At 43.5% G+C, this 280,641-nt stretch overlaps 1 protein-coding gene and 1 non-coding gene across 5 annotated transcripts; both read right to left on the bottom strand.

Annotated features, from left to right (window-relative positions):
* Positions 1-18,053: 18,053 nt before the first annotated feature.
* COP1 (COP1 E3 ubiquitin ligase) lies at positions 18,054-229,883 on the bottom strand. Of its 4 annotated transcripts, none has more exons than XM_059728328.1 (20): positions 229,367-229,883; positions 215,762-215,821; positions 214,023-214,120; positions 211,010-211,086; positions 206,082-206,201; positions 203,404-203,472; positions 185,694-185,753; positions 183,352-183,428; positions 175,608-175,665; positions 169,984-170,098; positions 166,743-166,878; positions 141,696-141,839; positions 124,165-124,273; positions 119,318-119,399; positions 105,872-105,988; positions 73,555-73,672; positions 68,672-68,796; positions 66,720-66,880; positions 22,547-22,591; positions 18,054-19,211 (listed from the first exon to the last, which is right to left on the bottom strand). In XM_059728328.1, the coding sequence occupies exons 1-20, from the start codon at positions 229,714-229,716 to the stop codon at positions 19,194-19,196; spliced, it is 2,139 nt and encodes a 712-aa protein (XP_059584311.1). In that variant the 5' UTR covers positions 229,717-229,883; the 3' UTR covers positions 18,054-19,193. The 4 variants fall into 4 exon arrangements, with proteins under 4 accessions (XP_059584311.1, XP_019355733.2, XP_059584313.1 ...); XM_019500188.2 differs by having other exon boundaries at positions 211,022-211,086; positions 229,367-229,881; XM_059728330.1 differs by lacking the exon at positions 229,367-229,883 and adding an exon at positions 223,228-223,318.
* LOC132251061 (small Cajal body-specific RNA 3) lies at positions 46,927-47,062 on the bottom strand. Its single transcript, XR_009462866.1, has one exon. It is a non-coding gene; the product is annotated as a small Cajal body-specific RNA 3 (non-coding RNA).
* Positions 229,884-280,641: the final 50,758 nt, after the last annotated feature.

A 280,641-nucleotide genomic window follows, 5' to 3' on the forward strand; every position in this document is an offset into this window, starting at 1 on the left:
AAAGAAAGAACCAGGAGCAACACGCAGAGCTGTTTTAGTAGCAGGTTCCAGAGTGAATTGCACTATTTGCCAGCATGAAGGAGTCAAAAGAGTACAATCTGATTTCCAAGTCCCAAATGGCTTAGAAGCCATGAGGCTAAATGAACAAATCATTTAGCTACTGGATTCCTGCTGTTTGAAGTCTTGTTCAAATTTTCCAGCTTTTCTCAATGGCCATGTGTGCTGGAAACTTTTAAAACATGTTTTAAATAAAAGCTGAGATTCTCAGCTAATCACTTGACTTGAGGAGCTGGGGCTTTAAAAAACAAAAACAAAAAAAAGCAAAACTACACCCCTCTTTTTCCCCAAATGTCACAAGATGCATTTAAATTACAGAGATGCCAACATTATCATGAACATGAGCCCAGGTAAGAAGGCAGTATGTGGAGGTTGAGGGCTGTAGCTCAAGGTTTCTCTTGGACTGCCCATCATGTCCAACAAAGTTGAGGGCTCACAAGCAATCCTCACAAGTTTTCAGCTCAGGAAAACAGGTCATCTTGAGGGATTGATGGTGCTTGGGTTAAAATGTTGCAAGAATAGCTCTTTACAGGAGAATCTAGCTGCTTCCAGACTAGGAATACAGGACTTTTATGGTTGTGGATCTCCCCAGGAGTCCAAACCAAACCAGGTAGCTCAGATAAACGAAATCAAACCCAAGGTGCCCCCAACCTTCCCCTGCTTCATCCCATCTCCAGGGTTCCCCATTCATCAGGATTCTTTATCACGTGGCAGGACGACTCTCCCTTGGCCCATGCAGCCCGATTAGCTATCTGGTCTGTGATTCCCATTACAACTTATCACTTGTGTAGCAGGAGGTTGCTCAGTCATTTAGGGGTCTTGCCAGAAAGCAGTAACAGTCCACTCAGTGATACCCATCCTTGACCTAGTGACCACAGCTTCTGCTCCTGCCTTGTATCTAAGACTCAGCCCTGATGCTCCCCCCACCATTTCCAGCTTCATCCCAGAAGCTAGGTGGAGTCTGTGCACAGGGGAAAACCCTTCCTTCCCCTTTGAAACCCAGGTGCTTTCCACAGGGCAGTGAGTAAAGGACAAGGCAGGGCAGTTCCAGCTGTGAGCTTCCCTGGGCACAACTCATATCCTTGACTCGACTTTCATGCAGCATCTGTCATGGTAACAGTCCTAGTGAGGGAGTCTGGGGTTTTCTGCTTCCTTGCGAAGAGGCCTATCTCTGCCTGCTTCAGAGTTATTATTTTCCTCCTTAAACACCTGAATTGTTTTATAGGGATTTTGACAAGGCAAATTAGATGCTGTAATCAAGATAAACTAGTTGTTTAAACAAGGCCCCTGAAGACAAATCAAGGCTCCTAAACCTGTGCTCAGTGGCATTTTCTCTTTGGCTGGTTTCCTCCCCCCACCACGACTGCTGTTTTGTTTGTTTTTTAAATACGCACCTTCTCTCTGGCTTGTCAGCTGCACAGCCCGTCTCATCCATTTTTAATATATCATTTCTCACCACTGCAGTCTCTTGAGGTCTCTTGGAGCTCCGTGCATTTATTCCCTGCTCCGGAGTTGCCTCGTTTCTTTGGTAATTTTCCAGGGCACTCCTGAACTGAGTAAGCAGCAGTCACAGGGTTAAGGGAATCAAAATCAACAGCCATAGCCCAGTGGCTTAGAGCAGTCACCCTATTTTCTAAAAGCAAGTCCACAATCACAAACAGAAGGCAGTTAGGAGGCTTGGCCTGATACCTGCCACTGGTTCACATTAGCAAATCTGTGCAGAAGACTAAGGATGGAGTAGCCCAGGGACTGCAGGTTAGTGCAGAACTTGGTTACTACGTAGGGTTAGGGAAGATGAGGGAACAGCGAGAAACCAGGGGCATTCAAAGATATGGCCAAAAGCTGTGTGTGACTGCTAAGATGTTCCAGTTGCTTCCCATGGATTTTTTCAAACTGCACCACTTCATTCAGCTATGCGGGACTGCGGCTGAGCTCCAGCTGTGTGTGGAGAGGTGTAGCCATTTGAAGTAAAAGCTGCAGTAAGTCACTGAACAACTCAACCTTTACTCGGCAACCCTCTGCAAATTAACCAGGTTGTGAACTACCCAGATTCAAATGATCTGGGTACCGTACAGAGGTGCAGCCAAAGAACTGGTTTGGGGCCTCCTTTTGGCCTAGCAAGCAGTGCTAAAGGCCAGGGCTGAGCATTGCTAAAAAACAACATATTGACTCCATAACTGGGAGCTGCAAATCAGAAGGGTATGAAGTTTTGGGGTAAGGCCCATGCCAGCATTGCTTAGACACAGCCAGTCCTGCTGGAGATACCTGGAAGGCAATGGGTGCCAGAAGCAAAGGGGGTATAATGACTGGAATTAAGAGGGAAGCAGAAGGGCCCAATAAACACCCCATGGCTAGCATAGCCCTGTGGTAGGTTGCCGGGTTCTGGACTCCTCCATGCATTGCTCTGGTTACAGCCTTCCCAGCTCACTGGAAGCAGTTCTATTAATCATACAAATGCCTGAAATAGAGCTGTGAGAGAACAGAGAGAGGTCAGCAAGTGAAAGACCCTCCAGGGTGTACTACTTGCTTTATTAATAGATGCACTGAATGTTGCCTCTGTTAACGGCACCAGCTCAGTATAAAAGACAAGCCAGGCCATGCTGGAATTGGTAGGCAGGGAGCAGTAGTAATGTGTGGGTTTTTTTTTTGGGGAGGGGTGTCTGGGGCAGGAAAACACTCCCTTAGGGCAGGGGACAAATTAGGAGAACACCAAACATTTCAGAAGCTGCAGAGCTAACTCTAGCCTAAGCCAAAACCACAGCAACTACAAAGTGCCTTCTCAGTTCTGCTGAGTCTGAGTATATAAGGGAACTAGGGTGGAGAAGAGTAGGGTTTTAGTTGAACTCATAGCAGTCATGTTCTGGCTCAATTACAGTGGAAGATAGTGGCCCATGGAATATTAGGAAGCCCCAGGGCACAGCGCAGTTCATCTGGGAAAATATACCCCCTCTCTGCAGAACAGGGCTAATGCCTCTATGCAGTAGCAATGTGCCAGGAAGATCTGTTTTCTCCTGCGGTTTAGCCCAGGGGAGAGGTCAAAAAGTTGTTCAAGAGATGCAAGTGTACAAGGCAATCTCTTCTATACCTGGGGACAGCAGGAATGGATGTCACTTATAATTTGGGGCAGGACTTTGCTCACAAGACCAAACTAAAATAGTAGCAGGGCCCCAGGTCTGTCACCTTTAGTGTTGGCTTTCAGAAGGGAAAGAGAAAGCAAGGGATGTGGCCATTCACAAATCACCTGGCAAATGCTACCAAAGTAGGGATGTTCACCTGTATCCAGGTCCAAAGGGTGTGACAAGAGACCACTCTATTCACTGACTGCCAAGTTGGTGGCTTAGGCAGCAGAAGTTAGATAGAGACTGCATCTGTTTTTGCCACACCAAGCTCTCTGTGCTGGCCCATATCCTGAGAGGCTTCTCCAACTCTTCTCCCAACTTTGCAGGTGATGAGAACAGGGGCATCCTCAGGGTGTTGCTGAATGTCCCACAGGTCCAGGACCAGGAGGAAGCAGGACTTCAGAATGGAGACAGAACAGGAAGGCAGGCCAGGAGGAGACTGGTAGACTTGAATATACAAACACACTGACAAATCAAATTGCTGGTGTACAGCAGTTTTCTCTTCAGGGTTGCAAAGCCAGATGTAACCCTTGGAAGGGCTAATAGGTCCACAAGAGTTAGGAATGGGCAAAATTGACAGTATATTCACAGTAAACAAGCACTGAAAGGAAGAGAGCCTGGCTCAGTCCCATAGCTCCTTATATGGGGGTACCCTGCTTTGACTCTTCCCCTGAATCATAGCCTACATCTCCATCATGTTGCCCCTATCTGGCCTAGCCTCACATACAGACTGGTGCTACATGTAGTGATGTCTCTACACCTGTGACCCTTGAAGCTTTGCCTCACTCAGAAAATTGAGGGTGTAAAAGCAGAGTTTAATGCCTGCAGCAGCACCCCACCTCCATAGCCACTTATATCTGTTAATCTGGCAGGACAGCTCTTCTCTGTGCAGGAGATGATGCAAGTAAGCCTTTTCTTTATGCAGCCTGTGGACAATCCAGAAGACCCCTCAAAAAATAAACCAGAATTCTGTGAGCAGACTGTCAGTCATAACCCACATGGGGAGGTAGGCACCACATTGCACCCTGAGGCCAGGGAAGGAGAGAGGATGCTCATTTTCCAGGTGAGCTCCCTTGCACTGCCCAGCCCTGGATCTCCTATTGCCCAGCACCCTTATGGGGGCGGGGAGGAGCAGATGTAGGAGAGGAAAAAACAAACAAAGAAAATGGTTGTTTTACTAATGGAATATTTTTTCAAATAAATATTTTCTTTTCTGTCAAACTGCCTTTGTTTCAAGACACCAAGTTTCCATGGCCTTCGCTGTTCTTCTGTCCTTATTTTAGTTCTTTGATAACCCATGCTCTAGCATGAAACAAACAAAACTCTCCTGATATTAAACCAGTGATTCTCAACCAGGGTACTTTGGCACCCTGGGGTGCCTTGCAATCCAAGGGTGCTGTGGAATACCATGCAATGTTAGCAGTATTAGGTGTGCCAACATGATTCACAAGATAAATCCAGAGATTTCAAATAGGAATCATAGTGTTAAATACATTGACCTGGGGTGGTCTTTCTGAGTTCTTTGCAGCGAAAGAATTGCCCTATAATTTTTCTGTAGTAAAAAAAGAGTGAAAGAGAAGAGAGACAGCCTTTCCGAGGGGAGCCTCAAGTCTATTGATGGGTGCCTTGAAACTAAGAAAGTTGTGAACCACTCCTTTAAACAAACAAGTCTTGTAAATATTTGTTATACAGGTGAATACTTGCCAATACCAACATTAATCCCTTATTTATCAGAACAGGTCTAAGCAGACTACTGCAGTGCATTGTGGGAAGATCCTCCCCTCTTCTTGCTTTAAATGTCTGCTCTCGAAGAAAGGGAGCAACTTTGTTTGTATTACTTATGTTCCTTATTTTGACGCATAAGTACATTATTTCAAGTAAAAAAGGCTGATTTTGTGATGCGGAGAATGGTTTGCTAATGATCACAAAGGCATCCATCTCCTCCTGCTGACAGGGAGATCTGTCAGACAGTGCAACAGTCTTCTAGACACAAGTAACAAGAGCCCCAGTGGCTAAGAAAGGTGAACAGACAACTAGGAAATAATCTGTAGGAGAAAATCTCTCTCTGGCTGTCTGAGAACACGGCATAAAAATGGAGACAGGTTCTTCCCCTTAACTTTGATGAGTCCCTTCAGACTTGGATGTTCTCAGGGGCACAGCATAGGGCTAGAAGTCTTATTGCAGGATATCCAAATAGTTGGTGCTGAAGAGCTCTAGGCTTTGGGTTAAAAACTCACGGAAGAAGTGATATCTTTTATTAGACCAACTAGATATTTGCAAACAAATTATTGTATTTATCTGCAAGCTTTTGGGCGCACACACCCATCACCAGGCATAGGAGGGAGGAGTGATTGGGTAGGTTGGGGGTTGGAATCCCCTGCAATTCAGCCATGAATTTGACACTACAGTTTGAATCTGCCCTAGCAAGGAGTTACTAGGGGGTTAGCAGCACTGTGAGGGTGGGAGAAGAGGGCCAGAGTTGTGCTGCTAGGAATGTGCTGCCATCTAGGGACAGCCCTCAGGACCAGAGGGGTCTCACTGTTCATTCAGCTGACTGGAATGACAGTGCAAAGCTGCTGCTTTACAGCTTATTGACTTTTCCAACACTGCTGCTTTCAGCCACACGCCCACTGACCTTAGGAGATATTGACTTTGGCATTGAAGCACGTGCCCAGATTTCCATAATGCTTTCCACCGAGGCCACTTCCAATGTAAAAATGCCCATTGTGCTCAAACGTGCGGGACAATAAAATCAGGATTCAATACTATTTCATGCAAGGGATGGAAAAGACAAAATAACTGTACCCACTATAATGCTTTTAGATTCTGATACACATGCCAGCTGCCCACACATGCACATTTACTGGAATGAAAGGGGGTGTGAAACAGAGAAAACAGAAGACCTCCCCCCCCAACCCTACTCTAGTGTATTGAAGCATTAATGGAGCAAGAGGCAGTGGACCTTTCCCACCATTGTGTCTGTGCTTCCCAGTCCCATATAAAAAATGCCTTAGTTGCTCTCAATTCTGGGCAGAGAAGTGGTGCTAGAACCCTACCTGCAGTAGCCATGGTCAAATATAGCTGTACCTACAAGGCATCTGCCTCCAGCCCGGGCAAGACCTTAGAGGGACACTGGGGACAACGTCAGAGACATGGGGAAGAAAAGTTAGTCCCATCAGCCAAGCTCTACTTGCAGCCACCACCCATAAGGGTCATATCCTTCCTTCTCTCATTGGAAGCCAACAGGTTCATTTATGCACACTTATCAAGTGCTTGGTGGCCAGTGGCTTCCTGTCAGCATGAGACAACTAAAAAGTGCTAGTACAGTGCTGGAGACAGGTGGACGAGTTGCCAAATCACCAGCGGAAGGAGCGCTGGAGCAGAGCGAACCACTTGCTTGATCTAGGACACTTCAGGCAATGTTACAAGTTGGCACATTTCTAGACCCCACCTCCCCCAGCAGCTCCCTTCAGGGGGAAAAGGGGAACAAAAATCAGTATCATGGTCCTAATGTGATTTGTATGTTTGCTAGCACAGGTAGGTCCAAAGGCATTATCCTCCAGGGAAGGTGTTGCCACATTGAAAGCTCATTATTAAAACATGCCTAGGCTAGGCTGAACCCATACTACAAGGGTTTCTTCAAGTATAAGCCATGGTCCAAGGAAACTAAACTAACTTCACTCAGCAGAGCCCCACAAGGGAGGGCTGGCCACTATCCCACTTTAGAGGAAGCCCTCTGTAGGCTGTGGCATGGAAAAGCAGGGGCCCTCAGGGATGTGTCCACCTTCACTGAAAAAAATGCTACTGTAATTGCCCTGCTCACTTGCTCTTGATCAGTGCAAACCAAATCCCAGAAATGAGGCATTGTGGCTAGCCTAGATCAGCCTCAAGTGTGTGCTAAGAAGCACATCTAAGACAGACAGCTTAAGAGTGGTGTGGGACATGCACTCAGTACTACTTGAAAATGGATACGTTGTCTTATGTGCTGGGTGTTGCCACGCACAGAGTGGGAATGTGGGGATGGAGGATGCTTTAAAGTACTGCCCCTGCACACAGCACAGAGGCACTGTAGACTTGCCTGCCATGGCTCCACAGAGCCAGCTTCATACTTTCAAAATGTCTGGATCACTGACCAGCCCAATCCGCCAGCAATTTTGCCTTCTCACTGAATTAGGATGGAAAGTAATGGAGACAAGTGGGGCTTAGAGATGTGATGCAATGCAGGTTTCTAAGGGCATGCAGGCAATCACTTGCATTGGATTCCCGATGTACTGGCACTGGCGGCTTTATTTTAACTGTCACGTGCTATTATTCATGCATTCTAGAGGATGGCCTTTACATTTTTATAAAGTCTCAAAATTATTTTCCTTGGCTGCCTGAAAGGATTTTTGGAGACTAAAGTGACTGTTGGCTTCCCAGCCCTTTCCTGCCACCACATAATAGCAGATTATATAAGCCTGCTTTTAACACTTGGAGCATGAGGTTGGAGAAGGCAGAGGAATGGGAAAGATCCTGGAGAGAATGACAAACCCAGCAAGAGCAGAGTTACAGAAACTGACTGTGTATATGTGCACACACACACCCACATGTACCTTTATCACTTGCTCTCCTGAAACTGTCAAGGAAATAAGTGCTTGGAATTAAACTCAACCCAAATTTGACTCTGGGAAGTCAAACTACTGGAACACAAGAGGTTAATCACATCCCCAAGGAACATTTGTGAGCCTTTCAAAAGGGTGATTGTAAAGAACATGCTCAGCTGAAGCTCTAGTTTGAATCTAAGCTAAATTCCCTGCTCTTGCAAAACCAGAAAGCTAAAAATACCTCTTTCCCCAACCTTCTCTTGTCACAAAGATTTGTCATAACAGGGAAAAGCCCTCAAGGCATGTTGCTGCCACAGACGAGATTGATTTTTTGCTATACCTTTGCTGATAGCACTATGGGAGCTGAGAAGGTGCTATGCACAACTGCTGTGGCAGACTGGGAATTAAAAAGAAATGGTTACTCGAGTAGATCTTCCTTCAGAGAAGATGTTAGAGCACAAACTATCAGGAGGATGGATGGCTGCTGGCTAACAGAGGTGTCTATGCTGAATGTGACATTCAATTGGGAAGAATCTTTTACATGAACAGTAGTAGAATTCATGAAATAAATATTCTGTGAGCTATCATGATTTTGGAAATGCTTCTTCCCTGAATACTTTTTAAAAGTACCCCATGAGTAGAAAAAAAATTAAATGGGCTCCTGCCTTTTTATAACATATCTGAATAGGCTTCAGATGTTATTGTTGTTGTTTTAAGACTTCCCCTTGAATTATTTTACATCAGCACTTTAGATCTTGTCCACGTTGGGAGAATGATGAAGGCAAAAGCAGATATGCTTTTTAGCATTAATTCTAAAGCCTAAGCCACTGAAAGGCAAGCCATTAGAGATGGAAGGGATTTTTTGTCTACTTAAAATTTGTTCTTAGTAAAAACCAATTTATTACCAGTCACTAATTCACTCCAAACAGAAGACAACATTGCTAAAAATTCAACTTTGCTTTTTCAATTAAGGTGTCAAGGACAGCCAATGCCCCTGTAATAAAGCCAAGCGGCAGCATATATTCCTCATATGTCTAAGGTAAAGGTAAGCATAAAGATTTCCAGGTTTGTTTGTTTTTTTAACGCAACGTAAGGCAGCAATAGGGTAATAAATCCAGTGTAAAAGTATTATTTTTTTCAGGTGATGTTTAAAGCAGATTTGGAATACTAATAGAAAAAGGTTCCAGCTCAGGCACAACACCTACTTGTCTACCTTTCCCATATGGAAGGTACTGAAAAGACTAAAAAGAATTTAAGTTTTTGGTTCCCCCCCATAATGATGAAAAGCTAGCCTTGACACCTGGGCCAATTCCTGGCTCGGCCACAAACTCACTCCAGGATCTTGGGCAAGACATTAAAACTACACTGTGTCTTAACTACTCATCTGTAACTAGGGTCACTACTTCCCTACCTCATACAGGTATTGTGAGAATAAGAATCCATTAATGACAGTGTGCTTAGATGCTATAGCAAGGAGGACCAGGTAAGAATCCTCCTCAACCTAAGTGTGTAGAATTTTTCAGGGATGGCTTTAAAAAAAATAACAGATTGTTCATCCTTTATGTAGTGACTTGCAAAAAAAGTATGCCTCACCGTGACAATTTTCCATTCTGAAGGATGAGAAAATACTTTGTGGCTTGTAATGTCATTATGTATCACTCCCCACTGAAATAAATCACTGTTAGAGTAGAACATGGTTGCCACACTGCACCAGCAACACTGCACTAGCAGAAGAACTTAAGGAAAAGTTCTCCATTTGGGACTGCAGAGAGAATTTAGGTAAATAAAATACAATTATGCACACTGACAATCAGCCACGACACCAGGGTTAATATCAGTACACATGTAAGTAGCTACACATGATGCTCACAAAAATCGATGATTTCTGAAGCTAAACATTACATTCAGTAAGTTGCCCTCTAGCCAGCACAGGTCCTGGTGGGCATTTCTAGGGGTATGAAAGGTTCTGGAGACATGGGAGAAGTGGCAGAGAAGAGAACTTTTAAGTACAGAAGTGCAATGGATGAGCTAGTACAAATTTCCTTTTCAATAATTTATCACAGTCTTTCTGACCTTCCCTAGTTAAACAAATTTACTCTAAAAAAAGCAAGGATCTTGCACTTTGGAGTGAAATGCCAGCATTAACAGCTGGTATATACTCACTAAGAGCCTTAACATCACTTCACTAATATAAATTTCCCAGTGACCATCACATTCCATTCCCTCCAGCAATGAACTTTTCTCTCTCACCACTGGACATCTGCCTATGACTCTTAAATTAATTTTGAAGTGCTTAATAAAAGCAGCACACTTGCTGTGCAGGATTTTGATGCCTCTTTTTTTTAGAGAATGTTACTAACACAACTCCTGCCATGGGAATACAAACATTAGTTTATAGCAAAAGTACTTGAATGAGTTAGATAAGCAATGGGTTTGTGCTCCTGTTTTATAAATCAACAAAGATTGCTAACAATTGTTCATTATACAGTGTTCTCATCATTTCATTTGAGTTTGGGGACCTTTTATATTTATGATGAGGTGGTCCATAATCTTGGAATGCTCACAGGGAGGAAATGTATGCCTCACTGTTGTATGAATGCTGGAAGATGTGTGTACATGTACATTATACACAAAACACATCCTTTTGAATACACTAGAAAATGTTATACCATTGCTAGAGAAAAAGTACTAGAGTATATTAATTTCAGGCATTTGTCAATTGCATCATAAGTTCCACATTGTATGTACTTCATGATATAGCTGACAACATCTTCAAGGCCCTTCTATATTAGCTTTTATATACACAGTTCTCTAGTATAAGCACATCTTGTGATAATAGGCAAATTGGGGCTAGAAGGTATCCTTGGCACAGTATGCTAACAGCATCTCTGGTGGCTCCCAGACATGATCAACATGTCTTTTTTGTGTCTGTACAGTCCCCAAGCAAGGGCTCCCAATGGGACTTCTAAGAACTACTATAAGAGAAACATTTACTACTCCTCATCTTTCTCCATGATCTCAACATCAGCCTAAGTTATAGACCTCGGAGGAGGTAGGATCTTTAGAAGCAGATTGCAGTACTGTTGAAGCAGCAGTACACAACTTCATAAGATCTAATGTATTAATCGATGAAGTGAACAGTAGGCAGAAAAATTTACCATAAGCTTATCTTCTGGTAGGCAAAAGTACTTAATAAAGACTTAATAAGGACTTAAAGGCACCCAAACATGATCTCTTGCAGGTCTCAGAAAAATCACCCTGCAGTAACACAATATAGAGAAATCACCTACCTGTCACTGGTGTTCTTCATAATGTATTGTCCACAGTCACATTCCACTGTAGGTGTGCATGAGCCTCAAGCACTTGATTTTGGAGAATTTCAACCCTATAAGCAATACCTGTAGACCACTCATGCACCCTACTTCTCCTCATACTTCTTGCTGAGGGCTGTATCCTCCTTGCCCCCATAGGAATTTCATACAATCATAGAAGTAGGGTTGGAAGGGACCTTGTAGATCTTCAAGTCCGACCCCCTGCCTGGGCAGGAAGAAAACTGGGCTCAAATGACCCCAGCCAGGTAGGCATCGAGCCACTTCTTAAAGACCCCCAAGGGTAGGAGCCAGCACCACTTCCCTTGGAAGTTGGTTCCAGATCCTAGCCACCCTAACTGAAGTAGTTCTTACGGATGTCTAATCTAAAGCTACTCTCCAACAACTTGTGGTCATTATTCCTTGTTATCCCAGGGGGTGCTAGGGGAAACAAGGTCTCCCCCAAACCCTTCTGGTCCCCCCTAGTGAGTTTATAGACAGTCACCAGGTCCCCCCTCAGCCTTCTCTTGTGAAGGCTGAACAGGTTCAGGTCCCATAGCCTCTCACTGTAGGGTCTGCCCTGCTGTCCCCGGATCATGCGGGTGGCCCTCCTCTGGACCCTCTCAATGTTGTCCACATCCCTCTTGAAGTGGGGTGCCCAGAACTGGACACAGTACTCCAGCTGTGGCCTGACCAGTGTCACACAGAGGGGGAGGATCACCTCCTTGGACCTACTTGAGATACACCTGTGGATGCACGATAGGGTCCGGTTAGCCCTGCCGACTGTGACCTCACATTGTCAGCCCATGTTCATCTTGGAGTCAGTGATGACTCCAAGATCCTTTCTGCCTCTGTGCTCTCAAGAAGGGAGTTTCTCATCTTATAAGTGTGCTGCTGGTTACTACTGCCCAAGTGCAGCACCCTGCACTTGTCAGTATTGAAATGCATCCTGTTTTTGTTAGCCTACCCCTGCAACCTATCCAGGTCTTTCTGCAGTCTTTCCCTCCCTGCTAATGTGCCCACCTCACCCCAAATGTTGGTATTATGAGCAAATTTGAACAGGTTGCTTTTCACCCTGTTGTCCAAATCACTGATAAAGAAATTGAACACTGCAGGCCCAAGGACTGAGCCCTGGGGGACTCCGCTCCCCACTTCCCCCCAGGTCGAATATGACCCGTCCACTACCACCCTCTGAGTACAACCATTCAGCCAATTTACAATCCATCTGACTGTGTAGGCATCAATGCCACAGTCGCCTAGTTTTTTTTTTAATGAGGATGGGGTGGGAGACAGTGTCAAAGACCTTGCTGAAGTCCAGAAAGACTACAGCCACGGCGACACCTGTATCCAATGCTTTTGTGACCTGATCGTAAAAGGAAATTAGGTTGGTCTGACATGACCTGCCCCTAATGAAACCGTGCTGGTTGCCCTTAAGCATGATCCCCGATACCAGCCCATCACAGATGTGATGTTGAACCTGCCTCTAAGAAGGAAGGCAAGGGTTGAGAGGCTCTTCCATTCTGGAGGCTGGTTCTAAGGGCCCTTCTTTTGAAGACATGAGGCCCAAATAAAGAGCATCTGTGACACTGAGATTGAAGGCAGTGATAATCCTAGGCTGCAGAATTTGCCCCTAGTGTTGTCCCTTGAATATGGGGACCATGGCTAGAAGAGAGACACAAGAAGGGTTTCTGTGGCCAGTAGGCTGGAAACCAAAGCACAAGGTGGGAACCTAGAGGTCCAGTCCTTTTCTCCAGAGGATGGAAGGCTGCATAGAGGTAGGCATTTCTAGAAAGAACAGTCAGATGAGGAGATGATGACAGCTGACAGAACCAGGGATGAGTCTCTGCTAGTGGGCAGAATTTGATAGATCAGGGTTTGGTATCAGTGGGACCAGAAAGAGCAGCATGGATTCTAGTTTAGACAGGATCATAGGAAAGTAGGGCTAAAGAGAGACCTCAAAAAGTCAACTAGTCATCCCCCTGCTTAAGGTAGAAGAGTCCTGAATCATCCCAGCCAAGTTTCTGTCCAAGCTGCTCTTGCAAACTTCCAAGGATGGAGATACCAATTTTTCTAGTGGCCTGTATCTAGTGGACCATTACTACACAGAGTCAGAAACGTTCCTCCTAATCTCTAACCTGAATTTCCTGCTGCAGCTTGAAGCCATAGGGCAGCAATCTCCTAGTCCTGTCTCTTATGGGCACAGACAAAAGCCCATCTTCATCTTCTCTATAAGCACCCTTCAGGGATTTGAAGACTTATCAAATTTCTCCAGCCTTCTCTTCTCCAGAGGAGAGAAAAACTAAATAGCCCTAGTTCTTTCAGTTTCTCCTCATGTCTCGTCTCCGAGTCCCGTAATAATTTTTGTTGCTCTGTGCTGGACCTGATCCAAACTGTTCACATCCTTTTTGAAGTGCGGGGCCCAAAACTGGATGAAATACTCTGGTGAGGCCTCACCAGTGCTGAATAGACTGGAAGAATCGCTTCCCTTGATTTGCAAGTGACACTCATGTTAATATACAACCCACTATGCTGTTGACTTTTTTTTTTTTTTTTTTTTTTTGCAACAAGACCACACTGTTGGCTCATATATAGTTTGTGGTTGATTGCAACTTAGGTCCTTCTCTGCAATTCTGCAGCCTAGCTAGTCATTCCCAGTGCTTGCAATTATTCCATCCCAAGCACAGGACTTAGCACTTGTCCTTCTTGAATCTCACCTGATTGATTGCAGATCATTTGCCAGTCAATCCAGGTCATTCTGGATCCTAGTCCTAACCTCTACAGTACCTGCAACTCCACCCAACTAGGCGTCATCAGCAAATTTGTTAAGTGTGCACTCAATCTCATCATACAAAAAACATTAATGAAGATATTAAGCTATCCCAGACCCAGGACTGACCCCTGAAGAATCCACTTGACACCTCCTCCCTACTAGACATCACACCATTGACGACTACTCATGGCGCATGATGAATGTAGCCACCTTACAGTACTTTCATTTAGCCTGTACTTCCTTGGCTTGTTAATGAGACTGTTGTGAGAGACAGTGTTGAAAGCCTTGCTCAAGTTAAAGGACACAACATGCACTGCTCCCTCCTCATCCACAGAGCCTGTCACCTTATAAGTAGGAACCTACTCAAATCATGATTTTGTGGTAATCATGAAATAGGGTGATCTCCACAAGATCTACAGAAAATAACAAAAACAAAACCAAAAAACTTACTAAAAATAAAGTGGGTCTTGCAGGCCAGCAGGAAGGGGGCTGCTGGCATGAAAGCAATCAGGCAAAATGGCTGCCACCCCCACCCCTCGTCACTTGACTTGCTGAGAGGGCTGCCTGTTGGGGCCCTGTCCCTCTCCACCAATCAGTGGCAAAGGGGCAGGGCCACATGATTGACAGCCCTCTCCACCAATCAGTGGTAGAGGCAAGGCCACCAAGGCTCCTTGGCCAGAGGCATGGAGGGCCCCCACCATGATAAGCCTGTGAAAGTAGTGGCTGGCCCCACAACCTGCTCATGAAATGGGCTAGCTGCCACCTTGAGTTGGGCAGACACATACTTATAAGGAAATCAAGTTGATTAGGCGTGGCCTGCCCTCGCTCAATCCATACTAGCTCTTCCCGATCACCTTGTTTTACTCTAGGTGCTTCACAATAGATTCCTTGAGGATCTGCTCCATGATCTTTCCAGGTATCGAGGTCAGGCTGACAGGTTTGTTTTCCCTAGATCTTCCTCCTTCCTTTTCTTGAAGACGGGCATTGCATTTGCCCCTTTTTCATTCATCCGGAACCAAACCTGACCTCCAAGAGCTCTCAAAGAGGATAGCCAATGGTTCTAAAATTACCTCAGCCAATTCCTTCAGTACTCCAAGGTGCATCCCATCTGGCCCTGCCAATGTGGAAGCATCCACTTCTCTACGTAATCTCTAACCTGCTCTGCCATTACTCTAGGCTGTTTGTCTCCTTCCCTATCTTTGCTGCCAACTATACTCATGATCTGGTAGCTGCCCCATTTGTGAAGAGAGAAGTTTAAAAGACAGTCAGTACTTCAGCTTATCTGCATCATCCATAATGAAATCTTCCATGTTCTGTAAGGGACCTATGGTTTCTTTGTTCTTCCTTTTACTTTTGGCATACTTGTAGGATACTGGAGTCTCTTGAGGCAGCACCACAAGAGATGCTGGACCCAGTGGATGGATGAGTCATGGTGTTCTCTGAAACAACCACTGGGCCTGCACTGACCAAAGGATTTCTCTGGCACTATTAAAATAATTTTCACAAAAAGAACTTGCTCCTGGAGGATCTGCAGCCAGCTGAGTCCTGTGTTCTAGGGTCTAAGGCCCTGTAGTTTTGCCAAAGAGGTGAACCTGGAGGCTATCTTTATGGTTATTCTGAGCCCAGGAAGTAAAATATCCACAATATGCCTTTCTAGGCATGATGACCCCCCCCCCCCCCGCCCTCTCTAAATTATAGAAAGCAAAACAAGGCCACCTTGCAGTTACATTGATGGATTGAAGAGAAAAAAAAAGGAGCCTCCCTTGGCCATTGAAGCCATGTGACACAGGCCAGAAGTCTTGAGTCTCATAGGAAAAAGTGACAGACAGAAATCAGCTGTCTCCTCCTACTCCTCAAATGTAGCTTGGAAATAAAATATAAAGAAGCAGGAGAAAATAGATCAGGCAGGATCTGTAGAATGGCTGTAGGCCTAATGAAGTTGGATCTAGCTGCAGAAGTTAACACATAGGTGGGCCCCTTCATGAACTAGGTGCAGAGGACAAGAAGTGGGACACAGGGATGTTTCTAGGCCCCAAAGTCTCCAAACTCAAGTCTTGGGGTCCATGCTTATCCACTGTGGAATATGCACACAGGCAAGCACTCAGAGAGCAGTTTCTATTACTGAAAGCATAATAACTAGAAACCTGCAGGCCAGCCTCTGCCAGTTCACCTGCTTTGTAACATTAACTCAAATCAAAGTGAGCTTTAAACACAGGTCAGGATGAGGACTACTGGGCAGAATAAAATAGGAAGAAAGTCTATTTTTAGGGACCTTATAAGACAAGAACTTTAGCCAAATGTTGCTAACAGATTATGGTAGGTAATTATATGCAGTTGACACATGTATATCAGAGAAAGATACCTAGGTACAAAATTAAACAAAATTAAAGGGCTTAAAGTGAAGAGCACAGAATTTCCAAAAGAAATGCCATCAACTCTCTTCATCAGCTGCTGTGTTTCTAATTAGAGTCAGACACTGAATTTGCATTTATCTTGATTGAAATAAAATGGAAACTGAAAAAATAAGGATGTTAACATTAAACCGTTTCCAATTTAATTTGAGGAGTAGCCTCCGAGCATACACAGCAGCTATTTTTCTTCCTGTTTTAAGATCGCAGCTTTGTCAGAACCATCTCAGTTTTTAAAAAAAAAAATTTTAAGCCTGTGTGTGGGAGGGAAGTGATGGTACCCATCATGAATGGCTGGCACTGATCTGGGGAAAGGCAATGTGCAAATGATCTGAATCCACAACCACCTAAACTCATTTGGTTTAGTTTCTTCAAAACAATTGGTTACACATTCATTATTGCAGCTTCTTAAAATAAAGAAAAGAATTTGTAGCCACTGCAAAGTTATTTTGTAAAAATAACCCTAGCAAAATGGAGATTTGCAAGCAAATCTTGCCCAACAATGGGTCCATAAAGTGAGAAACCTGCAAGAGTAAAGGTCAGCATACCAACCACCAAACAAGATATCAAGTCTTTGGATGAGCCTTTCAGGAACTCCTCATATATTATATAGGCTGAGAGTTATGTTAAGCCTTCTGAGATTAGATAGGGAATTGAAGTAACAGATGAAGGAGGAAAAGTCTGGAAGAAAAATATGTAAGCAATAACTCATCAGCAAAGCAGTATTTTAGAAATGCAGCAAATTAAAATCAAAAGCTGCTGCTTGGCTGAACATGATGTAACAGAGGGAGCTCTTGCAGCCAAGACTATTTCCACTTCTTTCTGACATGTTGACTTTGGTTACTTACATAACTAAAGACATCTCTCTTGCCTGTTGGTTACCTGAAAATTTCTCTTACATCCTGTTTTGGTTTACATATGGACTTTTTACATAAGCTCTTGTTACATCTGCTACTTAACTGCTGCATATACTTCTCTCCCAGAAGTCCAGGAAAGGTACTGTGATAGCCAAAAACTTGCTTCTGTCCATCCCAACCATGCAGTTGGTCCAATAAAAGATATCAGCCACAAAAATTCTTACATCTCAGACAAGGCATTTGTTGCCTCTCACTTCTTGGTTCTTCTCTAAACGTTCCCCCTTCCTTTTTGGCTCACATACTCACTTTCACACATGCTTTTGTCTGAATCCAGTGAAAAAAAAAACCAAAGCACTTGAGAAACCCACATTCAAATTGCATTTGGAGTCAAGGATCCTCATTCACTTTCTTTCCATTGGATGAAAGCCTAAGGAGGATGATAGTAATTTTACTTGTCTACTGTATCTTCCCAGCTGAGATTCTCAAACCACTTTTAAGCAAATTACTGCCAGGAAGCCTTGGTGCCTATTAGCTACAATTGGCAGGTCTTACCCCCATTTCATCCATGGCTAATAATTACATACAATGAAATTAAGTGATTCAAACAGGGTCACATCTAGGGCATTTGGCAACTGAATCCCAAATCCTTGATTCCTACATTCTTTGTTTAAACTTCAGGGCCATTCTCCCCATTTTCTCTTCTATGCACCCTGAACTGGGATCCCACACCTGGTTTGTTAGTTCAGTATCACAGCCATTAATCACCAGATGAGGCAGGATGCCTTTCATAACCATCCACCAGCAATTGCTAGATGGAATATAATAAAGCTACCAAGCTGAAGCCGACAATCAATACGGGAATTCCCAAACTGGCAGTTATTTATTACTGCCATTCATGAGCGTGACATCCTCTTGGACCCTTGCTGTTCTGCCAACAAAGTAACAACTTAACACTCAGCATCATGGTTTATTGTACACATGGAGAGGGAGAATAAAGTGTATGCACGTTCACTTAAAGCTACTATATCTGTGAAACACATTACAATCCATCAGATCCCCTCTTCTTACAACATTAAAAAAGCTTGGCTTCCACAGGTGATATGAGTAGGGGGCAAACATAATTAGAGCATATGGGAAAATGAATTGTGTAGGCTTTGGTAATTGGATGTGGAAACTTTCACCTCTAGCAGAAATATACAAATCCAGCCCAAGTCAGTGGTGACAGCAAGTCTTTATCGAATAACAGTTTGGTGGTCTGTGTGCAATAGTTTGGCGGTATCAGTCCAGTTCCCAGTGTAGAGGTGTCCGCATCAGTCGGCACCCTTGTTTTGTTGGCAGGCAGCAGAGAGGCCAGGATTAAGTGGGCATAAAAATAAATTACCCCTATCTTTAGCCTCTTAATGTCAGGGTAGAGGCATAATAGAAAGACAGGGGGAGCTGCCACTTTCCTGTTGATATCCAGAGGACTTCAGTCTCCAGAGCTGTCAACCTAGCAACTTCTATAAACTTTTAATGCATAAAAAAAAAAGCAAACAACAACAGCATACAACTAAACCACATATATTTTATAATCTCAAAGCAAATTGCTTAAATGTCCAAATAAGGCTTAGAGTTTTTTTTCCCCCCCATTGGAGATGAAGGAAAAGCCAGATAGAAGTAACATAGGTATGCACTTCCATCTACTGCCCGTAGTTCTGTGATCTGATTAGCTCCCGTCCCAAGTAAATCTGTTCCCATATGCAACAAGAGAGAATCTTCCAGCTTCAGCATGTGGCTCAATACACTTTATTATTCCTTTGTTATCTGTTTTTATTTAAAAGAATTTGTTTCCCCTATCATAAAAATTAGACAACCATACCATCACCAGCAGCAGCAAAGTCCGTGGAGTTAACATTGATGGCAGACAGTTCACTGGTGTTCCCAGTATCTCGAAAGGTCCTAGAGAGTCCATAAATGGGAAAAAAAACCCAAACATGATGGTTTTTGGGAAGAACATCAAGGTGGTTTCAATTTCTTGTCCCAGTGATGATCCCAGATGAATGCTGTAGCATGTCAGTGGGACCAGTACCTCATGCCTTGAGAGAAAACCCTTCATACCAGCTCCAGTACCTGATTAACACAAAGAGAGCAAACAATTAGACCTGGGATTTACTACATTCATTATCTTTTACTATACCAAACAGAGCAGCAGGAAGTGATCTGACCCTTTTTTCCATTCCCTCACTCTTTATTCATCAGCATATGAGAGTGTCACTTAGGGCCTCTTGGACACTTGACAAGCACCACAGAGAGTTAAAAGCCTTAGCTTGCCTTCCACTTCATATGCAATACAATACATTGTGATATAACACAATAGGACAAAACCAACCAATCACATCTTGTATTTTCCTATTTCCTGAAAAGCAGGACCAGCGCAGACCAAAGATTTTCATCAGATACTTCTCTTCATACATGCATTAACATTTCCTAAGCTAACACAGTGCAGTATTTTCAAACCCTGGAAAACAGGATTTCCCTCAACTGGATACAGCAGAATATAATGTATCCATCTATACAGGATTTCTGAGCTATTCATTAAACCTCACTAGACCTGGTCTTGTCTCTTTACCTACCGACCATCCCATGTAGATGCTATCATAGTCAAACAAATTAAAAAGGAAACATGAGAATGTTAATAACTGTCTTTGTTTACACATTTTCCTTCCCCTCTTCACTAATTAACAATCAGGGTATGTGAGAAAAAGCCTTTCCTTCATAATCAGTTTTCCTTTGCTGCTGGATTCACTAAAAATGTCATACGCTTATGTGTGCCACCAGTTTTACTCATGGGAAATGAATGAAGTAAAGCACAATAACCTGCAAATCTTTTAAATGAATAGCTTGAGAACAAGAGGCAACAGCAGTATGTACGGTAATAGCAGAAGCAATGGGGGAGAGGGGGTAGGCATGGAACGGCATGTGCAGAGCATTCAAATAGTTCAGGACTGTTCAAATTCCTGGTGACCAGAAGCCACAGCCCCATGGGCTGCATGGCCCTCCCAGGTGCTCCCCTGCTGCACCAAGCACAAAAATATTCTCCTTCCCCTGTGCTGATTCAAGTATATGGGTGCTTCCCTCCCTCCCACTGTACCCAGCCAGGCAGACTCAAGTGCCCCAGCCCCACCTTCAGCTCCCTGGGTGTGGGCTCCTCCACAGAGCCAGCACCCCACACCACAGGCTATGCAACACTGATTCAACCTGGGGCAGAAGGGAGAAGTCAGAGGGAAGGGGAGCCCAAAGCCTCTGATGGAGGGAAATAACATGACTGGGGGGAAAGGAGGAGTAGTGGCTTGGTCCGGGATCCACATGTGACCTGTGGGCCACTGGTTTGGCAGCCCTAAAATAGTTAAAAGAGGCCTGCAATGGGAGACTGGGGGGAGAACCGACACTCATATATTTCATGGGCTTTGTTTTTTTTCAAATGCATACAAGTGACCTGGAAAGTGATTTCCCCCCCTGTTAAGCTCCCCTATCATATTTAAAGCAGAAATATCAGGTCCAGCAAGGCTGCTTTAGCTGCCAGAGAACTGGAGTTGTCACTAAAGGTCAGCATCTCAGTGGCAGAAGCAGGGGAACAAAATGGGTTTTCTGAAGTGACTGAAGATAGGCTGTAAAACCCTAACCAACCACTGCAAGAAATCAGAATTCCCGATTACAAATCTGCTACACTGACCATCAATACCACCCCCTTCCCCCCACCCAGCAGTTAAGTCTGTGGGGAGGGACAGGGGAGCGGGGGAAGTTCGAGACAGAGGGAGAAAAAATTATTTGGGGGCGCACCTCCCCAGCAGATGAGTCCCACCCAGCCATGGCCCCACTCAACTTATCCCTGCTCCTGCCTCTGCAGCACTGTTCCTCACCGTGGGGGCCTCGATCTAGCCCCCACCCCTTCCCTCCCCCACAAACTGACCTGCTGGGCTGGGGCACATGCGAGCATGCACGTGGACACTCAGCCCCCACCCCAGCCTTGGATAGACTCCAAGATCTACTGGTGGATCTCGATCCACTGGTTGGTGACCACTGCTCTAGAATGAAAGGCAATTGCAAGATGGAGGTGGCAAATGTTACTGATCATATTCTGCAGCAGCTAGTTTGACTAGCATTCCCTGTTATATGTCATTCTGAGAACTAAAAAATGCACCAGTTCTGCGGCTCACTAAACAAAAGGGACAGCAGGTCAAAAAAGAGTGCCAGAATCACCAACTGGTGATTAAACGCTGTTAATGGATTTTCATTTACAGACTGCTTAGGGAACAGACATCTTAAAGAAAGGCAACAGTCAGAAACAAGAGAACAGTCTTGGGAACTTTCTTGCTAGAGGCTTTGAGGTTTTATATTTTGATAGTTAAAATCTGACTTTAAATTATTCACTGGTCTAAGTAGTCATAGCTGCAGGAAGGGTAGTGAAAAACAGAAGAACCCCTGGGGAGTGCTTGGAGAGTTCATGCTCTAGCCTGGGTCTCAATTATACTCCTGCACAGGAACGTGTTAGGTAACACCTGCTGCAAGATAGGGGACAGAATTTATTTATCTGATGGCTGGCAGGTTACTCTTCCCCCAGGTGGTCATGTTTCTGAGGGAAGGAGGTCATGGAGTGTGGTCCAAGACTAGTGACACACTTGACTTTCTGCACAATAGGAAGTCAGTCATGTTTAGGAGACTATACCGGCAGCTGTTATCAAGAAGAGCAGGTCATGATGCTGGGAATGAGAAAAGCCAAGCAGTGAATTTTCTTGCTTTGATTGTTGCTGTGAGTTTGGATTGCTGAACCCTGCATTAGAACCTATAGCAAGAGGATGGTGTGTGGCTAACTCCAATGAACTAAGTCTCTTCTAGTTCTTGGCTCATAGACACAGATTAGTGTGCAAATGTGGCTGCACATGTAGGTGTTTGTGGGGTACAGCACCGAATGAATGCCTCATTTCAAAACAGTCCCACTGATGGACTGTTTGAACTGATGCAAAATCTAATGGCTTTTGCAGAAAATGAAGCATGATGCTTATTTTTCAAGTAAAGAAAAAGGCACCATATTTAAAAGCAGAAGTCTTCCATCTCAGTGGCAGCACGCTACAAAATGTTGCAAGCTTTCCTGTTTAATTTCTTTCTAGTACAGCAGAGGCACCCTGAAGACTGGCACAGTGGGATAGGGCTCCTGGGAATTTACCAGCTTCTTTTCCACACTCACACTCTAACTTGGGTTTTTTGGTGGGTTTTTTTTTTGCTTTTGCTCTAGTCCCCCTCTTCCTAGCTTTTGCCAGATGCAAATACATTAATTTAAATTACAGACATCCACAGCTGGGATGACCTCCTCTAACAGTTCCTCCTGGCTGTATAGCTTCTATGACTTTGGTTCTTATTGACCATGGATTCAGACATGCAAAACAGAGACATGTGAAATAACTTACCTTAATTGTACCCTGACTGTTAGCAGCAATCAGCACATTGGATTCCTGAAAAAGGAAGAGGAGCTATCAGAGTTTGTAAAGAAGGCTTTTGAAGTAATGTAGAATAGGAAACTGCTTTTTAATTTAAACATTAAAAACCTATCCAGGTTAGAAAAAATTAACTCTTGACATTTCTGATGTGCTTTTGAAGCTAGAAATCTTATTTTAAGAGGTTACATTACCTGAAAGAATTAGGAAGCAAAAATCCTCAATACTTGTATAGAGGTTTAATCTTGAAAGCAATTTACAAACATGAATTAATCCTCACAACACCCATGTGAGGCAGGCAAGTAACAATCAACATTTACATCTCGTGGCAGTGTGCATACAAAGGTCTCTGGTGCCTTAAATAAACTGAATAATTAACATTATAAAAAGTTCTCCAACCAGCGTAACATGCAATTAAAATAACCAACAAATCTGCAATGGAAAGTAAAATAAGAGGAATATAACAGCTTTTCTGTACCTACAAATGACAGTGACACCCAAACTGACTGGACTTGGCCCAAACTTGAAGGATGCTAGCGAAATACCACCTATCTACCGCTTAGGTATTCACAAGGAGTCAAACTAGGCGCGCACAGCCTGTTCATCTGGGCTGCACCACTATGGCCTAGTAGACAACCAGGAAAAGCGAAATCCCAAAATCAAAGGTTCTGGATGGAAGCTGACCTGCTTCCTATGCACTCAAGACTGTGTTCTTAAGATAGTCAAACAAGTCCAATTCCACCCACTTCAAATGCTTTGATGAGAGAAGGTTAAAAAAAAAAAATCCAGAAAGAAAAAAAAAGAAAGCATCAATAAGCTAAAAACCCAGCCCAAAACACAAAAAAACTGGAGGGGAGAAATGGGAAAGGAAGAAAAGAAGAAGAATTCTGAAAAAGCAATCAGAGGCAGCTTTCCACATGGCTTTTTATCTAGCCCTGTAATGCCAGTAATTATGGTATATGCTGCCAAACTGGCTGGCACAACTGACAGTTGACTAAAGGCAGCTGAAAGAAGCAGCAGCAAGATAAATGGAAAGATCAGTCTTTGGGAGGAACTATCCATTCTCAGACAAACTTACCTTAATTGTCCCATCACTTAACATGCGTGGGTTTAATAAGCTCAGTGAGTAGAATATACCTTCTTCAAAGAAGTAATGCATTCAGCAAGCGAGCCAGGGGAAAATAGCTAGACCTAAATCAACCGAGTGCAAAACTGGTAGATGCTGGCACTTGGCAGCCGAAGTACATGAATTTTTAGCCCAGTACCTAAAAGATTAGGCTGCAAACTGCTTCATCATAAGGCTCTGAAGCCTGCAGGAGCACCCAATCTGAAGCAGCAGGAGAGAATATATATTCCTATATAACAGGAAAAGCTAGTTTTCTAGTAATAGTTACCTTTTGGTGGGTGACTGGACTACTGTATCATAAATGCATCTGTTCCCCCTGGATAGTATCCATTACAGGATTAGCATGAACTTTTTGACACTAGCTCATGTGTGACCCTCAAGGCAAAAAGCTCTTGTACAGAAAAACCAAGCCCTAAAAAAGAATGACAAAATTCTCATTTCTATTCCTTTCTCAACTAAGAGGGTCAGTCTTAAGAATCACACAACTTCCTATTTAAAAGATCAGATTCTGGTGCCTAAAGCCCAGGACAAATTCTGTCATTAAGAAGAATCCTTGTTAAGAAACAAATTTACACGGATGAATGACTTGGGTGGCTAAAATAGGAACTGCATTGCTCTGAGATATCTGACTAATTTTTGGAGGCAAGGGAGAAGCATAAGCAGCTATCAAATGTCTGGAACAAAAGGCTGTAGCTGATGAATACAGAATGATCACTGTTGGTTTTGAATCATTCTTGTCTGCATTGTGACTGGTAAATCACTACTGTTGTAGTCTGCCAGGGCATCATTGCAAATGAGCTCTGGCTCAATGGGCAGCTTTGCCTACTATATAAAATAAATATGCCAGAGGGTCATATTCTTTCTTTCTTTGGAACCTATGTTTTTTCCACTAGAACTCCTTTCTGGGCCTGGGATAATCACTGATCTATTGCTTTCATCCACAGCCTATACATACAAGCAAGAAAAGACAGCAAGAAAATTAGCTCCTAGTCAGCCATTCAACAAACGATGACTTGCTCGTTAAGGCACTCTAGCATTGTGCTAGGTTCTATGGGAATACAATCTAAGTAACTTTTTTTATCCCCTGGAGGAACAATTCTCTTCCTTTTGTATTGCCTATAAAACAGCCATTACACTCAACACATTAAAAAACTAAGCAGGCTGTGAAAAAAATTTATTCACATAGCATGTGATCTGTAAATTTATAACTGGTGACAGACAGACATGAATATATTTAATCAATCTTTTTGCCTGTGCAGATACATAAAGAGAGGAATTGCCCAGTTTCACAATGTCTAAGGTTAATTACACATCTTCACAAAGTCATGAGTTCTTGATTGACCAAAATTCTTCTTCAACATCTATGGCCTTTATCAGGGTCTCAGCTGCCATTAAAAAGGCAGCCAACATAACTTTCTACGATTGGAAAGAAATTCCATTTTTTTAAATGTTATTTATAAGTATTTATTGCCTTACAATAAGCATGCTTCTTTAAGATGCTGTAGCCAGTGTGCACCTCACCATAGATGCATATGCACCTCATGTTTGCAGGCTTTTTAAAAGAATGATCCACTAGGCCTGCACGTACAAAGTATTTTCTTGTACTCCTGCACAATGTCATAAGGAGAAGAGTGACTGTGACCTTCTCTGAAATCCATTTTAATTCCAAGTCTATAGTAGCTCACTCAATTCTATTCCCTCAAAAGACTAGCACTTGGATCCATGAAAAACAGTCACTACAAGGGCCATGAATCTGACTGCAATGGTGGAGACATCCTTTGTCACCCATCAGGCTGTTTTAGCACCCTTGATTCCCTCCCCCCCCCCCGAGTTCCTCCCTGCTGTCAAGCATGAGCTGTGAGGGGAAAAACGGTGTCAACCCACCCCATGTTAAGAGACATATTTAGACAGCATTGCCTGCCCATTTGCTACTCAGACTTGTAAAGAGTAAACTTTTCTCCCAAACAGGTTGAGCTTTTTTGAATTCTCATTCTTAGTATACTCATGATTTAGCTTTCTCCATTACTACCAAAGTTATATCTAAATGATAAAACTAGTCTTTTCTATAGGCAATCAAGCACAGTTTGCTCTGACAGCTGCTTCCTAAGCTGAAAGGTGAGGTGTTGTGTTCATGGAGTACACCATAGGAGGCAGACTAACAGTCCCTGTCACTTCACAATGCTAACCAGCCCACCTGAAGCAACCATTTTAGGAGGTAGCCCACCTGGAGCAGCATAGAGTGCCTGAGGGCATTGCTGCCATTAACAGCAAACAGTCTGGGGAAAGCGGTGAATAGACATAGCTCAACACAACTAAGAAGCTTGGGTTGGGCAGATACAGAAATACTGAAACCCTAATTGCGCGTGTTCAAGCTGTTCATTTTGCAATTTGCATTCTTATGCAGAACGAAAGGCACAAAGAGCACTTGCTTGGTATATGGGGCTCTCTCAAACAGAAGAGGCACACACTGTGCCCTTTTTCCGATGTGTCCTACTGTGTTCAGCCTGAAGCTCTTGTGTTTCAAGTCTACCATGCTGCTAAACCCTGGATCAGATGGTCTGGGGAAAGTGGAACATATGATGGAGTCCGAATGAGACTGATCATAAATATTTAGTCAAGAGCTCCCATAGCCATCACCTCACTCCATGACAGCACAGGGAGTCACTGTCAAAGCCCCTCGCTGCTGAATGGTGCCAAAGCCCTATGGTCTACAAGTGAGATCACAGGGCTCCATGGGATCCAGCCTGCTGGTGGTAGGTTGCCGATAGCTTTCCTACAGGGACTCATACATCCAATCAGCCATCTGGCTCAATTATAAAGTGCTCTTCTCAAATACAATGCTCAGTTTTGACCAATCTTTTCTTCAACAAGACACAAATGTGCAAGAACCATCGCATACTGCATCTTTCCTGTATCCAGCCTACATGACCCTGAACTTTAGTAGTCACCATGCCAAAGGAGTACCTCATGGGACTAGGAACATGTACTATACATTTTTCCTTCCTGACATAAAGGGAAGAGTGAGCCTATTGTAAACAGGTTCCAAAGAGATAGAGCTAATATTCAAAATTTGGATTTAAAAAAAAAAAAATATAATCTTCTCTGTGAGGGCATCCTTTTTTATCATGTTTATATTTACTCACAGAAAAACCAAAATCAAATAATTTCCTGGTGCAAACTTGCCTGGAGAAAGCTGCAGAGTTGTCTGAGCAATAGGAAAGGCTAGATACTGATTCTTTCAGAATTACCTTTTTTGGAATGAGGTATTAAATTAGGACATTTTTCATGTACCAATTATACATTTTTATTAGCTTGAAATGTGATGGCTACAAAAAAATAAATAAATTATGAAGCCTTGTATGACTGAGGAAAAAATAAGTCCTTGAACTGAAAGAAACTGTAGTAAGTGCCTAAACAAACAAAGCTCTTTGGCCATGTAAACTGGAGTGCCCAAGTGAAAAATGTATAAATGATATGTGGACATTTTCCCAGTGAAGTTTGACAAAAATAAGCTTTAAATTTTAACAGATTCAAAGCTGATCCAACTACATTTTCTACTGAAAACAGAATTGCTATGTTGTATTATGCACATGGTCCAGACTGAGGAAGCAAGGTTTAGTTAAAGGAATAATTTGAAGATGTGATTTTCATTGTGCTTTTCCCCTTTCTGTCATGTCACTACCTATCAACAAAGTGTGGTAATAATTTGATGAGCTAAAGCTATGGTTTCTTGAAGAGATGCCCATGTTTGTGCTTTGGGTCAGAAATCATAGATTCATAGAGTCGGAAGGGACCACAATGGATCATCGTGTCCGACTCCCTGACCCCGCCAGGAAAGAGGACCAAGGTCAGATGACCCCAGCCAGGTGAATATCTAGCCTCCTCTTGAAGACCTCCAAACTAGGCAATAGCACCACCTCTCTTGGAAGCCCATTCCAGATCCTGGCCACCCTTACTGTGAAAAATTTCTTCCTAATATCTAACCTAAATCCACTCTCAACTAGTTTACACCCATTATTCCTAGTCACTCCCTGGGGCACCTTAGTAAACAGCGCTTCCCCTATTCCCCGTTCACCTCCCCTAATAAATTTATAGGAGGCCACAAAATCTCCCCTCAGCTGTCTCTTGTGAAGGCTGAAGAGATTCAGCTCTCTCAACCTCCTCCCGTAGGGTCTTTCATGAAGGCCACTAATCATGCGAGTGGCCCTCCTCTGGACCCTCTCGAGATTCCCCGTGTCCCTCTTGAAGTGCAGCATCCAAAACTAGACACACTACTCCAACTGCAGCCTGACCAGTACCACATAGGGGGAGCATCACCTCCTTTGATCTATTAGTCATGCACCTGCTAATGCACGACAAGGTGCAATTGGCCTTGTTGATGGCCTCATTACACTGCTGGCTCAATTATGACTCCAAAATCCCTCTCTGCCTCTGAGCTGCCGAGAAGGACACCCCCCAACCTATAGGTGTGCTGGGGATTCCTCCTTCCCAGGTGGAGTACCTTACATTTATCTTTATTAAATTGCATCTTATTTCTCTCTGCCCATTGATCCAACCTGTCCAGGTCAGCCTGAATCTGCTCCCTGCCCTCCGGTGTACTAACTTTGCCCCATAACTTGGTATCATCAGCGAACTTGGAGAGGGTGCTCTCCATGCCCTTGTCCAAATCGCTGATGAAGATATTGAATAATATCGGTCCAAGGAACAAACCCTGCGGGACCACACTGCTCACCTCCCTCCAGGCCAAGAAGGAACCATTCACCACCACTCCCTGGGTGCGATCCCTAAGCCAGTTGGCCACCCACCTGACCGTGTAGGCATCCACTCCAGTCTGCTAGCTTCCCAATGAGGATAGGGTGCGAAACTGTGTCGAAGGCCTTCCTAAAGTCCAGAAAGATGACATCAGCCTCGGCTCCCGCATCCAGGCAGTGTGTGACCTGGTCATAGAAGGCTACAAGGTTTGTCAGGCAGGATCTACCTGTGACAAACATGTGCTGGTTTCCCCTCAGCATCGTTTCCCCTGCTGGGCCTTCACAAATGTGTTCTTTGATTATTTTCTCTAGCATTTTCCCAGGAATAGAGGTAAGACTGACTGGTCTAAAGTTACCCGGCTCATTCCTTCTCCCTTTCTTGAAAATGGGCACCACATTGGCCATTCTCTAGTCCTCAGGGACCTGGCCAGAGCACCATGAGTGCCCGAACAGCTGTGCCAGCGACTCAGCTATGACACTGGCCAATTCTTTCAGCAGCCGTGGATGGAGGTCATCCTAGCCTGCTGACTTGTACCCATCCAGCTCCTCCAGGAGCTCCTTAACTATTTCAGAAGTAACCGTAGGCGGACTGGTGCCGTGTGGACATCCGTCAATGATCGAGGTGGGGGAATTAGCTTGGTCAGTACATAGAAATACTGAAACGAAGAACTCATTGAAGAGCTCTGCTTTTTTCCCTGCGTCAACCACCAACTGTCCTGATTTGTCCTGCAGGGGCCCTATGTTGCTCTGAGCTTTCCTTTTGCCCGCTATATACCTGAAGGAGGACTTTTTATTGTCCTTGATTGTTGAAGCCAGCCTGAGTTCCAGCCCTGCCTTGGCCTGTCTAACTGATTCCCTGCAATAGCACGCCAGGGAGATATATTCCTCTTTGGTGGCTGCTCCCTGCTTCCATTGCCTATACATCTCTTTCTTTGCCCCCAGACTCTCCTGGAGTTCCCTGTTCAGCCAAGGGGGCTTTTTGGCCCCCTTACCTCCCTTCCTATGTAATGGGATAGACTCCTTTACGCCCCAAGGATCACTCCCTTGAGATACCTCCAACCCTCCTGGACCCCCATATGCTCTATGTTCTTGTGCTGTATCCCCTCACTAACTAGCCTTCTAAGCTTGCTAAAGTTGGCACTTCTGAAGTCCAACACCTTAGCCCCACTGGTTGCTTTACCCACCCTTTGCTGGATAGTGAACTCGACCAAGTGATGGTCACTATCTCCCAGGCTACTATGAACTTGCATGTTCCCCACGAGATCATCCCCTGTTGCTAAGACCAGGTCAAGCAAGGTGCTACCCCTGGTGGGACTAGACACCACCTGGGTTAGGTGGAGGTCCTGCACACAGTGCAAGAACCTCCATGAGTGGCTTGTTTTGGCCGCTCATGGAGGTGGAATCATCTTTCCACATTGTGTGACCATGCGTATGTGTATCATCCACAGTGAGCTCCAGCCGTTTGTGGCTTCTATGGATTTCCAATCCCGACAACATTATAAATATAGGGGTACTACACCTGTGCACCTGTGCCAGGTAGCTTTCCCTAGTTAACCCTTTTTTAGATTAGACTCAACCTTTTTTGTATTAAAATAATACCGTATCTTCAGGTGAAGCTTGAATATTCAGCTAAACTTTAATTAACTTTTAACTCTTAATCTAAAATAGGACTTTTAAAGTTTTCCCCAGAATCTCTTTCTTACTTCCCCCCCCAAAAAAATCTTTGCTAACAAAGGTTTGTCATCAGTTCTGCTTTCTAAACAGTTATTGCTAGCTAATAAGGAATGAATATTTAAAGGTATTGGATACAACTAAACATACCTAATGTTTGCTAATATAATCAGAAAGATCAGGAGATGTGCCCACAATTTTAATCATTTACAACAGGAGTGAGGTTATGTTGTAGAAATGAAGCTACTCAGGCTATTAAGAAAGGCACTAATCCACTAGGAAAGCTGCTCACGCCTTTAATAAAAAATAGCTGCTTCTGTCCTCTCCCTTCCCCCATGGGACTGAAGCTACAGGCTATATTCAGGAGATGGCCCTTATTCCACTGAAGTCTGTTATCTATCAATCATCTCTCTTAATACTTGAGATTTTCATTGCATCACAGAAGTCATCAAAATGTGTGAAAAATAACTGATGCAACACCTATTCTCTGCTGATCTTTGGATGAGAATGAACAGATTACAATGGTTTCTCAGTCTAAAACCTGATCCAAAGAATAATGTTTCAGTGTGTGAATTAATGAAGTCAGCAGCCCCCACCCTCTTAGAAAAAAGGGGGAAAAATAAATTCTATTACATGAAACAGGACAGAACTCCAACCTGGATTATCAGCAGGGTTCGAAACCTAAACCTTTACATCAGAGTCCTCATACCAAAACTACTACCATTTGAAGTATAAGCGTCACAGAGTCACTTATTCTATTCCGGAAGAATATCAATTTGTTGTGCTTTTATTATCAATTGAAGGAAAAAAATTCTCTGTGATGCTGTATCATCTGTCACTGTCACGTTCAGTTGGCTTGTGCTGTGTGAAGACTTCAGGGAATGGTTAAAAGGTGCCCCATAACTTGGTATTTCCTTGCTTTTTAAAGTTTGTATTGAAAGCCAAACTTAATCTCTTTAAAACCAAGTTGTTACTATTTCTTTTTTATAGAACAACATTATCTGTAATTTGAACAATAGGCCCATGTTAAAGATTATGACACAAAGGGAAAATAAACAACTTCTCATTTCAAGTAGATTAAAAAAAAACCAACCAAGCAATAGCTTGTATCCAACAAAGATTTTCATGAACAGTTCAAAACATTTTAGTAGGAGAGATTACAAACTTGATTAACTTGGAATAGACGCAGAGACCAAAATTATACTCTACGGGCATTTTTACACATGCAAGTGCTGCAGTGTAGTGAAATACACATCAGTGCTGAGAAAATGGTGGCAGCGCACTTTAGAATGAAAACACATAGAAAGTGTTTAGTTCAGAAGCACACCACCACCATTTTCTACACGCTGACATGCATTTTGCCATTTATACAACTGCACGCAACACAGCGCACTTCACATCAGCCTGTATGCAGAGCAGACTCAATTAATCAAGTCTGCTCCAAAGTGGTGATTTACAGCGTGTCGCGGGACAAAAAGGTATGTGTATAGATGCCGCTGAATCCTTAAAAGCAAATTTTCTGTTAATACCATGTATTAACAGAAAATGCTCTCAGAGGAATTCTCTCTCATTCTTATAAATTCTCCTTGACTGAATGGAGATTCAGTCTCCTTAACACAAAGAAAAATAGAATTAGAGTTAAGTGAACAAAAATGTGCAAGGTCTCAGTAAATACGAGACTGTACTCACCTGCATCTCTTTCCAACTCCAGCTGTAAATATAAAAGCTTGGGTTTTTAAAAAGAGTTTATGCTTGGAATCCAATTAAAGCTACAGAACATACTGATATTATTCACACAGCATATGTAGATTCATAATAATCATTTCCCCTGTGTACTTATAAAGGGAGTTCCCCCCATTTGTGCTACCTCAGGTACAAATGAATTAATATGCAAGTTCTTTGTCACATACTAATTCACAGACTTGCTACAGGATCCTATGGCAGGAGAAAGCTTTCAAATTAATTAGTGTCTTCATCATCATAGCTCAGCCACAATCTGCAGCTCCTCTGTGAGATTAAATGACCCCCTCCCCCAAAATGAGATGGGTACTAGGCACATATTCAACATCCAGTTTAATTCCTCCACATCATTTTTCTATTGAACAACTCTCTAACCCTTCCATTATGGAAACTTTCTTTTAGATTAAAAAGCCCCTCAAAACCAAAAATGTCTTCTGACCTTGTCTCACACTGCATTTTCTGTCTGAGCCACAAGTGGCTCTCTCAACACAGGGAACATCTTGCTTTCATGCTCCATATGGAAGGTATCTTTTACCAACTTCATACATTTTTGGATTTTACAGTTAAAGTGCTTTTCCACTTTTATAAAGGCTGAATTCAGCACAAGAACCTACTGTGAAACTGAGGATTTATTGTCAACATACATAAATCTATGCCTATACTCACAGCGTGTGTGCACAAACATTTGCTCCAATGACACACTTGCATAAGAGGAAAGCGTTTGCCAGCCAAATGTGAAATCAGTTTTTCCCTTAACATGACCCTTCACTTTGAGCAAGTGGCTTTAAGAAAAATAGGTGTAAGAGGACAACCTGGGACCAGGACAAAGCATTTAAAAAAACAAACAAACAAACAAACTCAGCCCTGACTGCACATATGCTGCACAAAGATCGCTATCAATTTGTCCCACTTTTATGTAGTCCTCTGAATCCTGGACAGAAGTCCAGTCCCACAAATAAGAGTAGAAGAATCAGAGGAGAGGTAAAACATGGCAGTGGCACCAAATGGTCCTCCTCTCCCTCAAGCCCCTAGGAACTTTGAGGAGTTGGGTGTAATCTTCCCTGCATTTCAGCTATTGTGAAACAAACTGAATACAAATAAAATAAGCACCTTTCAGGTATTTACTTGGAATCATAAACCAGAATAATTTTTCAATGACAAATTATTGTAGCTGCTACAAACCAAACCCACAGAGCCTGAACAGCTGGTGCACAATTCCTGTCACACAAGCAGACACCTATATAAAAACCGAGTAATGTCAGCATCAGCATTAAAAAAAAAAAAAAAAAAAAGGTCAAGTTATCACCTCTGCATATGTGGGAATATTGAGCTTCATTGGCCATCATCTAACTACAAGATCTCTCAAGCCCATTTGTTCCTACACTATCATATCTCCTCTCCTGTGATTTTAGGCTCTTCCTACAAATAATGAACCTGACATCTTGAATACAATGTCAGCATTATACAAATTCAGCATGTAAGAAGTTTTCAGACTGTATATGTAAACGTGCAGCTTATCAGCATCAATACTGAAAGTCTCCCCACGTGAAATGGCTAGGTAGAAAAAAATATATATACCTGAACTGCACTTTACCTCAAATATTTAAAAATGAAATACATAATGCTATTATACATAGTCATTGCTGACCTTATTTTCTCTCGTATCATTTGGTGCATCACTTTTTTTCATCACCATCTTTGACATTAACCTCTTCAGGGCCGAGTCCAGGCCTTTGTGTGTATTCATCCAGTACTGAGCAGAATGGGGCCCCTCAGAAATAATTCCTAATACTACCCTCACTATTCTCTCCCCCAAATAGCCTATCAGAAAAAGCAACAAATATCTGATTGTCCTAAGTAATATTCAGAATAACAATTAACTAAAAACAACAGTCCAGGATACACTGGAGAGAGGTAACTCTACCACCCCAGTATTGGAGCCAGCTTGGTAGGGCGGAAACCCAACAAGGAAGGCTACTTTAGACTTTGTGAAGGAACTGCACTTGCCAGGTGTACACTAGGAAATCACTGATCACAGACTGGAAACAGAAACCATGGGGCAAATTTGAAATCCCCCAAGTCATGATTTAAATGATCCTTAGGGTGTTACTTTCCCTCCTAGATTTCCCCTATTCTCCTCCCCATTGCAACTGTAGCCTTTTACAGTCTGCTTACAGCACGCTTCCCCGTTCCGCCAGCTCTCATCACCTCTTTTTCCACCAGTATCCTCACTTCCACTTTAGGCAGTGTACAGACATCAGTTTCTCCTGTGTTCATGGCTTCACCTGAAAGAGTGTACAAAAATTTAGGATTTTTTCCCAGAGTGAAAATGGCTACTTCAGGAGAAAAATAACCTGGGAACAACCAAGTTTAGATCACTCCCATGAAAGTTCCTCCTGGGAGGATGAACATCTGTATACGTTCTCTTCTGAGAGAAGCCAACAGCATAGTCCTCTAGCACTGCAGGGTGCTTTGGGCTGTAGGGAGACACAGACTGATCCTGATCAGTCTGGGTCAGTCAATCAGGGCTGCCTTGTGCACAGCTGCCATTTTGTTAATGGGTGGATGGAGGAAATCTGCAGAGCACGCTGAAATTGTTGCCTGGGGGACCCTTGGCTGCGCAGCTTTGGCACTGCAAGTTCTCTGCCCTTCAAGGATTCAGCATTTGGCATCTCTGGGTAAGTTTTTCTGCCAGGAGAACACACCAGGACAAATTCTCCCGGATTATCTGAACACGTGTGGATAGGCTCAGTCTCCAGCACAGTCTTCCTAAAGGGATCATTACTGCCTTATTTGAGCTCTCTAAAGCTTTTTTTCTTCCCCCACTATCCTCTAATCTAAGCCTTTAGCCCATTTACCTTACCCCATCTGCTGTCCATACAACCTTTTTTTTCCAGCTACCTCTCTCTCCACTTCTCATCCGTCTTCCCCCCCATCCATCTACATCAGAAGATCCTGAATAAACAGAAGGCAGCAGGGACAGGCTGTGGTGGGGATGCTGCAAAGAGCAGGAAAAACACCAGAGTACAATCTGCTGGCCAGGAACAAGACTATAGGAGTGCTGAGTGGTATGAGTTTTCAGTGGGCAGTAGACGCTTTGGGAAAGCCTTGCAGATGATTGTGCACTCCAATACATTTTCCTTCCTTCATGCTTTCTTCTGATCATGCAAACACAGATATTGTATAAGCAGATACAAAACCTAGGCTGCAGACAGCTGGAAAGCACCTCCACTGAACAGTGACAAATTGCTTCCAAGTTGGTCTAGCAGGAATTGCTGTTGACTGACAATGCCTCGTTTTGTGTGCCCTCTGGAGTCTAATACTGTTTCAACACTGCTAGCAGCTTCCCTGGACTAGCACAGAAAGCTGGGCACAAGCATTATATCAGTCTATACATAAACCCTAAGAAACAAATCATTTGCTGATCAGTCTTTTACCTTTCCTCCTACTCTACCTCTACCATTAGTTTCATCTCCTAATTAGGTGAATAATAAAGGCTTAAAAACTGACCTAACAACCTTGATATTAATATTTTCAGTTACTAAATCCTAATTCTATACTACAGTACTTGTGCAGGCTTATTTAATATTCCAGTCAATAAAAATAACATGGAATTCATATATATCACTTTTCACAGGATCCAAAGACAAATTTAAAAATTAAGTAAGCCTCACAAATGCCCCCATGAGGTAGCTGGCTATTATACTGATTTTACACTTGGGGAAACTGAGGTAGTGCATTCTCCTAACTTAGCCTTAGATAAACTCAAGGATTTTCAATGGATGGAAATAGATATGCAAGGATGAACTAAAGGAGCTAATTCTCCTTATGGTATTGAAGTATAACATTTATTTACATACCTGAACAATAAACCACTCCAAAACGTACCTTTTCCCCTGAGGAGAGTAAATCTTACATTACTGTCTCAAGACTGTTACAGGTTCATCACATACCCCAGTGTATAGCTACCAATTTTTGGTTAAAAGAAGCCCCATTCACTAAGTCTTATGCTTCTAGATAGTTAACTTACAGCTGCTAGACATCCAACTATAGGAACAGGTTTCTTATCCTATGCCCTCTCTTGGGATGCCACTACCCAATAGAGCTAATGCCAAAACCAGCCCACCAGTTCTGTGAGCCTATGGATCATCAGCATTTCAGACTGGACAGACTTTGTTCTGCCCTTGTTCCTACAAGTTCTTTGTACTTTTACTGCATGTTCTCTCCCTCCTACGCAGTGTTAGAGGCACTGTAAGAGTTGTGTTCATCTTCTGTTATGCACTCAGACAGACGTTCCAAACAAACCAATTTTACTATCCTTCTTGAATACCCCACAGAGAAAAAAAAAACACTGTTCCAGAAGGTGCCTCTACAGTTATGTCATTCAAATTTATTACATTACATTGGGGCTACGTTACTCTCACTATGGTCCTTCAGTGAGATATACCAACACCCTTTCAATCAGAAAAGCAGTCTGGGATGCAATACAAGAGTCTAACCTTGAACAAGACCAGCTTGTGCTCATACCAAGTAAAAAACAGAATTCATAATCGAATGCAGACACACTTCATTCTGTCATAGAGGCTTCCTCAAAGCAAATGAGTCATATGCTACTTGAGACCGTTTACTTCTCTTGATTACTGTGTCATGTACATAATATCATGTGACCAAAATTTTTAAACCCAGCTTCCTACGGGCAGATACCTGAATCCAAATGTATGCATCTAAATAAAGGCTGGTGTTCAATCCACAAATCCCGCTGAAGCTTAGGGGAGCTCAGGTACTCACCATCGTTGACAATCAGGCCACTATAAACCAAACGGATACACAAATTTGGAAATCTTACCTCCTCTGGGTGGGTGCAGCACCTTCTTCCTTTGAGAAGGGGGCTGGCAAAGCCCTGGCACCCTAAAGATAGGCAGAACTACCAGTGTGGTAGCAAGAAGACTTTAAAGATTTGAGACCATGTAGAACCCTGTTGTATAACCCCAACTGGAAAGTGTAAATTTCAGCTGACTAATGAGGGGGAGTGGAACAACCTAGTGCTTAACAGGGGATTCAAATCAATGCTGGGTCTAAGATATAATGCTATAGTTTTGCTTTTAACTATAACAAGCCAGTGCTAGGCGGTAATTAGACACATTTGGAGGGGTTAATAGCAGAAAATATCTGCATGGAAATCAAGATAGAAATAGCGCACAGTGGGTCATGAATAGTGAAGCACTTTGATATGGACACCTGGAATGAGATATTAACAAATTCAGTCACTTAAATCCCCTTTCCCTCTCCAAACATTCATGCGTCTCTATGACACCTAATGCACCGATTCTGATTGTGGATCCAATGTACTATCCTAATACAAATAACTACCACCTTTGTCATAATGCATACGCAAAAGGGGGCTGAATTAAGATTGAAAAGGCAACCTTAATTCTAATGTTAACTTTTGAATGTGTGAATTGAAACCTTAATAAATAACCTTTAAAATATAGCTTGTGTTGTATGTCATTTCCTAGGGCTTTTAAAAAGCCAGAGCTGAAAGAACAAAAATTCCATCATGTGACCTAACTATCAATACCACACACATGGATCACAGCAGGCCTAGAACCTTGAGAGTTGCATCAAAGACTTCTACCCTGAACAAAATAATTGATAACATAAATAGGCTGTCATCTTGTGTAGATCAACAATGGAAAAAGAGAGGGATCACTCTGCTGATGGGTTTCACTGATATTGGCTGACAGTGGAGGAATAGCAAGATTTCAAAATCACAAGTTCTACTCCAAGCTCTGGAGAGAAGTGTGTTCCAGTGAGCACATACTCTTCTGCCAATTTCTCTCACCATCCATATACTCATTTTTTTCTACCCTATCCCTCCAACCTCTTTTTCCTACTTCCATCCCCCCTGAATCTAGAAATATTAGACATGCTTGTTAAAAATAGACTTATTTATTCAATTAATGAGTCTCAGCATTAATGTATCAAAGGGATTGCACAGCTCAGGTATATAAAAGACAACCCTAAATAGTCTGAATGCTTGAATCAGATGCCAGTTGGAAACGAAATACAACTGCTTCACTGCATCAATAAGTGTTGTAATTGGAAGGAAGGTTAGAAGTCTGGCAGCAATGAAAAGTCAAAACTTTCCATTTCTTTCTTAGCCAGGAGTGATATGGACCATGATAACAGGATTATTATTATTATAAGACTAATTATAATTCATTATGAATAATTAATAAGTAAAATAAAGCCAATAATTTTATTATTATTAAAATTGTTATTTTAATAAAAGGAAAAAAACTTCAACTCCAACATGTGCTGAATGAGGGTCTAGTATCAAGAAAGATGTTTCCACATCAGGATTTGGGCAGATTGGAAAAAAGTGAGGCAAGTATTGGGGAAAGCAGGGGTGAAGTATAATCAAGACACAGGATAACAAAGACCTTGGGGCTTTGGAAATGCAGTGCGTTTTCAATATCACAGGAATTGAACTAGCAGGATTTTGTAATGGAATATGTATTGGTGAAGGGAAGGAAAGGGCAAAGACAAATATGGTATTCTGCTTCTGAGATATGATGGAGGCAGCTCTGTCATTTACTTAGGCCCACAGCTGGTTGTACCCTGATGAATACAGAGGTGTAACTGCTGTATTTATGCTATGCACCTGTTCACTACAGCTGCCTCCTTTCTAAGCTTTCGAAGAGCAATATACCAACACTAAAAAAAATTAAAAATCTGTGCTAACCCTGATGATAATACAACAAGAATTATTTCACATCTTTCAAAATAAATTCCCAACAAGGGCCATATATAATGCTAAACAAGTGAAATCCTTTAAGCTACTGCAGTACATACAAAGCAATGCAAGCTTTTGGGCACCAACCTATCTTCACTAGCCTTCAGAGGTAGGAAGACTTTTTCTGAAAATACTGTGGCAGCTTGCTCAAATGCCTCAGGTGTATGCAGTATGCAGTGATAGATTTTCACAAGCCTGAACCTTTTAATAGCATTCAAGAAAATTATGCAGGAGGAGATGTGCCAATAAATTTGAGAATGACAATGGAAAATAGAATCTACTTGCATAGAGAGTTGCTTTGATGTTATTACTCTCTGCTTCTTAATATCCAGGTATAGTTTTACTCTGAAAAACGAGGTAAAAAATGTCAGTCTTCTTTAACAAGTCTGCTTTTTGTGAGTACTTGACAGTCATGTGTTTAATGAAAAGGGTTTTTTTTTCTTTTCTACTCTCTGCCCTGCAGGGCCAACACAGAAAAGTAAGAGGAAGCTCCGCTTATCTTATGCATCAACAGAACTGGTTCCAATATACCTGGAAAACCCACAGAAGATAACACGGCTGCACAGGTATTGCATAAGGCCTAATTTGTCTTGTAGAACCATTGTTATTGGTGCTGATATGCAAGGAGAGAACTGAGCTTGACTTCCAGTGCTCAGGATGAGTTAGCACAGATGACAGTTAGAATGAAAGGATCCCTTCATTTTTTAACCAAAAATGATCTTGGAATTGTTGATGGGCAATAACCATGGAATCCCAAGAGCCACAGAAAACCACACTATGCAATATCACTACTAATGAACAACTTATAATCTTGACTACTGAAATAAATTGCAATGAACTGAATTGTAATAAAGGCTGATTTGCAACAGGATTGTAGAGTTGTCTATACATAAAATGTAAAGAACTTCATTAAGCACAACCATGTACAGTACAGATGGCAAATATTGAGTTTCTCCTTAGCATCCTACTAACAACTCTTTCTCCATCAGACTTATTTTGAGGGACAGATTTTAAATGGAAGACAATTACTTCTAGGGTATTAGGAGCTATAAGCAGAAGAGCTTAACTTCACCTTATTCTTTTTCCTTGTAGAAAAAGAACTGCTCATTAGTCACCTTAGAAATCAGCCGGGCTATTAAAGATTACCATCTGTCACAATTTTCAGAGGGTATCTTACCTCTGCTAGGGTCATCTCACAAACCAGGCTTGTGGAACATTAAAGGACCATGAAACATACCCAGTGCAATAGAAATGCTGCGCATGCCACTCCAAGTTTGTTTTGCAGAACAATCCGCTAAAAGATGGTCATCCTAACTGTGCAATCAGAAAGATTCAATTGTGCTTTACTGCCCGCATTTCTGGTCCAATGAACCCCAACTTTTCAGAACTCAAAAGGGCAATTCAGGTTAGCAACACACACTACATAGACACTTCAGTAGTCAGAAAACATTTTTAGCCTTTCAATATTAATAATGTTTCCCAGACGCACAAAAAAAAGAAACTAAAAAAATCCATCATAGATTGATTTTAATCTCTAAGATAAAGTGTAAAGCAATTTTTCGTTGACAGATTTACTGATTTTGACAAGACAGGGAAAGAGACAGATGTGCAATTCCCAAAACTATAAAGGAATCTATATTCCTTATTCCTGTCATCTTGGAAAAGCCATTCCTTTCATCCAATCCTCACTTCCAATCTCAATAGCTGTAATTATGAATCTACTATTTTTCCTGCGATTTTGAACAAATATTTTGTAACCTACAGGCAAAGGTCACAACTATACAATTCCAACTTAAAACAAGTTAGATTCAGGTACAGTTGCCAGCCTAAACAGCCTGACACCATCTGTAAAAAGCACAGAAGTAAATTTTTAACTCAATACACCATTTACCTACCCCCTCTACTGCAAGCTACTACTTTAATACCACCCACAACTCAACTTTATCTCCACGGGTATGTCTAGCTCAGGGGCGGGCAATTATTTTGGGCGGAGGGCCGCTTACCCAGTTTTGGCAGGTTGTCGAGGGCTCCACGAGTAGCCCTGCCCCTTGACAGGTGCCCCACCCCCTGATCACCATCTTGGGACCAACGTGCCAATGTCTTGGGACCAATGTCCCAGGGCCAGCACCAGTGGGGCCCAAAGAGGGGCGCAGGCTGGCAGGGGTCTGTGGATCCAGGCTGGGCTGCACCAGCAGGGAGAGTGGGTAGCTGGCCCAGCTCCACAGAGCTCCTGCCAGCTGGGACCCCGCACTCCTGCAACCCTGCTCTGGGCCCCGCCGGCACTGGCCCTGGGACACTGGTGCGGGCCCTGTGCTCCCACTGGCTCCCCATCCACTCACACCCAGTGCCCCCCCACCCTGCGGTACAGGCAGGGGGAAGCGCACAGCTTCAACCCCCTGCTTGCCAGCAGGGAAGAAGCTGTTGCTGAGCGTGGGGAAAAGCTACCCCTCACCTGCCCTAAGGCCGGCACTCCCTGCTACAGGCACTCGCAGCCCACGAGGGGCTGTCTGGAGCAGGCACAGGCAGCCTCATGTGGGCTACAGGTGGCTGCAGCATGGCTCGCTAGCCATGGGGCGGGCAAGGGGCCACTCTTCCCTGTGCTCAGCACCAGCTTGTAACCCACGCTGCTAGCCTGGCAGCAGGACTGGGTTACAAGCTGGTGGTGAGCGCAGGGGGGGGGGGGGGGGGGCGGGGGGGGGGGGGCGGGGGGGAAAAAAAAAAAAAGCAGTCCCTCCCTGCTCCATGGCCGGTACCCTGTGCTGCAGCTGCTCGCAGCCAGCCTGGAGCTGCCTGTGCCTGCTCTGGACAGCCCTGTGTGGGCTGCGAGTGCCAGCAGCGTGGGGTGCTGTCCACGGCGTGGGCAAGGGGACGCTTTTCTCCATGCAGGGAAGGAGCCCAGGAAAAGCTGAGTGCGGGAGGGGAAGTGGCCCCTCCCCCACCCCATGGCCAGTGCCCCACACTGCAGGCGCTCGCAGCCCGCATGGGGCTGTCTGGAGTGGGCACAGGCAGCCCCACGCGGGCTGCAAGCAGCTGCAGCATGGGGGCACTGGGCGTGGGCAGGGAGAGGCCACTTGCCCCTCCTCCCCCATGCTCCTTCTTTGCCCAGGGTCCCCCCACTTACCTGAGCTTCCCGTGCTGGGGCAGCCACATACTCCCAGCCCAGAAACTGCGGCTAGGGCTTCTGGCTGGGGGGTGGGACTGGGCATGCCCCGCTGTTGCTGGAGCCCACCAGGCTTCCCCTGGGTCCTACTGCCCTTGGTCATTTTTGACAGGAACCCAGGGGAGAGAAATATTAATTTTCTACATTTTTTTAGGGACCCCACAGGCCAGATAGAAGGGCCTCGCAGGCCAGATGTGGCCTGCGGGCCATATTTATCCACCCCAGTCTAGCCCATGGCAGCAGAGTGCTGAGCCAAGCTGCCTCTAGCTTCAGTTTCATGTGCATCAACCTCAGAAATGAGATGGCAAGGAGGACCTAACACAGGGGTGGGCAAAATATGGTTGTGGGCTGCCTGCCAGGCCATTCTATCTGGCCTGTGGGGCCCACCCCAAAACACAATTATTACCAGCCCGCAACTGCCTCTTTAAAAGCTGGCAGGAGGTGCAGGCTTTCAGAGGTTGTGCACCATCCGATCAGGCTGGCTCTGTGCTTCCACCTCCATGGGACTCCTGGCACTCCAGTTGGGAGTCTCACATGAAGTGACAGAACCAGCCTGGTGCGATGGCCTGTAGTTCCCTCTGCATCCCGACTCATCAGCTGGGAGCCACGGGGAGCCACACACAATTGGGATGAGTGAGCTCGATGTCACCTTGTGCGACTCCCGACACTCCTTCCAGGAGCTGCGCACCATCGGGCCAGGCCAGGCCTGGCTGACTCCATGTCAGCAGGTGGGGCACCCAGCACTACAGCCTTCGGGCTGGGCCGGGCTGGACCAGAAGCCCCATGTGTTGGCATGGAGTTAGCCTGTCTTGGGTTGAAGACGCATGCCAGTGGGCCGGGCTGGCTCTGTGCCTCCATGTGCAGCTCCTGGGACTCAGATGGAGCTGCACACCGCCAATGGGCTCTGCCAGCTGTGGGCCATGAGCACCCTAAGAGTCCACCGCCTGCTGCTGGCAGTGGCTGTGCACCATGGAGGGGTATGTGACAGGGGTGCACACCCTCTCAAGTCCCCCACACCCAGCCACACCCTCCCACAACCCTCCATGCAACTTTACAACCCCTCCACATGTACCCACCAACAAATCCTACCCCTACCCCCCAATCACACCTAACACCCCCCCCCAAATATACAAGAGTAAGGTTATTGTGAGCTATTATGCAATTCCCTCTATATTTACACTATGCAAAAACATGTAAATCAGGACAACAATAGTTTCATAGTTTTTAGGGTTGGAAGGGACCTGAATAGATCAAGTCCAACCCCAACCAGATATCTATCCAACCTCCTTTTGAAGGTTTTTAAATATGAAAAAATATGTTTGAAATAAAATTAAAATATACTAAAAATCAAACATCTACTATAATATACGATTTGTTTCTTTTCTGATTCCAAGATGTCACCCGCTTCCCCCCACAAAGGAATGCTCCCGGTGGGCATGGGGAGGGACTTCTGGTGGCAAAAGTCAGGGGTGGGACTTCCAGTCCCAAGGTGGCAAGGCACCTGTCAAGGGGTTGGGCTATCCTTGAAGCCCTTGACAGCACACCAAGTCATTAAGCTGCCCTCCAGCTGACATGATTGTCCACACCTGGTCTAGTGGGTGCCCTGAGCTGCTGTTCTCAAGTGTGCTGGAAACCCAGGTCTTGAGCAGGATGGCACGTGTGCCCCAAAACTGTTTTCACCACTTCATTTCCAGGGTCAACATATCCAGAGAGGAGGTGGATGAGCAGTGCTTATTCCCTTGGCATCATGACTTAACACACTATTACTAGGGCTGTGCGAAGCTTTGGGTGTTGATTCAATTCGGAGATTTGGCCTGATTCGGTGGCCGAATCTCCAAATCCGAATCAAATCAGGAGACCAATTAAAAGGTCTGAATTGATTCAAAGCTCTCTGAATTGATTTGGAAAAGATTCAGAGAGCTTCGGTGATTTGGGCAGTCCCTGCTTGCTGCAGCAGGGAGCTGGGCCCGGACTCCATTGCTGGTAAATAGGGGGTGGAAGGGGGGTGGACCCCTGCCAGGCCCCAACCCCTGCCTGCTCCACCAGCCCCCCTGAGCACCCCCTGAACCCCCATGGCTGCCCCACCTGCACCAGCTCCCGGCTCTTAAAAAAAAAAAAAAAAAAGCCTCCACTCATCGGCTCTGCCACAAGCGCTCCCCATGGCTGGCCCTAACCCTAACCTAGCTCCTGGTCCTTAGGGAAAAAAAGCTCCGAGACTCACCAGCTGCTGCAGTGACGCTGGGGCTTGGGGCAGAGCCCTCCCCCCCCCACCCCCAACAGCATGGGGAAGTGTGAGGCAGCAGGCAATCGCCCCCCCCCCCCCCCAGCAAGGCAGCCATGGGGGTGGGGGCAGGAGAGCAGGCAAGGGTTGGGGGCTTGTGGCAGAGCCCCCCATGCAGCATGGGGCAGCAGGGATCACCCCCTGTCTGGCAGCAGCCATTGAGTCTGGGCTTTTTTTTTTTTTTTTTTTTTAAAGAGCTGGGAGAGCATATGGGGCAACCATTTTGAGTGAGCGGGGGATGGGACCAATTCAGAGATTCGGCCAAATCGCCAACTGAGAACTGGCCAAATTGATTCGGGACAGTGATTCAAATCAAATCACTGTCCCCCGAATCAGCCAAATCCGAATCCGAAACACATACTAGCCACTTCGCACAGGGCTAACTATTACCCCTGTAAAGACATACCCCATGAATGCTGCTCTGAAAGGTCCCCTGATTTCTGGCTATGCATATTGGTTTACATCCATGTGATCAGAAAACAGTACCTGTGTGACTTCTATAAATGACTAACTCGGCATCTGGTTTTGCTTCAGTTCTACCTTGCCTCCCTCGCATATCAGGCAACACCCCCCCCCCCCCACAAAATGTCTGGCTAAAGCACTGGTGCATAAAGGGTCCAAAATAATTACATGACTCTATTGAGGTTTTTATATCAACCTTCTTATCCCAATCTCTAAGAGTTTCCCAGTTCTGCATTATTTGATGCAACTAATACCTACCACACGTGGTTTAGCTTCCCGTTCTTCCATGGCAGCAGTACTTAGGGAGATCTTGAAGCATGGATGTTTTGGCACAGGTGCCCTGGGTTTACCCCACAACCCTTGCTCTTTGCATACTTATGAACAAAAGCTTCCTTATTCCAGTTCCCATCTTGCACCCTTGTTCAAATCCTGCTACCTCCCTAAACTTGTGCTCAACTCCTCATGCCCATCCTAAGCCCTGCTGTTCACTTTCTTGGCCCTTCTGCTTCTCTATTCACCAGACTCAGTCCTACTTTCTCTGTGACTCTGTAACTTTAAGCTTCCTACTGCTCATTCATTAACCTTATTCACCAGAGGCATGTGTAGATGGAAAATAGCAAGTTATATACTTTGTTGGGTCAAGTGTACACTAAGAGCCAGGGAGACAGCCTGGCAACATTGGAAATAGCTGATGAAACCAAACATTTCCACTGGCTGCTCTTCACATAACTCAAGTTATGCAAAACAAGGGAAATAACAACATATGTTTACATTTCAAAATTCCAGGAGTGGCTTACATCCAAGATTTTCTGAGTCCATATGAAAATTTCAGAGTTTGTGGGAACTGTGGTTATTTAATTGAGGAAAACCAAAAGAAACAGGAGAGAAACAGCAACATTTTAAAATCTTTTCTTTGCAAAACTAAGTACATTTTCCAAGAAAATTGTTACGTAGAAAATCCAACTGACCTCTGAAGAGTTACTGAATCAAATCCAGACACTGAAGTCAATCAAAAAATATGAAAGAGGATGTTTTCCCCCCTATTTTCAGCTCAAATTTGAACGTCACTTTACTAATAAAGTCTTGGATACCTCCACAATAGCACATGGAAAGTCATTTGTGGCCCAATGGGAATTTTTATAGGCGTCTGCTAAAAAACTTCAAAATAAAGGACAGTGAAGTCTACATGCTACAGCTGCCTGGAGTTTGTACTTATGCCATTAAACACTGACTGCCCATCATCTATTAAACAAAACAAAGAAGAAAAATTAAACAAGATCCCGACCCCACATAAATTGGTTGAGGTCTGGAACATTAAGGGCTGTCAGTACTGAGGTGCTCTGGCAAAGAGGCAGGGAAAGAAAGGCAAATACTGGTAAAGAAAATTATGCTGTAGGTGAAATGCTGATATCTGGCATAACTGCAAGGGAAGCTTGACAACTTTTGGCATTACCACAAATGGCTAACGTCACAAATTTCACGTGCAATGAAATGCACTTCCCTTTTACATGTACATAGAAAGCAACCATTCACTAGGAATCATTAAATCAAGGAATACCTTCTTTATACTCATGCATATGGCTACCATATTACCCTTCAAACTAGTCAAAACCCACTTCTCATAGCCACAGTGACCAGACATCAGCCAATTCATGATGAATGTAAAAGCATATCATCCAGGAAGAGCACGCAGCAACTGCTGCAGTGTCCTTAGCCTGACGAAGGGTTTTTGAACCCGAAAGCTTGCTTAATAACTATTCTCCAACCATTTGGGTTGGTCTAATAAAAGATATCAAATTCACCCAAGGAACCTTGAAAGCATATCTGACAACTTATAATAATGAAATACTGCAAATGTACATTAAAGCTGTTTATTTTCCTTTATGCCTCCTCCACCATTCTTTTTTCCTTTTTACAACAGATTCTTCAGGACAGGAACTCTTTCAGTATCAGTTTGCACAACACTTAGCAACTTGGAGACCTCATTCTGGCTGAAGGCTACTGCTGCTACTGAGAATAAGCAACAATACTTCAAGAATATTTAGAGCAAGATATGTTGATATGTAGGCTTTTTCCATTCATGTGCACCATGCCTTACTTACTGACCAGAATAAGCCAGTTCACTAAGCCTAACAAGCTCCTTAAAAAAAGGAGCAGCATTTTTGTACAACACTATTACTGGGAGTATAGTCTCGTCTAAAAATGGGCCTGGGTTCTAAAGGCCATTTATACGCGACTCCTACAACTGCAGGAGGAAGCTTGGTCAGTGCCATTCCCTGCACCTCTGTTCCACTGCAGATAACTTGTAACAATACTTGTAGAGAGAGCTTCAGGAGTGGAGTGCAGCTCTACATAACAGGTATGCAAATGTGTGGAGGGGAACGATCAGGTTTAGCTAGCTGTCCTAAACCAGACAGAAACCTCCACTTTACTCTAGGAAGACTGCAATTGCAGACAAATATATTTTATTTGTCCACAGGGTTGGTCCCTGCAGCTTCCAGTTCTGGTAAGTTTCATTATTAAAAGGCTTTTTGTTACATGATCATTTTTATCACAGACTTCTGACTGCAACAAATCCTAAATTATACATAATTTAACACATGGAAATAAGCTGAAGAAAAAAGGATTCAGATACAGTAATAGAAAATATCATTAAGCAGGCAAGTTTAATGCAGAAGGTCAAAACCATTATAGCCACTGTTGAAAAGACAGACTGTAAAGAACACGTAGAGTGAAGGATGAACACGCTATAGACCTACATAATGGCATTACACATGGAACTCATATCTCCTTTACTAGTCCTACTCTTAAAATTAGTTTTAAAGTTTACTTCTGCTAGCTTGATTGAAAATGCACTACTCATCAGGCCCAAAGATTTGCTGGCTGGGGCTATTTCTTGAAGCCATGTAGAACAGCAAGCAATTTACTGCCAGCCTCCTTACAACAAAACCATTGAATATTCACTATTTTTCTTAAAAGAGTACACATGCGACGTGAGTTCTAGCAGCTCCTAATATTATTGGTCCATGGATGACCTTCATAGAAAACTATTGGGAAAGAAACTAGTGTGGCATCAAGCTCATACACTACAGTTTGGGAATCTTCACTGGAATAATTCTGTAAACTACAAAGGGTGGTACTTGAGCATGCTGAGTATTTCATATGAATATTTTCAGAAACTTTGGAAGCAAGGGGTTATAGTAAATAGATTGCATCTGAAAAATATGTTTTTATAAGCAAACTTCACTGTGCATGAAAAGTTGAGGGAAAAATCATGCTAGCTAAGGGAAATTAATGCTTTTATACAGTAAGTCTATTCTTTGATTCTGTCCTGCACCACACTCTAGTAGAGCAGCCTTGGAGTCCTCCCAGAGACCATCTATTAAATATGATTGCCTGTTCTCATTTGCTAATTCTTCCTAGCCAGGATTTGAACCCGTCCCAAACATGAAAATAAATGCATTAATACACTTGATTTCCAATTCCATCTAAGTCACAAAAATAGTTGTGACCCAATGGCGATAGATTTTTCAGCTGCCAGCAGTCTTTATAGGCAAAGCGAGCCCTGTTTTGTGTGCATCAAAATAATTTCTTCCTGCCTGATAACCTGTACCATGCCACATCTTACCATGTCCCAAAATGCAATTATTTTTGCCAAATAGAAGATACATTGGTTTTTAAACGCACACAGAATATAATAAACCCCAAAAGCCTACTTATAGTACTATTTCAAACATACTGTAAAGGTAGAAACATAGAAGCTTGTAGAAATTGATAATCTCTTAGAATAGTAGGACCAAAAAAGGAAATGCACATCACTGTTAACATCGCTGTTTGAAGACAATTCGATCTTTTTTTGTCCTGTATTAAGTCTCAACACTGATTAATCTCTATTGAAAGCAAAAAATAGGAAATCTAGGTCTCAACAGTTGGGATGATGTTATCTTTAAGCCTAATACACAGGACAAGTGAAGAAGCCTTTCCCTTATAGTGGATACAGTTGAAGCTATTTTTGCAGTCGATATAAAAAAAATATCATTTCCAGATATCTGAAATTGAAATTACTTTAATACGATATCATTCTGAAAGTATTTGGAGATTAATAAAAAAAAATAAACCAAAAAGGAGTCCAACAATAAGAAAAATGCATTGGGCTAACATAGATTCTAAAAGCAAAAAGCAATCTTAAAAATATTCAACTGAATAAGGAGAAAAATAATCTACCGTTTGTGCCTCAATGATACAAGTGAACAGAAACTGTGTTGAGACACAGTACGTCTGATTTTATATCCTTCAGCTGCATTAATATTAGAAAAGCAAACTTGAAGAAGCTGTGGGTTGGGGGTAGAGGGTGAAAGAAGAAGAAGCCCTCCTGTATTTGATTATTTGTCTAATCTCTTTCATCCCCTTTGGACTAGTGCCCTTTAAATATTCCTACTATACAGCTGTTGCTGTTGATTTACTCCTCAATAGAAGTCATGGTGACTGAAGCTGAAGCGAATGGCAATTATCCATTGCTATCTTATCACTGCTGATTCCTCAGAACATTTCAAAACACATTAACAGAGATGGTAAGAAAGATGGGACAAAGCACAACAGGTGTAAAAGAAAAGGAACTGTGTGTTCTATCAGGACTGAATACTATTGATTTCAATTCATAATGAACTGATGTGTGTTTTTAAAATCAGCAATAGAAAAGATAAATAACTATTAATTGATATGATTAGGTAACAACTGTAGACCATGGCTTTCAATGTGGGCATGATTGACATGCATCTATATACCCCCGTATCATATGTCTAGCATACAGTATCATGGGTAGGGAGGAGCAAAAAAGGAGAAAATAACACAATCTATTAGCCTACTTCATTAACTTTTGTTTGCAAGTGCAAATTTAGATTCATTAAGTGGCACTCATTTATTGGTCTCCACCTCACTCAGTGTGCACTTCTCTATGCTACAAAAACCACTGCACAAAAGTGGTATGGTCTGCACTTACTTCCAAAACCTTCAGTTTCAAAGCTCTGTACTAAAATTAGTCTTCTCAGAACTCCTAGGACTGAGGTTATGGATGAAGAAACAGATGAGGCACAGATGAGGTGAGTCAGTTCAAGACCCCCCAGCAAGTTAGTGGCAACACTGGGATTTAAAAACACAAAACAGAAGTTCCAAGTCCCAGACTTATCTTCAGTACACTAAACTACACTGTTACTTGGGACCGACTATTTATTGGAACACTGGTATTATCAAATATTACTGGAATAATAGGGCTTATTGCAGGACAGGACTGTGATGTTTTGAGCAAGCTTGTGGACAGGATTTCAATTTTAGCACTGAAAAATGTGGTGAGAGGGGGAGTGTACAAGCTGTTCCAGCCCTCTGGCTAGACAGCAACAAAATGACCTCAAAAGGTGAGCTCCCCAGCTAGGGGGCGATAGGAAGCTGCTTCTTCACTCCCCACATGACCCCTATGGCTGATAGGCCGTCTTCAGCTGAGGGACACTCTCTGCCTCTTGCCCCTTGCACAGATCAGGGTCACCACACTCTGTGTAAGAGATGGGAGGTAGCAGCAGCTGGACCTGTTCAGGTCTGGGAGGGATCCAGCTGTTGCAGAATTCCCTCTGTACTGTGCTTGGGGGTGACCCAAAGCTGCACATGGGATAGGAGGCAGACACCATCTAAGTTGAAAACATCCCAGACCTGCAGGACAGGATTAGCTGCAGGAGAATGCCTCCAAATCCCATTTTGCCAAATCAAAGCGTCAGGACGGGGCATTCCTGTGTGGCTTGACCCATGGAGCTGCAGGGGTATGCACATCACACAGACCTAGAGTCACCTGCATCTGGTCAACGGCAGACAGAAGACTCCCACCACAGGGAGAAACAGTTATTCAAGCTGGTGTGGCAGAAGAAAAATCTTCCTCACTAAAGGGGCTCTCATTTTTTCATGGGAGAGCCAGTCCTCTTCTGCAAAAACATCTTGAATGGCTGTACACTCTTTTTGTGTACAGGAGAAAGGCTCTTCTGGCACAAATGCTACACCCATTCATAGCCTGTCTTGAGCTCAGGATTAAAATGGGAGACATACTGCTGGTTCAGCCAGTGCTATATTGTGAGAACTACATCTGTGAGAAAGCTTTTACAACACAGTTGATGAACTATGCCTCTTACCACCTAAAATTGCACATTCACCTGCAAATATAAAAAGCATAAAAAAGGAACATTTTAGTTGTTATAAATAAAAAAAGCATCAGCACAGCTATCTACATTAGTTGAATACTGGTTAACTGTACAATGCGAGTAAATCATGATGCATGAAAAAGGCTAATTGCTAAAGTATCCATGTTATGTGCACTGTTGTTTGTGTAACATTTTAGTCTTCCAACAACCTGTGTTAAATCAACTCTTCATAGGTCTTTCAATACAATGCATAATAAAGGTTTTACAATGTAAACTCAAATTTGAGTTAATAATTTTGTCATAAACAATTTTGTGCTAATGAAAATAGAAAGCAAAATGCAAAATAAGCCTAAACACAAAATTGCTGCTTTATTTCACTCTCAGCTCATTTCTTCCCTCCTTTTACCACTGCCTGCACAACTAGTTCTGGCTCTTGGTATGTTCAAGCCAATGAGTTCTGAAACAGTGCTTGGAAATGAAAGCACTAATCACTTCTAATTGCAATAAAGAATATTTTACTCTGAAGAGATGCAGTACTTTCCACAAGCATATGCTTTATAAACCAGAAAGTTTTTCCAATATGCAACAGACAGGAGAAGATCACAAACTCAGCCAGGGCAGACAACTGCACAAGTCTTTCATTAACAATGGGCAACATGGTCTCAGACAATCAAGCTGACAAGGCCAGACATGGGCGGGGAGGAAATCTATGCCAGATTCACACTTTGAGGTTTGGTTAAAATGCAAGGCTCTGCTAAATGGATGTTTGAGGAAGGGTGCAATCACTTCTTTCTTCCTCTGAATTTCATTTGTATGCTATCGGCAGATTGCAGGTAAAAGGAAATTTTATGGATCTGAACCAATCCTTCCCCACAGTACATAAAATACTACTTATCTTTCTTTCAGTATTTCTCATTACTATGAGTAAGTGGGAAACAATGTTGTCGTCTATTCTGCCAGCTCCCCAGACTGCATTACTTCAGACATATTGAAATGAGTTAAAAAACCTGAATATTCTGAATCTCTGGTAATGGGTTCACTCTATGTTTAGCAACCCAGAGCGTGAGTCAGGTTACTTGACTAGGATATACAGAAAAAGTAAAAGATTGAAGTAGCTTGAGCATTATTTTCTTTTTAGAATTATAGCGATTACTCAAATACTGAAAAAGCACAGCACAAGCCTGCTGCTTGATCCACTTATGTTATCTAAATGGTAACATTTAGGACAGTTTAAAAAAAAAAGAGGACCCACTATTTTATGAATTAATTTGGTTCGATTCAAACAGTTTAAAATAAACTTGGCTTCCAGCTGCATGATACTTTTAATTCATACCTTTATAAAACAGATATTAAAAACTGTTTTAATTTATTTCCACACTGATTTTTACTTTAGTTAAAAGGCTTAACCTGTTCAAATGCTTTCAATTAAGACACTATGCCTTTTCAAGGCCAGGGCCGTGGTTTATTGTGCATGGACAGTGCCTAGCAGGTTGTGAATGCTACTATCAAAAATAGTAATTAGGTCAAGGTAAGCATCAAGGAAAAGGCAGATCTTCCTCTAAAAAGTTAACCCTTAAACAGAAAAATGAACTGAATGCATTGTTTAATAAATCAGCTATGCTCAGGGTTTTATTGCTCAAGACTGGGCAACTCAACTGACCTAAAACTAATCTGAAGGTAACAGATTCTAGACCATTTTGATCTTTTTGTATCCATACCATGACAGGAGAGGGAACGTGCTGGTACCATGGGTTTCACAGTCTATACCAGGGTGATGGATTCAGAGAAGAAACCTACTGTATATAAACAAAAGTATTTGTACCTATAAAGCTAGATATGAGCATGCTTTTGCTCTGGCACTTCCCATTTCATCTAGAGGTTAAATGGCTTGATCAAATTTTAAAATGTTGTCTATTAGGAGAAAAAAAAAACAGTTCATAATTTCTTTGCCTCATTTACACAACATAAAATATTAAAATGACGTTAATGGTGAAGTCTAATTATGAGAGCTGATGCAATTCATGAACCGCTGTGCTTGTCAAATGTTTGTGGCCTTCTGTGATTTTTGACAGGTAAGTATACCCCATCTGAACAAGCACCCAACTGATAAGAATGTAACAGTCAATTCCATTTACTGCACCTATGCTTGCTGTAGCAGCAATACCACCTGTTACAAGAGAAATTAATTTGTAAAATGCAGTATTTAAACAAAAGTGACAGTAGTGCAACAACAGTGAGCTTTTCAAAACTCACTGATAGTAGAGCAGAATTAGATCCACAAAACTGGCTTCAATAGGAGCTAGGGTTGCCACACGTCCAGGTTTTCCCGAATATGTCCTCTTTTTGGACCCTCCAATCTCTGTTTGGGCGTTTTTTTTTAAATCTGAACCAATGTCCGGGATTTGCTCTACTCCGCTAGTGGGAGGGCAATTGGAGGCAGGACACACGCACACATGGTTGGCATGCAGCCAGGCAGGGTCATGGGAGCAGCCTCAGCAGCTGGATACAGGTACATCTGTGGGGGGCAGGGGTTGGAAGGCTGGGGTGTATGGAGAGCACTGGGGGAAGCACGGTGTCTGGGTGCTCAGGCTGTGGCAGGAAGGATGGGGGGGCAGGTACCTGCTTGTCCAGTAGAGAAAGGGAACAGGGGAGCCCTTTGAGGGAAGTGGGGAGCTTTGTGGCTGGGCCAGCAGCACTGGGGCTGGTGCCTGTGCTCGCAGAGCCAGGCTGGCCAGGAGACACTGCCCGCAGAAGTGGGGAGGGGAGGGTGTGGCCCATCCACCTGGTGTAGTGCGGGAGCCCCAGTCCAGGGTGGGAGGTGCCACAGGCGTCCCCTCTTTCCTCCTGCCTGCACTGGGGCCGGACTCGCTCTTCTGTTACCTGCACAAATCAGAGCCACTGTGCTGTGGCCCGGTCAGGATGGGGGCAGCTGGGGGCCCTGTCCTGCAGGGCTGGGGGAAGCAGGAGGCTGCAGGTCAGGAGTGAGGGGCACCAACATAGCCCAGGAAGTGCAAGGGACTGTGGGTTGGGATCGAGGGGCACCAGCATGGCCTGGGGGTGTGAGGGACTGTGGGTCAGGAGTGAGGTGTCCCCCCGACAGGTGTCCTCTTTTTTGTAACTGGAAATATGGTAAGCCTATGAACAGCTAGGTCAATAATTAATACTTCTGAAAAAATTACTGTAACCAAGTCTGACATTTTGTTAAAATTTTGCGAAGTACATTTCTTGACTGCAATCCATCAAAAAATCATTTCAAGTAAAAAGATAAATTGTCAAGATGTTAATTTTTTCATTTTCTTACAGATGGTGGCAACAGTTATATCAGTAAGGAATTATATTGATTTAAGTGGTTAAAAGGCCATTTAGATCTGTGTATTCCTGTAACATGACTGACACAAAGTTCTTGTAACTATTTAATTCACAGTTAAAATTACAGCAATTTAGCTCTCCTGTATCTACATGAACATGAACAGGTAATAGCTGCATCACTGGCACTTCCAGGGTGCTAACTCCCTTCCCCCTCTACTTTTACAGCAGTTTAAAGTTACACCTGCCGATAGCCAGTCTCTCTAAGCTGCATCTGCAAGAAATTGGTGCTCCAGGATCCTGTATAAATAGACTTAGGTCAAGATCAAAAAGACATGATTGGGAAAGAAGCTTAGAGGTCTGAATGACCTCTTCACCACCTAGTAACAGAAGATGTCAAACACCGGTATGTAACATTAATAATTAATGACATTTTAGACAAGGAAAATAAATGCATATGTATTGGTTAACTCAAGTTCTTGCAAAGAAGCCAAAGGCTTTATGCCTGTTATACTTCCAGGACATTCACTCCCCAATGTGTTCAGAATAAAGTTTAAAAATAGCCTCATTTAAACCCACCTGCAAAAAAACCCCACTCTTCCTGAACTTACTCCAGTCTTCCTTGACACTGTCATTTCATTCCAGGTCCCCTTACTGGTCTAACACCTGCCTCTTATTTTCAAACCAGTTTCTACTTATGCAGGGACAGTAGGCAGAATGTCCATACTGCCTGGCTGGCTCTTGCAGAGATCCACTGTTGTGGTAGAGAGAACTCCCTTTCACACCAGACACTCCAGCTCAGAGGTATAGGGAACAGAGATGATAATGATGTTGAAAAGGGAATCAACATTACAGAGGAGATGACATGACATGTACACAAAGAAAAAAAAAAAAAAAATCAGATCACTTGATTTATAAGAGGAAAACTTACAGAGAGGATGCAGACTGTAGGTGCTGTAGAGGAGCAAGAAAATATATTTTGTTACCTTCAAAAGATATCCGAGACAGGTTAACAAATGTCTGGGCTTCCTTGTTCCACAAAGGCATGAGCTAAGGGAAACCAGGGTACTTGGAAAAGGGAGTGCAGAATTATGTACATGTAAGATAAATACCCACACTTTTGGATATTTACCTGAAACCCAACCTAAAGATGCCCTGGTAATTAACATACTGATTAAATAATCTGAAGTTCTCTAGCTGATGCATTAACCCCTGAGAACAAGAGGCTTAGTAGAAATTATCTTGGGAGGTTGTGGAAAGGATAAAAATGATAATTGTATAAACATTTTGAAATTTAAAAAGCACTACGGAGCAGGGACTATGTCTAATTGTGCAGCGTTTGGCTAAAGTCTCTGGATGTTACTGAGGTATAAATATTTGATAATCATAAAATTGCTTGGGATACAGTTTATATGAAAGATTATCCAACTTATAAATTCTTGTATTATGTATTATAGCTTGTAACATTACAGCATAAAAGTAGAGTAAAGGACAATGCTTTAGTTTCATCTCTGAATTTTCTGGCTCTTGTGGTTAAATTGAAGACTGGATTTTATAATAGCTGAAGTACATTCTTTGTCTAATAAGGAACTGCTGATTTTCAAAGTACCAGAGTTTCAAAAGAAGAGACACCACCTCTGTCTGGTTCATATTAAATTTGAGATATTTCTGTTACCCCATTGACAGCATATACTGTAGTATCAGAATTTTTGTTAGGAAGTTTTCATATCTACAAACTGGGAGATAAAAGGAACACTCCCAGATCCTTGTTTATACTAGTAATAGACTATAATTCATTATAAGTGAAACTCCTCCAGTGGGATCAACTGTTGAAACTATAATGTCAACGGAATTCAAAGATTTCTACCAATATGTCATTCATTAATAGTTAGAAAGCAGATGAAAACTTGAAAAAAAATACTTCACAATTTTTTTATCGTAAAATAAAACAAATTAAATCAAAATTTTACAACAAAAGTAACATTTGCTGGTATTGGTAGAGCTGTACTGGTAATGAATTAGTGAACTGTGTGGCCCCATCACAGGGGCTTTCCCTCCCCCACCATGTGCTGTGTAGGCCCTGGCTATGGAAGCCTGGGGGTCTGTACCCCTGCCCCACCATCCCTATGGGCTGACGGATACAGGCAGGAAGCAGACTAAGGAGCAGAGGCAAGGTAGTCCCCTGCTCCACTGGAGCAGGCAGCATAGCCCAGGGGTGCAAAGCACCCTGGGATGTTAGGGGACTGTGAGTTAACTTGAACCAGGAAGGGATCTGGGACAGAAGTTCCATAAACCGGTTTGACTTAAATCAGCTAAGTCTAATACTACATCCAACCCGATCAATCTTAAACTGGTTTTGGTCATTTTGAAAGTGGTTTATGTGCACTGAACTTCTGTTCTGATACAGGTTTAAACCAGCTTCCGATCACTTAAACTGCTTTATGAGCAACTTCTGTCCCTAGCCTTAGTGATCAAGCAGAACCTTTACCAGTGCCCTTAATTATTTCTGAAGTGAAAGAAAAAGAGAGACACACAAAACTTGTGAATGCAGACCTGAAACTAAAGTTGAAAAATAACTCATGCCCTTGATAAGCCTGGGAAGATCAAATGCAAACTGGAAAGAGTCTGGAGTGCTGCAGTGTTGGGGGTAGGAAAGATCAGAATGCTAATGAAAGCATCCCTGTCCTCACACTACTGATAAAAGGTATAACAAAAGGTATAACAATTAACATCTGTCCAGAAAAGGAAGGGCCACAATCAGGCGTGAATATATCACCTAACTTCAGCCCTGAAACAGAAAAATAAATGCTGTGGTACAGTTCCCACCCTGCCTCCCCCAAAATGATTTTGACACAAAGAAAAGGGTGATGTGAGGACACTCTTTTTATTCATAAAATAGTTAAAAGCTTGAGAAAGAGATAAAACAAACTGACACCATTCATCCTTGTGCACAGCCAGTAGTGGTAGTAAGAACTACTACTTGCTGTCACTACTGGTAGAAAGAACTATGTTAGTTCTGAGACCCATTCATGCCAGCAACTTCTGTGGTGAAAAACCTCAAAGAAGTCCTAGAACTGGGGAAAGACTGATCAATGGAAGCACGCACATGCAAACACACCCCAGATGTTAGACACAGACACACACATCTGATATGTTAGACACATCTGACATGTATCTATATATAAAGTCAGATTAAATATAAATTAAACACTTCCTGCTAAATCTTGTAAATTTGCATAATCACATTATCTAGAGGGTCTTGCACATTGATTGAAGTGTCAAAACACTGAAATTCCAAGATAGGGAGTGAAACACTAATAATAGAGTATGATAGTTTCATGTAAATCTCAAGAGTTGGACTCCTGTGGTGGTAATGATGAATAAAGTGCTGTTATAGTCAGCTGAGCATTTTCTTTGCTTAATTCTCTTTTATTCATGTAAAAATAGAATTGAAACATGAGCACCTAAAAGGAGATGTGCACTGCACATAGTTAACATGCATTATATACTAATGTACAAAGATATTTCACTGAGTTTCTCTGAAGGCAAGAAATTGCAATGCGAAAATTACTTCACATGCAAAATTACATGCTCAAGCAACACACCCATGTAAATGTTACACACTATTACATCTCCAATGTAAGAACATTAAAAGACCTAAGTCAAATCTCCAATCCCATCTGTGATGCTCTGGGTCTGATTTTAAAAGATTAGATTTAACATTTCCTGTTAAAAAAATGAGGTCAATATAGAACCCCTGCAAGTCTTAAGAAATAGGAAGAAAACAGAATGGAGTGAAATAAATTTCAGGGAAAATATTTTATTCAAAAGTACAAAGATATATTAGTAAAGGAATTTGCTTAGGTGAAAGTACTAGAAGTTGATAAGCTTTTACACAAAGCCAGAGCTATCTTAATGTGGTCAGAGAGAACAGTGTGGAACAGAGAAGTTGGCAATCACCATCTAGAACAGTGGTAGGCAAACTATGGCCCACAGGCTGGATCCGGCCTGCCAAGCTGTTCTATTTGGCCTGCAGGCCTCTCCAAGAAATAAGTATTACTGGCCCATGACTGATCCTCCGAAAGTGAGCAGGAGATGGGCTTTCAGAGGCAGCGCAATATATGACCAAGCAGGCTCTGTGCCTCCACCTCCAAGAGGCTCACAGCACTCCAGCTGGGAGCCCCATGTGGAGGCACCAAGCAGAATGGCGCATGACTGGACAGCTGGGGAGTGAGGAGGGGAGTTCCTGCTTCCAGTGCTGGAAGCTCCACACAGAGGCACGGAGCTGGCTTGACCCAATGGGGTGCGGCTCACACCTGCAATGCCAAAAGCCTCACATGCTGGCAGAGAGCCAGCCTGGTCTTGTTCGAAGGCACGTGCCAGCGGACCAGGCCAACCTGGCTCCTTGCTGCCATGTGCAGCTCTTGGGACTCAGCCAGAGCCACGCGCCACCAGGGGCTCTGCCTGCTGTGGACCATGAACACTTTGAGGACTAGCTGCCTGCTGCAGCCACTGGTGGCAGGAGCCCCACCCCCAGCCATAAACACCCTCACCCCCCACTAAACCCCACACCCACCCACCCACAAGTCCCCCACACACACTGACCCTCACACCACACAACCCCAAGCCCCACCCCCCCACAAATCCCCCACACACATACCCCCCACTCACGATATACAAGAGTAAGACTTTATTTTGAGCTATTATGCAATAGCCTGTATATACACTAAGCAAAACATGCAAGTCAGGACAAAAATATTTTTGAAGTAAAATTAAAATAATTTTATAGTATGTTTGATTTTTTTGTGTATGATTTGCTTTTTTTTTCTGGTTCCAAGATGGCAATGCCCCCCCCCCCCCCCCCACGAGGACTTCCAGGGGCAAGGGGAGGGACTTCTAGGGGCAAAGTTCAGGAATTAGAGGTGGGACTGTGGTGGGCCAGGAGGGGGTGCTCCTGCACTGAGCCACCCTCCTCACTGAGCCCAACCACCTTCCAAGCTCCAAGTGCCTCCCTGGGGGTGCCTCACATCTGGCCGACCCCCTTCTTGGAGCACACCCACTAGCCTGGGGGTAACGCTGCCACCACCCATGGTGTGGACTGATCCTGGCTCTGTGCCCCCTGGGAAACACAGGCCAAATAGTGGTCTCCCTTAGTCAGCCAAACCAAGGGGATCCCCGAGGCATAATCTAGACCCACTCCCAATAAGTTTCCCACTCTGGGTACAAAGCATAACTTTATTGGTTACAAGGAGTAGGTTTGGAATAAGGTACAGGGTAGGAGCAATATCAGGGAATTCCCATGGAGGAAACAGGCGTGGCTGGGTAGCCTTTGATCACGCATCTGTGTTACTGCAAGCTATATATCTAGTTAGATCTCAGGTAGCTTACTCACAAGTATCATCCAGAGGCAGATGGAGATTCCCTCTGGAGGCAGGCAGTTCAATGATCATGAGTTTCAAGAGACAAAGCAAGTTTTAGATGGTCTAGCTCTTTTCTGAGTTTTCATCATGGCAACTGCTCCTCCCCCTGGGCAGTCTTTAACTTATATAGACCTTATGATCTCATTTACCTGGTCCAATGGAGACCAGCACCTGTTGGCTGCCAGCCAGCCACTTTTAAATACATCAAATTGGATGCTGGGTAGACTAGCAGTGTCTCTAGCCTCTTCCCAGTCAGGTTGGCATTGCTCAGAACAACAGGGAGCATAAGCCCCTCACCCAGGTATGTGATGCCAGTCATGTAGGCAGAGGGAGCAGGTTTCCCCCCTCCCTCAGGAATGTATCCAACTCAGGTTACCTAAAGAGATGCGATGTCTGGCCTCTGCAGGGACCATATTAACCAAATTGTTACATAGCAGAGCTTTTGGGGAGAGACAGAGGCAGCATTCTGTCACAGGGACTTCTGGTCCCAAATTGGCAATCAGGTGGCAGAGCACCTTTCAAGAGGTAGGGCTACCCTTGTGGCCCTGTACAGCTCACCAAAAGTTGTTAAGCAGCCCTCAAGTTGAAATAATTCCCCACCCCTGATCTAGAACAATGATTTTCAACCTTTTTAGATTCAAGACACTCCAAAACTTCTCAGAAACTTCTCAGAGCACCCCATTTAAAAAAAACCTAATATAAAAATATTATGAAGAGTGTAACAAGCATTATCATTGTATTACTGTTATTGATTGATTATATAATTACAAATATATTACATTCACCCCTTTAGGCCACTGGCAGGGACCGCTGCACTAGCTCTGCCTGGCCTAGTGCAGCAGCTGATTCCCCACACACGGCTCCAGGTGACTGGTGGGAATCTGGAACCACTGGGACAAGTTTTTTCCCTTAGTTATCCAAGGTGATCTCCCCTGAACTCCAGCCCTGGAGCAAGTTGGGGAGAATTCAGGGATGCCCAGCTGGGAGGGATGAGGTGTTAGGCCATACCTAGGGAGTGATGATGGGGTGGAAAGGGTTGGGCAAAAGGACACAGCAGCTTGGGAGGGGGCAGGCCAAGGGAGTACTGTGAACTGTCAGTACTGCCACCATAGGATGAAACTGCTGTGTTCCTCAGTTTTTAGGAGGAACGGCACCAAACTGAGAAGCATCCGCAGCAGAAAGTAGCGTAATGCAGACAGGCATACCGCTTCTCTTCCAGCTCTTCCAGTTCAGCCTCTGTATGCCTCCTGAAAAGCAGAGTGTGCAGGACAGTGTCTCCCCATTATGGTGGTGCTGGTATCACAGCATCCTGGGGTGCCACAATACCCTGGTTGAGAACTGCCAGTCTGGAGTTAGTTAACTTGGTATATCTAAACTCCATAGTGCATAAACTCCATGAGGAGCAGCCAACCCATTTAAGGCTCTCTAGGGGAAACAGAGACATTGCGAACCTAACTAAGTTTGCGTGTTTATCAGGAAATGATTCCTAGATTACCACAAATGGGAAATTATTAATTATGCATTTTGACCAAAAGAGAGAAACAAGGGGAGCCAAGTTTGCTATATCAGGGATGCGCAGCCCCCACCTTCCAGGCCAGATGCCCCTGGTGCTGGGTTATCTGGTCTGTGGGGATTCCCAAAGATCTCCGCATTACATTAGGCATTCAGGGCCCAATCCTGATGCATGGGGGCTAGGTGGGGTAGCATGGGTCCCAATCCAGCCAGCAGACCTACCCTATGTTATTCATCTGCCTGAAGGGTCACACGCATGAGCCCTACTGTGCTATACACCAAGGGGTCGTCCACATCATTTTGGGAATGAAGGTGAAGGAAACAGAGTAATATAATACTAGACCAGAAGCTACGTCAATATAAAGAGAAGGCACACTTTTGCAAAGTGTAATCTTTTGACATAAGGAATCAACTGTTTTGGGGCTCAAACACTGAAAAATGAAGAAATGGAAGGGGTTGTCCTAAAAACATTTTCAGTAGATCACTACTGCTGAATGTGACCACCTAGAGAAAGAGGCTCAAATTTAGAAGCTAGGGGAACTAAAGAGAACAGCATAGTTCTAGCCTTTAATTATCCTCAACTGTTACCTGAAGAACTCTATCAGAAGATTCTGCAAGAAAAAAAAACCCTATTTAACTTGAAAATAAAAACAATTAGTTTTGAAATGATTTTAAACCCCAGCTTTTACAAAGCACAGCAAAGTAGAATGAAAATGATAAAATACTCAGAGTTTTTGGAAAATAGCTGAAGCTAAAACTGAGCTTTCAGGTTACTAGAACTATGACTAGATAATGTAGGTTATTATGGAAGGACACTGAATAAGCACTGGGTATTTAGGAACAACATGGGAGATGTCATGTTAATATTAATAACTCTTCCAAATGAATTAGCATTTAAAATTTGCAATGAATCACTTTCAGAAATAATCTGAATTAGCTAAATTAAATCTAGTGTAAAGGAGACAATTTGATGATTGTAAATTGTTGATGTTCCAGAGTAGCTCATGTATGCCAATATATGAATCCTATGAGAAATAAAACAGATACATGACAAAATAAAGATACTATTTAATAATTAATGGTAAAATAATTGCATGTTATTATTTAAAAATTTAATTAAATCTGAGATATTGTCAAGAAATAAGATGATTTAATGGTCAGTGCTGTCATTAATGATCTGAGTTTTGACAAGCCACCTCCCCCCACCCCCAAGTTAATTTTTGTTTAAAGTGGCAAGCCAGGAAGATGTGTACAACACACTTGTTTCAGAACAGTATAAAACCTAAGAAAAGGATCATCTGAAACTAATGAAGCTGGCTATTTTGGTAAAGAAGGCTGGGTCCAGTCATTCCTCTAAAAATTCCTGGCAATACTGGTAATTAACCTAGCACACCAACTAGCAACTAGTTTTGGGGAATGATTACAATGTTATCAGAAACGCCAAGAGAGGGTAACAAGGAATGAGATGGATACAAAGATACTTCCGTCGCATAACATATGAGGGAGAACCGAATCCTCCTGAATATCCAAGAGACTTTTGCTGGTGGTTAAATGGTTCGACTCCCAGAAACTGCTAAATCGATGATTTGAAGAATGACCCTGAGATGAGCAAACACAAGCCAGTTCTCTGTTCTTCCAGTCTGTATGTTGATTCAAAGATATTTTCACAAAGTTGCAGTGCTATTATGTTAGTACTTAGAAAATACACAATTAAAAGTGTTCCAACTCCATGTCAAATGACCTTTAAGCAAAGTACAGTATATATTCCCAAACTGCTTCTTTTAGAGAATGAGAAAACTTAATTAAAAACAAAAACCAAAAAAAACATGATGCTGCTTTTAATACTTTTTTTTTTTTTTTTTTGTCTAAAAAGACACAAATCTTTACCTAGGCTAATTTACATGGCTTTTTCCCCCCCAGCTCTTATCTCCATCTCCTTGCTGGTTATCAAGGCCTTGATATTTCTGCTTGGAAAGTCTCTCAGGCTAACTTGCTTATCTGCAGTAATGAACACTCATGCAAACAGGCACAAAATTAAATAGCTTCTTTACAGCAATTATGATAGATTGAGCCATGCTTAATCTACATAATCAAATTGCCTCTGTGTTCAGCTGTAATACCTTTTCTGCTGCCCTAGGAACAGACCATGCTGAACCTGATCTCCAAACAGCAGATTTCTGAGAAATGTCAACTTAAGTTTGAGAGGGGGTACAGAGGGTTATTTAAGAATAATGGAGTGACAGATGTAAGATGTACACCTTTAACTTTGGAATGTAAGCAGCCAGGTCAGAATATAGTGTGTCCTCTCTTCAGGAAAGTTAGAAACATTATGCAGGAGTAAAAGGAGAAGTCGAATACAACTGGGCCTTCATAAAGAATCATCTACATCCCAGATGTCTGACCAAGATATAGCCCTTAGAAGGGACTCTCCCATATGCAATCCTTAGAAAGAGATGGAAGAGACATTTCTATCTATCTTCCTAGTTCTGTTGTTAAAGCAGGGAAACTATCACTTCTGGTTTATACTGAAGAGTCCCAAGGCAGGGCAGTTTAACTTTTAAACAGCCAGGGGCTACATGTCCTGAAACCTGCACTAGGGGAGCTGCACCCCTGAGGCTACAAGCTGCATGCTCTTCCCTTCCCAGCTGCACCATACAGCCCAGTGCTCCTTTTCCCCTCACCCTTCTCCCCACAACAGTGCCATGTGGCCTACCTCACCCTCAGCTTCCTAGCTGGAGTCTCCCCTGTTGCATCGCACATCTCATGCACCATGATCTCCAGAAAGACACCAAGATCCAGGTATACAATGCAGTCATCATCCCCACTCTCCTCTACAGGTGTGAAACATGTATGACCTACTGTTGTCATTGCAAGAGCCTGGAAAGATATCGCCAATGCCTCTGAAAAATCATCCGCATCAAATGGGAAGATCACCACACAAATGCTTTGTTGAAGCCAATGTTATCAGCATTAAGTCAGTGATCCTCAAGCACCAACTTCACTGGACCAGACAATGTGCAGATGCCCGACTCAATTCCCAAAACAAATGTTCTATTCCAAAGCTTAGCTGCAGCCTGAGATCTCACAGCAGCCAGAGGAAATGATTGAAGGCATACCTCAAGAAAACTGATGCTGACAATTAAGAGCTGGGAGGAGATGGGTGCTAATTGCCTCCAATGGTGCTCAATCAATGGGCAGCCTGCTTCAAGATAAAGTGTCTTGCTCTTGAGGCAGAGGGGAAAAAAGGAGATAAATCCTGGCCTACTCATCCCTGCAGAAAGACCTGCAACTTCTGCAGTTACCTCAAGAACCATCAATGAGTTGTCGTAAAGATCGTTCTACCATTGAGGGACTGCTGATTAGGTAAAAAGGCAGTGGGTATTAAGCTGGTTTGCCCTGAGCACGCAATATCCCAGGATGAACAGAAAATGCTTAAAATATACCTGTATAGTTTTCACCCTGTTTTCTCCCAGGGTAATTTACACCAGGATTCAAGTAAATTATACTGGCATGGACTGTGTGTTGTATTAGATCCTTTTTTATACTGGCATAGAGGCCAAATACACTGGTATAAACATATTGCGCGTCCAAGACCTAAGCATCCCCCTTGTATAAGGGGGGAAAATGAGAGGAGTGAATTTTCCAAGGTAAGACAGCCAGAAATCAGAACTAGATCCTTGACTTCAATGCATTACAAGAACATCAGAAAAACATCATTTTCTCTAAATATACTCCAGACTTCACTGAAAACATATCCTGTTCTCCAGGTGAACTGGTGCAAGTCTGAAGCCTTCTTAGAAAAGGACATATGATATTCCAAAAAATTGTATGAAACTAAGAATAAAAGAACATTTTCCTTGAAAGGCTCATCATGTCTGTACAAGACCCTTGTAACCATTTGCTGGTGCAGTAATTTAACATGCCAACAACTCTAGCAAAATTTCTAGCAAACTCTAGGAGGATCCCCTGAACAATTAAAAGTGTGATGCACTATTATGGGAGAAAGGCTAAGACCTCCTGACAAAGAAGGGATCACAATGGTAACTCATGAAAACATGCAAATACTGTACATAAAGTAGCACAGGATATACCATAGCCACAGGTAAATTGCTGAAAACAAACACACAGCCTCTAACTCACGAATCACATGTAGCTCTTCCCTGCTCACTTTCTAAACTAGGAAAGGGTACTCTGGGTAGTCAAAGGAGAAATACACGGTGATTTAAAACAAACCCAGAAGGAAATGACAGATATGATCAAAATAGCGGTAGAGTCAGATAACAAAATAAGATCTAAATTATGATCAGACTGCACATTTACCGAGTTGATTTAATTGTTGCATTACCATCCATTTATTACACAAATTTTTACATTCAGGTTTTAAAATTCTTTTGTACCTCTCCGTAACTCAATTTAATGGCTTATGAGGTGGTTAAATATGAGTACCACTCAGACTAGATTAGTGAGGGACAGTGTGATAGGAAACATGGGAAGAGGCAAGGAAAAGTAATCAAAAAGACTCAGAGAATTCATCTCTATTGCCTGGACAAAACGCAGACATACAATCAATGAGCAAGGCAGGCTGACTGGAAATACTACTACAAAGAGAAAAATGGGAAAGGGGCACTTAAGTCTACAGGTTACTGCTGAATGGCCATTGTGGTAGAGATCTGAATTGAAAGTTGTATAGCTGCTAATGTCCACTTGAGTTATGCCATCCATATCTGTCTATAATAAGATTACTACAAAATCAGACCAAAAAAAAAATCTCAGGGTCTAAAAGAATAAAAGTAGCTTTTATCTTTTAATGTGAGATGCAAATTATTTAAAAAACAGAGCAAGATCTGGTTTTGATTCTGCATTACTATCTGAAATAAGCTTGCCTTAGGTGACACCCAAGTCATGATTGGGATGGCATTTTCCATTACCATTATTACTGTAAAGAGATTTTTTGGAGGCAAATCTCTCAGGTTTGTCTTTAGTTCTTAAAGTAAAATTCCATATAGGGCAAAGTTTTTCTAAACCAATTAAATCCCTGATCTGCAAACAAACACAAATAACTTTATACTGTACTTGTATTCACATGCAAGTATTTTTATGAGGTTTTTAAACACAAACTCTAACCAAATTTTTCCAAGCCAATCAAAGTCGAGAGCCTCACAACGAAACCAGACCACGTAAACTACAGTATTAGTATGCACACTGTATATTTGAAATAATGATCAATAAAACAGTAATTGAGATGACTGCAACTTGTGCTTATTTTATTTATACATTTAACCATTCATAAATGGTGCCTATATTGAAACGTGTAATCCCACACAGGCAAGATGCAATTTAAATAACGGCATATGATCACTTTTCTAACCTCACCAAAACTCCTCAAAAAACCCACAAAAAACAACAAGATGTCAGGCCTATATAAAGAAACACTCAAAGGAATCGATTGCTACAAAATGCTGCTAAGTCTGCAGAAAAGGACATTTTGTGCTTGCTATAATTTTGAATTTCTAACTTTTCTTGAGTTACAAATTGACTCATTAGCATGCACTTTTTTTTTTTTTTTTAAAAGTGACATATAATGTTTCTATTGTTTAAAATCATGCCATCTACTACTGACTTGCAAAATTCCAAGAAAGGTAACCAGGAAAATATAAGCAGCCAAACCTTCAACAATGCCATCATCTTAAATGAACATTTGGCATTTGCCCAGCTGCAATCTTAAGAGAAAGGAAAGCTTACCCCATCTGGCAGCGCCCTCCAGCACACAGCACTGACAAATTCATTTGTGTCATCCTCCTTCCGGTCCTTGTCCAGGACGCTTTTGACTGTGTCAAACTTGAAAGTCAACAGTGTCTTTGAGAGGCCCTTATAGTACAGGTAGAGGGAATTATTTTCACTTCCTATAAATATAAGTAAACAATGTAAAAGTTTTAGAACTGGACCCCAATAAGTAAGACTTCTTTGAACCTCATCACAGATGGCTGCTGTGACTTGACTACTCCATATCGACATCACTCCACAGCAACATCACTCCACATCAGATTTTCAAGTTATGATGACAGTCTACATTACAAATTAGTCAGACTTGATTATAAGACTCTTCCAGTAATGCATATATATTGTTGAGATCTTGTTCTGTAACTTTGGTAAAGCATGGATCATAACTGAAGATGCCCTGTACGTGACAAAATTATAATCAGGTCACTTCAGTATTATGAGTGTGGTGCAAAGCGGGATTTAGTGATATTAGTTTTTTATATCTTGTGTGCTATATGATTCCTTGGTCATTATGTAGGTTTGGAAAAGGGGGGGGGGAGGGGGACAAGGACAGACAGACAACTGCAATATTAAAAAAAAAAAAAAAGCACTACCCTGAAAGTAGAAGAATGTTGCTAGACACTTGAATGAACCACAGCAGTGCAGAAGCAACATTTAGGGCAGGGACGCCCAATTGGTAGCCTGCGAAAGACAGACAATGTAGCTCCTGGGCTCCCACCTGGCTGCAGCTGCCCCCATTGCCCTGGCTGCTCCAACAGCTGGGGTCTTGGCACTTCCCTCCCTCCCTTGACTTCTGCTGCCTGCCCCCATGCCAGGAGTGGGGCAGGATGGCATGGCATTGGTGCTGGGGAAGCCACCAGCCCAAAGTGCTCATGTGTCACAGTGCCATAGGGGAGCCTGCAGGGAGCTGAAGGTGAGGCAGGGATGCCATGCTGCATGAGAAGGCGCATCTATGCACACATGTGGTGCAGTAGGATGTGGGGCAGCAGGGTGGCAGCACCCACTCACATGCACACATGGGGCATTATCCTGGGAGGCCTGTGTCCCCCGCTAGTGCCCTCCCTGCAGTGTGCAGCTTGTAGGACATGTAGCCCCTGACCATTTTGAATTTGCACAGCCCTGATTTAGGGAATCTTTTCACCAATGGTGGAATTGTCTGAATTCTTAATTTATCCTCCAATGAGTTCGCCATAATCCACTGCAGTAGAAAAATGGATTTACATAGATTTTATAGTACATCCTAGTGGAGAAAAAACAACAACAACAAAAAAACAGCTCAGTGGAAGCTAGAGTCTCTCTTTAAAATGACTTGCTTGGTCTACTAGAAAGTGGTCCAGAATAAATGATACTGGACTGCTTTGGCTATGCCACGTACCATGCTAAATAACACATCCAAGACTACCCAAGCAGCTACAGAATTCTGACCTACTATAAGATGATTTAGTTAGAACGACTGGTTAATAACTTTAAAAGATACATGCCATGTTCATGACACCTAATGCTGGCTGTTGATTTTTCCATGAAATTCTAAGGCCCCTGCTGGATGTTACATACATTACACAATTAACTGGTTAATTGTGCAATAAATTTAGACCAGCCAAACATACAAAGTAATTATCACAGGACAAAAATGACTATCCAGCTATAAAAAGGGTCAACTAGCTACAAAGTTAATGTTTAAAAATGTGTAATAACTCTATAGTTGGTTTCTAATCAGCTTTAATTTGAATGTGTAGCAGGACCCTGAAAGCTACATTAAATGTCACGCGCAATGATACCAGCTGAAAAACCAGTCTGGAACTGCAATAAGTGCAAACTCCACTAGGCTTGAACTCTTTATACCGCTCTCTAGGGGGAAGGCTATGTGGAGGACTGGGAGCTCTGCAAACATATGTGGATGCTGTTCTACTCACCACAGGCAATATAGTCTCCATTGGATGCCAGGCCTACAAAATTCTTCTCGTTGATGTGGCCCTTGAAGGAGCGCAGGCAGTGAGGTTTCCCAACGTTCCACAGCTTCAGCTGACTGTCTGTTGACCTGGTAACAGTCCAGAAAGTTAGTGTTACTATAAAGGTAGAGGATCCTGGTTTTAATTGAGACTTCCACTTTACACTATTACTTTGTAAGCAGCGTGATACTTACAAAAAATCAAACTCTTGGATGAATTCAAGGAAGTTTATTCAATTTCAGACAGACTTTAGTCAAACCATACTAGTATTAGTTATCATATTAATTTAAAAAAGTCAAATGCATTAGCTGGCTGCATAAAAACTTTCCCAACAGTATTAGTTTTCCTTTCTCCTATACTACTGTAAATGCCCTGTCCTCCACTTGACTTAGTCTCATGACCCATGGGACCTTTTTTGCCTCCTTCTTCATCCCCACATATCCTAGACATATCAAATGCTTTTTCCACTACAAGCACCCACATCCGTCTCTTGGCCCAACAGCTGGAATACTAGCCCGTGCAATTTTCTTCTCTTCTTCCTCCTCCAACAATCCTGAGAGTATGCTGCTTTTGCTTAGTCCAGTAAGTGACAAACTATCCAGGATGATTTTCTGTTTTATAGCTGATTAGGGGAAAAAAAAAAAAAAGTTCTGGCTTCAACCTCTTCTTTTTTAAAATTTTTTCCTCATCAAACCAACCAACCAGCCAATCAACCAACCAAACATAAAACCTGAAAAGACTTGAACATTTCTTTCATTCCATTTTAAAAGGAAATATTTCCAGCACTTGTTAGAAAAGCTAAAGAGTCATCAAGAGCATTTACCAAGACTGAAGGAGGAGATGCAGGTTTCATTTCTTTCCCTGTCATCATGGGGTTTGAGCCCGCATTTTCCAGCTACCAGGAAAGTGCTCTTGCCAACAGGTTATATGTTATTCAGGAGCAGGGTGCTCTCCTCTCAATCTTTTCCATTGACACTGTTTCACTTTGTACAAATAATTAAGCAGAGCTGGAGCCCAGGTACCTCCTCTTACCACCAAGGACATTTGTACACATTTGCACCAGTGTCGGGTGCTTTTAAAAGTGCCTGGTGCTGCAGTGCATCCATTTGTATAAAAGGCAAAATGTGCGACAGCGCTGAGAAAATGGCAGCAGCACGCTTTTGAGCTAAAACACATCGAAGGTATTTTAGTTCAAAAGCACACCGTTGCCATTTTCCTCAGTGTTGTTGCACATTTCGTCAGTTATACACATGCACGCAATGGAGCATCGGGCGTGTCAGCTCACATGCATATCAGCCTGTGTGCGGAGCAGAAAACTGAGTCTGCTCCAACGTGCCGGATCTCTGGCACATCAAAGCAGACAAATCTGTGTGTATAAATGCTCCAAGCTATCAGAATATTCCGACTTGCATCATCATATTGGAGCTGCTCCTCTCTGTATAAAAAACTTCTCTATTCAAAGAAGAGAGAGTGTGTGAGTTTTTAGCTCAAGGTTAAAAAGCAGTTTAACACTTTTTAGGCACACATCCCAAATCATCCAAAAACCTTACAATTCAGAAAATAAGAAGTTAGAGAGGAGTTTGAAATTCTCAGTATGTTGCCAGGGACAAACTACCTATACCCAGATACCACTGATTTCCAAATGCAGCCCAAACAACTTCTTTACCGAAGCTTATTTATTCATATTATAATGCAAAACATTACCTCACACGTCAACAACAATAATAAGAAGTAACAGAGATGAGATGACAAATGTAGTGTGGTTTATCAGTCGATAGCAAATGAGGTCCGAATTAAGGATCTGAATGGTATCTTTTGTTATTAGGACCTAGGGGAGAGGTGTGTTCTTTGAGCCAAAAAGACTTTGAGACAAATGTAGGAAAAGTCCACATAGCGGGGTCTTCACACTTTACCAACCCTTGTTCCTGTGCCACCTCAACACCTCCCCCCGACTCCAAGTTAAGCATTACCTTCCCATTTTCTCTTGTATTGCTTTCATGTCAATACAGTGCAAGAATACAGCTCCTGGAAACATGGAGGGCGATTTCAATTTTAGATTGTTTTACCTCCCAGCAACATAGCAACATTATGCTTCTTGCACTATTATGGAGGCAATGGCTAAATAGAGCTTTTAAAATTCTACAAGTGGCTAGTCAGGAACTACTACTGCATGCTTCCAAGATGCATCAGCACCAGGTTTCCCTCTCCTGTAGCTGTCAGAATTCAAATGACTGCTTCTCTGTTGTGCCATCAACCAACTCATCAGAAAGGCCTTTATAGGCACTTAACCTCCATGTTTTAATGTCATATATTCTATAACTCTGTTCATTAAAATAAAAATCCTTAAAATTTATTGCTAATGGAATGCCTTTAATGTTAACAAATTCATATCAACCTCTAATTATGTTTTCATTGATCAAGATAAGTATGCCATAAAGCAAGAAAAAAAAATTATCTGGCACTAGACAGCAAGGAGAGAAAAAGGCCATTGATCCTCCATCTGGAATGCTCCTGTCCCACTTCATACTCTCTCCAAAAATATCCTGAATGCACTGCTCTGTTAAATCAGATTCTTTGTAAAACAGGCCCAAAAATCAATGGCCCCAGCTAAGCATTAGGCAGGTCTTTGCACCACCGTCTCTGAGCTTAAAGTCTAACTCAACCAGGCAGAGTGAATCAATGCAATCTATAAAACAACTTTAGTTGGAAATAGACAATTTGATTTGAATGCATGTTTTTTATTAAAGCAGTTAATCCTTGGTCATTACAAACTTTACTGTCATTTTATCTCCTCTCCCAAGTTTTGGAAACCTGAAAGTGAAAAACAATCTACTCTCTTTCAAATTAATTTCAGCACTCTTTGAAAAGGGGTGTCCCAGCTCTCAAAACAATCCCCTCACACTGCTGTTGCCTTATTTAAGCCTGACAGCTCTATCAATATTTTTATTTGGGTTGTGAAATCAGCACTTTCAGAAGGCTTCTCAAGTAGGACAGGGCAATTTGTCCTCAAACGTCCCACGCATCATGTGCCACTTGATCATGCATGTAAAATATTTCCTGCCTTCCACTAACAGAAAATACTTTTTTTTTCTAAAAAGCATCTGGTTCAACAAAGCATAGATTTGATTTGCTTTTAAATTCAAAAAGAGGATTTAACTCTTCTCAGAGGGATGCAATTCTGGTTAAAAATAGTCAGGAATGGAACTGGTTAAAAAAAGAAAGCACTGAAAAGCATTGGGGAAGCTTCCACTGAACAGCTCTATCAGTGGGCCACCTTTATCTGTAACACTGAACACTCATAATAAGTACACCATTAGTACTGACAACATGTTCCATTCCCTTAAGGCCCAAGACCTTTAGAGTAGGAAATGCCAGTTTAACTCAACTATGTAAAAATATTTCCCAATAATGACTTCCTGGATAGTTGTCCATAAACGTAGCTCCTTTTTGACAAATTCAGTGAATCTCAACCAGGATGCTGTGGCATCTTGGGGTGCCTTGAGATCCTTTCAAGGATGCCATGCAATATTAGCACTGCAATATTAGCACTGCACAACCCAAAACCCACTAACACGATTCACAAAATAAACCCAGGGAATTTGGACAGGAATCTAAAGTATCACAGACATTCTGACCTCTTGTGATTTTTCTGAGTTCTTCACAACAGAAACATTTAGGGGTGCACTGATAAAGATTCTTTGGGCTGATACCAATGGCCGATTATTAATGAGCCATATCAGCCGATACCAATCCGATTGCTGATATGCAGCCCAGCAGCTTGGAGAGCAGTGTCTGGCTGCTAAGTCTGTTGGCGGGGGGGGGGGGGGGGGGGGGGGGGGGGGGGGAAGGGAGGGGCATGCGGGGAGCAGATTGAGTCCCCCACAGTGAGGGAGAGAGGGAGTGGGGCTGGGGCAGGGGCACAGGACAGAGCCATGAGTGGCTCATCCAGGGGGTGCGGGAAAGGCAGGGGCAGTTCCCACTGCTGTGCATACCCTGGGGGAGGCATGTGCTCCCCAGATCTCTGCGTGGAACAAGGGTGGGCTGCAGGCTGGGACCAGAAGCTGTGCCCAGGCTCTTCCCGGCATGGCACGAACTGGGCTGCACCTGCCCCAGCCCCACTCCTTCCCTCACCACAGGGACCTCAATTTCCCCCCCCCCCCCCCCACAAGTCTTACTGGTCAGACACTGCTCTCCAAGCTGCCAGGATGCACACCCGACCATGTGCATGGCATGGATGTGCGCATGCACACAGAATTTATTGGTGACATCAGGCAAAAAAAGCCAATCATCAATAATTTCAATTTTACTTTTATTGGTGCCGATATGATATGGACCAGCATATCAATGAACCTCTAGAAAAGTTGATTTATTACCTTTCTGCAGCCAAAAAATGAGTGAAACCTAAGAGTTGACATTTTCAGAGGGATGTTCTGAGTCTAATGAAGTCGAGAACTACTACTCTAGTTTCTAACTCAAATTTAATTTGAACACTGGTCTTCAAGATAATATGAATCATCACACTGAGCCACCTGGTCAGGACTGCTGTATTACATGGTGTCTCATGGGCATTAGCCAAATTTGAGCTTTTTTTCCTTTTTTTTTTTTTTTTTTTTTAACTTGAGTTCCTTTGCTCTATGAGAGCAGAGCCAAGTGAGACCAGAAATAATTTTCTATTTTTGTTCCACAAAGCACATGAATCTGCTGTTTAACAGAATGATAGCTTGCACACATGGTATGCACTCATCCACACAGGTATGTATGCACAACAGAGTCCATGAAAAAGCTCAGAAGTTTGCCAAGAATTAATGACTATAACGCTTTCAACAAACATGAAAGGAAATACTTACGCAGAGACAATTTCTTCCCCACTCACAAACTTTGCATAAGAGACAGCCTTGCGATGCCCTTTAAACACCATGATTGGCTGTTTAGTGTTGCGAAGATCATAGTAGTGAACACAGTGATCTGGAGACAAAACAGGAGTAAAAGGCAAAACTTGTTAGAAAGCAAAAGGTAAGATTTTTCCCTTACAGCTAATAGATTACTTAAGAACAAGAGGCATGAGAAAATGTCACAAGGTTCTGAAGCAGAACCTTAGAAATACAGTCCAAAATTTTCCTGCTTCTACCCCCAAGTGAAGCTTGTTAATTAATAATTTGCATAGGTGTCAGATGGGCTGGAGACTAAATCTGTTGCTTAATTTGGAATGCATCAAATATGGACTACATTTTTGGTGCTTAGCCTACATGGACTCCAGCATGTTATATTTTTGTTTTGCTTATTTCCCCTCCCCCAACTTCATTTCAAATCAAGAGAATTAGCATTTCTGCTAATGAAATAACACAGTCTAAATTCCTGTTCCCCTTAAGAGCTAATTCACAGATGTACTGCAGTGCCACAGCTACATAAAAAGAATCACTACAGAGGTAGCAGTGCATTTTAATTTCTGCAAAACTAAATGTCATCTCCCAGAAAAGAGGAGAAAATGCATCACAGATCCAAACCCCAAAGTACCCCAAGCATTCTCTTTGGTTCAACAAGGTTAATCAACTCCTTCCTCCCCCACCTTTCAATCTTTCATTTGCAGCTTGATTTAATTAGTCACTGGTACGATAGAAACAAGGAAAAAAAGGCCAAACACATAAGGTGAAACTGAGCAGAAAATCTCATTTCTCATATGGGGTGCAGACATGACATTAACCCTGCAGTAATTTGCCTCTACTCTAGTGTACAGATCCATGACATACAGCTTTACCCTTGATATAAGTCACTCCACTCTGGTTAAAGTTATCCCCTTGAGAATTAAATATACACTGGTCAATTTAATACTGGGGGGAGACTTCACTCCCAAAATAGCCCCAGCATCTATTGGCCAAGCACTGTACTAACATGTACTGTGACAGCTAGTTTGGGAAAACTGGCCACATGCCTGCTCCTTACTACAAGGGACATTTACTATGGAGTGAAATCAGAAGTAATTACTCTTTAGAAATCAAGTCATGTGTCCAGACGCTTAGAACCATGCAAGATTTGGGCTTAGCTGAAAGCTTGAGTTGACCTTCCTCTCTCATGACCTTTTGACCAAAACAGAAAACAAAATGAGTCTACTGTGAAGATAAATTTAAAAGGGACTCAAAGCAACAGTATTTTTTCCTGTTCACTCTGGATTTCAAGGCAGTATTCTAAGTCTACAGAATGATACTTCATTTGTCTCAAAATTCCACATGGTTAGAGACAACTGGATTTTAAAAAGTGATCAGCAGGGCTCCTGGTTTTCTTCGTTTAAAAACACAAAAGCCACCCCCACCCCCCCCGCAAATTCTCTGACAAAATACCCCCAAATTGGTGATGTACATGTATATGTATGTTTATGTATGTATCAGTTGAACACTATTTTATTGAAATACAGTAAAAGCTCTATTATCCGGCATCCCCAGGAATGGGGGATGCTGGATAACAAAATATGCCGGTTAATTGATCAGCCTGGGCCACCCCTTCTCCTGCTGTGGCTGGGGCATCCTGCCACCCTTCCCATGTGCTCTGTTATGCCTCCAGGCGGCGGAGGCTCAGCAGCGCAGGCTGCTTTGCCTCAGGCCTTGGGGGCTCGGAGAAACTGAAAAAGTGCCACGGTGGACACTTCTGGTTTCACTTTATCTTACAAGCCAGCATGCTGGTTAATTGAGCATGCGGGCTTGTAAGATGCCAGTTAACAGAACTTTTACTGTATTTACAATTTTAAAGCAATTTGAAAGCCTACTAGTGCCTCAATCACTAAAATAAAATAAATTTTAAATACCTATAAATCTTCGTGTTTGATATTGGGTTTTCTTATCATGGAAAAATCAGAGCTCCGCCTGCCCCCTTCACCCATGAAGACACAGGTCCAGCTGCCACTGCCCCCACTACCCCCGTTTTGTGGCACCGAGCAGCCCAATATGTCAGTGCCCTGCCCATGCCATTACCCCTCGCTTCCCCGCTCACAGCCCCGGGCTCTGCCAGTGCCCCTTGCTCCCCACCCACAGCTCCCCACCCACCTCTCCCAGCCCTGCCAGAGGGAGCCCCCCAGATGTCAGGACTACAGGGACAGGGATGCAGGTCTGCAGCCCCTGCAATCTGCAACAGCACCCGAACCTGGCTGCTGCCCGTGGGAAGCAATGGCTGCTGTGGCAAATCAGAGCATGGAGCTCAGCTTCCCCTCATCCATGGGCATGACTGGAATGGAGCTGGGGGGGAGGGGGGGAAAAAAGGACAACGAGACGGACAACAACGACATGACACAGAGGGGCGTAAGGGGGAGCAGATGCAGGCTGCCCACTGCTGGCTCAGGCTCCCCAACCTGCTGCCCTCCCCCTGGGGCCTCCGCAGCCCAGTGGACAGGACCCAGCACAGCAGGGCAAAGTAGAACCAGGCAGGGAAGCTCACTGCTGCTGCTGGGAGCTCCATGCTACTGTGGCAAGGCGCCCCCTATCTGCCCAGCAGCAGAGAGGGGCACAATTCCATGCTGCCACCCCAGATGCTACCAGGTGGGTAGAGGCCACCTCACCATGGTGGCATGGGGCTGTGGCGGTGGCACCGAGCTTCCCCACCCCACTCTGCCCTACCATGCCAGGTTTTGCCCACTGTGCTGAGGAGGCTCTGGGGGGTGGGCAGCAGGGCAGGGCAGGGAGCCCAAGCCAGCAGCCCGCCCCCATCCTGTGCACAGATCCGGGCGGGGGGGGGGCACATGCCCTCATGCTCCCCACAGGAATGTGCGCAGAGGCAGGGAGCCAGGCCCCCCACTGTCCCCTGGATCAGTGTTTCTCAACCTTTTAAGTAGCAAGTATCCCCTAACTTGTGAAAATTTTCACAAGTACCCCAACACTCAATTTTCCAGGGGATTTTATATTTACAGACTAATGTGTGCCATATGTTGGAAGAAGGGCTGTGTATGTAAGGCTGTGATATAACAGATGCCTGATCTGGTGTGGATAAGGTTGCCACCTTTTATACCAGGGGTGCACAACTCAAGTATGTACCTGGGCTGGAGGTGATGTAGGCCAAAGCTAGGAGGGCTGAACCCAGTGCCATGCAAAGCTCGGCACAACAAATTATTACTGTCACCTCCAGCCCAGGTGGCAACCTTATCCACACCAGATCAGGCATCTGTTATATCACAGAAAAGAGGGATCAGGTTATGGTTACAAAAACTGTCCCTGAACAAGCAAAGGCAGACTTTCATTTGTATAAACAGATAAATTAATTGTGGCTAGAGAGGTGGTTCTGTCAAGCACATCTTTAGTCAGTTTACATCCAACGTCTTAGGGCAGTGATTTTTTTTTTTGTATTTCAGTATGGAATTTAAGAAATTTTTCTGGTAAAGAGGAGGTTTCCCTTCTATCCATTTTTCAAACTGCATGCGCTTCTCTATGCGAGACAAGTGTTCCAAGCAGCCATGCCTTCTGTTATCTTCACTACTCACAGTGAAACATCAGGAATGAGGCAACACTCAAAAATTACCCTGTTGTGTTGAAACTCAACAAGTATTGCACCCACCACTGCCCCACAAACATTTTGGAACAACTTTCAAATGAAACTACACTTTCAATAATAGCTATTTCTTCTACAGAATGTACTAACCTTCAAAGTAAGAGCAGTCCAAACTTTATCTATTATGAACCAGATAGTTTTTGCAACTTTAATACTCCAATATGCTTCAGAACAATATAAACAGCTTTAAGCAGTAAAATGATAATCTGAAAAGATACCTTTCAGAGTTTGGTGTTCAAATGCCTTTAACAGGATGTGGTTACTTAACTCTATTGTGTCTGTTTGAAAATCCCAGCCTAAATGTTCTTAAATCTGGCAAACACGCATGTTCTGGTAGGTCAAACAGTTAATTGGCTGCTGTTATTTTAACAAGCTGAATGGTTCCAACAAGTCTTCCTTCAGGAGCTTGTTAGTGTGCAACTCTTTTAAACCTATTTTTATTTGGAATCACAGCCTCCTCTCCAGCTGGGCTATCCTTTTCTAAGCAAAAGATACCTTTTGAGTGCTTCAAATTTCATGCTTTAGATGGTGATAGGAAAAAGGTATATGTGGGGGTGAGTGCAAAGGAGATACTGAAACAAACAGCTGGATTAACATAGATAGGAAAAAGGTGAAGTGGCAGTGCATGTATCTGTTTGCAAGCATGAGACATGAAGTTGCAATTCACCTTCTAGATATTGCAATAAACAACTCCAAGCCTGCTGGCATCTGGCCCCAGCACAACATGCCTGTCTCTGCCAGCACTGCAATCAATCACTGTCTGCCCTGATCAGTACAAGTCCAAGGGAATGGCAAGGCCACTGGGTTCTAAAATTAGCCACTTAATTATTAATTGATTATTTCAGCTGCTGAAGTGTTGGTGCTCAATTGATTTTTTTATTAAACTGAAGCAGCTATTTTTAAGTAGATATATCAAGACAAATACTCAATGCATTCATTAAAATCAGAACAGGTGGCCATGTTTTATAATTAAAGAGATACTATCTCTTTTAGGCCATATGGACTTTCACAAAACAAGATAAAAATGCCATCTGCTAAGGAAGCAGAGATCTTAAAAACTGAGCTAAATGAGAAAAATAAAATTCCCAGGTACCCTAGCAGAAGCCTCTCATGGTGAGTTATGATGAACTGAAATTGTCCACAACTGGCAGTATTCTTGGCACTGTAGTCTATGATGGGTTAGGTATTAGAAATGTTTCAGAAAGTTCAGAAAAAAACTCAGTAATCATGAAAGCCAGCTGTAACACAGGAAAACCCCCCCAGTGATTTTTCCTCCTCCAAGCACATGCAGCTCCCAAACTTCTGCTAGTACCCCTTAGCATCTTCTTGCAATACTCCTGGTTATTCAGGTCCTCAATGCACTCCAAAATACAATTCAATGCTACCCGCAGGTTGTTTTTCACCTGAAATTTGAATGCTAGAAATACACTGAAAGAATATGATGGGAAGCCACTGAGTTTTTTTTCGATGGATATACACACAGTTTCTCCAAACCGGAAAATTAATTTTCTTATGAAAATTTCAACTCCTGAATCCATGTTCCTACAGTCAAAAAGCCTTACATTTAAACTACTCAAATGCCAAAATGTGAACCACTTTGATTATTTCTTCTACATTTCATCAGAAATATACTGATGTTTTTCCTAACCTGGTGTTATTCTATCAGCTTTATAATATTAAAATTTTATAGTAATTCCTGTTGATTTGAATGTCACTGTAGGAAAATATTATGATAGGTCTCCTTTGTTATTCACTCAAAAGGACTTTTTTTTTCCTTTTTGGGGAGGCACTGGGGGAGGGGAGTTGGCTTTTCTTTATTTTTTTAAGCTAGCTCATTCTACCCCAACAATATTCCCTTATTTGTCTCAAATGGCAAAAAAGACTAGCTGGGTTTCACTTGTGTACACTGTAGTATCAAATAACATTTCTTATTCAAAGAAAGCATGTTCAAAGGACACAGACAATGTTTCATCTTGGAGATGCTATGGTGACATCTAGTCAAGGAGTCAAACACTGACAAGAAGTCTTACAAAACTTCTGAAAAGTCCCACAAAGTCCCCAGAGTTGTAACCTTAGGCTAGAAATTTAGTCTGTAAACAGAGAGGGGAGAACCCCCATGGGGTTTTATGGCAACACTACAACTCTGTTTGCAGCCTTAATGGTTGTACCTTTGTAGACACTAAATAGCATCACAGACAGCCTCAACAGCCCACCTAACAGCAAGGCCATAACCTCAAGCAGCATATTTAGCATAGTTAAGAAGTGCCAGAGAAAGGAGACAGGTTTGTAATTAAGGCACTCAACTGGAATTCAGATTTGGGCTTAATCCTAGCTGTGCCAGTTTTCCTACATTATGTTATGTTGGGAATGTCACTTTGACTTGTCAACATGAGAAGAACAATTTAATCACCGTATTTACTCGCTTCCTCCCCCCCCCCAACAGCACAGAGGAAAAAAAGCCCCTCACCCTAGATTTGAGCACGAAGTGGGGGGGGGGGGGGTGGCAGGTAGCTGATGGGGCTGACTAAACCTAAGCCCAGGCTGGGGCCATAGTCAGACCCACAGCAGCCCCCTGCCCCCACCCTCGTTACCCTCTGCAGCTTCCCCCTTTCCCCCTTACTGTCAGGTGCAGCTCAGCTCCAGATTGGGCTGGATTCCCTCATGGGGATGGAGCGCATGGAAACTCTGTCCCCTGCTCAGCCAATCAACAGCACCAACACTGCTGCAGGGCCTGGCCAGGGCTGTGCTTCCACGTGTTGCGCTCTGTGACCTGGCAGGGAACACAACCCAAGCAGCATCCGACCATTAGGAAGGAATGGGGGGGAAGGGACTGAGATTGTAGAGAGTAGGGAGGGTGGGGCAGAGATTGTGGAGAGCTGGGGGGATGTTAGGGGGGCAAGAAGGCTGCAGGGTATGTGGCAGGGGGAACAGAGGGCAAGAGGGCCATCTGACTCTCCCCCAGCCACTGCTTTTCCTGCTGTAGCATGGGGGGGAAGGGGGAGAGAAATTAATTTAAGGCAATCCTCCATTAATTAGGTTCTCTACTTGGAAAATTAGAACACATTTATAATTTTCCATATATCATATATAGAATCTAATTATTAGGGGCCCATCTTAAATTCAGGGTCATCTTAAATTTGAGTAAATACGATACATTGTTTTAAAACAGATTTTGTTAAAGAACCTTTGCATGGACATGTACTACTTCATACAGATTTCTTAAAAACTCTGCCTTATATCATTTTAGCCAAGATCAGTAAGAGTTCACAGAGGTTGTGCTGCTTTAATGAACTCCATTTTTAAGGCTATTTATTTAAATCAGTATACTTTTCTGCTGTAAACAGTGCCTTCCTCTTTCAATGCCCCTTTGTAAAATAGGGAGACTCTTACTTTATCTCACAGGCATGTTGAAGTGGGCTTGAGTAAAAGGAATATGGTATACACGAACTTGCATGAGCTGGCAGCCAGAGTTGTCTGCCTTCTGCCTCCTTTCCCTAGGAGGATGTTGGCATATCTGGTATCACTTTCAAAACTGCAACTGACTAAAGTTAAGGGTAGACAAACTTCATTCTCAGACAAGTGCAGCACTTTGCACGCTAGAAACAGGTACAGCTATAGCTGAGGCAATCATTGGTGGCAGGCTCTTGCTTTTGCCACCCCATAGATCCTGCTTGGTGAAAGAAGTGGGCAATCCCACTGGAAGACACGGGGGGCCTGAGGAGAGGAAATTAGAACAGTAACTGAAAGACCAATAAAAGAAATGGCAGGGAGAGCAACAGTGAAGACTATGGGCAAAGCTTAGAGCATTACCACCCCCGCCACCCATATTGACACCTTTCACCTTCTGACAATTAGAACTTGTGAAGTGCTTTAATATTAATGATGGGCATCGCCAAACAGTAAAAAACAAACAAAAAAAAAACAACAAAAAACATAAAATGGTCAATTGATAATGTTTAATAGAGCCAGTTATTTCTCACAGAGATTCTCTGCATTCAAGAAATAAAAGTACTTTTTTTAAGCAGAGCCAAATATTTAGCTAACATAGTAACTACTTTTGCTTCAAACATTTTTTACATTCCTGAAACTACCTGTACCAAGAAGCATCACTCGTTGCAAAGCATATGATATTTACTGATCAGTGTTGACTGTAGAAAGAGTTTCTTTTGTCACAGATGTTAAAAGAAGAATGGGTAATATGTGAGCAGTTCTGTACATTTCACCGACTACTGGTACATCTGATGCACGCAAACCAAGGCCAAAACAACTGATCACTCCAGCCATCCAGAAACTCACAGTAATGCTCACTTTCCACATCAACTATTCCTCCACTGCTACTGTTAGTACTTCTAATACAACATTAACTAACCTTCAGACAATTGCAAACTTTTCTTCTTTCTACCATTTTTGGAAATGTTGGAAGAATTAGAATTATATGCCCTTCAAATGTTTTATTATTTAATATTTAGATAAAATACAACTCTGTTGAAAAAAACCCAGTATGTAATATTTCCTTAAAGTTATTCATGGGTATATATACACTTAAATTTAAAATTAGGAATAAAACCACATACTACTAGACAAAGAAAGTTAGACCCGAGTAATATTCAAGACAAGATAAAGATGCAAGGATAGACGTATCAGTTCATACCCAAGTACCATAAAAGTCTTGAACAAAGCAAAGCTCCCTTCAGTAAAGAGAGTAGTTTTTCTATATGCTGAATTCAATGCATGCTGTTCAGTTATGATCTAAAACAGTGGTGCTCAACCTCCAGCTGGGGGGCCAGGTCCACCCTGCAGAGCCATGTCATCTGGCCCACAGGTTTCCCTACTACCCCAGGTCCAGAAATTTGGCAGCAGAGGAGCAGAGACAGTTAACACTGCCACCACTTCTCTGCTGATAATTCTTCAAGTCCTGAGGGCCAGATGACGTCCTGTACATGGGGCTTGATCTCACATGGTGCCACACACTGTCTTAGTCCTGTATATCAGATTGGGCCCACACCCCAGATCTGGCCTGTGGCACTGAGAAGTTGGGGAACACTGACTGAAACAGCTTGCTTACTATTCTTAGAAGTATTAAATAATTGGTCAAATAGGAAGAACTCGGAGGACTTTTTGCATAATCAAATTTGTTCTGCCTTTAGCAATTACAGGCCACCACATGAATCTAAAAAGCTACAACTCTGTTTCAAGGGTGGTACTTGGTAACCATGTTGGTCTGAGACAAGATGACATACAAAACGCTAGAACTCTTGGTTCCCAAATGATACCTTTTATTAGGCCAACTGGGAAATCGCATGAAAACTATCCTTTTTTGCAAGCGTTTGGGATTTTCTTGCTATTTCCCAGTTGGTCTAATAAAAGGTATCATTTTGGAACCAATAGTTCTAGTTTTTTGTATGACAACTCATTGTAGCTCTTGATTCACAGCACTTCTATTACTGAAAGACTGATGCAAGATAAAATTAGTAACTTTCTTTTAAACAAACAGTAATGCTGCATTCTGTGGTACCAGGAACTCTGACTTCTATTTTTAGTACAGTGATTTACTGGCTTGTTTCATTTAGAACCTTATGTAGCCTGATGATTAGTCCTTTAAAAAAAATCTAAATTTTCAATTTCAGCACCGGTTGTCTGATTTCATTCCAGTTTAAGAAGGTATGTAAGTGCTGACAACTGGAGGTATTTGTGGAAGTCTGCCCTTTTGAATGTACATTCTTGGGTCACCCATTTTAAATTATTCCAATACTTAGACATAGCAGAATTGGTTTAAGTGAGTCATCTCTGTTTTCCTCTGATTATGTTATTTTGAAGAAACCAGGAATAAAATCAGGATCAGATATGTGATGATCAGCAGGGATCCTGGCTTTCTCTGTTTAAAAATAACAAATTATCTGATTAAAACCTCCCAAAATCCACATATTTATGAGATTAAAATGAAATGCCACTATATATCCCAGTTGAGCACAAAGTTTTATTGATATATTTATGATTTTACAGAAATTTAGAAGCCTACCACTGCCTCAAGTGCTATAAATAAAAAAAAAATTCTAAATATCTATAAATTTTAGTGTTTGATTTTGGGTTTATCATGGAAAAATCAGAGCTCCCCCTGCCCCCTTCGCTCACCAGGATGCAGGTCCAGCTGCGGCTGCACCCCCCCACTGCTTTGTGGCGCTAAGCAGCCCTAATATGCCAGTGCTCTGCCTGTGCCATTGCCACTCACTCCCAACCCATGGCTCCCCGAGGCCTGCTGGTGCCCCTCACTCCACTACCACAGCCCTGCTGGGGTCCATCACTCCCCAACTGCAGACCTTGGCCCTCTCTGTCAGGGCTACAGGGCCAGGGACCCAGGTCTGCAGCCTCCTGCAAGCAGCCCCTGAGCCCTGGCTGCCGCACATGGGAGGCAGTGGCTGCTGCGACAGAACGAAGCACAGAGCCCGGTTCCCTCTCCCACCATGGGCAGCATGGCTAGAATGGAGTCCGTTGACAAAAGTAGGTGCAGGCTGACTGCTGCAGGCTCGGGCCTCCCAGTTCTGCTGCCCCTCCAACCCCCAAGGCCTCCACAGCCCAGCGGGAGGGACCCGGTACAGCAGGGGAGAGCAGGGCGGGGAAGCTCAATGCTACTGCCACGAGCCCCGCACTGGCATGGCAAAGTATCCCCTGCCAGCCTAGCAGCAGTGGGGGTGCCAGTGCAAAGTTGTGCCCCTCACTGTAACAACTCCATGATGCCACCCCTGCTACTGCCAAGCTGGCAGAGGACCCTTCACAATGGCAGCAACACTGAGCTTCCCCACCCCACTCTGCCATGTTGCACTGGGAAAAAAAGCACAGGGACTCACCGCTCCTGGTGCAGCCTCAGGGCTTTGGGGGCTCCTACAGAGCCCCCACATGGCGGAAGGCAGCAGGGATCCTTGAGACTATCCAAAATACTCTTGTTGGATATTTAACTTCTCATGCCACAGGATATCAGACTTGACTCTGAAGAGCTATACAAGGTCCCCGCTCTTGAGGCAGAAGGATGAGAGTTGTAGAAGTCTTTGTTCAGGCAGATAACTCAAGCAGATCAGTGAACCACCACATAGGGGAACAGGGATTCCATTTTTACCATGGATGTTCTCCTAGATCCTATTTAGGACAGGAATAAATCAGGAAAGAGTACAGAAAGTCACGTAGACATAGGATCAAAATCTCTATACCAGAGCTGTAGAATTTGAGAGCATGGAGTAACACTCTGGCAGCTTGACATTCAGCAGTTCCATGGTGAAAAAAATCTCTTGCGAGTTCATCAGCAAACTGAACACTATCTAAGAAGATCCATTTCTCCTAAGAGAATCACTTCAGTATAGCTTATTAATCAGCACTGGATATCTTGTTAAGAGGTCAACCAAGGAAGAGGCAAAATGATTCTATGGAAGCTTACATGTAGATGATAAAGAGACAGGCCTAACTGGATAGAAAATTGGAGAAAATTTTAAGGAGGTCAAATAAAAGTGGCATGAGATCGTTATTTGGGAAACTACGTGCAAAAAAAAAAAAAGGGGGGGGGGAGGGGACAACAAAAATTCACTGAGAAAAAGATTACAATTAAAAACAATTCCACCATCATTTGCACCAACAAACATCTTGCAAGTCACATACTTTGAGAGTTGTGGAGATGGTGATTAAAAATGGACTACATGCAGCTGGGAGCAAAAGGCCTTTTGATAGAGACTGCATTAAACAGAACGTTTCACTGGAGAGGAAGAACAGATTCAACTCGTATATAAAAGAGCACACTGCGCCATTTCTCTACTTGTTACATGACAAGAACCACATGACTGGGAGATAACAGAGATAGATTTGCATCACACCTACATGTTCCTGTATGTATAAAATTACTAGGAGTCATCACTGTGCTCAGGGAGCTAACCGATACGTACACGCCATTTTTCCTCATGTCCCCATCTACCCCTTAATACAATAATGGCACAAGAAATTCTGGTTCAATATAAGTATTCCTGTTACACACATCATTAAATGTTTGTAAATGGATACACATAGGCAAACAATGTTTTGTACTACCAGATAGTTACACATCAAGTACTTGTTTTCTGCAACTAAAACGAGAACATTTGTTTATCTGCTTTATCTTGTTCTATTTTTACATTAAATTTCCATTTGTAATAAGGAAGGCAGTTTTCCTCCATTTTCTGTTACTTTATGGGATTCCTAGACATTTATTCTAGAAGGGAAGCCCTAGTATATAGCAGTAAAATGGAATAATATTCTTGTTGTTATTTTCATGCATGCATCTGAAATGACTTGGTATATAAGGCTCACTGTGCATTTCCTATTAAGTCCCTTGTTTATACATTGACCAATCTCACACATATCATGGCCAAAATCCTGAGAATTCATAAGTATCATATTGTAGTAAGCAGCCCATCTGCTTAGCAATGGTGATCCATAAGGGATTACTAAGGAGCAATAAAGCATTCAGTGCAATATTCCCTGCATAATAACACACCCCATGAGTTACTCCAGTGGCACCCTGAAAACTGTGCAAAAGCTGTACAATGCAAGGTTCATTTGTACTTATTTTCTTGCTGTGTAGGCCTGAAAGTGTGACAACAGAGGAAGCCGTACAATTTTTGAAGTTCTGGGTGGAGGAAAACAAGCCAGGTTTTAAACATCCACAAATCAGCTGGCCTGGATGGAATGCACTCAAGAGTACTAAAAGAACTGGCTGACATCCTAGCTTGGCCAATGGCGAGGATATTTGAGAACTCATAGCACTCAGGTGAGGTTCCTGAGGATTGGAAGAGAACCAATGTGGTGCCTATCTTCAAGAAAGGGAGGACAGAAGATTGAAGGAACTACAGGCCAATCAGTTTGAGGTTGGGGGAAAAAACAGAAGAAAAAAAAAAAAAAAGATCAAAGAAACCATTAACAACAGGCTAACAGAATGCAACATTCTGAAAGATAGCCAACACTGCTTCATTGCGGGTAGGTCTTGCCTGACAAACCTCACTCATTTCCTTCTATGATGAGGTGACACATCACCTGGACAAAGAAGAAGAGAGCTTGATATCATCTATTTGGACTTAAAAAAAAAAAAGTCTTTGACTTGGTCTCCAATTAAGTCCTCACGGTTAAACTGGGGAATTGCAGCCTCAACAACCTTACGGTCCCGATGGTTTGGGAACTGGCTCTGTGGTTGGACCCAGAGAGTGATAGTTGATGGAACCGTATCAATATGGCACATGGTGACCAGTGGTGTCCCCCAGGGCTCCGTACTTGGGCCAGTACTCTTTAACATATTTATAAACAACCTGGATTCAGGTATCAGAAGCGGACTGGCTAAATTCACTGATGACACCAAACTATGAGGATATGTGGTCACACTAGAGGATAGACTGGCAATTCAGGCTGACCTGGACAGGCTCGCAAGGTGGGTGGATCAAAATCTGATGGCATTCAACACTGAGAAATGCAAGGTGCTCCACCTTGGGGAAAAAAGAATCCACAGCATACCTATAGGTTCGGCAATGCTACACTCACTAGCACCATGACCAAAAGAGCCTTGGGGGGTCACGACTGACGACAAGATGAACACGAGCCACCAATACGATGCCGCAACCAGCAAATCAAACAAAACCCTGGCTTGCACCTATCGATACAACTCAAGCAAGACCCAGGATGTCATCCTTCCACTGTACTCAAGCTTAGTGAGGATGCAGCTGGAGTACTGCATTCAGTTCTGGGCTTCACACTTTAGGAAGGATGTGGAAAAGCTTGAGAGAGTCCAGAGGAGAGCCACATGCATGATCAGAGGACAAGAGAACAGGCCCTTATGAGGAAAGGCTGAGAAGCATGGGACTCCTCAGCCTAGAAAAGTGAAGACTCAGGGGGGACTTTGTGGCAACCTGTAAGTGAATAAGGGGTGTGCACCAGGAACTGGTCTTTACTGTCCGAGTGCAAGTCTGAAATAGACTCCTCCCAGAAGTGATGCACACACCTACTCTGGACACCTTTCAGACACACTTGGATGCCTATCTTGCTGGGATCATTTGACCCCAGCAGACTTCCTGCCCCTTGGGCAGGGGCCTAGACCACTTGATCTTGCAAGGTCCCTTCCAGCCCCAGCATCTGTGAAATAAACAGATGCAAGTCAAATGACCAGCTGACATTACCTACATCTCTAAACTTAATTTTATCACATAAATTAAGAAAATAGGCAAGTAATGGGCAGCTGCCAGGTGCACCACTCAAAGCACATGTCATTTGAGAAACTAATACAAATCCAGTGAGGAAATCAATTTAAATGTGAGAAAGATCCCAAAGCAGAGAGAAGAAAATGTCTACCTCTGATTTATTTTGTAGGCTTCAAGGTAGAGTGAACCCAAACCCATAAAAAATCCCACTTTCTCCACCCCCAGGAAGGTTGACTTTGACAGGGTTGAGGTTATATTAAATAAAATAAGGTGGTCTCAATATAATGCCCAACAACAAACCCATCATAGTGAGTACAGCTAGCTCTCTCAATTGAGAAGAGGCTCAAGCCTAGGCAAGAAGATTGCTACAGGTTAGCACTGACGTACATTGACAAAGCTGTGGGAATCCTTGCATAGTACTTGGATGCACTATATGCTTTGCTTCAACCAGTGATTTTAATCTACCAGCACCAAATTCACTCCATTATTTTAAAAAGTGACTCAACACTAGCATTTCACTAAAGATCTATATCTCCCTCTGCTGAATAGATGAAGAGAACAGCAGCCCTGATGGGAACTGCCAGCTTGGTTTTTAACCTTCACATTCGACAGATTCCCTATGGCTTGAGGTTACAGATGACATTCATTGGGTTATGGATAATGGCCTTTACACACTGGGGACATTTTTTATTGACTTGTCTAAAGCTTTTGACACAGCAGCCCATAAAATCTTCACTAAATAACTTGTCCCATATTAAGCAGGGAAAAGGAAGACATACAGCATTAAAGATCTTAATCAGATAAGGCAAAGGAGGGGAGGGGGCTCAGATGGGGAAGGCAAAGAAACTCTCAGATTTCTTTGTGGATCGTTTTAAATCTGACCTTTGTAACTCTAAAGAACTGGATCTGCAGTGAATTTTCACATAATGCCCCCTACCCCCCAACCTTCCTGATATTCAAAAATCATCTTGCCAGAACTTTTGTATAGCCAGCTGAAACCAAAACCAGCAGTGTCATTTAGGAAGATTTACAAAAATTAACACATCTTAGCAATAGCAGCTTGTAGCTTGTGAAATGATAAGACACAGTCTTATTTTCTGTTTCGAAGTCTGTAGGAGGAGAAAGGCAACAATGCACACTGCTTACCATACGATTAGTTCTAATCTAAGACTAGTCTCTTACGCCCACTTCATTATGGTGGTAACAAACACTAATTAAAGCTGCCTAACAATCTCCAGTGTAAACCTTTGTTTTCCAGACAAACATGACGACCTTAACTTTCAAGATTCAGGATCAAATTTCTTGGGTTGGGCTTCTGCCAGAAAGCATGGGATTTGTTAAAACTTGATTTTAATTAAGCTTGAGCAAACATTTTTAACTGTTTGAGCAGAAACAGTCAAAACGTTGACATTTTCTTAACAGTCAGATGTTTAAATGGAACATAGAAATAATCCTGTTGAAAAACAACAAAAAATTCTATGAGTTTTCTAATGAAAACTTATTTTCGTTTGACTGAACGTCAAGCCTTTAGAAGTCGCATGCTAGCTCACATGCAGTAGATTTTGTGTTCTAGTCCCTTGGTCCATAAGACTGTGGATAAGAAAAATCATACTATGTATACACATACATCTCAGTTGCATAATGAAAAGCTGAGGGGAGGTTAAAAGACATGTTAGCATGGAAAAAATATTTTTGTCAGCTGTGAAGAAGTGAAGATATAATGGAGAAAGCATTTCTCCTTTGCACAGTAAAATATCCATAGCTGTTCATTCTTTCAGATTTCCTTAGGTGGATGACGTAAAAGTTCCATGAATGTCTAATACCCCAAGATAGCAGAAATGACAAGCCAGATGAATATATTATGTCTCTTCCCAATATCATTATAAATAAGCACACTCCAATGAAATATCATTCAAAATATATGATGAATATTCAGCTTGTATACCTAATCAGATATAATGAAGAGTTTGTGGATTTAAACAAAAGAGCTGATGGTTTTAAGTAAGATAAGAGCACAGAGAATGAAATGGGCAGGGCATATTGCAAGAATCAATGAGAGAAGGCATGTGAAGCAGATTTTGGAACCCGAGATGGAGGGTATGAGACCTCAAGGTAGACTGAGGCAATAATGGGAAGGTAACACAAAAACTGATCTGGAGGGGATAAAAGAAGAAGTAACAAAGCGGAGAGTGCTTTCACAAGGTAAGAGGAGATGGAAGGCTGAAGTCAAGATGGTTGAAGGCCATCAAGGCCTGCAAGATGAGACAGAGCAATTGCTAATCAGAATTCAGAAAATGCCAAAGTGAAGATGGCACGTTCAACCCTTAACTCTTGTAGTATGTGATCTTATATATGTGGACTCTCTCAATATAACAGCATATCTTTTTCTATAACTTCAACATGTGCATAATTCCGTTGTACTTCATACTATTGCATATCAACTTAAGTCTGGGACATAGGCAAACAAGGTTCCTTGGGTGAATTTGATATCTTTTATTAGACCAACCCAAATGGTTGGAGAATAGTTATTAAGCAAGCTTTCGGGTTCAAAAAACTCTTCGTCAGACTAAGGAAGCTTCAGCAGTTGCTGTGTGCTCTTCCTGGATGGAATGAAAAGTCTGGGACAGTCATTTATACGACAAGTACAATAAAAAAGGTCACTCACATTACATGCGGACAGACAAAGTGGGGGCAAGCAGGGAGCAGAAGCAGGGGAGATGGATGCCAGGGGTGCAGGCACTGCAGGGAGGGGCAGTCAAAGGGCACAGGCATGGGGGGTGGTAGGCAGGAGGGAAGCAAATGGCAGTGGGGGGAGGGACAGATAAGGCATGCAGGCACCAGGACTAGGGGGCAGGCAGCAAGGGGCAGAGGTAAGGCCACTTGCCCAGATGCAGAGACAGAGTGGATGAATTTAAGAGACCCTCCAAAAATTAGATTCTAGACATGGAAAGTTATAACAAATTTATAACTCTTCCCCATCTAGAATCTAATTGGAGGGGGGGAAGGGAGCTGTTTTAAATTAAAAATTTGTCTTGGATGCTGGGTAAATATGGTAATATATTTTGGTAAACTCTGCCAAAGTGGGTATCAGATTTTGAGGTCTCAACTAAGAAATTAAATAAGAAGCCTTAGAAAAAGAGGGCTTATATGTTGGTTCATTATGGCAAAAACCCAACACAACAGTGAAATGAGTATAAATCTCAAATATTACAAGATATTGCGCATAAATATGTAAGGTAAAAAGTGACAGTCTGCAATGCAATTAGATTGTCAGATAAGACCTAGGACGAAAAAATAAATTAACTTGTACAGCTGGAATTATTTTTTTCCCCAAATATTCTTACCCTTTAAATGTTCCACACAAACCTTTTAGAATTCTACTAAAATATTTTCATCTTGGAATACGTGATAAATTTATGAGCTCAGATACCATATAATAAACAACTCTAAGATAATGTAGTCTCCTTAGTCTAAGAGTCAGCACACTGAATATCCAGGGTCCACAAACTTTATTTAGTAAAAGTATGCTAAACTTAACTGAACAGGAAGAACAAATGGTACCAACATAAGAAAAACCTAAATTTATGCCATATTATAGGGGGAGGAGAAGGAACCAGAGGTGTTAATCTAAGTCCAAGAACCTCCAAATGCAGCACAGTGCTCTAAACACTAAATATATGATGCGTTAAGGCATTATAGAAGGTGCCGTTCCATCAAGCTATTCCTTTGAATAAATCACTGGAAGCCCCTCAAATGAAACTGCAGTCTTGGGAACTTCTGAAGTGGGAAAGTATTATTCTCTATTGAAAACAGCATTAACTGCTACCAACAGCAATTTTGCATTTTTGGGAAAAGGATGAATCTTGAAGTTGCCAACCCTATTGTTGAATTACAAGGCTCATTTCAATTTTAATTTGAACTTTGTAACATTTACTAAATGACTTCAACTAAGTTGTAAAACTAAATATTCAGGAAAGAAACATCCATGCAAAATGATTAACACATCCACTTGTGTTAATGACAGATTTATCCTTTCCTTTGGAGAACCAAATGAAGCTTTTCAAAATTGATTTTATCACTTTACTCGCTACTGAAGTGCAACCACCTCTGAGATGAAGTTTGGCAATTCTAACATTTCTTCAACTGTTACACAATAACTGCATCCAAGTAAACACTGCAGTTTCAGTTGGATAACAAAGAATTAAGATGGGGAGAACAATTACACTTTTTACGGCTCTAGTCTTATTAAAATTGCTCAAGATTCTGAAGACCACAGATGGTTAGTGCTTCCAGCTACGTGAGGAATAAATCTGGTACTAGCAAGATCATCTCTGCATCAACATGCCAATGCCTACACTACTTGGGTGAGTCTTCATTTCAAGTGCTAGCTACAAAAAAGTTAACACACTCATAAGATCCAAGTCTACAGGTACACAAACAACTTTACTGCAAGATTAGGTAAGGCATGAATTTACAACAGAAATAAGAACATAAATGCCACACTGGGTCCATCTAACCTAGTAGCCCATCTCCAACAGTGACAGCAGTAGATGCTAGAGGAAGAAAATTGAACTGGATAGATCTAGAGAAGGGGTGCTCAACCTCAGGCCTGCAGACTAAACATGGGCCATGGAGCCATTGCATCTGGCCCATGCGGCTCCCAAAGGGTCCAGAAGTTTGGTAGCAAGGGAGCAGTAGCCATTAATATGGCCACCCTCCTCCCTTCCAAATTCCCAAACCCTAATCCAGCAAGTGGGCTGGAGCTGGGCCACACTCCCTAATGACCCCCTCCCCTCCCACGAGGCTGAGCCACACTCCCGTCTTCTTCCCCCCCCCAACAGGGCCATGCTGGGACCAGGGACGTGTCTACTCCATCCCACCCCCCAACTGTGCGGCTGGGCTATACTCCCCCCTCCCCCGTGGGGTCAGGCCACACCCCCATTCCTCACAGAGTTGGGTCAAGCTCCTTTCCCCTGCAGGGCTACATTGGGGACAACCTGTCCCCTGTCCTCTACTCACCCTGCATGGCTGGATGGTCCCCATGGAGCCTGCCACATCAGGATCACTGGCTGGATCTGGCCCACAGATGGACCAGACTGTCCATCTGGCCCACCAGGGAAAAAGGTTGATTATTACTGATGTAAAGTGATCTATTCCCTATCCATTACCCTTACTAGCACCTACCATTATTGGTTTAAGACAGCAGAGAAAACATCTCCAACCATTCTATTCAACAGCTATCAATAGATCTATCATTCATGAATTTATCTAGTCCCTTTTTGAACCTGGCTATGCTATCTGCCCCTAGCACCTCCTATGACTATTGATTCCACAAGTTAACTATGTGTTGCATTAAAGAAGTACTTTCTCTTGTTAGGTTTAAACTGTCTCCTACTAATTTTGTGGGTGTCCCCTTGGTCTAGTATTCTGGGACTTTCATAGATTTCACAGACATTAGGGCTGAAAGGGACCTCGCAAGATAATCAGGTCCAGCCCCTTGCTCAAAGGGCAGGAAGTCAGCTGGGGTCACATGATCCCAGCAAGCTAAGCATCCAAACAGTTCTTGAAGGTATCCAAGGTAAGTGATTGCACCACTTCTGGAGGGAGCCTATTCCAGACTCTGGAGCCTCAGATGGTAAAGAAGTTTTTCCTAATGTCCAGTTTAAAATGGTCTTCCAGCAGTTTGTGACCATTAGACCTTGTCTTCCTGTGGGGTGCCCTGGTAAATAGATGTTCTCTCAGTTCCTGATGCACACCCCTTATATACTTATAGTTTGCCACCAAGTCCCCCCTGAGCCTTCTCTTCTCAGGCTGAAGAGTCCCATGCCTCTCAGCCTCTCCTTGTAATGCTTGTTCTCTTGACCTCTAATCATGCGTGTGGCCCTCTTTAGGACCTGGTGAACAAAAGTTGCCTGCTCGCTAGGTCCACATCATTCGTGATTTTACAGGCCTCTATCATATCCCCCACCCCAGTCGTCTTCTTTCCAAATTGAAGAGTTCTAGCCTTTTTTTGTCTCTCCTGGTATAGCAACTGTTCCATACCCATGATCATTCTGTTTGCTCTTCTCAGTACCTTTTCTAATTCTACAAGAAACTGATGACAAATTTTAATTGCTTGCAAATTTTTGAATCTTGGAGCTGCCTAGCCATGGTAACATACAAGGTAGCTCATTGTATTTCACTGAGGTGAAAACTACCTATTTTTATTTACCATCGGTATAACAGCAGGCATATCTACAGTTAACTGCAGAGCAATTGAGGTGCTATGAAATTCATGAACCAGCTTATCTCCCAGTAACTCGTTTGCATGCTTATATCCCTAGACAGTGTAGTAGAGCTGCAGCTCCTATGTCTAGACCAGGATGGAAATGCTTACTATTTAGCATGTTGCTCTGCTGTTACTGGTGTCAGAAAGATCTTCCACAAGCATGTCTCAAAACAGCAGCCTGTGAAAATGCCAGTTGTGGTTTAGAACTTTGTTTCAAGTACATTTCACATTCTGTATGTTATAAGGACTTATAAACATGGAAGTTTTCAGACATGAACTGTTTTCAGAAGTGACATTTCCCAAGTGAAGAGAGATCAAGCTTACTTTTAAACAACAGGTTTAATGCTCAAATATGTGCAAAGGCACACACACTAATGGAAAATACGCAGGTGCAGAATACCAGTCTTTCTTTGGACAATCTTTTACAAAAACAATGTGGATAAGGTAAGGACAAATTAAGTACTTGGACTTTATCTGTTGGCTCTCTGATAATGTCTGTGGAATGAGCTGGTTTCTGTTAGTTTCCAAGAGGCAAATGTCCACTATATAACCCATTACCAGAAATGATCTGACTGTTGGTTAGTTTTAGAGACCAAAGATTAGAAACTTAACTCTCCAGAAAATTAGCCTCTTTGGGTTAAGACTGATGTGCAATGATGTACTTATACTGCCCCATGCCAAATCTATTCTGCAGGTGACTTCAGTCTCAAGTGTTGTCAGTGTGCAATTTTAAAGAGAACTGAGAGATTTTCCAAACACAACCATTAAACGCTCAGTTCACTATTTTTTGTGACTTTGAAAACTGAACCCTAAATTCACTTAACACTCCAGCCCACACACACGTGCCCCTTACACTTAATCTCCAAAATAATCCCTTCACCCCACCTCAAAACACATGACATGTCTGCTCACAAAGGAAGTTTTAGGAGTCACTTCAGGTTTCCTATATAACTAAGTACTTATGAGTAACAGACTATTAAGGTAAGAACTTGCTTTGACTGAAAACTATTCACATTCTTACAAAAAAAATTTAAATTTATCTTCTTAGTCATTAATATCACACATTGCTCCTCCATTTAATAGCTGGGAGTGACAAGGCAGTGAAAGCACACAAATCTGAAGCAGCATAAGAGACAAGCTTTGCAAGATACTTGGAGTACTGCATCCAGTTCGGGGCAATGCGCTTTAAGAAGGACGTGGCCTGCCTTGGGAGGGTTCAGAGGAGGGCTACCCGCTTGGTTGGAGGGCAACAGGACAGGCCCTATGAGGAGAGGCTGAGGGACCTGAACCTGTTCAGCCTCGGCAAACAGAGGCCGAGGGGAGATTTGGTGGCTGCCTACAAACTCGTTAGGGGAGATCAGCAGCAGTTAGGAAGAGCTCTATTCTCCCCAGCAGCACCAGGGGTGATGAGGAACAATGGCCAGAAGCTGCTGGAGAATAGCTTCAGGTTAGAGATTAGGAAGCACTATTTCACTGTCAGGGTAGCTAGGATCTGGAACCACTTCCTAGGGAAGTGGTCCTCACTCCTACCTTGGGTAAATTCAAAAAGAGGTTGGATGAAAACCTGTTTGGGGTCATGTGATCCCAGCATGTGCTCCAACCAGTGAGGGGGGGGGGGGGGGTTAGACTAGATGATCTATTCAGGTCCCTTCTGACCCCTAACTACTATGAAGATATTTGTAGAAAATCACTACTAAAACTTCAGAAACATCAATATCGCATTGGATAAAAATAGTCCCCAAAGTGGTCCATCTTAGATACTAAGGCTGCTTAGAGACATTAAAAAACAAAACAAAAATGGAGCTTTACTTTAAACGTGGCATGGTCCTGTGCCAAGCCCAGCGCATGCCCAAAAGAGGCATCATGTTAGTTGGACCCGAATTACCCAATATCTGTATAGATTGGGTGCTTTAGTGTGTCTTTTTTGGAGCTTTTATCTAACAGCTGATTAAAAAAGTTTCGCTGAAGCGCCCAATCTATACAGATGCTGCAGAGCCAGGTTAAACTAATGAGCTGCTTCTTCCGGTAAAGCACGAAGGGGGAGTTAAACATCTGTAAGCAGCCTTAGTGCATTATCAGCTGCATACACAAGGCTACTCACACAGTCAGATGTGGCTTGAACTGTAAGTGTATAAGGCCTTTCTCTTTACATTGTGAAGGTTTTTACTATGGGACAAGGCACAACATACATATGAAACCAAAAATCTATTGGTATATCAACGTGAACAATGCCATATGTTGTACTGTAATTCAGTATCACTGGTTTAGCATATTGCCTCTTAACCTCAAGTTACTTGATACACACAACAGGTTCCAAGTAGCCACATCTTTTCCATGTAAGAAAGCTTGGTTTTAAAATGGGTCTTCTCAAGGAGTGTGATACAAATGCTACATAATCTCTAGTATAGTTGCTATGAATCCCAGTAATCAGATTTTTTCCTTCTTTTTCAGATCCAAAAAAAGAAAGACTGGGGTGCAATTTATACAACTCTGAAGACCTTGCAAGAAGAAAGTGCCTACATGAGATTCTTGAAGACTAGTGGCTTTCAATCTTTTTCATCTGCAGACCCCTAAAAACTTTTGAATGGAGGTGAGGACCCCTTTGGAAATTCTGAACGGAGGTGTGGATGCCTTTGAATTGTAAGTGTAGGCATTCACAAACTTTTGATTGATCGTAGTTTTCTTTCACGAACCCTTTGACAGACTGTGAACCCCCAGGGGTCCACAGACCACAGGATGAAAACCATTGTTGTACACCTAACAAAGGAGATGGTCTTGTACATAAGGCACTGTGGAAGATATGGGATCAATCTTGGCTCTACTACAATTTTCCTCTGAAATCTAGAGAAAAAACATTTATTTCTATCCTCCATTCCCCATTTCTGAAACAGAGGTAGTATCTTATTCTCCCTACTTTACTGGGGTTTTGTAAGGCTGAACTTAATGTTGCTTGTCTCCTGAAATACTATGCTGATCTTATATAGTAGTCCAAGAAGGGACTCCCTTTCCAAAAACAATAAAAAGGAAGGAGTGCTTTTGCAGAGGGAGAGTTCTGGATTTAAGTTCACGTATAACCCAGTGAATTTGTCACTTCTTGCAAATAGACTCTGAAGAGTTACATTCATACGTCTTACATTAAGAAAACTCTGAATTTAGACAGTTCTATTGTGGAGCTGTACACAACTTCCTTAGAAGGCAAACTAGTAAATTATGCAAGGGGCAATGTGTATATCTGATAAATGCACAGACTATCAAAATTCACCTTTTAGTATCATCCCTTTGGACAACTAATTCATAAACCAATTTTTCACCCCTGACACAGGTGAAAAAAATAGCTGTGAAAATGTTGCTTCAGGAATTTTTGATTGGATGCACTAAAGACTTAAATACAGATGTACCTTCCCCTGTGCTCTTTCACTGTATATCTGAATGAAAGGAAAATAATATAGTAGTTAAAAAACCCTCTTGCATCTTAAAGACCCTGAAGTATATTCAAGATATGAAAGAAAAGAGAAGAGATGCAGAGACACCAAGGGGCAGAGAAAATGCAGAAGGTTTTATTGATTTTTATAGGAAAGGGAAATCTCATTGGACTTCACTGCCAAGAAAACAAGTTTTCTAGACACTGTGCAAAATCCTCTATCTTTGTTTAAGGTATATCCGACTTTGAAGGAAAGGTGCTTGACTAGGAAGCATTTCAGTTCAACATAATTACATAGTAAGGGGAATGGAGCAAGTAGAGAGAAAGCCTGAAACTACAAAAACACCTGTTAGTGCTGAAGTCTATGGCTCATGATGCTTTCAAAAAGTTTGACAGTGGCTAGACTGCAGGTTTACTGAGACAGCTGCCTCATACTGACAAGTGTTGTCTCACTGACTTCCCTATCTGCCCATCGCCATCTATGGTCTCTCATCTTCTATTTAAGCTGAAATTGTCTTGGTTCAGGTCCCAACTGTTCTGGTTTTATATGACAACTCGACCAAAGGGGTCCTAGTTCTTCGGTGGATCTCTTAGGCAACACAGAATTATGCATCATAAATAAATAATAAAGCTAACGGAAGACATACCTAATGTCAAGACTTAGGAGCAAGGGAATGCTGATGGCTGGATCATTATATAGTATAAGGGAAATAAAAGGTCAGTGGTAACTGCTGACAGCATTACAACATGGCAGAAATAAAATATTGCTTGCTATCAAGAGCTACACTTAGCTTGCTGAAGTTAATATGGGTCTAGTACTGCTGAAACAGTAATCTAGTTATGAATTGCATACATTTTTTAGCCAACCCTATTTTCCTAAGCTGGGGAGCTGTGCTGCTGGAAAAGATATGGTCTGAAAGCAATGTTATTGCTGAGGCAGAACAATAACAACTCTAGCCATGATTTATATCACTAATTTCAGGATAAAACACCATCTTTTTAAAAAAGAGGAAAAGACCAAAAAATTACATGCATTTTGTATTTGGCAGCAATTACAGCTTATACTACACAGTGTTTCAACTCAGTAAGCATGCAAATAGAATATTTTATTAAAGTCAGAGACAGCTGGGATCTTTCCCTTTTTAAATGCTCTTTCCACTACAGCAAATTTCAGACTGCAGTTAGATTTTACTGCCTCCCCCCTCACCCATACAGACATTTTGCTTTTGAGAAAAGCATTTAAGAAACACTACCCCACCTGCCTCCAAATAATACGGGTTTGCCCTCTCCCTTTCTTCCTCTCCCCTCCCATTATTTATTATATTTTATCTTGTCAAAGTAAGCTTTTGGGTAGTTCAAAGGCTTTAAATAACTAACTAGTAAAAAAATTATTTAATCAATATTAGCTACATAAAGTCATTATGGGATTTGTTTCTAGAATTGCAATTGAAGCACCATCTATGGCTCACAAGTAGCTCTCTACAGTATATATGAAACTAGTACAGTGCTAGAAACTGGAGCATGAGTATTTCATATTAGAATATTTGTACACAGAGTTATATGGTACAGTTCCTTTAATATACCTCAAAATCTTTACAAACTAATAAGGCACAAAAGTCTCCTTCCTCTTTAATGAGGCACAGTGGGTTTAAGTGACTTGCCTAAAGAGTCTTAGGGTACCAGTGATAGATTCAGAAAAATAGCTTAAAAGTTTTGAGTCTCAGCTCGACATACAAAACTATTTCTTCTTTCCAGACATTGTCATTAAGTCAGTATCTTTCATTTTCTCCTTTTGCCACCAATTAAATGGCAGAGCCAGAAAGGAGCTCGATACAAAGGAGAGATGGATGTTCTATGCCAAAAGGAACTGTACTCTATGAACTACGACGGGTAGATGAGCAGAGTCAGCATGGTTTTATCAGTAAGAAAATAACAGCCAAAGCTGTTAAAGCAGAGAACCCTGGTTTACAGTGACCATGCCAAAAAGTTTGCTGCCTGGCCCTTGTTCAAAATCAATCACTTCAATACTTCATTCTTTTAATCTGGTCACAGAGACAGCACACAGCTTAAGTGTACATCTCCTTTGTTAAGCGCCCTTGCTCCAAACTTCGCAAAGGAGAATTGGAGCTGCAAGCACACAGCAGTGTTGTAAAATTATTTTTATTACTATAGCATTTAGGAACCCTGGTTAAGGACCAGGATCCCACTGTGCAACTGCTGTACACACATGAACAAAAACATGATCTCTGTCTCAACGAGCTTACAATGCAAATATAAGAAAGAGGCAACAAGTGGACAGAAACATATAGCAGGGTGCAATGAAATGAAACAATACTAGTCACCATAAGAGGCAGTAGTCTCAGTCCATCAGGGATCTAATCGCAGTTCTTTTGTTTTGTGGTCATCACAGCCAGGAATAGTTTTAAGGAAGGAGTTAGGAGGACAATGAAATAGTTTTTGAATGTTTAAAAGGAGTCCTTCCCAACCATAAGGAGTTGCACTGGGGAAAGCACATAGTTTGTTTTGTTGTTTTTTTTGTTTTTGTTTTTTTTTTTTGGGGGGGGGGGGGTTAACAGTAAAGAAGTGGGCAATGAAGGCAGCAGCTGACATTTCCATAATAAGCAAGAGATGATGGGCATGGTGAGAATAAGTTGTAAAGTACCTTGAAAGTAAAGACAAGCATCTTATATTTGCTGCGATGCTGAAGGGGGAATGGGTGGAGAGATGCAGAGAGAGCTGACCTAGTTCAAGTGACAGGCTAAGAAAATGGTCTTTAGTTGGCAGCATTCTGAATAGAAATGAACAGGCAAGATTGCATTTGTCAAGGCTACAGACAAGGATGTTCCATTAATCAATGTGTAATATGGTGAGAGCCTAGCTGTGTGAATGGAAAGGAAAGGCTGTATTTCAGGAACGTGTTATGCAAAAAGGATCTGCAAGATTCAGGAATATACGAGCTTAAAAAAAATATCAGTGCTTAAAAAAAATACAAGAAACACAGGGAAGACTGTTCTTTTCAAACAAGGGATTCAAATTATGTTCACTCTCTCCCAATGGAGATATCAACCTACAACCTCCTCTATATGCAAAGGAAAATATGTACTTGTTTTATAATCTGCTTCGCCCATTTGCATCTCCCAAGTTAACTGTAATGCTTTTTTGCTTTACTAAGAATTGCTCTTCTTTTACAAATATTCTAATTCCATGACACAAAACATGGAATGTGGTATGAATACTCCTAGCAGCAGGTAAACTACGTTTTAGAAAGGATTAATATAATACCAGTAGAAAATTTATTTTAACTACACTGATTAAAGTCAAAGGTCATAATCTGAAATATATTGGAGTTTTAGATGTGGAGGTCTTGAAGTTCAAAAGCTGCTGTCCTAATTTCATAATCTGGATATATGAACTTTGTAAATGGAGGTGCACTAACATATGGATAACCAGCTGTTGCAAGCAGGCGCAGCATTCAATCTTTTAGGGTATGAAATTATTTTTCTTTCCTTGTGTAAACACAGGAGCAAGTCAAGTAACAGCAAAGGACAAGTGATGGAACATGGGTGCTGAAGCAGGATTGCTGCCTGACTGCTGTACAAAATTCTACATCAGGTGAAATACTATGAAATATTCACCGTTTTATTACAAATTAAGCCAATGACTAACGTGGGCGTGTGAAACAGGCTGTATTCAATTTGGATTTGACCTGAATCGAGGACAGCGATTCGATTAATTGATTCGGATCACTGTCCTGATTCAATTCGGCCGAATACGAATCTGAAAATTTGATGCCAATTCAGAGAATCAGCGATTCAGCCACAGACACAGCTTTAAATGTTTTTGCTTCATACCTCAAGGTACCAGGCGCAGCTCGTGAATGCTGTGATGGTGGGGAGGATGAAGTGTCCCACAGGAGTTTGGGAGGCCCTCTGCGCACTCAGTGGCAAACCCAGAAGTGGACCAGAAGTACTTCCGGTCCATCACCGAGCGTGGAGTTTCCCGCATGCCCCCCTGGCTCAACGATCAGCCACAGGGGGACCCCGGGTGCCCACCCAGACCCAGGAGGCACCAGTCGCCAAGCTGGGCGGGGCGGCCCTCTGTGCGCTCCCCAGCAGAGGACCAGGTGTGCTTCTAGTCCACTTCTGGGTCTGTTGCCGAGTGCACTGGGGACCCCCCCACACTCCTGTGGGATGCTACATCTGCCCCACCAACTTGGCACTGACAAGCCGCCTGGTACATTGAGGCATGTAGAAAACAATTTTTTAAAAAAGGTGTGTCTATGTCCAAATCACCAAACTTTTCCAAATCTCTCCAACTCGATTCGGAGGGTTCTGATTTGATTTAGAGAGATTAAAGGGTCTCCTTATTCAATTTGGATTCAGCAATTCAGTCACCGAATTGGGCTGAATCTCTTCCAAACTGAATCAGTAAATGAACCTTCACACAACCCTAATGACCAATAGGGCTGCGCAAAATGGCACCGTTCTGTTTCGACTTGAGTTTCAAGGTTTTGATGGAACAGCATTTCGTTTCGAATTTCATTTTGATTTGAAACCACTGTTCTGTTTCATCAAAACTGTGATCCTGTTTCGACCATACGCTATAATGTTAGATGTTAGGGTCGGAAGGGACCTCAATAGATCATCGAGTCCAACCCCCTGCATAGGCAGGAAAGAGTGCTGGGTCTAGATGACCCCAGCTAGATGCATATCCAACCTCCTCTCGAAGACCCCCAGGGTAGGGGAGAGCACCACCTCCCTTGGGAGCCCGTTCCAGACCTTGGCCACTCGAACTGTGAAGAAGTTCTTCCTAATGTCCAGTCTAAATCTGCTCTCTGCTAGCTTGTGGCCATTATTTCTTGTAACCCCTGGGGGCGCCTTGGTGAATAAAACCTCACCAATTCCCTTCTGTGCCCCCGAAATGAACTTACAGGCAGCCACAAGGTCGCCTCTCAACCTTCTCTTGCGGAGGCTGAAAAGGTCCAGGTTCTCTAGTCTCTCCTCGTAGGGCTTGGCCTGCAAGCTCTTAACCATGAGTGGCCCTTCTCTGGACCCTCTCCAGGTTATCCACATCCCTCTTGAAGTGCGGTGCCCAGAATTGCAAGCAGTACTCCAAATGCGGTCTGACCAGCACCCGATAGAGGGGATGTATCACCTCTTTGGATCTATTCGTCATGCATCTGCTGATGCACGATAAAGTGCCATTAGCTTTTCTGATGGCTTCGTCACACTGCTGACTCATGTTCATCTTGGAGTCCACTAGGACTCCAAGATCCCTTTCCACTTCCGTGCCACCCAGCTGGTCATTCCCTAGGCAGTAGGTGTGCTGGACATTTTTCTTCCCTAGGTGCAGCACTTTGCATTTCTCCTTGTTGAACTGCATTCTGTTGTTTTCTGCCCACTTGTCCAACCTGTCCAGGTCTGCTTGCAGCTGTTCCCTGCCCTCTGGCGTGTCCACTTCTCCCCATAGCTTTGTGTCATCTGCAAACTTGGACAGAGTACACTTCACTCCCTCGTCCAAGTCACTGATGAAGACATTAAAGAGTATCGGTCCAAGGACTGAACCCTGAAGGACCCCACTGCCCACACCCTTCCAGGTCAAAACCGACCCATCCACCACGACTCTCTGGGTGCGACCCTCTAGCCAATTCGCCACCCACTGGACTGTGTAGTCATCCAAGTCACAGCCTCTTAACTTGTTCACCAGTATGGGGTGGGATACCATATCGAAGGCCTTCCTGAAGTCTAAGTATACGACATCCACCCCTACTCCTGTGTCCAGGCGTTTCGTAACCTGGTCATAAAAAGAGACTAGATTAGTCAGGCACGATCTGCCTGCTACGAACCAGTGCTGGTTTCCCCTCAGCATAATTTGTCCTGCCGGGCTCTCGCAAATGTGAGCCTTGATAATTTTTTCCAAAGACTTTGCCAAGGATGGAGGTGAGACTGACTGGCCTATAGTTGCCCGGGTCCTCCTTCCTCCCCTTCTTGAAAATGGGGACCACACTGGCCCTTTTTCAGTCCTCCGGGACTTGGCCCGTGCCCCACGAGCACTCAAAAATTCCTGCCAGTGGCTGTGCAATGATGTCGGCCAGTGCCTTCAGTACCCTCGGATGGAGCTCATTTGGGCCTGCCGACTTAAAGGCATCCAGTTCTTCCAAGTGACTCTGCACCATCTCAGCGTCTACACATGGCAGTCTGGCACCTTGCTGCTGCCTCTCTACAACCCCAGTGAGAGACTTGTCTTGCCCCTCTCTTAGGAACACTGAGGCAAAGAATTTGTTGAGGAGTTCAGCCTTGTCCCCCCTGTCCATCACCAATTGCTTCTGCCCATGTAGTAGGGGTCCTATTCCTCCCCATTATCTAAAAAATGGGCAAGTTTGAAACAGCATCTCTCATCCAGCAGGCAGATGGGGGGGCCCCGCAACCCTGGGAGGGCTGCAGGGGCTGTGACAGTCCTCCCGGGGCTGCAGACCTGTGATCTGCCTGCCAGATGAGGGAAGGAAGTCGGGTGCTGCCGCCTGGGACCAGGGAGCTGGGTAAGGGAACCGAGCCCAATCGCTCAGTTCTCCTCCCCAGCGCTAGGATTGGGCTGGGGAAGGTAACTCAGCCCAGCTGGGCTCAGTTCCTTTCCCCAGTTCCATCTAGTGCTGGGGAGGGGAACTGAGTCCAGCTGGGCTGAGTTGCCTTCCCCAGCCCAATCATAGGGATGGGGAGAGGAATTGAGCTATTGGGCTGAGTTGCCTTCCCCAGCCTGATCCATCACAGCACTAGGGAGGGGAACTGAGCTCAGGCTCAGTTCGCTTCCCCTGCACTGCGATCGGCTTCCTGCAGCCTGGCCACGGAAGGCGGCAAAAGCCAGGCCTGCGATCCCGGCTGAGCCACATGGGGCTGCAGAGCCACCGGGAGTGCAGTTCTGGTTCTCCCGTTTCCCACCACCTGGCTGCTACAAAATGTTTTGACTAGCCTTGTTTTGTTTTGAGGCTGTTTCAAAGCCCTTCGTTTCAATTCAATGTCGCTGTTTCGAGCTCGAAATGAGTTGAAACAGTGTAGAATCGAAACAGTTGGCGAAATTTCACGCATCCCTAACGACTAATACCTGGAACATTAATCAATCCAACAGAGAAGAAAAACAGGGACTCCACATTTTATAAAGTAGCTTGTTACTTCAGTTGTCAATCTATTAGTTTACTGTATAGTGTTGGTTCCCATAGGGCAATGACTGGGATGGCCAAATTTGATAGCATCTGATCTGCTATTTGAAAGGGGATTCATTTAAAAATATTGCTCTCTAAAGGAAGCTCTGTTTATTATTCCTGTATTCATCTGATAGCCTAAGTGACTCCAGCTATTACAAGTCATATTTCCTTCTTCCTAAAAATAAATGAATTTTGTAAACAGATACAATTATTTGGAATTGGTACATGAAAGAGAAATAGGAAAAAAATTACTCTTCCCCCTTTGCCTCCTCCACAGTATAATAAACAGTGTACACAAAGTACTTTTTGCTTAATATAGAAAAACAAACGTGCTGTGTTGTCCTGAATTCCTATGAAGTTCAAAAGTGGGTTCCAAATCTTATTAAAAACCCTTCCATTCCTTCCATTTTATCATTTATAGTCTGCAAATTATTGTGACTGCAAGATCCATTAGAGATGCTTTTATGGGTAAGTTATTGCTATTATTTTAATACTTCCACATGATTCTTTTAGCAATTATTAAGTGATGAAATACCCATTTTGAACTTCAGTTTAGAGGCAGTTTCCTCATCTATAAAGCAGATATAAATTCATGGTTCTCAATTTCTCCCCCTCTTCCCCAATTTCTCCCCAGTATCAGTGTCATTTTGAATCACACCATTTTAACCTAATTTTTCTATACTCTCAAAATGTGGATACAGTATTGCCTCTTAATCCAAGATGACTTTCAGGAGGTGCATGTGATAAGGCTCATTTTGGGAAACAGTGTGGGGCCTTGTGGATAAAACACTGAACTAGGTACTTAACAGACCTGGGTTTACATCCTGGCCCTGCCCCAGCTTAATGGGTCACCTTGGACAAATACTTTAATAATTCCATGCCTCAGTTTCCCCATCTGTGAAACAGAGATAATGATACTGACCTCCTTTGTAAAGTGATTTGAGATCTACTGATAACAAATGCTACAGAGCTACGTATTATTAATGAAATTTAAAGCTGCTTTTACGCTATATGTCTTGCAGTTCTCACATTCTTCCTAGATTTTGGCCTAATTTTTATCTCTGCTTTGCAAGTTTAGCTTTTCTTACCTCAGTACATTCTAAATGGATGGCAATCCTGGTTATCTGATTTATCTGACAGAAAAATAAGGCTGGTATTTGAGGTCTTTTACACCTCTGTCAGAGATGATTCTTGCACATTTTTCCATCATTTTTTCATAAATAGGTCTTTACTTTCAAATATTGCTAGTGGGTACTGTAATTCAATTCTATGTTTGCATGCAATTTACTAAACTTTAGTGAAACACCTTTGTCAAGCAAGTTGATATTTTACACACTCCAATTTCAATCCACTTTTTGCAACATGTCAACATAAAGTTGCTTTATTCTTAAGAGTCACAATTTAAGCAAAACCAGCCAGGGAATCAGAACATCTGAAGAGATGGGAAACCATTAAGAAGGACTGCCTTGCCAAACCACAAACAGGTATAGTAAGAAATTCAGGAGGGATCCTTGTCCCTTTTATTCCCCCATGCTATGCATGTGTTACCTACCTGCACAGCCAAAAGCCAGGTGGTACCTAGAAGAGGGGCTGAACTTGACACAACACACATTAGCCTTGGCCTCAATACTCGCTACTGAATTGTCCAGGTTGGTAGACCACAGCTTCACTAAAGAAACAGAAAATAAAAGGAGACAAAAAACAGATTAAGTGAGACTGAAAACTATTCTAAAAGCAGGTGGTAATCACATATATAACAGGTTCCAATAGACTACTGGGATTTTCGTAAGTATTACCACTGCTGAAATGAGCAACCTAATGAGTGCCTCCTGATACCTAGCCTGAATCTACTCTCAGTCAACTTGTGACCATTATTCCTTGTTACTCCCGTTGGTGCTCAGGGGAACAGGGACTCTCCCATTGCCTGCTGGTCCCCCTCGGCCAGCTTATAGACGGCCACCAGATCCCCTCTCAGCCTTTTCTTGTGGAGGCTGAATAGGTTCAGGTCCTGTAACCTCCTCTCGTAGAGCCTGCCTTGCTGCCCCCTGATCATGCAAGTGGCCCTCCTCTGGACCCTCTCGATGCTGGTCACATCCTTCCTGAAGTGCAGCACCCAGAACTGGATGCAGTATTCCAACTGCGGCCTGAGCAATGTCACACACAGGGGGAGGATCACCTCCTTGGACCTGCTCATGATGCATCTGTGGATGAGCATTCTTTCCTGCCCATGGCAGGGGGTTGGACTTGATGATCTGCTCAGGTTCTTTCTGACCCTACCAACTATGAAACTATGAATATAAAAAGGGCACTTGTCAGCACATTCTCAGGTAGAATAGTAACTTCCAACTTCTACACACATAATATTGAAAGTACTGGTTGATTCAAGTCTCTGTTCTTGTAGAGTCTAGAACTCATTCAAGTGACTAGATGCATGAACTGGATGGAAAGACTGCTTCCTTAGATGCGTGTGGAAGGGGTACTCTGGTGTCTCTGCCGGAAAGATTCTGTGCACAGGAAAGCAATGAATTTAGTGATGACGTAGGGAATGAGATAGGAAAATCGGAGGAGAAATACATCACTCCCCACTCCAGCTCCCAGAAAGAGACCAGAAACATTTATGGAGCCTTGTCTATATTAACTTTTCCTCCCTGCCCCTCTAATCTTTTCATGAACTTCTGAAAAGCCTATCCAAGAATCCACTAAGTGGAGTGGAGTTGCAAAGGGGTCTAAGCAAGTGGAGTCCTACAGAGATATGTCTTGGGCTCAGTGCTGTTCAATGTGTTTATTAATTATTTGGATGTTGGCATAGAAAGCTTCTTGAGAAAGTTTGCAGATGACAAAACTGGGAAGGACCATGAACATGCTGGAGGATGGTGGATGCTTCTGGGCTTTGCTGGTAGGTTTTGGGTGTTGGCTGCAGGCAAGGCTGGAGCTTTAGACTGGGCTGTGCCAATGCTCCTACTGGGACTTTAGCTAGGAACCTCCAGTTTTGAGGGTCTTGCCCCTCTGCTCAGAGTGACAGATCATCTTATTGGGGTCAGGGAGGAATTTAATCCTAAAGTCAGATTGGTATGGGCTGTGGGGGTTTTTGCCTTCTTCTGTAGCTCTGTGCATGGACTTCTACCTGGAATCTCTTGAGTGTATATTAACAACCTTTTAATAGGACAGGGCAGGACACTGGCTGCTATAGTTCCCCTGCTTTACATGCGACAGGCTAGGATGTCTTGTGTTATGCGAGGCTTGATGGTAGTTTTATGAAGAATCTAGATTATGGATTTGCATAGGATGTTTTGGATAGGGATGATCCTACCTCAGGAAGGGGGCTAGACTAGATGACACCTGGAGGTCCCTTCCAGCCCCACTTTTCTACGACTGTAAATCTGAACACAAATATCCACAAGAAAGATCCACAAAATAGCACCCCCCCCCTTTTCTTTTTGTAAACTACTAAAACAAAAAATGTGCTGCTCTTGGCCTGCACTAATAATTTCCAAACCCGGGGGGAACTGCTTCAAAGATGTGAAAAAGACAGCACTGCTTGGAGCACATATTGATGCATCCTTTAAAAACTGCATTGTATCAATATCTTTCAGATATCTGAAGCCATTATAAAGAATCAAATACATCCATCTCAAACACTGACATTAATGTGTACTACGTATGTGTACTAAATATGAATACATGTTTTAGGTAAACCTAGATGAAAAAAGTTACTTTATTTACTGAAACCAAGGCCCCTGACACACATTACACTTAAAACACAATTAACTACTACATCATGTCTTAAGTGGTGACCTAGACACATGTTCATTCAATAATGGCATGACAAAACCAGGAATAAGCAACAAAGTTATTACACAAAATATGTGCTCCAGAGGCTTGGAGCCCTGGGCAGGTGATTGGGGGAGCCCCCCATCTGGGAATCTCTACAGATGGCAGAGCTCCCAGACACAGCAGCAAATGTTAGTGGCGCAGGGAGAGACTGGAATCATGATGCCAGGCTCACCCTGCACTGGCAATATGGCAAGATTGGATTTGATGCTCAATGTGTGGCATGGCAGGAGGCACAATTATTGGGATTGCACATCAGATCCCAACCCATTCTTTAATGTCCGTTAGTGGCCCAAGATGACTTTAAATTTGAAGATGACACCCCCCCCCCCCCCCCCAATAATTAGATTCTATACAGGGAGATTTTAAAAGAAATTATTATAATTTTCTATGCATAGAATCTAATTATTGGCAAATTGTCTTAAATGCACCCTCTCCTACCCCACTGCTACAATAGAGAAGGCAGTGGTATAGGGGGGCTGGCAGTGAAGGCTGGGGCAGGCAGCCTGACCCCAGCCCCTTACGCCCCCACCATTCGACTCCCTGCCACCTGCCCCCCATGGTGCTACCTGTACCCTGCTACCAGTCCTTCCACTTCTCCCCCACAGCCTCTGCCCTGCCCACCTATACTTCCTGTAGCCTATGCCTCCTAACCCCCACCACAGCTACCATCAGGCATGGCTCCATCCCCATTCTGGCCCAGGGGCACAGGACACATGATAGCTCCAGCTCTGTCCTGGCCACACAGCAAGGGTTGCAGGTACCAGGAGTGGGGAGGGAAGAGCAGACCAAGGTTAAGGCCAGAGGCCCAGTAAGAGCTTGGGTCGGAGCTGCAGCAGCTACCTGCCCCCTCTCCTTCTCCACCCCCATACTTGAATCCAAGTCAAGGAGTTTACCTCCCTCTGCCCCATGTTGAGTAGGGGGGCAGGGGGAAGGAACGATGACACACTTCGTCTTGGAATCAAGTAGATATAGTAGTTTCCAGCCGTTAATAATCCATTCCTTCTAATCCACCTATGATCTAGTATACATTCTAAACAACAGCTAAAATTTATGCAAATGAACGCCATTACAGGCAGCCTCAGACCTCCTCTTGCCCTGAGTGAGATTTGATGATATACAGTCCCATCTGGAGTCAGTGGTGGGAGAGAACTTTGCAAGCAAAAAAAAAAAGCTTAGCAGTTTGCTTCAAAGAACAGATGCCAAGAGAAGCATAGTCTAGGCTGCAGTGGCAACAGAAGACATTAACATTATTGATCTGATGGCAAAGGAAGCAAGTGATTCTCTTATCTCTAGTTAAACAACAGGCAATGCCAGCAGATAATATTACTTAAATTGAAATGTTCATTGGTACTTGTGGGAGTCAAACAAGCTCACAGCTCATACTAGTGTTTTACCAAATCTATACTCCACATAGTCACTTGTCTGAAGTGCTCATTACACAGTCTTCTAATTATGCTACAAAAATTCAAGACGGTATCCAATATGGGTAATTCTCTTTTTGGCAGCATGTCTTAAAAATGAACAGATATTCTGTAATTTGAGGGGCTCAGTTTTCCATCTTTCACCTTTAAACAATTTCACTCGAACCTTGAGATCTCAAGAGTAGAATAAGCTTAATGATCTCACTTGATGTATACTTAATATTTGTGTTAAAAAATACCATAAGATGTTATGGCTGGTGGGTAAGGCTTAGATTCCATGGCCACTTCTGCAGAGTACATCATCTCTGGGACCAAGGTCAACTTGTATCAGATTTTGATGATTTCCACCTACTGCTTTCCCCATTCTAAACTGGGGCACATAGTTTGAAAAACAGTTTTATACAACAGATTGATAAATCCTTGCTCTATGAATTTCGTTTCAGTTGCTATGCATTTTAGTGGTTTTGTTGAGATTTTGGTGGTAATTATACAAGGTACAGATGTCCTGATAACACTTTGAATTGTGTTGATGAGTTAAACTATAGTATGAGATCAATTGTTCCCAAAACATATGTTCCCTGATTATTCTGCTGCTGATAGATGCATCTCTCCATGAGACCAAGTGTCCATACCTCATCTAACAAATAAAGTGATGCCTAGGAAGCAGTGCTCCCAGTTCAAAATTGTTTAATCTTGTCAAGTTTGTTTTAATTGACTGGAGTTTAGTTCAAAAGCATTCATTTATAAATTAATCTACTGCAGGTCAGTACTGCACAAACACTAGGTAAAGGAGTGAAGGTTTTCACTGCAGTAGCTGAAAAACATCCATTTGCAGAACAAGTAGTGCCTTACTACTTTATGTACTTCAAAAGTGTTCATAGTCTATGGCAGTCTAGTTTTATATAGTGTTGGGCCAGGCTGGGCTCAGGGTGGGCAGCAGCGGCATTGGGAAGGGCAGGTTGGGGGAGGGACCATGGCAAATTCTGGAGTGGTTGCAGCCCCTCCTGTAGCTCCCTCTCAGCACCGGCGCCACTCGCCCCGAGCGCAACCCAGTCCCAGCTGGGAAGAGCTCGGCATAGCCCCAGTCCCAGCCCGCAGTGGCAGCTCACTCCGTCCCATGCACAGATCTAGGGCTACACACCCCCTCCCCCCCATGCCTCCTGGGGTGCATGCAGTGGCCAGATCCGCACCCCACTCCCCATGCCCCCTGGACGAGCTGCTCACAGCTCTGTCGTGCACACTGACCCAGCTCTGCAGTGCCTACCTCAGCCCCACTCCCGCCCTTACTGCAGGAGCCTCAAATCTGCCCCCTTAAAAACAAGAAAAAATATAAAGAGGTACATAACTTGAAACTTTGAGGCAGAAGGGGTACACTTGTTAAAAAAGGTTGAAAACCCCTGCCCTATCAGTATTCAGAGGCAGATACAGGATTTGGCAAAGGTGGGAATGGGTACAGCCACCTGGTCTCAGCCTCCTCTCCTGCAATTCACTGATGTGGACAGACTGGGAGCCTCTGGTGGCTTTTTTAAAGTCCCCAAAGCAGGTTAGAATGCTCCCTGCTTCCCCTCTGTGCTCAAAGGCAGGTCCCCTCTTCTCCCATTCCCTGCCTCTGGCTACTGCTTTCCCCACTGTCCTGGGGGCCATCAAAGCTTCAAAGCTGCTCCTGCTCACTCCAGCCAGGCTGCTTGGGGACTGGGCTCAGTGACAGCAGCAGCAACAGCAGTCAGCATGTTCCCTCCCCCTGCCCAGTCTCCAGGGAACAGGCCTGGGGAGTGGCAACTCGCCCCCAGACCATCACTGCTCCTGCTGTTGCCCTCTACCCCAGGACAGAAGGGAAAGCAGCAGCCACAGGCATGGGAGGGATGGGAACCTGCCTTTGAGCACAAAGAAGGAAGGTGAGGTTCTTACCTGCTTTGGGAACTTTTTTAAAGTCCCCAGGGGCTCCCCCAGCTCAGTCCCATTCAAAAAAGGGGAAGGGGGGGGTGTAGCCGTGTCACTGCACCCCCTCTGGATCTGCCCCCATCCACATTTATTGTTTTAGTAAATACAGGCGACCCTCGCCATTCACGTGGGATATGTTGTCGTATCCCCTGTGAATGGCAAAATACACAAATAAGGCACAGCGTTCATGAACTCAGTGCCCCCGGCGTCTTGGGGGGCATGGCTGCAGAAGTCGGAGCGTGGCGGCGGCAAGCGCAGAGCTCCCAAGTAGCTCCTTTAAGTGTATTTAAGACGTGGGTTCGGCATTTGTGAACATTTGAAACCATGAATGCTGAACCCGCAAATAGTGAGAGTTTCCTGTACCTAACTGCATCCAATTACCCCTCAAACATTAATGAATTAATTCACAATAAAACTTGTGTGTGAAGCAGGGGAATTATCCCCTTTTTATAGGGAAGGAAAGTGAGGAAATTGGAAGATTTAGCCTATTTTTTCACACCAATGAGCACTTACAAGTCCAGTTAAAGTCAATGAGACCTGCAAGAGCCTCAGCACTTTTGAAAATTAAGCCCTAGATCAAGGTCAAAAGGGAAATCCTTAACAAGGCTGGAAGAGAACACTGATCTTCTGGTTCCTAAGTCAAATGTCCTAAACACACTGCCAGAGTGCGCCAACTCTGATCGTACATGCAATTATTTACAGGACTGGTGCTTTTTTGTTTTTAAATGCAAGTGGTGAAACAGTTATCATATTCTCTAGCACACCGCACACCTCTAAATAAAATAGGCACCTTTAGCTAGATTCAAAATGGGGATTAGATAAGTTCTTAGAGGAAACAGACATCAATACCTATTGAGCATGGAAGCTAGGGCTACAGCCTCTTAATTAGAACCTCCTAGACTTTAAATGATGGACACTGAAAGTAAGAGAGGAACAGCGGGAAAAAAAACAACCAAAACTCTGGTTATACCCAGTTCACTCTCCCTTTCAGCAACTACTCTCTGCCACTGTGTGACACAGGATACTGGGCAAGGTGGACATAAGGTCAGTAAATGGCAATTCTTATATTTCTTATGTTTTTGGAAGACATAACATAGACAAAAGATACTTTACTAGGGTCATGGCTGACTGGTTGATACAAGTCAGTCCTCCTAGAAAGAGATGCGTCCAAGAAGTGTGGCTTTCCAGGAGACAGCCTCATCAAGATACTACAGACTACATGCGGCAGCTCACTTGCTCAGAGCCAGCTTGAAGTGCTCAGGCTGTGAGAGGGTTACCACTAGACTCTCACCACCCTGCCTCCCCCAGCCCTTTCCATTTTCAAGGACACAGAACAGCAGCAGCTATAAGTCAGTGCCTGCTTTCTTCTATGCTCCCCACTTCTATTTGAAGAAAGAAAAATCAGCTTCCTCACTTAAGATATGCACCCCAATTTTGGAGGGCTAATTTTGGGAGGAAAGGTACATATCATATGCGAGTGAATAATACTTTCACTAGTTCATACACTCAAAAACATTACAAAAGTGGTTCTCAGCCTTTTTAGACTTAAGACACCTCTTGGGAAATACCAGCTCTTAGCTTTCACTTTTCTGATTACAGAAAAAAACAGAGCAATCCTTCTGTTGTAAAAGAATTCAGAAAGACTGCAACAAGTCAGAATGTTTTTAACACTATGAATTCCTATTTGGAATCTCTGGGTTTATTTTGTGTTTGCACATCTAAGTGCTAACATTGTGTTACACCCTGTGACACCCTCGAAAGATTCTGAAGGTACTCCAGGGTGCCATGGCACCTTATCTGAGAATTGCTGCATTAAAAATTAATTTCAGTCATACACGTATAACTCCTGAGACAATGAAAATGAAACATCCCACCGCTATCCAAAGCTCTATTGGATTTTGTGGATCACTGAGCATTTCAAGTGAAATGTGGTACCTATTAGGGTTGCGCAAAACAGCAACGTTTCATTTCGATTTCAGATTCACCATTTCAAAAGGGACAGTGTTTTGTTTCGCTGTTTTGAAGCACTAGTCCATTTCGTTTCACCAAAACTGTTTTGCTGCTTTGACATGTTTCAGCATTTCACCGATAAGCTATAATGGGGAATCACGAAAATGCCTATAAAACTTTGTCATTTCTCGCCTGCTTCAGATGAAAACAGAAGGGATGGTACCCCTTCTGAAGCCATGAGGCCTGTCACATTCCAAGGATATAGGTGCAGTGGTTTCTGGGAAACTGCGCCTCAAACTGTTTGGAGCAAAACTTGTGTTCTGTAATACATGTTGTGCTTTCCTGCACAGTCAATGCAGTGTCAGGGAAAACAGATTTCTTTTGTGTGGAGAAAGAATTACAGAGAATAACAAAAAACAAAAAAAGGACTTTGGGGGAGGAATAAATTGAAATGAATGGATTAGGAAAGGGCATTAGGGTAATTCGGAAAGGACTGGATCCCACTTCCTAGGAACAGACTAGCAAGTAAGAAGTGAGAACCTTCCTGATGCTCCTGGAGGACACAGCTCAGTAAGCTGACAAAGGCACAGCTGACAAAGCTCATTTCAAACAATGCTTTTAAGCTCCTTCTCCGTCCCTCCCCCAGAACACTGGGAATGGAAGGGACCTCAAGAAAGGATCACTGGCCAGCTACACATACCAATATCAGAGCAGTCCTTCCCTCCTCTTCCCCCTCACTCTCCTTAGTTTGTATTTCCCTGTAAGCCTGGCTTTGAAACTCAAAACTCTTTGGAATTTTCAAAACATTTCGAAAATGCACTGGAAGCCTTGCATTTCGTTTAAGTGTTTTGAGCTCGAAACACGTCAAAACACCTTTGAAATGAAAAGTCCATCAAAATTTTGCACAGCCCTAGTACCTATACCTATCCTAGCTGTACCATCAAGTCGTGTGTGGAATGCTGCCATTTCCCCCAGCCACTTGAAGCAGTGGTGGCTCAACCTTTTGGCCCTGTGAGCTCAGAGTGGTACACAGCTGGTCTGCAGCTGGGTCAAGTCCTGTGTCACCTCCACCTGCCCCCAAGGAGCCCCACACAACCAATCTACTGTGTAGAGTCACATTATTCAAACAGTAGGGCTCCCCACAGATCCAGAAATTTGGCATCGGGGAGCAGCAATGAGCTACCAGCACTCCCCCACAGCCAAGTTTTCAGATTCACGGGAGAGCCTGGATGCCATGGTTGTGGGCCAGACTTGGCCCATGGGCTGCAGGTGAAGCACCCCCACCTTGGAGGCTAGGGGAAAGAACAAATTTTGGGAGAATGAATGTTTGGTCTCACCTTTAACTACAGTTTATATTTTTGCACATTCACTGAGCAATACCATGCCCCAGGAAATAGTCAAGCATTATTTCTCCATTTTACAAATAAAGTTAACCAAGAGGTTATAAAAGAACACTCAAGAACTGGGAACAGAAGCCAGGTCTCTCATTATGGCAAATCCAAGCCTTACCCACTCAGCTAGGTCACTGGGCCTCTAAAAGTCATGTGACAAATAGACAGGTTTAGCCATCTTCTCTCCTAACATTATTCTAACTCTTAGCTTACATTCCTGTCCCAGAATCACAGACAGATGACAGACCTTTGATTCCCAACATTCAACTGCTGTCTAGCAAACACTTATATAAATCACTGAGAAACCCTCTCTGAAGAATGCAACAGTAAGTTCTTGTTTCTTTTAATTAAAAATGTATACTTCTCTTATATAGATACGCCTCCCAAGGAAAGACTAAGACTTTGTAGCTTTGCAGGACTCCAGTAACATAAAACATCATTCTAACTTGATTCATGATTACCAAGTTATCATTAACTTTTTGGTACACATATAGGTAACTTGCAGATATCTACACAGTAGCACACAAGAGATCTAAGAAAACTGATAACTAAACACAAAAATTGGTTTTTAAATAAGATGGACAACTGGAGAGCAAGAATTCTTTTCTGCTCCAATTATTTGCCTCTAAAGACAAAATACACAGAATATCCACTAATAAACCATCTCTGATGAATGAAGAGGCTGGCATGGTATGTAAGGCTGAGGGATACTGTCTGTAATTTTGGCAGAATTGATCTTTTCTCCTGCAGGAATCAACTGATCAACCTTCCTTTTGTTTTTCTGGTCAGAGAGGGAAGCGTGTGGACTACTGCTTACAAGATTACTTTCCTCAATGCACGTACAACTGGAAAAGAGGGCTATACTGCCTTTATACAGGCCTATATTTAGACATTAACACTCATCATGCAAGGTAAGAGGTAGATATACACAGGTGCATCTCTTCAAGGGAAAGTGGAGAAGAATTCTTAAAGTTGCCACTCTTGCCCAGCAATAAGAAAAGGAAATAGAAAAGAAAACAGTATTTCCTACTCAAATTCTTTCACTAAGCCAGAAAAGGACTAGAAGAAGAGTTGCCACTGTTCAGACAGGGACAATAAAAAACAACTCCTTAATAATAGTTATGACAAAGAAGGGAATAGGAATGCTGAGAGTCCCATTATGTATTAGCTCTGACCAGATCTGCATATGCTTTGGCTAATGAGTTTAGACTTTTGGCAGGTAGATACCTGGTAAATTGAGTCATGCTGCCATAGCATTAATTGACAGATTTTTGTTTCACTTTCATATAGGCTTCCAGTTCCAGCCTTTGTCTCTAACATCCTTGTTACAAACTCAAACAACACCAAGTGAAAATACCGCTCAGGGACTGAATGCAGAGTGTACTTTTTAACTGAAATTCAAGATGTGTACAGAAGTACTGGACTATTTTGTGCATAATTTTTATATGTAAACACACTTTTTGAAACTTTTTCAGAAGGAAAAAAAGAAGTGTCCTCTGCTGGGGTGGAAGGTCCCGTTTTGTGAAGCCAACTGTAAGTGAACAACTTTTTAACATGCTAATAAATGCATGTCTACTTGGAAGATAAGCTCCTTTTTAAATGCACATCGTGATTGGGGAGCAAAGTGATAAAAAGGTTGATAATTTATATGGAGAGAGTTTCATTTGCTGCATTTAATTGTAAAGAAAACAGTATTGACTTCTACCAAAAAGAAGGGGAGAAAAAAAATCTATTAAAATCCATTTAAAAGACCTCTTTAATATAAAATTATCATAAAAGCTGCATTTTGTAAGTTAAATTACCAATTACCCTGAGAATGTCAAACACATTTAAGGAACACTAGTATGACTTTCCCATAGAACAGAATTTAAAAGCATTTTAAGGGTAGAGAGTTGTAAGGTTGAATGTTTTATGAAAAATTAATTTGTCATTTCAAAGCAAATCATGAACAGCTCTGTCCAAATCAGTGTTTGTCCACTTGGGAGAACCGATTCACAGTGGCTGCAAGACGGAACTCAAAAGACATGCCTGGCTCATAAAGCTAATCTGCTCTTGTACAGTGACTGCAGATAAAATCCTATTTAGGGAAAGAGAAAGGGTATATACTTCAGTTCTATCCATTCACTCTTTTATAGGCATCTTATTTTTTTCCACTGTACAGTGCTGTAGTGGAGAACTTTTCAGCAAGTCATAAGGGAATACATGCTGGGAGCTACAAAATGTCCAAGGCACTTGGGCCCAGCAGGAGTTTGAAAAGATGGGAAAGAGCAATCCATTCCATCATGTGCTTCTGTCACGCTAATGTACCCCCCCACCCTAATTTTATACAGGCTGGTGCAAATACTATGTTGAGTTTTCTTAAGGCTGAGAAACATGCAATACATTCTGCTGCCCAGAGCTTTTTCTCCATGTGTATGCTTAATGATATTGGTTTGGTTTACCAAAAAGCCTTGGACCTGGACGAAGCACAAGCAGGAGGAAACAAGGGGGGGGAGGCCTTCTCATTCCTCCTGAGAAAGTAGGGCAATCAGCTATTTACCTCAGGTGTCTGTACATTAATGCATGGAGTCTGGGAAACAAGCAGGAAGAACCAGAAATCCTTGCACAGTTATGGAACTATGACATGATTGGAATAACAGAGACTTGGTGGGACAGCTCTCATGATGGGTAAAAAAAGTGTTCAGGAAGGACAGAGGCAGGGGAGAGGAGAGGAGAGGAGAGGAGAGGAGAGGAGGAGCAGGAGCTACACTGTATGCAGAAAGAGCTGCACGACTACTCCAGTAGGAAACTGGAGATAGGCCTGTTGAAAGTCTGCAGGCTAGAGTCAGAGGGGAAAGCAACAATGTTGACATCACAGTGTGCATGTGCCATAGACTACTAGACCAGGAGGAAGTAGTGGAGGAGGCTTTTTTTTTTTTTTAAAACAGCTAGCAGAAGTTGCCTGATCACAGGCCATGGTTCTCATGGGGGACTTTAATCACCCTGACATCTGCTATGAGGGCAATACAGGAGTGCACAGGAAATCCAGAAAGTCTTTGGAGAGTTCAGGCAGGAGCTGTCCCCACGACCCGGGGGGGCGGGACCTGGCACAGGAGGAAGCGCTGTGCCACCACGGTGAGGCGCAGAAACAGTGCTGTGTCCCCACCACTGCTGGGCAGGCAGGGGGCAATTTAGTTTGGCAGCCTTGGCAGCGCAGCACCCTCTCCTGCACCCAGTCATGTATGCTGGGACACAGAGGCAGCACCTGACTGGAGCTGGTTTGGCTCAGTTGAGCTGTGGCCCCATGCCCCACAGTGGGTACAGACATCTTGAGGGACATGTTCTCCCCTGCTGCATGGCCTGTGCCCCTTCCCCCCTCACCCAACATTAAGGCTTGTGCTCATTCCTCTTGCTCCTCCCCACCCCGCTACCATAGACTTGCCTGGAGGGAGCTGCAGGAGCTGCTCTCCACACTCCCTGGCTGCCACGTGCATGTACATGGCACCCCTTCCCTGATCGCTCTTCGCAGCCCCTTGCAGGCAGGAACTCTGCCAGCCTGCAACAAGAAGCCCATAGTTTCCCCATGTTTTTCTCCTTTAACGGGGAAAATCCATGACGTTCTCCTTTGAGAGAAAATCTGCAGTTTTCTACATTAAAGGAGAAAAATCCATGTTTTTGCGCACCAAACAGAAAACCCAGATCCCTGCTTGTGAGGAGAGGCTGAGGGGATTGGGTTTATTTAGTCTGGAGAAGGGAAAACCAAGAGGAGATTTAATGGTAGCATTCGACTACCTGAAGGGTAGTGCCAAAGAGGATGGAGCTAGACTGTTCTCAGTGGTGGCAGATGAAAGAACAAGCAGCAATGGTCTCACGGTGCAGCAAGGGAAATTTAGGTTAGATATTAGGAATAAATTTCTCACTAGGAGGGTAGTAAAACACTGGAACAGGTTACCCAGAGAGGTTGTGGAATCTCAATCCTTGGAGGTTTTTAAGACCCAGCCAGACAAGGCCTTGGCTGGGATGATATACGTGGGGATGGTCCTGCTCTGAGTAGGGGATTGGACTAGCTGACCTTGTAAGATCCATTCCAACCCTAATTTTCTATGATTCTATGGCTCTTAACTCATTTTATCTGCAGCCACTCCCCTAGCTAAGCATATGTAGATCCTGTGAAAATCCCTTCAGGCTTTAACTCAAACTGCTCAGTACTAGTGAAGTACAGTTTGCATTGCACAGAATTTTAGAAGATGCCAATTAGAATTTCTGGATTAATAACAAAAAATTATCACTATTCCCATAAATCCTAAATTTGGACAAAACCTTTCTCCCTCTCTTCCTTTTGTCCTAAAGGATTCAGTAATATCTTGGCAAATCAGCAGGTCAGTTACCATATTCAGTTGAGCAGAAGCAACACCTTTATGGACAGAGACAGGGAGTACAGAAGTTGAGCCTCTGACACAAGGATTAATTAAAAACAAGTACCTTTTGCATCATCAGAGCCTGAAGCCAGTAGTTTTGGGTCCATCAAGTTAAAGTCAACACTCCAGCATCTTTTCTCATGCTCCTGTTTTGAGAAAAGAAAATATTTGAAATGTAGCAAGCTGTAATTCATAAATTTGAAATAAATATGAAAGGAGGAACATATGTAGCTTGGTATAAACCAACATGGGATTTCTGGAAAAGGAAGCTTACTAGGTTTAGTAGCTCTCAAACAATGTTTTCTCCCACTCAAGCCCATGCTTGTGCTGTTTTAAAAGTCATCCCAAGAGAAGCCAACACTCAAGCTGCACATCAAGTGGGGGTTTTTTTGGTTTTAAATTAAGGGTTATTTCTCTCTTGAAAAAGAAAATGGCGATCCCAGAAGGCACTTATATGAAAGTACATTTTGGTTTGTTATTGCTTTTGCGGCCTTTTTCTCACTTCAAATAGAACAAGCACACATCTTTCAAATACCAATAAACTGGACTTTTCAAAGCAACTTTAGTGTGCTCCTTTTTAAAAGCCCCAAAAGCTTATTCAAGCACTAAATATGAAAGTGATCACAAAAATTCTTGTTTATCCCTCACATTTGGTTCACTGGCACCACAAGTACAAAAAACACAACGTTCTGTTAAATGATATTTAAAATCCATATGGGAAATACCACACCTCCACAAGGGCTGGAGAGAAAAGGGTATGATAAAGACAGCAAGGCCAACATTCTTAACAGCATATCAAAGACATTCAAGGCATGTGCCTGTGTGCATGACAGAGTAACCAAAGACACAAGAAGGAACAAAAGAATCAAACAGGAAGCATAAATAAATGAAGTGGGACACATTTCTTTTACCGTAAGTAATAGCTGAAGTCTCCCTCTTGTTTCAGTATTCCATACTTGCAATGAAAGAGTTATAATAAAATGGAGGAAAATGTAAAACTACTTTGCCAAGAAGGCTTTCTTGACGACTAAGCTATGCAGGGTAGCAAGGGTTAATGATACACAATGTTATAATACAGATGAATTTAAGGAAAGGCTCCATTATGAGGAAAGGCTGAGGGACCTGGGACTCTTCAGCCTGAAAAAGAGAAGGCTGAGTGGGAACTTAGTAGCAGCTTACCCCTACATCAGGCAAGTATATCAAGGGCTCAGTGAACAACTGTTCACCAAGGCACCCTTGGGGAAAACCAGGAGTAATGGCCACAGACTCCTGGAATACGGTTTCAGACTCAACATTAGGAAAAACTTCTTCACAGTCTGGGTGTTCAGGCTGTGGAATAAACTTCTTTGCAGAGGTGGTGGGATCACCTATTCTGGAAATCTTCAAGAGGACACTGGATGGTCACCTTGCTGGGGGTCACTTGCCCCCAAGTTGTCTTTCCTGCTTGGTGCAGGAGGCTGGACCCAATGATCTTCCGAGGTGCCTTCCAGCCTTACAATCTTTGAATCTAAATTAATAAAAATCAAAGCTTTTGTTTAATTTAAGAAAAGCACTGCATTCCTATTTAATCGTCAAAGTGAGGGGCTGAATGTTACTCCTACGGCTGTGGACAGTCATTCATCTGAAGAGATACTAAAGGATTCAGAACTTTGCAGCTGAAACCATGGTGTTGGAGTACACATACACCACCAACAGCACATTATTTTTCTAGCGCTACAAAGTTGCTTAAAAAGCACACTCTCCAGGCTAGGGAGAAATAAGGGGCTGCTCTTCAGGTCCCCCACACCACTGGGCTCACTGACAGACTCCCTAATCACTGACACCCATCTTCTCTGATGAGCTGTCAGTGATCAGAGGCTCTTCCCAGTGTTCTCATGGTGAAGGCTGCAGCTCTTTCTGGTGTTTCCATATGGGCTCTGGCAGTGGGAAGAGCTGCAACAGCCCCCGCAGGAAGAGCACCTGCCCTGCAGGAACCAGGGCTTTTCCTGTACTGGCAGTGGCAGCTTTCTGCTGCTCCCAACACTGGGGGAGGACAGGGTTCCCTCAAGTCTCTAACAGCTCCTCTCAGCTGAGAGAACAGCTGAGGATCGTTGAGGGTAGAGGGAGGGAGTGGAGCACCATAGGATGCTGGAGGTCCTAGATATCCATGAAGCACTAGAACAGGGGCAGGCAATTATTTCAGGCAGAGGGCTGCTTTCTGAGTTTTGGCAAGTCATTGAGGGCTGCATGGGTAGCCCCACCCCTTGACAGGTGCCCCGCACCCTGGTCACCATCTTGGGACCAAAAGTCTCACCCTCTAACCCCTGACCTTTGCCAGATGTACTCCTTTCAGCATGGGGGTTTGCCATCTTGGAATCATAAAAATACCAAATATTTTAAAAATCAAATGTATTACAACAATCATTAATTTCATTTCAAAACATATTTTTGTCCCGATTTCCATGCGTTTGTGTAGAGTACATAGAGGTGATCACACAATAGCTTAAAATGAAGCCCTACTCCTGTATACCGTGGGAGGGTGGATATAGGTTTGTGGGTGTGTAGGGTGTGGGGGAGGGTATAGGTGTGTCGGATTTGTGGAGGGTGGATAGGCGTGGAGGCTGTGGGGGGGTGTGGAGGGAGGGTGGCTGGGGAGGGTTGTGGCTTGGGTGGAAGGGGAGGGTTTGCCCACAGCTCACCCACTCGCAGCAGGCAGAGTCCCTGCCAGCACTCCTGCAAGCCAAGGCTCCATGCTCCTGGCCCCAGGGCACTGGCACGGGCCCCATCCTCCCACTTGCTTCCACTCCCCTCCCCTGTTTGCCACCGCTGTCCTTCTCCTGCCACTTCCACACCCCTCCCCCCGCTCGCCGCTCTGGCACCATGTCAAGGGAGCCCCTCCCCACCCTCCGCTGGTGGACAGTTTTAGGTGTGTCCTCCCAGAGCCCATGCTACACTAGGCTGTGGTGCGGCTCCTTCACCGCTGCCTCTGTGCTGCCCAACACAGCAGCAGTGGCCATGTGGAGCAGCCGCAGGGCAGCTCACAAGCAGCAGCGAAGGAGCCGCACTGTAGCCTAATGCAGCATGGGCTCCTGGCGGCTGCAGGAAAATCTGCCTGGCAGCGGCAAGGTGGAGGGGCCACTTCCCCCCCATGCCAAGCAGCAGTTTCTGCCCAGGTGCTCCTGCTCAGCCTGGAGCCAGCATGGGGCCCAGGCTCAGCAGCAGCAGCGTGGGACAAATTGCTGCCCAGCGCAGGAGAAAAGAGGCCTCTCCCGCTCCTTGGTTCAGCCGCTCGGAGCCGTGCACGGGGCTGCCTGTACCTACTCTCCACTTCCCCAGGGGGCAACCCAGAGGCAGCAGCAACACGGCAGAGATGCAGGACAGCCCCATGTGGGCTCTGGGAGCTCTGGCCACAGGGTGGGGAAGGGGATTTTCTCCTGCGCTGAGCACCAGTCTGTCCTGTGCCACTGCTGCTCAGCCCGGATGGGCAAGCATGGGGTGCGCAGTGTCGGGGCTGCATGCACTGATCCCCACCTGTACTCCAGGGCTGGGGTGGTGGGGGGGACTGGAAGTGAGCAGGCACGCGGGAGCCAGCAACAGCCGGGCAGGAGTGCAGGACCCGCACCAGTGTCCTGAGGCCAACGTCGGTGGGGCCCAGAGCAGGGCAGCAGGAGCACAGGGTCCTGGCCAGATTTCTCGCTGTGGCACAGGGAGGCATGAACAGCCCCACGGTCCCAGGCCAGAAGCCCCTGCTAGGCAGGGACTTCCAGCTGTGGGGGTGGCGGGGCTAGGCAGGCCTTGCTGTTCAGGGTCCTGCCATGGCTTCCCCTGGATCCTACTGCCCCTGGCTCCTGTCAACTTTGACAAGCAGCCTGGGGCAGATGAATATTTATTTTCTAAATTTTATAGGGGCCCTGCAGGCTGGATAGAATGGCCTGGTGGGCCGGATCCAGCCCATGGGCCCTATTTTGCCCACCCCTGCGCTAGAGGTAACTAAAAAGACAAAGACTAGAGCTACAGAGAAATTCCTCTTTCAAACGAGTGTCTTTCTGTAGCACTTGGGCCATGTTTGTAGTACTATAGATGGCTTGCACACCTGGATGCTCACATTTTGTAGCGCTACAAATATACCTTAGGTGTATTAAAAATGCTTACCCATTTTAAGCATACTATACAGCAGCATGTTCACTGGTACTGAAGTATTCCAGCACCGTACTTCTTTCAACATCTCATTTCTGATCACACCCCATCTAAATTAGTTACATGAAGTAACATTAGAACTTTATTCTGTTAATTTCCTTAATTCTGTTCTAATGCACTGGGTGTAACTACTTGTTTATATCCAGTCTCTTGTGCCTGGATCATAAGTTTACTTTCATATAAGGGTAGGTTTTACTCAAATATTCCTACAGCTCCATTACAGCAGAAATCTTTCCAAGCATCTTCAAATTTATTTTCTCACCCATGTTTCACTCCCATTTTTAAGTCATCTACAAATACAATCACCATTGAACTTGCAAAGAATTTTCTGACACACAGAAAATGAAGCAGCTATATAGAGATGCTAGTTTGGGTTCCTCCCCTTCTTTTCCCTCCCCCCCACAGCTCAGGAAAGAAGTTCGTGGATATTTTTCTCTCCCCCTTTGTCCGTACTCTTTGCACCAATAGTGCTGCTTGGTTCAATCTAGACCTACTCATGAAAATATCAGTGCTTAAAGACTACTATATGCATCACTAATTAGACAAGAAGCGACACAGGCACTCTTGGAGAATAGCTGCTCAGTTTTATGCACCAGTAAAAACACAGCAACTCCCTTTGTTCTACTACGAAGCCATTACTAGAAGCATCTGAGGAAGAACTCTGATATGCAAACAAACTTAAAACCGTAGCCCCTGTGAAAAGAGAAGCAGTATTGCACAATGACTGAACATTACCTGATAGACCTTGGACCTCTGTCCTGTGAATCCATCCCAAAGGATGACGGTGCCTTCATAGTCACTGCTGGCTAACAGATTCTTGTGGTAGCTACTCCAGCTGATACAGCTTTGAAGAGAGAGAAAGAGAAATAATTAACCTAGGTCCATTTCTTTCTTTAAACTATATTTTGCAACATAAAAAATTCACTTTTCTAGTAGAATAGGGCAATTAGTGTCTTCGCAAAGTATACAATCTTGGATCATTTGCTTTTCCTCAGAAAAATACTCAGAAAGAAGAAAAGACAAACAAGAGGGCAACAGAAACATAGCAAATTTTATTATGCAAACTACAAAAATGTATCTTTCCATAGAATGATAGACAATTATTTGCATCCTATTACTGTTTTATACTGCCATTAATATGAAGCTTTTATGTTTTTATATACACAAAAACAACAAATTTTAACCTTTCAGTTTTTCTAATTGCCACAAGTTTAAGCATGATTCCAAGAGCAGAAATCTCCTAATGTAACCTACAGCAGTAAAACAAACACAGATATAAAAAAAATAAACTAAACACAAAGGAGCCTTAAGATCTGACACAGATGGAACACCAGGTTAATAGTCATATTCTTTATGAAGTGTGCTGCCTCTGACACTTGAGAAATGGCATTTAAGCAACTTGTAGATAGCCCTAAGTAAGAATCAGAGAAAGGCAAAGGGCATTCATATTTTCTACTGAAGTGTGTATGTAGTAATGCAGACAGACCATAGTGGAGACTGAAACACTCTCATTAACTAGGGCAACTGTATTGGCAGTTTCCTCATGTTGGGCCTGGCAGTGTGCTTTAATTTTGATACCCAAAATATCTCAGAGAGGTTAGAGGATTTAGAGAATACCTATTCACCCAATTTTGATCCATTGGATATAAATCTGTGCCAGCTAACATCAACTGTGATGACTGTAGCAGGGACTAAACGGACACACATCATTTTCACATGGCCAACACCTGCGGTAGTGACTAGTTTATATTATAATAATCTGGAGCCAAATTTTAACCAGCAACATAAAATAGAGATTAATGAATACTTTAAAATACGATTGGAAACACATAGGAATAATATATCTTGCCACATATTTGGTTCTGGTAAATTTTTTATCCTTCTGTCTCAAGAATGTAGCATTCATTTATGACCACCTCTTCTCTAGTGGAAAAATTTAAATAATGCACTGTTCTTCTTTAACCGGCTAAAGAATAGAGGATGCAGAAGTGGTGTATTTTCTGTTCTTGAATCTAGTCCCAAATCCAGTTCAGTGGGGTGTGTACTGCATGACCTACCAGGCATTCATTAACAGCTAAAAGTAATATTTGAATACAAGAAAACCGCAGTCTTGTCTGAGGTCCTGGAACATCCCTCCAGAAGGAGCAGTAAGGTACAAAAAACTCAAGAGTTTTAAAATGCAGATTCTTTATTAAAAATGTAAGAACGGGATTAATATCGCCATTGCCTGTTGTAACAGGGATTGGACTCATAGACCCAGCAAGTCCCTTCCAGTCCCACCTTCCTACGACTACAGAAGTTTTAAACACACTTTTTTTAAAGTGTTAAACTAAGTCAGTCTACAATAGCCATTTTTACAAAGTCTCTCACCACAGCACTAGCACCTAGCTAGGAGTATGTCTGCATGACCCAAAGGTCAGCCTACAACAATGCTCCGATTACTGCTGCAAAGGCATGAATGCAATGCTGGAAGATTTCTTTAAAACTGGCAATTCCTTTCTTCCATTGCACAAGTCATGTTAAAAGTAAGGTTTTGAATGAGTAAGATATTCTCTCTCTCTCCCTCCATTAGCCCACATCTGCATTTTTATTCACATCTTTAACTATCTACTCATTTTTGCCCACCCTCTTACATATTGGTATCTGATATTTTTCAAGCCTTAGCTGCCGGAAGACAGAAATGGAATCCTGCTGTCCAAGGTGATACCCAGGTAAAGAATGAAGCCACCCTCACTACCAGCTGCTAGGAAAAGGTTATGTAGAACTGACCTACCTTTCCTTGGTAGTTGTATCTAAGAAGATCAGAAAATAGCTGTACCTCTTACAGACGCAAAGATTACCTTCAAAATGTAACAACACAGTGACATCTACCTTAAGCACCAAGCAGTCAAACATATAGCTATCTTTATTTTTCACTCAACTCTTAGGATGACCACTGAAATTATAAGCAGCTTTGGTATTTATCTAAAAAAATATCTTGTTTCTCAAAGTGATCAGTACCAGCTGCTTCTAAGAAGAAAAAAAATATTCTAGAAACTCTATAGCTGACTGTTATGGAATAATCTACCCACAAAGAAAATTTCTTCCTAACCTCCAATAACTGAATTTGGCTTGTGCCCCAATGTACTGGTAATCTAATATCAATATTAACTATTTTACTGCAGTTCAAATCATGTAAGAAGACAGAAAAACAATCATATTACAGCCGCTCCGTATGATGAATTGTGACCGAAATATTATATCAGTGTTCCAAGTTATACCCACCTGGTAGAGTGTCACGGCTGTTTTTGAGAGGCAAGAATTTTTGGGATTTACACAAGCTTTTGAATATAACTCACTCTTCAGGTCACTGTTATTTCCTTTTCCAAGCTTATATCTGAGGAAAAAGGAAGGTACCGGGACACGAAAGGTTGGCTGCCGGACCGAAGTCCAGAAGTGACCAGCATACTTGGACCAGCAGCCAACCCTTTTTTATACCAAGTATAAAAAAAGGTTGGCTGCCTGCCCACAGTACGCCGGTCACTGCTGGTCTAGTCTGCTGACCTGCAGCATAAGAAGGTTGGGAACCCCTTGTCTAAGGTACCATTCCATAACCCTGGTCCTGTTCTATAATCTTTTGCACTATCCAGTTACCAGGGGCAGCAAAATCAGTTTTCCACATTCCAACATGCAGAGTGAAACTGAGTTGGTTCTGGTCAGTTTTCAATTTTCTACAGCTTTGTTTACTCCTTAGCAGTAGTGACAGCACTGAAGAAATCTCCAGACAGCACCATGCTGGTTTATAGTCTATTCTGTTTGAAAGATGATCTTTGTAACATACAGGTAAGAAATTAACTAGAAATGAAAGCTTAATTTCTGAAACATTAATATTTGTTCTAGAAAACTGTTCTACTTGGCTTGGATAAATGGATTTTTCTACTGCTGTTTGTTGTAATTTAAAAATATTAACACCAATCTTGTAAGCAATTTAATTTTCATCAGTATGACTCTTGGAGGTTCTTGTAAATTGATGTACAGGAGTTTATATAAACAATTATCATTTTGTCACCTAGTGAGCCTCTAACTACCTCTTACTGCAGCAAGGCAATTAGATGCTTAATATCAAACCATGTAATCAACTGCACTCACTCACTGGCTTCATATTTTGACAAGGTACACTAACACATATTACCTACCTGAACTACAGGTAAAAAAGTCCAACACTTAAAACACAGCTAATAAAAAGTTATTTTTAAGCACAATCTTTTATATACAAATATTGTAAGGTCAAGCACACCAAATTATGGAATAATTTGCCTATTGTACAGAAAAATATAAAAAGGACTGGGAGTTTTTATGCACTACAGTTAAGTTCCATAGTGGTAACAAGGAGTTCATATCTATTCCAAAAGCATCTGTAGAAATAAGAAGAGATCAATTGAGACAAGAAGTCAAGAAATAACAGGTAGAAAAATACCTAAGGATCTGCAATATCTAAATAGCTCTAACAACACCTTTTTTGTCTTATACACCAGAAATGTTTATTTAAGAAAAATGATTAAAGAAAAAGAACAGTAAAAAGATTTTAAAAAAAATACACCCCACAATCTTTTCCCATCTCCCCAACTTAATTATCTCCTCACTAAAAGCTTCCTTAGAATAGTAGTGCTCAACCTTTTGGCCCTTTGGGACATGTGTGGTGTAGAGCCAGTCCATAGGCCAGACCAGACCCCACACACTGACCAATCTAGCATTCAGGGCCACCTCATCTGGTCCACAAGGCTACCTATTAATTCAGAAATTTGGCAGCGGGGGAGCAGCAATTAATGCTGCCAGGGCTCCCCCACTCCCAAATTTTCAGGCCCGTGGGGAGCTCAGCAGGCTAGGTGACATGGCTCTGTAGGCTGGATCTGGTCCACAGGCTGAGGGTTGAGCCCTCCTGCTTTAGAAGATCTTAAACAATGTAGAATACTGCATCAGCATCAACCAAAGCTTGTGGTTTATCATGAGAAGTAAGTTCTCCTTTGTCTAAGGATTGCATCAGGGTGATAGAACAGCTCCCTTTCAGGTGTGCTGCAAATTCCTTCACTCTTAAATGCTCTTCTGTCAGCGTAGCCTTCCTATTGTATTTTTTCATAAAGAACCAAAAAGGAGGAAACTCGTTTAAAAAAAGATCCTTCACAAAACACTTAAAAGATCAATGATCATGTACATTGAACAGACAGACCAAATGTGTAGCCATGTAGGCTAGGATATGAAAAAAATTTACCCAAGGCTAAAATTAATAATTCAGAAATAGAGCAACAAGAGTCATGAGGCCTTCCTTAATGAGGGGAAATGTGTCACATTCTTCATGATATCTATCAAAATGCCTTAAACATATAATTAACATTGTTTAGGTTTGTAACCTGTACTTTAATCTGGAAGAAGTATAACAACGATGTGGATATGACCTAGTATTTTAGCCTGCTATCATTTTTGGTAGCCTTTTTCCAGATGCAGTTGAGAACTAATCATCAACTCTTAAATCCACTCACAAATTGGGCAACAGATCTCAACACTAAGACCCAGTTCCTTTTCCACTTACTAGGCTGTCTAGGGCCACTCGCATGCCTAAATGTGATCCTATTCCAATCTGCTGTGCTCCTTGAAAAACATAGGATAAGTGGGTTCTTCTCTTAATGGTTTTTGTGATAGTCTTAATGCTAAAATGATAGCCAGCTATAAAAAGTAGATGTGCTAATATCCATTTGGTTTAGGGACCTGACCAGAGTGGAACTGAATCCAACCCTAAAACCCTGACCTTGAGAAGATTTGTACATATGCTTTACTTTACATACTGCAAACACTTTGTTGACTTGAATGAGACTGCTCAGAATATGTCAAGTTAAGCAGATCTATGAATGTTTCCAGGATAAGCATGTAAAACAGTGCAACTGTGTGGGGATTAACCATTCCAGCCATTAAAGATTTCTGAGAGGGCTACTTTTGAGAGGAAATGAAAGCACTGACCAAATTTCATTGGAACTCTCTCAATAGGAGGTTAACAGTCTTTCAGTAAATAGAGAAATCATCGACGGATCCGTAGACAACTGAACACGCAGTACTCAGATCAGTCTCTTCAAGTACAGACACGGAAAATAGTCCCAGAAGGAAGCAGTAGATCCTGGTGATGTGGGTCACAACTTTTTCCTTTAATCTGTCATCAACCTGCCTCCACCAACCAGCAAGGTGAATTTGCTCAAAATGAACAATATCTTGTTGTACATCATGGTGCCACTGGGGACAATTCAGTCTCCAAGTTATTATCATATTTCTTCAGATTAGCCTTCAAGATGTCCTTGAATCTTTTTCCCACCTGTAGAGTAGTTCCAGTGAGGTGGGAGTATAGGACCTGTTTTGGGCACTGGGTATCTGGCCTCCTTATAACATGCTCTGTCAAATGGAGCTCATGCTATATAAACATGGCTTCAACACTAGTATTTGTTTTGGTGTCCTTCCAACCGACATGTAGAATTTTGTGAACACATTACTGATGGTGATGTTCCAAAGCTTTCAGATGTTTCTAATACGTTCCCCACGTTCCACCCCCATACAACAAGGTAGAGATGGTAACAACATGGTAGGTAAGAAGTCTGATTTGGGTCCTGATGTCAATCGCTGAAAACACAATTTCAGAGATGTCCAAAGGCAGCATTGGCAGATTTTATCCAATGTTGAATATCGTTGTTTGTTTACCTTTTGGGAAAAGGTGGCTACCCAGATAGAGGAAATGCTCAACCTTCTCCAAGGACTGCCCTCCAACTGAAATGTGTGGAGGGGCAGCTGGTTGGTTTGGGGAGGGCTGGCAAAAAGTATCCTGGTTTTTATGAAGTTGATAATGAATCTAAGCATTTCATACATTTCACAGAAGCAGTCACGAGTGTCCTGAAGATCTTCTATTGAGTATGCACACACAACACAATCATCAGCACACTGAGGATCAGTAACAAAAGTGTTAGTTATCTTGGATTTGGAACCTAGCCAGTTGATGTTAAAGAGATTCCCATCTATGCAATATTGGATGCTGACTCCAGGTGAAAGTCTATCAGCAATGAGATGTGGAAGAGCCATGATCTAGATGGAAAAGACTGTTGGTACAAATCACACATCTTAGGATGCAAGTTGCTGTCATATCGTCATGAAGAAGTCCGATGATGGTACCAAACACTGGCAGGCATTCAAGCGTCAGAATCTTTCATAAGGCCTCTCTCTCGAATGAATCAAAGACCCTAGATCAACGAAGGCCAAACAAACAACCTGGCATTGCTTGCAGCACTTCTGCAGCTGTCTAGCAACAAAGATCATACCTACTGTACCTCCGAGTAGTCTGAAACCACACAGATTTGTGTGGAATCTCCTCAGGGAAGAACGCGAGTCTACTGAAGAGAATGCAAATAAGGATCTTCCCAGTTATGGACAGGTGTGCAGCACCACTATAATTGCTGCAATGCAATCCATCTCCTTTCTTGCATGTGGTAATGATTCTAGTATCTCTCAAGTCATTGGAAATCTGTTCATGTTTGTAGATTTTCACAATAATGATATGCAAGCTGGTAAGAATTTTTTTACACCTTGCTTATAAATTTCAGCTGGTATTCCATCAGGACCATGTGCTTTGTTGTTCTTTACCTGCTTACTGGCTTCCAAGGCCACTTGAGAAATTGGTGGATAGGCCAGGTAGTCCTTAACAGGGTGTTATGGAATGGTTTCAATGGTATTGTCTTTGACAGTCTTGGGGTTCAGGAGCTCTTGAAAATACTGCTTCCACCATGCACTGATGATGGAGCCGTCTTTTAAAGAGTGCTGTTTCATCCTTGGACCTCAGACAGATGGCTCCTTGTGTGCTTGGCCCATGGGTAACCGGCTGAGCTGAAGAAAGTATGCATGCTGTGGCTGTTGGCAAACTTTTGAATCTATTTTGCTTGTTCTCCCACTCACAGATCTTCCTCTGGGTCTTGCCTTTAATGTGGTGGTAAGTGTCTTTTTTCTCTATGGAGTTGATGCCATTCTGCCAAGCTTTGAAGGCTCTCCTTTTTCTGCCAATGAGAGCTTGATCCTTATCAAACATGATCCTCATATTTCTTTGTGGAGAAGCCTACAAGATTCTTCCCTTGCCTCAGGATGCCTTTCTTGAGGCTCTCCTAGTGATCAATGCTGTCAGCATCAATGAGGTCGGAGAGTTTCTCACTGAGGCAGTGCTGGAGCTTATTGCTTTTGGCAAGGTTTTCAATACACTCAATACTGAACCTCTTCTGTGGTGGCTTCTTTTGTTTACATCATTTTGAGGTGATACGAATGGACAACTGAGCAAGGATGACCAGAATCTGGAACAGACTTCCCAAGGAGGTGGTGCAGTCCCCAACCTTAGAAATCTCTAACGGGAGACTGGACAGACACCATGCTGGGATCATTTGATTTCAGCAGTATTCCTGCCCAGAGCAGGGGGGGTTGGACTTGATGATCTTTTGAGCTCCCTTAATTTCTATGATATCAAATGGTGATCAACACAGCAGTCTGCACAGGTGATAGCTCTAGTGATAGAGATGTTGTAATAGTCCCAGTCATGCACTAGGATGTAGTCAATCAGGTGCCAATGTCTTGAGTGGGGGTATATCCAGGATGTCTTCCATTTGTACATCAATGCAAATGACAAGTGACCAAACACTGCAGTAGCAAAGACCTAACTTACCACAAAATTATATTTTAAAATAAAATTTAGAAATTTAACCAATTCAAAAAATAAAAGCCCTAGCTAAGCTAGTAGACAAATCATTTGAGAGAAAAACCTCAGCAAACCATATGACAAAATGAGAACTTAAAGCTAAGTGGAAGTCAGGGCACCAATTGCTTCCCAAACATTCTAAATCAAAGAAGTATGCCTGGTTCAATGGTTACTATTTTCCAAATGGATCCAATATAGCTGAAGAGAGACTCCTTGTATCCAGGAAGGAATCTAGGCTAAAAATCCTATCTGTACAGTTTTAGCTCAACTTTCTAAGCTTAAAAGGAAACAACTTATTGTCATTTTAAAAACTGGCAGCAACACACATGATTTGCAATTAGGATGGAGCAATCATACACCTGATTTATGGACTCTGAAAAAATGAAACCACAAAATCCTAGTAATGACTTAAAAGAAAAAGATCTATTCTGGTGATATTTTGCTTTTATTGCAGTTGACTAAAGAGATATAGCTGATTATGGAGGTATATGGTAACATCTATCATAAGGATACAGCTGCTGCAAACATACACTGTGGTGAACACACAGAATATTAAAGATGTATTTCAAAAGTATGTTTACTTACCTACATTTGAGAATTATAAACTAAAACTGGGCCTGTAGCTTGTCTCCCTAACTATATGCTACCTATTGTACATCAGATAGTGCTGAAATTAATTTCTCCTTTAGCTGAATGCTAGTTACATGCATTCTGCTCAGTGCAGAGCAAACCAGCATTTCTGCCTCCTGGGTAAGTCACAGGAGTAGTACCAACATTGCCTGCTAGCTGTTCATCCCTTACTCATCCTTTTTCCCTCCTCCCCCAGTTCAGGAGAGTGTACAGATTATCACTTGTCATAGCTAGGGACATAGCAAATCATAATTAGCTCACAGTGTGCTTCTTATAGTTACTACACAATGCCAGCTTTTGTTCTTTGTATTGAGGCTGTGAATATGTAAACAGGATTTTTATGAGGATGTGCACATCATCTTGTGTTTTGCCTGGAAGCTTTGCCACCATATTTGAAGGGAAAGCTGTGCAAGTTTGACAAAAAAATAATTAAAAATAAGTTTAAAAAAAAAAATCACATGCTAATTTTCTCCCCATTCTTAAAAAAATAAGATAAGAAAATCCAAAAGAAGAGGAAAGAATGCGTTTAGGAAGCAGGTGGGAATCAGGGGAGGAAAAAGCAGAGAAAGAGAAAGATACAGCTGGTATAAGGACTTTGCTCCAAAAAGGCCTCCAATGAATTGCTCTTAGTGTGAAGACAGACTCTTTCAGCAAGTGCCCAGCTGGCACTCAACAGAATAGGGTTGGGATGGTGCCAGTCCAATGCTGGGCAAGGGCTCCCCTTTTCACAGCTGCTCTAGGGCAGCCAACTTGCTCTTGGCCAGAGACAAATCCTCACACATGCTGTCACCTGCCTGCTCTCATAAATGCCTATCAGAACCACTGCTCAGAAAGCTGTCACAAATGTGACAACTAATGATTTTTTTTTGTCATCATTTTGAACAAGGTTAACTGGGTCATTTTAGGGTAAATTCCCTATAATGTTGAACTTGGAAAGCCTTAACTATTGTTGTGCAGGTCCCATGTTCCATGAAAAAGGAGTGGAGATTGTCCAGTCTCCTCTTACTGGGCAACCTTCACACAAAACCCATCTATTTATGGATCACTATAAGAGCATCACTGGAATCACAAGCTACACATTACAACCAATTAGATTATTTAGGTACTCACTCTACTAAACAAATAGGTCTCTTCAGAATGTGTACCAATATGCTAGTGGTAGACACTGGGATGCACTAAGATGTATAAAGTTAATACCCAACTGTCTTCAACTATCTGTGAGGTTGCAATGTGTTTACCATGGTGCCACCAGAGCATGGCTCAATTTAAAAAAAAAAAAAGAAGGTTTTTACAAGTAATTAGAAAATAAAAAACAAATAATTCTGCAATAGTATCGTTCCACTATAAAATATACTACCTAGAATGGGATAAAATAGTTGAAAATATACTGTGCCACCCTAGGGCTGCTGGAAGTAAATATTCTCATCCTCTGGGTAAGATTTTAGGGAGAATTTTTCAAGAAAATAGGCAGAGAGATTTTTATACCACAAACCACTAAGATTGCATATGGCTCTGACATCTAAAAAGGCTCAAGTGGCCAATCAAAACATCACTTCAGAGAAGCTGCATATCCACTAACTACATAGATTTTCACTGAATCAGATCTAACCATAAAGCAAGTTCTATTCATTTAGATTCTTATTAAAATATGGCTACGTTTTTGGGTAATACATTACTGAATAAGAGAAGGAGGGTCTTGATTATACAACTGCTTCATTAAGCCAAACATTTTTAGAATAGCAACTTGTTAGTGTTCTGGAGTGCACCAGTGAGTCACAGAAATATTCTGACTGATGGCATCAGTTAATGGGTACAGAAGAAGTGTATTTGGACTGATGTCCAAGTGATGGACAGCACTTGTCAAAACGAATATCTCCCACACATTAGAGAGGAAGATGATGGGGGAAGGAGGTGCCAGTGGATAATTATATTTGTTGTAAGGTAGGAGGAAATACAGAACAAGGAAATGAAACAAAGTCCTTGTCCTCCCGCACTTAAAGGTTCACAGAACGGGAAAGGACAGTATTTTAAAATTTACTTTGATACATCTCTGCATGTATATACACACAGATAAATATATGAAGAAAAGCAAGAAGTAGTCTTGAAGCTGTGAAAGATGTCTTGCCTCATATACAAAGTTGACACAATATACATCACTAAAACTGTTTCAAGAGATGTTCAGCTAACTAAGCCCTGGCCACATAAAACAGCTGTGTCTTTACAAATATCCCAACATTTTAAATTTTGAAAAGAAACAGATCCATATAGTTCCCACTGGCTATAATCCCTTATTCATCACTTAGAAATATACTGCCTACCCACATTTGTTTATATTTATATACCTACCACTCTACCCAGGGGAAAAAGAAGGAAGAAACCATTGATTTCATTCTTGGAAGAAAACAACTAACCACCAAACCTTTAAAAGAGAGGTGCATGTTAAAATATAAACCGCATTATAGTTTTGAAGCCTATCAATATTGATTGTTCAACAGACTGGTTTTATTGATCTCCTTTGAAAAGATCATAATAGAGAGACAATAAAAAAAAGAATTACTGGGATGGTTTCAAATCCCACTCTTAAATAATTTACTAGTATGTTGTTATTCCTTTCCCTATTTTGTATCTAATACATCATTTTAGTCTACAAACTCTTTTGATTAGAAAGAATGTCATCTTTCACATTTGTAAAAAGGCTAGATGGCATTGAAGATAAACCCAAAAATAAGCAGCGCCAGCGGGGCAGAAGTGTACTCTGCGTGGGGGAAAAGTGGCTCTCCCCCTCAGTGCTGCCCAGCGCTTCCTGCAGCATCCCCATGGAGCCCATGCTGAACTACCCTCAGGTTCCTCTGCATTGCCCCAGAGGGCAGCCTCAAGGCAGTGGTGACAACACAGGGCAGCCCAGCATGGGCTCCGCAGGGCTGCTGCAGGCAGCGCTGAGGGGGAGGGAGTGCTTTTCCCCCTTGCAGAACACACTTCTGCCTCACCAGCAGCTGTTCAGCGTGAGCAGGTGAGTCTGCAGCAGGTGCAGGGCAGGTCAGGGCTACGCGCAGGTCCCCAACAGTAGTACAGGGCTGAGGCTAGCAGCTGCCTAGAAAGGGAGTCCAGCACAGAACCACCCCAGCCCCTCTGTGTGCCTAGGGGGCAGCAGGACGCGCTACGGGTGGGTGGTGTGGAGCAGCAGGGGCCAGGTCATGGCTGTGCACATGTCTGGCTGATCTGCTCCTGCCAGGGTCAGTCTGGAGTGGGCACGGGGCACACTAGGGCTGCATGCTGCTGGCAGGGGTGGGGAGGCCCCATAGGGTGCACAGGCTTTGGGCTGTTGTGGGATGGGGGCAGGTGCTGACTGATTCTGGGGGCTGTGCATGGCAGCTCCCATGCAAACCCCACCATACCCACAAACCCTCCTCCACAAACCCCACAACCACACTCTTCCCCCTCCCCCACACAAATCACACATCCTACAAAACACCAACCCTCCCCACACCCATCCTCACATGCACCCCTGCCCAACACTCACGGGCCTCTGGGGGGAGCCCTTCTCACTACTACCCGCACACACCTCACCACACATACCCCCAGCCACCCTCCCCCTCCACACACCCAAGCCCCATACCTACCCATACACACATCCCCAGAAACACCTCCCCCACAAGTCCCTCTTACCCATGCACACCAGCACATACCCCCATACCCCTCCACACCCCCCCCCCCCCGCAATATACAAGAGTAAGACTTCATTTTGAGCTATTATGCAGTCACCTCTATATACACACAGTGGTACTCAAACTTTTGGTCCTGCAGGCCAGGTGAGTGACACAAGATTGATCCATGTACAGCACTGAGCACTGTACACCAGGAACAGGCCCCACTGGGCCTTGGCTGGCCCACGCCCCCAAGGATGAGACCCTAGGGCCCAGCATCACCTCTTCCCAGCCCTGCTCACTGGAATCAAGCCCTGGAGCCCAGCATCCCCCCCTCCATTCACTAGGGTCAGGCCCTGGGGTCCAGTGCTGCTCCCTCCTGGGCTCTCATAGATCCCTGTGGGACCCCACTTTTGAACTCCCTCCTGATATGTGACCATTTATCCCTACCCTCTGTTTCACATCTTTTGATCAGCTCTCAATCCACAAAAAACCTTTCCTCCAATCCCACGGCAAGTCTTTTTTTTTTTTTTTTTTTTTTAAACCCTTGGTGAGAGGCCTTTTTGAAAGTCCAAATATATTACGTCAACTGGAACCCCCTCATCCATGTGCTTGTTAACACCCTCAAAGAACTCCAGTAGATCGGTGAGGTAGGATTTCCCCTTACAAAAACCATGCTGACTCTTCCCCAGAAGATCATATCTGTTCATATGTGCAATGTGATGTGCAACATGAAGATATGTATTTTGTGTAAGAAACTTTTGGGCTAATTCTATACCTTTTCATTTTCAAGTACACAGTATAAAAGAACAAGGATTTCATAGACATTAGGACTGGAAGAGACCTCAGAAGATCATTGAGTCCAGCCCCCTGCCCCAGGGACAGGAAGTCAGCAAGGGTCGAAGGATCCCAGCAAGATAGGCATCCAAATGTTTCTTAAAAAGAGTCCAGAGTAGATGCTTGCACCACCTCTGGAGGCAGCCTATTCCAGGACTTGAGGACTCAGACAGTAAAGAAGTTTTTCCTTATGTCCAGCCTAAAACGGTCTTGGAGGAGTTTGTAACCATTTGACCTTGTCATCACTTGGGGCGCTCTGGTGAACAGACATTCCCCCAGATCCTGATGTACACCCTCCCTTGCATACTTAGGCAGCCACTAAGTCAACCCTAAGCCTGCACTTCTGCAGGCTGAAGAGTCCCATGGCTCTCAGCCTCTCATTATAAGGCCTGTTCTCTTGCCCTCTGATCATGCAGGTGGCATGGCTCTCCTCTGGTCTCTCAAGCTTTTCCACATCCTTTTAAAATTGTGGAGCCCAGAATTGGATGCAGTATTCCAGCTGTGGCCTCAGCAGGGCCAAGTATAGCAGGAGGATGACATCCTGAGATTTGCTTGAGAAGCATCTATGGATCCAAGCCAGAGTTTTGTTCGCTTTATTAGCTGTGATATCGCATTGGTGGCTCATGCTCATCTTGTGGTCAATCATGACCCCCACGCCCCTTTCGGCTGGGGTGCTAACAAGCGTAGCACTGCCGAGCCTATAAGCGTGATGCCTAACACTGGTTCCACCCCTACTCCACGCCCCCACCCCCCAAGGTGGAGTACCTTACATTTTTCTGTATTGAATGTCATCAGGTTTTTACCTGCTCATTTTCTGAGCCTCTCAAGGCTGGCCTGGAACACCACCCTATCCTCAGGTGTGGATGCTTTACCCCAAAGTTTGGTGTCATTGGCAAACTTGGCCAGTCTGCTTCTGACACCAATGCTGACATCATTAATAAAGATGGTAAAGAGTATAGGTCCAAAGATGGAGCCTTAGGGGACCCCACTGGTCATGGAACACCATGATGATTTACTTTCATCGATTACCACTCTCTGGGTCTGACCTCGGAGCCAATTCCCCAGCCATTGGACTGTGATGTAGCCAAGGCCACAGTTGTCCAATTTTTCCATGAGATGATCATGGGACACTAGATCAAAAGTTTTTTTTAAAATCAAGATATATGATGTCAATCTCTTCTCCCTTGACCAGGTGATATGTCACCTGGTCATGGAAGGAGATGAGATTAGTCAGGCAAAACCTACCTGCAACGAACCCATGGTGGCTGTCCCTCATGATGTTGCCATCAGCCAGTTTGTCAAGAATGGTCCCTTTAATAATTTTTTCCAAGATCTTCCTAGGGATAGAGGTCAGGCTGATAGGCCTGTAGTTATCCAAATCTACTTTGCTCCCTTTCTTGAAGATAAGCACCACATTGGCCTTCTTCCAATCTTTAGGCACTTCACCTGAGTGCCACGAGTTCTCAAAGATCCATGCCAGTGGCTGAACTATGATGCCTGTAGGCTCCTTAAGTACCCTGGGGTGCAAACTGTCTGGGGCAGCTGACTTGAAGGTGTCCAGCCTCTCAAGGTGTTCCTTTACATGGTCTACAGCGATGTAGGGTATAAATTCACCCTCACCCTGGCCATTCCACACCAGGGCAGTCCCTTCGGGCTGGTGAAAAAGCGATGCAAAATACCCATTATGCAGGTTGGCTTTTTCCTGGGCATCGGTTGTCAGTTGTCCCATTTGGTTTAGCAGGGTTCCAATGTTACCCTTGCTTTTCTTCCAATTCCCCACATATCTGAAAAAGGACTTTTTATTGTCCTTGATACGCATAGCCAGTTGGAGTTCGGTTGCAACCTTGGCTTTCCTGGTTTGCTCCCTACAGGTCCGGACCAGTACAGAATACTCCTCCTTCGTGTCTTCCATCCTTTATAGGTCTCTCTTTTAAGAGGCAGGAGGTCCACAATTTCCCTGCAGAGCCAAGGGAGTTGCTGTGCCCTTTTGCTACCTTTCCTCCAAGATGGGATGGACATCACTTGTGCTTTCAAGATTGCTCCCTTGAGGAGCAACCATTCATCCTGAACTCCTTTCCCTGTCAAGCCATGGTCCCCTAGGGCCTCAACAAGCCTCCTGAGCTTATCAAAGTCAGCTTTCCTAAAGTTAAGGACTTCTGCATTGCTGACTGACTTGCCAGCTTTGCGGTAGACAGTGAAAGTGATCAGCTCGTGGTCACCGTCTCCCAGCTTCCCTTTGATTATTAGGTCACTGACTAGATCATCCCCCTTTGCTAGTACCAGGTCAAGCAGTGCTTTACCTCTTGTCGGTGCACAGACTTCTTGAGTCGCATAGACCTCATCCACACGTGAGGAAGCTTTGCAACCGTTCCGATTTGGTCAAGTGATCTTCCCATGAGATGCCTGGGTAGTTGGAAGTCTCCCATGACAATCAGGCACCAAGAGTGTACAGACTCAGCCAGTTCCTTGACGAATTTCTGGTCAAGCTCTTGTTTCTGATTAGGAGGTCTGTAGTAGACTCTTCCCATTGTGTCCCCTGTGCCACGTTCTCCACGTATTTTAACCCAGAGGGTCTCCAGTTGTCCTACCTGAGTGCCAATGTCAGCTTGCAGGGACATGTAGCTTTCCTGAACATAGAGTGCTACACCCGCGCCCCTTTTTCCCCCGCATCTCTCCTTTACAGGGTATAGCCATCTATACCTGCAGCCCAGTCATAGGTGGAGTCCCACCAATTCTCTGTTATCCCTATGAGATCGTAGTCATTCTTGTTTAGCAGGAGGACCAGCTCTGCCTGTTTGTTCCCCAAGCCCCTGGCATTGGTGTACAGGCACATAAGTGTCCCACTGAAAGCCCTACTGTTCCTTGCACTACCAGGAGGATATCATTCCAAGGCTGGGGTAGGGGTGGATTCCCTCGAGTGCCTTAACATGCTGGTTTTGCAGAAGTTGCCCAGTGGGCTTGCTTTGGTGGTAGTCCCCGCCCCCCATTCCCCAGCAGGCTTACTTTAAAGCCTGGTTGAGCAAGTCAGCCACTCTGAGACAAGCTTCCTCCACAGTGAAGTGAGGTGGAAGTCATTTCTTCCCAGCAGACCACTGCCTCTCTCACCAAAGAGCGGACTGTGATCATGGAAGCCAAAGCCTTCACAATAACATCAGTGCCACAGTCTTCAGCTGACTACCTCAATCCTCTTCTCCCTCCTCAGTCCATGACCTGAAACCAAGAAGATCAAGGAAGAGACCACCTGCACTCCCAACCCCCTAAGCCCCATTGCCACTCATGACACAGCCAGGATTGTTCCAAGCCATGTCATTCATGCCCACATGGATAAGGAGCATAGGGTAGTGGTCGGTGGGCTAGATAAGCTTTGGAGTGAAGGAACAATTATTGTTCTTTCACTGTTAAGAACTGAATTAATTCTGAAAGATGCAGATTCAATGCCTAGCTTTCTCAAATCCAGGGACCATAGGCAAGTCACTTAATCTCAGTGTGTCTAAGTTTACTGAAGCAAAGAAAACTTCTTTCTCCCATCTTTTGGAGGGAAGAGAGAGTTCTCTTTTTCAGCTGAGGAAAAAAACCCAACAAAAACAAAACAAAACTTTAAATGGATAATTAACAAAATCATTGTGCATATCAACTATAATAAGTATCTACAGGAACAAATAGTTTCAGCACCTGTAGAAGCAACAAGTCACAGCTTCCAAGGAACCAACACAATTTGTCATGATGAAGAAATACTGTAACTAGCACCTCCTTCAGTACCTTTCCAGTAGCCACCTAAAGTACAAATATCTCTCTGATACCACACTATCACCTGCACTTCCTCATGTGAAATAGGTAGATGGATAAAAAGCTGGGTTCAAGTTTCTAAACAAATGGTGTTCATCCTTGTCAGCCCTTGGGAACTAGAGTGATGTCTGCTGTTAAAAATCTTAATTAAGTCTCTCTCTCAATTCAAACAGCCCCTTGAGTTCCTTTCTTTTAGTTATATTCTCTCAGCCCCTGATCTATTCCTGCCCCTGCAGAAGACCTGCCAGAGGTTCTTATAAATTTTGCTTTTTGACTGACTGCAACTGTCCCAGGAACAGCAAGATAGTCAATGTCATACTCCCCTCTCTCTCTTTTTTTTTTGTAACCAGTTGCAGCAATTAATCTTTCAATACTTCTAAATACAGTGTCTGGGTACGAGGGCCTGACATTATCTTAGATGTGTCTACCATGAACCAATACAGTGCCTGAACCACCCACTTAGAGTACAAAAAAAGTTCCAGTGTAAAACTGTTTACATTTCCCATTCTCCTTTCACCAGCACACTCCAACAAGAGATGAAAGGAAGCAAGCCTTTGTTTACTGCATGGAAGAGGCACTAATGGAGTGCACAGAATACTGGGACCTGAAGCAAAAGTGATACATACCTGATTTTGGAATTACAGGTCATTTCATTCTCAGGGTAATGAATGTCCACTGCATCCTGAATGACTGTGCCATACTCGTAGACTTTAATCTTCTTCGTCACCCCAGCAATGGCAAAATAGTCACAGTCCCGGTCAAATTCAATACTGAGAAGCAGAGAGAGAGATTGAGAGCGATGTAAAATGCATGCACATACCAACAAGACATTTTGCTACCTGAAAGGACTCAAGGTTTGGCACCTGGCGATTTGAACTCCTCTAAAATGAACAGTTAGATAAAAACAAACATTGTGTCTGGACAAGCCAGTTGCTTCAAATAATTCAAACAGCATGGATCTCTTGTTCCTAGGCATAATGGCCTCAAGAGCTGACTGGATGTAAGCCCACTCAGTCAATTTTACTGAAAATGGACATTTTGTGGCAACACAATATTCCTCCTCCAGATGATACCTTTGTTCAGACACTTTAAATGTTTTTCACATCAACTCTACCTTCTCCATTATGATGTACCCAAATGTCAAAGCTGACAGCTCACACAGGGAAGGTGGTGAATAAGGTTTGACTGTGTTGTCTATGAATAACATGCAACAAGATGAATGCTGATTGATTTCTTTTACAGTGGGACTCTTTTCCACCCCTTGGCCCCTTTAGCATGGCACTTTGGAGTTCCCGGTGCCAAGTATTAATGCAGAGCAAACTAGTACTTGCAGCAAAAAACCTCCAAATTCCCTGAACAACACGGGACTGAAATGTATGTTATCCAAACTTTAAAAATGACATACAACAGACCTTTTATCTAGGGCTGCTATTCGGAAGAGAGTCATTTTCTGCCTTGAACTGCATGGCATGTTTATAATTGGTATCAATGAAGCTGGAAGCAAAAGCAATCACTTAATAATGAAGTTAAACCTTAAACCAGAAAACCCTCAGGCACCAAACATCTGAGGGGAAGAAGGCAAGGAAGAGTTATAAGCGATAGATATCATTATCAGGTTGATGTACTGAGGTGTCTGATAAATTTTTAAGGCCTAACAGTCAGAGAACTGAAACTACAGTCCAGAGAGTGCCTCAATGAGAACCTTAGCAGCCACCAATCCAAAGCTCTGGGCAGAGAGAAGATGCAGGGATTCCTACCAGAGTTCAACTTCTTAGAAACTGGTATGACTAAAATGAAGGGCTCTCCTCTCTTTTCCATCCCACAGTCTCTCATGATATGACTGGGGATAACATCTCTAATGACTGATGTCGATATACTTCTGCTACAGAGGCCTCACTTCGGACCTTTCTCCCCAGGGCATAACTTCAGTCCAGCTGTGCTGCTGGTTATTGTTTTCCAAACAGCAAGTGAAGTAACTGTCAACTTTAAGAATACATACAGGGTTGCAGGTGGCAGCATATAAAACTAGTTACACAGTGGTCAGTTTTCACTACAGTGCAATTTGAAAACATGGTGAGCAGAGGCTTTTCATCCAATTTAGAAAGCACTAAATCGATTTACACCTCTTTTCATATTTAGATTATTTTAGTCAATATAATGGATAGATTGAACGCTCCCTCCCCTAAAAAGACTTAGATTTCTTTAATATTAACAGTAAGAGAATGTTTTAATCCTTGTAATTATGATACCACCAATTTTTTTAAACTATACACACAATTGTCTGCTGACATGCAACATTATCTAACTTGGCCGTCTAAAAATAGGAACATAACTAGATGTTCCAAAGCAAGGGAAACCAACATTCAAAATCCTGATAGCTTCTTACTACCCACAGGTGAAAGTGACAAATTATTAATTTTAAAAACACTTCTATCTAACAGAATGCTAAGCAGCAGAGACCCTAGGAACTCAGCATATAGATTCAGAATGACATGTGGCACTGCTAGTTTACTTAAAGTGCTATAAAGCTATAAAAGCCTAACATGGAAAATTCTATCCAAATTGAATTTCAGGAAATTGTAGTCTTACGTTTACACTCACCCCTAATTTGTTCTATCAACTTCTGTAGAGTAGGAAAACTATTGCCAAAGTGTTTTTGTTTTCTCCTACTGCTACTGAAAGACTAAAACAGCAGTTCCCAAACTGACAGATCGTGCACCACCAATTTAAAACGCTACAACTTTATGTACCACAAACAAATTTTTCAGTTCAACCTTAAGTACCAGCAGCAAATTTTTGTCATATAAAGTAATTCTAACAAATCTGTTAATGCAAACCACTGACAGGTTGTCTGAATACCACAGATTGGGAACTGCTGCTCTAAAATAAAGTTGGGGGTTTTTTTTGAAACAGTCTGATCAGCCACTTACATTGGTGGAAAGATCAAATTGCAGCCCCTGAACCTTCCCCATCAGAAGGAACCTTCAAACCCAGATGTCCCAAAACCCAAAAGAACACCTTCCCTCACCTTACACACCTGAGCAGATGAGCAAAGGGGGAGGGAGTGGGAGAAATCCTGTGAAACAGCTAAGGAAGCATAACATGGTGCCTGGCCACAGCTGCGAGAAGCCGCAGAAAGTCGGGCCAAAGCAACGATTCCAGCACGGCGATATTCCTCAGTGCACCAGAGACGTATAAAACTGTTTTGCCAGCCCTGAAAGTGCTGGGAAAGAATAGCACTTTCAGAAGAAAAATTAGTGACCAATTAGCAAATTAGCAAATATGGTCCAGCTTCATGTAAAATATAGGAAAGAGAGGTGACTGCTCAGATAAAACCAATCTGTAAGTATACAAGCCAAACTGCCTTTTGCATAACAGCATGACAGAGCTATTCAGTACTGTACTGCCTTGTCAATTCACTCTGCCTCAAGAAAAGATTTTCCAATCAAGAGCCCACATAGGAACGCAATGGATTTATTTGTATCACAATCTTAATTGAACTGCTGTCTCAGCTACCATTTGCTGCCCTGTGGATTCTAGTACGGCACAACTAAACTGATGGTAGCTATTCATCTACTTGGATTCAATTTATACCCTCAACCTTCTACTGCTGAAGGGGAAATATTACTGTCTGGTAAAGAGCCAGGTTATTAGAACTGAAAATCCTGTCTTACCTGAGGAGGTTTTGTTACTGTTAGCTGTACAAGCTTTGACTAGCCTTACCGCCCAACCTATACATTTCTTCTTTCTTGAAGACATACCTTGTCCATAATAAATCAGGATTTCAATACCTCTGTAAAAGTTAAATTAAGAGTGTGAACACCAGCCAATAAAATTGGTTCTCAGGCCTGTGACCTTCATACAACATCAAAAGACATTGCAGAGAGATTGATACAGAATAAAACAGCACCTGTACAGATGTGCATTTGCTGGGAGGGAGGTAAAAAAAATTATACCCATCTCTTTTATTAAAGCAAATATGACATATTGTGTTTAATTTAATAGCTCCAGAACTAAAAAGAGGGTATACACTCACCCAATGTATGCACTTGCTGAACCTGATGTAAGCAATGCTTGTTAAAGTGCAAAGCGCTGTCAGTGCCATGGTATTAGTAACCCCCAAACTGGTCACTTCATTTTCAAAGCTCATAGTTTTGGGGGATGCCGTCAGAAGCTTTTGAAATGAAGGAAAATAGCAGCCATGAAATTGGCTGGCTCCTATCATTTTCAAAGCTTCATATAAATGGAGTATTGTACATCTTGCCCAGGATTCTCTGTCCAGAGCATATACAGTAGCCATCTAGTTACTATACTCTTAATCTGAACCAAATTGAAAGATTCAAAGAAAAATATAATATCGGGCACAAGCTAAGCATTCCAATCAAGCTGATTATTTACTATTAAGTAAAATAACCCCTCACAGAATCTGCAAAGCTCCATTTCCCCCACTAACTAATACTATGACACAGTGTACTGGCATCCTGACAATTATTTCCATGCTTTTTACTATACATAGTTGACAGTAACAAACACCAGAAAACATGTAAGCAACAGTAATTTGTGGTTGTGTGGTTTAAAAAAAAAGTTCCTTTGGGCTCTAATGTAATGGACAAAGTAAAACCTTCTAAAATGTAGCTGGTGTCAAGCAAAATTCAAGTACACCCAACTAGCTTTCAACTATCCTTTCAATTCTTGTTTGAAGTTGGGGTGGGTTTTTTTTTGGTTTGTTCTAAATTGTCTCATACATCGTTTATGTACAGGAAAATTTACAGGAATAATTCAAGTGTGGAACTAAATGGGATTAAACTTTTGAGATGAATACAGCATTTTTGTTCCAAAAATGAAATGCATATTTCTACAGTTGAAACAAATTATTCATTCAAAAAATTGAAACATGCAATCTAACAGTAGGGACAGTCTATACTGTTTGTCAAAAAGCCCATCAGTCAAGTGATTAAGCAGTGAGACACCAGACTATGCAATACAACTGATTAATGCTTACCTCGGGTGTGTTGTACAGCACAAGGCAGAGTGCTACCAACATACCCGAGAAATGCATTAATCAACACTGTTGTACAGCCTCTTGCATCTTATTTAAATGCTAAAAGATGGTGGGTTTTTGATAACTGTATTTTAAGCTAATTTAATGCTAGTGAAAGGTGCTTGTCTGACAGGTCTGGAGGCTGACATCTGCTAGCTCATCAAAACAAGCACAAGGGGGGCGTTTCTTTCTTACACTCTAAAAAATTAACCTGAACCCTAAATTTGAAGCAGCTGTCCCCAACAATGAGAAAGTAGTTTAGTCTCTATGCTCATTCAATCATCAAGCTCTTCAAGACTACCATTTTGTGCAGAGTGTAGAGACAGTGTTATGCTGAACTAATCAAACTCAATTCTAATAAGTCTAATAATCCAGAAACAATGGCTACTTTTGAATGGTTGTATTCAGCATGAGGAAAGCTGCACATAATCACTAGCTCACAACAGAAAAGAAAGAAAAGTTTATCTATGAGAGGCCATAGCAAAGATTAGTTCCTTGGTGACAAGAAAGATGGCAGAAGGGAGAAGAATCTCTTGAACAGATATTCCAACTGTTCACTTTGACAGCTCATTTTATACTGCTCATTTGACAGCTTATAGCAGGGGCAGGCGATTATTTGGGCTGTTGGGCCACATAGGCAGTTCTGGGGAGGTGACATGGGCCAGTCAGCACCCCCTCCCTCCCCGCAACTATTGCAAGCCTGGAGCCTGCACACCCTGTGGCTCCTCCCCAACACTGCCACCAGCATCCAGCAGCAGCTGAGCACACAGCCCCACCCTAACTCTGGCCTGCCCCGCATCTATGCCGGACTCACTCTGGCCAAAGTGGACCAGCTCCAAACCAGCCGGAACCTATGCACACAGCCCTGACCCCAGCTCGTGCCTGCTCCTGGCCACATGACCACACTGAGCACTGGTAGCAGCTGGGCGGAAGCTGCTGCTAGGGAAAAACGGTCGCCTCCCTCTTGCCGCTGTTGAGTCCTTCTTGATGCAGCTCCCTGGAGCCCATGCCTGGGCTGCCCTGCAGCTCCTCTCTGCTGCCATCACCACCACCTCCAGGCTACCCAGTAGGGCAGCAGTGGCAGTGGAGAGGAGCCACAGGACAGCCCAGGCACAGGCTCCAGGTGGCTGCAGCAGAAGGGCCTGGCAGCAGAAAAGGAAAGGCAGCTAGTTTTCCCCTGTACCTAGCAGCAGCTTCTGCCTGGCTGCTGCTGTTGCTCAGCATTGGCTGGCAAGTACAAAGCAGGTGTGGGGAGGGCTGGGGTCAGAGCTGTGCACGAGTTCCAGCTGGTCTGGATTTGGTCCACTCCAGATGGGGACAATCTGCACCTCCCCACCCATACCACAGGGCTGGGGTCAGCTGTATTTTGTTCACCTCTGGCTTATAGCCTAAATTTAAAAAAAGCAAAGAAAACCCCCCAAAAAGCTTACCACATAGAATGGTTTTAATTAATCAGCCTAAATTTGGCAGGGAAGAGAACAGAAACAGAAAAGCAAGAGTAGTGCATGGGCAAGTTTGAAATATTCCTGCTTTCCAAGAAAATATGGAATTGTTCTAAAAGCACCAGCTAGCGATGTAATGATATTCTCCAGCTCCTAAATCATGACTTTCTTTTCAAAAGTTCCTTCCAGGTATATTTTCCAGATGGGTTTTATTTTGGAAGATCATTAATTGTTCATCATCAGAAGAAAGGATCAAATAGTCCATTAGGAGTCTTGTTAATTAAGAATTGTTGAAGATCTAGCTCAGATGCATTAACTGTTCCTTAAAAAAAAAATTTATTTTTTAAGTTCAAGGGAGGATGTTCCTTGTGCTTGCCTCCAGGGGTGCATATATTGTTAAGTTATCCTGGAAGAGCACTACCACTGTTTTTCTGCTTACATTTTGAGGGCATTACAGGTACATTGATCAGAAGGGCAATATAAAATACTACATTATAGAAAGACGTACTCAACTAGTGAAAGCAAGAATGGGAATTGCATATAGAAATTTTCTCTATGACAAGACTACCTAGAATGCACCAGCCAAAAAATGTTGAAAAATTAAAATCACAACTCTCTCCCTTCCTTCTATCCCACCCCCACCCACAGCAAGGGTCGATAATATTGCAGAGGAAATGCCTCTTCTAAGGTATAGAGAAGAAACATAGCAACTCTTCCCATTATTCCCTTTAGCAATCCATATAAAGAGCTTAAGTGTGGAAGCAACTCATAAACTAAGTACCATAGCATAAATATGCAAAATCTCTCAGTCCTGACTATAATGTAGTTTTTATTTAATATTTACACTGTAATAGTGGCAAGCCAACAAGATCAGGGTTGTATTATGGAAGGGACTGCACAAATACATATGTAAACAAAATTCTACAGCTATCTATTTTAGAACATGGACAAACATGTTTTTTAGCTGCTTTAAAAGGGAAAACATAGCAGATGATATATTAGTACAACAGCCAATGCACATGCCTGTGCATCTGAATGATTCTGTAATAACACAAGGGAGTTGAAATCACCCGAACTTTAACCCAGAATGAAGTAGGGGTAAAAGTTGGAGCAGGTTTTCTATACTTCTAGCTGCATGGTTCGGTGATGATACAACAGCTGCACTGTACCAGTATCCTTTGATATCAATACAATTATTCTAATCTGTCTGTACCCCTACTTTTCCAGGGAATCTTCTACGGAGGTGTCCCGATTTTTTGACATAAAAAAAGGAGCAGAAGATGGTTTTCCTTTTTTTAGAGAGAGAAAGGAATCTAATCCTTTGTTATACATCATAAAATAGTATAAAAGGATGATAGTATAAAAGGACAATCCCACTCTCAACTCTATCCCTCAGGGCAAGTTTAAAGCTTGAAAAACCTTTCTGATTCATTTCCCTTCTTCCTCTGATCCTTTCCCCTTCTGGCCAATGGCACTGACTTCCCCTTTTCTTCAGATTAACTGTGATTTATGTATGCTTTGGAGAATTCTAGAACCGCACTCCTAATTCAGCAAACAAAAAAAAATGAACACACTTATTTTTGAGAAAAAGCCTTACTGATAGAGTGGGGAATGGCAACCTATGGCCTGCAGGCCAGATTCAGCCTATGGAGCCATTGGATCCGGCCTGCAGGTGACAAGGGGCTTCACCCATGCTGTCACCAGGAGGGAGGCAACAGAGAAAAAGCAGTGGGGGGAAACAGCAGCAGTGGCAGCGGCTGGATCCTATTGCTGGCCAACTTTTGACCCAAGCTTGGTCATTCAGACCCACTACTGGAAAACACTGCCAGCCCCTGATCTAAACAAACAAACAAAAAAAAATGTACAGTGTAAAGTGAGTGCAAATTTTCTTATATCAAAGACTGACATCAATTTAGTCTGGCATCATCTACATTAAGTAAAATCTCGTTGCAATTTAGCACATTTTCCATTTACCACCTACTGTTTATTCTAAAGCCTTACATGCAATTGAGGTCAGACTAATGAGCTTGTAGTACTATTTTCCATGTATACGGCATTGTCCCTGTGTGATTTGATAGATTTGTTAAATCCTTGTTCCCAGACCTGTGATCTCATGTGCTAGGTCTTTCAGAATTCTAGGATAGAGATTACTCAGTCCCTCAACTCTGAAGGGATTTTGCTCTTTAAATTTTGCTTCCACTTTATGATAATTTCTACTTTCATAAACTTAAGTCCCTAGCCATCCTGCTACAGCCACCACATTCATCACTGTCCTTACTGAAAAAGTATGTAAAATATTAGTTTACCTTTTGGGTCATACTTAGGTTATCTTCATTTTCTACCCCACTCTCCTAATTTTTTTATATGACTGAAAAACTTATTATTTGTTTTAATTTCCCTTGCAAAGACTAACTTGGCTTAAAGCAGGGCTGTCCAATTAGTGACCTGCAAGGGGTTAAATTTGCAGCCTCCAGGTTCCTACACAGCCACTGTTCCCACCACTGCTCCAGCTGCATCGGCAGCAGTGGGAGTCTTTGGGTTCCCCCTCCCTATCTAGCTTCTACTTCCTGCCCCTACTCAGGAGGCAGGGAGGTGTGGTGTGACATGGTGCAGTGTGCAGCAGAGCCCAGGGTGCTGGGAAAGTCCATGGCCAAGGATCTAAGAGTAAGGCCACAGCTCATGCTGTTTTGATTCCTGGCTGCTTAGAAGTCAAACAGTCCAGATTTAAGGTAATTCTCCCTTTTATCTACAACTGAAATCACAGCTTTCTCTGCTGATCAGTCCCTTTTCCTATTCCTTGTAGGCTCTCCTCCTTACTCCCCAGGTCCCATCATTTGATCTCAGAAAGATTAGCCTCCATAGTAGCATTCCCAACATCCAATGAGGACAGACCAAAATATTCTCTTTTACTTCCGATATGCTATCCCGCCCTTTCAAACCAGTTGATTGGATAATCTGGAAGTCTTCATTACATGAATATGGAAATTAACATGCATTGCACATAAGTTTCTTCCCATCCATTGGGAAGAACTTAAGTTGCAATCCAAATTGATCACCCTAATAGACTGTTCAACAGCTGAGACTGACATTAACAAACAGTGGAACCAGTAAGCATGTGCTGTTGACTTTCTTGCTAGGTCATTTTTTTTTTTTTACAATTGATTTTTATTCTAAAGCAAAGCAATTAGGACTCACTAAGTGTACACTGCCATACTGAGTTACACATTTTTAAGACAAAGCCAAATTCATGCAGGAAAAAGATGCAATTACAACTACCATATTTTAAACTCCATTGACTCAGTCTAAATTTTGTTATACAAAAAGTTACTGAGACAAGGCTTATAAAGTTTCACTCAAAAGGATTGTTTCCTAAAATCGTGACTGGCTGAAAATACGGTATCGCTTTCCTTTTTATAGAAGCCACTTCTCAACATTAACTGCCAGTGTGACACCTATAATCCACACAAAATTAAACTTTAGCTCAAATTGAACAAGTGGTAGTAAAAACAATTTAGATTACAATTCCGAGTTTACCATGCATCTGAAACACTGGTGCGCACAGGTTGCTCGTTTGTAGCTCTGTCACAAGTAACCTCTCAGCTAATGGTTTTGGCACATAAGAGTACAGGCTGCACCCATTTTACAACAAATCATACTTTAGAAAGAATTAGTCTATAACACATCAATCCATAAATACCTCATCCTAATCCACCAGTCTGACAAAAGACGGTATTGTTACATTTCACCACAAATCCAAGATAAACTTTCAAATATCATAATATTGTTAAAAATATTAGTTAAAGCAAAAAAAAAAAAACTGCCATTTTTCTAAATACTAGGCCAATAGATAAAGTAACAATACAAAATAGATAATAGATATTAGGAAGAATTTTCTCACTAGGAGGATAGTAAAACACTGAAACGGGTTACCCAAAGAGGTTGTGGAAACTCCACCCTTGGATGCTTTTTATCACCCATCTAGACAAAGTTTTGGCTGGGATGATCTACTTGGGGATGGTCCTACTTTGAGCAGCGGGTTGGACTAGATAAGTGTTTCTCAACTTGTGGGCTGTGACCAAAAAGTGGGTCACAAGAATACATGAAAGAGTTGTGAGCAAACTTTAAAAATGGATTCTCTTTAAAGAAGAAAAACATGGGAAACCTTGGCTTTTCCCTTGAAGGTTGGCAGAGTTCTGGTCTACAAGGGACTGCTTGGGCCCCCCTGCCCCACACACTGGGGGGCTGGGGTCTAGGAACAGGGGGCAGTGAGTTGAGACTGGCCAGTGATGTTTACAAATGGGTCCACTGGACTAGATGATCTCCTGAGGTCCCTTCCAACCCTACTTTTCTATGGTTCTATAATTCTATGAAAAGAGGAAGAAGACTTCCAGCTGGTACAATCTGTCATGAAAAGAAGTATGTAACCAAAAGCAAACTTGCTCATTCAGAGAGACCATCAGGTTAGAGAGAGAGGTTACTAGGATTTAGCAGAAAATGCCAAATTTGTCCTCTGTTCAGGGTCTAGGAGTCAGTCTCTACAATGACAATTTCTAGCATGATCAGAGCAATAGTTCAAAGAAGCCCAAAGAAAATCCAAAAGACTTTTCCAGCCAGAAATGAACAATTCCAGGAGATGAATGACCATTTCTTTTATCTCATGGGATTACAATATCCTATCTATCCAACTGCTCTGTTAAAAAAACACCTTGGTCTCTCTACACTCATTCACCTGCCATTATGAGCTGCCTGCTCCGACCTGCATCTTCCTTCCCTAGTGCCACCTGCAGTAACTGGATTTTATATACCATTCCATGCCTCCCCCACCCCTTCTCATTTGATCATTTCTGTTCATCTCCACCTGACCTCAGACAAAAAGCAGATGCCTTTCCATACGCTCTTTTCACTAGTTACTATTCAGATTACCTCTGTTGGGGTCTGTTGGCAGCTCTGAGCCACAAGCAGCATTCTCTGGGGAACCATTCTGAGAGAGAGAAGCACAAGTCACTAGAATCAGAGACAAGGTAATTTGGCTTCACACTGCCACCAGCATAAACCAATACCACAGCGGGGAGGGAAAGAAAACCCCAAAAAACAGTGACACTGCTACCAAGGCAAATGGGAGAAAATGCAGCCATAGTAATTCATTAAATGTAAGCATACTTAGAGCTCCACCTACTTTAATTTGGGCCCATTCTTTGCTTATGTGGGCTATTTAGTTTCAGATATTCAAGGGGGCTCTGCACAACTGATTCCTGCTTCAGTGAGGCTCAAACATCACCATTCTTAGCATTCAACTCCAGTTCTTCTATTACTTTTTAGCTCCAAATATCAAAATTGGGGGGCGAGACGGGAAGGGAGGGGCTTCAATCACCTACCCACTTATAAACACTTACAGTACCAAAACACTAGGCCTGTGCAAAGCAGCTAGTATTCACTTCAGATTTGGCCAATTCAGGGGACAGCGATTCGATTCAGTGATTCAAATCACTGACCCAAATCGATTTGGCCAAATCTGATTCGGAGATTCGGATGCTGCCGTACCTCCAAATCACCTATACCAGGCTCACCCCCCGCCCGCCCCAGCTCCTGGCACTTGGAAAAAGAAAAAAAAAGCCCCAACTCACCAGGTGCTGCGGGCTCTGCATGAGCCTCCCCCCCCCCCATGGCTGCCCCACCCGCCGCAGCTCCAGCCCTTTAAGAAAAGAACCAAAAAACCCCCCCGACTCACCATTCCTGTCAGGCAGAGGGCAATCCCTGCTGCCCCCCACTGCATGGGGGGCTTTTCCACAAGCCCCCTGAAGCCCCAAAGCCACAGCAGAAGTGGAGAGTCCCAAGGTTTCTTTTTTTTTTTTTTTCTTGAAGGGCCAGAGCTGGGGTGGGCAGGGCAGCCATGGGGGGAGGGGAGGCAGGAAGAGCAAGGGAGGTTGGGGGGCTTGTGGCAGAGCCCCCCCATGTAGCATAGGGCAGTGGGGGGCAGCAGGGATCGCTGCCCCGCCTGGCAGCACCCAGCAGGCAGCGCTTTTGTTTAAAGCGCCGGGAGCTGGGGCAGGCGGGACAGCCATGGTTGGGGCTGGGGGGAGCAGGCATGGGATGGGGCCTGGCAGGGGTCCTCCATGGTCCCCTCCCCACCCCCTACTTACCAACTCTGGATCCAGCTGCAGCTCCCTGCTGCAGCCAGCAGGGACTGTCCGAAATCACTGAAGCTCTCCAAATCTTTTCCAAAGATTTGGAGAGCTACAAAATCAATTTGGACCTTTTAACTGGTCCCCTGATTTGATTCGGAGATTTGGATACCGAAATCGGGCCACATCTCCTCTGAACTGAATCACCAACAGAAGCTTCGCATAGCCCTATAAAACACAATATTACTGTATAGAGTCTAAATTTTGTAATGTATTTTCTCGTTTCCTTTTACACAATGACCAGAAGGGAAACAAATCCACAGAGATAAAAATCATCACTAGTCATCTACGTTGACATACCACAGATATGAAGGGAGACGCTTCTCAACTCTGAGCTATTATTTCAGTCTCTCTTCAAACTAAAGATACTGCTGTATTGGTTACATTGTAGTGACATTTTCAACGTTTTTCACAGCCATACAAACTAGTTATTTTTCTCTAGTTCAAAAGCAACTTAAGAACTAGCAGGTTTCCAACCCAATGTACTAAGGCTTAATTACAGCCCTGCTTGGGCATAAAATTTTTTTTGCTTACATGCATAAGGAAACACTGTCAGTTCTAAAAAAGTGCTTTCAACATATAGACCATTTTAAAAATGGCATCAAAAGAGATTTAGTGGACTTCGTGGGTTTATGTCAGGGGCATGCAATTATTTTGGGCGGAGAGCCGCTTACCAAGTTTTGGCAAGCTGCCGAGGGCCACATACGTAGCCCTGCCCCTTGATAGGAGCCTGCCCCCTGGTTGCCATCTTTGGACTGGAAGTCTCACCCTTAATCTCTGACCTTTGCCCCTGTAAGTCCCTCCCCTTACCCCTGGAAGTATTCCTTCAGGGAAGGGGATTTGCCATCTTAGAACTGGAAAAAACCCAAATTATGTACTAAAAATCAAATACCCATAATAATAATTTTAATTCAATTTTTAAAAAATATTTTTGTCCTGATTTGTGTGTTTGTGCTTTATATGTAGAAGTGATTGCATAATAGCTCAAAATGCAGTCTGATTCCTGTATAGTATGTGGGGTATGCAGTTTGTGGAGAGGTGTGCGAGGTGTGTATTGTATTTGTGGGGTGCGTTGATTGTGTGTGAAAGAAGATGTAGTTGTGGGGTTTGCGGGAAGGGTTTGATGGTATGTGAGGTGTGCATGGGAGCCCCCCCACATGCCCCCCGAGCTGGTCAGCACCCACCACCGTTCTGCAATAGCCCAGAGCCCAAGCACGCTGGTGCAGCTGATCAGATCTAACTCTGGCGGTGCCACCCTGGGCTAATAAGTGCCCCATGCCGGGTCCCCACCAACTTGTGCCACCCCCAGCAGCCTTGCCTGCATCTCCACACTGTCCCCCGAGCCAGCCAGGCCCTTCCCAGAGGGCCACCGGGTTTCTGGAAGCTGCAGGAGCCTCCAGACTGCAAAAGCGTTTGCGGGGCTAATCCTGCTCCTGGTGGAGCCTCCCTGCCCATCCCTGCGCGAAAGGATTGGGCCCCGGGCCATCTGGGCAGGTGCCTGCCTCCCTGGCAGCCTGGCCTGGGGCTAGGTGGCCACAGAGACTTGCATCGGGCCCGTGGCTGTGTTTGCAAGCCAGCAGCTCCCACTCCAGCAGCTTGCCCCCCAACCCCAGGACAGATGGGGAGGCTACGCTAGGAGCCAGATCAGGCCCACAGCCACTTTTCTCCTCCAGAAGTTTCTGCAGCTTGCCCGGCCTTCTTGCACCTTGGGCCAGGTTCCTGGTGGCTCGTGGTGGCCTCGGGCGGCCCCCCTGTGTTGTCCCCAAAGTTGGCCAGAAACTTCCCCAGGGTCCCTGGGCTCCTCACAGCCGCAGGAACTTCTGGAGCAGAAAAGTGGCCACAGCCCCACTATGGCTCCTGATGCAGCCTCCCTGTCCATTCTGGGGCCAGGGGGCGAGATGCCAGTAGGATGACACGCCCCGGGGGGGGGCCTTCCCCCGCAATGGGGCTGGCCATGGGGGAGGGGCAGCTGGGCCACTGTCACCCCAAGCCTCAGACACGCGATGCAACTTCCGCGCTGCCTCCCCGTGCTTCCCAGGCCCCGGGCCTTGTCCCTGCCGGTCCATGCCACCCCCAGCAGCTCTGGGCACCCCCTACACTGCCACCAGGGCTGGACAGGCCCTTCCCCAGCAGCCCCCCAGTATCCTGGCAGTGGCAGGAGCTGCCGGGGTGCAAACACAGCCACAGGCCAAATGCAAGTGTCCACGGCCACCTAGCCCCAGGCCAGACAGCCAGGGAGGCAGGTGCCTGCCCAGGTGGCCCAGGGCTCGATTCTTTCACTCAGATGGATAAGCACAAGGCACATGGGGTTGGGAGTGCGCATGCTAGTCCCCGCCTGTACCAGGGGGCTTGGGCTGGGAGTGAGTGGGAACCAGCTACAGCCCAGCAGTGCTCCAAGGACAGTGCCAGAGTGGGGTGGCAGGAGCCCGTGGTGTGGCTGGCTGGGCTGCGCCAGCAGGGAGAGAGGGAAGCCACCCCGCTCTGGGCCCCACCAGCGCTCCTGTGCTCCCACTCACTTTCTCCCACCCGTGGTGAGCCGGGGACCAGAGCATGCAGCCCTGACTTAACGTGCCCCATGCTCACTCATCTGAGTGAAAGGATCCCAGCTGTTGCTGGCTCCTGCGCACCCACGCTCACTCCCAGTTGCCTTGGCAGACCATGGGACTCAGCAGGAGCCAGCCCAACCCCCAAGGACTGGGGCGATCACCCGCGGTCCTCTCCTGCCTCCCTGACCCCTACTCTTACCTGATTTTCCCACTCCAGCGCAGGCACGAGCAGCCCCACGGTCTCAGGCCAGAAGCCACTGCTAGGCAGGGGCTTCCGGCTGGGGGTGGAGCACAGGGCTGGAGTGGAACCTGGTGGGCCCTGCAGTTCCAGAGACCTGCCGTGGCTTCCCCTGGGTCCTACTGCCCCGGCTCCTGTTCTTTTTGACAGGAGCCAGGGGCAGATAAATATGAATTTTAAAAAAATTTTAGGGGCCCCACAGGCTTGGAGGGCCAGATCTGGCCTGCAGGCCGTATTTTGTACACCCCTGGTTTATGTCCATCTTAAAGAGATCTGGAAAACAAAGACAATGGCTACTCTTCTGGTTTGTGTTCTCATCAAAAATAAACCTTCCCCCACAAATATATAAGGTCATGTATACCTTTCTGCAATTTAACATAGCACAACCCATTCTTTCAGCTGTATTTACTGCAGTGACTAAACTTTCTGATTCAGGACTCTTTTTAGTTAATGGGGAAAAATGGAACTCTATCTCCACTAAACAGACATCCCAATCCAGAAAATGTCAAACACTGCAGCAAGCCATAATAAACTTTGTGGGAGTCACCAGACAGTTTCAGAAACTCTGGGCTACTGAATAAGCTTTATTTATATATGGAGTCAGTAGAACATTGCTTAATTAGTGCTAATGATGAGAAAGCCTTAGGGGAACTACAGAATTTTATAAGCAACTAAACATAAAATGTATTGATAAAAAGCCACTTTGCTGCCAGTCAATGCTCATTTTGCGTGCAGGAGAGGAGGATGACAGTCCCAGGGTTTGTGTGTGCCAGATATACAGAAGTACACTGAGCCAAAGTCACTGCAAATGACTACCATGCAAGTTAATGAGGATTTGCTTCAGGGGTTTTTTCCCCCCTTAAATAAGCTTACAGCAGACAAAAATGTTAACTAAAAATGCCAACAGTTAAACGTAGGAAATTTCTTCTGACAATATTTGAAGTCAATGCCAAATCAGACCGTCTGCTGTAATATTTTGGATGCACATACACTGTATCTTCTCTCTCTCAAAAACAGCTCTTCTGGAGACAGTTATCAACAGCTATGGAAATGGAGCAGTTTTGCCTTAAAGGAGGAATACAGAGACAGCGAGGAAGAGATGGATCCATCCCCAAATGTGTTCGACTCTTCTTTATATATTAATTTGGGGAACATTTTCAGGGAAGGGAAATGCTGCCAATCTTCTACCAAATCCTGGTGTTTTAAGGAGACAGTTTGAGGGGAGGGTCACCCCAAAACAAAAATTGTTCCAGAAGCCTTTCAGGGTTGCATGGCAGAAGCAGGATGATTCTTGCAGAGCTGTAGGATGGCAGGACTACTGTGATAACAGATACAGGCTTAAACATTCTAAATTTAAATCACTGAAAAGTTTCAAATCAATTTTGTAAACTGTCACATTTATTATTGGGCCAACAAGGTTTTCACCACAGCTGGCAGACTCTGCTCAAAAGAAAGCTCAGATTGGAATAGCAGGAGGGCAAAGATAGAGACACATAAAAGGAGCGCTGCGTGGGAAGCCTCCAGAATGCCAGCTGTAACGAGTACAGCCAGTCTATCCTAGGTAAGAGCCAAAATTGAGAGAAATTTAAGAGCTTATACTGTAGTTGTGTAGTCTAAGAGAGGTACAACATTTAACTTGAAACTGTTGCTTCTGATTCTACTGGTTGGCATTGACTAAATTAAGTTAAAATGACACTTGAAACATTTTAGTCCTAATGCCATATCTGTTAAATGAGATTATTTTGATGGCCTTTATTTTGAACATTTTGGTGTAGCACCTTACATGCTGTACACACTTAAAGGTGTATTAAAAAGACTTTCAAGCCACTGACTGTTGTCCTTTGTTCCACCCACCAGTTTCAGCTAAATATATAAGGAATCTTTGACTTAACACCTCTGTTATTCAAATAAACTTAACTGCTCTCCCTAAGTTAGGGAGTGTAAAACTGTCACCTAACAGTTATGTGACATGTAAAACAAACTGGCCGTATTCAAGAATCTCACTTTAATACAAAAACCAAATAAAAATGATCAGTTCAAGCTCTCACCTCCAGATTATCTCCTCCTAGGGTCCCTGCCTTGCAGCTGTCCAACCCAGACCTCAGATCTTCTCTCACCCAAGAATGCTACTTCAGTTCCTCAGGATCCCAGAGAGGTAACAAACTGACTGTCCTAATGAATGGGAAGAATCCATTTTATCCTTTTCCAAAAGAATCAATATCTACTAGAAGGATGGGGGATTATGGGTATATATTGCCAGACGGTTACAAAGAGCTGAAACAATTTGACTAATACCCAAAGAAGCAAAGACATCTTCTCATGATGGGCTTTGTTTCTTCATGGCATTATATATTGAGAGAATTTCCTACACTAGCACTGAACATTAAAAAAAATTGTAGAGTTGAGAGAGATGCAAAGTCACTCCTGCCTTTTGCCAGTACCCTCCTTTCCTTTCCTTCTTTGCAATCTGTGTATTAAGTGCATTGTCAGAGTCTGATTTCTTTGTCTAGATATCAAAAGGAACCATTTGTGAAATCAAAGATGATGATACTACTGTTCCTCTTAAGCTACAAAGTTATAGTATGCTGATTTGTGGAGAAGCTGTATGGAACAGTTTGCAGTCATATAGTGAAGATTCTGCTTCTGACCCATCAGTAGGTTAACTCTACTCTGCTTTTATCAATATATATCTCAACAATAAGGTTAAGCCAGTCATGTCTATACAGGCAAACAGAAATTTCCAGAAGAAAGAAGATACCTCAGATAAAAAACAATCGTTCTCGCAAAATTATGAGATATGTTTTGTATCTCTGCACCTTTTACAAAGCTTCTCTTCAAAAGTAAATATAATAATTCCAATTAATACAATACTTTGGATGTACATTCCACCATAAGAACTCAAAGAGTTTTGCAAACAAAGTTGGCCTCAGGTCCCTGTGACTTATGTTAACCCCAGTTTTACAGATGAGGATCCAGGAGTGGCTTACCCAAGTTCACGTGACAACTTTGGCAGAGACTTGGGAACATAACTTGGATCTTCTGCAACCCACTCTTCAAGTGCCTTAACCACAAGAACACAAATGACTAATTTGGAGGAAAAAGGTAGGAAGAAAATTTTCAAAGATCATTTTAAAACTTCTTTCTAATTGTACTTAAGTACAAATATCTACCATGACACACCATCATGTGCCTTGACCAGTTAATATTAAATCAGAATCTCTTCTACCAGTTTCTTATGCATCACCATGTGCAGCAACTCTATGGTTACATACAAGAAAAGCAACCTTATCCATTTGGGCAAAAAAGCTGACCCCCACAATAACTGATATAGTATTCATCAATACTTTCATAACCATTTTAAAATGAATCCACAACTTAGCTTCAAATTAGAAAACACATCTAATTATCTGCAGATGGAGACAGCTTTGAAGTATTAAGAGTTTAATAGGAAAAAAATCCCAGTACTACCACAGTCTGAAATTGCAAGGAAAAAAGGTCCCAACGGCATCTCTACAGCTTTTGTTTATTAACTTCCCAATTTCAAATTATGTAAATGTTATCCCTAAAAGTTTAAGTTCTTGTGTAGATATAAGAACAATTCTCTGACCTCTATATGCAACGTCAACAAAACCATTCTATGATTTAATTTTTTCCAGTCAACAGTAGAAATACCAGCCAAAATGTTCTTTGCAGTTCTTAGAGCAATTGCTGGTACTGCAGGATTAATCCTGGAACCCTAAGTTTCAGGCACTGAGACTGCCCTAAATTCAGAGTTCTGGGAATGTCTCACACACTCTGGTTGCAGACAGTCCTTTGTCTCTGCCCAGGGGCACTAGAGCACATTTATATTTTAGGATATGTATCAGCTCGGCACTCAAACAGGACCCAATTAAACAAAACCCATTTCAACTTTAAATAACCAGTATACTTTATAAGCCCTAGCTTCATAGTAAAATGAATAACATTTTAAACTTGAAGTCATTCTAGTTATACCCATCTCAGTGTCCCAACCAATTTTGATACCCCCTTAATCTAGCTTAGCTGTTTTTCTTTTCCCTATTTGGGTAATCTGCACCACAACAGAGAAAATGCATTTAAGTTTTAAAACAATTATATCAATAAAAAAAAAAAAAATACTGTTTTAAAATTTTAAATTATTGCTTTAACAGCAAAAATCCATATTCCCTCATTTCTCATCTTCCCAGGAAGAGAAATCCACTTGCCAAGACACATCAGTCGTGGGAAAGAAGTCCATCCATAGAGGGTTTTTTTATTTTTAACACAAAGTCAAATATATTGCGAAGTCACAAATCCTTGATATAACAGCTCAGCATAACTGGGCTGCCATGCTAAATGAAGGCTGCTGTGAGGGTCAACACAATACCACAAACTACCTTACTGAGATGGAAGTATGATCACCTGAACTTAATAGAAAGGGAATTCTAATCCAAAATATAAAAGGTGAAAAAAGGAAAGAAATAAAGAAATGGGGAAATATTCTTAATGGATATGTTCTTTTTAAAGGGGGCTTCAATACGTTATGCAGAAGGGGTGAAAACTGGGCCAAAATATGCCCATAAAATAACAGTTTGATTATATTACCTGAATGCTAAAACACATCTCATGTCCCAAACCTCCTTTTCACTTTGTCTAGACTTACCGAACAAACACATAGGGTTTCAGAAGCAAGAGACAACTCTTTAGACTCCTGCTTTTACAGTCAGTCATTAAATCTTCAGTAACTGTAACTTCAGTTATCAGGAAGTATCAAAAAGTACCCAAAACCTTTGAGACAGCCCAGAAGGCTTCAAATCAGCAAATTCTAGGGCATGTCACAGGTTCCTAAAGGCCTCTTGTTCAGTAGAACTAAAAACACCAGACTCACAAGTAAGTTAACCATAAGTCTCTCCCCCCCCACCTTTGTTTAAAAAAAAAAAAAAGGCTTTAGACAACTGGGGTGCCTACACATAAGTGCGGAGGCAGCCCGGAAGCATTGGAATTCCAGCACGTCAGAGCAGACTCGATAAATCTGCAATTACCATGCTCCTACAACCACCTGCATCTCAAACAAGCTTTAGTTTAAGCACCCCCACGCCATTTCTAAGTGCAGGGACACGGATGCAAGAGATGCAGCCATGCTTTAATTAGAGCAGCTCCGAGAGCCGCTCTAATTAAAAAAGCGTCACCCCCTTCGCCCCGGAGCATAGGTAAAAGTGCCCCTGGAGTGTGACTCAGGTAGGCTTCTCAGATTTTCTGTACATTTTTTTAAAAAATTATGGAAGCCTTGGCCATGTTATTCTTTCAAGGGCTCTGACAATGCTAAAGCAATTTTCTACATAAATCACTGTAATGCTAACACTGCAGTTTATATTCTCAGCTTAAAAATAAAGCTTTCCACTATTTATTGCCAGGGTAGGTGGGGGGGAAGCTGAGCTACAATGACTGATCTACCAGAAGTGGGTGGCATAATATAATGAAAATTTACTGCTCAGCCAAAATTTTAGAAAACTTTATATATTTGCGAAGACTGTACAATCAACGCCTGTGAGCTAGAAGAAAAAGGCATGAATGCGTGAATGTAGCTCTATGCATACCATATATTGCAAACATAAAAGCTATTGACTATTATTGTTCTGTGCCAGTACATGGGCATATACATTGAAAATTTCTCAAAGACTACCTGCTCTAATGCCTTGAGCAGGTTTTGGTTATACATTCCTCTCTATGAACCTTCATAACTGTATTTCTTTGAAACAAACTAGCAGAAGCTATAATTCTCAATTGAGAAAGATTATTGCTTCAGAGAGAAGTACCCAAATTTTCTCATCTTTGTTAAATAAAGATAATTACTAAGCCTACACAGTCGTTAGAAACATTTTCATCACGGAATATAGATACAGCCTCCTGAACACGATTAATATTGCAGCCAAAGCAAACAAAGGCTGCCACCTTGTGGATTGGTGGGTAACTACAAAACTGGCTTATCACAGATCAGCGTGTGTCAACCAGGAACACAAAACCTGTAATTGTACAGCCAAGAATTATCTTATTTCATATGGAGAGAAAATAGGTATTTTAAGCTTTTAGCATCAACCATAAATTATACAAACAGCATTAAAATGTCTGTTATGTTAATTATATACTTAAAAATGCACTACCCTTTTACTAAAAGAAGTCAAAAGTATTTATAGTTGGGCTTCGTTGTTTTTGTTAACAGTGATTTGAGCTTTTATTATTACTACTAGCAAACTGCCCATCAAGAATGATGGGGGGTGGCAGGGACAGACTGCTGCCACCCACCACCCCATGCTGCCACCACCACCTCCCAGGAGCAGGGGGGGAGGGGGGTTGCCCCACAATCCCCCTCCACCAACACTGCATGCTGCCTCTAGGGCCAAAGCGAACAGCAGGGATGGAGTGGGAAGGTGAAGTGCTCCACCATCCCACTCCATCTCTGCTATTCCCTCCGCCCTCCCCTGTCAGCACCCCATGCCACCACCGCCTCCAGGAAGCAGGGCTAGACATGCTTGCCTTTGCCGACACACACACACACACACACACACACACACACACACACACACACACACACACAGAAAATTATCATCATTTTAATCTTTTCTCCAAAACGGACTTCTACAAGACTGGTGCTCCTTTTCCGTTCTGCTTCATGTCTACAACTACATACTCCCAGCAGGCTTTGCTTTCCTCCACTGCCAGCTCCTTAAATACTACCACTTTCTATCCTGCTACCAAATGTAATTTTATGAACTTGAAGGTATTTCCAGGGTTGAAAATACTGGAAACACTGTATTATCTTCTCTGGAAACAGAAAACTAACTCTTCTTGAAGAACTTTTTGTTTTAGAACAGGGAGTTCTACAAACATCTGATTTCTGAAAGTCCTCTGGAAATATGCACAGAAAAGTTTTGCCAACTTGTAACAAAATAATTTATGTCAGTATCTATTATTAATTATATAAGTCTTAAAACAAAAACAAAAAAATGAACAGGTCACACCTAGATGTTAAAATGATTGTTCCTGTAGCAAAATGAAATTTTAACCATGATTTTAGATCCTCCTTAAAGAAAAATGTGAACAAACAAAAAAACCCCTGAGTATTTTACCAGTGAGGATTCCTTTTAGTTTCAGTATTGAAAATGACTTGTTTTATAGCAACATGCTTTACAACTCATCTCTTAAAACAAGTACACTGATGATATTTATTTAAAAATGTGCGTTTCAGAAGATTTGATTTTTAACAACCTTTATTAGCAGCATGACTATAATGTAGCACACTGAATCAATACAACTACACTTTTCTGTAACTCTTTTTGCATTACCCTCTATTAGAGGTGCACCGATATATCTGATAAAAGGAAAATTAACATTATTGGCCATTGGCTTTTTTGGCTGGTGGAGCCACTAATGTCATTGATAAATATAATATACCTTCTGGCTGAGGCCCCCAGATGCCATGTGCATGCACTCAGCTGTACATATGCACGTGGCCAGGAATGCAGCTGGGCAGCATGGAGAGCAGTGCCCTGCAGGCATGTCTGTGGAGGGGAAGGAGTATGGGGGAGGGAAGGGGTGTAGGAGTGTCACAGCTTGAGGCCCCTATGGTGAGGGAGGGAGTAGGGTAGGGGCTTGAGGGGGCTGCCCAGACAGGGTGATGAATGGGACCCTGGAACGGAGAGAGGGATGGATCCACAGGCAGCTCATCCACCGGGGGGGTGGGGGGAGGGGAGGGGGGGAAGGCAGGCAGCTCCTGCTGCTGCATGTGCCCCCCCAGATTTGTGCACAGTGCAGATGCAGGATGCCCACTGTGAGCTCGGAGCTCTTCACTCTGCTGCTTTTGCCCTGGGGGCTCTGTATAGGCCACATCCCCTGCCTGCCTAGCAACAGTGGGTGTGGCAAGTTGTGCCTCCTACAGCCAAGCAAGCAGGGGACACATGGCTGACATGGGGCTCCTTGGGCAAAGGCAGCAGAGCATAGAGCCCTGAGCCCACACTGAGCAGCCTGCATTCACCCTCACCCCACTCAGCTCCGCTCCGGTTAAAAGCATTCCCACACTTAAAAGTGGTGGTGGCGGTGCTTGAACTAAAGCTCATTTGATTAGCTTTAGTTCAAGCACCCCTGCCATCATTTTTAAGTGCCAGGACACTGATCCCATGGATGCTGCCCGCAGTTGTCCCTGGCCCAGGTCCCTTTCACTGTCCTGGCTGGGCAGCACCCCCAGCTCCAGCCCCTGCCACACTCCCTCCCTCACCCTGGGGGCCCCAATCTACCCTCCCGCCCATACCCCTTTCCTCTACCAGGCCCCTTCCCCTCTACAGAATTACTTGCAAGGGAGCTGCTCTCCACACTGCTCAGATGCATTCCTGTAAAATCAGTTATCAGATCAGCATAGGCCAATATGGCTGGTTAATAACTGGCAATCAGTATCAGCCAAGAAAAATCTTTATCAGTGCACCCCTACCCTGTTTTAATTTAAAAATAAAAAGTGTTTGGGTTTTTTTCTTTCTTAAGAAAGCCCTTCACCATCCATTACTTTCACACATCCAAATTTGTCACTTTTCTACTACCTTGCCCACATTTACATCATGCTAATCCCTTTTAAGCATATACTTAATTGCTTTGTTGATTTTAGGTACAAAAAAGTCCTAAACAGCTGACAAATGAAAAGTGAGCGCCTATTCAAATACTTCGGCTCAAATCAGGGTTTATCATGGAAACATCAGAAATAGTAGTTTTACACAAACAGAAGCTGACCTACTAAGAACAGAATTGGATTTAAGAGCCCTAGACTGACACAGGTAGAAAGGGACCACAAGATTCCAGAATTTTAACAGCTGTAGAAGTATTCTTTTCACCCAAACATCTTTTTCTGCCATCTTCAAAAAAAGGTGGATTTATTGCCCTTCCAACATTTTCTAACAAAATACCACAATAAAGCTGTTCTTGCAATAAGTCAAAAGGAGGAAGGGAAAAAGAGAACAAGATACCATCCAAGCCAAACACAGCAGCTAAATAATCTTGTCTACACTGCAGGGTGATTCCCATCTGTATTTCATTGCAATCACTGTGAACTCAATCAGTGCAGGTTAAATCATGTCATGTGGGTGAACTGATCATCATAGTTTGACCTCCATGGCTAATCTGGCCATTACATATTCTAGCTATATAATGCCACAGTTAAGAAATCAATGTTGGCATCTCTCCCTCTCTCCACACAAACATCATTGTGAAAATACACCAAGATTTCTTCACACAATACCTAAATATATTTGGGATTTCAACACATTCAGGAGGCCCTAACAATCTCTGCATGGTCCAATGCTTGGGGCACTAGCCTGGGACTTGGGAAACCCAAACTTGATTAATTATCCCCCTACAGAATTCCTGAGTGATGCTATAGCATGCAAGCATCTTTGTAACAGTTCTCCATGTATTAAAAGGTAATGAAGGTATCTCTCTACCTTGCAAGGATAATTAAAATGGGAAGTACTCAGTTACTATGGTAATGGGACCTATATATTAAGTATGATGAAAGATTTCCCAACTGACATGGTACAAAATTGACAGACAAAAATTTTTTTTTATCTTCCGATCATAGCAAAGCAATTATGTCCTTCAGCAGCACCACATCATTTTAAAGATTTTAACTAGAACCTCTCCAGGCTTGGAAAAAATTCAGACTTGGTAAACCTACAACAACTTTGCTATATATTTTTGGTTATCAAAGCTGAAAGCTCCAGTGATGTTTAACTGAACAGATTTTTTGGCAAAACTGCTGATGTCAACTGAAATAGGAGCTTCAATACAAAAAGTTCACTGATGGATACTTCATAAACACTTCTTTAAAGTTCTATCAAATATATTAATGCAGAGAATAAACAGCCTTTGAAAGCCTTCTGCTTTTTGTTTTCTGCATGGAGATTACAGAATGTCACTGGTACCTCAAGAGGTTTGGATCTCATGTCTTGACAGGTGCCTGTTAAGATAAAAATTACAGATGTACCAGTCTACTTTTATAGGTCAGAAGCAACCAATGAATTTATAAAACCTTTTGGGGAAACCCATCACTATGGTGTCAGAGATAAAACAAGCTTCTACAGCTTTTTGCACCTTATCCAATTCATTGTATTTAAAAGAAAAGAGTTCAGTATTCTCAAAGCTAAATAACTGTCAGCCTCTTGTGATCACCTACAACATATTTCTTACCTGGATACTATGCTGGAACCATTATAGAGGTCACTAGCATAAGACAGTGTTGCCAAGGGTCGGACGGAATTGTAGCGAGTAAACTTGGATAGGCACTCCTGAAATTCATCCAGCTGGCTTGTAGTTCTACTGTCATCTAGAGAAAGGCAGCAAAATTGCAGATGGAAAAGACAGCATAAAGTAAAGGTAAACAAAAGTTCAACAGCAAAAAAAAAAAAAAAAGAATACCGAGTTCTAAACAGTCATATGACATTGTTTAAGCAAGACGTTTGGGAATGATTCCTTTTCACAACTAAAATTTGTTCATTTCTTTCACCCCCAACATGCACTTCTAGAATTTAATGCAAATTCACTCTCTTGATTCAGTCCTTGCAATACTACATTGGTGAAGCGATTATACTTCTTTAAAAACCATGAACATACCCTTCCCTTGTGTAGAAAATATTCCCCAATTTTAGATAAAGGAAGACCTCCTAAGCCACAGGGATTACTAATATTTAAAACTGAAAACCTACCTTAAATGTACAAAATGTGTATGGTTCCAATATTCAGTAGGGGTGAATACATATTACTCTCCCTTCTCCCAATACAGTATACTTATAAGAGTCAGTTACACCCAAAAAAGACTTGAAAAAAGTTTCCCTGTCTCTTCAGAAATCATAAGAGATAATTAAATTGTGGGGCATAAGAAACTGAAAGGTACCTGATTTATTAACTCAGAGAAAGATATGACCTTCTGTAAAGGAGGAAAAAATGTAATTTTAAAAAGCAATGACAAATATATTGTGGACAAATGAAACAACTGCAAAAGAAGATAAAAAAAAGTGCTGCAAAAAAGAATTAAAATAATTTCCAAATTTCTCACGAGTCACAGCTTTTGTCATTTAAAATGTATTTTAGCAGTTTGTTTTTTAATATTTGCTATAGAAGAAATTACTTATTGCAGTGCAATATAAGTGACTCAACTTCAAAATATGATTGGGACCAAAAATGCTGAGAATACATATAGCTTTCAGTGTTGCAATATACACTTGACTCTACCTTCCTAAACATGCCCAAAAGGAATATCTTGTTTTTTCTTTCTGCATCAAACAGATGCAAAAACATTTCAGCTACACACCCTCTCCACCCCCAAGAATAAACATTCCATGAACCATTTACTAGCGATGGATTCAGGGTTTAAAGATGAAGTCAGGCTCATTTTCTCAGAACTTTCCAAACGGCTTATGCGTAAAGAGATCAGGAATATGCCGTATCTATTTTGTATAAGAAAGGAAGGAAGAAAGGAAGAACCCCCACACCACGCTGCCTTTCACCCTCCCAAATTCTGTTCCCTAGAAATCAAGTATTTCACAAGATCTTCACCTGCACTGCATTGCTAATAAGTGAAATTTTAGTATTTGTTTCTATAAGAGGGAAATCAAGACAAATAGTCAAGGCATTTGAGGAGACAGGCATATAAATCTCCTATCTCCTTCAGTGCTCATTTCACCTTCTGATTTAAAAAAATACCTTCCTTTTATTTAAAGTAGATCCATACCAAACTGTTTTAGAGAAAGCTTTGGAAAGGCAAAAGCATGTGAACACCAACAGGTCTTCTTCAAAAGAAAATTCTATTCAAATACCAGACAATAGAGCAAGCAGAGAAAGTAGCTACTACTCTTCTTTCTAATCTAGAGATCAAGCATGTCATCCTTCTTTCATATATTTCATGACTGGAAAATGGAAAGCTATTTCTCAAGATTTTCTGTCTATCAAAGTGCAAGGCATTTTATAATTAAAATTATATTTCTTCACCACTCATTTGAAGCAAACACTTTAAGCACTGCATAAAGCATCCATGTCCATTTTAAATGCCAGTTATGACACCATTTCTTTCTATTAAAAATGCTTAAAATAATCAACAGCAGAACTTCAAGGAGAGTGCTGAGTTTTTGTTTAAAAGAGGATTGTTCTGCCTAATGAGATATCACACTCTACTCTGCCTTGACCTCTGGGGAAAAAAGTACTGCACTGTACGTGTATTCTTCTACATCAGTCCTCCCTCCCTAGGAGCATTAACACATACTGCCAATACTACAGATGAATCAAACACCAAATCACAGCTCTGACCATGTTGCCAGCTGCTTTAATTTATTTAGGGAAATCATGGATTTAACAAACATCCACCAGTCATCAGCCAAAGTAGCCAGAGGCCCCAATAACCACATCAGATAGCAGAAGTTTCTAGGCACGGAGCTACAGTGCACAACTCCTCCCTTGTTTGAGTGCAGCAGCAACAAGAGTTAAAATAATACACCTTCCACTGAAGCAAGGAATAATTTAAACACAAATGTTGGTAACTTCCTATTATGTAAATTTTCGGATCGGCCTGCCATTTCAATAGAGACCATTACAAAAATCAAAAACAAAATCTAAACAGAAAAGTGAAACAGTTCTGGCACTCTAAGTGCACTGAAGAGCATAAGGGAACCTTAAGAGGTGGGAGAAGGGAGGGAGGAAGGACATGGAAGTTTTCAGAGGATTTTTTTTTATATGTTTGGAAGAAACTGACATTTTTCTCTCTCAAATCCTCTACAGCAAGTGTGCCAGCCTTACACCTGGAACAGCTGTAGATTTTCAGCTTACCAGATAAAACACTTGTAACTTCAAATTTGAAGAGAAGGGACCTCACTTCATCAGTACTGCTGGAGAGACTGGGGGGGAAGGCAGCCAGGCTGCACAGTCTCCGCCATACTTAGTAGCCAGTTCACTATGTGCAGGAATATGCCAAGTTACCTTCCCACCCTTGTCGTCAGTAGCTTTTGGGTTGGAATTTACATGTACTAGTGAGAGTGGGAAAAACAAATAAACAAAAAACCCCACTCATCCAAAGTTTCTCAAACATTTTTATGTCTCAATACTGTATGTTACTAAAAGAATATATTGGAGAGAAACAACTACATCTTATCGTTCATTAATAGAAATGCTGTTTCTTCCATGCACTGCCTTGTATATACATACACCCCTTGTGTATTTTCTGACACTAGGATTCTATTTCCTACATTTAAAACACAGCTGAGATTGAATGAGAAACTTTGTTATCAGCCAACCTAGGTGCGTAAGCATGTAAGAGAACTTGGAGAAGAAAGTAAAACATACTCTCAAGGGCAAGTCAATTTATGATCCTTGGATTATAGAAACGTAACTGGAAGCACCTCAAAGATTAGGCACCGTACGTGTTACTGCAAAATAAATTTACCTGTTACACGAGTCATCCTGGTAGAAAAATAGCACTGCTCCAGGTCCTCAAAATGAGCCGTGAGCCTCTTCCGCCTCGAAGCCAATGTACTATTATACCATGGTTGCTTTTTGGTCTGAGTAGAGAACAGAAAAACAACACTTATTAAAAAAAAAAAAAAAGGGGGCCTGGACCTGATTTTATCCCCCTTGGTAGGTTTGTACAAAACACAAACAGTTTATAGACGCAACCTTTTATTTTAAGAGGTTTATTGTTCTGAAAAATCACTAAAAAAAAAAAAAATTATCACACCTTATTACGACATGCAACTTGTTAAGTCTTACGCCCCAAAACTGACAAGAACAAGTCAGTCTAATCAGGTCATTCTGGATCCTATCCCTACACTCCAGAAACCTGGTGTCATCCACAAATTTGTTAAGTATGCACTCAGTCCAATCATCCAAATCATTAATGAAAATGTTGCATAAGATCAGAGTCACACAGACCCCTGGGGAATCTCACTTGATACCTCCTCCCAACTAGATATTGAGCCACTGTGAACTACTTGCTGACTATTGATTCAATCAGTTATCTTACAATGATTCAACCAGTGACCTTCCATCACTTTCATCAAGTTTGTATTTCCTTAACTTGTTAATGAGAATGTTGTGGGAGACAGTGTCAAAAGCCTTGCTAAAAATCAAGGTATACCACATCCACTGCCCTCCCCTCATCCACAGAGACTGTCACCTAGTTACAGAAATAAACTAGATTGGTCAGGCATGACTTGCTCTTACTGAATCTATGCTGACTGCTCCTGATCACCTTCTCATCTAAGTGTTTCGCAACAGATTCCCTGAGGACCTGCATCATCCATAACTAGATTGCCTTCTGCAGTCTGTAAGGGACCAATGGAATTCCTGGTCTTGCTCTTACTTCTGAAATCCCTACAGAACCCCTTTTTATTGCCTTATGTCCTCTGCCAGCTGCATCCCAAATTGTACCTTGTTCTTCCTAAATGTTCTTCTTCCATGCTCAAGTGATAGTCTTATACTCTCCCCTAGTACTATAACCAATTTTATACTTTTTATAGTATTCCTTTTTGTGTTTCAGCTCCTTGAAGAAACTGTTGTCTAGCCAGACTGACCTCCTCCTGCACTTCCCATTCTTTCAACTCATTGGAACAGGGCTGCAATTCATGGGCCGAAGCCTCAGGCACAAGACTCAGAAACCAACTCGCTAATGAAAACAACTAGGAATCCTTGGGGGGGGTGTCACAGGATTACACTACTCAAGGGTACAGATACTGCAATATCATCGCCTTGCCTCACCTATCACTTCTCTCTCAAACAAAAGAAAACATACAGAATAATACCATGCAGTTCTCCAGGCAAGAACTCTCAGAAAGAATGGATTTTGTTATAAACACTTTCTTCAAAGAACAAAAATTGTTAGAAGTATTCCTGTTCTTTATGAAATTGCCAATCAGATAAAAGAAAAAGCAGAGGTCTATTATGACATTTCTAAGTTCCAGGGAAGGCTTCAATATATAGAATTAAATTTATCTAAAGTTTAGAAATATTGCAGCTGAGGTCTGGAAAAATCATCAACCCTGTAGAATCAATAAAAATTGTGAGGGGACAACTTCATAAAACAAAATGAATGTTTTGAACAAGTTTACCACTGAAGTAATAGAAAAAAAAAAAATTAATAGTTCTTTCTTTCCTCATATTTATATTACTGGTAAAAATCGGAAACATAGTCTTCTTCCAGCAGAGACAACTCATTCCTTTAGCTTTTATATAAAAGAAAAATGTATACATTAAAAAACTTCATTTCATTATCTCTGAATACACACATACAAAACTTAATTAAAAGTTCCCTCATTCCTTCATGAATCATTTCATAACAGTATCACTGGTCATAGGCAAATAAGGTTCTATTACACAGGAATGTGCAAACCATGAAGACTGAAATCTTGGCTCCACTGAAGTCAATGGGAGCACTACAAAAAAATTACAATATTAATTCATATGCATAAACACACCCTTGATTTAGAGAAAGCAGCAAAAACTCCAGATGTAACCTATCATATAAGAGCTATGGCTGTAAGCTAACTGTATAAATGACATGTTCAGGATTTCAACTTCACACTGATTGCATGTATGCCCAAAATAACTGGTATCATATTGAAAGCAATATAGACTTAAAAGACATCCAACATACTGTAAGTGTCTCTACTTTACTGCAGTCTTGACAACAATAGAAACATGGTGACTTTATCCTAGTAGCATCTTCATGTTACTAACATGATCTGGACTGCAAGAGTTTCAGCATTAAACAACCAGGCTCAAAATGGCTGCAAGTATCATACAACAATCACTTCAGTCTCAAGGTGAGAAGCTGCCTGGAATAAGACGAGCTAATAATAAACTAATCCTGAATTTGCTAGGTGGCTCCAGTCCATACAGAGATTAAATCAATTATGTTAGGTAGTTCACCTAATAAGCAGTACACACCTACTTGATCTTACGAGGCAAAATTCCACTCCAAAAAGGTCTCAGACTGGTTCACAACTGCTCCACTGTGCTAACAATCAATCTGCAGAAACTCTTGATCAGAAGCAGAACAGCAAAATACTCTCAGCTGCTCCTATTCTAACCAAGCATCCATCAGCTTCAAGGCAAGAAACCTGCTTTATGGCTACTCAATTAGTTACCAAGCTATGCTGGAAATGATGACAAGGAGAAGGATCGGGGAAAGGCAGTTGTAATGAATAAGCAGCTGGCGAAAAGGCTTGGCTAGGTGGAAGGGAGGAGGATGCAAAATGATACCCTCTCACCAACTTGAAAAACCAATGATTAGGGGGAAGGCTCTGCAGTCCAAAATCCAAACAGTCTAAGGAGTAAGGAGAAGCTGTTTAATTCTAGGGAGAGCTATGCTGTACATAATCCGCAAGCAAGAGACAGCACCTTGTGCCAGAAAACAAGTTTCTCTGTCCTGTTTGAGATGATTAAAGAAAGCTGAGGACCCTGGTGATTTTCAAAAGGCATCTTGACACCCAGCTTGCTGGGGTCATCTGACTCCAGCAGTCTTTCTTGCCCAAGTGCAGGGGGGCTGGACAGGATGATTTGTAAGGTCCTTTTCAGCCCCTAACATCTATGAAACTATGAAAGCCATTATCAGGGCAGGCAAAATGGTAGATCTGGCCAGTGGCCAGACTCCATTTCCCAGCAGCCCCTGTCCACATCACTGAGGCCAGTCTCCATGGAGACCACAGCAGCAGTGGGGCTGTTGACAGTGAGGGCCCAGGGTTTCCATGGAGACAGGCCCCAGCAGCACTGGCAGGGTGCATGGCTGGGCAGGGAGCTGCTCCGGGGTTGGGGCTGGGATCTTGCAGCAAGACGATCTCTGCACCCCTGCCTGGGGCACGGAGGCAACAGATCACAGTTCTGCCCTGGCTCTGGGCCACGCTGTCATTGCTGCAAGAGCCTGGCCCCAGAGCGGCTGCTCGCCCAACCACGCACCCCGCCAGCCCCATCTGTCAGACTGGCCATGCCGCTGCTGGGTCTCCATGGAAACCAGCTACAGCAATGCAGACAGATGCCCCTGGGAAATGAAGCCCGCTAAAACCTGAAGTAGGACTACAACCTGTTATAACAGGCATAGGATAGTTTGGACTTAGAGAGTCTCCTTGTTGTTCCTGAAGCCCATGCAAGTGTTTTGAACTTTAATTAGCTGCTGGCTAGGTTATGAAAAACTGAGAAAGCATTTTGAATCCTCTAGATGAGGGTATTTGTTTGGAGCACCAAGCTAGCAAGAATCATGTCACTACCTAGACTCAAACAAGCCACTGTAGAGAAAGTTGCGGTGTTTCAGTGACCAATATCCCATGGGATCTCCCATTTACAGAAAGCATAGCAAAGCACTACAATTACTTCAAATACCTGGAGTGATTCACTGCATTTTTAGAGTTTGCTGCATGTATTCATCATTTTTAGCCTCACTTATTAATGCAAGAACTACAAGAAAGAATTGGGAAGAAAAAGGCAGAACTGTTTTTTTTTATTTAAAATTTTATAGCTTGAACAGAAACTTCCAACAAGGAAAAATGCATCAGTTCTGCATACAACCTCATCATTTCCATCTTGAAAATGAAAGGTATTAGAGGCTAAAATATTCCATCTAAGCCCTCAGATCATAGATAACGCACACACACACACACACGGCTTTTGAATACTGTATGACTATAAAAAACCAGTTATCCTTGAAGAACAAGTTTCTACATTTGTCAACAGAGCAATGCCCATTGAGGTGTGAAAAAGAAAGCCATGTTGTCCATTTCAGTATAGTACTGTATCTTACTTCCAGCAGTGCCCAACATGATTTTACCAAGACTGATCATTAACAAAACAGGCAGTCTGGTTTTCTACCTTCATTTTCACCATAGATTTCTTTTTAAGATTAAAAATACCTTTAAACTAAATATTTCTTCGCATTTAAAATTATTTCCAGATTTCCAATCCAAAAATACATTAGAGTTTAATTAGCAATTTACATTCCAGAGAAAGAAGATCTTAATATATTCAGGGACACAAACTTATGCTCTTGTTAATAGACTGTCATGCATAACAGCTGAAAAATAAAGAATTATTTTGAGGGGGAAGGGTATAAGCAGGCAGCTCCTTTCTGCTTCAGAAGGCAAAATTAAACTATTAAGATGAGTAGCATTAATGCAAAAAAGAAATCCCAACAAATAAAAATCAACCTAGGTTAAAACTCTGAAGATAAACTCTGCACTCACATTTTGCATAACCTTTAGAAAACAGGAGATACAAGGTATTTATAAAAAGCCAATCACCATGGTATCTAGGTATCATGAATGACAGGCGTACATGGACCAGAAAGAGAATATCCTCCACTCAATTACAAAAACTGATAGCTGGTTTTACACTTTAAAAGTTCTACAAGAATGCCAGTTCATGATTTATTTCAGAATGCATTATTTACGCTAATTTATTCTTTAGCTTATTTTCCCCAACATTTAAGATTCAAACCCATTGTTATCTGTACATTTGACCAAAACACATTAACAATACAAGTGTGATGAGATGCCCAATCACAGGGTAAGGACACCTAGTGAGTTAGCCAAGGACTTGCCTATATTAGAGGTTTTACCTCAATAAATAAATCAATTAAATTTGAAGCCTTAAAAGGACAGATGTCCAAAAAGATATCCGTTGTGTCCTAGATGTTATCCAAAACCGACCAGCATATCTGAGTCAGCTTAGGTGGTTCGGTAAGTCATGTCTCCCCTCCCAAATGCTTCTAGTAAAGAGGAATTAAGCCTCAAACAAACTGCACCTCCCTCCATTTAAAATGGCCATAAAAAAGAAAAATTAGCCTTGAAAACAACAACAAAAAAATCAGATATTTAAATTTATTGCATCAGTTCTCCTGTGCAAAGAATATGTCCTTGACTGAATCTGGATTCATGACCATATGCAGTCATTACTTTAGTTTCTGCCCTGAATAAGCATGTGACTTTTTAAAGATTCAGATTTATAAGAATGTGTTTGATCAATGTTCTGGATATTGAAAACATTATTTTTGGCCTTTTTGCAGAGATCTATGCATCACCTTACCTGAGAACTGCCACTGAACCCTGGAGGCTGGCTGTATTCCGTGGAATCAATAATACTACTGTAAAACCAAGAGAAACAGAAAATCTGCTTAAAAATCACTGTGCACTTATCCTCTATCATTTTCAACCTGTTTATTTTCCCCATTACATCCAGGAACAGACTTGTTTAGAAATTCATCTTACAGGCACGAAATATCAAGTTTGTTTGTTTTTTTTTAAATACAGAATAATTAAATGTCTGCTAGAGACGAAGGGGGGATTATCCTTATGCCTACAAGAAATTCTACCTTTTTGTTAAACTATACTCTTTATTTTAAACACTGTGCATATGGCATGGTTGGTTGTTTGTTTGTTTTTTAAATACATGCTATTACAAAATAATTGTGTAAGAAAACCTGCCATCCAAGAAAGAGTTAGTACTATTTCATGGAGCCCAGTATAACAGCATGAAAGTAGGAGTCAGAGAAACTGGCTGGGGAGGTGGGGGGAAATGAAGTGATTTCTGTTTCAAATACCTTAGCATTACCACTGACTCGCAACCTTTTTGAACTTGAGGCACTCCTCACTGGGTTCGAGACACCCCTCCATAACTTTTGCTAATTGCGTAGCCTGCAGTTTCAAAATCTAATTTATATATTATGGTGCTTGCTTCCTTGCAGAGGAGATGGGCTGTGGGGGTGAGCAAGCAGAGACAAGCCTAAGCCTACACTTATCTACTTATCTCCTCACACCTCAGGGCACCTAAGGTCCATGATCACTGCATTAAAGTACACTGAGAAATCATTTCTCCAACTCTGTAGTAGACTGGGGTACAAGTTGTGAAGTACAGCTTTAAGCTTGAAAATATTCAAACCCAGAGGTACAGCTCAGGCATATTTCACTGCATATTTTCCCGGCTTTTCTTGCATACAATTTCAGTAAAGTACCAAGTTGCTTTCTTTCAGAATTTTATTAAGAAAACAAGGCTAGAGAACGATAACCATGTCTTTAAAAAAGAGCTTTTAGTGCCCAAGTTCAGGAACTAAAGCAGAGGCGTAATGGGATGTCTGATCAGTCTGGGTGGTAGCAGCGCATGGAGCAGCAGCATTGGTTGCAGTGCTGGCAGCACAGTGGCAGCTGGTCTGACAGCACAACTGACACTATTTTTGCACCCCCACCACGGCAAAGGTTGGTCTCTTGCTGACCCTCCCTTCATTATGCCACTGTGCTGAAGTATGCATTCTTTAGCTTAAGTGGCCCAATTCTGAAAATTACTAACTCCCATTCCCCTCTGCAGCATCTGACAACTTGAGTAGGAGTTACTGGATTTTCAACACTTTTGCATATGGGAACAATTAATTGGTCATCTAAAAAACATATTTAGAAACTGAGCTTTAAATAGCCCTACTTGAAAATCCTGCCTAGAGTATTTAAAACAATATGCAAATCCTTCCATCTCTTAATTGTCAGCCTTTACTTGTTTACTTAATACAGGGTAGCATTTTGAATGTTAAATCTTAAAATACTTGCATATTTTGCACACAAAAGAATGGCATCAGAAAAAATTATTACAAAACTTCTCTTGCAAATGCCACCGCTATTCACATTTTTTGAAAGTCTTGTTTTCACGTAATTATTCTATGACTTATTTACTTTTGGCATGTCATTTACCTTGGACTAAAAAGAGACTGTTATATAACAGTTTTTGTCAGCTTCATTTTTATGTTCTGATGTACAGCATACGGCTAGATATAAACAATGTTACTAGTGAAGGCTGCAGGATTTTTTGTTACTATTTATTATTGTTATAGGAAACATTTATTTGACTTGATTTGGTTAAAATAGAGCTCTGTACAGACACATGTCCTTGTCTTGGTTGCAAAAATTGATCAGTCATGTTGACATTTTGTGCGTGATAAGACTACCGATTACTAGAACAAGCATTTCAGCCATCTGTAATGCCAGGAAGACAAAATACTAGTAACTAATATTTTAGTCCTCAACTTAAATATTAAATTTAAGAATGTATTGGAGATAAGTGGGCACTCATGACAGCAGTGGAATTATTTTTACACACCACTATAATTAACTTCTAAAGAAGTCCAAGTGATGAGTTCTTAACAATTACTGCATTGAAACTATAAATAATAAAGATATACATGAAAAAAAAAATCTTCCAGGAAGATACTCATTTTGTACTATATCTTTGGGGAGGGAAAAGTAATGGGCTGTTTCAAGCACATTCAGGGACAATAAACTTTAATCAGGACAGAGCCAGAAAAAGAAAAGAAGTAATGAAACAGCAGTTCTTGTAGATGGCAATGAGATGCATGGCTGGAAAATAATGAAAGATACGCTGCTGCGAGAGAAAGGTAGAGAGACAATTAACAGCAACACATGCAGATTTAAAGTGTCTAGTATCATTTTGTCACAAGTCTTCGAGATGAAAGGCTTCCAGAAATGCAGAAATAATTCCCCTAGCCACAGACAGATAAACCAGTTCTGCACTATACTCAAAGGTGAAGCTGAAGATTTTGTTTGTTTGTTTTTTAAACAAACAGACTTAAAGGAAACTTAAAATGAAGGTCCTATTTACAAGCCTTCCTAATATTTAGAAAAAACAACTGTGATCAACAAATGCTGCTACTTTCATTAATAAAGCATGTTATAAAGTCTGAGAGTAAAAACAAAAAAGGCAACAGGTATATTGGCCTGCAGGTGGCAAATAAAGAAAGAACAAACAGATATGAAGACAAGGAATTAGAGTAAATAGGTAAAAAACATTGTTTGAACAAGTGAACATCAGGATAATATTAGGGCTGTGCGAAGCTTTGGTCCCCGATTTGATTCAGTGGGGATTTGGCCCGATTCAGTGGCCGAATCTCAGAATCCAAATTTAATCGGATGACCCTTTAATCTCTCCGTATCAAATCGGAGCCCTTCAAATTGATTTGGAGAGATTCATAGATTCGGACAGAGACAGCTTTAAATGTTTTTTCTACGTACTTCTAGGTACCAGGGGCTTGTGAATGATGCGATGCTGGAGTGAGAGGCGTGTCCCACAGGAGTGTGGGGGGGGACTCCCCAATGCGCTTGGCAACAGACCCAGAAGTACTTCCAATCCACTTCTGGATCTGCCAGGGAGCTCACTGGGCCCCCCCCGCACCTCTCCAGCTCGGTGACTGGTGCCTCCTCGGTCTGTTTGGGGGTGGGGGGGCACCCAGGGTCCCCCAGCAGCCAAATCGCCAAGCCAGGGAGGCACAGGGGAGGGAGGGGGATTGTCAGCATGCTCCCTGGCAGTCCCAGAAGTACTTCCAGGTTCGCCGTCAAGCACGTGGAGGGCACACTCCTGTGGAATGCTCCATGCGCTCCAGCATTGCAGCAATCACAAGCTGCGCCTGCTACCTCAAGGTATGTAGAAAAACATTTAAAGCTGTGTCTGTGTCCAAATTGCTGATTCTACGAATCTTCAGATTCAGATTCGGACGAATCGAATCCGGGACAGCGATCCGAATCAACAAATCAAATTACTGTCCCCGATTCGGGCTGAATCTGAATCGAATAGGGCCCACTTCACACACCCCCTAGATAAAATTATTTTTTAGTTGGCCATCTTTCCCAGGAACTCGGGTTAGAATGATAACATTTATTTGAAAAACTAAAGCTACAAGAAAACGTTAGCTATGCATTTCTTCCATGCACCTACTCACCACCCAAGAGGCACACTGTGTTGGTTGGTTAGGAAAAAAATTTCTTTCTGAGAAACATTTGTTCTCTTAGCCCTTAATAATCCCACTCATCACCAATTCTATTTCCCTTCATTAATACATAAAAAACAGGAACCCTTAGGTCAGTAAACAAGTATTGTACTATTACACCACTTGATGTTCCATCATTTCTGGTAGAAAAGCATTTTACATATTTGGTTTCTTTTTGGCACATACTGAGTACAAAGCAAGCAGTTAAGTTACAACAATGTGCCTTCTGTAGTTATAGCTACAGAAAATTCAAGGCCCCATTTCCATGTTAGAAAGCATGGTTATGAATACAAGATAGAAAGAACCACTTTTTGGCTAGGTGTGCTTATATGCTTGTGCTGAAAGGGGATAGGGCTGAAGGGGACGGGGGGGGGGAAGGAAGTGAGGAATGTGTAAAACTAAGGAATAACGTTGTTATTCAAGCAGAAAACAATTTTAAAAAGGAGGCTTGGTGGAGAAAGCCAGTGATTCAGAGGTAGACGCAAATTAAAGGATATATCAGACAGGAACTAGACAAGGAACTGGTGGATCTAAAAGTTCAAGCAGAGGGAATACTGCAAACATACATACAAAATAGATTTTTCCATCAAAAGCAAATATTTATGGTAACCTCGTACTGTTTTATAAAATACATTAGTAAGGAATTCTCACCAGATGAAGTTATAACAAAAAATTAAGTATGTGAACAAGATATGTCCTGGTTTAAAACATCATTTTAATTCATATGGAGATGTTCAACTTCCCTATAATTAAATAACACATTTGAACATGGAAATGATTATAAGTACACTTTAAAATGAGATAATATATTTCATTCTTACTGGTTCATTGCATCTCTAAAAGTGTGCTTTAATATGAAATATTTCACTTAACATGGAACCAGAAGAGTCAGCAAATTTTAAAACTCCCATCAATTATTCTGTAGCATTCTTTCCAAGGAAACATCAAGATTACAATTTTTGAGCTGTTCACTAAAACAAGTTTAATATTGGAAACCAAATTAATTTTAGGAAGTTGAGAGCTACTGGAATTGGAATACAAATAATTTAGGTCTTTGGTCATATGAAAACAGACTCAATACCAGCATGTGGCATAGTCATAGGCTTCAGAAATCACTAGACAAGTGAAGTCCCTTAAGAATCTTTCCTTTACATATTACTTGTTTTAGCAAAAAAGCTATACTTTCTTTGACACTGGCAATATCACACTACAAGGTAAAGAAGGGATACTTAGAGGCTTGAAACAGGGATCGGCAACATAAGGCCCCATGGGCCAGATCTAACCGGCAGGCTTCCAAGCCTCCATAGCTAAGCAACAGGGGGAAACAGCAGCTGGGTAAGAAGCACAGGCCTGGCTCAGACCTGACCTGGATTTATCTGACCTGCCTCTTGGAAACCTCACCAACTGCTAATTTAGAGAGAAATTATCCCATATGCATTCTGGAAATGCCCTTACTCATTTATTCTACCAGGTTCGTATAATGCTATACATAAAACAATGGTTTTGTCAGATTATGTATTCTAGAATGAACAGGGCAGCAGTAAGCAGATCATGTTTACAGAAAAAAAAATGCAGGGTCACAGCAATGCAATTGCCAGATTTTTAAGCCAAGAAACCCATTACTGTGACCTGTCTCTCTTCAGTATGAAAGGTTAAAAGATGCTTCTTTTGCTGTACTGTAGTGACTAAAATAATGGAGTTTTACCAACATACCTACTAACAATTTCAGTAGAGTACAAGATGAGAACTACTGACCCTAGAATGCAAGTCATATGGGGACCTGAACAAATGTCAGAGAAGCACTGCTAAAGTGAAACCAATGTGGGACAAAGAAAGAAGATTTTACCAATATTTTGCCAATAGTCCGAGCTATAAAATGTTAATCCAGGTTTGCAGTGGTATACAACATGGGTGCTTAATTTCCAGTCCAGATGCGACCCCCAGCGCCTTGCCATCCAGCCCACAGAGCTCCCCACAGATCTATGACCCTGTGTCCTAGAGCTGACATGTAGGTCAGCAAGAGGCTTGATCCCAGGACACAGAGTAGGTAGTGGCAGCACAGGGTCTCCAGGCCCTAGATCCTGGCATATGGGGCTGGACAGAGGCAGCATGAGCCAAATCCAGGCACATGGACATAATCCTGGGGCACAGAATCCCGTTTAGCCTGTGCACTGGCCCTACACCACTCTGTTGGCCCATGGGGCCTCAAAAGGCTGAGCACCACTGGTATAAACCAATGCTTGAAAAAAAATAATTTGCTGATTTGTCTCAAGTGAGAGGTAATCTCATCCACTTCTATAGAAGCTAAGGTTTCAGTTTAAGGAAAGCCTTTCTGTTTTGAAAGACAAGGCGTGTCTACACATGTGCCTTTAATGAGCATTAAAAATGGTGAAATTAGTTTAATCATGCCAAAATTAATACCTACAAATGAAGGTATTACATTTAGGCGTGGTTAGCTAAAGTGCATTAACACAGGTGTAGATGCAACCTGGCACTAATTTTAGTGCCGGGTCTGCCCAGCCACTGGGGGCATATGGCAGGACTGCAGGGACCTGGCACTAACTTTAGTTTAGTACCAAGTGCCTGCATGTGTAAACACCTACCAAAAAAAAAAAAAACTGCTTAAAGCACTACTAAATTTAATGTGCATAAATGCTTGTCCTAAGTATGTGAAGTGTGTAAAATGGCATCAATTGTGGGGTCAATTTACTGAGCCTGATGTCAGTCTCAGACTTCCCGAACTGTAGTAGCATTAAGTTATCGAAGAACAATCAAATCAATCATTTTCACTGGTGATGCTCAGAACCTTGAGCACAAGAGTGAAATTGTTCAGTCAGCCTAACTTCATTAAGCCACTGCTTAGAGAAACCTTACCAAGAGCTGGGAAAAAAGACACTGAAGTTATTCACTAATCAAAAAGACCCCAAAACAATGATACAGCAGAAGATGCTTCTTATCACTCTCTCTAACACTTTACAACCCAGAATTTAACATGAATATGAAACATTACATCCCCAAGCAAGATCTAGGGACTTTATCCAGATGTTTGCTGGGCTTGTCACCATTACACTGCCCTGAAAATCTCCAGTGAATGACCTCCCAACCACTTTAATATCCATCTCTGGGCTATTATGTTCAGTTCTGCAATAAACGGGGTGTTTGCTGATGTAACAAAACCAAACAATATTGACCATGGTAAATACTGTCCTAGAAGACTATATCATTAAGAGAAATACAGCCACAAGAAATGGAATAAAGTTCTTATACATTCAATGTGTGAAATATCACCTTGATGGCATAATAGATAATTCATGATTGAACTACTATAAAAATGTATACACTGTAAAAAACACTTTAAACTATAATCATGAGCAAATGCAAAGCCAGGCATACACGTCATTTAGAATTTTATCAGTAATCCGGAATATAATATCCCAGATTAAAATTCACTCAACAATGCAATCCCAGCAACATAATTTGGGTTTAACCAAAGACAGAAGGCAGGTGGGCAGAACCAATGAGCATTTAAGTTTAAAACCTGGCCATGTGAACATGTAAATTTAACCTTTCATACTGATCAGAGAGTCAAAGGACAGTGACTTACTTAATGTGAAATTGCTTTAGACTGTACATGTGCCAAATACAAGAATTGCATAATGTTCAAAGCACAGATGGTACTTATTAAATATTAGCTTTTCATACCCAGCAATTCAGACTGTCTATGCCAACTAATCCATCCAGTATTTAAGGCAATCAGCTTTTGAAGGCACCCGACAAAAAACAGGTCTTTAATCCAGCTGTGGAGTTGCAACAATACTCTTTGCTAACGTATTGACAGAAAGATGCATACCACTGAGAAAACAGATGGACCCTATACATGATATTTTTTATTATATCCAAAAAAGTAAGTCTACTGGAGTTCCATGCATGACACAAAGAAGACTACTGAGGACTAGAGCCACATGTGGACTTTGCAGTCCAAATTCTGAGCAGCTGTGAACTCTGTACCTGTGTGACGGTGAGGGAGTTTCACACTGAGGCACAGTACTATCCTCGCTGACTGGGGAGTACAAGCCACTCATTTCCTGAAACAGAGAGCCAAGTTACAACATATTAGAGGCACACAAAATCAATGGATGGATTTTAAATATACAATATTGATGTATATACTTATTTTTGTGGCATGTAATCAAAGGCATATCATTTATTCAATTTCTACAACAGATTCTCTCCTCTGCCACAGTAACCAAATACATAGGTTTGGTTTTTTCCATTTTAAGACCTACTTGCAGCCAGGAGGCTGTGCCTTCAGAAATGGGCAAACTTTGTAGCTATCATGCACACCTTAGTCACCCCCAGCCCAAACAACCTTACTGCATGCAACGTGGTGATACACCTTAAGTATGTCCAGAACTTTAACCTGAAGCAGAATGCTGCATCTTATTAGTCATGGAATACCTGTTCTGAGAAGGCTCTGCAAGATCATAGATTGAAATATGTTTGTATGAATTGAGCTATACTTTGTTAGTTACTCGGTGAAGGAGAAATCCTGAAGTTGTCAATTTTTATAATGCATCAAAAAGTGTCTAGAACAAAGAATTAATGCATTTTTATGACGTATGAAATCCCTAAAAAGCATTTTATAAACTCAAAGTAAATAACAAAAATTTAGATACTAGGCTTATGGGTACTAGGTGGAAAGCTGGTGATGGTTGTTGGGTAGTAGGGGGGAGAGACTGCAGAAGCTTGGCTGATACCTGGGCAGTACAATTTCAAGAGGCTGCTGAGTCTGATGCAGTCTCTTCAAATATTAATTCCTCACTCCTGGAGTCAAACACAGTCCCATGAGAACATGCAGAAAGCTCGAGCAGCCTAAGAATTGATTAGGGATGGAAGGAGATAGCTAGTAGATTTAGAAATATCTAGAATAAACCCTAGCAACACTAAAGCATGCCTTATGACAATCAGATTACCATAAAAGAAGGAACAGAATGTTATCAGGAGATAGCACATTGTTCCTCATTTTATATATAGCAGTGGTTCTACTTCTGCTCCTTCCCAGCACTCTCCTGACCTCTACATACACTACTTTCCAAGAGCAGGGAAACAAGAGAAGCATGGATAGTTAATGAGTGCTGTCTGAATACTCAGCCATCATTGGAGCTTGAAAGCAGGAATCTCTGGGGCCCTCTACACATGCAGGTAAAGGTGTGATGGGATCTAATGCACGATTCACACAATCGCACCTCCTGCCATGCCACACATGTATGGCAGAAGGTGTGATTGTGGGGTCCTGCACTAGATCCCATCATGCCTTATTGCTGGTCCAGGGGGACACTCCTAGCAAGAAACAAAATTCCTGTAGCTGGGAGCCTCCTCAGATGTGGGGCTCCCAACAACAGGGATTTCATACACTTCTGGGGCAGCCATGCCCCCTGAATGCCAGGACCAAGCTGAGTTCTGGCACTTAGTATCAGCAGCTGCAGGACTCTGGGTCCCTATAATCTGCATATGTAGCATCATCTGTACAGCTGGGAGACCTTCAACTGAGGGAGGGACCCTGCTATACGTGCAAATTAAACCTTGATAGCAACCAGTTCTAAAGTTTGTACACATTTTCAAGGTCTACCTTTATAGCCGGTTGGAACTGATGGTACAATAGCTACTTTGCACATGTAGTTGTTCTCAAGGTAATTGTGCAATTAACCAGTTAACTGCATGATACATGCAGCATGTAGAGAAGGCTCCTGTGACATCGGCAGGCTGTAACAGAGCACACTGCAGCCCTGGGTCTCCCTAGTGTTGGTGGACAGGGCAGAGCAGAGATGGAGAGGCAAGCAATCATGTCCCTTGACTGAAGGCCATGCCACTGCATCCCTTCCTCGTGTTTTGGCATAACTCCAACTGGGAGGCTCAGCAAGGAAGCATTACATCTGTCTGCACCTGGTGTGCTACGTTTTTGTAGTGCTTCAAAGTGCTGCAGCCTTGCATGTTACGTTACATCTACCCACAGCCTGGGCTCTAACTAGTTGAATAATTAAACTAAAAGCAGCAACTAATTTAGTAATTTTATGATCAATACATCAACCAATAAAATTATGCCAATCTGCTCACTACCAAAGTAAAGGATTTGGGAAAATCTGAGTAGCAGGATGAATGGCCCCCCCTTCCACCAAGGTGCAGCTTGCATGCATTCACTAAATGGACAAGTTAAAGAAAGAGCTTTGTCTGTTCAATTTTCCTGTGAATGAAACAAATGACATAAATATAACACAGCAACCTAGAGACAAGCAGACAGCTGGATGAAAATATCAAATTGTCAGAGTTACAACAATGTCTGGGCTCCTCACCTCTACTCGTTTAATATCCTCTTCCAAAACACTTAGCTCCTTCTGGATCTGTTCCAGTTGCTGTGAATAAAAGAATAAAAGAAATCTAAACCAATTTGCACTGGCACCACTGCCATCATAAATTAAGTCCTTTTCATGTGGAAATCTTAACTAAGTTAGCAAACTACAAATTTCAAAAGTCACTGCACATAAATAGTGTGTGTTCATAGATTAATGTACATGGGCACACAAAAGACATAAAAAGAAAGTTATGGTTGTGAAATAAATAGTACAAAACAAGAACATTATGTTCTTCAACACTAGTCATAAAAGGACACTGCATTATTAAATGTAATATGCTGCTCTTCTCCAACACCTTCTATCCAAAGTACTTTATGAACATTAATTATGGCTTGAATCTCCTGTAAGAGCTTCAGCAATCACTTCATCTTGCAATGAAATGCTGCCACTTGTTTCATATAACAGCAAGCATACAAACTTCTCTATGAAGAGAGAACAGTTAGTACTTACATTTTATAGCAATGTAACAAAGTTAACTGTAGCCAGCTGAAATAGCAACCAACCTATCTGAAAATCTACCAATAATTTCCAGAACAGAGATGTGTGCGTGTCTAACACCAATGTTAAAACTTCATGACCCTTTCATGGGAGTGGACCATTTAGTCATGATACCTCATCATGGTTTTGAATTCACACCTCACTGACAGATGGTACCTTAATAATCTGCAGCCCTACAACTACATGAGACAGTATATTCCACAGCTTACTTAGATGCAAGATCACAGTCTACAGAACAACCAAAACTACTTCCATCGACTCCACCCTTACCTCCAGCATCCTTTTTATGTTTTCCATGCAGTTATTCACATAGGCTATAAACAGTTTGAGGAATTCTGCAGGAATCCAGCATAGCACTGTCATTGTGGAAATTAGAACTTTGTCAATGGACTGTTATAACTACTTTATTAATAAGAGACAAAAAGGTTCAGACGCACAGGACTATCAGATGACTAGAGACGGCTGCTTGCCTGATCAAACAATACTTCAGTGTCAGCATAATTTTCTTAGTTTAATGCAAATAGTAGCCAGTTGGAATGGGGGCCTTTAAAAATTGTTATTAAATGGGCAGGTTCTTGGCAAGTGTCAAACACAATGCATTTTTACATGCAGATAGATAAGCAGTAGTTTTCCTAGAATTTATAAAAGAATCTCAAGTTGCCTATGTCCAAGGCACCTATGTGGATAATAATAAACTCGGGGGGGGGGGGGAAAATCAGTAAACTGCTCCAAGAATGCTCAATCAAGTTCTTCAGAATAGTCTTGCAAGCTATGAAATGTTTTGCAGAAAAACGGCCCTTTTCTGCATGCCATTGATTACACAGGAACAATATACGGGCTCTGCAACAGATAGACATCTCATTAAGACCTAGAAATGTTTAACATTAACCAGGCTTCTCCCCATGAAAAGCATGAAAAGAAAGGATTTTGGGGTCTATACTGATTTTTGGAACTGGATGACATGCACCAATACAGTAACCTCCTTATTCTGGAGTTCTGGGTCTATATGTAATATTGGTCACAAATGCTGTATGTGGCTTAAAACTACACTGCAACAGATAATTTACAAACCTAGTATGGCCAACATAATACAAATGGAAGAACCAGCTTGAAAAAACCTGTAACTAAAATAGCAGGTGGTAGGGTCAGTCTTGTTAGAGATAATACTAGCAAACTTTTGTGCAAGTAAAATTTGCATAGCATATATACTAGCTGTGCTCTGCTTTATTTACACAATGTTATTAGTGTCTTACTTTCATAAATTCTTTTAATACCTCATCTCACAAAAATTTAAGTTCCAAAATTGTAGCAAGGAGATGAATCAAAAGGAAATCTGCTCTAAAATTATGATTCTACATCTTTCCTGCCACAGCCAAAAAATAGAAAAGGTAAAAATAACTACCTACCTACCTACCTGCCTGCCTGCCTGCTGGTTGTTGCAGTTGCATTAAAAATACAAAAAATAACAGGTTCCTCTGTACATACAGAAGCAGAGTTGGATACAGAGGGGGTGCAGCAGTGCAGCTGCACCCCCTTTGGCTAGGTGTTGCTTGTGCAGTGAACTCTCGGATCTCACCATAACATCAGCGGAGTTCCTGCTGGAAGTGCTGCACATGTTGTCAGCTCTATGAGCTCACTATCGCAGCTTCTACCCAGTATTGCTTTCAAGCCACTGTGGACCCTGCTACTATTTGCTCTTCCTTACCCTCCCCCCCCTTACCATTTATCAGCAAGGGAAAGGGGAGGAAAGCAGCAGTGAGGCTCAGTCCTTGCCTGTCCCCTCCTTTCCCTTGCTGCTGAATTGGAGGGCCTGGAGAAGCAGGCTTTAGAGATGAAAGGAGGAATTTTCAAGGAAGTTTCAAGGAACTATAGAAAGACAAATATTTAAATCTAGTACAGCTACATTTGAACATTAAGTCCATCAGTCAGCTAAAATGGACCACTAACTGGCTATTAGCCAATTGTCTGAATGTACAACTAAACCAGTAGTTCTCCATCTTTTGGAATCGTGTCCCCCTTTCTATATTTGTTAAATTGACAGGTGCACCCCTGCGGTTCTGACTTATGGGTAATATAAATAGCATTATGTTACTACAAATCACACCATTACTTCTTTAAAAACTGAAGTATATTGTAGATTTTTCCTTTTTCCCCTGCTTTTTCTTTCTTTTCCTTATTCTGCTTTCCTAGTCTTCCTTTACATATACCCAGCCCCCCAGGAGTTCACTCCACATCTTAATTCAAATCTCAAGTTTTTATCTGGTAATTCTCTATGTGGAGCAAGAACAATGGAGAGATGTTATCTTCAGTACTGATTTTCCCCTTTTGTTGTATATGCAAAGCAAGAAAGATCAGTCAATAATTAGGTCAGGACTTGGTTTTACCTATCCTGATACAGACCTAAAAATGCTTTTAGAGCTGAAATAAGTTGATATTAAAATCCAAGCATATACCAGTAATCCTATGCCAAAGGAAAAGCTTAAGACACAAATATTATCAGAGGTAGTGTGTATGAAAAATTTTCCTTCTGTGGTCATAAAACAGTGAGCCTAGCCAGACTAGCAAGCAAGAACACACTTTATTCACAACACCTGTTCTACAGGTCCTAGTATGAGTAATTAATAAAGAAATCTCCAGGACAGAAAACAAAGACTACACTTCCATGAAATAAGGGAATATTCCTATATAGTGCCTCTACTGGCTCAAAGCTGTCCTTACAGAAGCTTCAACTTCCAGAATGCAGTGTCAGCTATAGCAAGGATGCCAAACTCCACGGCAAGATAAGGATTGCTGAGCCAGTCTGAAGGCCAAAACGGGAACAAACGCATGTGCTAAGTGCAGTGCCAAGTCCAGCCCACATGCCACATGAAGCCTGGACCAGGCCCACTCCAGGACTTGTGCTACAAGTGGCAAGCAAGCTGGATTGGGCTGTGCAGGCAGTACAGGAGACCAGTGCAGCCTACATTTCTAACCAAATCAAAAGCATGTGGGATCTCCAGTTCCTTGTAATAGAAGGAGTTTACTCTCGGATGTCAGAGGCCTGCTGCTTCCGACACCAAAAACACTCCACCAAACCAAAAAACACACAACCTCAATGATTTAGCATTATTCCATCTACAAAATTTCCCAGTAAAAAGTCTCTAAGGATAACAGGTACAGCCAGTAAACTAAACACAGAAATACAAGTAGTCCTCAGGAAGCATCTGGCAACTTCTTGTTCTTACCCAAGAGTGTCAAGAAACTCTTAAATAAGAATTACAGGGGAATTTTCCTTCCTCCAGGTTGTTCCTTTCAGAGGTGATCTCTATAACCAAGGAACAAGACATGAGGAATAAGAGGTGGTAAAATAATCCTCTTCCTCTTGTTCATTAAAGGCAGAGACTGGGTAGAAATAATTTTTTTTTACAGTATTTAAAGAACAGATCTGAAACAAAGGCATCTCCATGGAAAGCAGGTTTTCCAAAGATGTTTTGGATGTCAGGCATGAAGCAGTTGGGAAATATATCCAAGAGAGCCCTCCACATACAGCCTTTTCTTTATAAAATTTATCCATGGAAAGTTAGTTCCACAATTTCTTCCACATAGAAAATCTGGGCCCAACAGATTACAAAACCACTGGACTCATATACAGTCAAAGTATTAAATGCAACAGCATAACCTGTGAATTCACAAGATCTAAAGTAGTACCTACACCACTGCATTTGCCACAGTTAGTTACAGCTGAATCTAGGAGATTCAGAGATGCAGGGCATATCATCGGTAAAAAAAAAAAAAAAAAAAATCTTCTGTTGTATCTGCATATTATCACATAACATAAAAGTGTCTTCATCCCAACTGAGGCCCCTTGGTGCTAATTTTAAATAATTGTGAAAAATAAAAAGCAGCTGGAACATTTTTATCACTTCTGGAGTCTCCTCACTTTTAGAAGATTCTGGCTACTCTATTCAAAAGCAAGAGACTCAAAAGATCTGTGTGTTCTGAGGAACGCAAAACACTTTACTAGTTAGACCTAAACCATGAAGTGCCTCTTGATACCACATACCTGGTCATGGAGATAACTTTCCAGGGATGTTTTGGCAGGGCAAAAAGTCCCATAAACTGACTACCTTCCCCCAGAATCCAGGAATCCCAACTGATATTAGTTTACTCCTAATGGGAAAATACTGTAAAACCATCTTAACACAAACCTCATTTATGAAAAGAATGAAGTAAAGAAGTCTGTGTGTGTGTTAACAAAAAAAAAAAATTGCCATGACTTCCATTGTCTGCACTTTCCACAACTTTATTCAAAATCATTTTACACTTCCCACAATGTAAGCTATGGTTCTTTGAGCAAAACTTCAAGTCTTACAACTACTTATGCGGCAACTCCAATACTGACAATCTATAAGCATAGATGCCCCTCTCCCATGGTCCCTGTCCATCTTTCGCAGATTAAATCCTTTGGTTCTACCCATAATCACATCACGCATCCAAAAAAAAATCTTCTCCTTCTACCTGTCAGCTTGCTATTAAACTTGCCTTCCAGTGCGTATAAATGTGCGACACCAACTGAATCTCAAGATATACAAAGCAAAATGCGTCTCTCCTCTGTAAATATGTTTAATCCTTAAACAGAGTATTATATACACACACACACCAGAAAACAACATTTGTGCTACTAAAATTTGATGAAGTAGAGTTCAGATATTTTCCTCTTTTGGAATGCATCCCAGGGGATCACTCTAGAGCAGTGATTCTCAAATCAGGGTGCACTAAGACCCTTTCAAGAGTGCTACATGGTGCCACATGATATTAGTGATATTACTGAAGGCCTCTGTCAGGCCTTCAGTCAGTGCAGATGTAGTTAGGGATCTTGTGGAAAGGCTAGACATTTTTAAATCTGCAGGTCCAGATGCCCTCCACCCAAGGGTGTTGAGGGAGCTGGCAGGGGTCATCGCAGAGCCCTTGGCCCGGCTGTATAAGCATTCGTGGTCATCTGGTCAGGTGCTGGGGGACTGGAAGCTGGCTAATGTGGTCCCAATTTTCAAGAAAGGGAGGAAGGAGGACCCAAGTAACTATAGGCCTGTAAGCCTCACCTCGGTGCTCGGGAAGATCTTAGAGAGAATCATCAAGGAGCACATCTGTGGGGGGCCTGCAGGGGAGATCATACTCAGGGGCAATCAGTATGGGTTCAAAGGCAGGTCCTGCCTGACCAACCCAATTGCCTTTTATGACCAGGTAACTAAATCTTTGGATGATGGTGTCACCATGAATGTAGTCTTTCTAGACTTTAAGAAGGCCTTTGACACTGTCTCTCACCCCATTCTCATTAATAAATTAAGCGACCGTGGCACTGATGCCTACACAGTTGGATGGGTAAAAAATTGGCTGATGAGACGCACCCAGAGAGTAGTGGTGGACAGGTTGTACCCAACCTGGCGAGATATGAGCAGTGAGGTACCCCAAGGCTCAGTCCTCAGGCCCACACTGTTTAACATCTTCATCAGTGACTTGGATGAGGGGGTGGAAAGCACGCTGTGCAAGTTTGCTGATGACACTAAGATGTAGGGCGAGGTGAGCACACTCGAAGGGAGAGAGAGGCTGCAACTGGATTTAGACAGACTACAAAAGTGGGCAGACAAGAATAGGATGGGGTTCAACATAGATGAATGCAGGGTGCTGCACCTTGGGAGAAGGAATCCACGGCATACATACAGGCTGGGTAGTTCCCTTCTTGAAGGCACAGAGGCGGAAAGGGATCTTGGAGTCATTATTGACTCCAAGATGAACACGAGCCGCTAATGCCAGACTGCAGCCAGCAAGGCCAGCCATACCTTGTCATGCATCCAAAGGTGCATCTCAAGCTGGTCCAGAGAGGTGATACTCCCCCTCTATGCGACTTTGGTCAGACCGCAGTTGGAGTACTGCGTCCAGTACTGGGCGCCACACTTCAAAAGGGATGTGACCAGCCTGGAAAGGGTTTGGGGAGGGCCACCCGCTTGGTGAGAGGGCAGCAGGACAGGCCCTATGGAGGAGAGACTGAGGGACCTGAACCTGTTCAGCCTCGGCAAGAGGAGGCTGAGGGGGGACCTGGTGCCTGCCTACAAGCTCATCAGGGGGGATCAACAGCAAACAGGCAGAGCCCTTTCCTCCCCAGCACCACCTGGGGTGACAAGGAACAATGGTAATAAGCTGATGAAGAATAGGTTTAGGTTAGAGATCAGAAGGCAATATTTTACAATTAGGGTGGCCAAAATCTGGAACCAACTTCCCAGGGAAGTGGTCCTTGCCCCTACCTTGGGCAAATTCAAGAGGAGGTTGGATGATCACCTGTCTGGGGTCTTGTGAACCCAGCATTCATTCCTGCCTGTGGCAGGGAGTCAGGCTAGATGATGTTCAGGTCCCTCCTGATCCTAGCTACTATGAAACTATATTAGCACTGTTTGGCATGCAAACATTATTCAACAAGATAAACCCAAAGATTTCAAATAGAAATCCAGTGTTAAAAATATTCTGATCTGATGTGATCTTTCTGTGTTCTTTGCAACAGAAAAATTGCTCTATTATCTTTTTCAATAGTGTGTAAAAAAAAAAAAAAAGTGTGAAAATTAAAAACTAGCATTTTCTGAGGGGTACCTCAAGTCTACTGAGGGGTGCCTTGAGTCTACAAAGGTTTACAAGAACTGCTACAGAGAAAACCTGAGCAATACTTTTGATGTCTTGAAAGCCCTAACACGCATTCTATTGCTGTATCCAAAAGATACAGTAATTAAGTCAACATTAAAGTCTAGGTTGTTAAAGATTTTTCTAGTGTCCTACATATACTGGCAAATCTCACTTACATTTTACCATCATTATATCTCAGATATTATGAAAACTCTGAATACATGAAAAGGAACGCAGGGCTTCTTTTTGGATAAGGACATGAAGTACAACCCAATGGCCTTACTACTGATTTAATCCAGTTGGTCAAAACCGAAATCTCAAGGTTCCAGCCAGATGTTAGCTGATGAATTTGGAGTAATCTGCACAAGCAGAACAGATTACCTTTCTCTGCAGAGAAATAATTTTTCGCCTTCCTGAATTATTCGGATTCCTTCAAGGGGGAGAAAATTTTCTTCTTTATTACTTTGTGAATGATTTTAAGGATCAAAACCTATATTTAAAAATATCCAGTGTAGACAGGAAGCAGAACTCCAGAGGGAGGGAGGGAAGAGAAAAACACCCACTGAATCTTTAAGAACGTTAATTTCTCTTTCTGATTTGTTTGCTTTTTTTAAACTGCAGCTTTGATCAAGAAAGTGATTTGGGGGGCTCTTGGATAGGGCTAGTGACAGAGGAGCAATAATACTTCTTTAAGCTTGTCTAGGAAAAAAGCTGGCAAGAAACAGCAACTTTACTCACTACAAGATCCCTAATTCTTTACATTCACTCTTTGCCATTGTGAAATAGAAGATACTGGGCCACATAGATCTATAGCAGGGGTCTCCAACCTTTTTAAAGAAGTGTACCCTTCGGCCAAACAGAGCGGTGGGGGTGGCCAGACATGGAAGAGGTGGGGCTTGCACGTGGTGGCACAGGGTGTTGAATGGCGATGGCTGCCACCATGTGTGAGCTCTGTCCCCCCTCCTTGCATCCGACCAGCCAGGCAGTGCCTGTGAGCCCTACAGAGGGGAGTTGCTGCCCTCTGTCCCCACCCACCCGCCCACGCATACCCCCTAGCACCTTTCCAAGTACCCCAGATGTACACGTACCCCCAACTGACAACCTCTGATCTATAGTCCTAGCCAGTATAGTGTTTCTTACATTCTTAGGCTATTACTTATATGTTTAGGCAAAAAGAAGAATTTGAGTCAGGACATAAAAGCAACATTACTGATTGCTCAAAGATTAGTGCCACTGAAATAGCAGAGGAAAAAAGGTTTGTTAAGTGACAGATCTTTTCCCCAAGTATCTCAAGAACTGAGACTAAATTATACTGAAATGAGGCTAGATGGTAGAATTCCTCACCAGCTATTACAAAGAAAAGGAGCCAGGGCAAAGACTGCAAGAAAAAAAGATTCTTGCAGGTACTTGACTCGGAAAAATTGGAGCCCCTTCAGCTTTTCCCACCCTAGGAAAGAACACAGAATAGTCCCTTATCAGGAATGAGGCAGTGGCAGTATTGTAACAGGAAAAAAACGAGAAGGGGCTAGAAAGAAAGGAACTACATAGGAGGAAGAAGGACGTGTCTTTTTTGGTCACATGAGAGATGCTCGTTCCTTCCTCAATTCTGCTAGCTTATCTTCATGACATGCTTGTCTTCCATTTTATCTTCTCTAAGAGGGGAAAACTACTGAAGACTGCAGAAAAACAATCCCAAACCCATCCTTAAAGCCTAGAAGGGAAATAAATCAAGTATGTAAAAATATCAAGGCAGCCCACAAGAGAAGATCCCTTACACTCTGCAGGAAACAATTCCCCCTCTACCCCGGGAGGTCAGGAAAAAAAAAAGACCAAAAAAAACAAACCCCAAATGGACATACTCTACAGAGACTATTCTTGAGTCTCCCAGAACAGAACTGAGTGGATCCTTATTCCATTGATTAAGGAGTATTGCCTCCAAAACTATGCAGCAATTAGAAAGTCATAGCAAAAAGAAGTTATTGGATTTTTTAACTGTGATGTTTCAACTAGTACTAATATAAAATAAGTTTCTTCATTTTATTATAGAGGTATTGAATAGGTATGCACTGATAAAGATTTTTTGGGCCAATACCGATAGCCAATTTTTAAGGCATAGCAGCCGATACCAATCCAATTTCTGGTACGCAGCCCAGTAGCTTGAAGAGCAGTGTCCAGCTGGTAAGTCTGTTCTGGTGGAAGGTGAGGGGGAAGGAAAGGGGTGGCAGATCAAGGCCCCTGCAGTGAGGGAGGGAGTAGGGCTGGGGCTGAGGCAGGGACTGGGGCAGACACTGTCCCGCCACAGAGGGGCAGAAGTGGGATGGAGCTGCAGCTTGTCCAGGGGTGGGTTGTTGTTGCTCCCATCGCTGTGCATACCCCAGAAGGACACAGGTGGGGGGGAGGCGTGTGCCCCTGGATCTGCGCAGGGTGGGGTGGGCCAAGCTGTCACTGCAGGCTGGGGTGGCACCGGGCTCTTCCCAGTTGGGGCTGGGCCAAGCTGCACTCAGGGCAGGCGGTGGCAGGGCTGGGAAGGGGGCTGCAGCCACCCCAACGTTCACCACAGCCCCCCAGCCTGCTTCCCAGTGCCGCCGCCACCCACCCCGAGCAGAGCCCAGCCCAGCCCCACCAGGAAGAGCACTGGGAAGGGCTCAGGGCAGCCCCGACCCCAGCCCACAGCAGCAGCCCACCCCACTCCGCACACATCCAGGGGAACACGCCCCCGCCCCCCCCCATGCCCTCCCAGGGTGTGCGCAGCAGTGGGAGCCACCCCCCACAAACAAGACAAGGCTCCATCCCACATCCACCTTGTCCCAGCTGAATAGCACCTACCCCAGCCCCACTCCCTCCCACACCGCAGGGGCCTTGATCTGCCCCCCATCCTTGCCCCTTCCTTCCCCGCTCCCCTTCTACCACAACAGACTTACCAGCTGGATGCAGCTCTCCAAGCTGCTGGGCCATGCTCCTCACCACCTACGTGCTGTGCTGTGGCTGCGCACGTGCACAGGGCATTTATCAGACAAATTATTGGCCGTATCAGGCAAAAAAGCCGATTTCCAATACAGTCAATTTTCTTCATATCCGTGCCAATCCGATATCGGACCAATGCACTTTTAGTATTGAACTCTGAAGCACTTAAGACTTGTTTTAGTACAATATTGTAAATTGCTCTTCATTTGAGGGAAAGCTACAAAAAATAAGGAGAATCAAATATATATCAATCAATATATTATAAATGAAAATCTCTACATTTTATTGTCCATATACTAGTAATTTACTTGGCATACTGTCAAGAAATTCAGTCCTAACAGCTCATATTGAAAAGCTTGAAATGCAAATAGGTTTAAAACCTCAGGTATTTAAGCACAGTGGATAGAAAAAAAGATTACACAGTTATAAATACATCTCAAGAGTCTTGGAATGTAATAAACAACGTATGACATAATCATAAGAGCACGATTGATTTCTAGTTTTGTCATCTCCCCTTGCCTACTCATTAGCTCATCCACATGTGTAACTACTGAACAATAAGGTTTAACAGGTAAAGTGATTAGCAAGAGCTAATCACAGCCCTAGAGAATTCATGATTCTAATTCCCTGTAATTATCCCTCAATAACTAATAGGGACTCTTATTTCTATTATTTAATATCTTCATTATGTGGAAGGGGAAAAAAAAGACCTTTGTAGGTAGATATAATTTGAAGGTTAGAGAAAGATGATGATGATGATCCTTAAATTCCAAACAGATGCTGTTTCAGCCCAGCAAAACTGTGCAACACTTCAAGATTAATCTTTTTCTCTGGGATATTCACTTGAAAATACCATACTTTTCATATGTCTACTTATGTAAGAGGACTCATTCATTACATACAAGATACTAAATGCAGCACTACTAGAAAAATTCACAAAATATATTAAAATGCAAATTTCCAACAGCTATATTAATACTAATTTATAGCGCTACTTATTAAAATTAATATTAGTTTCCTATGCACAACTGAGATGCTTCAAACATTTACAAGTCCTACACTGGGTCATCTATCACCCAATTGGTTGGCTGGTTTTGTTTTGGGGTTGTTTTTTTTGCGGGGGGGGAGGGGTGTTGCAAATGACATTACTTTGGACATTGATGTTCCTAAGTTAAGTGACCTTCAAAGCATGGTTAAAAAAAATTAAAGCTGTTTACTTTGGTGTTTGTCCTACAGGCAACAAGTTATTTTTATAGCTGAATGCAAAATTGAGGGGTAAATGTATGGTTTTATTTCAACTGATACAAGACAACTACATTTTAAAATGTTTCAAATTAAATACAAATATGCAATGAGACTGCATGATCACTAAAAAACAACAATAATATAAAGGCCAAACAAATATAAAAACTATATTAGTGCAATGTAGCTAAATTAATGATGCTGCTGTGAAATCGTAGCTTTTAATAAAGTGATTTTAACTGTACAACTCCAGATTTTCGCATTTGGTTTCCCTTAACAAAAAGGAGAGAAAGGAAAAAAAAGCTTACTATTCCAGAGTTATTTAGTTTGACCTTCCAAGCTCCTTGATCTACAACTATGACTTCAGCAGATGAGATTGCTGGATCAAAGAACTTGGAAATATGCACTTAATTAACCATGCACACATATGGACAGCACATATCCATGCTGAATTTGCATTACAGACATGTAGATTTTCTATTATGGATGATCAATACAAAGCTTTTCAATCAGTTTTATCCTTTGTTTAAACCGTTAGTCTCATTTCAAAGCTATTAGCCTGCCATCAATGTCAAGCTTCAACCATTTCTGTTTATAGTCTTTTCCAAGAAAAGAAGAATATTTTCTTCTTATAGTAAGGAAGACTTAACTTTTCCTTACCACCCTTCCATAACTTAAGAGAATAGGAAAGAGAAGCAATAAGGTACACTTCGAAAAAAGACAATCCTCTTTGTACTGAGAGCATGCAGGGACAATTTCAGCTCCAAAGAATGTTTAGATGATAAGGAGCACGTCAAGATAGAAATTCTAATGGAAATTCTGGTAAAACTGTTGTAACTCATTTCACTTCTGGGAAATTAATAAACATACAACACAGAGAAGTTTGTGATAACTTACAAGTTGAGCATAACTCTAAAAAGTGAATATGCAAAAATGGAATCCTGTTCTACAGCTACAGACCCTCCCACCAAGTGTTGTGGGACTTATTTGCTGATTCTCCAGACTAACCTGTGCCTTTATTATTCCTCTTTCCATTTCAGAACCAACCCAACTAAGACAGATAATGACCCAGCATCTATGCCAGTTCTCTCATAATCAGAGTTATCACATGATCCAGAATTTTTATTGGATACTTTGGGCCCCATATTTAACCAGCTTGAGATCCCAATTTCAGGCCAAATGCATAATCTTGGAGAAAACCTTTATTTTTAAAAATGAACTAAGTAAATCTATTATGGCGCTACTGCAAGACCCTAAAGAGTCTCAAGAACCTATTTTTGCATAGAGAACAGAGTAGAAAGTCATCAAAAGACCCTCAAAGTTGACAGCTTTTTAAGTTATGTATCTAACATTTCCAGGCTTACAATATATTTTATTCAACCTATCCAACATCTGCATACATCTTCTCCCAGTCTTTTAAAAGGACAACCACAACTGATATATTAGTACTCTTTGAATATATTACCAAAGTATCCAAATTACAGTCAGATAAGCTGACTGTACAGCAACAACAATTATACCATATCAACTGAGGAATTACCTAGTTTTCTACCTAGGAATCTGTAATATATAACCAACCACTTAATATCACCCTGCATCAATAGTGTACAAGGAGATAAGATTAGAAAATGCAGCCACTAACAAACAATACAGAATCTTAAAGGAATGTCATATTAATGTTGAAAATCTGAAACAGACACTTGCAACACTACATGAAAGAAGCTTTTTTATCCCAAGGTTCCAAATTATTCTTTGTTAGAGTCAAGTTACAAGTATCCTTCAGTCATTTTGACCATAATCAGGTTTGAATTAGGAAGAAGGTAGTGACATTCTTCCAAACTTTATCCACAAAGAAAGTTTTTCCTTTATGAATCATCAAAATGAGACGGTGCTCAAGAATATACTGTACAGACATTTTAAATAAGACTGCATGTCCTTCAAGCCCCAGTAGGCACTTTGAAAACTCAACTTAATCAGCCACAGGGTTCTGCTAGCCTTCTTGGGCTTTGTTCCCCTTAACTAGAGAAAACAGGCATGCATCTTCCCAACCATCCATCCACTTGCATCCAAATATCCATTGTCGCTCTCTTATACAAATGAGATATTCACCGTAAATTCAGCAGACCTTTGATCCTCCTTCTCCTTTACTATACAAGGAATAATATATTTATCTATATGGAAATTCTGCTTTCAAAGTCAGCACCTCCCTTAGATGAACGGAGATGTTTCCACTTCACACAGCAATTGTCTCATGCTCTTCGTAGACATTTTTGTGTTTGTTACATCTGGTGCATCTCCACTACAAAATTACTTGGACACTTGCTAAGTTTTAACCCAAGCCCTTTACAGAAAAAAAAAAAAATTAAATATTAGCATATGTGCTTTGAACCCATGATCACTTCCCAGATTTGAAGTGAACACAATTAAACCCACCTACTTTACAGCATGGATATGGCAAGAGCCTAGTTCTCCAAAGCCATTTTCTCCACAATTTTCTGGGCCTGTATTTTCCGGTCTTCTAATCTACTTATTTCCAACTTGTCTCATACAGGGAACTATCTACCTACCAGAATATGACTGGTCAGACCTTAGCTGTGCTACATGGACTGCTCCAATTCTATGCTATTTAACTTGGTCATTTTTTCCACCAGTCTGAAGGATCCCAACTCAGCAAGCTGTAAGCTGGCTATAGGACCACATCATGGGTTCAGCTGCCCTCTGGCATGATTACAGCAAGGAACTTGATTTTGAAAATGCAAGAGCTGCTCTAAAAGCCTAAGGGAAGGGAGAACCAGGCAGGCCACTGGCTGCTATCCAGCATTTGGGGGGAATTGGAAAACTCAAGAGCATCTACTACAAGGCAGAGGGTACTAATAGCAAGGCCAGTAATTCTTCACCTAGCTTCCCCTTATTACAAAGAGTTTGACTGAGCACTACAACCCATCTCAAATGGAGGGCACAAAGTCCTGCACAAAGGTTTTACAGGTGAAACTACTTGGTTTGGTGGTGACAGCAATTGAACAGAGATGGCACAAAAGACTCTGGCAGTGGAAGGAACACAGGATCAGGAACTGAAAACAGAGTATTAGGAGGTGTTCTGCAGCTTGTGGTGTGCTAAAAGGGCATTCTGTTGGATGTCCTTGGGAACCCTTCTGCACTTCATTTTTACTTGGTTGTCCAGAACCTTAGAGGACTGGATTCAATGATCCAAGTAGTCCTTTCCAGTTTTTAGGGAATCTCAAGTTAATGAAAATCCCTGGGATGTGCCCCCCAAAGTTTTACCCCCCTGTGCAAATCTACATACATGGGTATTAAAAAGAAGATACGGCACTAGAGTCTGGACACTACAGGCAAGCTTTGCCTATCTGGGTGCCAAGACCTGGGTCAGCAATGTAGGGAGGGTGCTTTATGCAGTCAGATGATCAGTATCCTATTCTGAATATCTGCATAAACTTATCCAAGGTGTGAACAGTCACATGAAAAGCTACAATGAACTATTTCTCCCTCCCTGCTGCAGTAGTGATTCACATGCACTAGGATTTCTGGGACCATATCACAGGATATGTGGTGCAGCAAACTGAGCTGTTTTGTGATTCTTTCCCTAATGAAATAAGGAAGAACCAGTTTGTCCTTGGGCACATCAAAAAAAATTAAGCAAGGCAGCAGAGGCCTACAAGCATGTAAGTACCATATTTTCCTCACATATAACGCATCTATTTTCTGAAAGGTACCATGGGCAAGCAATTGAGTAACAGCAGCCACAGAGCCAAGACTCCTTCTCAGCCTGTTGCCAGCCTTTGCATGGGCTCATGAACTGACCCAGCACACCAGCCCAACCCAGTGTGCTGGAGCTGAAGCTCAGTACAGGGCTCAATCTGGCATGTCAGATCTAAGGCTGAGTGCAGGGCCCACGTATCCGTTTGATGCAGCACGCAGGGCTCCCTAGCAATCTGGAGATTTGGCAGCAAGGAAGTTCTCCTTGTCCTGGCTCCCAGAGCTGCTCAGTCCCTCTGGGGATCCATATTCCTCACATAATGCACACCCTAATTTCCCCCCCAACTGGTTTGGAGGAAAACCATCAATATTTTTATGCGAGAAAAATATGATTGTTTGCATCCCATATACCTTAACTGGGAAATGAGCAAGTAAGTTCAGATGAAAGCCATGCTTTGGGGCTATAGCTAAAACCTAATTATTCTGTTGGCTGGAAGCACTAGATTCAGTGAGCAGGTTCTGTTGTCAAAGACAGGAGGAGTCAGGAGCTGGAGTGTAAGTTAAACACTGCCATGAAGACCTATGTTTGATTCAAACTTTGAAGTTTTCTTCACAACCATAACAGCTAGACGGTGAAGCTGGAAGAGAATCTAGGAACTAACAGCACCTTCAGAGAGGTGCCAATAAATAATTCTGTCATGTTAAAGCAGCCCAGTTCAAATTTTTGCCACCAGAAAGGAAGCCAACATGTAGAATCCTGACCAAAATATTTTCCCTTCCCTATCTTACAAACTTCATTTCAATGTTTCAGAGCAGCAAGTGACATGCTTCATAAGTTACAGAAATCAAAGAAGGAAAAGACCCATTCCCTGACTGACCATCTACCAGTCAATACACACTTGTACCCTATGAAACTAGTTTGGGAAATGTACTGGGTTAAGTGCTAGTGCTTTCACCATTTCTAATGCAAGACTATTCCTAGTCTACTCAGTCTCATACTTTAGAAATTAATCCTGATACTGAGCCTAAATTTTTCTTTGCTCAATACCATCCCATTGCTCTTAATTAAGAGACTGATGCAAACAAAAAAATTAATAAATAAATCACTGAAGTCAGCAGAAAGGCTGCCATCAACCTCAGTAGGTTTTTGGATCACCCACTATTCCTCCTCAAATCACTCTGAACAATTCCTATTGCTGATGTTTACACTCTGCAAATATTTTAGACCTATATCTTGCTTAATAGTTGGATGGAAAAGGACTCCAATTTCCTCTAATCCTTTCATTAGAAGACAAGCACAGGGTATCCCTTTTCATTTAGTTGCTATGTGTTTCTTTGTGTACTTTCTTCCATCTTTTGTGTATTTTTTGGATGAGGTTGTACAACATATGATCTTCCAGATGTGGTTTCACTACTGCTATAACAAAAAATAATAATAATAATTTCCATGGTTTGAATCATAACACCTCTCTTTCACTTAAGAGCTAGTCATATGAAACAAGTGTGCTATGCTCATTGTTTGTGAAAGAGCCAGTTCTGTCCATCACCTCTTCTCCTGTTTCCTTTTGGCACTACTGAGTTCCAAGTCTCTCCCCCCGAACTTTTGAATGTCTGTGTTTATAGATCTCTTCCCTGATGCATCAGCTTCCTTGTATGGCTTCCCATTTTGATCTCACTCATTTCCTGGCCATGGTTTTTTGTTTTTTGGGTTTTTTTGTTTGTTTTGTTTTTTTTGTTTTTTTAATATCCTTGGGACCTTCACATTATTTCTTTGTTCTCAGTAATCTTTGTAACTTGTCCCAACTTGGTATCATGCCTTAATGGAATTAACATCCTGGTTTCATATCTCTTTCAGATCACAGATATGAATTTAACATAACCCTAATGTTTACAAGTGTCAAAAACAAGAACATTCTGACCTTGTTTGCAGACAAACTAGGACCAATTAAACTGATTCATACAAGCATCAGTGTGGACACATCAATTTAAACGGTGCTTAATTTGGGTTAGCGTAAATCTGTTAAGAGAATTAAACTAAGTCAAAATAAAAATGGCCTACATAGTATTTTGCACTGGTTCAACTAAATATATCTACATTCTCACATTAAGTTTCACAGCTACACTATTTTGGTTACGTAAAGCATCAGATTCTACATTAAAGGTATTTTGAAAGAGAACTGCTCTCTCTTACATCATGAGGCATCTATCACATATCTGATCAAGAGGAAGCTAAAGTTTAGGAAAAGTAACTACCTGCTTCCTTCTCCTTTTCCAGTATTCCCTCATCCTCTCATGCTGCTTCAATAATTTGGTGCAAGCTGCCACATGGATACTCTTTCCCCTCCCCCACATGTATTTAACAAACTACTGAAACAAAAAAGCAAGGTAGGTTAAAAATTGAAGCTGTCATACTTAAACAGATAGTCTCCTTGAAATCCATGTGTTCTAAATATCCCTCTGCACCAAAGATTTTTTTCTCCTTGAGCAGATAATGTCAGCCTGACACATCAGATAAAAAATGAAGTAATAGAATGCTGTGGGAAAAACCTCAACTCTGTAAAAGTCAAAAACAAAATAAAGCTACCTCTCTCTTATTTCTCCTGGCAACCTTCAGAAATTCCATAAGGATCTGCAGCTGCGCAGCATGGGACTCCTGCAGCAAAAAAATTAAAGAGAAAAAAATATTCATTTTATGCACAAGCATTCAGAACAGTCATAAAAACAAGTCACTTTTATTTGGGACAAGGGAAGAGTAGCATATTAGCAAGGCAGTTCTCTTTCTCTCCTCAGATTTTAGAAGTTCTGTTTAGCATGTAGCAATTTTTATATATCAGAATATTTTACATAAATAATTTTTTTTAATGAATTACAAGGAACCAGCTAATAAACCAAGTATATTTTTCATTCTTCTCTGATGCTGGGTCTGAAATCACTTTTGGAACCCAGGTTCTTCAAGGGCTCATCTTCCACAACGGAAAGATCTTTAGAATTCATTTCTGTAATTAACACGTTTAACAGAATAATTTGGTTAAAAAAACAGAAATGTTTTCTCCAAGTGAACATTCTGCAGGAATCTCCATCTATGGATGCACAAATAGATCCTTTCATAATAGAATAAACACAGACAAAAGAAACCTCTAACATTTTGGAAACAGAAAGATAATTTTGTAAAAGAATATATATTTTTACCATTTTCCCCCTGCAATGGCCAGAAACTTGGGGAAAAGGATATGGGAGAAGGGAAAGAAAAAAAAAAATATTCCTAGTATTGTCATAGCCCTAATTGTAGCCTGGTCTATAGAAGAACAACAGTTTTGGGAGCCTGAGTTCAGAAAGGGTAATGGCAAGTAGACCACAGGTGCTCATTAAAAGAAAAAACTTCCAAGACTAAGCATACAGAGAAAGTGAGAGAATTAGCCACTTTCTTGACTAGGTAGTATATGGTTTTAACATTTTATGATCGTTAATAGAAAAGGTGGTAACTGAAGAGTAATAGGTTAGTATGTAATCTAAATCTGATGGATAACTCTTAGAGGTGCACCGATACATCAGTCCCATATCCAATTGGCACCAATATAAGGAAAATTGACACTATTGGCAAATCAGCTTTTTTTTGGCTGATGTAGCCAATAAGGTCATCGATAAATGCCCCCATGCATGTGCACAGCTGCAGCACAGCATGCATGCAGCCAGGAGCACAGCTCAGCAGCGTCCAGCTGGTAAATCTGCTGTGGGGGGGAAGGGCTCTGGGGCAGTGGGGCAGATAGAGTCCCCCATGGTGAGGGAGTGGGGCAGGGACCGCCCAACTGGGGCAAAGCATAGGACAGAACTGCGAGCAGCTCATGCAGGAGCTGGAGGTGAGGGGCAGATCCCACCACTACAAGCACCCCAGAAGGGCGTGGGGGCAGGGGGCACATGCCTCCGGATCTGTGTGCGGGTGAGGGCAGGCTGCCACTGTGAGCTGGGGCCGGGGTGCACTAGGTCTTCCCAGCAGGGGGCTGGGCTAGGCTATGCTTGGGGTGGGCAGCAATCATGCTGGGACAGGGGGGTTGCAGCCACTCCAACATTTGCCATAGCCCCCGCTCCCAGCACCGCCGCCACCTGCCCCAAGTGCAGCCCAGCCCAGCCCAGGCCCCTCCCCACTCAGGGAAGAGCCCAGTGCCACCCCAGCCCGCTGCAGTGGCCCACCCCTGCACAGATCCAGGATACATACCCCTCATGCCCACCCAGGGTACATGCAGTGACAGAAGCCACTCCCCCCACGAGGCACTCACAGCTGTCCCATGCCCCGTGCTGGCTGAGCACTGCCTACCCCAGCCCCACTCCCTCCCTCACCATGGGGACCTCAATCTGTCCTCTTTTAGCCACAGAAGGCTAAGCACATGAGTCTCACAGGTGCATCTACACACAAAATTAAGGCAACACAACTCCAGCACAGTTTGCGCCAGAGTCAACTGCTCCTGGGCACAGTGCCTACGTGTGTTCCTGGGACAGCAGCAATTTGAGCCGGGGCAGAGGAAGGCCCCAGCTGGCTGCAATGACCAGGCACAATTTATGCCCCCAGTCACCATGTAGACACAGTACTCTGCCATAACAAAGTACTGACAGTACTATCCAATGGTGGAGTTAATTAGTTTTCTGCACCCTAATACCAGCACACATGTAAACTGTGACTTTTTACTGCAGAGGTAATTAGTCAACTATGCAGTAAAACGCACATGTAGATGCACCCACAGACGAGCACTCAAGTTCTGCTAACTACAACCAAAGCTGAAAGCCTCAACATTCATGTGTTTCTCCAAAATATTTGTAAGTATGGATACATCAGGAACTCTTTAAAGGAAATCCACCATACCTATTATCTATAGGGGTCCTCAATTTACGTATCTCAAAGTCAAACACTAAATTACGAAGGTCTTTGTAATAATCTAGGAATTAAACTTTAATCTAAAAAGTCATTATTCTGGTCAATCATTTTCAGTATCCTTTTCCACACTGCGATGTCTTTCCTCTTAGCTTTTTCTTCTATATGAGCCTGCCAAGTGACATACATGCCTGTGCTTAATGCCATCACATTCCAACAGTTCACAAAGTTTGTTGTAATAAAAGTCAGGGATATGGCAAATTATTCAAAAAAGTGATAGGGTTTTACACGGGGAGGGGAGAGTCTGATATACCAGTATTCCTGGTCAAAGGCCTTTGACTGATCATAAACATATTCATTTATTAGTAAATTAATTGTGATAGGAAAAAATGTCTTACTGCCTCAAGCTGCTTCTTCTTTTGCACTAGCAGCTCTAACATCAGGTTAACATTGGCTAAATCAAGGTTGTCTTGATCAGTTCCCAATAAATCTTGAAATATCTGCCATCTGTGGCCATTCTAAAAACAAAAAGGGAGAAATAGAAAATATGGTAAATAGAAGTCAGCCAGAGTTATGTTTGATATAACATATTTAAAGCAGTACTGAAACATCCCCTATTTTGTAAAGTACATGAAGGAGTTTCCAGAAGAAAAAATTCCAAATCCTCGTAAATTTATAGGAAACATCTCTTTATCCTACGTTGTATACAACCCTTCAACAACCTATTTTATTGGAGAGGCATTTTGAGGGCCTGTCCTATGCTAGGATGCAGCCATTGCTGCAAAAAGATTTTCACAGCTACTCAGGGGGCGCATCTACACATGCGATTAATGCAACTGAATATATTCCAACTCAATCTGAGCCAGAATACACTAATCCCGACATCACTGACTACACATGTGTCTAAGTGCAGCAATTTATTGCACTGCCGGATAACACTTGTATCTGACGGGACTATCCAGCAGCACAGAGTATTAGCCTACTGTCCCATAACTGCCATGCATGCGTAGTTGATGACACTTTACTACGCTGCACATTAATCTGCTGTGTAGTAAAAATTGTCTCATGTAGACACGCCCAGTCATATCTAATTTGTGCTGTAGTTAGTAAAGGCAACTCTCACACCAATTCAAGATACCATTTCTTAACCATGCAAGATTGAGAAGTCATCCAAACCCTCCAGCCATCTTGATTTAACAAGCGCTTGAAGCAAAAACGTGCGTGAACGTTTGAATAAGTAGGTAGGTCTGAAAGTTGTCAAAAAAAACAGAAAGCCACATTCTTTTTCCACAGTAGGGAATTTTGCTGTGGTTTATTTGTCATAGCTCTAGGCATATGAGACCCAACAATAATATTGTTGATAGTAAATTTATCAGGTTAAGAGAAAAATAAAATATGGTAGATTTTCATTTCAAGAACTCCATCTCTAAAATTGGCACGTTCAAGTTCTCCTGTCTCAATTTTCTCAAATTATTAGATTTTAACTTAACAGGAAAAGTGAAAAGAGCTTCTGAAAATATGACTTGTGGCATCTGGGGGCCAACAAGTGAATGTGTGTGTAAAATTTTTTCAGTATTTGTAAAGCCCCATATTGGGACATTGTCAGATATTTTATAGAAATAGTTTAAAGGTCATGAAAATAAACAAGCATTTCTGGGTTTCAAAGATCCACTTTTCAAATAAAAAAAACAAACAAACAATTTTTGTCAGACTGGTATTAAGTAATCGGGGGGTGGGGGGATAAATAGTGCTTCACATTCTAGTCCCATCAAAACCACCACCACAAACACTAGTTTAGAAATAAACTGACTATATTCTTTAGCATTCAGGAAAGACAAAATAAACCAAATTTAATTTCAAAGTCTTCAAAAATCAACCTTAAAATACTTGCATAAGAAAAATCCATATATAAAACTATTTCTTTTTCCAAAATGGATAAAAAAAATTGTTTAGGAAATAATGAGAAAAAGATCACAATTTTAATCTTTATCAAGATACATATTGAATTGTTTTAAAATTATGGATCCTGAGATAAAGTGATATAATTTAAAATATATTTTAGACTGCATCTGATTTCAACAAGAATTAAAAACAAACAAGCAAACAAACCAAGAACAATAAAGGGGAAATATTCTGATCTGCTTTGGGATTACCCAAATGTTTACTTACCCAGATGTTTATTTTGGACAAAAACAGGTCACAAAGTAACTGAATTTAAAATAGTATTTTTTTTTTAATCTTTGAAATTAAGTTTATTTATGGAACCCTACTAAATGGCATAGTATTTCTAGACACTGGTCTTACAAGACTACGACGTTCAGCAAAAATCGTAAATAATTGACCTTGTCAACTCTCATCTGGAGTAAGGAAGATTGGAGGTAGGGGAAGGGAGGAGGAAAGAGTTATAAAACAAATTCATCTTTGGAGGTATGCGATTCACATACAGCATGGATAAAGATGCCATGTTTGTTTATTGTATATTATGACTACTGCCTTAAGCAATCATAAAGGACCTGTTAAAATCTGCTAGGTGACCTTGAATTAAAAACACCTGTCAAATTGAACTATATAGAAATGCTTTCATCCCAGGAACTTTAAATTAAGTAAAAGGTTCACTTGTAGAAGAGAGACCACTTTGTGAGGTTTCATTGGAGATGTGACATTACTTTGTGCTCTTTTCTCTGTTGTAATACAGAAAAAAATAGAACACAATTTCTGTTTACTAGTTGCCATTTTTTGGAAAAAAATGCTACCCTGGCATGTTCCCTAATAGGCCTGTGAGAGTCGACGGCAATCCAATCCAGCTTCAGATCCGGCCGCTTTGGATGGCAGTGATCCAATCCGGAGCTCTGGACCAGGTTTCCACCTCGATCCAGCCAAAGCAGCTCCGAAGCTTCAGAGCTGCCTCGGAGATCCGGCCATAGGGTATAATGGGGGGGGGAGAAATCAATTAAATATCTGTAACTTTGTTGTTTTTTGTCCGATTTGGATTAAACTTGCAGGGATCGTAGCCTCTGCTAAGAGCATGAAACCTGCCAAGTGTAAACAAGATTGGTGCAGGGGTTTGGGGGGAACTGTACCCCAAATTCTTGAAAGCAAAAAACTCATGTCACGGCTGTGTGTTACACCACTGGGGGGTCAAAACTGCAGGGGTAGTACCGCTGAGGCCACAAAGTCTGCCAAGTTTCAAGGAGATCGGTGCAGGGGTTTGAGGGGGAACTGCACCTCAAGCTGCGGACAAGCAAAACTCATGACATGGGTGACACTGTGTTAAGGCACAGCAGGGTAAAAGCTGCAGGGATGGTGGCCCCTGCCGAGGCCACAATGCCTGCCAGCTGTCAAGGAGATCGGTCCAGGTGTTCTGGGGCCCTGCACCCCTAGCTGCTGACAAGCAAAACTCATACCATGAGTGCTTGTGGGATTGTCTGTATTGATTCTTTCCTCTCCTTAAGTCTGATTTTGTAGGTGCTAATTGATGGCAATTAATTGGCTACATTAGCTAGGTCCTGTGTATTGAGCTGGTCCCTGAGTGAATTATGATTGATCAGTAACTGGTAACACAGTAACTTAGAAGCCAGGCCTGAAGTCATGTTTCCCACACCCCAAGACAGACACAGTCAGTCCCACAAGCACCCATGTCACGAGTTTGCCCTGTCAGCAGCTAGAGGTGCAGGGCCCCAGAACCCCTACACCTATCTGCTTGACAGCTGGCAGGCTTCGTGGCTGCAGCCGGGGCTACCATCCCTGCAGCTTTCATCCCGCCGCAACTTAACTCATGCAGTGTCACCCATATTACGAGTTTTGCTTGTCCACAGTTTGAGAGGCAGTTCCCCTCAAACCCCTACACCGATCTTCTTGAAACTTGGCAGGCTTTGTGGCCTCAGCAAGAGCTACCAGCCCTGCAGTTTTGACCCCCCCCCCCCCCCAATGTTGTAACGACTAGACATGATAGGAGTTTTGTTTTCGAGAATTTGAGGTGCATTCTCCCCAAACCCCTGTACCGGTCTTCTTGAAACTTGGCAGGCTTCATGCTCTCTGTAGAGTCTACCACCCCTGAAAATTTCATCCAAATCAGACCAAAAACAACGAAGTTATAGATATTTTATTGTTTCCCCATTATACCCTATGGCCGGATCTTTGAGGCAGCTCTGAAGTGCTTTGGAAGCTCCAAACCACTTTGGGAAGCCTAACAAGACCAGAGCTTTGATCCGGACATGCTGCTTCGGACCCCAAACTATCCAAAGCTTCCCTGGATCTGAAGCCTCGCACAGCCCTACTGCATAAGCCACTTGGGTCTCTCCGAGTTCCCCCAGACACAGAATGTCTCAGCACCACAGACCATAGTGCCTGGCCTACCCTGGAGACTTCAGCCAGCAATGGTGGCAGCAGCAGAAACAGTGCAAACAGTACTGCCCAGAATGGATTCTGGGGGCTGGAGGTTAACCCTGCTGGGATACATATAGCCACCAATTTGACAGTCCTGCTTTAACCCAGTGTTTCCCAAACAGTGTGCCGTGGCATTTTGGGCTGGAGCCAGGCCCCACACCTGCTGCTGCTGTGGGCAGCCAGACAAATGGGGGGGCATGGCTCCAGCCAGTGATTCAAACACCATGCCATCTGCTTCCCACCGCTCGCTACCCCACCCCACCATCCCCGATCTGCGGCATTCAGCTGCTTGCCACCCGATTCCCCCTTCACACCCCCCACCCCGCTCTGTAGCATTTAGCCATTTTCTTCCCCTCCCCTGCAGGCTGTGGCATTCTGCTGCTCACCACCCCCGCGCCCCCCTGCTCAGCCAGTGTGCCGTGGGGTGGGGGAGGTCATGTAAGTGTGCACAGGGTGAAAAAAGCTGGAAAATGTTGCTTTAACTTAACTTTTATTTAAATGTTACCACTGCAGCCCAGAGGCTTTCTTCAGCCACATTACAAATTACAGTAAATTGCATTCTGGTTTTGTAACGTGAATAAAATCTAGAACAATACCAGGTAATTTCACCTGGGAGAAGAGCCACGATTTCAGTGCTCCAAGCAATTCCTTTTTCCTGCTATGGTTGACATGATCCTTATTTCAGTTTGCCTAGAGAACCAGCATCCGCAAGATTTTACAAATTTGTAGGCCCCACTAATCATCTCAGTCTGACCGTAGTTACAATTTCCATTACTGAATGCAAGCACTCTAGACAAGTAAGTTTTTTTTCCCCCCCATTAAGTTCCCAGCCTTCATTCATCACTTCAAGAGTAAAATTTGTCCTAGATTAAAGCTATGATATGGAACAAATCACCTTCAATTGCTTTAATAAAAACCAAAGTAAAGAGTGGGAACATACGGTGCTACTCACTGAATGGTCCAATTTAAACCGCTTTTCTTCATACCTTTGCTTCTGTTTAAGGATCAGCTCATTTACTAAACAGCAGAAAGAAAACAGCATGTGAAACAGAGGGTAGGCTTTTGATTTAAAAGTTAATAAAAATGCCTTTTCTTGCCTCAAGTCTTTTACCCACTAGTGGTGAAGAGAAAATTAACATCCTTGAAAAATGAGAAAAATATTTTACCACATTACTTTAAACACGTTAAAAAAATAAAAAAAATAAAAAAGCGTTTTTTCTTTCTTTCAAGGAGGTACATATCATTATATATCTCCCCAAAAATGTAAAGAATCAGCCAGAGCAGGACTTAGCTATTGGTGCAATTCCCAAAGCTGATGTAGCATATTTTTCTAAATTAGTACAACCCTTTAATTAGACAAATTCTTCTAACTCTGGGACAGAAGGGAAGTCTCTACTCTAGGGAAGTCTAGAGTAAATAAAATGGTAAGTAATTCACTATGGCTTGATTGGAGTCAGCAGGCCATACGTCTATAAAAATTACTTTTTCCACTTTTTTACACTGATGTAACCTCTCACTACTCACTCCTAGACTAACTTTTCCCTACATGCACTCCAGTTCTTATGGGCGCCTTTTAACATTGTTTGGGTGCATAAATATTGCTCTAATAAAACACCAGAACAGGTCCATCTCACTTTAGTGGCAAAGAGCTGTACCTACATTTCTGACTAGTATTGCAACACAGGAAGTTCATGCATACAAAGAAGCATTCTATTATAGGAGTGCTTTCTAGCACATTCTTTCATCTCAGAAACATTATGTTCAAGTTGCAACTAGGGAGGTTTAGGTTGGATATTAAGAAAAACTCTCTCACTAGGAGGAACAGGTTATATATAGAGAAGTGGTGGAATCTCCATCCTTGCAGGTTTTTAAGACACAGATTGACAAAGCCCTGGCTGGAATGATCTCATTGGAGGTGGCCCTGCTTTAAGCAGGGGTAAGACTAAATGAGGTCCCTTCCAACCCTAATTTTCTATGATTCTATGTTTATATACAGAGCTAAAGTAGTACTGGACAGGCACAATGATTCAGGATGATAAATCAAAGAAGTGGGGGAGGAAAGACAGCCATAGAGAGATGTTCGGTAGGGCTGTGCGAAATTTCACTGGCCGTTTCATTTCAATGCTGTTTAGACTCATTTCAAGCTTGAAACAGCAAAATTGAAATGAAATAGCTTCGAAACAGCCTCGAAACAAAACAAGTCAAAACGTTTCAAGTTTCAAAGCTCAAACTGGGCTTGCCTGCAGGGAAACAGAAACTAAAGAAAGGAAAGGGAGGGAGAAGGAGTGCTCTCATTATTGACTATGTAGGTAGCCAGAGACCGTCATCCTTTTCTGAGGTCCCTTCCAATCCCAGTGTTCTGGGGGAGGGATAGAAAAGTTGCAAAGAAGGCAACAGTTTGAACTGTCCTGCTTCCTGCCTTGGTGTCAGTTGAGTGAGGGCACATCTTAACACACACACACACACGTCATGAGCTAGCTGCCGACAGGCAAAGAGGTGCAGGGCCCTAGAACCAGATGCTCCTGTACCTATCTCGACAGCTGGCAGGCTTCATGGCCTCAGCAGGAGCCAGCATACCTGCAGCTTTCACCCTGCTGTGCCTTAAGACACACACAGTGTCATCTGTGTCACAGGTTTTGCTTGTCAGCAGCTTGAGGTGAAGTTTCCCCAAAACCCCTGCACCTATCTCCTTGAAACTTGTCAGGGATGTCGTACTCTTACTTGTCCTGACCCATCTCCTTGAAACTTGGCAGGCATCATGCCCTCAGAAAGGGCTACCATTCCTGCAAGTTCCATCCAAATCAGGCCAGAAATGACAAAGTTATAGGCTGTTTCAAAATCCCCCATAATGGCCTATGGACAAAACGTTGAAACAGCGTCAAAATAGCAAAACCATTTTGATGAAACGAAACGGAACAGCTGTTTCAAATCAAAACAAAATTTGAAACAAAACGCTGTTCCGTCAAAACGAAACAGTGCCATTTTGCACAGCCCTAATGTTCAGTACTCCCCAAGGCCCTGCTATTGCAACCATTACATATTTTCTACAAAAGTCCAGCAGAGTTTTTCAGGCACACAGCAGTCCATCCACCCAAAATAAGTTTGCAGGATCAGAGCCTCATATTACATTTTCCATCCAAATCTAAACACACTTCAGAAATAGGCAGCATTATGAAAATCTATTTCATTTTCTCTCCTCAAGTGAATTAGTGCTCTCAAATTTTGTGGTTAAGGATATACAGCACCAATATTCTTGGTTCCAATCTTTACAGAGGTAGGTTAGGAACTGTATTTTTAGCATAATTACTTAATGTTTTTTGGACTAGTTGAGGTATTTCCTTTTGAAATACTCCCTAAGAACTGTGACCTTTCATTTGTTTACTGAAGCTAGTAATGTTTCAGCATATAAAATTAAGTTTGCATTATATCTTGACAGTTTATATTCCAATTGACCAGCTTGGATCTACTTTTCTTCCTCCTGCAGGAACTTTTAACACTATCTTTCCTGTTAGGACACTACACAAGGAGAAAGTTAAGACATACAAGCAACATGTTTCTCACTGTGTAGGCAACTGAAGTTTAAACTCTCAAGTAAAAAATAAATCGCATGTAACTTGAGTTTGTGTTGATGACTGTGCCTTGGCTTTTAGTTACAAGACAAAGGGTAGGCTATGAAGATTTAGTCCACTGCCCAGTAGGAAACTGCCTTCATTTTGATTTTTTGTAGAACACCAACAGTAATCAGCCAGATCCTCACTAACATTAAGTCACTGAAGCAATGCTTTAATAATTTGCAGTGCCATAGTTAATTATAATGGAAAAAACACCTAGCTGATAAAGAGCTAACTGGCAGATTTTCTTTTTAACCAGAACATTTCCAACATATATGAACAAGGTTTCGTATGTCATATTTACCACTGCAAATTTCTTATACAAACAAACCTAAGACTCACCTAAAAAGTTGGGATAAAGATGATCTATGTTATCAACAACATAGTTACATTTGGGGCATCTGTTGTTGTCCTCCAAGCTTTGATGAATACATTTATAGCTGTTCAAAGCAATAAGAAAGAAAAACAAATTAGAGGCCACAAGAGAAAAAGGCTAATTCAAGTGTTGCATAGATAATAGCAGGGAAACAATATTACCATTAGGCAAGGAGCTAGCAGAACATACAGTGCAAAGAAAAGGGAGTGGTACAAAGAGTTTCATAATTAACTAGTAAAGCCCTAAAACCTAAAAAAAACATTTTCCCTGGTTGGGATAGAACCAAAAGTCTCAGTTCCAATCTTTCCTGAGACAGGTTATAAGCTGCATTTTGTTCCATAATTATTTAATACATTTGGATAATCAGTTTGGATAATCTCAGTCACATTTCTGTTTTCTGGGTTAAAGAAGCACTTGTGTGTGTGTGTATATATATATATAACACACACACACACACACACACACACACCTGATGGACAGCATGTAGCACACAGTAATATCTGAACTTAGTATGAAGCAAATACTTAGTGAGTGACATTACCTTTAAACTAGAAGATTTGGCACCCATAATAATTTTTAATGGTGCAGACACAAAGCACTTTTGATCTCAGCTTTTCCCACCTCCTTCCGGCACAGCGGATTAATAATAAATCATTTCATAAGGGGCCTGCTGTTCCACCGTTAGCAACTCCAGGGACAAACTAATTACACAATGCACCTTACTGTCTAGGGCAAGCATCTCTCTCAGTGACACTATCACTGGGCAGACAGACATCTTGCATCATAGATCAGTCATTGGAACAATGGAGGGTGATACTTTGGATGCTGATGCATCACAGAACTGCAACAAGCTACAAGGGGCAAGACGACACTACACAGGACATGCAGTTACAGAAATTAACAGCTATTTTGCCTGGAAACATAACATGCAAGGGAAAAAGATAACTCCAAAAATCCCCCAATTTATTGAATAAGTCTGTTAAACATGTCTAAAAGAGCAGTTTTAATATATGAGGAACTCACAAGAGTTATTTTTGTTCAAGCTGCCTACAAAATGCATAGCATATGCACATGGGGTATTAAACCTTATGTTTCACCAATCTCTCACTATTATAGATCAAAAGAAGAACTAATATGGGAAACAGATTATCCCACATCTGTCTACTGCAGGGTTTTTTATACCTTTTTCTGTAATAACTGTGCTGGTGACATCTAGAATAGATGGGAAACTATAGCAGATGAACCTTGGGTCTGATGCATTACAGCAATTTCTAATACCAATTTGCAAAAAACTCCAAGTATTTACAGCCCAAGAGAGAAGAAATTGAACAATAGGTAAAACCTCCCTCAGCAAGGAGAATTTTAACAGAAATGTAGCTTAAATAAGAAGCTGGCTGACATTTTACATTTAAGTATTGCAAGTCACAAGTACTAAGCAAGTCCTTTATTCCTTTCTACAGTAACTGATATGGGGGGAAATGGGTATTTTTCAAGTAGATTAGCTCTCTGACTACTAAATGTCACTCATTTTAGTCTTAACCTATTCCTTCAGTCATAATTAAAATAGTAGGAAAGGAAAACAAAAACACGAAAAAAAGTGAAAAAAATTCAGTTCCAAGTGATAATTCAAATCAATTTCTTATCACACTATAATGAATATCCTTAAAAGGATGCCTGATGGATATTTTGCTTAACAAAATCTTACCAGAAGCTGTGTCCACATTTCGTCATGTATGCTTCTTCAATCATATCAAAACAGATGGGGCTAAAAATTAAAAAAAAGAAAAAGTTAAAGATATGTTTTCACTATAAGAAAAACAAAGAAGGAAAAAACTAATCGTAGCAAAGTTCAAAACCAACATCCAATCACTGAGAAGAAATATTTCCCATTTGTAAAAAGGGAAAAGATAAATAGCAAATAGCACCTAGGCATTTTAAGATCAAAAGGACAGTCAACAATTCAAAGAAAAGATACTGCAAAATCTCCATGATTTGCTACAATTAGAAAACAGAGAAATATCAGGTTTCAACAGTTGCGTCAAAATCCAAATTATGTAATCTTTATCAAAAGCCATTTTAAATTTAAAAAGAACCTCTTAACAATCAGTGTTAAGTCTCAAACTTAAAGAAAAAAAAACCCTGCTTCTTTACAAATGGCAGAGATCTTTAACAAGGTGTGTAAAGCTGACTCCAAGATTATGGGTAGGGAAAACAAGGAGAATTAGTGTTATTTATTATAGTGGAGGAAAACCTGTTTCTCCAAAATCCAAGACATCCAGAAGGTGTCAGAAACAACCGTAGCTGTGAGACTAGGAAGAGGGTAATAGAAATAACATTGGGAGTCATCAGAACAGAGGAGGTAACAACCCCATGAGAATAGGAACAAATAAGGTGTGCAAGAAGAATGAGGAAAAATGGAATCTTGTAGGAAACTAGGAGACAGAAGAAACTGACTGAAGTCACTATTAACTTGAATGAAAAAACAGTACAAGAGGTAAAGTAATCAGCACTAGTCAAGCATGAGGTGATGCAAAAACCCAAGAGGAGGAGAAATTAAAGAGAGTTCTTGGGGTTCAGAGCAGAGGAAAGAATAATGGAGATGTTGTCAGAAAGGTCATCAGTGAACTTAGCAAGCGCACAGTCTCATCCCAGGCATAGAAACAGATTGCAAAGTATCAAGCAAACAAACAGTTGAAGGTGAGAAACTAAAAAAGATGTGTACTAAAGATGGTACTCATCAGGAACTTGAACATAAAAGGTAGTAAGATCAAGAGGACTTGATGGCCCAGGAAGGTCCAATTCCACACCTATGTAAGCAAGTGGATGGCAAGACAAGGAAAGCCTTGGCCTTTGAAGATAAGGGAGACCACAACTTGTTTGAAAGCAGTGAAAGAAGTCAGACCAAAGATGAAAGTGAAAGGAGCACCTGCTATGGATGTACCAATAAAAGATTGTTTTGGCTGATACTGATGGTTAATTATTAACTACCCATAAAAATCAGCCAATACCAATCCAATAGCCAATATGCAGCCTGGCAGCTTGGAGAACAGCATCTGGTGGGTAAGTCTGTGGAGGTAGGGACATGGCAGGGGGACAGATTAAGGCCCCCACAGTGAGGGAAGGCTGGGACAGGGGCAGGTGCTGCCCAGCTGGGGTGTAGTGGGGCATAGGACAGAGCTACCAGCGGCTCATCCAGGAAGTATGAGGAATGGGCGGCTCAGCACCACTGCATGCACTCCGGGGAGGGCATGTGCCCCATCAGATTCATGCGCGGGGTGAGGGTGGGCTGCCCACTGCGGTCTCGGAGCCAGGGGCTGTGCTGGCCTCTTCCCAGCAGGGGGACTGGGCTACGCTCCAGGCAGGGAGTGGCAGCGCTGGGAAGGGAACTACAGGGAATTTTGTGGTGGCCATAGTCCCCCGTAACTCCTCTCCCAGTGCCACCGTCACCCACTCCACCCCTGCTGGGAACAAGCCAGCACAGCCCCTGCCCCCAAGCCCACAGCAGGCAGCCCACCATCAACCCATGCACAAATCCGGGGGCCACATGTCCCCCATGCTTCCCCTAGGGGTGCACACAGTGGTGGGGAGCTGCCTCCCTCCCTGCCCCCAGATGAGCCACACACAGCCCTGTCCCATGGCCCACCCTGCCCCAGCTGGGAAGACCTGTCCCTGCACCTGCCCCACTCCCTCTCTTACCACTGGGGCCACAATCTGCACCCTCTCCCCAAGCTCCTCCTCCCCAGACTTACCAGCCAGATGCTGCTATCCAAGCTGCCAGGCTGCACGCGTGGTGCAGCTGCGTACTTGAACATGGCATTTATCAGCGACACTAGCCAACTGCCCATCAAGAATGACAGGGGGCAGCAGGGCTGGGACAGAGTGCTGCCACTTAATGTCCCATGCTGCTGCTCTTCTGCCTCTTGCAGGAAGCGGGGTGGGGGAATCCAAGGCCAACAGCTCCCCCACCCCCATTCTGTCCAGTCCTTGGCACAGCTTAGGAATCATGGTGGCGTTCCCCCACACTTGGAGAACTCCAAATGGCTGTCTGAATGACAGGGGGGCAGCTGGTGGGGACAGAGGCCTGCGTCCCACAACCCCGCTTCCAGCCGCAGCTGGAGCCAAAGCCATTCCCCCTCTCCCCCCCTCCTCCCCCACCCCCTTCGGGCCATAACCACCTAAGCCTTTGCAGTCTTTCAACCAAAAAATTAATTATGTGATAGCATGCACCCACACACACCTGGCTGTCTAATAAAGTACATTACATAGCAAAAATACAACAAATCTATATCCAAAAGACATGGGTCAATGGCATAGAATTCCAAGGGTAAATTACACTAATGTACCTCAACACATTTTCACAAAAAGTACGCCTCAATAGAAAATAAAATATACTAATCTCCAACCAGAGACCTTTAAACCGGAATTTTCTTTCTTCAGAATAATCCTTTTTCCAATGAAGCAAGTTTTTTGCAAGATATACATACATACACACACACACACACACACACACACACGCGCGCACGCACACGAGACGTATACATGTACCATATGATGATGACAGGTATTTGATGGGGAAAAAAAGAAAGATACTGGCTTTAGGGTGAAGTGGACAGGACGTGACAGAATAGACTATGTGAAAGAAACAAGAATGTTACCAATCTTATTTCAACTCCATCCTTCCCTTTTGCACAGACATGACTGATCATTTCCAACATGTTCCTCCACCTAATCACCATTCTCTCAAGAAGAGGCAAAACATTTCTCTTGGACTTATCTGCACATTTTGAAGTAGAGGAGTTAGCCAAATCAATACCAAACTCCATCAACCCATTGTTCCTCAGTTCCATCAAGGAAGTACAGGCACTCCTCGACTTGCAATGTTTCAAGTTACAACATTTCACACTTGCAATATTTATAAATTGACACCCTGTTTTACAACGCTGAATCCAACACCATGCCAGCAAACAAGTTCGCTGCCTCACCCATCTCCCTGGAAAACATCTGTCCAAACTTCCTTGGACACTTTCTTTAAGAAAACAGATAAGACTCCCAAAAAACCTGCAGCCAAGGCTTCTGAGAAGAACTCCAGCCAAGAACCCTTCAAAAAAGTCCAAAATCACCTCAAAGAAGTCCTTCCAAATCAATATGATTGCTCTTTACAATATAAATGCATTAATGTAGCTATATTACTCACCTATAATTGACCAAGTACAAAATTCTGAGTTATTTTTGGTGAAAATAGGGTATCGGGCCTTGGTTCAGGAACCAATCCTCCATTTATAACATTGTGTCCTACGGGAAAATCAGTTCTGGGTTACAACGTTTCGACTTAAGACGCAGTTTTCTGGAACCAATTGTGTTCTAAGTCCGAGGACTGCCTGTGGAAACAACATCTCACTTATCTGCACTCATAACAGGACAGTCATCACAGCAGAAGATAAATGAAATATGGAATAATAATCAACATTATGCCTACATATTTGGCTTCACATTCATACAGTGAACATTATTTGAGGGCCATGACATTTTAAAATATAATGTCATGCATATTGTTTTTCCATTTTGATTAGCATTCAACTTCAATTTGAAACCATCGTCTCCCAGCTAAGTCATTTAAGTTCCAGGCATTTTTATACTAGAATGAAACCAACAAGTACAGTTTAGGAGGAAAAAGGGGAAATATTCTTAACTGCAAATTAAATAATCCATACAAATAATATTAAATCAAAATGTTGTGGCAATTTGAGGATCCCAGATTGGTTGCTACACATTGATTAAAAACTGGCTTCCACTTGTCCACTTCCTTCCTACTGCCATATGGCTTAAAACAATATCAAGAGACTGTCACTGAAATGTCTAAAAGGGACATTCCAAAAACATATTTAAAAGCCATTTCTTCCACAAGACTGAACAGCTTATTTCAAACATTCTCCTGGTTTCCAGAGTTTAGGATGCACAGTATGTCAACTGGGACACAATGCTCTTTGGTCTGTCTCATGACACTGCAGAGTTGAACCAACTCAGGTTGAGTTTCTTCTAACATGCTGACTAGCCAGACTGCATTGATGTTATGGTCATTCTTCTTCATACTGGTGCGATTGGGCAGTGGCAGAGCCAAAATAGTTAAGAAAAAAAAAAAAAAGTCAGACCCTGCAAACACACACACTAGATGTCAGGGTCATCCTTAATGAAGCCTGAAGTTTCCATTACAAAGAAGAGCGATTCCCAGCAGTATTTACTGTTATACAAGTTCTAACAAAATGAATGCCTTCTCATACTTATATTGTATATAGCCTGTAGTGATTGTGATAAGTGGTTAGGCACCCGCTTCTTATTAAAGCCAAGTCCTGACTGGTACCAAATTATTCCGCCAGCTGACCTTATAAGGAGAAGCTGGCCTTCCCAACTTAATGACTTCAGTGGGGCCAAAAGAATCACAGAGGCAAGGGGACAAAAAGCTTAAAAACTTCCATGCCCACAAAATCATTCATTTTATGCAATATCCAAAACCATATATAAATTATAAAAAGTAGGTTTGGAAAGTGCTGCTCCCTCAAATGTCAAGTTACCCAGGTGTTCAACTGCATAAGCAATAAAAGAGTTACTTGACAAAGCGTTTAGGGAAATATGTTACCCCAAGAGATTCCTAGCAACAAAAATTGTGTCTCTATTTTCAACTAGTTATAAAAGTATTATAAAAGTACTCTGACAGACATCTTGTAAATATCCAAGAGATTTACAGGTCAAAAAAATAAGACAATCATGCATAGAGAGGAATGAACAGCTAGAGAGAATCCAAACTGGGAGGAAAATGCTCTGTTACAACATAAATTTTGCTCAGGGGGGAGGGGAAAGCAATCATCCGGGGTGGGAAGTGGTCTGATCAACAAAAGTGACGAATTTCATATAGAACTGTTACAAAAAGCCTACACAATTCTGAAACAGGCAGTCTTAACATTGAGATGTGGAAAATTATGGTCAGGTGCTTCCTTGGGGAGAAGGGATGAGTGAGATCGCACAAGAGATAAAGGACAGTTGCAAGAGAGGTAGCTGAGAAATCTTCTGGCTTGCCTGCATGGGGAAAGCTATTATTCTACCATAGTTATGTTTTGTGTAGATGAGGCCTCATTCCCTAACTTCTTGCCTTAAACACTGATCAAAGAATCATAGAAAAATAGGGTTAGAAGAAATCTCAGCAAATCATTGAATTCAACCCTCTGCTCAAGGATCACCCCTGACCAAACCCACTCATTCAAGTGTTTCAACTCACAAAAGAGGATTTAACTTGAAAAGGCAACTCCTCATTGGCTGCAGATTTAGTATTACAAAAAGGATGTCTGTCTCACAAAAGAAGTCTTTTGGACTATTAAAGAGGCCTTTAATGAATATTCTACTCCTTTCTGACTGAGATTTTTCAAAGCAAATCTCCCTTGTGCACTCATTCCAATGGAACATGCATCTTAACATTTTCAAAGTTGTCTAAGGCCTCTGCCATATACTACACAATTAACTGGTTAATCACACAATGAATTTAGACTGACCACACGTGCAAAATAAGACCAGCCACAAATACAAAGTAATTATCACACAACTAACTTATTAATCACGCAAGAAATTTAGACTAGCCAAACATGCAAAGTAATTATCAAAAGATAAAGATAACAGTCCAGCTATAAAGAGTCAACCAGCTATAAAGTTAGTGCTTAAAAATATGGAACAACTCTTTAGCTGGTTTCTATCCAGTTTTAATTTGAATATGTAGTAAGGCCCCAAAGGTGCCTGTAGACATGTGGAACATCTGCTCCAATAACCTGTAATTACAGTGAATCGGAGCAGGCTCTATCAATTGATTAATTAGAACACTCCAGCAGCCTCAGCACCTCATGTATTCAGCCTCCCTGTGTTTCAAAATGGCAACAAAGGCACTTTAACTAAAACTCATTCAACAAGCTTTCATTAAAGAGCCCCCACCACCATTTTGATGCATGGGATGCTGAATACATGAGACCCTGTGGGTGCTTTAGTTAGAATGGGTCCTGAGAACAGCTCTAATTAAAGCCATGCCCCCATCACCACTGGAGGATATTTAAAGATGCCCTAAGATGCAATGTAAAACACTGTAAGATTAGTTCCATCTATCACAGTGATATTTGAACACCTTATGAATTGTTTGTGTTCTACATGAACAGGTGCAAAATCCATTCTTCTGCTGTTTCTCCTATATGACAGTAAAATCTACTTGTCACAGGCGGAGTCCTCCAGGAGGGCTGTGATCTCCTTAAGGCCCCTTCCTCCATGCCAAGTTGGCCCAAGGGCACCCTCTGATTCTCGCCCGCCATGTCTTTGCTGTTCCAATATATTAGGGAGGCTGCCTTACGTCTTCTTGGACACAGTTACTTCTGACCCCATGAACTCCCGGACTCTTCGTGGCTCCCACTCTACAAAGGGTGCTTTGAGGGCACCCTAGCCTTAGGGGCTATGCATGGCTCCAACCACCCCTTATACCACGCCCCAAGCCTCACAGCTGGAATAGATGTTGTTCGGTCTCTCTGTCTACACTCACGCCTGTCTCTCGGGCCTTCTCGGTACTGCCGCCCCCCTCCTGGCAGCATTCTTGAGAGGGCCGAGAGTGGCTCTCTGTGGCCACTCTGGGCCCTCTCAAGAATGCCGCCCCCCTCCTGGGGCTCTCTGTGCCCACTCTGGGCCCTCTCAAGAATGCCGCCCCTCTCCTGGGGCTCTCCATGGCCGCACTGGGCCTTCTCAGTCAAATCGCCCACTCCTAGAGCTCTTCGTGCCCCCTTCTCTGGGGTCTTGCGCAGTGCTGCCCCCTTCTCTGGGGCTGGCCATGCCCACACTAGGGCTTCTCCATAATGCCCCCTCTCTGGGGCTCACCACGCCCACACTAGGGCTTCTCAACCGCCCCTCTCTAGGGCTGGGGTCTATGCACCCCATACGCCGCGCCCTTACTAGGGCTGGGGCCCCCGCGCTGCTGTGGGTCCCCTATGCGGCCTCCTCCAACCCCTAATAGCCTCACCCAAACCACCGGTGCAATAAATAACAACAAAGCAAAACACAAGCCTCTTGGTTTTAGCTGGGTGGCTTATGTTTAAGTTGTAGCCACGTTGCTCAGACATCTTAGAGCTGCCATCCTTCACTCTGCTTGAGTAGTACCTGCAGTTCTCGCATCTTAGATCCAGAAGCTCCTCTGTCTGGCTGCTGGCAGGGAACCCTGGCCTCAGCTCCTGGGCTTTATAAGAGCCAGGCCTTGCCCCTTACAGCCAGCTGACCGCTGGCAGGTGTGGGTCATTTGCTGCCTCCAGTTGCCCTGGTAACCCACAGGTGGGCTCCTTATTCCCTGCTAGGGCTCTTTCCCCAGCAGTTTCCCCTCTCTAGGAGCAGGGCACCTCAGTGCTCTGCAACACTACTATAAAAATTCTCTTTTCTTGCCCTACTATTCTTTTCTGACTCATTCTAAGAGCAGTGCGTTTCCCTAAAAAAATAGTGCAGGCAATTGCCTTTACAGGGAAGACATGCAACACACTGGAGCCTTAAACTGTATCCTAGACATAGCTGGATTCAGGTACACTGATAATCTCAAATACGCCAGACAGAAGTTCCAGTGCAGAAACAGATTATGGGACTTGAGCAACCTGTGTGTGTCAGTAGATGGGCTGTTGTGTTTTATACCACAAAAGTTAAAAGTTGCAGATGGATTAATTCCAACAAATAAAACACCAGGCAAACTGAGCTTCAAGGTCACAAATGCATGAATTACTGTCCATGTCTAATGCATCTTTAACGCATATTAACACCTCTAGGTAGAGCTTACATTTTCATATCCCTTTAAGAAATCCAGCATTCTGCAGTCCTGACTTTCTAATTGGAGGGAGACTAAACTCAGAAAAAAGAGCTTCCAACATTTCTGTTTGTAAACAGAAGACAGTGAATCTGCCAACAGCAGTAATGCCTTGCTGTCTGCCTTCTAAAAAAGCACTACTATGAAACACGAGTCTTGAAAAAGGGCAACACCCTATGCCCAAGAAGAGGAAGAGATTCTGCCCAGGAAGCAAATGCAAGTGCTGCCTGACCTGACCATTTGTCCAACTTCCTGTTGGGGAGGGCTGATGTATGGCCTGGAGAGCAGCAGTGAAAAACTCTGTAGGATCAGGAAAGATCCTCTGATGAGAGCCTTCCTTCTCTGAGAAAAGAAAGAGATTCCTCCTCACAGACAAGCTAGTATCCTGCACACAAATATCTCAACTTTGGAAAGTACTCTAGATTGCATGCATTTGAGAGTTCTTGGTTGCCAGACCACCAATGCAGGCCAAAATTTTTGCACTGAAGCACAATTTTTCTGCTGCTGAGCAAGCATTTTCCAAGTGATGCACAGAAGCTATGGGCATAAACACCACTTAAACGTATTACCAGATTTAAACACTATTTCTTCATCCACACTGGTATACCTTACTCATCCAAACTTACGCGATTTCCCAGCCTCCACCTGGTATATGTGGAACTTGTCAGAGTCCCTACAAACGTGCCCTAGCAACATTTCATAGTCCAAGGGTCAAGGAACACCAAACACTTTCTGTAGCAGAGCAGTGTTCTGGAAGATTTAATTTAGGTAGGAAATTTTTGTTTCTCAGACTAAGTGTGTAACGCAACCAAATTGAAAGCTAGGGCTCTGACACCCACACACGTATCTTTTCAGACCAGGTATGAAACTCCAAAAATCTCCCAATTTAGTGGTCCCACACAAAATAGAGGTCAGTTAGCGACAAAACCAAGGTAACATCGAGGCTGCAATAATTTAAAACAAATAAAATAAAAATAACCATTGTATGTTAAAGCAAGCAAGAATAAGCCTAGAAACCTAGACAAGTTCAAGTAATCACTATCTGCCCTTCAAGTTGCTAACCAGCCTTTAGAAATCCCCAATATGGTTTCTTTATAAATACCACAGAATAGCAAAAGAAAGTTTTCTGCACAGATTGTTGAATTTTTCCTTTCACTCTGCTCAGCCTGCGGCCTTCCTCACTGCATTCCTCAAAGAGAGAATGTGGCTAATTATGCGCGTTCTAGAAGTGAACATGAGATTCAACCAAGAAAAATGTAAACTAAAGTTGGCTTAAAGTCTTTTGAAAAAGACATTTTAAATATTTAGCTAAACCATTTAAGAAATGCACATTACAAGCCATCAACCACATGAATTTACTGTTGTATCCTTGACATTCCTCCCCTCTAATCTCTTCTCTCCTTCTTCATTTAGCTTTGTATGATATACAGCCTGATGTAGGGTTAGGCTGCAGTAATTTAGAAGAGGACCCAGAGGTTATAGTAGACTGAAAGCTGAATAAGTCGATAGCATAATATCACAGCAAAAATCCCAAACATTAACAGCAATATCAACATGATGCCCTCCATTATTCCCCAAGTGACATCCATCATTGTGCAATTTGCACAATGCAAATTGTTGGTGTCCCTCACTCCCCACTCGCAACCCCCCAGCCCTGCTGGTATCCCTCACTGCAGACCCGCAGCCCCCTACCCCACCCCCAGCTGCCCCCATCCCGCCTGGGCCAGAGCATGGCAGCTGTGATGGCTCATACAGGCAGCAACAGAGCAGATCCAGCCCTGGCGCACACTGTAGGAAAGAAGAGGAGAGGCCTGTGGTAACCCCCCCACACCCCTACCACCCCTCTGGGCTGGGGCTCCCACGCCACACCAGGTGGCCTGGTCACAGCTCATCCCCTTCCCCCTGCCTGGCAGCATATCCTGGCCACCCTGCCCCTGTGAGCATGGGCACTGGACCCGGCACCACCAGACAGCCACACAGCTCCCTACCACCCCTGAAGGGCACCCCCACCCTCTTTGCCCTCTGAAGGGGCAGGCACCTGAACCCCACCCCTCCCTGCCCTGCCACAGCCCCAGCCCCAGCCCGCCAGACAGTCCCCAAGCGCTGGCCCTCCAACCCCCACTCCCCATAGACTTACCTGCATCCAGCTGCCAGGGCTGCTCCCACCACCTTGCCTGGCCGTATGCCAGCTACGTGCGTATGTGCATGCAGATGCCCTTGCCAACCCCTACATCCAACTGCCCCAAGCATCTCCTTGCAGGCTCAAAAGCTGCCAGCCTACAAAGGGAAACCTGCACTTCGGTCACAAAGTCACAGAAAAATGCAGCGTTTCAAATATTCTTATGACCCCCTTTTGGGTCACAACCCACAGATATAGAAACAATGAACCTGGTGACCTCTAAAGGTCTTTCAGCCCCACTTTTCTACACTCAAGAAAGGTAGCCATTTCCCCTTCCCAACTATCTATCCTACAGCCGGACCTTCTAGCTAACTCCCCTCACAAAGATGCACCCCAACAGTATCATCTTCCATCAAGCCACCACTCTCCTTACCAGAAGCTATCGTCCAACTGACCAAATCTCCTTAAGTCTCATGGTATCTTTTAGTATTTATAATGGGTAGGGAGGCAGTACACCTGGATTCTAGTCCAACCCTAACTCTGCCCTACCATACTTGACAAAGTACTCCAACTCTTTATCTGCTTCTCTTAAGTTACAAGCTCACTCACTCGCTAGCTTCAGTTTTTCATTCATACAATGTGGAAAAAGAAAAAAAACAAACGAACAAACAAACAAACATCACACTTCCTTTTTCAGACTCTTTGCCAGTCTTTTCTAGGAAGGTAGCAAAAAAGCACCCGAGCCAAGAAGCTTACAATGTGTGTGTTACAGTAACTTCTAAAGATCTTAATATATTACTACAAGTAACCATATAACCTACAACTCAAAAGCCAGTACCCAAGCAGGACAGTCCTGTAAGAAATCTTATCAAAAAACCTAACACACCACCAGTCATGGCATTCAGTGAAGAACCCGGGCTTCAATTAATATAGCATCAATATCCCACAATCAGTACTACACAAGGCCCCTTCTTTTGCAGCTACATTTTATTGTTAGATCTTAACAAAAGGTCTGGCGCTTCAAGCATCAACCTCTCTTGAAAGTAGCAGCCCCTAAGCTAGCGATCATGAGGCCTTGGCTCAGGAAACAGCTTGTGGTATTAAACAACAAGTTAACTCACTATTTGGGGAAACATTGAAAAGACAGCATCAAACATCTAAACAATTCCAAGTACATGGTCAACTCATCACTGTTCACATTTCCTACTTATCTTTCAGTAGCTGGTTTGACATAAGTGAAATTATCATTTATGGTTAATCATTTCTTCCCAGCACTGGGCAGCAATTCATGCCCATTCTGTTAGATCCATCAGCCGCCTTCAACACCAGTAACTCAACTTCAGAGTCCCAGAGGAAACCCCTTCATGAGTTCACCATCTCTTAGGACCACTCAAAAAGAAGGTTAAGAGGTTTTACTCTTCCTCCATAAAGGTCATCTCATATATGCAGTCCCATTCAATACTTAAAAAGATTTGGAAAGCTAGGCATATAAGTTTGCAACATTAGTGTTAAAAAGATAATACTCAAGATCTCGTTTTGTTAAGTGCAAATGCTATAGTCTCAGAGTTGTCTCTCCACGTTGTCAAAGAGGGAGATACCCGTGAGTGATATGACTTTGACTCAACATAGATAAGATGAAAGCTACTGATGGGTAGGGTGAAGAATATACGGAACAGACAACAGCTGCAAAAGCACTCTCTGGTAGATGTGTAAAACTGAACTTTAACAATGCTGTACAACTTCTAACTGTCAGAAGCCATTAGGAAACAGCTACCCAATCTAATTTCCCCATTTAAAGCTGCTATAAACATTCTTCCCACATGTGGGTCTCACCATAGTGATCCCTGCTATTTTAATTTCAGGTTGGTTTATTGAAGCACGTTATACTTGAGGATACCCCTGAAGGCCACTTTTTAAAGTTTTTGCTACATGGAATACAACCGTTTGTTGCTACTGGGACAAGACACTGAGAATACCTACTTGATGCAAGGCAGTGCTGTGCAGATATGTGACCTAGCACAGATGCAGGGTCTATCAGACTGGGTACAGCGTCATGTAAACAAGGTGACACTACTTCTGGTTCCAGAACTAGCTTGTGTACAGTGCTGCCTCATGTTGTACAGACGCCTTTGCTATTAGCCAGTATAGAACACAGAGTTGGCTGTAAATGCTATCTCCTTGCTTTTAACCAGAAGATTGGACTGGAGCCAATCTAAAAATGCCCCACAACTCTGCTATTTTAGGGCCTATGTATACAATATTAGCCAGTTAAGATGGCTAAAAACACCAGGGACAGCCATTTAAAACTAAACAAATGGCACTAACCACTTGCCAAATCCCATTAGTTTCAATACTAAAGACACTACTTTAACATGCCAACAAATTCAGGTAAGAACAGCTCTTTGAACCTCTTCAAGACCCCTTCCTTACCTTAACCCCTTACGCCTGAAACTGGCAGGACCTAGTCAAGCTCACAACTGCTGAAAGTGCCCAGCTGACAGCCACTGACAAGGGCTGGTAGCATTAACCTAGTGCAGGGGTTGTCAGGGTACTTGAGAAGGCCCTAGAGGGTATGGGCGGGCAGGCAGGGAGGGATGGAGCACCACCACCATGCACCGTCCCTCGCTGCCGCCGCCTGCCCAACTGGATGCAGGGGGTGGGGGAAGCTCACACATGGCGGGTGCTGCTGCTCTGCGTTCGGCTGCACACCCCCAGCTCCGTGTCCAGCTGCCAGGGGTCTGCTGATCCAAAGAGGTTGAAAACTCCTGACCTAGTGGTTCTCAACCTTTTTAGACTCCAGGCACCCATGGGCAGACTCGAGGCCTCCCTTGGAAAACATGACGTCTTCGTTTTCGCTTTTTTTTTTTTTCCTACCACAGAAAAGCAACAGAGCAGGTTTCCTGCTGCAAAGCCCTCAGAAAGAGAACAACTCCTGGCTTTCCATGTGAAACCTCGCGATTCACGCCTGTGTCCCCCACAGGGCACCCTACAAAGGGTCTTGGTTGAGAATCGCCCAACAGATGATTTCCTCGCCGCCGCGCACGCTACATGCTGTCCCATGACGATGGTGAAGTGCAGCTGCCCAGCAGAGAAGAGCAAAGTACTCGGGTTGGCAGCAAAGAAGCAGGCAAGGGCCCAGGCAAGAGTCAGCGGCTCCGGACCATGACCTCAGGACCCCACGGCGACAACTGCCACCCCTGAAAGCCGCGGGGGCCAGGCCTGACACGGGCCGGGCCCCGCGGCGCTGCCTCAAAGCGACTCGGCGACAGAACAAGGGGGCCGAGCCGGTCGGGGCCGCGGCCTCGGTGCCTCCCCCGGAGCCCGGCCGCACTCACCACACGAAATCGTTGCTCTTGTCCTCATAGGAGTTGAGGAGCCCGTTGCAGAGCGGAGTCAGCAGCGGCCTCTTCCTGCTGCCGCCGCCGCCCGAGGAGGAACCGCCGGCGCCGCCGCCAGGCCGGGCCGCCCCAGCCAGCCGCGAGGCCGCCGCCGCCGCGCCGGAGCCCGAGGCCGCCGCCACCAGCACAGGCCGCGCGGGGCCGGCCGTGCCGCCCGACGACGAGCCCGGCGCCGCGGCCGCCGCCGAGGACGAGGAGGAGGCCACCGTGACGGAGCTGGCGGCGCCCGCGGCGGCGCCGCCCGGCCCGCCCGGCGGGTGCGGCGGCTGCTGCCGGCTGCCCGACATGCCGAGGCCGGGCTGCGCAGCGAGCGCGGGCCTCAGCGCATCCTGCGCGCGCGCGGCGGAACAATAAAGTTTGTTCAAAAAAAAAAAACAACCCCCCCCCGCGGGGCAGGGGGAGCGGCCGCCGGGAGCGCCGCGAGCTGCCGCAAGCAAAACTTTATTGGCACACGGAGCACCGCGAACACACAGCCACTACTAGTACTCCTGCTCCCCCTCCCCCCGAGGGACAGACCGAACGTCTTGTTGAATCTTTATTGGCTCCCTGCAAGGCAGAGCGCTCCGTTGCACTGCGCATGCCCGCCTCAACAGCTGTCGGAGTTTCGGCCGCGGTAGCTGGGAGGGGGTTGTACATGCGCGCTGAGCGTGGGAGTTGGGGGGCGTGAAGCGGGCGGGGCGGGGCCGGGCGTCGGATGCAAGCAGCAGCTGTCCCGCAGGGCGCTGGATCCGGTGCTGCTGGTGTACCATCGTTATATTTGTACCGTAATGTCAACCCTTGTGTAATGTACAACCAATAACAGTGCTCAAAACATAGGATCATTTTGGAGGCAGCTATTTGGTGCAGCACATGCAAAACCCAAGTCACCCTCAGGCAGGGGTGACGCATAGGGCGTGCACAGACGTGGCAGTGCACCCCCTGCACGTGGCGGTGCACCCCCTGCAAAAAGGCGCCGCCAACACTGTCAGCAGCGTCTGTGGGCGGTTGCCGCTCGCCACACTGTCGCCGGTTGTCTGCGGGTGGTCCACGACCGCCCCCGGCTGCCGCTGCCGGCGGTGCCTGCAGGTGGTTACCGACTCCTGGTTGGCGCTCGCCAGCCCCCACCCTCGCCCACAGTGCCGGTAGCATCTGCAGGAGCTCCTCGCCACTGCCGGCACAACTGTGCCCCCAGCCGCCAGGGGCACGCGCCGTTCATGCGCTCAGAGAGCCTTAACTGAATGTTGGGTTTGCTGTCAGCACTTTCTTATGCCTGCTTGCCTCCAAATAAAGAAATGCTTCAGTTTTGACAACCCAGATCTCACTTACTCACCAGTGAGTTACAGAAAGCAATATTAAGTAAAGAAGAAGACTGAGTTACATGCTTATTTGCATACTTGTCCAGTGTTTAATAGTTTCTCAGCAAATATAAGAAGACTTCCTCAAGAACTGCACCATCAAACCCTTGCTATACTTAAGATATATCAATGACATCTTCATCATTTGGACTGAAAACCTACAATCTCTGAATGAGTTCCATCAGAAATTCAACAATCACCATCCCTCCATCCGACTTTCTCTACAATACTTCAGCACCAACATCTCCTTTTTAGACAGACCACGTTACACAAGAAACCCACAGACCAACATACATATCTGCACAGAACCAGCAATCACCCTAAACACATCAAAAAAGCTGTGATACACAGCCAAGCCCTCAGATACCACCAAAGTTGCACTGAAGAGAACACCCGGGATCGCCACCTCACCAATCTCAAAAAGGCTTTCACCCAACAAGGACACTCCTCCAGAGAGATAGATCACACATTTGAAAGAGCCACCCAGATACCACATGAAGAACTGCTGCAGTACAGAAGAAAACCCCCCAAAAGTCGCACACCGCTGGTTATGACGTATCACCCATCCCTTGAACCTGTACGGAAAATCCTCAAACAATTGCAACCCATACTAAAAAGAGACCTTATTCTTAAAAAGATCTTCCCAGAGCCACCCATCCTAGCCTTCCAACAAGCACTGAACCTCGCCAACCTCATCACCAGAAGCAAACTTCCTCAAGCCCAGAACACACTAAAAAGATCCAAACTGTGCCATGACAAGAAATGCAAAACCTGCCAACACATCTCCACCACCCCCACTATTACTACACCCCACAACAGAGCCATCAGCATTCCTGGATCTTACAGCTGCACCTCTAGAAATGTAATATATCTCATCTAATGCACCAAATGCCCTGATGGAAAATACATAGGAGAGACCAAACAACAACTGCGTACCAGAATGAATGCACACCAGAAATCTATCAAAGACAGAAATACCCAATTACCTGTGGGGGCACATTTCTCACAAGAACACCACTCTCTCTCCAGTCTCTCAGTCCTGATCCTCAAGGGAAACTTACACAACACTTCCCAGAGATGAGCCTATGAACTCCACTTCATCAACCTCCTGGATACTAAAAATCATGGACTAAATATAGACATCGGATTTATGACACATTATAGCCTGCCTGACATCTGACTCCCCAGGTATCTCTCCACTATTCATTCCCCCTGCTCTCTCTTCCCCCCCCCCCCCCCCGCCCCTCTAGCCTGTCTCTCACCCATTGACTCCTCAATCTACATTTTCACTGACTACCTGTCTTGTATGCATACCAGCCCAGCCTCTGGCTTCTTTACTTTCCATTCCATCCAGGAAGAGCACACACCAACTGCTAAAACTTCCTTAGCCTGATGAAGGGTTTTTGAACCCAAAAGCTTGCTTAATAATTGTTTTCCAACTATTTCAGTTGGTGTAATAAAAGATATCAGATTCACCCAAAGAACCTTGTCAGCAAATATGATAATTTTGAGCTTCCAATGTAATTTCATATTTAGGACTGGCAACAATGGCTGAACCCCCGCTCCCCCCAACCACCCCATGGCCCTCGGACAAGTAGCAGCCCTTGCAGTCCCCCAGGGTCTGGCCCCATCTCCAGGCTGGGTGATCCCCTGAGAGAAGTCACACACACCCTGAGTTTCATTGGGACTGAGCTCCCTGCCCCCACAGCAGCTTGCATTGATTGACTGCCTGGTTCCCTGTATCAGGCCATGCCTTGACTTCCCCACCTGCAAAACATGCAATGGCACTGGCTGCTTCCCTGGGGCATTGTATGTGTTCCCAGTTAGCAAAGCACCTTGCTTTTCAGCTGTGCCAGGTGCCCTATGCTTATTTGCTCACTGTTAGGACAGAGGAAACAGCTACTCCTCTGTAAATCACCCCCTAAATCTAAATCTGCCCTGGCCAATGATTAAGTCCCAAGGGTGTTACCAAAATGCTGTCAGGCTACAATATCAAAATCCAGCCTGAGTGTTCAAAAATGGCTAGTCAGGTCCCTCCAGAGCAAGGATGCTCACTTAAAAATCAGGATTTCTTCCTACTGACACATTCTGGGCCGCCCATTAAGCCTTTGGGTGCTTAGGGTTCATACTTTAAGGTTTTTCCTGCAGCCACCAGGATTCAAAAGAAAGTTGCTATTCATGATGCCACAAGCTGGAATAAAATCAAATATTGTGAGATTCCCCATTAAAGGCAAGGCTTGGCAATACTGAATATATGTTAACAATTTCTGAGCCCTTTATACAAGTTAATATATTTAACAAACAACATGAGAGAGGGAGGAATGAACATTGCTAGCTCTAGGGAGTCATATTCCTGAGTCAGACCAACCAAAATTCATGCAACTGGTTTAAAAGTCCTGGCAAACATTATTTTTGGTCCTTCTTGTGATTTTTGAGCCTTTTGGGGGAAACAGCAAACCCCTAAGCTAGAAGCATTGATTCACTTTTAAATACAAAGTAAAGGGCACCTCTTATCCTGGCTTTAAGAGGGGTCCTCTTACTTTCTCTCAAAATCTTGAAATGGGTACTGTCATTTTTAACCTATTTTTTCCCCCGTATCACTCTGCTGTTTCCCTCTCTGTCCCACCAGCCCCTCTCTCTCTTCTGCTGCCCTGTTCTCCCTGGTATCTTTTCTTCCCCTCAGTTATATTTGATACCATGTCTACATCTGCCTCCCCTCCCCCATTTTCCATCTCTGTCCCTCTAGTCTCCTACATCTTATATTCTCCCTCTCTATGCCCTTACTTCCTTACCCTTTGTAGTCTTCCTCCTGAAGCCCAAATTGCTGTGCATCCTTCCTCAGTCTTCCTCCTGCCCACGCATACCTCTGATGACCCTTATTCACTCACCCACACAAACTCTCTTTGACCAACATCCAAAAAAATTAAGCAAAGTTTTCAGGATGGGCACTCAAAAATCAAGGCACACTAAATCAGTGCACACATCTCAAATTGTGTCAGTAGGTATCTATCTTGTAAAGAGAAACTGAAGAAAGTGGGGGGGGGTTCACTAGTTCTCTACAAATGGAGCTGGCTGCAAAGGAAAATTGAATTAATTTGCTTCACTCGGTTTCTTTTTTGCAGCTGTCTCCATGTGAAAATATGTAAATACATAAAAAAAAAAATCCACTTCCCTTTGCAAATGCTGTATACTTGCAAAAAGGTAAAGGTTGGGGTTGCCAAATGACACTACACTTGGGAATGGGGAGGCACACGTGAAAAAAATTAAAATAAAAAGTAAAAGATTAAACCAAGAAAGAAATTCTAAGGAAAAAAATAATTGCCATAGAAAGGGACTCTGAAGATCCAGACAGAGAAAAATGAGGAGAGGAAGAAAAATGAGCAAGGCAATGGAAAAAAGAGAGATACCCCAATGGTACCATTTATTTTTCACATCAACTGCTGTAAAACTAAAGATCAAGACAAAGAACAAAGATTTATTGGCCAGGAGGGGAGAGAGCAACTACAGTGGAAGGTCCATAGCCAAACTCACCCTAAGGTTGTGTATGAATTACTTCCAGGCATTTGCATCTTTATGTTTTCCACATATACTGCAGAGATTAAAAACAAAATAACCTATTTGAAGAATATTACAGTAGTGAAATAAACTAATCCAAGCCAGGAAATGTAAAGGCAGTTTATGATCTGCCAAGTTATCTTACCTAAGCAACCAACATTGTAATTTGCAATTATATAGATTCATTTCCAAGATGACATCCTTAACTGCTGCACCTAAGCCAGTTTACTTGCCGTGATACTAAGAAGATGAGGTAACAATGAAGATGTGTTTTGTCCCAAACATCTGGTAATTTATTCAGTAATGATTTGATTAAAAATGAAAAGATGGCTGGGGTGATTTAGCTTCACTACCTGCTTCAAACCCCAGTCTTTCTGGAGTTTTCAAAGGCCCAAAATGATGATAAGGAGATCTGATGCAAACTTCTTTGGGTACATATTTCTGCATGCTTCATTTTTTGACTTTGCAAAATAGGGGGAAACACTTCTTTATTTCCCAAAGGGAGTGATAGACTTTACTGACTAAAATTTGTAAAACACTTTGCAATTTTGAGATGGGTGATGATATGGAAGAACAAGATATTATTATTTTAGGCAGAAGCATACCTGCATGCCTCATGTCTCACTTGGATGGCAAGTTTGGCAGCAGTGACCACAAGATGATTGACTTCAGGAGCCTGACAAAAGGAAGAGAGGAGAGCAACAGAGTATGGACCTGGACTTCAGAAAAACAGACTTTGACTCCCTTAGGGAACTGATTGGCAGGATCCCCTGTTGGGGGGAAAGTGCCCAGGAGAGCTGGTTGCATTTTAAAGAAACCTAACTGAGGGTGCAGGAACAAACCAATCCGATGTGCAGGAAGAATAGTAAATGTGGCAAGCGACCAGCATGGCTTAGCACAGAACTCTTCAGTGAGCTTAAACACAAAAAGGAAGCTTACACATAGTGGAGTATAAGAATACAGGCAGTCCTCAGACTTAAGACACAATTGGTTCCTGCCAGCCGCCTCTTAAGGCGAAACATTGTAACTCAGAACTGATTTTCCCACAGGAAATAATGTTATAAATGGGGGATTGGTTCCTGAACCAAGGCCCAATACCCGCTTTTCACTAAAAATAATTCAGAATGTTGTACTCAATCAATTATAGATTAGCAATATAGCCACATTAATGTATTTATATTGTAAATAGCAGTCATATTGATTTGGAAGGACTTCTTTGAGGTGACTTTGCTGGACTTTTTGAAGGGCTCTTGGTTGGACTTGTTAAAGGGTTCTTGGCTGGAGTCTTCTCAGAAGTCTTGGCTGCAGGCTTTTCTGGAGTCTTGTCTGCTTTCTTAAAGAAAGCATCCAAGGAAGTTTGGACAGATGTTCTCCAGGGAGATGGGTGATGCAGCAAACTTGTTCACTGGCATAGCGTTGCATCATATCCAGCATTGTAAAGTCGAAACTGGCTTCAGAAAGTTGAAACAGGGTGTCAATTTATAAACATTGTGTCATAACCAAATGAGTTGAGTGCCCCTGTCACAATAGAACTGTCCTGAATAACAGCAAATTTGGTACGTTCTGCCTCATTAGCTATTCCCACCTGGCAGTCTGTTATTGGCTACTCTAAACGTATAAAAATCCGTGCAGCTTCCACCCAAGTCGGAGAGCTCTGAGCATGTGGTAGAGTACGGACAACTTTGCCATGTGGCAGAGAAAAGCTGGCGGACTGATCACCCTCCAACACCTCCCCATCACTGTCTGTTCCCGACCTATCCTTCATCCTGCATGCTCGTTTCTGTCTACAAACTCGCCGGCTCATTTTGTTGCCAGTTACCTGTAACTACGCAAGCAACTCATTACCTGTAACTACGTAAGCAACCTTACCACCTGTGTCGTGGCCACCAGCGGCGTAAGTAAAGCAAAAGTTATCTTGCAACCAATACGCTGTGTCCCGCCTCTCCATCCACCAGCCCACCTGACGGCCAAGTAATTTGTGATCCTCCTCAAGTCGGCTCCAGCCGTCTGAGACACATTGCAAGTGTGAAATGTTGTAATTTGAAACGTAAGTCAAGGACTGCCTGTATTGCTCAGGCATGCAGAGATGAAATCAGGATGGCCAAAGCGCAGTTAGAGTTGCAGCTAGAAAGGGACATGAAGAGTACCAAGAAGGGTTTCTACAAGTATGTTAGCAACAAAAGGAAGGTCAGGGAAAGTGTGGGTCCCTTACTGAATGGGGGAGGCAACCTAGTGACAGATGATAAGGAAAAGGCTGAAGTACTCAATGTCTTTTTTACCTTGGTCTTTACAGGCAAGGTGAGCTCCCAGACTACTGCACCAAGCGGTGTGATTGCAGAGCTGCTAGCCATTATCTTTGAAATCTCAGGGTGATTGGGGGAGGTCCCAGATGATTGGAAAAGGGCAAATATAGTGCCCCTCTTTAAGAAAAAGAAGAAGGAGGATCCAGGGAACTACAGACCAATCAGCTTCACCTCAGACACCAGAAAAAACATAGAGCAGGTTCTCAAAGAATCCATTTCTAAACACTTGGAGGAAAAGAAGTTGATTAAGAACACTCAGCATGGATTCACAAAGGGCAATTCATTCCTAACTGTGGCAGAGCACCTTTGCGGGTGCTCATCACTTGAGGGCTCTCACAGGCTCCAAGGGGAGCCTGTTTTGGAGAAGCAGCAGGGGAAACCTTCCCCTGGTACCATTTAAAGGGGGAAGATGTATGGCAGGGCACTGTGGGTGCCTGCCACTTTAAGACCAGAGCCAAGCAGCCAGCAGGTGCTTGATTGTGGTGGCCATTTTAGATCCCTGGCTGCCTATGTAAACAGCTCAGTTTTCCTGCTAGCTGGCAAGGCAGTAATATTGGTTGACTGTAAGGTTTTGTAGTATCCTGGAGGTAAGGGCAGGAACTGTAGGGGATGGTTAGCAGGCTCCTGGTCCTGGGCATGACCTAAAATTGCACCCTGCCAGGAGTGAGTGGCCTGGTGGGCCTCTCAGTGGTGCGGGAGCCCCCAGGAAATGCCAGGCCAGTTATCACCCCGGTGAAAGGTGGGTAGGGGCACCTTAACCCTAGCCCTCACCTTTGGGTGGGTTAAGTAATACCAGAGATAATGGGGGCTAGGCATGGCCACCTGAGCCCTGTGGGGTAAGAGGTCCTGAGGAGGGAGAGTGGGGGCCAGGCATGGCTGAGGCTACCTGAGCCCACTGGGGAACAAAGCCCTATGGCCCTGAGTGAAGGGGGTGGAGATAAGCCCTGAGTGAGGGGGCAGTGTGGGGCCCTGAGTGAGGGGAGTAGGCCCAGGTAGGTCTTCGGACACCTGAGGGTGGGGTTTGGACCAGAGGCCGAGTAAAGGGGGCTCAGCCCTAGAGAGAGGCGAGTCCTGACCCTGGTAAGTCCTCCACTTCTGGGAGGCTGAGTGTGGGTCAAATGTAAGATCTTAAGTAGCACCATGATGTGCTGCTCCAGGGAGGAGTGAGTCCCCTGTGAGACCCTGGAGCACCAGTTGTGGTGTGAGGTACCCCAGCTCCCACATCCAGGAAGATGGACCCAAGAAAGAGTGTGGGTCTAGTGAGAGAGGCCGGAGGTAGAGTACCCCCTCAACTGGCCAATGCTGGGGTCAGGACCAGGAAGGTCAAAAGAGCCAGGGGCCCACCATGAAGGAAACCCAAAGCTGAGGGCCTGGGGTCCCACCTGGCCTTGGAGGTGAGGCCAGGGCCTGTGTGGCCGAAGGTCCCAGGGGGACCACGCCCCAGAGGGGAGCTAGCTGCAGGGAGCTCAGCTGTCCCAGCCGCCTGTGGAGGGTTCGGGATTGAGAGTGTGGTCGGGGGTAAAAGGTAATAGAGGTTTATTGACAACAAAAACATGACTATGCATAGTATAATAAAACAGACAATGATGGACAATAATAATTTGCATCAGCAACTTATCGGCAGTCCCCTCTGATGCTTGATGTACAGCAAGTTTTTTTTCCACAAAGCTCAGTGAAGTTGGGTGTCCCCAATCAGCGCTGTCTGAGGGGTACTGGGAAGAACCCTGGTATTCAGTCCTTGGGCTCCTTGAGATCCATGGGCCCACCGAATCCAGGTCAGCAGCTAATCTTAAATCAGTAGCTTCTTTTACAGAGCTGCACCTTCCTTCTAAATGATTTCTGGATGTGCTAGCCAATTTATAACTTCTGAGCTATGCTGATAACTTACAGTCATTCAGATTCTTTTTACTTCAACTGTCCTTAGACTGACCAATAGCAGTACAAGCCTTGCATTCTTCTGATAAAGTTAATTTTTACTATGCCACAGGGCCTACTACTTCTACAAGGCTTTGTTAAATTTAGTAGGCCTTACTACATACAAGGTCTCACTACATCTTTGAATTTAATTAGGCTCTTAACAACAACATATAGCTTAATATCTGAACAAATGACAGAAAAACACTTGGTCTAACTTTCACAGCGTTCAGCAAGCACCTTAGACACAATTTTCAGCTGTCATACTCGGGAGCCCAAATGATGGCGGAGTAGGCCACCTGAGCAGAGGGATCAAAGAGGGGTCTGGAGCCCAGTGTGGGGCTGGTGTAACTAACAGCTGGATGCCATCTGTGAGGCATCGGCTGCGGGAAGGTTTGGAGCTGCAGATAGCGTCCCCTGGCATTGGGGCAGAAATGTGCAGCCTCCTGCCTTAATTAACAGCTATTAATTAATTAAGAACAAGGCATGGCAGGTAAGTCAGGTGGGTGGCATGCTTATAGGCAAGTGGGGAACCTAGCACTGTGGCTAGTCGGGGAGCCCCACTTTGCCACACTGACCAACCTGATTACCTGCTATGGTGAGATAACTGACTCTGTGGATGCAGGGAAAGCAGTGGATGTGATATACCTTTACTTCAGCAAGGCTTTTGATACTGTCTCCCACAGCATTTCTTCAAGCAAGCTGAGGAAGTATGGGCTGGCTGAATGAACTGTAAGGTGGATAGAAAGCAGCTTGATTGTTGGGTTAAACCAGTAGTAATCAATGGCTCAGTGTCTAGCTGGCAGCTGATATCAAGTGGAGTGCCCCAGGGGTCAGTCCTGGTGCTGGTTTTGTTCAATGTCTTCATTAATGATCTGTAAGATAGGATGGTTTCACCTTCAGCAAATTCACAGATGACACCCAGCTGGGGAGTATAGTAGAAATACTGGAGGGTAGGGCTAGGATTCAGAGTGACCTAAACAAATTGGAGGATTGGAGCAAAGGAAATCTCATGAGGTTCAACAAGGACAAGTACAAAAGTCCTGCACTTAGGACAGAAGAATCCCATGCACTGGTACAGGCTGGGAGCTAACTGGCTGGGCAGCACCTCTGCAGAAAAGGACCTGGGAGTTACAGTGGACAATAAGCTGAATATCAGTCAACAATGTGCCCTTGTTACCAAGAAGGCTAATGGCATACTGGGCTGCATCGGTAGGAGTGTTGCCAGCAGGTCAAGGGAAGTGATTATTCTCCTCTATTCAGCACTAGTGAGGCCACATCTGGAGTACTGTGTCCAGTGTTGGGCCCCCCACTACAGAAAGGGTGTGAACAAATTAGAGAAAATCCAATGGAGAGCAACAAAAATGGTTAGGGGGCTGAGGCACATGACTTATGAGGAGAGGCTGAGGGAACTGGGCTTGCTTAGTCTAAAGAAGGGAAGACGGGGGTGTGGGGGGGGGGGGTTAATAGCAGCCTTCAGTTACCTGAATGTGGGTTCCAAAGAGGATGGAGCTAGACTGTTCACAGTGGTCACAGATTCATAGATTCATAGATGTTAGGGTCGGAAGGGACCTCAATAGAGCATCGAGTCCAACCCCCTGCATAGGCAGAAAAGAGTGCTGGGTCTAGATGACCCCAGCTAGATGCTTATCTAACCTCCTCTTGAAGACCCCCAGGGTAGGGGAGAGCACCACCTCCCTTGGGAGCCCGTTCCAGACCTTGGCCACTCGAACTGTGAAGAAGTTCTTCCTAGTGTCCAATCTAAATCTGCTCTCTGCTAGCTTGTGGCCATTATTTCTTGTAACCCCCGGGGGCGCCTTGGTGAATAAAAACTCACCAATTCCCTTCTGTGCCCCCGTGATGAACTTATAGGCAGCCACAAGGTCGCCTCTCAACCTTCTCTTGCGGAGGCTGAAAAGGTCCAATTTCTCTAGTCTCTCCTCGTAGGGCTTGGTCTGCAGGCCCTTAACCATACAAGTGGCCCTTCTCTGGACCCTCTTCAGGTTATCCGCATCCCTCTTGAAGTGCGGTGCCCAGAATTGTATGCAGTACTCCAACTGCGGTCTGACCAGTGCCCGATAGAGGGGAACTATCACCTCCCTGGACCTATTCGTCATGCATCTGCTGATGCATGATAAAGTGCCATTGGCTTTTCTGATGGCTTCGTCACACTGCCGACTCATGTTCATCTTGGAGTCCACTAGGACTCCAAGATCCCTTTCCACTTCTGTGCCACCCAGCAGGTCATTCCCTAGGCTGTAGGTGTGCTGGACATTTTTCCTCCCTAGGTGCAGCACTTTGCATTTCTTCTTGTTGAACTGCATTCTGTTGTTTTCTGCCCGCTTGTCCAACCTGTCCAGGTCTGCTTGCAGCTGTTCCCTGCCCTCCGGCATGTCCACTTCTCCCCATAGCTTTGTGTCATCTGCAAACTTGGACAGAGTACATTTCACTCCCTCGTCCAAGTCACTGATGAAGACATTGAAGAGTATCGGTCCAAGGACCGAGCCCTGCGGGACCCCACTGCCCACACCCTTCCAGGTCGAAACCGACCCATCCATCACGACTCTCTGGGTGCAACCCTCTAGCCAATTCGCCACCCACCGGACTGTGTAGTCATCCAAGTCACAGCCTCTTAACTTGTTCACCAGTATGGGGTGGGATACGACGGAACAAGGAGGAATGGTTTCAAGTTGTAGCAAGGGAGGTTTAGGTTAGATATTAGGAAGAACTGTTTCACTAGGACAGCAGTAAAACACTGGAAAAGGTTACCCAGAGGGGCTGTGGACTCTCCATCCTTGAAGGCTTTTAAGACCTGGCTAGACAAAGCCCTGGCTGGGATGATCTAGCTGGGGATGGTCCTGCTTTGAACAGAGGGTTGGGCTAGATGACCTCCTGAGGTCCCCTCCAACTCTAATTTTCTATGCTTCTATATAGTCTGAACTACCAACTGGCCCTTGAAAAGCATTACTGCCCTTTTGTATGTAATGTTTATTTGAGACCTTTAATGCCAGAACAAAAATGGATACAAGATGCAACCATCTAAATCCATATATTAAAATATGGCAGTCCAAGGTACACATGAATATGCATTTTTGTAATAGAGCACACATTACAGAGCTTAACCTAGTCTTTGTGACATGGGCATATAAACACTGTGGTTGTCAATGGGGTTCAAACAAAGCTCCCCCAACATGAAAGATCTGTTCTGCAACATTTGAAATTAAAAAGACCTTAGGTTTTGAGATAGGAATGAGTTGTATAGTACCTAGGACGAGTTACTAGGGAAACATTTAACCAAATTCACTATGCAAGTATATTGTATGCACATTCATTTACAATGACAGTATACATCAAACAAGCAATTTATACTGCCAACCCCTCCTTTTGCATGCGTAATTATCCATTTCCCATATATTATTGCAGTAAACACATGCACAATTGAGGCTATACCTTGGCAGATGCATAATTTTGTGCATGCAAGCATGCACATGCACATGCACACACATATATATGGGCCTCAATATTTTGGAAATTTGTCCTTTTGAATCTACTGGCTACTACACTCATGACATCCTATATTCCCAGCTCCACAGGATTAGAACATCATAGTCAAGGGTGCAGTAGTTATTCTATATGCTAAGGTGTAGGCTCAGAATATATTCCAAAACAAAATCATATTCTCTCTGTCATAATCATATATTATTGGGTGCCTTAGTTGCACTTACATTAGAAGGAAAGGAACAGTGAGATACTATCTGTAGCTGAATGAACCTTAATAACAACATCTGTTCCTGCACTTTGGATACATAAAACCTAGTTATGATAAATTGTAAGTTTGTGACTTCTGTAGCAGAATCTTCATTTACCTACACTGTGTTCAGTAGGAGTTGTGATGATCACTGCCAGTTGAACCATAAAAATAATTGAGAACCTCAGGCATCTGATGTCTCCTTCACCACAAGATATTGTAATTTCTTCTAAAAATAACAGGATGTGGAGGCTAGTTGTGTGAAGCCAGGGACTGGCAGTCATATTATCTTAGGCCTTTTTCCTAACTGCCATTGATTCTCTCTGTGAGGCTGAAGAAACCACTTAACTTCTCTGTTCTTCGAGTTACCTATCTACAAAAAAATAATAGTTCTGGATAACAATGGGTATAATAATATAGTAAAGACGATATCTCAGCTTGGTATTGTGAAACTTAAATTAAAATTAGGAAAGCTCTTGGATACCTTTGTTTGAAAAGAGCAATGAAAGTGCAAAGCGTTATTAACATGTATTCATAATATAAATAGATAATGCCTTCCATTAGACTATCTCAAACAGGCTTATGAATAGTAATTAGTTGGGCCTAATGGCTATCCACTGAGAAAGTTGTTAGTTTCTTCACCTGTTAAATGGGGAAAATGAAGCACAGAAGGACTCTTAGTGTTCATTACCACTGAGAGTGAGGTCATAAATCACTTCCCCATAATCACAAGAGTAAATCAATGGAATCCTGCATCCCAGTTTATCACACTTCTCCTTCAAGTTATAGAGGAAAACTGGGAAAAACTTGGCCATGTCTTTCTGAGCCTTGAATTTTACAATACGTTACTGGTAGACTAGTGTCTATGGGTTCTGAGATTTCCCAGAACTTTAGTGTGACTGCTTAGACAGACACGCAACTAGGTTGCTCAGTGATTCTCAACCAGAGTGTCATAAGTTATCACTATTAGGTTTACAAATATGATTCACAAAATCAATACAGAGATATTGAGTAGAAATCCATAGTTGTGGTCTGAGTTCTTTGCAACAGAAAAACTGCCCTATTACTTTTCTGTAGTGAAAAAGGGTAAAAATAAAGGCTGGTATTTTCCCAGTGTGTCTCAAGTTTATGCAGGGAAGTCTTGAGTTTATCCAGGGATGTTTTGAGTCTAAACAGGTTGAGAACCACTGGTCTACACAAATGAATATGTGTAAAAAAAGAGAAGTAGAACTTAGATTTTAAGTGCTAGGTGTCTGTGGACTTAAGCAGGCACCTGACCTCTTTTTATGAGCTATAGTGCATGAAATCTGCAGTAGTCAAGCCTTGTTCAGAAAGAGAAATATATGAGATCATGTAATTAAAAACTACATCATAATACATATGTACAAGGGACAGAGTTATGATGTCTTGCTGCCCAGTGCAAGCAGGGCCTGTGAAAATTTCCTTCTCACAGCAAAGCACCATATTGCTGATCTATGACTCCTGATATCACTCACATGGGCCACCAAAGGTCTGCCAAAGGCCATCAATTCTGACCCAAAGCAACAAGCAAACAGGGTCTTTGTGACACTGTACAGCTCAGCACCTGCCAACACAACCTCAGTCCTGATGACTTCTTATTCTAGCTTTGGCACACCACATAGCTCTATCAATAAACCTCAAACCTGACCAGCATCACTTAGTTCCTGCAACTGCAATCCTGAACCCTAACTCCCTGCTGGCAGGGAAGTGAATGGGAAGTGAATAGCTCTGTTAGCCTGAAGTGAAGCAGAAGGTGGGGCAGGATGGCACCCTAGAATCTAACTGGGTCAGATTGGCATGAGCTTTTGTAAGCAACAACCTACTTTGTCAGGTGATATCAAATCTCTGTCACATACCTGTGTTCAATCCATGTACCTACCATATGTTTTGCTCAGGCCATCTCCCTGCTCCTTGCCCCAGCCAAAGAGCCAGAGGTAAATGCTGGGCAGGGGGGACCAGTTGGGTGAGACACCAGCTTTTTCCCAGAAGGGAATGCCCAAAGAGTGGTCCTGCCACTAGTCTCTGCATTTTCTTTATAGCATCTGACCCAAGTGGTTGCCTACAAAAGCCCATGCCTTGCTGAACCACTTAGCTACCATGCCGTGTCTTCTGCTTAACTCTGCCAAAACACCTGTCTTGGCCAAATGTATCCTTTCTGTAACCTCACTGGAATAATTAAAATAAAGATTGATTTGGCATTTCTGCACTGCATTTCCCACTCATAAAATATAATTGAGATTTATGATAGTTTATGACATCCTTTATATCTGGAACACAGTTTTTAATCGCCCACAGTTATATTTAGAAAGCTAGTATGTACTGTTAATTGACGTCTATGATGGAATCCCTTCTCTGTGTAGCAGACAGTAAAAATCACCTGATCTTACAGCACTGCTAACTATCAGAACTTGATTGTAAGCTTTGCAATGTTTGGTGTTTTGTTTAAGTACCATTTGCTAGACACATGTAATAACATTAAAAAAAAACCTTAACTTTTAATTTCAGGAACAAAAAGTACATTTCTACTCTCCATAATTTTAGAGAAAAACTTGAAAGCATGAACTGTACAGGTTAAAAAACCAAAACAAAATAAAAATAATATATCATATTTACCCAAACCCAAGCTGACTTCCAATATACATTTCTTATAATTTTCCATGTATAGAATAATTATCAGGGGGTCATATTAAATTTGTCCACTGTGTCAGGGAAAGCAGTGGTTCGGGTCAGGGCCGGAGCCAGAGCTGGAACAGAGGTGGTAGACGGCAGGTTGCACAGTCTCCCTTGCATTCTCCCTGAACTGTACACCACAGGTCACTCCCACTGGTCAGTCTCCCCCACATTCCCCATCACCACTGCACAGTCTCCCCTATGCTTTCCCCACTATGTGCCCAGTTCGTTGCAGCATAAGCCACCCTGGCCCACAGCAGGCAACAGCTTAGCTTTGGCTTCACCCTGGGCCTGGAAATAGGTCCACAACAGCTGCCTGCTCCTTCACCGGTACTCAAATCTGAGATGAGGCTTCCCGCCCCCCTCCCCCATGTTGATTGGGGGAAAAAAACCCTTGTTTTCGATTTAAGGAAATGTGCATATGTTTACACACACACATACACACACACACACATTTGTATACAGATTCACACATATACAATCTTATGACTTTAAAGTCAGTCTAATGTGCTATGATTCATGATTGTTTTATGTTTGTGGTTGGCTATACCGGCATTATTTCAAATTCTCTTCACATTCATCAAAATGGTTCCTTTTCTGAAGGGCTTGAAAATGTTTACCTTCCAAGGAAGACAATTTCAAATGGGAATATTATGTATTTGTCTACTCCCCATGATTGCCTTTCCCCTTTATTAATATACTCACCCATCATCCCTGTCAGATTCCAATGAATCTGTGAATTCTGCTAAAACCTTGTCATCAACAATCTCAGAATATACATAATGGAAATCTCTCAACTCACAACAAGTTGACCTGCTGTGTTACAACCATGGGCTTTTTTCAGGGCCAGTGCTAACAGACATCTCTGTAAACATAGGGGGATTCACAGGAGTGAAACAGAACATCCTTTCCAGGATTTGCACCAACTACCATGTTCATGTGCTCTGTCTCCAGGAGATATGCAGAGGGCCAAGAAGCAATAGGTCATTGATCCCTGGAATGAGATTAGCCATTGAAAGGTAGCACACAAAATATGGCAGCACTATGTTCACTAGGTAACATCAATGACAAAACAAAATGACGTTGACATCTTGACCATCTATATGGACAACATCTCAGTAACATGTTTATAAGCCTCCAGGGAAGCGTTTTGCCTTTGTGAGCCCAGGAATCCTAGGCCATGAAACAGCACATGTGATCATTGCTAGCAAATAAAAAAACCTAGGATTCTGGACTAACCTAAGGGATTGATACGACACCTTGTTTGATGACTTACAGAAAGGCTTTATTTATTACAAGTATTCAAAGTCAAATGAGCCCAAACCAAAGCAAAGTCCAATAATTAGCTATAAGGTGATGATTTCTTACCAAACAGGCAACAAGAGAGACGGTCTGTTTCTTCCAGCTTCTCAAGATGGCTGTGAGGCAGCCTGCCAGTGACAGCACAGCCAATCAGGTGGTCACATGACAGCCAGGGCTGAGCAACCACAGTATAAGAGCAGGCGGTGGGGAGCAGTGCTAGCAGTTGCTGCAGGGATGCTGCTGAGGTAATGTGCTGCTGGAGATCAGCTGCTCCCAGGAACTTTCTGGAGGTAAAGGGTAGGAGCTATGGGGGTGGAGGAGGTTCCTAGGGACTTAGGGGGTCCCAAGCTCCAAGGAAATGGCTATGGGCCTAGGAAGAGCTAGGTCAGCCTAGGAAAGGGGTTTAGAGAGTGTGGGCCTACTGAGGGGCTAAGCAAGCCCCTGGTTATATCTGGTGGTGAGGCCACGGGCTCAGGTGAGCCAAGTGGAGAAAAGGACTGCCTTTTATAATATCTCTGGGGCACCAGGCCAGTCCAGTGAGAAATGATGGCTTTATGGTGGGGCCCAGAGGGGACCCCTGCTGCGTAGGGAAGTCAGCTGCTGCTATGCTGATGCCAGGAAAAAAGCAAGGCTGGTCAAAGCAAGGGGGCCAGGGCCAAAAGGCCGAAGGGCAAGTAAGCCCACTGCAAGGAGCAAGCTGTGGCTGTGGAGAGCTATTGGCACCCCAATGGGCCTGGAGGTGGGACCAGAGCCCAAAAGAGGCTGAAGGTCCCTTCAGTGGGGGGGACATCACTGTCAAAGAGAGCATAGGTGGTCAGACAGCTACTTGTCTCCTTCCCTATCTCTGCTGCAAACTGCACTTATCATCTGGTAGCTTCCCCGATTTGTGAAAACTGAATTTAAAAAGGCATTAATCACTTCAGCATCCTCTGTATTGTCTTTGACTAGATGCCATTAATGACTTCCAGTGTTTCCTGGAAAAGGCCATGGGGGGGCAAAGCTGTCCTGGCTTATAGACAGCCCCCCAACCTCAAACAGCATCTCTCTAACAATGGACTACCTAACTCCTATTTTCATGAAGGTACCAACCCTTGCTCTGGAACCAAATACCACCTGTGCCTTCACATCAACACAGACCACAATATCACTGGACCAAATAACATGGATTATAACATCTGAGGTTCATTTACCTGAACCTCTACCAATGTTGTGAACACCACCACCTGCCTATACTCCCCCTCTGCTGTCTGCATGGGAAAGACAAGGAGATCCCTATGTGCAAGAATGAATGAACTTTGATCTGACATCAGTACCAGAAAGATGTACAAGCCTGTGGCAGAACACTGTAATCTCCTTGGATATTCCATTGCTGACCTCAGTGGGGCTGTTTTTAGACAACAAAAATTTAAAAGCAAACCTAAATGAGAAATTGTGGAAAAACAAACCATTTACAGACTGGATTGTATTAAATATTGTCTAATTAAACTGTGGAATCTTATCCCATTACCTAGATTAGGTTTTATAAACCCTATGTCCCTGAATTAGTTAACTGCTTTGTTTTTCTCTGTCCAACCCACATTACCTCTCTCAGCAGTGCCCCCCTCTTTTTTTTTCTCCCCCCTTTCCCTATCCTTTGGATGTGTTTACACAAGATGCTTTATTGCACAGTAATCTACTGCACAGTAAAGCGTCACTATGTAACTGTGCACAGAAACTACTGCACAGTAAATTAGTAAATTACTGGGCAGTTTTCTACTACCTGGAAATTCATGTAGTAGATTTACCACACAGGAGCTACTGTGCATTAACACACGGTTACATAGCTGACCATGAGCAAATTTCTCCTGGTCAGCCCAAGGGTGGGAGAACTCTCCCCTCCTCCAGACAGCTGCCTTCTTCAAAGCTGTCCCCTGCCCCAGGCAGCTGCCTGCTGCCGGGGCTGGCTTCAGTCTTGGAGCCTGGGCAAGGACAATGTCACCTTGCCCCTGCAGTAGGCAGCTGCAGGCCCCAGCTCTGAGATCGGAGCTGGGGTTTGGACATTGCCCCCTACCACTGGCAGCAGGTAGTTGCTGGGGCTGGCTCTGATCTTGGAGCCCAGGCAGGAAATATCTTCTTGCCCCTGCAGCAGGCAGCTGTGGGCCCTGGCTCCAAGATCAGAGCTGGGTCTTGGCAGTTGCTGGGGTTGGCTCCAATCGGAGCCTGGGTGTCGACAATGTCCCTGTGCCCCTGCAGCAGCAGCTGTGGGAGACAGGGGGCAATGTTCAAGCACCAGCTCCAATTTTGGAGCTGGAGCTGGGAGCTGACTGCTGCAGGGGCAAGGGGACATTGTCCCCATCTGGGCTTCAAGATCAGAGCCGACCCCAGCAGCAGACAAGGGTGTCCGGTGGGAGGCAGCTGTCCCGGAGGTGAGACAGCTCCCTCCACACCCTGGTGCTCAGGCCTGACCCCAGTGGCCCTGCCAGCCGGGGTAGGCACCTGAGGGAGCCTAGAGCTCCCCCTGGCTGCTATGTGGTAGAGGAGGAGGGCATGAGTATCTCTGCTCTGAACTGCTCCTGTCTGGAGCAAATTTGCTCCTGACAGGTGCATGTGTAAATGTGCTCTCAGGAAAAGCACAGTATTTTACTGTGCAGTACACTTTCTATGCATTAATTGCATGTGTAGATGTGCCTTTTGTATTGTAAACACTGTTCTCTATTTAGCAGCTTTGCTTCCTGCAGTCCTTTTACAGCATTTGATGAAGTGAGCCCTCTGCTTATGAAAGCTTGTTGTACATCTCTGATTTAGTTAGTCTATAAAAAGTGCAAATTTACCCTGCCTTCTATACAAGTACTTTTACCTGGGACCACTAGGTATCTACTCGTATGTGCTCTGTTATAAATACATTTCTTACTCCTTCACAATAAACGTAAAACCAACACCTTGACTACTCTGTGAAGATATCCATGGTACTTTTCATGATAAGGATAGTACTACTTTGGATCCTGGTCAAAATCCAATTGGTAACTAGACACTATTTACCTAATGCACTTTATTTTGTATGGATCTTAGTTATATCAGTGTAAATCCATAATGTTTTCAGCAAACCTAACTCCAGTGTCACCCTGAGGAAACTAGCACTAGAATCTTGGCAATGCTAAATAGCTGCTGCGTCTCACTAGTAAGTTGTCTCCAATTAAGTGGTAGGAGATATGCTGCTTATTTAATTGGCAAGGTTTGCAAAACCTTTGGGATCAGTGGATGAAGATATTCTACTTAAAATATCAGTTATTATCCGTATACAGTCCAAGTTTGCCCATTCTTTTGCCTGTTCTGCAACATACCTATCGCATAGCATGTATACAATGTGTACCATGTACCATTGCCCTCTATTGGATGGAAGGGCAGATCTTCTCAAGCATGTGCTGAATTGACACTCCTACATAGGCTGCAAAACTGGTGTCTCTAATGTTGGGGCGTGTGTGTGTGTGTGTGTGCACGCGCACATGTGTGTGTGTGACATGCATGTATGAGAAAGAGAGAGACAGGGAGATCAAACATTTTGCTCTTTAGTGGTTGTGTATCCCACATCCTTGTACTGCTGCACTTTATTTCCTTTAGTCTAAAATGGGGAAGGACTGGTGGAGAAGAGATGTGCATGGGACAGATAGAAGAGTGGGGCATTTTTAGAGGGGAGTATCTGGGAGTAAGTGATGGTACTTGGGCACTCTAAGCAGCTGTCTCGAGCAGTGCAGAGGGTTTCCTACATCTTCTAAGACTTGAGAGCCGGTGGGAGCTCATTTGGAAAAGCATATAAATAGGATGGGAAGATTGCCCTGGCTGAACTGTCTGTTAAAAGAACTGTGGCCAAAGCTGTCTGTTGAAAGAACTGTTCCTGAGCCTGTGCTGCTCTGGATCCACACTCCCTATCTCACTGGGACACTGAGGAGTTGTTCAGTTAGAAATGCCAGGGCCAGAATTGATGCTTGTAACGATCCTTGGATTGTTTTGCTGCACTGCCTGTGAGATGTTTGGATGTGAACTGTGGGCTTTCCTTCTCCTCTGGCTGATACGTTCACCTCTGATGCCAGACTGCATAGACTGAGAGATCACCTCCAAAAAGTAACAGAGGGAAAGGAGAGTGTGCATGAATGTCGATGTTTTAGTGTAGATTCTGCCCTGAAATTTATGGAAGAACAGCAGAATAGGGAAGTCTGTGTGAAAGTGCTATGAGAGTTATGTCGTAATAGTTATTTAGGAGTTTCCACAAATATTCCAAATGCTGGTTGCTGATGTTTCTGTACAGGAAATGGTATTCTTTGAGATACTGTAAGGTACTTCTCCTAACAGTTTAACATGGTGGCATTTTTTTAAATGGTTAAAATGACTGCAATCTCTCCTGGGCTTCAGCAGAGAAATAGAATGATATGGGGGGAAGACAAGTTAGATTTACACATAACAGAGCAAATCCTCAAACCCATTACAGAAAGCTTTAAGGCTTCATGTCACTACACAAACATGAATATTTCCCTAAGCACTTAGTTATTTTCACTTTCTATTTTTTCTGTTTATTATAATAAGACAAGGGAAGGCTACACAACAAGCAGCGATAGGATCAGTTGCTGGAAGTAGTGTGGGTACCTCTGGTATGTGGGCACTCTGCCAGGCATCAGGCAAAGAAGGCAATTGTTTTGATTAAGGTTTTGATTAGATGTTTTGATTAGATGCCCCCCAGTTTCCCTATAACAATTCAGAAATGCTTCATCTGAAACTACCATCTCCCTTTATTCCCTCTACAAAGCACTGCATTGCAGTCTATATGGCCAGACTGGCCTTCTGTTAGAATGCATATATGCTGCTTGTTAGCGAGAAAGGCTTTTGCTGAGTGAATGCATGTCGCTCAGCAAAAGGCTTTTGCTGAGCGTGAATGCATATTGCTTGCTTGCGAGAGAGGCTTTTGCTGAGTTAATAAGTCAAGCAAGCTCTTGTTACGGAGCACATTGTTCCACATGCATCTCCCCACAGGGACTCAAGGTAAAAATCATACAATAATCCAAGAGTGCTCATGTATCTACAGACTATTTGTGAAAATATTTTATTAGTAACAGGGGCCTCCACTGGAAAAGCTTGGGAAACCCCCGCAATAGAAAAAAATGGTATGGCTTTTTTTTTGTTTTTGCTTCTTAGTACCAACATTAACCACCAGAGGGCAAACTTAGCCCAGGAGAAAACAGACAATACCTTGTGCACTCTACAGTTCTGCTTACCTGCCATTTCACAGATCTGTCCTTTTAGAGTCCACAGTCTTGACTGTTTGCAGGCATTCTGATAAGGTCAATGGAAAGCAATTCCATCTTAACCTTCATCTTGGAGAGAAAGACTACAAAAGGAGATGTGGGGGAATTGTGGGACCTCTGGAAGGGTTTAACTTCATGGCTCTGGATCCAAACTAGGATGATTTATCCCTAACTGCCCAGGGTGATTTATCTCTGACTGCCCAGAACTTGTCAATTAGGACTGGAGAGCTTATGAGATTCTTGGTTCTTCCTGCTTCAGCTGCACAAGGACAAACCAGCCTTAGGCACTGTTGGTGCTTGTAGTTGGCATCTGAACATAACCATCAAGTACAAAAATGGGTGAAAAAGGAAACAGAAAAAGTGTGAACCTTTAAACTCGAATGTTTGAGATTAATTCTGAGGAACAGGTAAATAATTGGGGCCCACTTTAGTTGTTCCAACCCTGAATTCTGCAGGTAGACCACAGTCTAGGTGTGCTGACCCTGCTGCACATCTCTGCTCCCACACAGTATACTGGTGCAGCTTGGAGGTCACCTATTCATGCCCCATTCCACCCCAAACTGTCCCATTTCTGACAGTGACTCTCAGTCTAAGTCTACCATGTCCTTTGTTATTCCAGAACCTCCATCAATCCCCACCCCCCCAAAAAACAAACAAACCCTACAGTGCTTTATAGTAATGATCTTTGTAGAAGGGATTACCTCATGCTCTTTGCCTATAATATTCCCTATTATTACAGCTATGCATCTCTGTTGAGTAGACATGGACAATTATGCCAAATCTGATCACATCACAAGAAAGAGTTTGTGAAAAGAATAGCCATGCATTGGGCATTACATCAGACTTGTTAGAATATGGACATACTTTAAATTAAACTGGGACCCATGCCTAGAAGCTCCTTGCACTGTTGACACACCTTCTGCCTTTAACAATCATAAGTTGGTAACTTCAGCTCATTTCAGAGATAGAAATTACACTTTTATAGTACCATTTTTCTGCATATGCATCATTCAAAAGATATTTACAAATATTAATTTGGTTGCCATCTTTTCTTCTGTCTAGTTTGAATTTGAAACAAAGTCACATTTTATTTTCTAAGTGGCTGATAATTAAATCAACTGTGCTTCTTGAGTGAATTAAAAAAAATAACTCAAGAAGCAAACTCTACCCACTAGAAGCTGATACTATTGTTGTACACAGATTTCTGTTTGTAATTAGTTCCCAAGTTGCAAAGATGCTAGTAACTTCCAGCTTCATTCAGTACTAGGAAGGAAGGTTAGTAGGATGGATGTTTTCCCTGCACTATGTTTGTAGTTTATACAGATACATATATTTAAAAGATACTCTCATTTTTATTCCTTCTTAACTGTGAAATCTCAGATGCAATCTTAATTACGATCTTAAAGCCATTCATCCATAATAAGTAGCTGATTTCCCTATTGATTTGATTAAAAAATTTCTGTGCATCTGACTGATACTGTGCTATATGGACATACCATGCACTAAAATACACTAATATGACATGTTATCATCAAGTCATGGGAAACACAGTTGATGTAATATACTTGGATTTTAAAAAGGCCTTTGATATAGTCTCCCATGACACTCTAAAAAAAACAACAGGGACTGTGGGCTGGCAGAGTCCATGGTCAGGTGGGTTGGGAACTGGCTAAGGGACCAAACCCAGGAAGTGTTAGTGGACGGGTCTGTATCATCTTGGTGTGAGGTGGCCAGTGGTGTCCCACAGGGTTTGGTTCTTGGCTTGGGCAGTTCAACATCTTTATCAACAATTTAGATGAGGATGTGGAAAGCACACTGGCCAAGTTTGTGGATGATACTAAGTTATTGGGAAAAGCAGTCGCGCTAGGGAATAAGATGTGAATCCAAGTGGACCTGGGCAAGCTGGAAAGGTGGGAAGAGTAGAACTGGATGCAGCTCAATAAAAATAAATGCAGAGTGCTTCACCTGGGGACCAGTAACCAGCAACATGAATACAGGTTAGGAAGTGATTCCCTGGCCAGCACAATTGCTGAAAGGGACCTCAGGGTTATGGTTGATCACAGGATGAACATGAGCCACCAGTGCAATGTTGTAGTCAACAGAGCTAATTAGCATATTGGGATGCATTAGCTGATGTGTTGCGAGCAGGGCTAAGGAAGCGATACTTCCTCTCTACTCAGTGCTGGTGAGACCCCACCTGGAGTACTGTGTCCAGTTTTGGGTGCCACACTTCAAAAAAGATGTGGAGAATCTTGAAAGAGTCCATAGAAGGCACAAGAATGATTAGGGCCTGGAGGACAAATCTTATGAGGAAAGACTAAGGATCTGGGAGTGTTCAGCCTGGGGAAGAAAAGACTGAGGGGGAACTTAGTGGCCATCTATAAGTATGTAAGGGTTGAATATTGAGAGCTGGGAGAAAAACTGTTCACTAGGGCACCTCAGAGGAGGACAAGGTGCAATGGCCATAAAATGTTAGAGGATGGTTTCAGGTTGGATGTAAGGAAAAACTTCTTTACAGTAAGGGTGACCAGAATCTGGAATAGACTTCCCAAGGAGGTGGTGCAGTCCCCAACTTTGGAAGTCTTCAAGAGACGACTGGACAGACACCTTGCTGAGATCATTTGATCTCAGCAGTATTTCTGCTCAGAGAAGGGGAGGTGGACTTGATGATCTTTCAAGGTCCCTTCCAGCCCTTAATTTGTATGATTCTATGATTTCTATAATTCTATGTGCAGCAAACCACAATTATTCTCATTCAGCATATGCCTACAGTATCATCCTAGACACCTGCTAAAGATAGGCACCTGCTAAACACAGAAAATGGTGAATTTGGGAAAAACAATGCTATTAACATTCATTCTAATTTTAAAATAAGTTTGTTTCACTCGTGCTTTGTGTTCATTTTTCTTAGCTAGCAAGTGTCTTTGAATGTTCATGAAAACAGCATGGAGGGGGTGGTGAGTTTTTAATTGGGAAACATGGAGTCAGAGGAAAAATAGGGCTGGCAGGGACCTCCAAATGTCATAAGCCAAACCCTTGCTCAGGCAAGATCATCTAAAACATCCCAGACATGAGTATTTTCACCAGAAACTTGATTAAATAAGTTATACTCAGGCAATTCACAAATAGAAACACACCCTGTCCAATCAAAACTAACAAGCACAGCGCATGTTTTGAATTTCAGATAGCAAATAATTGCAGAGAGATGTTTACTGTCACTCTAGAGACCCAGAATTATTAATAGAAAGGATTCAGCGAATAATTAGGAATAATGAATAAATTAGAGCAAATTATAAACCATTCATGGACACTTTGCAAAGAGAAAGAGAAGCTTCATCGATCAACTAAATTAGTAAAAAACGGTTCGCTCAGCTCTGCAAACATATAATACACATAAATGCACATACACAGCAAGCCAACTTTTTCGAACCTAGCCTTATGAGGTCATAGTTAGACACCTAAATTGAAGTGACCTGATTTTGCAAAAGGTGGAAAAAACCTACAGGTCTTACTAAATTTGCTAGGACTTCCCAGTGCTTACTACTTTTTAAAAAGCTATTGCCTCTATTAAATTTTCTGAGTATATATTTAAAAGCCTGGATTTAGGCTCCCTTTTATGAAATGTTGGCCCTAGATTTATGGAGCTTGAAGAAATCTATTATACAAGAGGCATAGAGATATTGGTAATAATGTTTGATGCTTCAGAGTAAACTTTGAAAAAGATTCAGTAGAATTTTATCATAAAACCATGGAATATAGCCTTGAAAAAAGGTCTACTAAGTGCATGGGTTTGGGTTGTAATATACCTCATCCAATGCACCAAATGCCCTGATGGAAGATATGTAGGAGAGACCAAACAACAACTGCGCACCAGAATGAACGCACACCGGAAATCCATCAAAGACAGAAAAACTCAATTACCGGTGGGGGCACATTTCTCACAGGAGGGCCACTCTCTCTCCAATCTCTCAGTCCTGATCCTCAAGGGAAACTTACACAACACTTTCCAGAGACGAGCCTATGAGCTCCATTTCATCAACCTGCTGGATACTAGAGATCAGGGACTAAACATAGACATTGGATTTTTGATACATTATAATCTGCCTGGCAACTGACTCCCCAGCCCAGCCCCTGGCTTCTTTACTTTTCATTCCATCCAGGAAGAGCACACACCGACTGCTGAAACTTCCTTAGCCTGACGAAGGGTTTTTGAACCCGAAAGCTTGCTTAATAACTGTTCTCCAACCATTTGGGTTGGTCTAATAAAAGATATCAAATTCACGCAAGGAACCTTGTCTGCCCCACTAAGTGCAGCACATTCCCTACTAAGCATATATGTGTGGTGAAACACCTAATTCTTTTAGGGGCTATGAAATCAATAATAATAATAATAATAATGTTTTATGTAGTCAGCTTTTGTGTGTCCTCTTGCAATGGGGCTTCCATTACTTCCCCTGAGACAGTGCATTGTGTAGCCTGCTACATATAAATGGGAAAGGCAGGCTGCCCGTGGCCAGTGGCCAGCACCCAGCAGCCCATCTGGCCCTGCGGAGTGAATGGGGATGGGGTGGGCTTGGGCAGTTGCCACCTGTGCCAGGGCATGCCCAGCTATCTTACCATGGTCTGTGGGTACCCATGCATGCACGACCCCAAATCTGAGGCTGGGCCATGCACAGCCCCCTAAAATGTTATCTCAGAAATGCTGCATACTCTCACAAACAGCCTGTTTCTCCCAGCTCTGTAGGTCCTGCAGCTGCACGCAGGGAAGAGGAACCAGTTGCCAGCCAGGATGCACCATCAGGGTTACTGCCAGTCTTGGCTGGGGCTCTACATATCTGCTGGCTCTTGCAGTGGAGGACCCAGGACTGAAACTGGGTGCTGGACCACCTGGTCAGAGTAGTTGAGGAGTGGCTGACGGACTTGCAGGCCTGGTGCATTGAGGACAGAGTTCTGAAAGATGTGGGCATTGTGAGTACTGCCCGCCCAAATGGCGCTTACGTTGATGAAGGCACCCCGGTGGTTGATGTCAGCCTGGAGCATGATGGAGTGGAAGCCCCACCAGCTGTAGTAAGGGCAGTTGCCATGGGGCAGGCAGGTGATGGGGATGTGGGACCTGTCCAGGGCCCAATGCACTGAGGGAAGCCCAGGGCATGGAACCCCACCATCACCTCCAGGGGGTTGTGGAACTGGAGCATGGTATGTCCTGGCATGTCCTGGAGGGTGCCCCAGAACTCCAGGGCAGCCTCCCTAGTGGTTGCCTTGTCCATGCCAAAGAGGTGGCCAACATAATGCAGGCTGGTAGGCATGGCCAGTTTGAGTAGAGTAATGGCCAGCTGGGTCTCCGTGGGGAGGCGTGGCCACATGGTGGTGGCCTGCCACTCCAGGTGTGGGCGGAGCTGCTCAAGGAGCTCCTGGAAGGTGGCTTGGGTCATCCAGAACAATTTCAGCCACTGCTCATCATCCCAGGTGCTCTGGACAACGTGTAGCCACCAGTCCTGTCTGGCTGGGCAGGCCCACAGGCAGCAGGGCTGGAGCCCCAGGAGCACGTGGATGGCACAGAAGGTGTGCGTTGTCTAGGTGTGCATCAAGGTGCATGTTGTCAGCATCCCTGCTGGGGTCCAGGTGGCAGCACGGGATCTGGGCAGCAGCAGCCTGGTGGTAGGGGGCCTGGGATGACGTGATGAGGCTGGGCCAAGTGGTGGTCGCTGCAGCAGTGCAGCAAGGCCACCAGGGTGTCCAGCAGGAGCCTGGGTTGCTGTGGTGGACATTGCTGCTGGGCGGTGGAGCTGGGAGTGAAGCAGCCATGGTGCAGTGGACAAAGGCTCCAGTGACGGAGCTGCAGCATGCTTACACAGCTTTCTGCAGGCTGCTCCAGTCCAGGAAGGCAGGTGTCCAGGGAGTGGGAATGCCTTTTAAAGATGGCTGCTAGCCGCAGGCACCTGTAGCTGGAGTTTCCAGCTCTTGGCTGCTGCAGGGAACCAGTGCAGGGCCAGAGGGTGTGGGAGCAGACTACTGCCAGGAGTAGCAAATCTGCTCCCAAATTCCTGCATGTATAGATGTCTGCTGAGGATGGGTTAACCCATCCAGCTGTGAATGACTGGCAGTGGGGTGGCGAGAGGTGACTGCCTGCAGAAACTGGTGGCGGGGGGGAAGAGGGTGGCAAGCGGCGACCACCCGCAGAAGCTGGCAGCGGCAATCAGCGACCACCCACAGAGGCCAGCATTGACGGCGGAGGGGGTGGTGAGCAGCAACTGCCTGCAGAAGCTGGTGGCAGCAGCCAATCTCGGGGGCGGGGGAGGGCACATCCCCCCCCCCCCCCCCCCCAATGCATCGCCTATGCATCCAGCAGCATTTGGACATGTAGACGCACCCAGAAAGTACTTCTGAAAGCCACATCTGATATGTCTTCAATTTATTGACCCTATTCTGTTGTAAACCAGACTTTCTAGACTGCTGGATTTAATTTTCAGGTATCTGCACATCACACCATGCACCTGTGTAGACAGTCAGCAACAGTGACTGAACCTAGGACCTTCAGCCCTTAAAGCCTTAGCTTCTCACCCTATGAACTAAATGCCTCCTCTTCTGTTAGACCAAGCTATAGCTCTCAGTCTCTGTGTTTAGCCCAGCTACCCCTAGAAGAGACTAGACTACTATACTAATTGGGTGTGATAGTTTAAAGAAACAGCAATACTGTATTAAACTTTTAGCAAATTAACATTATTCAGTATTTCTCAGCAGATGGACAGGCCTTGTTCTCTTTCTTTTTGATCAATGTCCTTGTCTTCTCCTTGCCCTGTTTGCTCTTTCTTTTCCCTGCTCAGGGGGGTTACCTACCATCTCCCCTGGTTAGCTTTAGAAGTTGCTAACTTTACCTGTAATTTCATTTAACCAAAATATGTGCAACCCCACAAAACAATGGTAAGAGAGCAATGCCCCGACAGTGGCTGCGAGGAATATTTGCTCAACAGACTCTGACTTCTTATATATTCCATATTCAGTTTAGTTTCATCCCTCTTGTAGTAAGCACTTGAGGGTTAATATGGACAGATGTATATGTGGAGATAAAGGGGAAATTTGCAAAGGCATAAATGGTAGTTAGGCACCTAACTGCCATTGACTAGGAATGGGAATTGGGTGTGAAACTACCTTTGTGCCTTTGGAACTCTCCACTAGATTGCCTAAAAGGCAGTGGCATTTACATGATAAATGTGCTTCCAATGTATTTCTAATCCTTTCACCAGCACGGTGCTCATTAGTCTGCTTTTACTGCTATTTTTTCTCACCAGAGCTAGGCTGCTGCTGTAAAAGAGCATCCCATGAACATTCATCTAAATTTGTAAATACTGTATTTCTGGTTGGGGCTGTGCTCCCAGCATTTGCTCCCAGCATTTGCTATTCTATGACTAGATTAGCAAATTGATTTCCTGATAGAAAAGCTGGACAAGACTCTGCACAGTAAACCCACAGTAAACCCACCCTAGACAAGTATCTACATGTGCAGCCATTTGGGAGCAGATTTGTTCCTCATGGCACTAGCCTGCTCTAGGTTTCCTCTGGCCCTGCTCCACCCCCCTGCAGCAGCCAAGAGGAGCCAGAGGCTCTGACCAAGCTGCCTGAGGCCAGGGGCACTTTCAAAGGTAGCTTTGTGTGATGCTTCCTGGCCACCTGTGTTTCTGGCCCAGAGCAGTCTGCAGTGTGCTGGCACAATCTTCTCCTACTCTGTCACCAGAGCCTGTGCCCACTGTGCAATGGCTGCCCCAGGAATGACAGCCCATACTCCAGGCCCAACTCTCATGATTTTATCAGATTCGGTCAAATGGATTCGGGACAGTGATTCGAATCACTGTCCCCCGAATCGGCCGAATTTGAATACTAGTCACTTCGCACAGGCCTACTGGCCACGCTGATAGTTGTGCTTTTCCACAGTGGTGACTACCACCTGACCTAGGTCAGTCTTGTCCCAGCCTGCCCTGCTGTGCTGTGTGGCCATGTGGCCAAGCTCACCACCACATATGAGGCCCCTTATCCCCGCACTGACAACACTGAGCCCCTGGGCTGTCACCTGGACCCCTGGCAGGGACACCAACAATGTGCACGTGGACACCAGCACTGGTACTATCCACAAGCTCCTGGGGCTCCAGCCCTGCTGCCTGTGGGCCCATCTGGCCAGCCAGGACTGATGACTGGCACGCTGTCCAGCACGCCTGGGATGATAAGCAGTGGCTGGAATTGTTCCAGATGACCCAGGCCACCTTCCAGGAGGTCCTAGATCAGCTTTGCCCACACCTGGAGTGGCAGACCACAACCAAGCAGCTGCCTCTCCCTGCAGAGACCCGGCTGGCCATCACTCAGCTCAAGCTGGTCACACCCATCTTGAGGTCATGGAGGCCAACATCTCCTGGGTCATCATCGCAGCCTGTGTGCTGTATAACATGTGTGAGGCCCAGAGGGAGCTCTCCTGCAAGGCTTGGGCAGAGGAAGCACAGTGGGCAGCAGACACATGGCACCAGGAGTGCCAACTTCAGCAGCAGTGATGCCTCCTTCTCCCCCTCCCAACCCCTCCCCCCCCAACTGAGGTCCCAGGTGAGCTGCACAGCCAGCAGTGGGTGCCAGGTGCAAGAGGCACTGGCTGACCACCTGCTCCTGCACCCCCCACTGTAGGCTACCTGGACAGCGAGCCATGAACCCCAGACCCACCATGCAACCCCAGCACCATGCTCACTGCAGACAGTTTTCTGCAAAGGACTTTATTTCCCACCACAAACAGACCCAATCCCCCTTCCCTCTTGAACAACAGAGGCCTTCCCCACTCCCTCCTGAACCACAGAGCCCCACCACCAACCACCTCACCCATCACCAATAAATCACCTCTTCCCTATGCAGATGATAAACATTGTGCTCAGTGTGCCCTCCTGGAGTGGAGGACAGTGGGGTGGAAGCACCTACAGGGTGCGGCCCAGGGACAGGCACCCAGCACCCAGCTGGGTGCACATGGCAAGGCTGGCAGGCAGCGGACTTGCCCAGGAACAAGGGTAGCCACTGCTCTCCAGCACAGCCAGCAACCCCTCTTGCAGTCTGGGGCTAGGGCCAGCAGGGCCTGCATCTAGTACTGGCCCCACTGTGGGCAGCTCCTGGTCAGGGGCTACAAGTCATTGGAACCACCCATCCGTAGTACAGGTAGTATCATGAATGGAAAAATGTGATGTTTAACAGATGTTAGCAGAGCTACCAGCGATACTAGGTAGAATATCAGTCAACGAACGAGAATGTTGTCATACCCGGATGGATAGCATTTAACCAGTTTCTTTCTGATGATACTTCACTGCCATTAATTGTTGGATTTCATCCCATACTGCCTGCACCAGCATCTGATTACAAAAACCATTTGGACTTTCATCACACAATGTAAAACAATTGCAGGAGGCCTGAGACAACAGCACCAGTCATAACGTTTGATCTTGCATTGTATTGGAAAGTGAATGAACCTGCGTGGGCTCAGCCAGAAGAGACCGAACTCTCTCATTTAACTGGGAGACTTTCATATCATCGTGGTTTACTTGACATCAATTGGGCAGCATTTCACCACTTCAAGACTTGAAGATTGTTGAACAGAAAGCAGGTTATTTTCAGAAAACACTTCCACCCACCAAAATAATGAAAGAAAAATTGTACCAACTGTGCTGTTAGAGCACACAAGATAATATTTGAAGCAATATGGCATTTTTGATAAAAATTTCATTGTGTGGTTGACCAGTTGAAGCAAAGGATTAGATTATGATATTGTTGACAAACTTTCCAGCAATATGGCTATTGCATTCAGAAACAATGACTGAAGTTGGAAAGAATGTGGTGAAAGAACTGCTAGTGCATCTGCCAATGACTGTCACACTACTTTAAGAATTTGTGAAAGAACACTCCCATCAAGGTATGTTCAAGTGCTGGATGAACTATTTGGAAGTAGTGAATACTCTCTTGTGATTCATTAGGTCAGAACATGAAGGAAACTGGCATGAGTATTTATGTGCCTTTAAAGAAACGCTTCTACTGGTAGCTGTGCATGATCTACCAGTTATATGAGTGGGGCCCAATATATCTTGAATGTATGTAGGATTTAGCGAATTTTGCTCCTAGTGTATGCTAAGTTTGTGGAAAGAGGATTTGGGTCAAGACAATTAATCCCCCATTTGTAAACATTTCAACTGACCAGGCAATGGAGCACGTTTTCAAGGTTTGAAAAATTGCCAGTGGAATAATAAACATAACACACAATGAATCAGCTAGGCAATGATGGGAGCTGAACTACAATGAAAGAATCACCTAACCAAGATGGTAAATCAAATGTTTGGGATCAATCCTAATAATATACAAAGAACATAACAGAAATGAGATTACAATGATATCAAGTTGCTACAAGAGCAGTTTGAAAGGTTTCACTTGTTTCAGGTTTCCAATGATGAGCTGTTATGTATTACTATGGGTGGTGTTGTGCCAGAAGATATTGCATTACACATTCTGAATGTATGTATCATGGGATGGGGGCCCCAGGGATGGCTGTGATGCTCCTAGTGCTCTGTGACTGTGCCAGTCTTGCCCAAAGGTCACCCTTTTCCTCTCCTGCCATGACTTGTTGGTAATTATAATATAGGGAGGCTGACCTCGAGTCTGTGTTTGGACACGGTCCTGATGGATCCCGCTGAACCCTGTGGGTTCTTGGACCCCTTTTTCGGTCCCGCTCAAAATGGATGCCTCATGGGACACCCTCAGCCTTATGGGCAAGATGCGTGGCTCCGAAACCATCCCTTTACCACTCCCCAAGCCTTGCAGATGGTATTTGAACGTTGTCTCTCTGGGGCCTTACTATAGCTCGGCCTCCTGTCATCACCGGGCTCTCCACAGCCCTGTCTCTGCGCCTACACTGGTGCTGGGCTCTCCGCAGCCCCCTTTGTTGTTGCGCCCCTTGGTGCTGGGGTCTGCTCACCCGCTTTGTCACTGCACCCCCTGGTGCTGTGGTTCCCATACTGTATTGGGCCCCCGATGAGGCCTCCTCCGTCCCCAATAGCCTCAGCCCAATCCACCAGTCTATAACCAGTAACCAAAATATGAGCCCTTGGGCTATAACATAATATAAGTAGTTCAGGGAGTGCTCTGTCCTTTTAAAAGAGTCAAACTTCCTCCCAACACCAAGTGCCTTGTAGGCCAGGGTACCTGGTGAGTTCCTAGAGCCCCACCTGCCCTATATACAGCGTATCAGGCAGCCACAGCATCTCTGGGCAATTCCTCCCTGGTGGCTCCTTTCCCTGGCTGCTGCCAAACAACTAACCTCTCCTGGTCTCAGCCCTGGGGTTTATATGTGCCCAGGGCCCTGCCTTCTTCCGATCAGCTGACTGGGTGCAGGTGCAGAATAATTCCCTTGTTAGCCTGTGGCCATAGTAACCTGCACCTGTGGGGTTTCTGTCTAGCTCTTAGGGCCTTCTCCCTAGGCAGTTTCTGCTCTTAAAGGAGCAGGCACCTTAGTACCCTGCAGCAGTATGTGACAATGGAAGAGAAATCATGAACAGCATTATCCAGAAGTGTCTTACTGCAGATGCTACTGAGAGCTTCTATGCAAACATGCTCAAATCAAAATTGAAAACCTTTAAGGCTGTAAAGTCAACTATGGGACAGCGCAGAAAAATGAAACAGATGCAGAATGCAAAGGAGATCCAGCAAAGGCTGCTCACAGTGGTTGCAGCAGGTAGGTTTGACATGCACTCTCTCCTACAGCATGAACTGTCTGGATACCCTCTGTTACTTTTTAAACCCAACACATTGTTCAACATGGCTGACAAAGCAGCCTTGTCATGGATCTTGATTGGAAACAAGGCAGTAACTGCTCTGCCAGATGCTGCTTCCAAGAAAGCAGGTGTTGTTATCAACAGCATGGCTCTTGTACAGAATATAAGATAGCCAAAAACTGCATGAACATTTGGAGATTTGGCTTATTCTTTTGTGCAGCAAGTGTTTGCCAACTATTCCAATACATGCAATTGAGTCAGCATTGTCTTCAGTCAGTACATATCACCTCCATAAAGGCAGACACAAGAATATTACAGACTCAAACTACTAAGCCAATCCTCAGAATCATTAGCAGCAGTTCTCTTCCATTACTTGCATCATGGAGTAGTTTCATAGCCTTCTGTGGCAGGGCACTGTTTGTGCATGCCACTTTAAGGGCCAGAAGGCAGCAGCCAGCAGGTGCCTGAATAGGGCAGCCATTTTAGATTCAGGGCTGCTTATATAAACAGGGCAGTTCTGATGCTGGGGGCCAGGCAACAACATTGCCTGGCTGGAGGGCTGCTGTTATCATCTGGAAGTAAGGGAAGAGCTGTAGGGGATGGTAAGGAGGCTCCTGGTCCTGGGTACAACCTAAAACTGCACCCTGCTGGGAGTGGGTGGCCTGGTTGGGCTCTCAGTGGCGTGGGAGCCCCCAGGAAATGCCAGGCCAGTTACCACCCCGGTGAAAGGCGGGTTGGGGCGCCTTAACCCCTAGCCCCCACAACCGGGTGGGTTACTCCTTTGTTTGGAGGGTCCAGAGGGTGGACTTTTGGAGAGAGAAAAAGGGCCATAGAGTCAACACCTGTCTGAACTTCCCCTGACTGGTCCATGCTGGGGCCAGGACCAGAAGGGCCGAAGGGCCAGGGGCCCACCGTGAGGAATGCCCAAGAGCTGAGGGCCTGGGATTCCGACTGGGCTGGAGGTGGGCCAGGGCTAGTGGGCCAAATGTCTCGGTAGGGGACCACACCCAGAAGGGGAAGTGGTTCAGGGAGCTATGCTACCTAATATGAAGGCGGATGAGACCACCTGATGAGAGGATTTCAGGTTGGGGTTCAATCAGGAGGATTCTGGGGCCCAGTGTAGGGGCTGGTGATTAAAGGAACATCTAGATGCCATCTGTGAGGCTTGGGCTGCTGTGTAGGGGAGGAAAGGAACTGCAGATAGCGCCCCTTGGCATCGGGGCAGGAAATGAGCAGCCTCCCGCTTATTAACATCTAAATTAACTAATTAACAACAAGGCATGGCAGGCAAGAATGCGGGCGGTTGGCCCAGGAACAGGTGGGCAGGCCACTCTGAGAATGGCCACAAGCAGACTCCCTGTTACACCTTCCCAGCAAACAAAGAATACCTAGTTAATTTTCTAAGTGAGGAGCTTCTTAAGGAATCATACTGATGTTTCCAAAGTGAACAACTGCTCATTGTTGGTGGTTTCACTGATGGAAAAGTAGAGCACTCTGGTTCACGTGATGTTTTGTAACTGCGTTCACAGCAAGAAAAGGTGGACACAAGAATGCTCTTACATGACATGCAGTTAATCAGAGATACTCCTCTCTAGTATTCCCCTGTGATGACATAGGCACACTGGTCCTTCTTCTTAGGCATCATCTTGTGCCTACGGTTTGTATGAAGAGAAGCAACCCAGTAAGATTAATTCCAGTTCATATCAGAATTGCCTGAGCTAGTCTGTGCATCTCTAATAGGATTCCACAGTGTCATTGCCTGTGACGCTACCAGCCAGTTTAGTGGTCATGCTAAGAAAACTGCTTGGAAAGTGTTTATTCAACATCTACATCTATTGGCAGTCTAGGAAGTAGACCTGATTGTCACAGGGTACCCCCCAAATTTTTTTAAATGCCCCACTCTAAGGGCAGTCTGCCCTGCTCTTGTTTGTCACACCTTGATGTTAATAGATATATATAGTACGGGAGGCCACCCTGATCTTATTATAATGACCACTGGAACTGTGGTTGTAGCCTTATGAGCCAATCACATGACTCTGTACCTTCCCTACACCATGTCCTATGCCTTGCAAACAGCATCCTTATTGGTGTTCAACCAATTGCTGAAACAGCCCCTAACTGGACCTTCCGACCCTTTGGCCTCTCTCAGCCTCATTCCGGGTCTTCAGACCCCTCAGTCTCTCTCTCGGCCCCACTCAGGCTACCAGACCCTTCAGTCTCTCCTCTGGCCCTTCTCCAGGCCCTCAGACCCCTCAGTCTCATGCAATCTTTGGAAAGCCAAGGCTGCGATGGAACTCCAACTGGCTACAAGTATCAAGGACAATAAAAAGTCCTTTTTTAGATATGTGGGGAGCTGGAGGAAAAGCAAGGGCAACATTGGACCCCTGCGAAACCAGATGGGACAACTGACAACCAAAGTCCAGGAAAAAGCCAATTTGCTAAATGGGTACTTTGTGTCGGTTTTTCACCAGTCCCAAGGGACAACCCTGCCCATTACAGGACGGGATGGCCCAGGTGAGGGAGATTTCTTACCCTTCATCAATGCTGACCTTGTGAAGGAACACTTTGAGAGGCTGGATACCTTCAAGTCAACTGGCCCTGACAGCTTACACCCCAGGGTACTCAAGGAGTTGGCAAGCATCATAGCTCAGCCCCTGGCACAGATCTTTGAGAACTCATGGTGCTCTGGTGAAGTGCCTGAAGATTGAAAGAAGGCCAATGTGGTGCCTATCTTCAAGAAAGGAAGGAAAGTGGATGCAGCAAACTACAGGCCCATCAGCCTGACCTTTATCCAGGGGAAGGTCTTCAAAAAGATTATCAAAGAGACCATTCTTAACAGACTGGCCAATGCCAACATCCTGAGGGATAGCCAGCACGGGTTTGTTGCAGGTAGGTCTTGCTTGACCAATCTTATTTCCTTTTACAACCAGGTGACTTATCACCTGGACAAGGGAGAGGAGATTGATAACACGTATCTTGACTTAAAAAAAGCTTTCGATCTGGTATCCCATAATCACCTCTTAGCAAAACTGGCCAACTGCAGCCTCAGGTTCACCACGATCCACTGGCTGGGGAATTGTTCAGGGGGGAATCCACTGGCTGGGGAATTGCTCCCTGAACAGGCCCGTGGTCAGACCCAGAGGGTGATGGTGGATGAAAGTCAATCATTGTGGTGCGCTGTGACCAGTGGGGTCCCTCAAGGCTCTGTCCTTGGACCTATATTATTCAACATCTTCATTAATGATGTGGACATTGGAGTCAGAAGTGGACTGGCCAAGTTCACCAATGACACCAAACTTTGGGGTAAAGCATCCACACCTGAGGACAGGAGGGTGATCTAGGCTGACCTTGACAGGCTCAGGAAATGGGCAGATGAGAACCTGATGGTGTTTAACATTGAAAAATGCAAGGTTCTCCACTTGGGAAGAAAAATCCGCAGCATCCTTATAGGCTTGGCAGTGCTACGCTGGCTAGCACTACGGACAAAAGGGACCTGGGGGTCATGATTGACCACAAGATGAACGTGAACCATCAACGTGATGCTGCTGCTAGTAAAGCAAGCAAAACACTGGCTTGCATCCATAGATGCTTCTCAAGCAAATCCTAGGACGTCATTCTCCCATTGTACTTGGCCTTGGTGAGGCCACAGCTGGAGTACTGCATCTAGTTTTCGGCTCCATAATTCAAAAAGGATGTGGAGAAGCTTGAGAGAGTCCAGAGAAGAGCCACACACATGATCAGAGGTCAGGAAAACAGACCTTATGATGAAAGGCTGAGAGCTATGGGACTCTTCAGCCTGGAAAAGCGCAAGCTCAGGGGTGATCTGATGGCTGCCTATAAGTTTATAAGGGGTCTTAGGTCTACCAGGATCTGAGAGAATGTTTGTTCACCAGAGCGCCCCAAGGGATGACAGTTATAAACTACTGCAAGACCATTTCAGGCTGGACATAAGGAAGAACTTCTTTACTGTATGAGCCCCCAAGGTCTGGAATAGACTGCCGCTGGAGGTGGTTCAAGCACCAACTTTGAATGTCTTCAAGAGAAATTTGGATGTTTATTTAGCTGGGATCCTATGACCCCCCTGGGGCAGGGGGCTGGACTCAATGATCTTCTGAGGTCCCTTCCAGCCCTAATGTCTATGAAATCTATGAAAGCTACTCCCTGGGCTACCAAACCTCTCGGTTTCTCTCTTGGCCCCTCTCCAGGCTGCCAGCCCCTCTTCTCGTCCATTGTCCTGGATCCATTCAATTTTCCACTTTCCTGGATGCTTTCCAGGCCCTCAGACCCGCCCAGTCCTGCACCTTATTTCTGGCCCTCACTGGGCCCCTTGCTGAGCCTTACTATGCGACTCAAGCCCCTCAGACCCATCCAGCCCACAGGGCCTCTGGACTCATGCAGCCTCAGACTTGCCTGGCCCCTCACTGGGCTTCTGGACTCATGTGGTCCTGGCCCATCCTGACCCCTTGCTGGGCCTCTGGACCCGCATGGTCCTGATCTTCCCTGGTCTATCACTGGGCCTCTGAACCCCCTACGGTCCACATGGTCTTCCTTGACAAGTGCTTTTCTGTCAGGGTGTGCTCCCCTTGGCTTCCCCCTCCATGGGGTAACCCACAAGGCAGTGGAAGCTGAGGCTTTCCAGCACCTCATTTTCACCTTTCCCTGGAGTGGCCCATGTGTGGCATTTCACAGAGGTAGCCCCACCATGCTAACCAGGTCCAGTAGGTTGCAGTTTCAGGTCTTACCCAGGACCAGTGTTCAGGTCTACCTGATCTTATTCATCCTTCTCTGGGCTTCCCCTAGATGTCCTACACCCCTTCTGGATTGCTAACCATTTGGCCCCTGGCCCTGGCTCCATATCCTACTTGAGACCTCCATCTCTGGCTCCCAGGTCACTCTTGGACCCCTTTCCTTGATCTCTCCTCCCCAGATGGCCTAGCATCAGCCATCATCATCCTGGGTTGCCTGCTTCTTGACTTCTCCATCTTGGCTGTGGCCCCACAGGGACCTTTGGCCTCTCCTAGGCCCTGGTTCCATATCAGAATTGCCTGAGCTAGTCTGTGCATCTCTAATTGGATTCCACAGTGTCATTGGCTGTCTCCAGGCCAGTCAGGACTCCAGGCTTCTGGTTTTGGCAGTCTCTCGGGGTGGTCTGTTTCACCCTTCAGCCTTTTCTGGGCCCTAGCCTCCACGTTGGCCAGTCAGGATTCCCAGGATCAGTCCTCCAGCTGCTAACCCTCTCTTCTTTGTGAGTCCAGCCTCTTGGGCCCCTCCATAGATCATTCCCTCTCTCTGGGCTCACCCAGAGCCCCTAATAGGTCTTTCTTAAAGCAGCCCCTTTCCTTCCCTGGGATCATCCAGGCCTTTCAATAGGCCCCCATGCTCTGCCACACTCGCTGGGTTCACCCAGGCCCTTCTCTAGATCTCTCACACATTTGGCCCTCCTCTCAGGGCTCACCTAGCCCTTCAACAGGCCCACAACCTCTCAGCCCCTCTCCCAGGGCTGGCCTGGCCTCTCACTAGGTCCCTGTACTCTCAGTCCCTCTTCCTGGGCTAGCCTGGCCTCTCACTAGGCCCCAGGCACTCAGGCCCCTCCTCAGGGCTCTGGACCCCACACTTGGTCCCCAGGAACCTCCTCCATCCCCTTAGTTCCTCCCCAACCCTCCAGATGTCATTCTCCTTGCTGGCATTCAAGAGCGGCAGCCTTCCTGCTGGGTGATGTTCCTACATCAGCTCCCAAGATATTACTGCCAGCCCTACTCTCAGGGTCTGGGCTTATACCCTGTCTACACTCAACCCTCCTCCAATCAGGTGTCTCCCTTGCAATCAGGTGACTCCCTTGTTCAGGCCTAGCCTCACCTGCTGGTGGCTCAGCAGGCTGCCTGACCTCTTAAAATGTCAGGCACATCAACTACCCTGCCACATTGATGTTGATAAGGATTTGTACAGTTGTGTAGAAAAGTTTGTTGTGTTGCTGTATCAGCCATCAACATCTTTGATAACCCTTCTGGATATTAGAGTCAAAGTATTCCATGAGGGAAAAGCTCTGGATAAATGTTCCTCTACACACAACTCACTTGTGCACCATGTATGTATCAAGGTCTTGTTTGAACTTAATCCACAATTGCCATCACTTGACCAGTATGATTGGCAAGCTGAAAATGATGGTTATGTTCCTATCATAAACACACTCGAACTATTACCAGCAGAAAACCTTCGGATAAGAAATTGCAATGCTAGATGGAATGCCAAGGACTAACATGCTTGTGCAAGCAGGTTAATGTGCCATGCACTCCTGGTTGTGAGTGCTATGAAACAGCATGTTACAATCTATATAATAACTATAGGGATTCAGAAATGGATTCAGAAATGTATTAAAGTGATGAAGAGAACTGAAAAACTGCAATTACCTTTGTAATAATGTTATACATATGGTTGTGTTACTGTTATTGGATTAGACCAGGGGTTGGCAACCCCCAGCATGCATGCCAAGCATGGCACGCGAGGCCATTTTCCTTGGCACACGTTGGGGTCGGGGTCGGGGCCGGGGCCGGGGCCGGGGCCGGGGCCAGGGCAGCAGCAACTGCTTGCAGCCTCCCGGCCACCTTCTGGGAGCAGCCCTGGCTCTGGGTAGCTGCTGCCAGCAGGAGCCTGGGCTGCTCCCAGAAGGTGGCTGGGAGGCTGCAAGCCCTGCTGAGAGAAGCCCAGGCATCATGGCTGGCAGCAGCTATACCAAAGCCAGGGCCGGCTGCAGCCTGGAGACTACAAACAGCTGCTGCCTCCCTGCCCCGGCCCCAACGAATGCAGTGCCGGCACCTGCTGCCTTCCTGGAGCCCGGAGCTGGGAGACAGCCGGAGCTGGGGCTGGGGCCAGGGCTGGGAGGGCAGCAGCTGTTTGTAGCCTCTTGGCTGCAGCCAGCCCAGGCTCTGGGTAGCTGCTGATAGCCAGGGAGCTTGGGCTGCTCCCAGCAGCTGGCTGGGAGGATGGAAGCCCTGCTGCAAGCAGCATGGGCTCTGCGACTATCAGCAGCTACCCAGAACCTGGGCTGACTGCAAACAGCTGCTGCCCCCCAGCCCCGGGCTCCAGGGAGGCAGCAGATACAAGCAAAGCTCCCCACTGTGCTGCCCTTGACACATCTGCAGAGCAGCTTTGGAACCTGGCGTAGCAGGATCCAACAGGGGGCACAGAAAGCTGCCTGCCACTCTGAGCTCCCTGCTGCCCTGGCCACACTTCTCCTGCAGGCAGGGGCAGCAGCAAGAGACAACCCTGTGTCCTGTCCATGCTTCTGCCATGCACACAGCGGAAGTGTGACCCGGCAGCATAGAACTTGCAGCAGCAGACAGCTTCCCTGTGCGGCCCAGCCTTCTGTGTGCTGCTGCTCTGGGTCACACATGCTGTACTCCTGGCCCTGCTGCTCTTCCCTGGGCCCTCTGGAGTTCAGCGTGTGTGACCCAGAGTGGCAGCGCACAGAGGGGCCACACAGGGAGGCGGCCTGCTGCTGCAAGCTCTGTGCTGCCAGGTCACACTTCCTCTGTGTGCATGGGAGCAGCTTTCTGTGCCCCCCACTCCCTCATGGCCTGCTGCGCCAGGTTCCAACGCTGCTCTGCAGAAGTAGCAACGAGGGCAGCACAGTGGGGAGCATCACCAGTATGTGCTACCTCCCCAGAGCCCAGGGCCAGGTCTGGAGCTGGGAGGCAGCTGGGGCTGGGGCCAGGACCAGGGAGGGGAGGCATGAGCTGTATGCAGCTGGCCCAGGTTCCGGGTATCTCCTGATAGCCATGGAGCCTGGTCTGGGGGGCAGGGGCTTTGGGTGGGGGTCAAGGGGCAGCAGGGCTGGGGGCCAAGGGCTTTGGGTGGGGGGCAAGGGGCACAAGCAGGGCATCCTGCCATGTACTCCCTGCCCTCATTTTTTTTTTTCTGGCATGCTGGAGCTCCGGCACCTTCCAAGGTAGGCATTGTGATTTTTTTCAGCACTCTGGCCAAAAATGTTGCCTACCCCTGGATTAGACTATTACATTTTATTATTGCCTTTAGCTGAATATATGTCCGTGAAAAAACTGTATTATCCTATTCAATATAACTCAAACAAGCAGGCTATCCTGAGTTGCAATGTTTTTAATAGTGTAGCCCTACTATGAAATTTTTAGTGATAGAATTTGTGAGATTTTAATATTAGAGTATTGTTTACTAGGTTTTTTAATTACACTGAGTCGATATATACATGCTAATGTGTCAGCCATCTTGGAATCCAATATGGCTACAACAATGGACATTGATCTCCTTGGTTCACACAATTTTGGTTTCATCATTGGAATTAATTTGCTAATCCCAGCAGGAACTTTAATTTTGACTAAACCATAAATTCGTGGCAACCATCTTGGATTCTAATATGGTGGCTACATGCACCACTTGCCAAATTGGCAACATGGGTAGACCATCTGACATTTCTGACATGGGTAGACCATCTCTACCTGAAACACAATGTGGCTGCTTGTGGCAATGAGTTGCCTACAACAACAAAATCTAGAGACCTTATTGGTCAATTTATACCCTACTACTAAGAGTGCACACCATTTAGCCTCTATAGTGAATGAGGCAGGGATCTTCCCAACCCCAATTCTTCATTCTCTCGCCAGCCAGCACATTCTACTCTGTAAATTAAAAACCAAATGTGCTAACCCACATGCAGGACCCCTCTGGGAATCTAGGTATTGATGCAGTCCCTTGCATCATGTAGGGCCCACAATGTGTTGTACATGCAGTACAGGTCTAGGGATTACAGTTCTCTCTGTCTGAAAGCACTGAGCAGAGAGTACACTGCACAGTAGTGTGTCAGCTGGAGACTGGCAAAGGAGCAACTCCTTTTTATAGTTTCATAGTTGGTAGGGTTGGAAGTGACCTGAGCAGATCATCAAGTCCAACCCTCTGCCATGGGCAGGAAACAATGCTGGGGTCAAACGACCACGGCTAGATGATTATCTAGCCTCCTTTTGAAGACCCCCAGGGTACAAGCAAGCACCACTTCCCTTGGAAGCTGGTTCCAGATCATAGTCACCCTGACTGTGAAGTACTGCCTCCTGATATCTAGCCTGAATCAGCTCTGTCAACTTATGGCCATTATTCCTTGTTACTCCCTGTAGTGCTCGGGGGAACAGGGACTTTCCCATTGCCCGCTGGTCCCCCTTGGCCAGTTTATAGATGGCCACCAGATCCCCTCTCAGCCTTCTCTTGTGAAGGATGAACAGGTTCAGGTCCCATAGTCTCCCCTCGTAGGGCCTGCTTTACTGCCCCCTGATCATGCGAGTGGCCCTCCTCTGGACCCTCTCGATGCTGGCCTCGTTGCTTGCGAAAGTGTATCTGCAATGAAATTATTAGTATCAAGTATTTATAGTAAAGCAGGTTCTGATTCCAGTGTCTCCAGCATTGTTCTAAGAGAATCCTCTTCCCCTATTGCTTCTCCTCTTTTGCTCTGCTCCCACTTAAAGTGTAAAAACATGGTGACTTTCCTGGTAGGTGCTGCAGGCACATAGTGTATCATACATAATTCCTCAGGAGATCCCCAAGTGCAAGAACTTCTGAATGACAAAGGAAGATGGTCCAGAATAAACTGGGCCATAGCTAAAGGTGTGTTTGTCAGGGCTTTCCATGTGCTCAGTTACAGAAGAATGAATCCTGGGAAGCCTTGTTCTGGCTTGTGACAACCCTGAGCCAACCCATCATGTTGGAGGGCTTTCTTCCTAAAATGTTAGAATAGCTATTACCAAGCACTCTGCCATCCTGTACCAATGGACCCAAATGCTACAGCTCACTGCTGCAGCAGCATGTCACTAGAGCAGAGACTTGCATATCATGAACCTCTGCCTAAAGTAATTCCACTCAGCCTTCTTCACATACATCCCCTAATCCTTTGCACCAGTGGCCCTTGATCAGAGACAGTAGTGCAGGTAACAATAGTGTTTCTCTGCTTTTTTCTAAGACCTTTCACTCAGGATGCCAAAACAGTTTACAATCTCATGCACCAGAGTGGTTCAACAAGAAGGGAAACCATAGTGCACCATGGAAATATAGCCTGGCCAGTGAATCCAACCCATGGAAGTGAAGAAGGACATAAAGAATGAAATTTATAACTCCTATGATGTACTGTGGTGGCATTTCTGATATGCTGAAGGGCATGTGTGTGTGTGTGTGTGTGTGTCCCCAGTCTAAAATATCTGAGGGGGAAAAAATCCAAAGAGTTCTATAACCAACTTTCCCAGACCATCAATGTGAGTAGAATAATGCTGGACTCCCATAGGATTCTAAGGACCAGTTTTTGCAATATTGGGCCTATAGACACAAGAAAATTTAAAGGCAAAAGAAAAGATCTCTTGGCCTACTATCTGTGAAAAAAATCTAGCTGACATTGCCTCGAAAAGTATCTGCCTCTGTCCCAAAAGAACCCAGAGTATAACCTTCTTAGGGTAGGAACTTAATCTATAAATGCAGTACGTTTTGTGCACTATCTCCAAAAGAATAATCCCAGATCCTGCACAGGTAGGAATCATCGTGTACAAGAGAAAACCAGCTTCTTCTAAGGAGATGAAAGGTGTGTCTACACGAGACACTTTACTGTGCATTAGATTAATCTAATGTGCAGTAACGTGTCACTGTCTACACATGTGTCAATTACTGTGCATTAAATTAGTTTAATGTACCTTTGCTAGAACCAAAACATACAGGTACTAGAAAAATGGCACATTAACTAATACACCAAAGTGCACATGTAGACTGACTTGGAGCAATTTGCTCCCTGCCAGCCCAGGCACCAAAGGGCCACAACCACTGCCTAGCTAAACCCCAATCTCTGCAAGGTGGGGGGAAGCTGTCCTAGGTGCAGGGTAGCTCCCTCCCAGTTGCATGAAGATCAAGGCTGGCCCCAATCTCTGTGTGGATGGGAGGGAGCTGCCCTGCAGCTGGGACAACTCCCCCCTACCCCTCAGAGGCCAGACCTGACCCCTGTGCCCCCTGCCAACCCAGGGCTGGCACCTGGGGGAGCCTAGAGCTCCCCCAGGTTGCTTCAGATGGGCAGAGCAGGGCAGCAGCAGCCCTGGACTGAACTACTCCCATCAGAAGCAAATTTGCTCCCAACAGGCGCATGTTCAGATGTGTGCCCAGGTTCAGTTTAATGCACCTGAATGTTCTGCCCAGAAAATTCAGGTGCATTAATTTTGTGTGTTCCACAGGGAAGCTGTTTAACTGCATCCAATGACTAAAAATAGGCAGAGACAAACTACATATACCACTGAATTGCAGAAGGGATTGTAGGTAGTTAACAGGCATGTCTATACATGCCTCTGACTGCACTAAAGCAAGTACTAAATGACTGCACAGTACCTGCTGGTACTGCACAGTCCCAGCAATGCATGGGTCATTTTTTACGCTACTGCACAGTAGCAGTGAGCTCCTTGCTACTGCGCAGTAGCAGCAGTGTCACAGTTAGTGCCTGCTGATGCTGCATCACTGTAATGATGAACTATGTTGCCATAGCTCACTGTTATGGTGATATAGCATCTCGTGTAGATGTGCCCAGAAAGTCATATCTACACAGTAATTTGGCCACGCCCCTGGACTAACACCCAGGCACTTGCAAAAAGTGTGAAAGGATTTGTAATGACTGCAATTAAACCAGGACTTCAGCTTCCTTTCTTCTCCATTGGACAGCAACTCCCCTATGTCCTCTAACACCACGCTGGGGCACTTGTCCACTCTGGACTTTGAGGGAGCAATGCCACCTACTAAATCGCCAGCATCACTCTCCAGAGCTGTGTCTTTTCTTGGAGGTCTCCCATCTGCACAGAGAGGGAAAAGCATTCTTGCTGCCAGCTTTGCCACTAGGTTTCTCTTGCTGCTAAGCTTGTCATGTTTCTCTGTACTTGTTGACATAGAGCTCGTATCATAAACATGTTGTGCTTTACTCTTGACTCTCAGGGACCCCAGCTCAAACCCAATGTTTTCAGCTTGCAATGTGAAGACAAATATATATGCTTTGCTCAGTGCACCCTACACCTAAGTGTAGAGGCATTACTCCCCAAATGATGCTTTCCATTTTATTGTAAGTTAAAGCTTCTCATAGTTTCAGATATCCAAGTTGTCTGACGGCTGATGAAGTGTGTTTGTTCCTGAAAGCTTGCAATTAAAGACATTTTTGTTTCAAAAACCTTGTTGGTCTAATAAAAGATATCACTTCTGTCCACAAGCCCTGACTGCTTTCTCTTCTCATAGTTGGCATTTCTAAGTGTCCTGCTTATGATGGCCATTGGCCAACTTCGATACTACTGCTAAGCGACTTCATTTGTGACATTGACAGGGCACAGGCCCAGTAAAGCAGTTTCCATTCAGTTTTAGGACCAGCTGCTAAAAGGGTTTGCAAAATCTAATCCAAAGAGGGAAGTTTTGGAATGTTAAATTGATCCTCTTTGGTTGTTCAGAGGAGTGAAATGCAAATAGCAAAATAATAGCAAATTGGGTAGTGAGTAAATTGTCTTTTTGAAAATCCTTTCATTTTTTATAACAATCTTAAGAAGAAAAGAACTCCCGCTTCATATGTGTAAAGCTGCTATTCTTCCAAATCTCTCCATCTTTGCTGTGACATCTACAAAATACTGCTGTCCAGCACTAGTAAGACAAATGACAAACTGTCTCTCCTGCTTTTCTGTTGCTTTGTTGCTTTACTTTGTCCTCCCATATCTGTTCGACATGTAGATTGTGAGCTCTCTGGGATGGGGACTATCTGCTTTGTGATGCCCCTGTACTTTGCTTAGGCCACTGAGGCCCTGATCTATGTCTGGGGTTTCTTATGAGTTCCAGACTACTTGCAGCTGGAACTTTTTTGAGGCAAATGTACCCATTTTTTATTTTATAGAATTGGAGTAATTTTACAGCTTTTCAACCAAATGTGTAAAATGATTTCCACCATCTAGATTTCTGTGGATTAAGATAAAATCTGCAGAAGGAGAATCAATACGCAAACAGGCTCTCTTTGAACTCTGCCTTGTGCACCTGCATGAAATCTGAACAGCGAGTTAGTCAAACGAAGGGCAACTAGATCTATTAAGTCTTTCACTTCCTCAGCACTTATCACAATGGAAACTTCATCTTGGTTGGAATCCTTAGGTACTCAAGCGATACAAACAATTAATAATGATAAAATCCTGTGTCCTACACATGGTAGGCAGAAAAGACTATGAACTGGTATAGCAAAAAAAAATAGTGGTAATTTAGGATAAAGCATCTAAAGCTACATACTATATTCTTATATGCATGTACACATAAAGGAAATCCCTTACAACTGAGTCTCCTTTCAGGAATGTGTAATTTTTTATAAAGAACATTTCCTCAAAGCTTAAAAAATTATGCTGCTTCTAATTCAGCCATAGTACGTTAAACATTCTCGATCTATTTAGTGGCCTATTGGGCTAGTATGATTAAGTCATGCTGATTTCTGTGGCTGGTAGCACGTGAGGGAGCGAGGGGTCTAGTATCACATCTAGGATAACAGGGCTTTAAAAGATGTTAAATAATAAAAGAACCTGTGATGCACATATTCAAAGATTCAATGCTAATCCTGAGTCAGGTGGGGACCAGAAACTTTGTCCTTGATACTTTTACATTTTGAAAATTAGTGGAACAAATTCATTACGCCATTGGTTTCAGTGAAATCCCAGCAGGGATGAATTTGGCCCAGTATACAAAATACAGCCTGTTGATTAGGGAGTGAAAGATCTCAAAGGTGTTCTTTGCTCTGTGTGAAATGAGAGAGGGGTCAGTTCTGTTGTGGTCAGAAGTCCTCATCATACAAAACAACGTCTCACTTGGCACTTACTGCTGTGGAGGAATCTCTGCTGCAAAGCCAAAGACTGAGGGACTTTTTCCATTGACTTTAATGGGCTTTGGATAAGAGCCCACATGGGAACACTCTGAACTACCCTTTCACTCCTTTAGATCAGTGGTTTTCAACCATTTTTCATTTATGGACCCCTAAAAAATGTAAACGGAGGTGTGGGCCCCTTTGAAGTGTAAGTATGGGTATTCACATACTTTTGATTGATCATAGTCATCTTTTGAGGACCCCTTAAACAAAGTCTGTGGACCCCATGTGTCCATGGACCACAAGTTGAAAACCACTGCTCTAGATCCAGTTGAGGTACATCGGTAAGACAATATGGAGGACCTCTCTTTCTGACTCATGGAGAAATAGAAGGATTCCATCTTCGGAGCCAACTTGCAACAGAATCAAATGAATTTTGAACAAGAAAAAGAAATGAAGATACTGAAGGAAAACATAGGGGCAAAGTGATTCCTCTTACTCTTGTGTTAAAGTCTTCTCATCTGCACCCTTCTTGAAATCTCCTCCCCAAAAGAAAATCCAGAGTCCAGCCTACCTAGTAGTCCCATGAGAGAACACGAGCCAGATCTTCAGTTGGCATAAATCACCCTAGAGCATTGATTTTAGTATAGCTGTACCCTTCAACACCAGCTGAAGAGATGGCCCTTAGCACCTCTGTTGGTTACATGACTGCATAGTTTTGTGATAACTTAGGACCACCAAGCAAAACTGCACTTTTGGGCCTTGTCTCAACTCCTTTCCCAGTGTTATGAGTAGTCCCCACTCATGCTTCCACGCTTTCCATTCCTCCCCACTTTACAGGCAGCTCCCCCAGTCCTCTGCCTATCAACCATCTGTTCTCTTCTCCACTAATGGAACAGGAACACAAAAAGCAAGGTTTCCAAAAAGAACTCTGAACCCAAAGTGACAGGAGGGAGAGAGAGAAGCTTTCTGAATATTGAATTAAGACTGTCTCCAGGACTATTGATATTCCCATAAGAAAGCAGTCAGCGAGCCCCCTGCTTTAGTGCCCTATGAATATTTCATTGCTTGATTTAAGCTCTGTGAAAATAATTTTACTGCACAAAGCACCTTCTTGGCATGCAGACCTCATTCCAATCAAGTGTTCAGTGCCCCCTTGTCTCGCATCAGCTATGAGGTCACCATGGCTTGCAGTCAGAGTCAGCCGACACTTAGCAATCTAAATATATGTCTAACCAGGGCAATCTTCTGGCATAAGCAAGGCAGGAATTTCCAGGAGATAACTGGTCCAGATTCAAAATGCATTAGTGGCTGGCTGCATAAGACTACTTGAGATCTGTGAATGTCAGTGCCATGAACCCAAGCTTCAGGGCGCTTCCTCTGCTCTTTGCTTCATCATTGGCTTTCTGCTTCTAAATTAGTCCAGAAGGAAAACCAAAGGGGTAGTTCTAATGCTATTACAAGGGGTTGCATTCTGAGGGGGTTTCTGGGTTTGAATAGTGGGGAGTTTAGACATAATGGAACTAATACTCTTCTCACGTGCCCTGGAAGTCTACTTGATTTACCCCAGTGCTAATGTGCAGGAATTAGTTATGCTTGAAGTGTTTGATTCAGAGGAGTTTTTCAGGGAATTGGGAAAGTTCCTTTAAGGCTAGTCCAATTGGATGCTAGCACTAGCAGTTACTCTCAGACTGTTTTCCTGGGGAAATCAGCTCAGTCTCTTCTGTGTTCCTTTAATATAGATTACAGCTGTCCCTGTATTGCACAGGTAAACTACACTGGAATTATCCTGGCACTAGTGACAGTTAAATTAACTCAGTTGATCGCAGTTGCAATTAATATATTGCTGCTCCAGTGGCTGGAACCTTCACAGAACAGAGTGGGAGCCACAAACTTCCACATTTCCCCGATGAGTGACCTTCGGTGATGAAAAGATGTGTGACCTTTCCCTCCACATCTCCCCCTACTCCATGGAAGTCAAAGGCTTTTGATTTCATTAATACATGAGGCCACATGATATCTCTTTGAGGTAGGTTTCAGAACCCCTTTTTACCAATGAGGCAACTGCAGCACACAGAATTTGTAACTTGTCTGTGCCCAGTGGCACAACCAGGAATAAGCAAGTGAGGCAAAATTACACATTAGATTACAATTAGTTCATGTTAAGAGTCATAGTTTCATAGTAGCTAGGGTCAGGAGGGACCTGAACAGATCATCAAGCCTGACCCACTGTCACAGGTGGGAATGAATGCTGGGTTCACAAGACCCCAGACAGGTGATCATCCAACCTCCTCTTGAATTTGCCCAAGGTAGGGGCAAGGACCACTTCCCTGGGAAGTTGGTTCCAGATTTTGGCCACCCTAACTGTAAAATATTGCCTTCTGATCTCTAACCTAAACCTATTCTCCATCAGCTTATTACCAGTGTTCCTCATCACCCCAGGTGGTGCTGGGGAGAAAAGGGATCTACCTATTTGCTGTTGATCTCCCCTGATGAGTTTGTAGGCAGCCACCAGGTCCCCCCTCAGCCTCCTCTTGCTGAGGCTGAACAGGTTCAGGTCCCTCAGTCTCTCCTCATAGGGCCTGTCCTGCTGCCCTCTCACCTCCCTCCTTAAAACTTGAATGATCACACATTAAGGCTCATTAACTAGTGCTACATTTCTTTTAGCCCTTTAGGCATCTTAAATTAATACCACTTTGGGTGAAGATTATTTTTGAGCTGGGCTACCTAGCTCAAGTTAACTTAACTTTTTGGGTGTTCACCTAAATGAAACCATCAATTTTCAGTCCTCCGGTATCCCATGAGACACTGCTTTCTGGTGGATTAGCTATCATCCAGGACTTTATGGTCTAGCACTGACAGCTGGGAACAGCTGGGGAACAGGTGGGTGGGAATGGGGTGAGTGAGTAGGGAGGTAAAAGGGGCACAGGGGGATAAGAGGTCAGGGGGAACACTTGATGAGGGGAGGATGGTGGGAGGAAGAGGGAAGGGATAGGGATAGGGAGAAGGGAAGAGTGGGTAGGTGGGGAGCTACCAGGCTACTTCCCCCTCTGCCCCCCAAATTACCCTGCTGACCCCCAAAATTGCTCCTGCCACCCCCAGACTGCTCCATTACCACTTCAATTGTCCCCTCTGCCTCCCATCAGTCCCTCCACCCCTGGATCACTGCCCTGGCACTGCAATCAGCCTGAGTGGTGGAGATGCCAGTAGGGGGTTCCCCTTCCCTGCCTGCTCCTAGGGTCCCTGGAGACCTTGCTGCCCCACTGCACCAATATCCAGCCCCTGCCAGGCCCTGCAACTGCAGGGGAAGCAGGGGGAGGGGGGACAAGGAGCTCCCAGGCTCCCAGGCAGCTGCAGAGCCCAATTGGGGAATGAATCCATGTGGACAGGGGCAGCATGAGCTGCAGGGAGCTCAGGAGAAGGCAGGGAGTGGGAACCCCCTGCTCTGCTGCTGCCACCACTACTCACAGGC

Source organism: Alligator mississippiensis, chromosome 5, assembly GCF_030867095.1.
Source record: "Alligator mississippiensis isolate rAllMis1 chromosome 5, rAllMis1, whole genome shotgun sequence".
In the NCBI taxonomy this organism is placed as follows: domain Eukaryota; kingdom Metazoa; phylum Chordata; order Crocodylia; family Alligatoridae; genus Alligator; species Alligator mississippiensis.

Bases quoted from the DNA above. Each gene is read 5' to 3' on its own strand.
- COP1 (XM_059728328.1), bottom strand. From the start codon at position 229,716: ATGTCGGGCAGCCGGCAGCAGCCGCCGCACCCGCCGGGCGGGCCGGGC. The intron at 214,121-215,761 runs GTAAGATTTTGT...TGCTTTGAACAG, and splicing joins AAATGTGGACACAGCTTCTG to CTATAAATGTATTCATCAAA. The intron at 170,099-175,607 runs GTAAGGTGATGC...TTCTCTACTCAG, and splicing joins GGTTCAGTGGCAGTTCTCAG to ACCAAAAAGCAACCATGGTA.